This window comes from Dryobates pubescens, chromosome 40 (assembly GCF_014839835.1).
Source record: "Dryobates pubescens isolate bDryPub1 chromosome 40, bDryPub1.pri, whole genome shotgun sequence".
Taxonomy (NCBI): Eukaryota; Metazoa; Chordata; class Aves; order Piciformes; family Picidae; genus Dryobates; species Dryobates pubescens.
In genome coordinates this window covers 334,416-569,959 of record NC_071651.1, presented here as the reverse complement: position 1 = coordinate 569,959, position 235,544 = coordinate 334,416, and the positions used below count along the sequence as shown (strand labels likewise).

The 235,544-nt window shown below is 65.6% G+C and overlaps 24 protein-coding genes and 1 non-coding gene across 34 annotated transcripts; 12 read left to right on the top strand and 13 right to left on the bottom strand.

The window, feature by feature from the left end:
• Positions 1–12,491: 12,491 nt before the first annotated feature.
• Positions 12,492–28,214, bottom strand: FIGNL2 (fidgetin like 2). The gene is made up of 2 exons (XM_054177378.1): positions 28,084–28,214; positions 12,492–14,884 (listed from the first exon to the last, which is right to left on the bottom strand). The coding sequence occupies exon 2, from the start codon at positions 14,871–14,873 to the stop codon at positions 12,687–12,689; it is 2,187 nt and encodes a 728-aa protein (XP_054033353.1). The 5' UTR covers positions 14,874–14,884; positions 28,084–28,214; the 3' UTR covers positions 12,492–12,686.
• NR4A1 (nuclear receptor subfamily 4 group A member 1) lies at positions 21,037–102,044 on the top strand. The gene is made up of 8 exons (XM_054177384.1): positions 21,037–21,041; positions 96,805–96,862; positions 99,261–100,060; positions 100,314–100,443; positions 100,542–100,693; positions 100,779–100,981; positions 101,078–101,256; positions 101,349–102,044. Exons 3-8 carry the CDS (start codon positions 99,263–99,265, stop codon positions 101,603–101,605), a joined length of 1,719 nt encoding a protein of 572 aa, XP_054033359.1. The 5' UTR covers positions 21,037–21,041; positions 96,805–96,862; positions 99,261–99,262; the 3' UTR covers positions 101,606–102,044.
• ANKRD33 (ankyrin repeat domain 33) lies at positions 48,706–52,371 on the top strand. 2 transcript variants are annotated; one of them, XM_054177408.1, is made up of 5 exons: positions 48,706–48,796; positions 49,673–50,084; positions 50,243–50,372; positions 50,571–50,711; positions 51,289–52,371. In XM_054177408.1, exons 2-5 carry the CDS (start codon positions 49,779–49,781, stop codon positions 52,062–52,064), a joined length of 1,353 nt encoding a protein of 450 aa, XP_054033383.1. In that variant the 5' UTR covers positions 48,706–48,796; positions 49,673–49,778; the 3' UTR covers positions 52,065–52,371. The 2 variants fall into 2 exon arrangements, with proteins under 2 accessions (XP_054033383.1, XP_009904657.2); XM_009906355.2 differs by having other exon boundaries at positions 48,719–48,796; positions 49,774–50,084.
• ACVRL1 (activin A receptor like type 1) lies at positions 54,999–64,189 on the top strand. Its single transcript, XM_054177403.1, has 10 exons — positions 54,999–55,297; positions 57,749–57,819; positions 58,403–58,627; positions 58,927–59,126; positions 59,237–59,336; positions 59,836–59,982; positions 60,063–60,338; positions 60,608–60,805; positions 62,858–62,988; positions 63,090–64,189. Exons 2-10 carry the CDS (start codon positions 57,750–57,752, stop codon positions 63,222–63,224), a joined length of 1,482 nt encoding a protein of 493 aa, XP_054033378.1. The 5' UTR covers positions 54,999–55,297; position 57,749; the 3' UTR covers positions 63,225–64,189.
• ACVR1B (activin A receptor type 1B) lies at positions 65,383–82,279 on the top strand. Its single transcript, XM_054177405.1, has 9 exons — positions 65,383–65,443; positions 73,660–73,899; positions 76,146–76,394; positions 77,112–77,342; positions 78,228–78,395; positions 79,150–79,306; positions 79,764–79,888; positions 80,759–80,889; positions 81,735–82,279. Exons 2-9 carry the CDS (start codon positions 73,725–73,727, stop codon positions 81,858–81,860), a joined length of 1,362 nt encoding a protein of 453 aa, XP_054033380.1. The 5' UTR covers positions 65,383–65,443; positions 73,660–73,724; the 3' UTR covers positions 81,861–82,279.
• On the top strand, positions 89,057–92,908 carry TAMALIN (trafficking regulator and scaffold protein tamalin). Of its 4 annotated transcripts, XM_054177421.1 has the most exons (8): positions 89,057–89,206; positions 90,822–90,871; positions 91,295–91,349; positions 91,739–91,841; positions 91,922–92,015; positions 92,109–92,175; positions 92,277–92,343; positions 92,422–92,908. In XM_054177421.1, exons 1-8 carry the CDS (start codon positions 89,057–89,059, stop codon positions 92,832–92,834), a joined length of 999 nt encoding a protein of 332 aa, XP_054033396.1. In that variant the 3' UTR covers positions 92,835–92,908. The 4 variants fall into 4 exon arrangements, with proteins under 4 accessions (XP_054033396.1, XP_054033399.1, XP_054033398.1 ...); XM_054177424.1 differs by lacking the exon at positions 90,822–90,871 and having other exon boundaries at positions 89,104–89,206; XM_054177423.1 differs by lacking the exon at positions 90,822–90,871 and having other exon boundaries at positions 89,132–89,206; positions 91,214–91,349; positions 91,760–91,841.
• Positions 102,045–103,970: 1,926 nt separating the features above from the next.
• On the top strand, positions 103,971–106,813 carry ATG101 (autophagy related 101). The gene is made up of 3 exons (XM_054177446.1): positions 103,971–104,030; positions 104,553–104,841; positions 106,322–106,813. The coding sequence occupies exons 1-3, from the start codon at positions 104,014–104,016 to the stop codon at positions 106,724–106,726; spliced, it is 711 nt and encodes a 236-aa protein (XP_054033421.1). The 5' UTR covers positions 103,971–104,013; the 3' UTR covers positions 106,727–106,813.
• Positions 106,814–108,922: 2,109 nt separating this feature from the next.
• On the bottom strand, positions 108,923–121,183 carry FMNL3 (formin like 3). 3 transcript variants are annotated; one of them, XM_054177371.1, is made up of 27 exons: positions 120,973–121,183; positions 118,662–118,745; positions 118,495–118,575; positions 118,312–118,388; positions 117,148–117,231; positions 116,708–116,860; positions 115,693–115,801; positions 115,523–115,599; positions 115,345–115,438; positions 114,841–114,915; positions 114,629–114,739; positions 114,399–114,548; positions 114,189–114,290; positions 113,863–114,103; positions 113,609–113,677; positions 113,220–113,344; positions 112,930–113,132; positions 111,977–112,211; positions 111,804–111,872; positions 111,328–111,408; positions 111,095–111,224; positions 110,857–111,017; positions 110,493–110,594; positions 110,303–110,392; positions 110,091–110,202; positions 109,862–109,960; positions 108,923–109,029 (listed from the first exon to the last, which is right to left on the bottom strand). In XM_054177371.1, exons 1-26 carry the CDS (start codon positions 121,117–121,119, stop codon positions 109,869–109,871), a joined length of 3,054 nt encoding a protein of 1,017 aa, XP_054033346.1. In that variant the 5' UTR covers positions 121,120–121,183; the 3' UTR covers positions 108,923–109,029; positions 109,862–109,868. The 3 variants fall into 3 exon arrangements, with proteins under 3 accessions (XP_054033346.1, XP_054033347.1, XP_054033348.1); XM_054177372.1 differs by having other exon boundaries at positions 114,399–114,545; XM_054177373.1 differs by lacking the exon at positions 116,708–116,860.
• Positions 121,184–121,528: 345 nt separating this feature from the next.
• Positions 121,529–124,885, top strand: TMBIM6 (transmembrane BAX inhibitor motif containing 6). Its single transcript, XM_054177445.1, has 10 exons — positions 121,529–121,603; positions 123,127–123,229; positions 123,320–123,428; positions 123,528–123,648; positions 123,767–123,815; positions 123,911–124,008; positions 124,123–124,202; positions 124,322–124,422; positions 124,529–124,601; positions 124,724–124,885. Exons 2-10 carry the CDS (start codon positions 123,174–123,176, stop codon positions 124,745–124,747), a joined length of 711 nt encoding a protein of 236 aa, XP_054033420.1. The 5' UTR covers positions 121,529–121,603; positions 123,127–123,173; the 3' UTR covers positions 124,748–124,885.
• A 623-nt stretch (positions 124,886–125,508) lies between these two features.
• NCKAP5L (NCK associated protein 5 like) lies at positions 125,509–133,567 on the bottom strand. Of its 2 annotated transcripts, none has more exons than XM_054177367.1 (13): positions 133,473–133,567; positions 130,750–130,790; positions 130,526–130,630; positions 129,985–130,053; positions 129,807–129,845; positions 129,594–129,713; positions 129,371–129,484; positions 127,240–128,990; positions 126,969–127,122; positions 126,778–126,856; positions 126,393–126,686; positions 126,106–126,245; positions 125,509–125,991 (listed from the first exon to the last, which is right to left on the bottom strand). In XM_054177367.1, the coding sequence occupies exons 3-13, from the start codon at positions 130,622–130,624 to the stop codon at positions 125,752–125,754; spliced, it is 3,099 nt and encodes a 1,032-aa protein (XP_054033342.1). In that variant the 5' UTR covers positions 130,625–130,630; positions 130,750–130,790; positions 133,473–133,567; the 3' UTR covers positions 125,509–125,751. The 2 variants fall into 2 exon arrangements, with proteins under 2 accessions (XP_054033342.1, XP_054033343.1); XM_054177368.1 differs by lacking the exon at positions 133,473–133,567 and adding an exon at positions 131,208–131,514.
• Positions 133,568–133,946: 379 nt separating this feature from the next.
• Positions 133,947–144,390, bottom strand: KANSL2 (KAT8 regulatory NSL complex subunit 2). The gene is made up of 9 exons (XM_054177335.1): positions 144,095–144,390; positions 143,441–143,616; positions 142,620–142,734; positions 142,168–142,335; positions 140,363–140,525; positions 139,533–139,629; positions 136,101–136,354; positions 135,025–135,174; positions 133,947–133,952 (listed from the first exon to the last, which is right to left on the bottom strand). The coding sequence occupies exons 1-9, from the start codon at positions 144,343–144,345 to the stop codon at positions 133,947–133,949; spliced, it is 1,380 nt and encodes a 459-aa protein (XP_054033310.1). The 5' UTR covers positions 144,346–144,390.
• On the bottom strand, positions 139,333–139,468 carry LOC128899166 (small nucleolar RNA SNORA2/SNORA34 family). Its single transcript, XR_008463054.1, has one exon. It is a non-coding gene; the product is annotated as a small nucleolar RNA SNORA2/SNORA34 family (small nucleolar RNA).
• Positions 144,391–146,444: 2,054 nt separating the features above from the next.
• CCNT1 (cyclin T1) lies at positions 146,445–155,739 on the bottom strand. The gene is made up of 9 exons (XM_054177377.1): positions 155,551–155,739; positions 154,977–155,058; positions 154,539–154,667; positions 153,446–153,506; positions 150,900–150,962; positions 150,491–150,536; positions 149,504–149,667; positions 148,482–148,552; positions 146,445–147,912 (listed from the first exon to the last, which is right to left on the bottom strand). Exons 1-9 carry the CDS (start codon positions 155,724–155,726, stop codon positions 146,455–146,457), a joined length of 2,250 nt encoding a protein of 749 aa, XP_054033352.1. The 5' UTR covers positions 155,727–155,739; the 3' UTR covers positions 146,445–146,454.
• Positions 155,740–157,193: 1,454 nt separating this feature from the next.
• On the bottom strand, positions 157,194–171,184 carry ADCY6 (adenylate cyclase 6). The gene is made up of 22 exons (XM_054177469.1): positions 171,036–171,184; positions 169,377–170,220; positions 167,658–167,807; positions 167,218–167,339; positions 166,798–166,909; positions 166,582–166,709; positions 165,375–165,533; positions 164,566–164,707; positions 164,005–164,133; positions 163,636–163,661; positions 163,380–163,527; positions 162,803–162,900; positions 162,632–162,719; positions 162,426–162,542; positions 162,158–162,316; positions 161,239–161,414; positions 161,111–161,137; positions 160,424–160,553; positions 159,416–159,679; positions 158,193–158,397; positions 157,428–157,552; positions 157,194–157,322 (listed from the first exon to the last, which is right to left on the bottom strand). The coding sequence occupies exons 2-22, from the start codon at positions 170,217–170,219 to the stop codon at positions 157,194–157,196; spliced, it is 3,477 nt and encodes a 1,158-aa protein (XP_054033444.1). The 5' UTR covers position 170,220; positions 171,036–171,184.
• A 1,813-nt stretch (positions 171,185–172,997) lies between these two features.
• CACNB3 (calcium voltage-gated channel auxiliary subunit beta 3) lies at positions 172,998–180,017 on the top strand. Of its 2 annotated transcripts, XM_054177394.1 has the most exons (14): positions 172,998–173,150; positions 173,311–173,403; positions 176,212–176,334; positions 176,429–176,551; positions 176,653–176,768; positions 176,861–176,925; positions 177,035–177,054; positions 177,279–177,359; positions 177,578–177,636; positions 177,746–177,855; positions 177,949–178,100; positions 178,200–178,295; positions 178,410–178,559; positions 178,758–180,017. In XM_054177394.1, exons 1-14 carry the CDS (start codon positions 173,109–173,111, stop codon positions 179,055–179,057), a joined length of 1,530 nt encoding a protein of 509 aa, XP_054033369.1. In that variant the 5' UTR covers positions 172,998–173,108; the 3' UTR covers positions 179,058–180,017. The 2 variants fall into 2 exon arrangements, with proteins under 2 accessions (XP_054033369.1, XP_054033370.1); XM_054177395.1 differs by lacking the exons at positions 172,998–173,150; positions 173,311–173,403 and adding an exon at positions 174,971–175,106.
• Positions 180,018–180,417: 400 nt separating this feature from the next.
• On the bottom strand, positions 180,418–190,257 carry DDX23 (DEAD-box helicase 23). The gene is made up of 17 exons (XM_054177473.1): positions 190,160–190,257; positions 189,443–189,672; positions 189,256–189,354; positions 189,040–189,136; positions 188,859–188,924; positions 188,591–188,729; positions 188,366–188,499; positions 188,161–188,273; positions 187,929–188,072; positions 186,817–187,042; positions 185,953–186,098; positions 185,026–185,203; positions 183,720–183,962; positions 181,976–182,127; positions 181,208–181,316; positions 180,953–181,127; positions 180,418–180,816 (listed from the first exon to the last, which is right to left on the bottom strand). Exons 2-17 carry the CDS (start codon positions 189,670–189,672, stop codon positions 180,593–180,595), a joined length of 2,475 nt encoding a protein of 824 aa, XP_054033448.1. The 5' UTR covers positions 190,160–190,257; the 3' UTR covers positions 180,418–180,592.
• A 602-nt stretch (positions 190,258–190,859) lies between these two features.
• Positions 190,860–193,557, bottom strand: RND1 (Rho family GTPase 1). The gene is made up of 5 exons (XM_054177448.1): positions 193,398–193,557; positions 193,204–193,291; positions 191,792–191,901; positions 191,540–191,674; positions 190,860–191,442 (listed from the first exon to the last, which is right to left on the bottom strand). The coding sequence occupies exons 1-5, from the start codon at positions 193,515–193,517 to the stop codon at positions 191,197–191,199; spliced, it is 699 nt and encodes a 232-aa protein (XP_054033423.1). The 5' UTR covers positions 193,518–193,557; the 3' UTR covers positions 190,860–191,196.
• Positions 193,558–194,010: 453 nt separating this feature from the next.
• On the top strand, positions 194,011–196,288 carry CCDC65 (coiled-coil domain containing 65). Its single transcript, XM_054177334.1, has 8 exons — positions 194,011–194,214; positions 194,308–194,475; positions 194,547–194,716; positions 194,859–194,997; positions 195,110–195,307; positions 195,386–195,604; positions 195,678–195,830; positions 195,956–196,288. The coding sequence occupies exons 1-8, from the start codon at positions 194,080–194,082 to the stop codon at positions 196,286–196,288; spliced, it is 1,515 nt and encodes a 504-aa protein (XP_054033309.1). The 5' UTR covers positions 194,011–194,079.
• Positions 196,289–196,544: 256 nt separating this feature from the next.
• On the bottom strand, positions 196,545–198,539 carry FKBP11 (FKBP prolyl isomerase 11). The gene is made up of 6 exons (XM_054177450.1): positions 198,423–198,539; positions 197,922–197,987; positions 197,121–197,208; positions 197,003–197,036; positions 196,843–196,913; positions 196,545–196,769 (listed from the first exon to the last, which is right to left on the bottom strand). Exons 1-6 carry the CDS (start codon positions 198,537–198,539, stop codon positions 196,552–196,554), a joined length of 594 nt encoding a protein of 197 aa, XP_054033425.1. The 3' UTR covers positions 196,545–196,551.
• A 2,517-nt stretch (positions 198,540–201,056) lies between these two features.
• Positions 201,057–204,267, bottom strand: ARF3 (ADP ribosylation factor 3). 2 transcript variants are annotated; one of them, XM_054177455.1, is made up of 5 exons: positions 204,170–204,267; positions 203,041–203,230; positions 202,589–202,699; positions 202,349–202,473; positions 201,057–201,261 (listed from the first exon to the last, which is right to left on the bottom strand). In XM_054177455.1, exons 2-5 carry the CDS (start codon positions 203,186–203,188, stop codon positions 201,100–201,102), a joined length of 546 nt encoding a protein of 181 aa, XP_054033430.1. In that variant the 5' UTR covers positions 203,189–203,230; positions 204,170–204,267; the 3' UTR covers positions 201,057–201,099. The 2 variants fall into 2 exon arrangements, with proteins under 2 accessions (XP_054033430.1, XP_054033428.1); XM_054177453.1 differs by having other exon boundaries at positions 203,041–203,252; positions 204,170–204,247.
• On the top strand, positions 203,358–205,236 carry LOC128899102 (basic proline-rich protein-like). Its single transcript, XM_054177332.1, has 2 exons — positions 203,358–204,272; positions 204,646–205,236. Exons 1-2 carry the CDS (start codon positions 203,358–203,360, stop codon positions 205,234–205,236), a joined length of 1,506 nt encoding a protein of 501 aa, XP_054033307.1.
• Positions 205,237–207,191: 1,955 nt separating this feature from the next.
• Positions 207,192–209,056, top strand: WNT1 (Wnt family member 1). Its single transcript, XM_054177417.1, has 4 exons — positions 207,192–207,292; positions 207,532–207,785; positions 208,012–208,277; positions 208,551–209,056. The coding sequence occupies exons 1-4, from the start codon at positions 207,192–207,194 to the stop codon at positions 209,037–209,039; spliced, it is 1,110 nt and encodes a 369-aa protein (XP_054033392.1). The 3' UTR covers positions 209,040–209,056.
• A 7,942-nt stretch (positions 209,057–216,998) lies between these two features.
• Positions 216,999–220,552, bottom strand: SLC39A5 (solute carrier family 39 member 5). The gene is made up of 10 exons (XM_054177331.1): positions 220,179–220,552; positions 219,871–220,027; positions 219,526–219,700; positions 218,691–218,860; positions 218,342–218,479; positions 218,151–218,211; positions 217,813–218,052; positions 217,521–217,601; positions 217,232–217,422; positions 216,999–217,148 (listed from the first exon to the last, which is right to left on the bottom strand). The coding sequence occupies exons 1-10, from the start codon at positions 220,550–220,552 to the stop codon at positions 216,999–217,001; spliced, it is 1,737 nt and encodes a 578-aa protein (XP_054033306.1).
• Positions 220,553–222,011: 1,459 nt separating this feature from the next.
• NABP2 (nucleic acid binding protein 2) lies at positions 222,012–225,050 on the bottom strand. The gene is made up of 7 exons (XM_054177494.1): positions 225,011–225,050; positions 224,047–224,153; positions 222,936–223,074; positions 222,778–222,849; positions 222,583–222,664; positions 222,366–222,432; positions 222,012–222,198 (listed from the first exon to the last, which is right to left on the bottom strand). The coding sequence occupies exons 2-7, from the start codon at positions 224,123–224,125 to the stop codon at positions 222,026–222,028; spliced, it is 612 nt and encodes a 203-aa protein (XP_054033469.1). The 5' UTR covers positions 224,126–224,153; positions 225,011–225,050; the 3' UTR covers positions 222,012–222,025.
• Positions 225,051–225,318: 268 nt separating this feature from the next.
• Positions 225,319–233,207, top strand: RNF41 (ring finger protein 41). Its single transcript, XM_054177434.1, has 7 exons — positions 225,319–225,425; positions 227,339–227,517; positions 228,572–228,684; positions 229,359–229,630; positions 231,001–231,136; positions 232,166–232,269; positions 232,802–233,207. Exons 3-7 carry the CDS (start codon positions 228,595–228,597, stop codon positions 233,151–233,153), a joined length of 954 nt encoding a protein of 317 aa, XP_054033409.1. The 5' UTR covers positions 225,319–225,425; positions 227,339–227,517; positions 228,572–228,594; the 3' UTR covers positions 233,154–233,207.
• The last annotated feature ends 2,337 nt before the right edge of the window (positions 233,208–235,544 follow it).

Genomic DNA, 235,544 nt, shown 5'->3' with positions numbered 1-235,544 from the left:
AACTAAACTTTAAATGCTGCTCTGGACCTCAGCCCAAGGGAGGTGACCAAGACTGGGAATGGCTCTTTTAGGGATTCATGGAAGGGGCTGGCTTGCAAGGGACCTTTAAAGGCCATCCAGTTCCAACCCTTCTGCCATGGGCAGGGACACCTCCCCCAGGCCAGGTTGCTCAAGGCCTCATCCAGCCTGGCCTTGAACACCATCCAGGACCTCCCTGGGCAGCCTGTGCCAGGGTTTCCCTACCCTCACTGTCAGGAATCTCTCTGCTATGTCACTGTCAAACCAAGCTCCAGGGCTTCAGTGCCGCTCAGTCCCTTTGTGTCCTGCAGTGTCTGTCCCTGGTGTCAGTGATGGTTCAGTCTCCACCCTGCAGTGTGGACACCTTTGGGTCCTGAGCTAAGTGCTAAACCCAGCAGCCTCTTCTCTCTGCTGGTAGGAATCTGGGGAGCTTAACCAAAGTGGTCCCACTCAGGGGGCCAGGGACATGGCTCATGGCATTCCCTTGTCCCACGGCCATCAGGACTCCAAACCCCTCAGCCCTTCCTCCCCTGGCAGCAGCTGTTGCAGCTCCTCTTTACTGCTGCTTGGGCTTCCTCCCTTCCGTAGCCAGGAGGGTTTGCAACCAGAAGCAGCAGAGGAAGGGCTCCATCCTGGGGCACCAGGGTGGAGAAGCAGCTGTTAGATGCCTTCATCTTCTTCCCATTTCTCCCACCTCCATCGAAAGGCTCCGCAGGCTGGGTTAGGACCCAGAGCTACCTCTTGCCTTAGCCCTGTCACTGCAGCAGCCACAGAACCATCCCCGCCCCAAGCCCAAGCATTTGTGTGTCAGACTCGGACATCCCCAGCTCCCTTTTCGTGGTGTCCTCATACCTAAGCCAGCTCTCAGCCACCGCTTTTGGCTGAGACGTTTTCCTTCAGGGGCAGCCTGGATCTTCTCACAGGGTGAGGAGGGCAGCGCCCGCGGCTCAGCAGCAGCTGGCAGGAGAAGCGAGGGCTGAGCAAGGAGCAGCTCCAGGCTCCCTCGAACCGCAGGACAAAAGAAAACCAAACCCAAACAGGGACAGCGAACCCTCGATCTAGGGGTGAAGCTCAGTTTGCAGAATCTCACGACCAAGGTCAATGCCAGGAGTCACTTAGCAAAACAAAGCCACGCAGGAAGCCATCAGCAGCCACCCGTGCCACGGCCGCGCTGCCCAAGCCATCGCCCTGGCAGTGCCAGCAGCTCTTGCTGCTACCCAGCAGCAGCACCCACAAGGGAACCTTTTTTGGGTTGTTTTTCGCTCCCCTGTCAGCTCTTGCTCCCTTCCAGTTGCTCCTAGGAATCAGTTGTATAATAAAGACAAGAACAAAACCCCACATCCATCTGTACAGGCTATGTTGTAATACAGCACAAACCACAACACAGAACAAGAAAACAAAATGAAGTGGGGGTTGGGGGGGAGGGGAAATAAGCAAAAAGGGGGGGGGGGATAAATAAAAAGGAGAGGGGATTAAAAAAAAAAGAAGGGAGAAAAATAAAAAGGAAGAAAATAATAATAAAGGGAAGAAAATATAAATATAGGGAAGGAAAAATGAATAAACAGAAGAAAAATAATAAAAGGAAGAAAAATATTTAAAGGAAAAAATATTAAAAGGAAGAAAAATTATTAAAGGAAGGGAAAATAAAAAGGAAGGAAAGATAAAAAGGAAGGGGGGAGAAGGAAGAAAAAATAAAAAGGAAGGGAAAATAAAAGGAAGGGAAAATTAAAAGGAAGAAAAAAGGAAGGGAAAATAAAAGGAAGGGAAAATAAAAAGGAAGAAAAAAAGGAAGGGAAAATAAAAGGAAGGGAAAATAAAAGGAAGGGAAAATAAAAAGGAAGGGAAAAAAAGGAAGGGAAAATAAAAGGAAAGGAAAAAAGGAAGGGAAAATAAAAAGGAAGGGGGGAAAAGGAAGAAAAATTAAATAAAAGGAAGGAAAAATAAAAAGGAAAAAAATAAGAGGAAGAAAAAATAAATAAAAGGAAGAAAAAATAAAGGAAGAAAAATTTTTAAATGAAGAAAAAGGAAGAAACTTAAAGGAAGAAAAAAATAAAAGGAAGAAATAAAAAGGAAGGGAAATAACAAAAGGAAGACAAAAAATAAATAGAAAGGAAGAAAAAATAAATTAAAAGGAAGGAAAATAAAAGGAAGAAAAAATAAATAGAAAGGGGAAAAAAAAGGGGGGGAAGCAAACAAAAAAAGGACAAAAATAGCTGCAAAGTGTGGTTGAACTTTTTAAGAGAACATTATAAATAGTGTAAGATATCCTTTTATTTTCTCAGCATGCCTTTTGTAAATACAAAGAACTACAAAAGAAAAAAAAAAAGATGATAGAATGGCTTCTGGCTTCTGCCACTGCCCATGGTTAGTTTTATTTTTTTAAGATTTCTCTGTTTTCCTTAGACTTTAGATAGCCAGGAAACAGCCCCAGAGGAAGAGAAGAAGTGAATAAAACCACCAAAAAAACCCCACCAGACCAAACAGATATCAAAGCCAAGAGGAAACAAACAAAGGGGGGGGGGGGAAAAAGGCACCACAAAAAGAAAAGGGGAAGAAAAATAAGACATGGGAAAGGTAAAGGATGGAAAAGGGAGAGAAAGGAAAAGGTAAAGGAAGGAAAAGGTAGAGAAAAGAAAAGGTAAAGGAAGGAAAAGGTAAAGAAAGGAAAAGGTAAAGGAAGGAAAAGGAAGGAAAAGGTAAAGGAAGGAAAAGGTAGAGAAAAGAAAAGGTAAAGAAAGGAAAAGCTACAAGAAGGAAAAGGTAGAGAAAAGAAAAGGTAAAGAAAGGAAAAGCTACAAGAAGGAAAAGGTAAAGAAAGGAAAAGGTAAAGGAAGGAAAAGGAAGGAAAAGGAAGGAAAAGCTAAAGGAAGGAAAAGGCAAAGGAAGAAAAAGCTACAGGAAGCAAGAGCTACAGGAAGAAAAAGGTAGAGAAAAGAAAAGGTAGAGAAAAGAAAAGGTAGAGAAAAGGTAGAGAAAAGAAAAGGTAAAGGAAGGAAAAGGTAAAGAAAGGAAAAGGTAAAGGGAGGAAAAGGAAGGAAAAGGTAAAGGAAGGAAAAAGTAAAGGAAGGAAAAAGTAAAGGAAGGAAAAGGTAAAGAAATGAAAAGGTAAAGAAAGGAAATGTAGAGAAGGGAAAGGTAGAGAGGGAAAGGTAGAGAAAAAGGTGGAGAGAGAAAAAGACAAAGGAAAAGAGAAAAAGGTAAAGAAAGAAAAAGGTTAAAGTAAAGAGAGAAAAAAGAAGACAAACAGGGGGAAAAGGAAACAGGAAAAAATGGGGGGGGGGGGGGGGGCCGAAGACAAACAGGAAAAAAAGACAAAACAAAACCACCACCACCCCCCCAAAAAAAAAAAAAGATAAATAAAAGACAAACAAAAAAGGACAAAGAGAAAATAAAGGCAAACAGATCAAGGAAAGAAAAAGACAAGCAAAGACAGACAAACCAGGGGGAAAAAGACAACCACCAAAACCAAAAGAGAACCAAAACCTCAGACATATCAAGGCCCTGCCCCCCACCCCTCCCACCCCCAAGTCGATTTTGAACCTCCAAAGCTTTCTTGCAGTGCTCTTTGCAGCAGCAGCAGCAGCAGAATCTCTTCTCTTTTGGGTTCCAATGTGCAATAATTTGACCACTTCTATGCAAGGATTTGGCTCCGCTCCATGGCCCTTCTTCAGCCGGGCTCATGGCTCGTAGGTGACGCTTGGCTACCTTCAGAGTTCCTGCTGGCAACTTCATTCAGCTACTTTCCAAATAAAAAGGTCCCTTCGAACCTCTGGGGAGAGACACTTTGGTTCGTTTTTATTTGCTTCTTTTCACTCCGAGCTCTGCTGGGTGCAGGAGGCTGCTGCTGGGGCCAGCCTTGGCTGGGGGTGGGAAGGAGGAGTCCCTGCGGCTGGAGCTGAGCCTCCTGCTCAAAGCAAAGTCTCGCAGGGAGGGGGCTTGGGGGTTTGTTTTTCGTAGAGGGATGGAGTCATGGAGTGGGCTGGGTTGGAAGGGACCTTCAAGATCAGCCAGTTCCAAACCCCCTGGCATAGGGAGGGAAGCCTCCCACCAGCCCAGGTTGCTCAAGGTCTCATCCAGCCTGGCCTCAAACACCTCCAGGGAGGAGGCAGCCACAGCCTCCCTGGGCAACCTGTGTCAGTGTCTCCCCACCCTCACTGCAGAGAATTTCTTCCTCCTCTCCAGTCTTGATCTCCCCTCTCCCAGCTCCAATCTGTTCCCCCCTGTCCTGTCGCTCCAAGCCCTTATCCAAAGTCCCTTCCCTTCTCTTAGCGTCCTCCCCAGAGCAAAGATCTGCACCCACCCCAGCTCCCAGGCGTTGAAGCAACAGGGCTGGGGCTGCATCCCTGCTCTGGGTGAAGCCAAGGACAGGAGGAAACTGGTCAAGGAGCCTTGGGGACCTTGGTGTCACCACCTTGGTGTCGCCACGCAGCTCTCTGTGTTCAAAGGTGTGCATGGAATTTGTGCCCTGGCTTCAGGGCTGTGGGAGGGGAGTGAGGGGTGGGGGAGGTGTCAGTTAAAAGGGCACAGCCAAAAAGTCAGGACTACAACAAGGAGCTGCCTTCCCTCCCCCACCTCTAAAATCCTCCCCTTTTTGGGGGTCCATTTCTGACTGAGTTCTTCCAAGGGCAGAGGGAAGGGTGATGAAAAACCAAACAGCAGAGAGAAAGAACAACACAAACCACAAAGTCCAAAGCTGCTCTCTTCACTTTCTTTTCCTGTTCGCTTTTTATTTCATCTTAGGAGAAGCCAACATTGAACCAAGCCCAAATTGAAAGCATTAAGAAAAACCCTCACCAAAACCCCAAACCACTGCTGGTCCACAGAGGCCACAACCCCGGTTTGAATACTTGAAATTTCTGCAGGGAACCAAAAAAAAAAGTAAATAAAGAAAGACAGAAAGGAAAAGAAAGAAAGAGAGAGAGAGAGAAAGAGAAAGAGAGAGAGAAAGAGAGAGAAAGAGAGAGACAAAGAGAGAGAGAGAGAAAGAGAGAAAGAGAGAGAGAGAAAAAGAAAGAAAGAAAGAAAGAAAGAAGGAAAGAAAGAAAGAAAAGAAAGAAAGAAAGAAAAAGAAAGAAAGAAAGAAAGAAAGAAAGAAAGAAAGAAAGAAAGAAAGAAAGAAAGAAAGAAAGAAAGAAAGAAAGAAAGAAAGAAAGAAAGAAAGAAAGAAAGAAAAAGAAAGAAAGAAAGAAAGAAAAGGAAAGAAAGAAAAGGAAAGAAAAGGAAAGAAAATGTAAAGCAACCAAACCTGTTCAAGCTGTAAAAGATCAATAGTGAAGATTAATTAGTGTATTAGAAATTGCATGGTGGCTCTTAATGATCTTACCCAAGGTGATTTAACAATTAAGGTTACTATAAGCCAAAAGAAAATGAAATAAATGTTACCCTTTTCACTCTACAAGGTTCAGGTTGTCTTGGTGTCCCAATTATTCGACTGGTTGCCTTCTCCTCCCTCCCCTCCACCTCCTCCAGGCTTCCCTCCAGGCTCTTGCAGTGGTCTTTTAGCTCAGGTGAGCAGAGGGAGTTGCAGGAGGAGCTGCTGGAAAGGTGTTTGGTGCTGGGGCTCTGGGTGCTTGGTGCTGGACATGGCTCAGCTGCAGGAGGAGCTGCTGGAAGGGTGTTCGGTGCTGGGGCTCTGGGTGCTTGGTGCTGGACATGGCTCAGCCTCATTCTCCTCCATCCTGAGGATGGGGGCCGTGGGGATCGATGCTGTCAGGGGTGAGGGCGATGCCTGTGCAGTGCTGCAGTGCTGGGGGCAGGGGGTGCCCTCCAGCAGGTCTCCCTTTGCTGCATGCACTGAGGACAGCTCTGCTGCTGCCCCTGCTGGCCCTGCTCTGGTACGGGAGGAACTCAGGCAGCCTCTTACCCTGCAGCCCAGACACTTGCACCAGAAGTCACTTCAGCAGATGAGCCACAGCAGACAGAGAGAGGCCACAGAGCCCTTCCCCAGCAGCCACCTGCTCTTGGCCATGCACTGCCAGGGCAGGATGCCAGGGCATCTCCTGCTGCACCCCTCGCTTGGGCACAGCACTGTGAGCCCAGGACTCTCACCCCTCTTAGCTTGGGCTCCCCAGAAACTACACAACCAGTGGGACCCTCTGTGCAGGACTGGGCAGTGGGGACCTTCCCCCACTCTTGGGGCATGAGTGCAGGGTCCTGCTGCTCAGTGGTGCTGAAGGGCCCTAGCTTGGGGCTGCAGCCATCACCCAGCTCAACTTCTCCCACTTCTGACCCAAAGAGCTGAGCAGGACACAAGCTCCAGGGGGAGGTCCAGGGGGTGAGGATTTTGCTGCTCAGATAAAACCAATCAGCTTCAGCAAACCACTGGCACTGCAGGGCACAGACTGTGGCTGTGCTGTCCTGCACCTTGCCAGGTCCAGCTGGCACCCAAAGGCCAGACTGGCTTCAGTGTTTTTGATTAAACAAACAACATGAAATCCTCCCCCACCCCCACTTTGCTCCTGTTGGCATTTCCCTGAGGGGTGCATCAGCATCTCCCTTGTGTGCACAGGAAAGGAAACCTCCCTCCAGCCTCCTGTTCCAGTTCTACCCAGCTGGAAACTGGGGGTCCCCCTCCCTACCTCACAGGGCTGTTGTGAGGCTTAACTAGGGGCTGAGTGCAGGGCACCGAGTGCCAGGGGCACCAAGGGCAATGCAGCAGGAGCTGGGTACTAAGGGCTGTGCAGCAGAGGCTGGGCACTAAGGGCAATGCAGCAGGAGCTGGGCACCAAGGGCTGTGCAGCAGAGGCTGGGCACCAAGGGCAATGCAGCAGGAGCTGGGCACCAAGGGCTGTGCAGCAGAGGCTGGGCACCAAGGGCAATGCAGCAGGAGCTGGGCACCAAGGGCTGGTGACAGAAGTGCTGCTACAAAGGTCCTTGTGAGCCAGCACAGCTCCTGCTGCCCACCTGCCCAGCTGGGCCAGAGCTTCCCTCCCCTTGTATTCCCTGTGTCCTGATGCTGTACTTGCTCCCCAGCTTCACTCCTGGGTTTTTAGTCTCTGTTCTGTCTCATACGATGAAAGGAGGAGGATGAACCTGGCCAGGGGAGGGAGGGAGGGAGAGAGGAGGAGGAGGAGGAGGGATGTGATAGAGAAGTGAGCTGGGAGTTTGATGTCTGAACTTTGAGTTCCTTTGTACTGTACATCTTTTTACTTTGGAATTTGCAATAAAAAGCTGTGGCCATCTGGTTTTAACAACAACTCCTCCTGCCTGCCCTGTCCTTCTGTTCCCCTCTGCACAGCAGCAGCCACCCCACCCTGCAGCCCCACAGGTCCCCCAGGCCCTCAGCTCAGCCAGGTCGTCACTTCTGGAGGGCTAGAACCCATCAGGACTCCTGTGGTCACAGAATCACAGGGCTTGGAAGGGAGCTCTGGAGATTAGTGAGCCCAGCCCCCCTGCCAAGGCAGCAGCACCCAGGGCAGGTCACGCAGGAACGCAGCCAGGTGAGTTTGGAAGGAAACTCCAGGGAAGGAGACTCCACAGCCTCTCTGGGCAGCCTGCTTCAGGCCTCCAGCACCCTCACACCGAAGAATTTTCTCCTCCTGGTCAGGTGGAACTTCCTGGGTTCCAGTTTGTGCCCCTTGCCCCTTGTCCTGTCCCCTGGGCACCACTGATAAGAACCTGGCACCTTCATCTTGACACCCATCCCTCAGATGGCTTCACAAAGTCAGGCTCAGGACATCCAGCTCCAGCCCCTGCCCTGGAGGGACTCAAGCTGCTCATCGAGTGTGGGAAAGGCATCCAGTGCCAACTGGAGCCATCTCCAGTGCAGGCAGGAAGGATGGGGGTGGCTGGGGGACATCTCCCCCTGGATCTGAGCTAAGGACGGGACCCTCCCTGCCCGGAGCACACAGGTCTCTGACCTCAGCCCCTCCACAAGGCTTTATTCGCTCTCCTTTCCCCTTCCAGCAGTCTCTGGGTACCAGTTTGGGTAACCCTCAGCTTCAGGCGGCGCCGGAGCCCAGCGCCCAGCGGCAGGACCAGGCGGTGACCAGGCTGAGCAGCACAGAGGCGAGGAAGCCGCCCAGGACCCCCGAGACCAGGGGGGCCACCCAGCCCAGCAGGCTGCGGCTGTAGGGGGGCTGCGGCCGCCGCTCGAAGCGCAGCTCCCCAAGGTCCCCGGGCAGCGCCCTCCTGCCCCGCGCTTCTCCCTGCCGCCCGCCCGGCAGCAGCAGACCGGAGCTGAGGCCCTGCAGGGCTCGGCCGTAGTCCTCCACGTTCCTGCGCAGCTCCAGGCTCCTGTCCTGGTTCAGGTTCTTGCCCAGCTCCCGGGCGATGTCGGCGCGGCCGATGCGGCGCAGCCCCCGCGCCAGCCGGTCCCAGGTCACCGCCGCCCCCACCGTGCTCCGCCAGTGCCGCAGCGCCGCCGAGCACCGCGGGGGCCCTCCGAGGTGCCGCCGCTGCCGGGGCCGGATCGGATTCTTCTCCTCCGACAGCTGCTCCAGGTGCTGCTCCCCCAGCGCCTCCTCGGGCGCCATCAGCCACCCCCGGAGCCGGCGGCACTCGGCGGGGGACAGCAGGGCCACGATGCGGCTCATGGTGTGCCGGCCCACGCTGGCCACCACTGTGTCCTCGCACTGGCCGCCCGCTGCCAGCAAGAGCAGGATGAGATCCACAGGTGCCAGCATCGCTGGGGGTGCCCCTTGGCATCGGGGTTGCCCGGGAGCACAGAACGATCCCCGCCCCCAGCTGACCTCACAAGCTGGCGCTTTCCAGGGACTCAATCCCTCACCCATTGTCTCCTGTCCGTCCATCCTGTCCCCACCCCGGGCTGAGCACCTCCTGTCCACACCGCTGGTCTTCAGCCTGGCATCCCTCTTGAGCTCAGCCCCTCTGAGCAGGCCTTTTGGGCACCACAGGGACGCGGAGATGACCAAATGGCCCCCGGACTCCCAGCAGAGCCAAACCAAAGTGCTGGAGATTTAATGCTGGCTGAGAGGAGCTTCTGGGCACCTCCTCCGCCGTCTGTCCATCCACCCAGGCACAGCAGCCTCTGCTTCCCAGGGCGTCCTGCCTGCTGGGACTGCTGGCAGCTGCCTGATTCCCCCCGACTCCTTGCCAGCACTTTGCCAAGCGCTGCTGCTCCTCTGGGATGCCACCACAACCCTGCAGTGGGGCAGGAGAACCTCCCTGGACCTCCTGGCTGAACCCCAATAGGGCTGGGGGTTGGTTGAGGAGGGCTGGTGAGTGACTCAGGGGGGCTCTGAGTGGTTCAGGGGGGCTGTAAGGTGGTCGAGAAGGGCTGGGGTAGATTAGGAGGGCTGGGGGCTGGCTGAGGAGGGCTGGGGGTGGATCGGGCGGGATGGAGGTTGGTTGAGGAGGGCTGGGGGATGGATCGGGGGGGCTTGGGGGATGGATCAGGGGGGCTTGGGGTGGATTAGGGGGGCTTGGGGGTGGATCGGGAGGGCTGAGGCTCGGTTCAAGAAGGCTGGGGGTTGGTTGAGGAGGGCTGGGGGATGGATCGGGGGGGGCTTGGGGGATGGATCGGGGGGGCTTGGGGGATGGATCGGGAGGGCTGGGGCTAGGTACGGGAGAGCTGGGGCTAGGCACGGGAGGGCTGGGGCTTGGTTCAGGAAGGCTGGGGGGTGGATCCGGGGGACCGGGGGTGGGGAGGGGGCTGTCTCACGAGGGCGGGGTGGGTGTGGTTCAGGTAATCTCTTTAATACTGTGTCATATCATTAATTTTTTTTTTTCTTTTAAAATACAGCATCATTTCTTGAGGTAGAGCAATTCCAGCGCGAGCGCCGCCGCCGCCGCCGTTCATTAGCCAGGAATTAAATATTTCATGTACAATACGTTGCAAAATGAGGTAGAAATGGTTACAGAGACGTGTACAAATAGGATAATAATAATAATTAATAATAATAATTATTAATAATAAAAAAAAAAAATAAAAAGAAACGAAAGAAAAAAAAAAAAAAACCGAAACAAAAACAACAACAAAAAAAAGGTCTTCAGGAACCCAGTACCGCTTTGGGGGGAGGAGCTGCATCTCCCCCTCCTCACAACTTCCCCCCACCTCCCCCACCCCCCACCCCCGAGGTAATGCCCTGCTTGTTTGCGTGGGAAACTGCCCCAAATCCTGGAAAATCAGCCCCAGACTGGCAGCCACCTCGCTCCCAGCCAAGGGGGAAACCACCGCGGTGTGCAGCCCCCTCGCCCCTGAATGCAGACCCTGAGGTTATAGGGGGGTGGGGGGGTTTGCTCCAAGCAGGGTGGCCTCAGAGCAGCTTCCCCTCCCCCACCTGCCTCCCCCCAGCTCAACTGAGAGCTCTAAATGAAAAACAATCATTAAAAATGTCCTTATCTGTGTTAAGAAAAAACCCCCAGCCCCACAGCCCAGGCAGGGGGAGCGCCTGGGGCTAAACCCCACAGCCCACACTCGGCCCGGGTGGGGGGATAGGGGGAGGTGGGGGGAGCGTGGAAAAGTGATTTCTGCACCTCCTGCCTGTGCTGTGGGCTTCTGGTGCTGGGTGGGAAGCCCAAAATCCCTTTTTGGGGGGTGAGAAGGGAGCTCCACGTCCCTGCAGCAGCAGCACCACAGTTCCCCACCCCCAGCAAAGCTTTGGTGGCTCCCATGGCCCGGCTGAGAAGTGACCCTGAGAGGAGGATCAGCCCCACACCGGCTGCCTCCTTCCTGCACCCCCAGTCCCCAGCTGTGGGGCTCAGTGGGAGCTGCTGGGGGGTGAGGGTGATGGGTCCAAGCTGATGAATGGATCCAACCTGATGAATAGATCCAACCTGATGAACAGATCCAACCTGATGAATGGATCCAACCTGGTGGTTATGGATCCAACCTGGTGGTTATGGATCCAACCTGATGAATGGATCCAACCTGGTGGATAGAGCCAATCTAAAGAATGGATCCAACCTGGTGGATAGATCCAACCTGATGAATGGATCCAATCTAAAGAATGGATCCAACCTGGTGGATAGATCCAACCTGATGAATGGATCCAATCTAAAGAATGGATCCAACCTCGTGGACAGATCCAACCTGATGAATGGATCCAATCTGATGAATGGATCCAACCTGGTGGATAGATCCAACCTGATGAATGGATCCAATCTAAAGAATGGATCCAACCTCGTGGACAGATCCAACCTGGTGCATAGATCCAATCTGATGAATGGATCCAACCTGGTGGATGGATCCAGCCTGGTGGACAGATCCAATCTGATGAATGGATCCAGCCTGGTGGATGGATCCAGCCTGGTGGACGGATCCAACCTGAAGAATGGATCCAGCCTGATGGACAGATCCAACCCGATCCAAAAGTGGTGCTTCCAACCTGCTCCTCCTGCCCTGGAAGACTTCTTTGCTCCACCACCAAAAAGCTACAACTCCAACATCACCACCACCCAAACCCCCCCAAATTCCAACCAAATTCTGGCCTGAGAGGGGCGGAAAGGACCCAAAATACATTCAGCTTCCATCTTTGCAACAGCTTCAAGTTTCTGCCTTGTTTGGTTTGGGGTTTTTTTGTTTGTTTGTTTGTTTTCAGGTTTACTTTTTCCACCTTTTTTTTTCCCCCCCCTCTCTTTTTTCCCTCCCCCCCCAAAAAAAACCCCAAACCAACCCCAAAAAACAATGTAAAAAACGAGGCAGCTTTATCCCAGTCACTTTAAAAAGCCCTTTTTTGGTGTGGGTGTTGGGGTTTTTTTTCCCTCTCTCTCTTTTTTTTTCTCTCCCCCCCCCCCGCCCCCCCCATTTCTGAGCAGATAAAAACAGCTTTTAAAAACATTCTCTTTTTTTTTCCCCTCTCTTTTTTTTTCCTCTCTCTTTTTTTTTTTCTTTTCTTTCTCTGAGGTATTTCATTTTCCTGAGTAGTTGAAACAAAAGAAAACGACAACAAGAACAAAAAAATCAGCCCCTTCCTACCCCCCTCCCCCCCCCCAAAAAAAAAAACAACCCCCCCCCCCAAAAGTCCTACAAACCTTACCAAAATAAACCAAACCCCGAGTCTAGGATATTTAAACAAACTACAGCATTTTAACCCCAAAACCCCACTGCGGGGTTTGGGTGTGGGTCACCCCCCTCATCTCTCTCTTCCCACCCTCCCCACCCCTTTTTATCCCACCCCCACCCCATCCCCATCCCAGACGTGGCTGCCATGGGCAAGAGGCTGCTTTTGCTCACGGGCTGCCCCTGAGGTATTTCCGTGAAAAAGAATAATTAAAACAACAAAAAAAAAATCATTAAGAACAATCAAAACGGAGCCCCCCCCGGGGAGAGAGAGAGAGAGAAGCTGGGAGATGGGGGGCAGCTCCTCTCCTGCGCCCCCACAGATCCCAAGGTGCCTCCGGCCCTGCGTCGCTGCTCCGCGGACGGAGAATGGAGGGGGGGAAAAAAATAAATAGGAGATCCTGAGTTGGGTAGGGGACAGCTCCCCAAGCCCCGAGGAGGAGAAGACCCCAGCCCAGTTCCCTCCCCCTCCCCCCCCCACCCCCCACCCCGAGGAGGAGCAGACCGCAGCCCAGTCCAACGCCAGCCGGAGGAGCTGACGCCGTGGGTGCTGCTGGGGCTGCCAGGGAAGGGAGGCTGCACCCCCAGCGCAGGAACCCTGCAGACCCCAACCCAGCCCCTCCAAACCCTGCGCCCATCAGTCCCAAACCCAGTCCCCCCACTCCCAGCAGAGCCTGGGGTGGGGGCGAAGGGTCCGTCCCTGCCGTCAGTGCCTGGTGCCGTACATCTTGTCCCACTCCAGGAACAGGTCCAGCTCCTCGGGGGAGGCGGCCGGGCGCACCTTGCAGAAAGCCTTCTCGAAGTCCTGGTAGGAGGTGGGCAGAGCGTGCAGGGTGGCGGCCCCGGCCTGCTGGCACAGCTGCACCAGCTCGCTGCCCGAGAAGCTCTCGGTGTGCTGCACCAGGGAGGACATCTCCCGCTCGCTCAGGCAGGAGCTCTGCTGGGCCAGGGCTTGGTGCAGGATCTGCCGCCTCGCCAGGCTGTCCGGGGGGGGGATGTAGAAGCGCTTGGCGAAGCGCCGGTGAGAGGCTTCGTCCATGCTGCCGGGCCGGGAGGTGGTCCCGATGATGACCACGTTCTGCTCGGATGAGGTAGCCACGTTGTCCAGGTAGGAGAGGAGCTGCGACTTGAGGTTGCTCACCTGGCCGCCGTCCTCAGCGGCCCGAGCCGCCAGCAGAGCCTCGGCCTCGGTGAGGAGCACCACGGAGGGCTGCCGGCAGCTGGCCACGAAGAAGACAGTCTGCAGGATCTTCTCGGCTTCGGCCTTCCAGGTGGAGAGCAGGGTCGTGCCGCTGAGCTTCAGCAAGGTGGAGCCCAGCTGGGAGGAGATGCAGCGGCTCAGCAGGGTCTTCCCGGTGCCGCGGGGGCCGAAGAGGAGGACGGTGCGGGGCGGGCGGCTCGTCCCGCTGTAGGCACCGGGGCGCAGGATCGGCCACACCACCTCCTCCTCCAGGGTGGCCTTCACCGACACCTGCCCGGCGATGTCTGCCCACTGCACCGGCGGCCCCCGCTCCACGATCTTGGTGTTCACCAGCTCCAGGACCAGAGGGTCGACGTTCTTGGGTTGCTCCTCCACCGGCGGGCCGCCGAAGAGCGGCGTTTTGAGGGGCAGCCGCAGCGGGAAGGGGGGTCCCGGCTCGGCTGCCCGCTCCCCGTTGGCCAGCGGGGGGCTGAACTTCTCGAAGGGCTCCGCGGGCCGCAGCGGAGCGTCCCCGGCGCTGTAGGGAGGCGACACTACGCTCTTCATCGCCTGCCCACCGTACTTGCTGCCGTGCTCCTCGGTGGTCCCGGCCCCGGCCGGCCGCTTCCCGGCCTTGAAGGCCACCTGGGGGGACTCGGCGCTGCCACCGAAGCCGTTGCCCCGGCACTCGCCGTTGTCCGGCAGGGGGTAGGGAGACTTTGGCTGCTCGTAGCTGTACTTCCGATAGCGACCCTCCCCTTCGTCCTCGCTGCCCGAGATGTCGAAAGCCTTCCTCTTCAGGGTGCCCGCTGCCTCGGTGCCAAGGGGGGGCACGGCCAAGGGGGCCAAGCCGGCACTCTGGTAGCCGTAACTGGGGACCCCGGGTGGGCGAGCGGGGGGCGGCGGGGCCGGGATGGGGGTGGGCGCCGCGATGCCGGAGGGCAGGTAGGAAGCGGAGGGGTGGGGAGGGTGGATGGTGCCATAGCCTGGCTGCGGCGGGTAGCTGCTGGCGCTGTAGTTGTACATGGGGCCGGAGGAGCCGTAGCCTGGCACTAGGGCGGGCGAGGGGTGCGGGGGTTGCAGGAGCCCTGAGCCGTGGAGGGCAGGGGGGTGCGGGGGGGGCAGCGCCGCGGCCGGCTGGGTGCAGTAGCTGGAGGGCAGATAGGTGCCACTATAGCCTGAGGGGTACTCCTGAGATGCCCCCAGCCCACCGGAGCTGGCGGCGGCTCCTCCGCAGGAGCTGCCGGGGTACATGGGGTCGCTGAGGTTGGCAGACACCACGGGCGAGCCGCCCAGCCCGATGGCTCCGCCGCTGGGGGGGACGGGGGGCGGCACCACCCCCTTGGCACCGGGCAGGCCATCGTGGATGGGGGTAAGGGGGTAGGCACCGTCCGAGCCGTGCGGCACCGGCCAGGGCTCGCCGTCCCCCTTCTGGCCGTTAACTGCCGCGAAGGCTCCGTCCCCGTAGCCGCTCAGCACCGGGCGCTCGTAGGGCGCCTCCAGCACCCCTGAGTACTTCTCGGCGTACCTCTTGAGCAGGTTGGAAGCCGTCAGGGCCGAGATGTCGTCGTTGGCCCAGGCGTAGTTGAAGCGCTGCCGGGTGCTGGGGTAGAGGTCGGACTTGTGGGCTGGTGAGGAGGTGGTGGAGGAGACATCGAGGTGCTGCTCTGGCCACTGGTTTAGGGACTGGGCATGCTCTGGTGACCAGTGCATCTTCGACAGACCTGAGGGGACAGGAGAGCTGAGGGTGAGAGCAGAGAAGCAGGGACAGGCATCTTCTGGTCTCCCTAGAGAAGACTCTAAGGGCACCTTACAGCTGCCTGCCAGTACCTGAAGGGATCCTACAGGAAGGCTGCAGAGAGACTCTTCTTGAGGGTGCCAGAGCCAGGCCAAGGGGGAATGGTTTGAAGCTGAGACAGAGCAGGGTTAGACTGGAGCTGAGGAAGAAGTTCTTCAGCAGGAGGGAGGGGAGACACTGGAACAGGCTGCCCAGGGAGGCTGTGGATGCCTCCTCCCTGGGGTTGTTCAAGGCCAGGCTGGGTGAGGCCTTGAGCAGCTGAGTCTAGTTGAGAAGGGTCCCTGCCCATGCAGGAGGTTGGAGGAGATGAGCTCTGAGGTCCCTTCCAACCTGAGCCACTCTAGGACTGTGCTTCAGCACATGGCTTAACAGCCATGGTGGTGCTGGGTTGAAGGCTGCCACTCAGTGATCTCAGGAGGCTGTCCCAACCAAACCAACTCTGACTCTATGATCATGGCGATGCTACGGTCAGCAGCAGCCTCCTTGCCCCAGCCCCCAAACACCAGGTGGTCCCTGGCTGCTCACAGTGTCAGTGTCCCCCACCAGTGTGAGTCGTGTCCCCCCTCCTTGCCCTTCTGCCCAGCACCTCAGGGGACAGCTGAGGCAGGAGCTGGGGGGGGATCTGGTGCAGCTCTCAGCCTTTAAGCCACTTTGGGAGCGCAGCACAATTCGATTACTGGCTGCTTTAATTGACTTAGGAGGCATTTGTGCTTCCACTTTGGATATCAAACTTCCACAAGAGGATTTCCCTGGCAGCTTTGCCTGCCTTTATCTGGCATCCTCCCTGCATTTACTGCCCATTATTAAAGTGCTGCTGATGGATCACAGCCCCAGCACAGCCTGTGGGAAAAGGACCTTTTTAATGAGCACAAGGGAGAAGAGCCCTGAGCTCCTGCCATGGATCCCAGAGAACTGGTTGGGTTGGAGAAGCCCTCCAAGAGCATCCAGTCCAACTATCAACCCACCACCACCATGGCTACCAAATCATGTCCCCAGGTTGCCTGGGAGGTGGTTGTGGCTGCCCCCTCCCTGGGAGGGAGCTCAGGACAAGATTTCTGTCTGCTGGCAGCACAACCTTTGTCAGTTGGCTTCTCCTGGAGCAGAGCTGGATGGAGGTGGTGCAGAGTTGCCTGCAGGCTCTTTCTCTATGGACCACCTGAAGGTGCATGCTCAGAGCTGGGGTGACCTTAGAGCATCCAAGGGCTACAGGAGAGCTGGGGAGGGGCTTTTTACCAGGTCCTGTGGTGACAGGGCAAGGGGCAGTGGCTTGAAAGCAGGGCAGGGGAGGTTTAGATTGGACATTAGGAAGAAGTTCTTTACTATGAGGGTGGGGAGGCACTGGAAGGGGTTGCCCAGGGAAGTGTTTGAGACCAGGCTGGATGAGGCCCTGAGCACCCTGAGCCAGCAGGAGGTGTCCCTGCCCAGGGCAGAGGGGTTGGCACTGGTTGAGCTTTGAGGTCCCTTCCGACCCCATTCCATGATTCTGTGGATCTATGGAAGATGATTTGGGAAAAGAAAAGCCCAAACCCCCCAAAAAGCCTGGAAAGGGAGGAGGGAAGGGGAAGGGGGGGGGAGGGCCAACGGGCAGGGAGAAGTTGTCAGGGGGCTGCAAGGGGCTGGGGAGGAGGCGGTGGAGCAGGGCAGATGTTTCAATGCTCCCCTTGGCAGTGTGAGAAAATTACTGTCCAGTGACCAAATGGCCAGGCCGGTTCCCACCCTCCCTGCTGCCCATTATCCCCGGTGCAAGACAAAGGCAGGCAGGGGGGGCTGGGCAGGGGAGAATCCCATTGTTCCCACCCGCCCTAATTATGGAAATCTCGTTAATCTATTCAGCAGCAGCTCTCAACTGGGCCTTTGTTCAGGGCTTTCTCGCCGGGCGCTCCGCCGAGGGTGTCCAACCGCTCGGCGCTGCCCATGGGGTGCACTCCCCCGGCCGCCCCCTCCCCTCCTCCTCCCCTCCCTCCCCAGGAAAAGCTCTGCCTGGGGGATTTCAGGCTGGGAGTGTGTGTGGGGGGGGGGGGGGCCACAGGGCTGCCCCCAGCAGCAGCCCAGGGCTGGCTTTGTTGGAGCTCAGATTCATAGGTTGATGGATTCATGGAATGGGTTGGGTTGGAAGGGGCCTTAAAGATCAGCCAGTCCCAGCCCCCCGCCGTGGGCAGGGACCCCTCCCACCAGCCCAGGTTGCTCAGGGCCTCATCCAGCCTGGCCTTGAACACCTCCAGGGAGGGGGCAGCCAGGACCTCCCTGGGCAGCCTGTGCCAGGCTCTCCCCACCCTCACTGGCAAGAATTTCTTCCTCATCTCCAGTCTCAATCTCCCCTCCTCAAGCTTCAATCTATCCTACCACTACAGGCCCTTGTCAAAAGTCTGGTGCCTGATTTCTGAGTCCAGCAAAGGTTGGACCAGATGACCCTTGGGGTCCCTTTCCAACCTGGCACTCTGTGAGCTCTCATCCACAGCCCTTGTAGCAGAGCACACCAAGCATGCACAGGGATGTCAGTTTGGTCTGCTCATGTCCCAGCCTCATGGTCACAGATTCCTAGATTGCATCAGGTTGGAAGGGATCCTCTGCTGCTGCTCTGCAGAGGCCTCCCAGCCCTTGGGAGGGAGCAGTGGATGAGGCCTTGAGCAGCCTGGGCTGGTGGGAGGTGTCCCTGCCCATAGCAGGGGGGGTGGGTTTGGAACTTGGATGAGCTTTGAGGTCCCTTCCAACCCAACCCATTCTATGCTAGGACCCAAGCACAGCACCTGGCAGCATTTGCAAAGGGTGAGAGGTTCAAACCCCCTGCCCTGCCCTGCAACCCAGCTCCCAGCAGGCTGCTGGAGCACAGACCTGGTTTCCCAAGGCACATTGGGGTTGTTTGGCAAATCCATTGGGAAGCTGCATTTCTTTGTCCACCACATTCCCCTCCTACCCCCATGTGGGCTTGCAATCAGAGCTGGGGCAATGTACAGATGTTAAAAGGATTTAGCCTAACTCCCACCATGCCCTCGCCCCACCCCCTGGAGAAACAACCTCCACACCCCCAGCCAGCACAAGCTGCAGGCTCCAGCATCCTCTCTGTCCACTCATATATCAAGTGCAGAGCAGCTGGACACCAGCCTGAACCAGGAGCCGGTGACCAAGGGGACATTGTCCATCTGTGCTGCCCCAGCACCCAGCCAGCAAATGAAAAATTCATATGGATGCTGCGGGCTGGCAGCAGCTGAGCATCACCCATCTGTCACCTAAGTGTCACCAGCAGGAAACTGTACAGGGACCCTGGCCCTGGGAATGCCCAGAGCCAGGCTAGAGGGCAATAAAAGCCAGGAATGATCCCTAATGAGCTGAGGCAATTCGTGGATCTGAGGAATTTCTTCCTCCATCTTTGCCCAGAAGATGATGGAAGGGAGAGAAGGAAACAATAGAAGGGATCCAAACCCAGATCAACCTCTGCCTTGCTGTTTGTGTTCTTCACTGATCGTGGAATGGGTTGGAAGGGACCTTCAAGACCATCCAGTGCCAACCCCTCTGCCCTGGGCAGGGACACCTCCTGCTGGCTCAGGTTGCTCCAGGCCTCATCCAGCCTGGTCTCAAACACTTCCCTGGGCAACCCTTTCCAGTGCCTCCCCAGCCTCATAGTAAAGAACTTCTTCCTAATGTCCAATCTAAACCTCCCCTGCCCTTCTTTCAAGCCACTGCCCCTTGCCCTGTCACCACAGGACCTGTTAAAAAGCGCCCTCCCCCCAGCTCTCCTGCAGCCCCCCTTCAGGTACAGGAAGGATGCTCTAAGGTCACCCCAGCTCTGAGCATGCACCTTCAGGTGGTCCATAGAGAAAGAGCCTGCAGGCATCTCTGCATCACCTCCATCCAGCTCTGCTCCAGGAGAAGCCAACTGACAAAGGTTGTGCTGCCAGCAGGCAGAAGCAGCTCTCAAAACCTTCTTGTCCCATCCAAACCCACTTGTTGCAACCACATCCACCTGGGAGGGACTGACTGACCCCACCTGAACTTGCAGAAGGAGGATCAGGGTTGGGAGGGGTGGGGGTAATGCTCTTCTGGTGGCCCCCACCAGACTGCAGCCAGCAGCTGTGATGCTGTGTGGTAGGGTGTAGGAGGTGGTGGGATCCCCCCTCAAGGATGCCAGCCCTGGAGTTGCCACTACCGAGAGCACAAGAAGCAGCAAAGCCAAAGCATTGCAGGGCTGGACACTGAGCCCAGCTGCTGCACCTCTGGGGAGCCACAGTTTGACCCACACCCAGCCCTGTGTGGGTCACCACGCCTGGGGTAGCCCCTGTGGGTGGAGGGGGGGTCTACAAAATCCCACAACACACCCAGGAGGCTGAAAAGCTTCTCGAAGGGCTGATTTTCCCCCCCACTGCCACCACGTTTCACCTCCCCACGAGCCCTTGGATGAAGGTCATTAAACACAGGAGATGCTTCGCAGCTCAGGAAGGGGCCCCAGGAGCAAGCACCCCACCCCCACCCCCCATCCCGGCCCAAGCCTTCCTCTCCCGGGGTGTTTTTCCCCCGTGAAGCTCCAATAACAAACTCCCCCGGGGGGCAAAAGCCACAGCAGAAGCCACCAGCCCCCGGTCTATCTTCTCCAATCTCTGGTCTTGGGCAGGGGTCAGCGCCGGGGGCTGCGGCGGCTGCGGGAAGGGAGCTGCAGCGGGGAGATAATTTGCTCCGTGCAGCGGAGCCTGTCTGCAGCGGCGGCAGCGGCAGCGGCGCTCCGGCTCAAGCTCCTGCGCGCAGCGAATCAATCTTAATTAGCTCTAATTCCGAGGAGCCCCCCAGCCCCATCCAGCGCTGCACAACGCGGTTGTATTTTCTGCCTGGGTGCTCCGCTGGGCAGCAGCCCCGCAGGGAACTGAGCCCCCACCCCCCCTCCCCAAAACCAAATCCTCTCTGGCAGCATTTCTGCAGCTCCTTTCTCGTGGTGCCTCTGTGTGTGTGTGTGTCCCTGTCACACACCCTGTGGGGTGATGGCCTCCATCCCCAGCGCCTGTGGACCACCTTCCCTGCCCTCAGCACCCACAGCTTCACCATCTCCCGGGCCAGCCCTGGGGGCCTCTCTTTTGTTTTCTCAGCCTTTTGACTCAGGATTCTTCTTTTAACCACAGCCTGAAAAGCTCAGCTCCCTCCTGCACTCCATTCACTAATGGATTTTCCAGAAGTTCCCTTTCTCTTCTTTTTTTTTTTGGGGGGGGAGCTTTTTTCTTTGCTGACACCACTGCCCCCAGCCACACTCCTGAGGCTGCAGCTCCCTGCTGCTGTACACCGGCACGGACGGACAGACGGACTCTGACTTCGGGACCCCTGGGCCACGCTCTTCAAAATCATCCAGTGCCAACCCCCTGCCGTGGGCAGGGACACCTCCCACCAGCCCAGGCTGCTCAAGGCCTCATCCAGCCTGGCCTTGAACACCTCCAGGGAGGGATCAACCACAGCCTCCCTGGGCAGCCTGTGCCAGGCTCTCCCCATCCTCACTGCCAAGAATTTCTTCATCTCCAGTCTCAATCTCCCCTCTCCCAGCTCAAAGACATTCCCCCTCATCCTGACACTCCCAGCCCTTGTCCAAAGTCCCTCCCCAGCTCTCCTGGAGCCCCTTCAGGTACTGGAAAGCTGCTCTGAGGTCTCCCTGGAGCCTTCTCTTCTCCAGGCTAAACAGCCCCAACTCTCCCAGCCTCTGCCCACAGGGGAGGTTCTTCATCCCTCTGATCATCTCCATGGCCTCCTCTGGACCCTCTCCAGAGGTCCTTCTTGTGCTGGGGCCACCAGAACTGGAGGCAGTGCTGCAGGTGGAGTCTCAGCAGAGCAGAGCAGAGGGGCACAATCCCCTGCCTGCTCTCCCTGCTTTGGATGCAGCCCAGGGCTGGCTCTGGGCTGCCAGTGACCACTGCTGGCTTGTGACACCCCCAAGTCTTTCTCCTCAAGGCTGCTCTTGAGCCACTCCTCTCTCAGCCTGGTTTTGTGCTTGGGATTACACCCAGGGGCTGGAAGCTGGCTCTGATCACAAGCTCCCAGCACTGCTCCACACCCGGGGGGATGCTTCGCCCCCAGCCCCACGCAGCAGCATCACCGGGGAGCAGCTCGGCGTCAGGCTGGCTCAGTATTGATCAGGGCAGTGCTGCTCCTGCCTCCCTGAGCCAATCCTGGGGCAGAAATAATTCATTTTCCTCCCTCTTCAGCAGCTGCTCATTAAAAAGTAATCACCCTGGAGGAGGAGGAGGAGGAGGACTTGAGCAGTTCAAAGCCAAACCTGTGACAACTTCCCTCTGGAGGCTCTACCTGGATTGTGCCACCCTTAGAGCCATACCATGACCCTTGGAGCCTGCCCTGCTGCTTGGGCTGGAGGTGACTAAGGTGCAGAGGGAAATAAAATGGGGGGGAAAAAGGAATAAAAAGGATTAAGATGCAAATGGAAGTGGAAAAGGAACAAGAGAGCTGCTCCCTCCCAGTGACACCTGGGACCCCTCGAGCAGGGAGATCTGCCCCAGCAGGGTGAGATGTGCAGGGCAGGCCCTTCACAACACACTCAGCCCTGGCCTCACCCCTGGCCTTTACCTGCACCTTGCTGCAGCCATCATCCCCTCTGCATCAGTGACAGCCACATGCCCCAGCTCCAGGAGGCAGCAGGACGTGGGGAGCACAACCGAGTGCCCCACAGGCTGCTTCCCAAGGAAAGAAAACAACCTCTGGTGGGAAGGTGCCTTGGCCACAGAACCACAGAAGGGCAGGGCTGGAAGGGACCTTCAGAGACCATCCAGTCCAACCCCCATGCCAGAGCAGGGGCACCCAGGGCAGGGCACACAGGAACACAGCCAGGGGGGGCTGGAAGCTCTCCACAGAAGGAGACTCCACAACCTCTCTGGGCAGCCTGCTCCAGGCCTCCAGCAGCCTCACACCAGAGAAGTTTCTCCTCATGTTGAGGTGCAGCCTCCTGGGTTCCAGTTTGTGCTCCTTGTTCCTTGTGCTGTCCCTGGGCAGCACCAACCAGAGCCTGGCACCTTCCTCCTGACCCCCACCCCTCAGATCCCCACAGACACTGACCAGGTCTCCTCTCAGCCTTCTCCTCTCCAGACCAAACAGCCCCAGGGCTCTCAGCCTCTCTTCACAGCAGAGATGTTCCAGTGCCCCAACCATCCTTGTAGCCTCCCCTGGCTTCTCTCCAGCAGTTCCCTGCCTCTCTTGACCTGGGGAGCCCCAAACTGGACCCAGCCTTCCAGCTGTGGGCTCAGCAGGGCAGAGAAGAACCTCCCTAGACCATAGCAGAGCTGAGGCAGCAGACAAAGCAGCTCAGTCCTGCTGCTCCTCAGAGCCCTGAAAGATTAATCACAGGGAGAGGACCCTGGCTCCAGCATCACCCCCTGCCCCCCCCCCCAACGCCACGAGTCCCCTCGGTGCTGTCACTGCACCTCTCATCTGTTTACACAGCAAAGGCTTTGTGAGGAGCAGGCTCCTCTTGTGAGCATGGCCAGGGCAGGCACGGGGGTACTTGTTCAGCTATTATTCAGCTTTATTTCTTGTAGGCAAGACAAGTGCAGGTTAAAGTGCAATTGGTGCTGACATCACTTTGCACTTTCTTGGGGAAAAGGGAGAAAAAAAAAAAGGAGAGGGGAAAAAAAAAAGCAGAAGTGGCTCTTTTCTGAGGGAAAGCACTCAGCTGGGTACCAGCCCTCAGCTGGGTACCAGCCCTCAGCCGGGTACCAGCCCTCAGCCAGTCCAGCATCCTGCCCAGGAGCACATCCCAGCGGCCCTCTCAGGCGTGCAGCCCAGCACCCCACCCCGGCAGCACTGCCCAGTGCCCTCAAGCTACCACCCCAGCTTCATGTGAATCAAGTCTGGTTCAGTCCCAACAGCTCCTGGGAGCTGGGTGCCACCACCTGCACGTGTGGAGGGCAAGGAAAACATCTCGTGGGAGGTGTCCCTGCCCATGCCAGGGCTGTTGGCACTGGGTGGTCCTCAAGGTCCCTTCCAACCCAACCCATTCGCTGGTTCCATGAACCTTTCCTGAGCAGGAGAAAGAACTTTGTGGCTTTGTCCCTGGTTTGGACTCAGTGATCTCCAGAGGTCCCTTTCCAACCCCTAACCTGCTGTGAGCTGCCCCTCCCTGGCACCAAGCTGGGGTGGAGGAAGGGAGGGAGCAGACCTGGGAGCCACCAGCCTCAAGCTCTTCCTGCACAGTTCCAGCTGATGCTTGGCCAGATGCGAGGGGATCTGCCCTGGGATGACAAAAGGAACCTCCCAGACAGCTCCTGTCAAACAGCAAAGCTCTGCTTCCAGCCACAGAATCACTGGAGCTCAAAAAATATAACTGAAAAGTGTTTACAATGGCATCAGCACAAGGGTCAGTGTCACCAAGGGTCACCATGGCTTCTCCAGATGCATTAATGTCATCTGCAGGGAAATTCCCTTTAGGAATCCTCCCTCAAATCCCCTGCCCCTGCCTCTGCTGCTGTAAACTGAGGGGACTGAGGATTTCCTCCTTCCCCACGTGCAGCTCAGCTCCTTCCAGCTGTGGGGACAGGAGGAGGGGAGTGCAGAAATCCCCAAACCATCAGAAAAGCAAAGACAGGAAGGGGAGAAAGGAGAGGATTTGGCTGCTTGCAGAAAAACCTGGAGGTGGCATTCCTGCCCTCAGGAACATCTCCTCAGCTAGGGAGGGTGAAAGAATAGTTAAGAGGAATAAAGTCTAAGAAGGCAGCAGGGACAGGGCACAGAGAGTCACAGAGCTGGGCTGCAAAAGGCCTCCAAGAGCATCCAGGCCAACATCAACCCAGCACCACCATGGCCACCAAACCATGGCCCCAGGGTTCTTGGACACCTCCAGGGACAGGGACTCCACCACCTCCCTGGGTAGCCTGCTCCAGCCCCTGACCACTCTTGCAGGACAGAAATTGTTCCTGATGGCCAACCTCAACCTCCCCTGGGGCAATTCCAGGCCATTTCCTCTCCTTCTATCACCTGAGACTGGGGAGAAGAGACCAACCCCCACCTCACCCCAAGCTCCTTGCAGGGAGCTGTGGAGAGCAGTGAGATCTCTCCCCAGCCTCCACCTCTCCAGGCACATTTCCAGTGCCCCCAGGGACGATGCTGTTATGGAGGTGAGGATGTGTCCTTGCAGAACCATTTTGCTGCTGCCAACCTGCCAGTGCTGTGCTGGGATCAGAGGCTTCCTGTGTTTACCTTTTCTGCAGGGAAAGGTGAATTAAGTGACCCAACAGCCACTCCCTTGGCCTAAGGTTAGGCTCTTGCACCTCTGTTTGGACACACAAAACAAGCTGCTTTCCCCCCCCCTGCCTCTTGTCTCCCAGTGGCTACTGAAAGCCCCTGGAGCAAAGGAAGGGACTTCTGAGAAGGGCTTGGAGTGACAGAATGAGAGGGACTGGATTGAAGCTGGAAGAGGAGAAACTGAGGCTGGAGACCGGGGAGAAATTCTGTACAGTGAGGGTGAGGAGGCACTGGAACAGGTTGTCCAGGGAGGCTGCAGCTGTCCCCTCCCTACCCTCCCTGGAGGTGTTCAAGGCCAGGCTGGATGAGGCCTTGAGCAACCTGGGCTGGTGGGAGGTGTCCCTGCCCGTGGCAGGGGGTTGGAGCTGGATGATCCTTAAGGTCCTCTCGGACCTAACCCATCCCATGAACCTCTGAAGGGTGGCTGCAGGGAGGGCTCAGCCCCCTTCCTCCTTACAGCTCTGGGAGCAGCCTGGAGTGGGGATTTGGGAAAATCCCAGCCCCTGCTTGCAGCAGGCTGTAGAAACAGGCACAGGGATCATCTCCTGAGCATCCACCTCCTTCCCAAATAAAGGCAAAGGGAGCCCCGGGGGAGCAGCCCACCCCTGGCCAGGGGCATCAGCCCGGGAGCACAGCCAGGCTGCTTTCTTCAGCAGCTGCCTGCTGCAGCTCAGAGCATCCAGGGGAAGCCACACTGGGGACAGCTCAGCCTTCATTCTGTGCTTTTAATCGGGGGGGGAACTCACTCTGATGGGAGTTGAGAGGGGAGGTTTGGGTTACAGGGCTGCACCGACCTGGCACCAAACCCCAAGGACTTGGTGACCTTAGGGACCTTTTACAGCCTTAAGGACTCTGTGGTTCTCTGGTTCTGTAATTCTGTGATTCTATGATTCAATGATTCTACTTTTCTATGATTCTATGACTCCATAATTCTATGATTTTACAACTCAAGGCCTGAATGATTGAATGATTCTATGATTCAATGATTCTATGAGTCCATGATTTAACGATTCAATGACTCCATGATTCTGCAACTCAATGATTCTCTTAAGTCTCTAATTCTGTGATTTTTTAGGATTCTATGATTCAGTGATTCTGTTTCCCTGTGCCTCTCTGATTCTGTGATTCGATGATTCCAGGCTGTGAAAGCCCCAACCCAGATCCCAGAAGGGAGAAAAAGGGCCGGGGGGGGGGGGGGCAGGGGGGGAAGGGAGGGAGGAGAAAACACAGGCTCCAGATAAGCAATTGTTAACATGATCCATATGGTACACAACTTGCCTTTCTGTTTAACCAAAATGATAATGGCAAAAGGGAAGAATGCAGCAGGGGCTCGGCAGGAGAACAAAGGCAGCTGCGAAACCCTTCCCCGCTCCGGAGAGAACGAACTGGGAGCAGCGAGAGCCCTGGGCTGCTGCCCCCACCCCGGGGGCTGAGCTGCCTTCCAAACCCACCCCAGCTCGACTCCCTCTCCTCCAGCAGAGCTTTCCAGCGGCAACGCGGAGTGAAACTGCAGCTGTCAGCAACGGCACGAGAAAAATAAATACCCGAGGAGGACTAAAGGGGGGGTGGGGGTAGGGTGGAGGGAGGACGTTCCCCTCCTCAATAACAAACTTTCGACGCGAGCTGCAGCTCAGGACCAGCAGCGATGTAAACACCAAAAGCCATTGCCCTCAGCTCTGGGCTGGATTCAGCCCTGGGTGTTTATGTTCTGGCAGGATCCCGCGGCTTTCCCAGCCACACAATACAGTAAGGGCCATTCATTATCCCCGGCAGGCCCCCGAGAGAAAATGTCAACACACTTCTGCTAAAGAGAGCTAAAACAAATGTTTAATGTGATCAACAACTGCCCGGCCTCAGCCCCCGCAGAAATGTTTAATTCACAACCACCTCCAAGAACAAACAGGCGCCGGAGCCACACGCTGGCACCCAGGAACAGCAATTGCACCCTGACCCCCTGCACCCCCACGGACCCCAGCCCCCATCCGTTTCGTCCTCCTGCACCCCCATGTCCCAGTGCCCATGGACCCTAGCACCCATGCATTTCATCCTCCTGCCCCCCAGCATTCCAGCACCCACACAGCCTGACCCCTGCACCCCAACACCCATTCCCCCCCTGTGCTCCAGCACCTGGCTCCCTGGTACCACAGCATCCTCACACCCTGGCATTCCAGCACCCCAGCATCCTTGTTCTCCAGCACTCCCTCTATACCCTGTCCCCCAGCTCCCCAGCAGCCTCCTCCACACCCCTGCACCCCAGTCCTAGCCCTGCCTGTACCCCCAGGACCCAGCTGTGGCCCACAAGGAGCTGCGGTCTGGATTCTCAGCCACGGAGCTGCTCTAGGAGGGCAAAGCCGGTGCCCTGTCATCGCCAGCCACGCGCTGGAGAGGCTGCCCAGCCACGGCTGGAAGGGGGGCGGGGAGGGGGTGAAAAAAACCCTCAGCAATTCCCATGCCTGGAATCAGTCAATCAATCCCAAGTGGTTATTGCTGGGTTTGCAAACCCTCCACGGAGAGCTTCGGGCAGCCGCCGCGCTCCCAACTGCGCTGAGGAATTCAGCCGGGCATGGTCGCGCCCCTGACATCTGCCTGCCACGACACCAGGACCCCATCCCTGCTCACTTCTGCAGCCCCCAGCACATCCACAGCCCTGCCACAAAAACCCCCAGGACCCCATCAATGAGCAGGCTCAGTTATCTTTTCTCCAGTCCCAAAGTGGAGCTGGGAATGCTGTGAAGCAGCACCGGGAGCCTCCGAAGGCAAGAGGAAGACTCAATTTAGAGCTACGTTAAAAGCTTTCTGCCTTGTATATCCATCCCCCCGCCCCCCCTCCAAGTGCCCTTTTGTCTCCCTGCTGGAGGAAGCACATTTCAAATACCAAAAATAAGGAAAGGACCTTCCAGGCAAAGCTCCTAATGAAAAGCCACCAGCATCAACCCCAGCCCCAGGACCGGTTTGAAGGCGACTGCTCCGGCGTGCGCTTGACGTGCGGCAGCAGCAAAGGGGAGCATGCATTGTTCCTGGGCAGTGGGTGGATGGATGCATGCATGGATGGATGCATGGATGGATGGATGCATGGATGGATGGATGGATGCATGGATGGATGGATGAGTGGCTGGCTGGGTGGTTAGCTGGCTGGATAGATGGATGCATGAGTGGTTGGTTAGAGTGGTTGGATGGGTGAATGGATGGATGGATGGAAGGATGGATGGAAGGATGGATGGATGGATGGATGGATGGATGGATGGATGGATGGATGGATGCTTGGTTGGTTGGAGAGATGGATGAGTAAATATTTGGTTAAATGGATACATGGGTAAGTGGTTGGATGGATGAGTGGTTGGATGGGTGGTTGGTTAGATGGATAGATGCAGGAGTAGTTGGCATGGTTGGATGGGTGGATAGATGGATGAGGGCTGGGCTGGGTGGGTGGTTAGATGGAAGGGTGGGTGGATGGTCAGCCCCCCTGACGTATGCACCCCTTTGGGTGTGGGAGCCCCTGGGGCCAGGCATCTTCGGGGTCCTGGCTGCACTCCCCAGGCCGGGCAGGCTCACGTCAGGAGTGCATTTACCCGGAGCTGCCTGAACCCCTTCTGGGGAAAGGAGGGAGGGGAAAGGCAAAGGCCAAGGCAGCAGGGGGGAGGGGGGGGTGCCCCGTCCCCCGGGAGGGGTAGAGTTACCGACTGCACCACCGGTCCCCTCGCAGCTCCCAACCTCTCCAGCAGCCACAATCCAGCTGTTTTATCCCCAAAACCCGAGCTCGATAGATTCCGAGCGGGTGCGAACCTCCTGCCCCCCGCGCGGTGCATCCCCGGTAGCGCGGGGGATGCTCGGTGGGCAGCGGCGCGGAGCTTCCCTCTCCCTCCCTTCCTCCCTCCCGGGTTGCCCCCGGCCCCCCGGGCCCGCACTCACCTCCTCATGCCGGCGGACCCTAGCGCAGCCCGGCAGCGGGCGGCCGTGCGGGACCCCGCATCCTGCCGCTGCCCGGACAATGCGGGGCGGCGCGGGCGGCCCGCGGGCGGCGGGGGCTGGGGCCGGCGCTGGGGCTGGGGCCGGGGCGAGGGCCGGGGCCGGGGCCGGAGCCGGGGCCCGCCCCTGATCGCGGCGGGGCGGAGCGGAGCGCGGCGGAGCGGAGCGGCCCCCTCGGACCGCAGCGGGGGCGGGAGGAGGCGGGGATGGGGCTGCGCAGGCTCTGCTCCGGCCCCCGCTGACCGGCCGGGGCCAGCCCGGCACAAAGGCGGAGCGGAGGAGCGGGCAGGGGAGACCCCGGGATCGCGGCACCCCTGCGTGCCAGCGCCTCGGCACGCCCGTGTCCCAGCGCCTCTGCACCCCTTTATCCCAGTGCCCAAGCACCCTGACCCTTTGCACCCCCACATCCCAGCTCCCATGGGCTCCAGCACCCATCCCTGTCATCCTCGTACACCCCAGCACCACAACACTCCCATGTACCCCAGCATCCTCGCACCCCATCCCCTTTCTACCCTGCACCCCAGCACCTCTCTACACCCTGTCCCCCAGCTCCCAGCAACCCCACCCTTGAGCCCCACCTCTAGCCCTGCCTGTTCCCCCGGGACCCAGCTGTGGCTCCCGGGGAGCAGCGAGCTGGATCCTCAGCTGCTGAACCACGCTCGGAGGGATCCCAAATGCCTGGAATATTTTCCTGCTATTAGTTTACTGTGCAAAACTAAAACAGTTGCCCCAAGGGTACTGTGTCGGTGGGAGGTGTCCGTCGGGCAACTCATTTATTAAGGCTTTATCCACCCCACTTGAAAGCTCTCTGGACCCTCCGAATCTTCACTCAGCTTGGGACCAGCTGGGCCAGGGCACTGAGGGAGGGACACTCCCAAAATTTCCCCTTTTTGGGGGGTGGGTTTGCAACCACGACCTCCCCACAGCCACCTCTGCTTTGCTCTCTGAACGCCTGCTGCATTCTGTTTCACCGGCTCGGGCTCTGCCGGGATGTAATCACATTAGGGCATTATTCCCCTCACGTGAATGTTGTGTCACATCCCTCCGGGATTATGACACATTCCTCTTTTCAGGAGCAGCCCAGCAGTGCCTGCTCTCTGGTGGATATCAGAGCTGCAGGCAGCCTTTGCTGCACCCCTCCGGACCGGCCAACGATGCAGCTCAGCACCAAACCTGCTCCCTGGTGAGGCTGGCAGCCAGGCAGGGCACTGCCACCTCTGCAGCTGGCTGAGAAAAGCCTGGAAAGGACAAATTCGTCAGAGGGACTTTGGACAAGGGCTGGGAGTGACAGGACAAGTAGCAATGGCTTTGAGCTGGGAGAGGGGAGCCTGGGACTGGAGAGGAGGAAGACATTCTGGAGAATGAGGGTTGGGAGACAGTGGCACAGCTTGCCCAGGGGGGCTGTGGATGTCCCCTCCCTGGAGGTGCTCATGGCCAGGCTGGATGAGCTGTCCCTGCCCACGGCAGGGGAGGTTGGAGCTGGCTGCCCTTTGAGGTCCCTTCCAACCCAAACCATTCCATGAATTTCTGAAGGCACAGAAGGTCCTCCAGAGCCTGGGACTTCCCAGGATATCCCAGGGCTGTGACTCTGGCTGCTGCTGTCCTGCAAGCAGCATCTGACAAACCCAATCCTGGCCAGCTACGCACCCAGGCTGACATTTGCTGTGGTGCTGCCCTCCCTGCCTGGGAGCTGCCTTTTATTAAAGTGGGAAGCTGAGCTTTTTAGCCCTGCTCACAGAGTTCAAACTCACCTCATTAGCCAAGGAAACCCTGGATGGGAACCTCGGGGTCACACAATTTATTTTCACTAATCACTCCCCATGATTCCTCAAAAAAAACCCCACCCCACACCACCCCCAAGCCCAAAGCCTCCTAATCAAAAGTCTGAATTCATTAATTATTCCTCTGTTTGATCAGCAATAGAAACCATCAGCAGAAATCCGTGCTGACACCTTCTTCTGAAAAGCACTGGGGGCTTCCCTTCTCCCACAGGGAAGCTGGAATTCCACAGCTCACATTAGGGTTTAGTGCCAAAATGTCAGAATCCTGGGGGGGGGGGGAGGGGGGATGGGGGAGGGGAGGGGAAGGGAAGGGGGGCTGCAGGTTTTGGAGCTGTGATGCCTGATGGCAGCTTGGGGAGGGCAAATTTGGACTGGGGATTGAGGAAGAAGTTCTTGAGGGTGAAGGTGGGGAGGCACTGGAACAGGCTGCCCAGGGAGGTTGTGGATGTCTCCTCCCTGGAGGTGTTCAAGGCTAGGCTGGATGAGGCCTTGAGCAGCCTGGGCTGGTGGGAGGTGTCCCTGCCCTTGGCAGGGGGCTGGAACTGGATGATCTCTGAGGTCTCTTCCAACCCAACCCATTCCATGAGTCTCTGACCCTTGGCCAGGCACAGAGTCCTCAGTGCAGCCCTCTCCAGTGCAGGTGAGAGGTCCCAGGGCTGCACAGCCCAGGCTGGGGTTGCTGGAGGACGGTTTGCTTGGAAGCAGGGAGCACCGAATCCCACCCTGGATATCCCTGGCTTTGAGGTCCCTTCCAACACTTTCCATGACTCTATGCAAGGACACCCAGGGTGAGGGACACCCAGCACCCACAGGCTGTGTGTCCAGTGGTGCCAGCCTGGCGGGCTTGAACCTTATTTTCCCTGCTCCCAGCGCTGCATCCATCCCCCCCAATCCCCCCGGAGCTGCTTCTGGCCAACTGGGAACCGGGGCGGGGGGTGGGGGGGAGGAGGAGCTGGGACTCTGCCCTGGGAGGCGCCGCACCGCAGCGGTCATTAAAAATCTTCCCAGGCCCCCAGCTCCCTCATTCAGGCAGACAACCATCAATCTGCAAATTATTTTAAAGCACCATGCCAGGGCAGAAAGTTGATTGATGCCTTGCCAGGCTCGAGCTATTTTCATCTGCCTGATTTATTAACGTCGCACAAAATGACTGCGAGCTGCTGATTTATCGGCGGCCGGGCTGCCGGATCCGCGCTGCTCCTGGCGGCTGGGGGATACCTGCTCCCCGTGACGAGACCAGCACCACCCAGCCCCTAGCAGAGGACGATCCCTGCTGAGCCCTCACGTGGTGGGTTGGTTGGGTTGTGGGTTTTTTGGCAAGCAAAGTCCTGCTGCCTCCAGAAACTGCACTTTGTCCCCTTGGGAATGAGCCTCCTGTTTATGAGCAGCTTGTGCTGAGTTTGGGAGGGAGATGACACTTGGAAATAAGCTGAAGCTGGGGCGGGAGCATTTGGCCCGAGCCTTAGCCTCGGGTTTAGCAGCCACAGGCTCCCTGAATAGTCACATCTGAAGTACTTGAGTGGCACCATCCCCTCCCCGGCCTGAGCAAAAGCCTCTGGTTTCAGTAACCACGGCAGAGGGGGCACGGGGCAGCGAGAGGGCTCAGGACCACCGCCCCCCACCCCCTCACCCCAACCTCTGCTGAGAGCACAAAAGGAGTTTAACAGCTTCATCTCCCACATCTGGTTGTGCTTAAAATTCGTGTAGCTAATAGGGCTTTTTCCAGCCCAGTGCAAGCAGAAGGCTGGAGCCAGAGAGCATTCCCTGTCCCGAGCATCCCTGCTCCCGTTAGCAATTAAACCCAACTCCTCCTCTCCCTCCGGAGGAGAAGCTGCCTCAGCTCCCTTCCCTTCTCTCCACGGATGGGAGGAAATCACCACGAGTTGGCTGCTTTGCTCCCTCACCGTGGTGGAGAAGAGCAGTGGCCCCCACTTTGCAGGAGGGGAGCAGCACAAGAGCCCAGCCTCTGAGCATCCCCCTGCAGCGCAGGGCCTACAAACCCTGTGGGGCAGAGACGACCAAGGGCTCATTAGCAGCTTTATTTACTTAGAGCAGCTCCTGGGGCTAAAGATGGCAGCTCAAGGACCCCCTGAGCGTCCCAAGGAGGGTCCTCACGAGCCTATCTCTGCTGTGGGACAGCGGTGGGGAGCAGGCAGAGGGCTTGCAGGAGCTCTTTGTTCAGTGGAAGGAAAAACATCATCCCTAAGCTCTTAGCCCAGGGCAAACGCAGCCCCTCGGCTAGTAAAAAATTCCCAGCCCTGAGGGCGATTCAGGGGCGAGCCCCCAGCGTGGAGCCAGCAGAGAGGCCTCTGCCACCAGGCTCAGCGCTGCCACCGCGGCCGGCTTCAGCAGGGGGTCCGGGCGCGGGGTTTAATCCCCCCCACCCCCCACCCCCTGCCCTGAACACCGAATTTAGCCCCAGCGGCCGCGGAGCCAGGGCCACGCTCTGCGCGCACAAAGGGAAAAGATTTATCTTGAGAGGCTAAATCCACTTAGAAGAGCTTTAGGGGCCATAAATTGATTGCTCAGGGGACAGGGCGACGGCAGCAGGAAACGGCTCCGCATCTGCGGAGGTCTCTGCGCCTTTTCCGTGTGGGGAGCGGCCCGCACGGGGCTGCAGCCGCCAGCAGAGCTCACGCTCCCGGGCTGCGATTCAAAGCAGGCAGCTGGACCCCCTGCGAAGCGGGGATCCAGCATCCCCCGTGGCCACAGCAGCCCCATTCCTGCTGCCCAACCAGCGGGGTTTCAGGGCAAGACGTGGCACGAAACCCTCCGAGGCAAGGAGGATCGCGGCTGCGTCTCTCCCAGCATACCAGCGAGCTGCATGTCCTGCAGCTACCGCTGCACCAGCAGGAGCTGGGGCTGCGAATCCAAGATGCATCAAAGCTGCAGGAGGCGCGAGGGGAGGAAGAACCACGTCCTAAGCGAAAGGAGTGGAGCAGACCGGCAGATAACCAGCAAACCTCACTTGGTTTCGCTGCTCCTTTCATCCCTCTGACTCCTGCCTTCTTCCTAACCCTGTCCCTTCCTTTCAGCCAAGCAGACAATTTGCTTCTGAAGTGAGAAGCAGGGAAAGGTTTGATCCCACACCAGGATGAGGCTTCCTTTAGCACTGCGGCAGCACAGGGAGGCCAAACAGGACCCGTGGCATCCCTAGCGCAGCCTCAGCGCAGTCCCACCCTGAGCCTTTTTCCTTTGCAGAAGGTAGAGTATCGTTTTGAAAGAAGCCATCCGAGACACTAACAGAGACAATAACTTCCCTGCACCGGGCTTCTTATTTCCGCCCCCCCCCCCCCCCCCCAGGGGCCAGAAATTCCTCTTCCCAAGTGGCCTCGTTGCCAGTAAACATCAGCCCAGCTCCTCTGGCTCCTCGTGTTAAACAGAGCGGAGCAAGGCGAGCAGCAGACGGGGCCAGGCAGAGGGCTGGGGTCTTGCAGCCCTCTGGACGCGGGGGAGGGGGGGAGTTAGCATCAGCCTGAGTCCTTCAGGGGCTTTCATTTCAGCATTTCCCCAAAGATGTGGAGAGCCAAAGCAGCAGAGGAGGACAGGACACCAGAGCATCCCAAACCCCACCTGGAAACTGCTGCAAACCCCCCGGAGCATCCTCCACGGGTCCCCAGCGCCCCGGTGGGACTCCCTGCCCGCCAGCGTGGCGGGCGTGGGGAGGAGGTTTTACCTTAAGCCGTGCATCAGACTTTGGTCATTTAAAGGCTCCCTCGCCCCCTGCATTTAACCCAGGCGTTTCTAAACGCTCGCAGCCCTCTTCCCTGCACCGCCGCCAAGCCCCATCGGGAGCACAATGGAGTCTTGTTTCTGGTAACCCGAGATGCCTCCAGCCCGGCTCTTTAATTTTAGACTCCAACGCTTGCATTCCTCAGCACTACAATGGCAGATATTTATACCCTGGAATGCGAAGCCCACTGCTAATTTAGCCGGGCTGGGGAGCCCAGGGCTGCTCTCCAAACCAGGCTCTCACCCAGGCAAAAATTGGAGCAGGCAGAGTTTTGTGAGTTTACAAACCTTGGCGTTTGCTCTCTGCGCCCCCCGCCCCCGCCTCGGATCCCCACCCCCTCCTCTCCCGCCCCCCCAGAAAGTGAAAGGATGCTCCCTGTGAAGCCACCAAGCAGCTCACAGAGCAGATGGACAAACCAGCTGGGCTGGGTGGAAGAGGGTGGCATGGCCACAGCTGGCCACTGCCCGAAGGAAGAGGTTTCTGCATCTAACAAGGGGTCCTAGAGAGTCGTCCAACCCCCCTCCCACCCCCCCCCCCCAATGACTCCTGTGGACGTGAGTTCATCTTCTGCACAGAGAAGAGATCTGCCCAGCTGTGCAGAGCATGAGGGACATGCAGAGGCTGGTTTAGTTCAGCACACAGAACCCTGCCTTGATCCAGAGGCTGCTTTAGTTCAGCACACAGAACCCTGCCTTGATCCAGAGGTTGGTTTAGTTCATCACACAGAACCCTGCCTTGATCCAGAGGCTGGGTTAGTTCAGCACACAGGACCCTGCCTTGATCCAGAGGCTGCTTTAGTTCAGCACACAGAACCCTGCCTTGATCCAGAGGTTGGTTTAGTTCAGCACACAGGACCCTGCCTTGATCCAGAGGCTGGGTTAGTTCAGCACACAGACCCCTGCCTTGATCCAGAGGCTGCTTTAGTTCATCACACAGAACCCTGCCTTGATCCAGAGGCTGGGTTAGTTCAGCACACAGGACCCTGCCTTGATCCAGAGGCTGGGTTAGTTCAGCACACAGGACCCTGCCTTGATCAGGTGTGATTGTGGAGGGCCCTGTGTCCCAGATCTGCTGAAACCCTCCCCCCAGAAAAGTCTCTTCCATCCCTCCTGTCACAACTCTCCCAGCAAATGCTTTCTGCTCTCATCCTTGGAGCCCCCTTCAGGTTCTGGAAGGTCTCCCTGGAGCCTTCTCTTCTCCAGGCTGCACAGCTCCAATTCCCTCAGCCTGTCCCCAGAGGGGATGTTCTTCACCCCTCTGATCATCTCTGTGGCCTGCTCTGGACCCTTCCAAGCAGCTCCAGGCCCTTCTTGTTCTGGGAGCACCAGAACTGGAGGCAGTGCTGCAGGCAGGGTCTCAGCAGGGCCGAGGGGCAGAATCCCCTCCCTGGTCCTGCTGCTCTCACTTCTCCTGATGCAGCCCAGCACGGGGCTGGCTTCTGGGCTGCAGGACGCTGCAGGACAGTGACAGGAGGCTCCAAGGGAGCTCCAATGATCTCTGTTTCAGAGCCATGCAGGTGGATCCCACTCGTGGGGGGAGGAAGCCAGGCTGACGCCGGCCAAGTGGTCCCCAGCTCAGCAGGTCGGGGGGACAGCAGCTAATTGAGAGAGGAGCAGCATTAGCAGATAAGGGGGGAGGTCAGCACGGCAAAGCTAAATCCTTGACCTGTTGTTTAAGAGGTCAGGCAGAGTTCAATGGACTACTCCAGGTCAATTCACTCAATTAAAATATTAAAAGTTTGAGGCAGGAGCCTAGAGCTGGAGGTTGTTCCCCTCTCCTCCTTCTCCTCTTCCTCACAGGGGGAGAGGGATTAGGGATTATGGCAGGGGGTCCTGGTGGGCAAGAGGACGTGCAACAGGAGACAAGGAGCAGAGATTGCTTCCCAGATTGGATGGCTGCAAGACAAAGTCTGTGCCTGGGTCTGAAGCCAGCATCTCTCAGAGCCTGCCCCCGAGCCAGCAGCCCAGACTCTGCAGATGGCACTAGGGAGAAGGCAGGAGAATCCATGGAACCACACAGCCTCAGGCTGCTGGGAGACAGCAGGCAACCTCCAGCCAGTGTGTCCCACCTCCATGTGTCCCACCTCCAGGGATGATCCCACCTCCAGCCAGTGTGTTCCACTTCCAGCCAAAGCTTGAGGGATGCATCCTCAAGAGCCTCCTTCCATGAATGTTTCAGGAGAAGCTTTGATTCTCCTTCCTCCTGCTCTAACACTTGACCAGCTCCAAACCTGGCTGGGTAGGACCATTTGAGTCTCCTCAGCAGCCAGGCAAAGCTGTCAGCACCAACACAACCCAGGAGCTGCTGCTGCTGCTTGACAACTGCTCCCATCTCAGCAGCTGGATGAAAGCAGGCAGTGCCCTACCTCAGCTGGAGCTGTGCCTTGTGTCCTTGATGTCCCACATGAGCCATGGCAGGGAAGCAAAGGCTTTGCCCATGGTGGCCAAGCACAGGCTGCTCCTCTCCAAGCAGCCCTGGCCCCAAGGGAGCAGGTATTGATCTGCTAGAGGGTAGAAGGGCTCTCCAGAGGGACCTTGCCAGGCTGGACAGATGGGCAGAGTCCAACAGGATGGCATTCAACAAGTCCCAGTGCCAGGGGCTGCACTTTGGTCACAACAGCCCCAGGCAGTGCTACAGGCTGGGGACAGAGTGGTTGGAGAGCAGCCAGGCAGAAAGGGACCTGGGGGTAGTGGTGGACAGCAGCTGACCATGAGCTAGCAGTGTGCCCAGGTAGCCAAGAAGGCCAAGGACATCCTGGCCTGCAGCAGGAAGAGTGTGGCCAGCAGGAGCAGGGAGGTCATTGTACCCTGTACTCAGCACTGGTCAGGCCACACCTTGAGTCCTGTGTCCAGTTCTGGGCTCCTCAATTTAAGAAGGACATTGAGAGGCTGGAAGGTGTCCAGAGAAGGGCAACAAAGCTGGGGAGGGGTCTGGGGCACAGCCCTGGGAGGAGAGGCTGAGGGAGCTGGGGTTGCTTAGCCTGCAGAAGAGAAGGCTCAGGGGAGACCTCATTGCTCTCTCCAGCTCCCTGAAGGGAGGTTGCAGCCAGGTGGGGGTTGGTCTCTTCTCCCAGGCACCCAGCACCCAGAACAAGAGGACACAGTCTCAAGCTGTGCCAGGGGAGGTTTAGGCTGAAGGTGTGGAGAAAGTTCTTCCCAGAGAGAGTAATTGGCCCTTGGAATGTGCTGCCCAGGGAGGTGGTGGAGTCCCCATCCCTGGAGGTGCTTGGATGTGGCACTTGGAGCCATGGTTGAGCTGGTCAGGAGGTGTTGGGTGACAGCTTGGACTTGATGATCTCTGAGGTCTTTTCCAACCTGATTGATTCTCTGGTTCTATGAAGGCTTTGCCAAGCACAGGCTGCTCCTCTCCAAGCCAGCACCAAGCAAAGCTTCTTGGAAGTGAGAATAAATAAAAGCTTTCAGCAAAATTAGCAGCAGAAGGAATAGATAAACACTAAGGAGATATTGACTCCTGGTGAGGTGAACGTCAAGATTTATTGACCTGGGGAGGTAAATATTGACCAAGGCAAAGCTAAGGTCAATAATTAACTCAAGGGATGATAAATCAGCCTGCAGGGAAACCTGAACTCTGGGTGGGCCTTTGCTGCAGAGGCTTTCAGTCTCTCCACTGAGGAACCTCCTGACTTTCTGCAAGACCTTGAGTCAGGCAGCAGCACTTCAAAGACCCCACGGGGAGGTGGAGGAGATCTCCACCAGCGGGCAGAGCATCCCCAGTGGAACACCTCCTGGTGCCCCCCTCAGCTGCCAGATACCTTTGCACTGGGGATTGCTAATGAGCTGGAGCTGGAGCTGGAGCTGGTGCTGGTGCTGGTGCTGGTGGTGGAGCTGATGATGCACACAGGGACTGCTCACACCACAGCTGGGATGAGGATGACTTCTCCCAAGCCCAGAAGAGCCTGAGCAGCTCAGCCTGCCCCTGCCCCTGCAGCCATGTCCCTGGGGAGCACAGGGTCAGAGCAAGCTGGCAGTGATCAGGCAGGGAAAGTCAAAACCCTTCCACCAGCCCAGGCTGCTCAAGGCCTCATCCAACCTGGCCTTGGACATCTCCAGGGAGGGGACATCCACTGCCTTCCTGGGCAACCTGTTCCAGTGTCTCCCCACCCTCACTCTCAAGAGTTTCTTCCTCATCTCCTGCCTCAACCTCTCCTCTGCCAGCTCCAATCCATTAGCTCAGGTACCAGGGAAGCTCTGATCCCCATCTCAAACCCAGGGGCTGCTTCCACCCTGTGCAAAGCAGGCAGGGGGCATCTCAAACCCTCCCCCTGGGGCTGGCTGCAGGGGGTCTCCCCTGAGGGCCAGGGGAGAGCGTGGAGGGTCTGCATTGTTGGGGGTTTGGGGTGGGGATTTTTTTTGGCCTCCATAAATCACTGCTCTTTGTGGCCCCTTCCCCAGGCATGGCACAATTCAGGTTGGGTTATAAATAGGACCCTGAGCTCTTTCAGGTTGATAAAGGCTGGGCGGGGGGGGGGGAGGGGAGGAGGTGGGGGAGCAGCAGGGAGGCGTCAGGACCACATAACACTTTCATTGCCCTGTCAACATAAAGAATACTGCTGCTGCCCACCCCTTCTCCTGCAGCATATATCAGCCAGGCTTCTGACACCACATTTCAGGCCAAAGCAGGGCTTCAAAAAGCCCAACCAAAAACAAAACCCACGAGAAGGAGGCCAGAGGAGGCCACAAAGATGATCCAAGGGCTGGTGGAGCACCTCTGCGGTGAGGCCAGGCTGAAGGAGCTGGGGGGGGTGCAGCCTGGAGAGGAGAAGGCTCCAGGGGGGACCTCAGAGCTGCCTGCAGGGATCCTGCAGGAAGGCTGCAGAAGGGCTCTGCATGGTGGGGAGGTTGGAGCAGATGGGTGGTGTTAGGTTGGCAGCTGGACCTGAGGATCTCAGGGATCTTTTCCAAGCCAAACAATTCTGTGGTCTCAAGTTTCAGTGACCCTATGACCATGCTCTGGGCATGGCCAACACGAAGCTGAGCTCACCAGCCCAGGTGCAAGGTGGGTACCAGCTGTGGACTGGGCAACCAAAGCTGCTGCTCCATCGGGGAAGAGGTGGAGAGGGTCCATGGTTAACCTCTCCATGAAAGAATGTGAACAAAATGGAAGGGAGGTCTCTGCTCCTGGGCTGTTCCTCTTGGAAGGTCTCCTGGTTGTGTTTTCTGCACAGCCTTTGGAGGTTGCATCATTCAAGCTACAAAATTGGGGCTGGGGGAGGGGGGAATAAATTAATGACATGCCTGAGATCATCCCCAGGGACACCAGGATGCTGCTTGCCTGAGAGAGGCACTTACCAGTGTGAGAGCCCAGGCTGTGAGGGGGACCCCCAGGGAAGGGGACCAGCACAGGGTTAAGTCCTGGGGGTCCCCAGGGTGAGAGGGGTTCCAGCACGGGGTTGAGTCCTGGGGGTCCCCATGGGCTGTAGGGGTCCCAGCACAAGGCTCAGCCCCAGGATCAGCACCCAGACTGCAGCCCCTTCCCCAGGAGCTCCGTGTTGGAGCCTGGAGAGGTTCCATGGCTGCTGCAGCCACGACCCCTGGCAGCCCAGGACCCCTGGCAGCCCAGGACCCCCATTCCCAGATACAATGAGCCCCTTGATGAGGGCAGGGAGGTTATCCCCAGCGAACCCCCAGCCGAGCCCAGGGACAAATCTGACACAGATCTGCCTTTAACAGCTCCAGTGATAAAAATGCCAGGTTATTGGAAACACATGGAGCATTTATAGGGGACATCAAAGAGGGAAGGAGGTTTACATAGCAACAGGGCAGATTAAGCAGGAGGCATCTGTTTTCTCAGCAGCCATGGGGCTCTCGGGAGGCACAATAAATCGGTGGCACACTGGCCCCTTTCATTCTCCCCTTTGGGGAAAGCAAAGGTTGGCAAAACAAAACCTGACCACATGCCTGCTCGTGTAAAACATGACAGGAATGGGAGCCCCCGGGTCACAGGCTGCATGGCTGCACCCCGACATGCACCAGGGGCTGCAGGGGAAGCAGCAGGGGTCAGCCGCCGCAGCTCTTTGGTCCTGCAGCCCTAAAGGGCAACCCAGCCCCAGGGCAGCTTTGTTTGCTCCTCACTTGCCCCATGCCAGGCTAGGGACAGCACCCAGCGTCTCCCACCGTGGTGCTGCCGAAGGAGATCAGGCTGGGAGAGTTGGGGCTGTTCAGGCTGGAGAAGAGAAGGCTCCAGGGAGACCTCAGAGCAGCCTTCCAGTACCTGAAGGGGCTCCAGGAGAGCTGGGGAGGGACTCTGGGCAAGGTCTAGGAGTACCAGGACGAGGGACAATGGCAGAAGGGAGGAGACTGAGACTGGAGAGAAGGAAGGAACTCTTGAGAGTGAGGGTGGGGAGACCCTGGAACAAGCTGCCCAGGGAGGCTGTGGAGTCTCCATGTCTGGAGAGATTCCAACCCCACCTGGATGTGTTCCTGGGTGACCTGTTCTGGGTGACCCTGCTCTGGCAGGGGGCTTGGACTGGATGATCTCCAGAGGTCCCTTCCAACCCCTACCCTTCTGTGATTCTGTGATCTAGTCCCACCCCCTCCACCACGGGTGCTGGGGATGCTCTGAAGGTCCCAAGTGCCGACTTTGGATGGTGCCAGCTCTAATCCTGCCCAGCTGGGCACCACGGGGCTGTGAAGAGGCAGCGGGTGGTCCTGAGCACGTCGTGCTGGGGCAGGTTTGGTTTCAGCTGGACAGCCTGAACTCGGCTGGCCGAGGGCTAACCCTCTGAGTTCCCATGCTGCAGAGCCTTGTGTTAATTAACCTTCCAAACAATCCCATAATATTTTGCCAAATCTAATAAGGAGGCACTGGTGGAGGAGCTGCTGGAGGGAGCAGCAACGCTCTGGGGATCCCGGGGGGGTTCCCAGCTGCCATCTGCAGTCTTTTGCTCCCCCCCTCCCCCTCGCCCCCCATCACCTCCCCCCTCCTTGCATGGGTGGTGCTGGGGCTCCTCACCCTCACGCCGGTGATGAGCTGCTGAGCTCAGCCCACCCTGAACAGCCCACCCTGCTGTCAGGAGATCCCCCGACATCGTCCCCGGCGTAGGAAAAGCCTGGGGAAAGGGAAAGCCTCTGTTTTTTTCCATCCAGGAATCAGCCCATCCTCCAGAGCAGCAGCCTTGCAAAGTGTGAAGCTGTGAATCAGTGAATCTGTGGCTGAATCCCCATCCCTGGAGGTGTTGAAAGAGGCAGAGCCGTGGTGCTGAGGGACACGATTTAGCCCCAGCCTTGGCAGAGCTAGAGAATGGTTGGACTGGATGAGCTTAAAGGGCTCTGCCAACCAAAACAACTTTATCATCCCCCATCTGCGGTGCTCCGGGGCAGAAACCAAGAACAAGAGCACAACCGAGTCCTGCTGCTGCAGCCGAGATACAGGCAGCAGAGATTTACCCCCAGGCGTCCTCAGAAAGGGTTAATCCACCCAGCGTGTGCTGGACACTGGGTGTTCAGAGCCCTACAAGGGCCTGGGGAAAGATGATAAATAGCTGGGGACGTCCTCTCCTCTCCACTAACACCAGCAGAGCCCAGCTGGGGAGCAGCATTACCCAGCTCCTATCCATCATCTTCAGCTGCCCTTGTCACGTCTGGTAAATCATCGAGCCCAGCCCCAGCCCCGTGGCCCTTCCTCGGGCTCGCAGCATCCCGGTCCCGGCCCCGTGGCCCTTCCTCGGGCTCGCAGCATCCCGGTCCCGGCCCCGTGCCCCTTCCTTGGGCTCGCAGCATCCCGGCCCCATTCCTGTGTCCTTTTGGCGGGCTCGCAGCATCCCGGCCCCAGTCCTGTGTCCTTTTGGCGGACTCGCAGCATCCTGCCCTTCCCCGCTTCAGCCCCAGCCCGCAGCATCCCGCTTTTTCCCGGTTCTAGCCCCAGCCCCGTGTCCCTGCCGAGGGCTCTTCCCGGCTCCAGCCCTTCTCCCTTCCTCGGGCTCGCAGCATCCCTCCCTTCCCGGCCCCATCCCCGTGTCCCTGCCGCGGGCTGGCTGCATCCTGCCCTTCCCGGCCGCGCAGGGACGCTCCGGGCGGATGCGGCTCCCATCCCCACGCTCTCCTGTTTCTATTTATTGCCTTGTGAGCAGATAAGTTGACATTTATTTACGCAGCCAGGGACACAGCTCCTCTATTAGCTCTCCATACTCGGCTGCCCCGCGGCAGTTACTGGGTTTCTTCTGGCCCCTGCTTCTCCCCCAGGCTCCAAAAGCTGGACAACAAAAAAAAGATGCAGACAGGCTGGAGAGTGTCCAGAGAAGGGCCAGGAGAATGAGGAGAGGGCTGGAAGCCCTCTGCCTTGTGAGGAAGGGCCGAGAGAGCTGGGATTGTGCAGCCTTGAGAAGAGAAAGGCTTAGGGCAGACCTTATCACCGTGGCCCAGGACACAAAGGGTGGCTGCCAGGAGGATGAAGCTTCCCTTTCCACAAGGAGTCCCATGGGAAAGACAAGAGGTGATGGGAACCAGCTACTGCTGGGGAGATTCCCATTGGAATCCAGAAGGATTTTTTCCCCCCATAAGCACAGCCAGGCCTTGGAATCCCCTCCCAAGGGAGCAGAGGCTTCCCCTGCACTGGGCAGCTTTAAGGCTCAGCTTGCCAAGGTGCTGGGCCAGCTCATTTCAACTCCACATCACCCAGGAAGGTTGGACCAGACGAGCCTCGGGGTCCCTTCCAACCTGGCATTCTGGGGCTCTGAAAAGCTGGAGACCCCAAACAGAGCTGAGTGAAGCACCTTGGAGGTGGGAGAATTCCTGAGGATGTTTTTCTCTTGGCCCCAGGAGCTGCTTTGCTTTTTTTCCCCTGGCTGGGGATCAGGTGGAGCTGCTGGGAAAGCCCTGGAGAGCAGCAGCTTGGTGGGGAGGAAGAGGATGGGTGTGTGGCTCGTGCTGCGAGGAGATAGCAGATCTGCTGCTGCAGATTCAGCTGCTCCACAAACAAAGGTGGATAAACATTTTCCCTGCCACAAACCAAATCAATTACTTCATTCATGAACACCTCTGCCCCATGGGACCTTCAGTGCTGTGCCTGGGCTCATCTCCAGGCTTTGCTTTGCAGCCCTCGTGGCCAAGTTCTTCCTCACTCATGATCTAAGAGGTCTCCCAGGATCGTGGTTCCAAGAGGCACCTGGGATATCAGGCAAAGTTGGGGCATCTCTGCTCCTGCACAGGCATCAGTGACCATGCAGCCACCTTGGTGCTGCATCACCAGCACCTGGTCCTGGGCTCCAGGCTGAGAGCCATTTTTTATGGAGGTCTGAGGGCCACAGTGACAACCTGGAAGATGGGTTGGGAATAAACCCAAGTGCAGACAGGGTCACTGGCTAGGGAGAGGGACACTGGCTACTGGGTGTGGTGGCCTTTACCTGCTGGGCAACTCCTCATGATTAGTGGCCCTCCAGTACCTGAAGGAGCTCAAAGAAAGCTGAACAGGGACTTTTTGTAAGGGTTTGTTGTGGCAGGATGAAGGGCAATGGATTGAAGCTGCAAGAGGGGAGACTGAGACTGGAGATGAGGAAGAAATTCTGTAGAGTGAGGGTGAGGAGAGCCTGGCACAGGCTGCCCAGGGAGGCTGTGGATGTCCCCTCCTGGAGGTGTTCCAAGCCTCTGAGCAACCTGGGCTGGTGGGAGGTGTCCCTGCCCATGGCAGGGGGGGGTTGGAACCGGCTGAGCTTCAAGATCCCTTCCAGCCTAACCCATTCCATGATTCCATGATTCTACTTCATTGTCCCAGCTCCTGCTGCCTTGTAAAGCTGCTGATGGATAATGCTCATCACGAAGGCAAGAAAGCAATGCCCTCACCTCAGCCTCCTCTGCCTGCTGTGATCCATCTTCTTTATAGCAAGGACCTGGAGCCAGCACCATCTGCGGCACCAGAAATACAATTACTGGGGGGGGGGGGGGGGGGGGGGGGGGGGGGGGGGATGGAGGGGGGGAGGGGGGAGTTGGAGCCCCTCTCTTTCCAAATTTCATGGAGACCTCTCAAAGCAACCTTAAATTACTCCTCTCACACCAGGGACCTCATGCAGCACCGTCTCTCTTTAGCTATAATTACAGGCAGGGAATTAGCAAGTCCAATTTTCTCCCCCCCCCCCCCTTCCCCTCCCCTGCTCTGTGCTGGAGCTTCCCCCTCTCCAAAAAAAAAAAACCCAACACAAAACAGGGAGAAATTGAAATTGATCTCTGGCTCCAGCGCTGGGCAGCTGTAATTTAATCAGAAGAGCTTCTCTCTCCTGGTATTTATTTATTTTTTTTAACCCCAAGGTCCTAAATTAAAAAGGCCACTGGCAGGGTGGGAATGGCTGAGGCTTCAGCTGGGGTCTGGGGGAGCCCCGGCGGCTGCCAGAGCTGCTTGGATGTGGAGACTCCCTTGGGCTTTGCCAGCGAGTGACTGGCAGTGCCAAGGAGCTGAGCTCAGCCCCACACGGGACTGGTTTGCTGACCAGGAGCTGAGCCCAGCCACACACGGGGCTGGTTTGCTGGCCAGGAGCTGAGCCCAGCCCCACACGGGGCTGGTTTGATGCCCAGGAGCTGAGCCCAGTCCCACACGGGGATGGTTTGATGGCCAGGAGCTGAGCCCAGCCACACACGGGGCTGGTTTGATGCCCAGGGGCTGAGCCCAGTCCCACACGGGGATTGTTTGATGCCCAGGGGCTGAGCCCAGTCCCACACGGGGCTGGTTTGATGCCCAGGGGCTGAGCCCAGTCCCACACGGGGCTGGTTTGATGCCCAGGGGCTGAGCCCAGTCCCACACGGGGCTGGTTTGATGGCCAGGAGCTGAGCCCAGCCACACACGGGGATGGTTTGATGCCCAGGGGCTGAGCCCAGTCCCACACGGGGCTGGTTTGCTGACCAGGAGCTGAGCCCAGCCCCACACGGGGCAGCTTTGCTAAGCTGGTGCCCAAGGGCTCAGCCCTGCTCCCTACAGACAGCTCTCCCCTGCTGTGGGCTTGGGGCTGTGAGTTCTGCCGCGCTCAAAGTGGACTCCAGAAACAAAGGCCGATGGCAGAACTGTGATGCAAAAACTTCATCAAACCACTTTGAGCTGATGCTGCTGTTGGGGCGGGGGGGAAAGAAATGAGGTAGAAACTACTTATAACAAACACCCCCAAGCCTTTAATTTCCTCTTCAGGCAGCAAGGTCAGGCTGTGCCAGGGCTGCATCCCCCTCTGCCTGCCCTGAGGTTTGTCCAACCCTGTGTAAAATAAGGCAGCAGAATTCAGACTTCCATTTGCTTTTGTATTTTGTTTTCCTGCCAAAGAGACTTCTTTCTTTCCCAGCCCTCCTCCCTGCGTTCCACAGAGCTGGGGACCAAGGCAGGAGATCAGGTCCCTGCCAGGGTGCCTGCCCACAGCCCCTGATAAGCAGGTTTACGGTTTTAAGAGGCACCCGAGGCAAATCCTGGTGAAATCCTCTGGTTTAGAGCATCTGCTGGAGCGGGCAGGGCGCTGCGGCCCTGCTCTGCCTGTGTCACCTCCAGGGATGTCCTGGCACGGCAGCGGGCAGGCACAGAACAAGGGCTTATTGTCCTGCCGGCCCAAGCCCCGCAGGCAGCAGCTCCCCAAGGTGGTCAGCAGAGTGTGACGGATGCTGGGATGCTTTGTCCTCGCCAGTGGCGGGGGGGGGGGTGACATTCGTGGCAGGAGGTGACATTCCTCGGCACAGCAGGAGCCACCGCGGGAGGCAATTCACCCTCCGCAGTATTTTGGGTAAGGACAGGGGCTGCAGGCAGCGGCGGCGGCAGATGGATTGGGCTCTGGCCACGCAGCCGATGGCCGAAGCAGGGGATGGAGGTGTGCGAGAAACCTGTGGCCGTGGCATCTGGGGTCATGGTTTAGTGTCCACGGTGCTGTTGGGTCGATGGTTGGACTCCGTGGGCTTGGAAAGCTTTTCCAATCCAAACAATCCTGCGATCCTGCGATGGGATTTTGCGGCAGGGGGTTGAGACCCTCGGCTCGCACTTCCCTGGCAGACCCAGCTGCTGCCTCCAGCAAAGCCCTAGCGAGCTCCTGCTGCCTCTGGGTTTCGCTGCCCGTGCGGGAGCCGGGGTGGCAGCAGGGGCCGGCAGCAGGGGCCGGGGTGGCAGCAGGGGCCGGGGCGGCAGCAGGAGCCGGGGTGGCAGCAGGGGCCGGGATGGCAGCAGGAGCCGGGGTGGCAGCAGGGGCCGGGGTGGCAGCAGGAGCCGAGGTGGCAGCAGGAGCCGAGGTGGCAGCGGCCGCCTGCCGGCAGCTCCCTCCTCGCCCCGCTGCGGAGGCGTAAATCACGGCGTGACCCCAGGTTTGCACTGGCTGCCAGCCCCCCGCGAAGGGGGTGGCTTTGTCATCTCGTAGGGCGACACTCAGCGGTGATTTACGAGCGGGCTGGGAGCAGGGCTGTGACACACCACACACCTCCTCACGCTCCGGCAGCCGGCGGCTGCAGCACCCAGCCCCGGCCCCGAGCCGCTCCTTCCCTGGGCATCACTCAAAGGCAGGAGCGGTGCGGCAGGATGTGGCCCTGCACAGTGTCCCCACAGCCCACTCCTGAGCACAAGGCAGGAGCTGCACTCAGCCATGACCCAGTCCTGACCACGGTGAGGAAGAACAGGGTTAGCAGAGCCCCTTCCCGGGTTTAAATCAACTCCCTCCACTTCCCTTCCATGCTGAGTTATTGCACCCTGGTTTTGTGATGGAGATGACCAAGCAGTGAGGGATGAGTGACCTGGGCCAGACCACCAGGCTCGGTGCTCCCAGCCAGACCCTGGGCAAAGGGTGAAAGATCAGAGCTGTCCTCCAAGCCCTTCCCAGCCCCCTCCCCACCTGCGCGGATGCTCCTGGGCGTCAGCTGTGATTTAATGCGGGCCAGTTCCCCGGGAGCGCGGCCGTGCGGGGCTGTCCTTCTCTCCACCTTCTCTTGTGCCGTCTGAATGATTCATCTCCAGTTGCACTTCCCTCCCTCTGTCCAGGATGTCCTTAAGGGATGGGTTCCCAGGCAGCGAGGCTCAGGTATCTACAATGAAGCCTGAGAGGATGCCAGGACGTGAGAGGATGCTGTGACGTGTGGGAGGATGCTGTGACGTCTGGGAAGATGCTGAGAGATCAGGGAGGATGCTGTGACATCTGGAAGGATGCCATCACATCTGGGAGGATGCTGTGACGTCTGTGTACAAACTTCTTAACAAAACTAATATCAATAAAAAGATAAAACCTAGACTCAGCTTGCCCGCTGCCTTCTAAGAAGTCGTGAGAGTCTTTCCAGCCCGGTGGGAGGACAAGGGAGTACTGGAGGAGGCAGCGACCGCCGGCCCAGAGCCGCCCGGTAGCTCTCGGCGCGGCCCTTCCCGGGCGAGCGGCCGGGAGCGGCTGCGGCTCCGCCGCCTCCCGCGGGCTCCGGCATCCCCTGGTGGCAATCGGCGGCTTTGCACAGCCTCTGCAGCAGCCAAAGCCTCCGCAGGAAGTGTCCCCCAGTGCCATCATCCCTCCCGGTCCCTTCCGTGGTCTGGCTGCCCCAACGGGACTGCACCGTGCTGCACCCCCAGCCTCACCGAAGGCACCGGGAAAAGGCCGACGGGGACCGTGGCACCCCAGAGCTCGTCCTTACGCAACAGGCTCAGAGCCTGAAGCCTGTGGCAGGCAGCAGATTAGGGCACAGAGCTCCCCAGATAACTCCCTAAGCCCTAAATCTGCTCCCAGTCGTCTCCCGAGATAAGGCAGCATGGGGGGGTGGCTCTGGGGTGACACCGGGGTGACACCGGGGTGACACCGTGCTGGCCACACCGTGCTGCTTGCTGCAGCAGGAGCAGAGGGCTCTTGGTGTTGCAATAGGGCGTCCAACACTGTTGAGGTTCCCCCCCACCAGATTTGGGGGCTCTCCCCAGGCAGAGCAGCCTGGAGGGGGCTGGCAGCCTGGTGACACACAGGGGGCCGAAGGGCTCAGAGCAGGTCCTGGCCCCTGGCAGGGGTGGACGTGGCTGGGGTGGCAGCGAGGTTTGGGAGGACACTGCAGGCACAGAGCCCAGCTCTGGCTTGGCAGCATTTGGCATCAAGATCCACCGAGATCCATGCTCAGCACCAGGATCCTCAGCTCTCTGCCCAGCAGGATGTGCACAGCACAGAGGGAACAGCTGGGATCCTTCATCTGCTCCATATTTTCATGGTCAAGGATCCAAGCACAGTAACCTTTGGGACCCTGCCTTAAACGGGCTGCTTGCCCACCCCACCCCCATCCCCCATCTGCTTGAGGACCAAACTCATGTCACCAGATTCTGAGTTGCTGCAGGGTGTCCAGAGAAGGGCAATGGAGCTGGGAAAGGGGCTGGAGAACTGGGCTGGGGAGGAGCAGCTGAGGGACCCAGGGGGAGTTCAGCCTGGAGAAGAGGAGGCTTGAGGGGAGACCTCATTGCTCTCTACAGCTCCCTGAGAGGAGGCTGCAGTGAGGTGGGGGTTGGGCTCTGCTCCCCAGTATCAGGTGACAGAAGGAGAGGAAAAGGGCTGAAATTGTGCCCGGGGGGCAGGGGGAAGGTCAGGTTGGCCACGAGGAACAATTTCTGTCCTGCAAGAGTGGTCAGGCACTGGCTGCCCAGGGAGGTGGTGGAGTCCTCATCCCTGGAGGTGCTCAAGAAACCTGTGGCCATGGCTCTTGTCCCCCAAAGTTTCCCAGGGTTATCTGAGCAGCAAATTCACTGCAGATAAAGGCAGCTGGGGGGGGGAGGATCGATCTGGGGAGGGGAAGGGGCTTCAGCTGAGCTGCTGGGGAGGCTTCTGAAGGGCTGCTCCAGGGGCTGCTACTCTCAGGTAGCATCTTACCAAGGTGAGACAGAGATAAAACCCCAGCCCAGGGCTCCCAGCAGCTCGTCAGCTAAAGATGCTAAATCCTGCCCAAGCAGCCCTGATCCTGCTCAGGCTGGATGGAGCCATTTTAAGCAACAGTTTAAATTAAGACATCTTGGCTCGCTGAGCCCACGTCCACGTGCAGGTTATCACAGCTTTGGTGCCCAAAGGCTACCTCAGACCTGGAGCAGAAGCCTCCTCCTCCTCACTGCAGAGGCTGGGACTGATTTTTTTTCTCCCCCCCCCCACTCTGTCCCTTCTGAAGTTCTCCTTCCTGCCTGGAGCCGTGATGCTGCCCAGCCGAAGAGGCAACCCCAGGGAAGGTCTGAGCAGCACCAGGTACGAGCAAGGGGTGGTGAGCAGAGCATCCCTCACCCCCCGGGCTGGCTTTGGGATGCCTCAGAGGGGGTGGGAGTTAATGGCATTGTGAAGTCCATCTTCCTTTCCCAGCCCTGGTTTGTCGCTGGTTGGCTTCTGGTTTGCAGCAGAATGGTTTCGTTTCTGCTGCCAGGCTGTGGCTGGTCCACCCCTGCCCCAGAGCTCCTGCCCCAGAGCTCCTGCCCCAGAGCTCCTGCCTCAGGGCTGCAGGTTGCCCTGTGCTGGGTGGCTCCAGGGGTTCCTGCTCCAGCCCCTGTGCTGCTGCTTGCTCTGAGCTGGGTTTAGTTCCTGCCATGCTCTGGTTCTGCTGCTAGGAGAGGGCTCTGCAGCTGCTTTGATGTGCACCAGTTAAGTGGGGAGGACACCATGGGAAGGGCTCAGACTGTGGCCCTGTGGCATGGGGAAAGATGGAGAGGTGCCCTTCCTGCTGGTGCTTGGCACAGCCTGGCTGCATTCAGCACCCCACTCAGCATCACTATTGCCCTGGGGACATCCCCAGGCTCCCCACCTGCCTGGCTTCAGCATCCAGACCTTGGGACCTTTACCCACCTTGCAAACTCCCCAGAGGTGTCCCCATGGCACAGAGGTTGGAGTGGAAGATCTCTAAGGTCCCCTCCAACCTGAGCCATTCTGGGAGTCTATGATTTTCCTGGCTCTGCACTGGAGAAGGTGTCCTGGGGAGCTGCTTCCCACTCGGGATTTGGCAGGATCCAAGGCCCCAGCAGAGGATGGGAACTGGGCACACGTGGGCTGTGCTGGCTGCTGGCTGAGGCTTCCTGGTGGGATGAGGCATGTGGGAGCCCACAGAGTTCCCACACCCACTCTGTGTCTGTGCAGGAGGGAGTGAACAGTCCCCAGCGTTCCCTCAACCCCCCTGGGAGAGGCTGTGGGCCCCAGGCAGGGCTCGGGGCCAAGCCGGGCTCCCTCCCCCCGGCCAGGCCGGATGACAGATGCCTGCAGTGGAGGAGAAGATGCTGCAGCCCCCAGCTCCAGCCTGGATGCATCTGACCCTGAGCTGCACTATGAGGAGGAGGAGGAGGAGCAGAGCGAGGCGGAGCCCTCGGACACCAGCAGCATCTTGTCCGATGACTCTGTCTACCCTTGCTATGAGCTGTCCCTGGAGGCTGCTGGTGCCAGGGAGCTCAGCCTCTACCAGTGCTGCGCCAGGAACGATGCCAAGCTGGTGCAGGAGAGACTGGATCAAGGGGTGACCCGCAGCGAGGCCACGGAGCTGGATGTCAACGGGAGGGTGAGTGGCTGGGCCGGAACCCTGCGGGGCAGAGGATTGTCTGGGAATAGGCAAATCCCGAAGGATGAGGGCTGCTAAAGCAGGTGGGGCAGGAGGGAGTCCTAGGTGGGAGGGTGGTGCCATGGCAGCCCCGGTGCTGAGCGTTGCTCCCTCTCCAGAACGCTCTGATGGTCTCCTGCTACAAGGGCTTCGTGGACATTGTGCCCCTGCTGCAGAAGTGCCCCTACATAAACGTCAACCAGCAGGACAAGGATGGGAACACAGCCCTCATGATGGCTGCCCAGGCAGGTAGGCGCCGTGCTTGGCACAGAGCAGAGCCCAGGAGCCCCCTCCAAGCCGTGCAGCCCCTCCAAAAGCCCCAGAAGGAGCTGGCCGCGACTCTGCACCTTGGTTCTCCCAAGAGCCAGCTGCTAACTGCTCCCCGCCCAGCAGTTCCCAGTCGTTAACTGTTGACACCTCTAACGCAGCTTCTCTCTGGCTGTTAAGGACACATCACCATCGTCAACTACCTCCTCAACTACTACCCTATGCTGGAGGTGGACAAGAGGGACCCGCGGGGGCTGACGGCGCTGATGAAGGCTGCGGTGCAGGGGCAGCAGGACTGCGTCACCGCCCTGCTCCTGGCCGGTGAGCAGCTCCACAGGACCCTCTGGGATCCTGGGGGGCAAGGGGCGGCACTGCTGCTCACCCCCCACTCTGGGATAGGGGCAGGAGGAGCAGGTCCAGAGGAGGGCCACAAAGATGACCAGGAGGATGGAGCAACTCCCCTGTGGGGACTGGATGTGGGAGTTGGGGCTGTTCAGGCTGGAAAAGAGAAGGCTCCAAGGAGACCTCAGAGCAGCCTTCCAGTACCTGGTGGAGCTCCAGGAGAGCTGGGGAGGGACTCTGGGCAAGGTCTGGGAGTACCAGGACGAGGGACAATGGCTTTGAGCTGGAAGAGGGGAGATTGAGACTGGAGAGGAGGAGGAAATTCTCGAGAGTGAGGATGGGGAGAGCCTGACACAGGTTGCCCAGGGAGGCTGTGGCTGCCCCCTCCCTGGAGGTGTTCAAAGCCAGGCTGGATGAGGCCTTGAGCAGCCTGGGCTGGTGGGAGGGCCATAGCAGGGGGTTAGAACTGGCTGCTCCTCGAGGTCCCTTCCAACCCACCCCCACCCCCCATGGCTCTTTGAGGAGGACTCTGTGGTGAAGCTCTCTGCGTTTCCAGGAGCAGACCTGCACGCAGTGGACTCCATCAAGGGAAAGACAGCCAGGGAGTGGGCAGCCTTCACCGGCCGCTTCGAGACCACCCTGAAGATCCGCCGCCTGCTGCAGCGCCCCCGGGCGGAGCAGTTCAGCTCCCGGTACCGTCCCGAGTGGCCAGCCCTGGCCGAGCTGGTGGCCGAGGCCCTGCGCTCCAAATCCGCGGGCAAGAGGCTGTCGGAGAGGATCCGCTCCGTGTTCACCTTCAACTTCCCCCACGACCCTGAGGCGGAGGGGGTGATGGACCACATGGTGAGGATGACCACCTCCCTCGCCAGCCCCTTTGTGGCCACTGCTTGCCAAACGCTGTGCCCCGACAGCCCTCCGGAGGTGGGCAAGCGGCGGCTGTCGGTGCCGGAGATCCTGGGGCAGCAGCTGCCGGATCCTGACGCCGAGTCGGAATCTTCCTCACGGCCCAGCACGGCTGCATCCTCCTGCAACGGCCAAGCCATGTCGGAGATCCGGCTCCTGCCGCCGCGCCGGCCAGCTGGGGGCCTCCTGAGCTTCCTGCCCCTGTGGCTGCGCCGCGGGAACATCATCTTCCCCGGGGAGCCGATCCCCAAGATCAAAGTGAGCAAGGACTCCAGCCCAGCAGCCTGCTGCAAGGAGAGGAAGCAGCGAGGGAAGGACAAGAACCTGCTGCAGCCACCCAAGTGGAAGTACAAGGAGCTGAAGGAGGAGAAGAAAGCAGCCAAGGAGGCAAAGAAAAAGGATAAGAAGAACAAAGAGGACAAGAAATGAGCTGCTGGACTTGGGGACAAGGTCCCAGCCATCCCCTTGGCCCTGGCATGGGGCTGGCTTCCTTCCCCCACGCTGGGATGGTGATGCTCAAGGGAGAAGGATAAACCCAGCAGAGATGCCCCAGCCCCTGCAGTCCCAGCTCCCTGACCCCCTGCCCAGGCCCCCATCCTCTCCTGCTCAGGGGTGACCACCCTGAGTCACCTCTGATTGTGCTGAGACCCTGCCCTGGGCTGGACTCTGGACCTGCTGCAGAACAGGGGGGTGGCAAAAGCAGCTCTTGTCTGTCTGTCTGTCTTTGTCTCTTTGATCTCTCTGAGATCTGGATGGTGCAGCCTGGTGGAAGGTGGCTGTGCAAATGCAGATGGAAGCAGTTGCCATGTTAACAGCACTGGTTGAACAAATAAAGCTCAGGGCTGGCAGGAACACCACCTCCCCACCACCACCTTGCTGCCAGCCTCCCCTGTGCCCCCACGGAGGGACACCAGGAGGAAGCTCTTCACAGTGAGGGTTGTGGTTGAAGCCCCAGCCCTGCAGAGAGTCCAGGTCAGACTGGATGTGTCCCTGGCAGCCTGCTCTAGTTGGAGGTGTCCCTACTGTCTGCAGAGACCTTGGAGGGTCCCTTCCAACCTGATGCAGTCTGGGAATCTGTCGCCCTCCCTGGGGACATTGACTTCCCCACTCCTGTGTATTCCTGGGTTGCAGATGGACAAACCAAGGCTCAGTGTGGGGAAAGCATCTCTGTGCTGCCAGGAGTTCTGGGAGCTGCAAGCCAGCCCTGGGGTGCTCATGGGCTCCACCCTCAGCTGCCCCCAGGAGCAGGAATGGTCAGAGAGGAGGCAGCCCCAGGGTTATCCAGGGTGGGATTTGGTGCTCCCTGCTTCCAAGCAAACCATCCTCCAGCAACCCTATCCTGGGGTGTGCAGCCCTGGGACCTCTCACCTGCACTGGAGAGGGCTGCATTGAGGGCTCTGTGCCTGGCCAAGGGTCAGAGATTCATGGAATGGGTTGGGTTGGAAGAGACCTCAGAGATCATCCAGTTCCAGCCCCCTGCCATGGGCAGGGACACCTCCCACCAGCCCAGGTTGTTCAAGGCCTCATCCAGCCTGGCCTTGAGCACCTCCAGGGAGGGAGCAGTCATTCCTCAGGTGGGTTTGGTGTGCTCATTAGCATACCTCGATGGTTGGATCCAGCTCCAGGTAAATTGGCCACAGCCCAGCTTGATCCTCCCACCCATCTCTACCCTTCAAGTCCCCCAGGGTCTGCACTTAGCAGCTCTTCCAAGTTTTAAAGCAAGGCTTTATGCCCCCCCCAGTGATGACTGTGGTGTGAAAAAGAGCCTGCCCCATGTGGAAGAGGAAAGCTCAGTGACCACACAGCTGCCACCAGCCCGGGTGAGCTCAGCTGCCTGGGGAAGAAGCTCCACCTGCAGCCCTAAAAGTGGGTGCTGAACCCCTCCCGTGTGCCTGTATTCATGGAAGGCAGCAGGGACGCAGGAGCCATCCAGGAATAACTCCAGGAGGGGCCGCTCGCAGGTCAGATGGTCACGGAGATAAGAAGCCTGCAGGCAGCAGCTTCCTCCCGGGCAGCTCCTATCTGATGGAGGCTGCTCTGGTTCCCGGCTCCGCAGAGCTCCCGGCCCGGCCCCGGCCCGGGCAAGGTCACACGTGAAGGTCCTGCCTGCTTTATCCTGGTTTTGTGCTTTTGTTTGTTCCAGCTTCCTAGATCATGGCTGATAGCAGGGGAGAGGCTGCCGGCAAGTCTCAAAGCTTTGTGGCTGGGCTCCATTCCCAGGCCCGCTGGGGTGGGATGCAGCTGGGGTCGGTGATGCAATGAGGGCTGGAGAGGGAAATCAGAGCCCCTGGCTCGGTTGGGAAAGAGGCTGTGGTGCCGGCCCCTGGGAGCAGGTCTCCATCCCAGGGTGAGCAGCTGGGACAAAGGCCAGGATGGGGCTTGGAAAGCAAGATGCTGAAGGGAGAGAAGGGGAACAAGAGGATGTTGAACCTGTTGAGAGTGGGGTGGCCTAAAGAACCACCCCCCAGTGGCAAAAGGGGAAGCGATGCTTCCTCTGCCCCTGTGCCCAGCAGCCCCACGTGGCCTGGGGAGGTGGGAAGTGCCCAACCTCCCAGCGTGGGAACAGCCTCACTGTTGGCATCCCACTGCCTGCTGCCATCCCCCTGCCTGCTGCCATGGCAGCTCCAGGGCCACAGCAGGGACATGGTGGAAGAAGGGCACCAAGCAAACCTTCTCAGCCCACCCCAGTCCTGCTCTGTGCCTGCAAGAGGGGAAGAGCATCCCTTGGGGGGCGGTTCACCATTGAGCTGCATCCCCCAGAGCTGTTAGACCCCAGGGGGGAAAACCTTCCCTGTGCAGCATCCCTGAAGGTGGTGTGGCCAGGTCCAAAAATATCTGGGGACACCCCTGTGCCCCTGGCTCTGCTGGGATGCTCCCCTGGCTCTGCTGGGATGCTCCCCTGGCTCTGCTGGGATGCTCCCCTGGCTCTGCTGGGATGCTCCTGTTCTCATGAGGGTTGGATGTTGGCTCAGGAAGGGTGGCCAAGCACTCCAAGGTCATTCCCACGGCATCTCTCTGGATCATTTTCCACCCCAGCACCCCCAAAGTGATTGGCTGCATCTTTGCCAAAGGCTTTTTGGATGCTCAGGGCAGCAGACCTGGTGGACATCCCACACCCCCCACCGAGGGCTTGGGTTTGCTTCAAGAGCTGGGAAACCAGGTGGGCAAAGGACAAGGGCAGGAGGGATGGGCTGAGGGAGGGCCACCAGGATGAAGCTGGGGCCCGGTGTGCGGGAGGAAGGGAGGCTGGCCCTGGATGTGTGCTCAGCAATAGGAAATGCTTTATTAGCTGGGAGTGGTGGAGAGAAGCCAGGCAGGAAGAGGCAGTAATAAGAAACATTTTTTTGACTTCTCCCACATCCAGACCGCAGAGCCCTTGCCAAGCGGCCGCGCTCCGGTGCGGGGCCGCCGCTCCCCGCGCCCGGCACGGCGGCGGAGCCTTTCCCCTACTGGGAACCGGCAAGGCTGCTACCACAGGAGCCCCGGCGGTCCTAGGACGGGCAGAGGGAGAGGAGCAGACCCATGAAGCTCCTCCGAAGCGGGGGGCACGGCACGGAGCAGAGCTGCCCCGGCTGAGCCGCCGCCGAGCTCGGGACCGCGGCGGGGGGAGCCTCGCCGGGGCCGGGCAGCGCTGCAGCGCCCCTGGGACGTGGAGGCTGCAGGTGAGTGCGGAAGCGTCGCAGGCTCGAGGGGGCCAGCTCAGCTCGGAGCTTCCCTCCTGGTTTTCCCCCTGCGCAGCTGAGATCAGGATCTGGCCTCGTTTCCTCCGCATGCGGTGGGACGCTGGGGTTGACGTCAGGGCGAGCGAGGCTGGGATCGGGGTTCTGGTGGAGCTGAGAGAGTAAATCTGGGTTTACACCGCTGCTGTGGCGGCAGGATCTGGCCCCCAGCCCCTGCTAAAGAGCTCAAACAACACCCAGCTGCTGCCCAAAGCCTGGAGCTGCGACGGGAAGTGGGGGATTTGGGTGGACTTTGAGAGGTGTGAGGGAAATCTGGCAGCTCTGCTGGCTGGGGGCTGGAGCGAGGGCCGTGGGGGCACCGATGGCAGCAATGAGACACCCCCCCCAGCACCCCCCTTCTGCTTGGAGGGGTGGGTGAAGAAGAGCTCAAGGGCCACTAAAGAGGCTCCACTTCCAGAGCAGAGCTGGTGTGGGGCTCCGATTCTCTGCTGCTATGTCCAGACCCTGCTGCAGGCTCAGGGCAGGAGAGTTCCCCTTGTCCCTGCTTGGCACAAAGAGCCCTGTGTGATGCCAGCCTGCGAAGGGATGAGCACAAGCTGGGTTTGCTGCCCTCTCTGTGTGTCTTGCTCACCACAAGATGCCCAGCAGTGCAGGAGAGGCTGGGACAGCACAGCCTGCCCGTGGGGCTCCTTCCTGCCCTGGCAGCACCAGAGGATGCAGCTGGCATTGCTGTGTGAGACCAACCTGCAGCCATGGCAAGCAGGCAGGAAAACCTCCCCAGGAGCCTAAAATCAGACTGAAGCCTTGGGACTCAGAGGCTAAGCTCCTGCTGGCTCCAACGTGGCATTCATCCAGCCCTTCACACCTGCAGATGGTGCTGTCAGAGGTTGGCACAAGCCTGGCTCGCCCAGCACTGGCACAAGGGTCTCTCCTGTGCCTGGTTCCATGTGAAAAGGCAACCCAGGGGAACTGAGTCACCAGCTGCAGCCTGCAGTGAGCCTCCCCCCGGGGAGCGACAGAAGCCACAGGGGAGGGAGGAAGCTCCAGGATTGCAAAGCTCTCCTGAGCCACCCTGGGCAGGGCAAGGCAAGGGATCCTCCAGCCACCCAAGATGTCCCCAAGGATTGTCTGCATCCACCCAGGATGTCCCCAAGGATTGTCTCCAGCCACCTTCTTCCCCAGGCTTCCCCTGCCTCCTGCTCCATCTCCCTCCAGCTGCCCCTTTGCTTCCCTCTCTGTGGGGCAGCAGGGAAATTCCCCTGCCCCGGGGCTTGCTCCAGCTGTTTCAGTTGAAGTCTTATCCTTCCCCTGATGCTGCTGCAAATCCCAAAGGGTGGGAGGGTTTCAGATGGCAAAGTGACCTCCCACCCCACACAGCCAGGCTGGAGAAGATGCCCTGGATGCCAGGAGGGTGCATGAGCTGCAGCTCCGGCGCAAGAAGGGAGTGAGGAAGCCTGTGAGGGTGAGGAGATGCTGGAACAGGTTGCCCAGGGAGGTCTTGGCTGCCCCCTCCCTGGAGGTGTCCAAGGCCAGGCTGGATGAGGCCTTGAGCAGCCTGGGCTGGTGGGAGGTGTCCCTGCCCCTGGCAAGGGGTTGGAACCGGCTGAGCTTTAAGGTCCCTTCCAACCCAACCCAATCCACGATCAGCTCAGGCAGCCCTGGGGCAGTGCTCTGGGACCAAACCCTGCTCCTGCTCTCCAGCCCTCAGACCTGGTAGCCATTTCCTCCCCACGAGCTCTCAGTGAGCTATTTTGGGGAGGAAAAACTCCTTTTGCACCGCGGTTGGAGCCTGCCTGGGTCAGCCACGTCCCTGTGTGCCTCTGGCTTGCGTGACTTCGCTTCCCCATCACGGCCAGAATCTAAACAATCTTGATTCCTGTCCCGGCAGCCCTGGGCAGGGCTCCTTCAATTGCAGGAAACGGCGACTCTGCCGTGTTTATGTCGGGAACCACGAAGAATGAGCCCAGGAGGGGCAGGGGAGCCCCGGTCGCCGCCAGCCGAGGTCTCAGCCCTGCGGAAGGGGCAGCGATGCCAGCGGGGCGAGGGGCAGGGGGCAGTGCCAGCCCTGCCGTGTTTGCCTTGGCTCTGGTGAAATTGGGGGGGGTGGGGGAAGAAAAGGATGGTTTAAAAAGGACCAAAAGCTTCTCCCAGAGGCACAGCTGGGGAATTTTTGGCTGCTCACAGCACCTCTGCTTGTGTCATGGATAAAGCTTCAGGGCCAGGCTGGATGAGGCCATGAGCAACCTGGGCTGGTGGGAGGTGTCCCTGCCCGTGGGAGGGGGTTGGAACTGGATGGTCTTGAAGGTTCCTTCTAACCCAACCCATTCTAGGAATCTATGGCTGGCCCTGGCCCAGCAATGAGCCCCTTGTGGGGGCTGTGAGGGGCTGCAGAGGACTCGGGGGGCTGCCTCTCACCCCCTCTGCTCTCCACAGGATGATGCAGTGCGGAGCCTGCGGCCGGGCGGTGCTGGCACTGATGTCCCTCTCCCTCGGCTTGGCTGCTGGTGAGTGCCCAAACTGGACAGGCTGTGCCACGTGTGAGGAGTTAAAATAAACCCTCAGCTCCTTGGGAACCTCACCACTTGCTCTGCTTAAAATAAACCACCACGGAGGGCAGCTCTTGGAGGAGACAAAGCTCCTCAGGGACCTGTGTTGTCCCCACCAAGGGGCTTCTCCCCTCTGGGACAGTGACCTGCCTCCCAAAGAGGATCTCAGCTTAATTAATTATGGTTCATCAAGTGCTTTGACGTCACCAGAAGGGAGATGGGGAAAAGGCTTGCTCACATGTGCCTTAAAACGTGGAGTTTTTTCCCAGGGGTGCTGGTGCTGATGGTGGGGAGCAGGGAGGAGCTGCTCCTGCTCCAAAGTGGCCTGGGGATGGCTCCAGGCTGTGGGCAAGTGCAGAGAGCACCAAAGCGGTGTGGCTGTGATGGGAAGGAGCAGGAGAGCTCATCAGAAGTGGCCCCCACCAGGTCCCACGGGGACGCCAACCCAGACCCCCCCACCCCCAGCCCTGGCACCGGGCAGCTGATCTTTGAGGTCCCCACTGCATGGTTGTATGAACCTGTGCCCTCCTGGTGCCCGCAGATGAGCTGCTGTGTGCCTGCGACGTGCCACACTGCAGCCTGACCAGCTGCACCGGCAAGGTCTGCTTCATCAGCAAGAGGAAGGAGGAGGGAGCCATCGTCCAGCACAGGGGCTGCTTGTCCCAGAACATCCTGGAGCACTGCCACACGGCCGTGACGGAGCAGTACGGCATGAGGTGCTGCGACTCCAGCATGTGCAACGCCGAGCTGGAGATCTTCCTGCTAGGTACGGCCGCGGTGGCCTCCCGGCAGCCAGGGGCAGCAGAGGCAGAGCTGCCCCAAGCAACTGGAGGTCTTCAGAGCCTTGCCAAGCTCACTCAGCACCCTGAGGGCCACCCTTTCCCAGCTGGGATAGGACCAGGGAGGTGTCCCCGGGAGTCCCTCCTTGGGCTGTGCCTGGGGAGCTGCCATCCAGAGGCTTGATCCCAATGCAAAGCTACCTCCACCAGGTCTAAGCCCAAGCACCAAGACCTCCAGGCTCCCAGGTCCACCTTCATGCTCACATCCATCATTTCTCACACTCAGGAGAAGAGGCCCTGGGACAGACACCTTCCTTACCCAACCTCCTCCTGATGATCTTCGTCCCACTGCTCACCCTCCTCATCCTCGTGGTGCTCACAGCACTCTTCTGCTGGAAGGTGGCTCAGCACCGCCACAAGAAAAGCGACCTGGGGGACATGGACCTCATGCTGAAGGCTTCCATGGTGGGAGACAGCACTCTGGAGGTGGGTGAGCTCCAGGGGGGACCCCAAATTCCCCCCAGGTGCGGGAGAGAGAGGTTTGCTGGGTGTGGGGTGGCTGCTGGGCTGACCCTGCTGCCACCCTGGCTGCACAGGACCTGCTGAGCGATGACTGCACCACGGGCAGCGGCTCAGGGCTGCCCTTCCTCGTCCAGCGCACGGTGGCTCGGCAAATCACCCTCGCGGAGTGCGTGGGTAAGGAGAGGGCTGGGCACGGGGGGAGGTTGCCCTGCCCCTCCCCAGCCAGGCCTTGGGCATGTGCCAGACCCCTTTCCCATGATGGCACAGCACCAGGGCCAGAGGTGGAGCTTGGACCTGATCATCTCGGCCAAAACCCCATAGAGACCCCAGGTTCAGAGACTTATAGACTGGGTTGGGTTGGAAGGGACCTTAAAGCTCAGCCAGTTCCATCCCCCTGCCATGGGCAGGGACACCTCCCACCAGCCCAGGCTGCTCAAGGCCTCATCCAGCCTGGCATCCAGGACCTCCCTGGGCAACCTGATGCAGTGGCTCCCCCACCCTCACTGTCCCTGTGCTGCCGATGGGGGGAAGCAGCCAGCAGCTGCCTGGCCGGGTGGCTGCTGGCCAAGGTCGGTGGCCCCTGTGCTGCTCTGCTGCTCTCCCAGGCTCATCGTGGTGGGTGTGGGGAGGGCAGGGGGGGTCGGAGGGGCTGTGTCATGCGGTGCTGTGGCAGGCAAAGGTCGCTATGGTGAGGTGTGGCGCGGAGTGTGGCACGGCGAGAGCGTGGCCGTGAAGATCTTCTCCTCCCGGGATGAGCAGTCCTGGTTCCGGGAGACAGAGATCTACAACACTGTCCTGCTCCGGCACGACAACATCCTGGGTGAGTGGGGGGCTGGGGGGGGCCCCAGGCAGGCTGAAGGAGCAGCTGTCTGCATGCTCCTGGCTCTTCTCCCCATCCAGGCTTCATCGCCTCTGACATGACCTCGAGGAACTCCAGCACCCAGCTCTGGCTCATCACTCACTACCACGAGAATGGTTCCCTCTATGACTACCTGCAGAGGACAGCCCTGGACGTGGAGACCTGCTTGGTGTTGGCCTCCTCCATCATCTGTGGCCTTGTCCACCTCCACGTGGAGATCTTTGGCACCCAGGGCAAGCCTGCCATCGCCCACCGGGACCTGAAGAGCAGAAACATCCTGGTGAAAAACAACCGGCAGTGCTGCATCGCAGACCTGGGTGAGGGAAGGGGGTGCCCCAGGAATGGGGGTGCCCCAGGGGTGTGGAGCCCCAGGGATGGTGGTGCCTTAGGGGTGTGGAGCCCCAGGGATGGCAGAGCCCCAGGGGTGGTGGTGCCTTAGGGGTGGCGGAGCCCCAGGGGTGGCGGAGTCCCAGGGGTGGTGGAGCCCCAAGGGTGGTGGAGCCCCAAGGGTGTGGGGGTGCTGCACCCTTGGGACGCAGCAGCAGCATGGCACTGAGCAGGGCTGGCATCCCCCCCCCCCCTCCAGGGCTGGCCGTGATGCACTCCCAGGGCAGCGACTACCTGGACATTGGCAACAACCCTCGGGTGGGCACCAAGCGCTACATGGCCCCCGAGGTGCTGAGCGAGCAGATCCGCACCGACTGCTTCGAGTCCTACAAGCAGACAGACGTCTGGGCCTACGGATTGGTGCTGTGGGAGATCACCAGGCGCACTGTGGTCAACGGTGAGCGCCCCCCCGGCCGGCTGCTGCCCCCCCCCCCCCGCCCCTAGCCCACCCCCTCCTGCTTCTGCATTCACCGAACGGCTTGGGAGGGACCTTAAAGACCACCCAGCTCCAACCCCCTGCCGTGGGCAGGGACACCTCCCAGCAGCCAGGCTTGCTCAAGGCTTCATCCAGCCTGGCCCTGAGCACCTCCAGGGAGGGGGCAGTCACAGCCTCGCAGGGCAGCCTGTGCCAGGGTCTCCTCACCCTAAAGAATTTCCTCCTCCTCTCCAGTCTCAATCTCCCCTCTCCAGTCTCAATCTCCCCTCTCCAGCTCAAAGCCATCCCCCCTCCTCCTGCCACTCCCAGCCCTTGTCCCAAGTCCCTCCCCAGCTCTCCTGGAGCCCCTTCAGGTACTGGGAGGTTGCTCTGAGGTCACCCTGGAGCCTTCTCCAGGCTGAACAGCCCCAGCTCTCCCAGTCTGTCCCCACAGGGGAGGCTCCCCAGCCCTCTGAGCATCTTTGTTGCCTCCTCTGGAGCCTCTCCATGCCCCTCTTGTGCTCAGGGTCCCAGAGCTGGAGGCAGTGCTGCAGGTGTGGTCAGAGCAGAGGGGCAGAATCCCCTCCGTGCCCTGCTCTCCCCAGGCAACCTGTGCCAGGCTCTCCCCACCCTCACTGTGCAGAATTTCTTCCTCCTCTCCAGTCTCAGTCTCTCCTCTTCCAGCTTCCATCCATTCCCTCTCATCCTATCACTCCCACCCCTTGTCTCAAGCCCCTCCCCAGCTCTCTTGGAGCCCCTTCAGGTACTGGGAGGTTGCTCTGAGGTCTCCCTGGAGCCTTCTCCATGACAGCTGAGTGGAACTCGACGATCTCCAGGCTCTTTTCCAACCTTTTCTCTGATCCTGGTCTGCAGCTCTCTTGGCCTGGCCTTCTTCCCTCCTTTTATTTCAATTTTTTTTTCCTCTGTTTCTTTTCTTTTTCTTTTTTTTCCCCCTCCCTTTCCCTTGCCCAGCAGATTAGCTGGAAATTATAAACACTGTAATCTAGTGTCAGCACCCTGCTGCCTGATTAAAGGGCCCATTAGGCTCAATCAGGGCTTTGTTTGCCCAGCGCTGATTAGCAAACAAGCAGCGTGGAGCTCAGCCTGGAAACCAGCCACGGCCTGGACCTCCGGCCAGCAGGGGGGACAGGGAATGGGGGCCAGGCTCCCCCCTGATGCTGTGGAGAAGCCTCCCCAGCCAGCCAGCGCTGCTCACCGCTGGCAAAGTCCATTAGAGGCATTAATGAAAGGTGGGGGGGGGGGGGAGGGGAGGCAGGAGGTCCCCCCGAGGCGCAGTCTGGTTGGGATAATCTCATTTGCTGCTCCCTCAGATTAAACATTTACTCCAAATTACCAAAGCCATGTGCAGGAGATGACCTTCAGCCAGCTGCTTTTAACCCTCCCAGACACCCTCACCCACCACGGTGGGCTGTGGGTGGCCCCCTGCACAGCCCCGGGGCAGCAGGAATGAGGGCGATGGGGGGCCCCCAAGCTTCACAGGCCACTCAGTGGGGTGCAGGAAGGTGGCGGTTCCTCGGGTGGAGGGGGGAGGTGGGGTCCCAGAGGGGCCCACGGACACCCAGACATATGGAGGCACTAAGCAGAGATTAGCTAGGCCAGCTGGAGGGTTTGCCGTGGGGCTGCCTGGTGGAGGTGTGGGGCTGTGAGGTGGCACCGGTGGCAGGAGCTGGTGCTGGAGGTGGTGCTGGAGCTCCTGGCAGGGCTGCTGCTGGACTATTGCCAGCGCTGGAGCAGGTGGCTGAGGTTGATGCTGGAGCTGTGGTGGATGCCAGACCCGCTGCCAGCGCTGGAGGTGGCCCCAGCCTCCCACTGCAGCGCTGCCGGGGCTGGAGCTGTGTGTCCCGAGGGCAGCTTCACCGCCGGGGCGGGGGGGTGCGGCGGGGGTCAAATCGCAGCAGCAGCTCCCAGGGCAGGATGTAGATCGGTCACGCCAGCTGCCCCCTGGCACCCTGCGATGTGCAGAGCAGGGGGTGAACCCCGCACCCCCCTCACACCATCCCCCCCGCCCCGCAGGCATCGTGGAGGAGTACCGACCACCCTTCTTCGACGCCGTCCCCAGCGACCCCAGCTTCGAGGACATGAAGAAGGTGGTTTGCATCGACCAGCAGACCCCCGTCATCCCCAACCGCCTCTTCTCCGACTCGGTGAGTCCGCGGGGGGGCCGCCCCACTCCCAGCCCCCGCCAGATCTCTGCTCCCCGACGGAACCTTTCCATTGCCCCTTCTGTGTTTTGCGCCTCGCCCAGGTTTTGTCGGCGCTGGCAAAGATCATGAAGGAGTGCTGGTACCAGAGCCCCTCTGCCCGCCTCACCGCCCTGCGGATCAAAAAGACACTGAAGAAGCTGAACAGTTCCCTGGAGAAGCCCAAACTGCAGCAGTGAGCCGCGGGCCCCGCACTGGAGCAGCGAGCCGCGGGCACACACCAGAGCCGCTCACGGGCTGCAGCAGGGGTGGCAGCGAAGCCACTGCCAGGATGGCTCCCAGGCACGGAGGGAGTTTTGCTCACAGCCTCCACCCTTCCCAGCCCTCCTTGGTGCCTTTTTAATTTGCAAGGAGGGGTAAAAATAGAGGGGGGAGGAAAAGGCCAAGAGGAATCTTCCAGCCCAGTTATAAAGATACCTCCCAGGATCCATCACCCCTCGTGGGCACAGCACGCCTGCCCAGCAGGGATGGCAGCAGGTGCCAGGGGCTGGCAGCCCACCCTGAGCCCCCAGGCAGACACCGCAGCCAAAGGGTGAGCAGGCACTGGAGCCCCCAGCACCATGCCCTGCTGCAGCCCCGAGCCCAGCTGGGCACCCACCCCAGCGCTGGCACCCAGCGCGGCACACAGGCAGCGGGCGCTGCCCCGACCTGCCTGCCTGGCGCGTTGGCAGCGGGGAGGCCGCGGGCTCAGGGGCCCCACCAGGAATTCCCCGGCAGGGCTGCGGTGCCCAGCATGCCTCTCACCAAAGGAGGCCTGGATTTGAGTGGGAAAGGATGGTCCAGGGGCAGAATTCCCTGGCCCAGGATGGATCCTGGCACGTCTCAGCGCTCCCCTGGACAAAGCCACCGGCACCGAGCAGGGACCAACCATCCCTGGTGCCACAGCGACCTGCCCAGATGGGGGCTGCCACAGCTGTGGTGGCCCTGATCCCTCCCTGATGTCCCTTCTCAGAGCCCTTTTGGTCTCTGCCAACATTTTGCTCTCTTCCAGTGCCTTTTGGAGCTTTTCCAGTGCCTTTTGGTCTTTTTCCAGTGGCACCCCTCGCTGCCACCCCCCATGCCACCCCACACACTTGGGGCCGTTTGGACAGGACCAGGACGTTCAGCACAAGCAGCTTTGCTCCATAATTATTTAATTATTAAGATTTAATATATTTAATAAAGGTGTAAAGCTATTTTGTGGCTTTAACAGCTGCCCAGCCTCCCCCAGCGGGCACCAGGCGCTGCGGCAGGATGGGACCCCACAGCCTGGCACACACCCGAGGGGCTGGGGATGCGCTGGGTAGGGGGCTGCGGCTGCCGGACCTCCTGCTGGTGGTGGTGGTCCACGGGTAAAGCCCCTCCGGGGATGGTAGAGAAGCTGGCTCAGGAGAACGAGGCCACCACAGGGCTTCAGCCCCAGCACGTTCCCAGCCTCCTATGCCCTGCCCTTGTGCCTCCCTCCCAGTTAAGGAGGCGAAACTGAGCAGCAAAGAGCAGCTGCTGGCACTCAGCAGGGCTGGCGCTGGGGGCGAGAGCTAGAGGAGGTGGGGGCTGAGCAGGGCAGGTCTGGGGTGCCCTGCCCAGGGTTTGGGGGTGCTCAGAACAAAGTCTGAGATGCCCTGCCCAGGGTTTGGGATTCCCTGCCTGAGATTTAGCGTGCTCAGCCCAGGACTTGGGGTGTCCTGCCTGGGGTGCCCTACCTGGACAAGGTTCATTCCCTATTGTGCCCCAGGCCCGCGGCTCACAGCCCCCTGCCCACACGGCGCTGCACAGACAGTGGTCAGATACACACGCAAGCCTTGCACACCTGTTGCACACGCATCGCACACCTGCTGCACACCTATTGCGCACGCGTTGCACACGCGTTGCACACGCGCTGCACACCTATTGCACACGCATTGCACACGCGTTGCACACCTATTGCGCACGCATTGCACACCTATTGCGCATGCATAGCACACCTGCTGCACACCTATTGCGCACGCATTGCACACACGTTGCACACCTATTGCGCACGCGTTGCACACCTATTGCGCATGCATTGCACACCTGCTGCACACGCGCTGCACACCTATTGCACACCTGCTGCACACGCATTGCACACCTATTGCACACGCATTGCACACCCGTCTCGCACCCCCGAGCCGCTCCAGCCTCCGGCCGGGCGCTGCCCTTTAAAGCTGTCTCCGCCCCACCCCGCGGCTGACTCCGCCCCCTGGCGGCCGGCCCCGCCCCCGGCCGCGCGCCGGCTCTCGCCCCTCCCCCCCCGGCCGCTCGCTCCGAGGCCGCGGCGCCGCCATGGCCATGGCCGCCCGCCCCCGGCCGCCGCGCCGCCACCGCCGCCCGCCGCCGCCGCCCGCCGCCGCCGCCCCGCTGCTCCTCCTGCTCCTGGCCGGGGCTCTCGGTGGGGCCCACGGTGAGTGGTGGCCTCCGCGGCCCGGCCCGCGCCGGCCACAACATGGCGGCCCGGCCGCCCCGCCCCCGCCCGGCGCCGTGAGGGGGAACCGGGGAGGGGGCGGCGGGGGGAGAACCGGGGGAGAACCGCCGGGGGAAGCGGGGATCGATGGGGAAGGGCCGGGGGAAGGAGGCGGCGCGGGGGGCTGAGGGGGATGCGGTGCGGGGCGCAGAGCTGAGCCTGGGCCTGGGCCTGGCGCTGGGTGGCCGCGGGGCCCCGGGGTGAGGTTTTGGGGAGGGTCGGGGGTGGGGGTGGGGAGGAGGTGCAAGGGGGTTTGGGGGTCTGGAGGTGCCCTCCCTCCCTCTCCCCCCCCCAGGCTGTGAAGGGAGCCCTGAGGGGTTTGGGGGGCGGGGGGTGTCTGTGGGCAGGGTGGGCCCTGGGGGGGCGCAGAGACAGATGTGGTAGAAGGAATAAGAGGAGACCCAAGGGGTGGGGGGCGCCTGGGAGGTGGGGAGGGGTCTCTGGAGACGTCAAAGGCTCCGTGTAGGGTTGGGTCCCCCCGATGTGTTGGGTAGCAGAGAGCCCCACGGCGGGGGTCGCGGAAGGGTTTTGCCCTTTGGTGTGAAGGGGACACTTGAGGTTGTTTCGAGGGGGCTGTGCCCCCCACCCCGGAGGGGACGGTTGTGTGTCTGGAGGGACAGCAGCAATTGGGGCTGGGGGCTGCAGTGCTGGAGGGTTGCTCCCTGGGGGCCTTGGCGTTGCCTGGGGTGAAAACTGGGAGACTTCCACCCCCTCCTCGGGAGATGAGGAAGGGAACTGATGGAGCAAGGAGGAGCTGGGGGTGGGAGGGGGGTGTCTGTCTGGGGCGGGGGTCGTCTGGGCATGTGGCTCACCGGGGATGTTTTGTGTCCCCCCCTCCCCGGGGGCTCGGTGTGGGGCAGGTTCTGGGAGGAGAGCTCAGCCCCGGGGTGGGAATTGCCGTCCTGAGCCAGGGCCTGACCTCAGGAGCTGGGGGGCTGTGGCCAGCAGCCTGGAGGACCTGGCCGTGGGAGGGGGGCTTTGGCCACCCCACACACCCCCCATGCACCAGAGGTGCTTCCTGTAGAGCCTCTTGGAATCTCGGGGTGGGGGGGAGGTGGGGGTGTTTAAAGCCACTTTCCCCAAAGCTGTGCCTCTGGATTGTCACAGCTGGGAATATTTGTTTGGAGCAGGGAGGGCAGAGCCTTCCTTGGGGTCGTTGTGCCCTGTGGCAATCCCTTTGCTTCACCTGGGGAGGGGTACAGCTAGGGGGGAAGGGGAGAGCAGCTCAGGCCCTCTCCCCAGACCCAAAGCATCCCTTTGAGGGGCTGGGGGTGGTGATGGGGGACCGGGGAGAGGCTTCTCCTGCATCTGAAGCTCCTGGATGCCCTCTCCCTGTGGCTCCCAGGGTGATGGCTGCTTGTGTAACCGTGGTGCCTGTTCCAACAGGAGCCACTCTTGAAACCTCGGTGGTTTAGTGTGGGGCTTTTATTTCCCCTCCTCCTCCTCCTCCCCAACCCTCTCCACTGCTTGTTGGATCCTAACCTGCTGCCTGTTGGGAGCTGCCTGCAGATCTGGACTTGCCAGCTGCAGGAGGTGGCTGCAAACCCCACCAGGGGCAGGAGGGTTTAGGGCTGTGTCTGGGAGGCTTTTGCTCGAGCTGCTAGCACCAAAATGTGAGGGTTTGGGGTGGTTTGGTTGGGTGGTTGGGGTTGTTTTTTTCCAGGTGAGTTTGGCTGAGCTTTGTTTGAACCTGAAGCAAAATGCAGCCTCAGGAAGAGGCTTTCAGCTTTTTGGGGGTGGGGTTGGTGGTTTTTTATGCTGTGAAAAAGGGCAAAGCAGGGTTGGATGGGGGCTGGGGGTGTCCCTGCTCCCGGGCTTGCACCTCCTGCTTTATGTACCAGCTGGGATTAAAATAATAACAGTAATAGTAATAAATAACTGAGCAGGAAAGAGCCAATTGCCTGTGTGCAGCTCCTGGAGACTCGGCTGCCTCCCCCTGCCTTTGATGCTGAGCTCTCCAGGGCTATTGCTTCCTCTCCTGGGGGGGTAGGGGGGGGGGGGCTGAGCAGCAGTGGGTTTTCGGTGCCCGCTGCAAGGTGCGAGCCCAGCCTGCTCCCCCCCCCAGGGCACGAAGCCCACACGGGTGGAGAGGGGGCTGCAGGGATCTGGGGACCCCCACCCCGGGAGGTGCTGGCTGCTGGAGCAGCCATGATGCACATTCCCTGCGCTGCCTCTGCCAGCCGGGGCTGCCCCTGGCCGCCTGCGCTGCCTCCAGGGGGGCTGAGCAGCTGCTCGGCTCGGGGCAGGCTTGGGGAAGCATCCTAGGAAAGGGGGAAAGGCATTTCTGCAGCGCCTGGGAGCTCGGAACCTTTGTGTGCGTCGGAAGCAGAGTAGAAAACAAACCCAACCCAACCTCCCCTCCTCCTCCTCCTCCTCCTCCTCCCCCCCTCCGCGCTCCTTCCTTTCGCATATGAAAGGGCGAAGGCAGAAGGAGCCCTGGGCGGCGATGCCGTTGGGAGGTTTGCTTTGTTTTGCCTGCTCCGGAGTGAAGCAGGGAGAAGCCCCTGGGGGCAGGGGCGGGGGGAGGGGGGCAATTCCTGGCCAGCAGATTTGATTTCCTCCGGACCTGCTTCAAATATTTAGTTGCTTAAATCAGGCGCAGACACACACCAAAAAAACCCCAAACCCAGCCCAAAGCCGAGCTCCACGTGGGCCCTGAGTTACAGCCCTACAGCTTTCCAAGAAAGACTCCCTCTTGACTGGAAATTGGGAACGGTGTCCAACAGAGCATTCTTGAACTCCTTCAGCTCCTTGGCCAGACAGCTCGGGTTGGGTTTTCTCCCCTCCCTCTCTCCCCGGGTACTCCGCTGCCTGCTGCCAGCAGTTGGATGCTCCGGAAGGAGCTGTTGCGAAAGGAGCGAAGGCAGAACGTCAGTGCTCCGGCAGCAGGCAAAGGTCGCTGGGTGGTGACCGGTGGAAATATCGCTCTCTCCACCACGCAGCCGGAGTGGTGGTGTGGAGCAGGCTTGAGGAGGCTGTGCTGGGGGTGAGAGGGTCGCCGGTGCCCAGGCTGCGGAGCCGGAGCCTCGGCGGTGCGGGGTGGGAGGCATCGCTGCTGCCCCTGCCTCTGGGCTCCTGCACTGGGCACCCATGTGTTGAATTTGTTCCCTAGAATCATAAAATGGGGATGGGTTGGGAGGGACCTTCGAGATCAGCCAGTGCCAGCCCCCCTGCCGTGGGCAGGGACACCTCCCAGCAGCACAGGTTGCTCAAGGCCTCATCCAGCCTGGCCCTGAGCACCTCCAGGGAGGGGGCAGCCCACAGCCTCCCTGGGCAGCCTGTGCCAGGGTCTCCTCACCCTAAAGAATTTCCTCCTCCTCTCCAGTCTCAATCTCCCCTCTCCAGTCTCAATCTCCCCTCTCCAGCTCAAAGCCATCCCCCCTCATCCTGCCACTCCCAGCCCTTGTCCCGAGTCCCTCCCCAGCTCTCCTGGAGCCCCTTCAGGTACTGGAAGGCTGCTCTGAGGTCTCCCTGGAGCCTTCTCCAGGCTGAACAGCCCCAGCTCTCCCAGTCTGTCCCCACAGGGGAGGCTCCCCAGCCCTCTGAGCATCTTTGTTGCCTCCTCTGGAGCCTCTCCATGCCCCTCTTGTGCTCAGGGTCCCAGAGCTGGAGGCAGTGCTGCAGGTGTGGTCAGAGCAGAGGGGCAGAATCCCCTCCGTGCCCTGCTGACCTCTCCACCACAGAGAAAAGGACTCTCCCTGCACCTTGAAGCCACCCTGCAAAGCACTTTCTGCCATCTGAGGGCCTTTTGGGAGCAACCTGTGGCCTGCTGGGTGCTGGGGCACAGGCTGAGGCGAAGCAGCTGCTGGTGGAGCCTCTGCAAACCCTGTGCCAGCTGCCCGGCAGCGCTTGGCATGGCTTCGGCAGCCCTGAAAGCCAGCAGCAGCCGCCTGGGCTCCTGCCTTGCCACGCAGCTGCCTTGCAGGACTTGCCCCTCACACACACACACAGAGCCCTGGCATGGTTTGGGTGGCTCCTAAACTGGTTTCCTACCAAGTTAAAACATGAAATAGGTGTCAGACCAGAGCCTGGCAAGGGAGTTGGGAGCCATATGGCTGTTTGCTGAGCTGAAGAGCAGCAGCAGCAGCAATGTCAAGGCTTCTCCTAATTAACCTATTAATGAGGAGGCTCCTGTCAGTTTTCACTCATTTGGAAGCCCTTCCTTTTTGTGTTGCTTCAGGAGAGGCAGGGGAAGAGTGGTTGCCTTTGGAAGTGAGAGGCCATTCTTGCTGCCTCTTGGGTTTCCCTTCCACCCAGGCTGTGTCAGCTCCTCAGCCTCAGCCCTGCCAGGGGACTGCAGCCAGCTTGCAAAAGTTGAGCCTCTCCTTTTCCAGCTTGCAACCTTCCCCTGCTATCATTTGGAGCTTGCCTGAGAATGCTGCTTTTTGGTTGGGTTGGGGTTTTTTTTTTTGTTCATACCACTGTGCAGCTAATTTTAACTCAGTTTCACTTAGCAGCAGCAGCAGGTCAGGAGATTTCATAAGCAGCAGGAGGGAAGCAGAAGAGATCCAAAAGTAGGAGGAGAAGTTGAGGGGCAGTGAGGTGTAGGAAAAAGAGGTTGAGGTGGTGGTGCTGTGTCTCTTCTTCAGAGTGCTTGGGGTTGGAGGAGACCTTAAAGATCATCCAGCTCCAAGCCCCTGCCCTGGGCAGGGACACCTCCCACCAGCCCAGGCTGCTCAAGGCACTCCCAGAATGAGCTGGGTTGGAAAGGGGCCTTGGAGATCATCTTGGGCTTAGAAGATCTTCAATCTTCCACCAGCCTCAGGCTGCTCAAGGCCTCATCCAGCCTGGCCTTGAACACCTCCAGGGAGGGACCAGCCACAGCCTCCCTGGGCAGCCTGTGCCAGGCTCTCCCCACTCTCACTCTACAGAATTCCCTCCTCATCTCCAGTCTCAATCTCCCCTCCTCAAGCTTCAATCCATCCCCACTCCTCCTATCACAATCCAGCCCTGGAGTGAGAACAAAGCCTTGCTCTGAGGACCTGCAGCTCCGTGCTGGGCTTGTTTGAACAGCTCCTTTAAAGGGCTGGGGCTGCCTCTGAGCAGGATGTCAGGAGGAGGGCACTGAGCAGACAGAGCCCAGCCTGCTGCCGGCTCCTGTGGCACCTTTCCTGCAGACTCATCCCCAGGCAGTGTGGGAGAGAGGGGTCCTGGCTGCCCCAGCTGCTCTGAGCTGCTCTTCTGTCCTCCTGTGCCTCCCCTGTTCTCTCCAGCCCAGGCAGTTCATGAAGTGGGTTCCAGCTTCTGCTCACCAGGAGCTTTTCTTCCTGAACAAAGAGAATGCTGCTGGCAGGAGAAATGCTTCCATTTGCTCCTGACTGCTCTTGCTTTACAACCAGAGAATTGGTTGGGTTGGAGCCTTTAAAACCATCCAGTCCAGCATCAGCCCAGCACCACCATGGCCACCAAACCCTGTCCCCAGCTGCCACAGCCACAGGGTTCTTGGACACCTCCAGGGATGGGGACTCCAGCACCTCCCTGGGCAGCCTGTGCCAGCCCCTGACCGCTCTGGCAGGACAGAAATTGTTCCTCATGGCCAACCTCAGCCTCCCCTGGGGCAATTTGAGGCCATTTCCTCTTTTTCTGTCATTTGATAGTGGGGAGAAGAGGCCAACCCCCCCCCCCACTGCAGCCTCCTGCCCATGGCTCTGAGCTCCCTTCCCATCTGAGCCACGCTGTGATTCCATGCTCACAGCTAAGGATCTTCTCCCCCCTGCCCCTGCCTTGGCCTCTGGTGCCCAGGCTTGCAAGAAGGTTTGACTTCTGTTTGAGTTCTTCCACTGAAAGTGAGCAGACCCAACCAGCTCCTCTGCTTCCCTGCTCAGAGGGATGCTTGGCTTCAGGCCAGCTGCTTCACTCAGAACTTTCCCAAACCAGTTTTGGTGCCTTGATGTCTTCTGATTCCTTCTGAGCTCCTGGAAGCAAAACTGCTGCAAGCCCAAATGTTGGGTTGGAGAGCTTGGAAATGAGTCTGACAAGAACAAAGCTCAGCTCTGCTCTGTCTAAATCAAGCTGAGATGAGTCCAGGTGGGGAAATGAGTGGTGCAAAATGGTTTCAATGGGGAGAGGAGGAAGAAATTGTCCTGAGTGAGGGTGGGGAGACCCTGGAGCAGGCTGCCCAGGGAGGCTGTGGAGTCTCCATCTCTCTGGAGAGATTCCAACCCCACCTGGATGTGTTCCTGGGTGACCTGTTCTGGGTGACCCTGCTCTGGGCTGGATGATCTCCTGAGGTCCTTTCCAACCCCTACCCTTCTGTGATCTAGCTCCATCCCCTCCCTGGATGTGTTCAGGGCCAGGCTGGATGAGGCCTTGAGCAGCCTGGGCTGGTGGGAGGTGTCCCTGCCCAGGGCAGGGGGTTGGAACTGGGCTGAGCTTTGAGCTCCCTTCCATCCCAACCCATTGCATGGATCTGTGAATGCATTCAGCAGGACTGGGGAGGGTTAACCTTGGTGCTCCTCTCCCTCCAGACGCCTCTGGAGGCTCTCTCCACCTGCCAGCCCTTTGCTGCTGCGGGTAGCTGCACGCTGCTGGAGCCCTCCAGGGAGGCTGAAAAGCTCTGATGAAAGCTGGAGACAATCCTCAGCTGCTAAACAGGCCCCACCCTTCTCCTTGACATTGTTGTCTCTGCTCTTTGTTCCCTCAGACTCCATGCCTGGGGATTTGCTGCCAGGCAGCTTGAGAAGAGCACAGAGACAGCTGGGAGGGGAGGGGGGAAGAGGTGGGAATCTGCCTTGGAGTTTCTCCTTTGCTCCTTACCCAAATCATTTCAGTGGAGAGCAGGCAAGGAGCCAAGAATTTGTTTGACCCAAGGTGGTGTCTGGAATCAGAGGGGGGAGGCCTGATCCAGCTGGGTGCAGCACTCCTGGCTCCTCTGCTGCCTTTGGATTGGGTTTGGTTTGGCATCTGCCAACCTCCTGTGGCCTCCCTCCAGCTGGGGGTGGTTGCCCCTCGCTAAGCTGTGGTGGGCAGCAGGTTCTCCATGGGACAGCAGTGTGGCCAAGAGGGCCAAGGGCATCTTGGGGTGCAGCAGGAAAAGTGTGGCCAGCAGGGCTAGGAAGGTTCTGCTGCCCCTCTGCTCTGCCCTGCTGAGCCCACAGCTGGAAGGCTGGGTCCAGTTTGGGGCTCCCCAGTTCAAGAGGGGCAGGGAACTGCTGGAGAGAGGCCAGGGGAGGCTACAAGGATGGTTGGGGCACTGGAACATCTCTGCTGTGAAGAGAGGCTGAGAGCCCCGGGGCTGTTTGGTCTGGAGAGGAGAAGGCTGAGAGGAGACCTGGTCAGTGTCTGTGGGGATCTGAGGGGTGGGGGTCAGGAGGAAGGTGCCAGGCTCTGGTTGGTGCTGCCCAGTGACAGCACAAGGAACAAGGAGCACAAACTGGAACCCAGGAGGCTGCACCTCAACATGAGGAGAAACTTCTCTGGTGTGAGGCTGCTGGAGGCCTGGAGCAGGCTGCCCAGAGAGGTTGTGGAGAGCTTCCAGCCCCCTCTGGCTGTGTTCCTGTGTGCCCTGCCCTGGGTGCCCTGCTCTGGCAGGGTTGGACTGGGTGGTCTCTGGAGGTCCCTTCCAACCCCTACCCTTCTGTGGTTCTTTGGTGCAGCTGAGGAAGCCTGGAGAGCACTGGGGTGAAATCCAGGCTGGCATTTGGAGTTGTTGCTGTTTTCAGTCAGAGCCTCTGCCCTTAGGTTGGGTTGGGAGTGGATCTGGATGGAATCCAGCCTGGGCTGCAGGGGTGACTTGGGTCATCCCTGCTGGTGGTTGCAACAGGGGCAGGTAAAGGGCTGGCTGCACACTCAGCTTCTGGAGAGGTTCCCCTGCCTCCACGTGGTGTTTTTGTGCTCAGCCTGGGTTCTTGCACACCTGAAACCCTGCCTGGCATGGAAGGAGTTGGGTTGGAAGGCAGCTTCCAGGTCATCCAGTTCCAGCCCCACTGCCATGGGCAGGGACACATCTGAGCATTTGCTCTGCAGAGGCTTTGATGGAGGTGGCCTTGATTTGATTTGTTCAGCTCTGGGGAGCTCATAGCTGGTGTCCTGGGGTCAGTTTTGGGTCCCAGAAGGACATTGAGGGCCTGGAGGGGGTGGCCGTGGCGGGGTTGGGTTGGTGGCCTGGCTGCTCTTGGAGGGCTTTGCCAAGCCAAGGCCTTGTGTGGTCCCTGCAGCCCTGACCTGCCTGTGCTCCGACTGCAAGCAAGCCAACTCCACCTGCGAGACCGACGGCGCCTGCATGGTCTCCGTCTTCAACCTGGATGGGGTCAAGCACCACGTCAGGACCTGCATCCCCGAGGCCAAGCTGATCCCTGCTGGGAAACCTTTCTACTGCCTGAGCTCCGAGGACCTGCGCAACACTCACTGCTGCTACTCCGACTTCTGCAACAAGATTGACCTGATGGTGCCCAGCGGTGAGCAGAGCGGGCAGGGGGCAAAGCTGCGGCCAGGGAGGAGCTGCCAGCCTGGGGCCGGGGCCTGCTGGGCCCTGCCGGGGCCTGCTCAGCCCTGCCGGGGCCTGCTCAGCCCTGCCCGGGGCCTGCTCAGCCCTGCCGGGGCCTGCTCGGCCCTGCCCGGGGCCTGCTCGGCCCTGCCCGGGGCCTGCTCAGCCCTGCCGGGGCCTGCTCGGCCCTGCCCGGGGCCTGCTCAGCCCTGCCGGGGCCTGCTGGGCCCTGCCGGGGCCTGCTCAGCCCTGCTCAGCCCTGCCCGGGGCCTGCTCAGCCCTGCCCGGGGCCTGCTCAGCCCTCCTGGCCCTGCTCGGGGCCTGCTCAGCCCTCCCGGCCCTGCCAGAGCCTGCTTGGCCCTCCCGGCCCTGCTTTCCTTCCTGGCTGAGTGCTGGGCTTGGTGCTTTGGTTCATGGAAGTGTTAAGTGGTGGCAAAAGTGCTTCAGGGTCCAGTGTGGTGGGGACTGAGCTCCCCTCTGGCCGACAGAGTGCCAGCAGGGCATGAGAGTGGGCTCTGGGGTACAGGAGAAGCTGATACAGTGCCAGCAGGGGATGAGAGTGGGCTCTGGGGTACAGGAGAAGCTGATACAGTGCCAGCAGGGGATGAGAGTGGGCTCTGGGGTACAGGAGAAGCTGATACAGTGCCAGCAGGGGATGAGGTTGGGCTCTGGGGTACAGGAGAGGCTGATACAGTGCCAGCAAGGGATGAGGTTGGGCTCTGGGGTACAGGAGAGGCTGATACAGTGCCAGCAGGGGATGAGGTTGGGCTCTGGGGTACAGGAGAAGCTGATACAGTGCCAGCAGGGGATGAGGTTGGGCTCTGGGGTACAGGAGAAGCTGATACAGTGCCAGCAAGGGATGAGGTTGGGCTCTGGGGTACAGGAGAGGCTTCCAAGGTTTAGGGCTCTCTGCAGTTTTACTGCACTCAGCAGCTGCACGTTTGGAGTCTGCTCCCATCCTCCTCAGCCCCACTGCTGGCTCCCTGAGGCTCCTGAAAGCAGCAGCAGCTGTCAGCAGCTCAGTGGAAGCTTCTGCTGTGCCTTCAGTGATCGGAGCAGGGTCCATGTCCCCTGGGCACAGCTCTGATCCCTGTCCTGCCAGGGAGTCGGTGCCACATCCTGCCTTTTATCACCTGCAGTCACTTTTCCTTCTCCTGGGCCTCAGAGCTTTTGAGTGATGAGCCACAAGCATGGGAATGTGGCAGCAGCTTCAGAGGGAAGTGTGTGGGGTGGATCCACAAAGAGGATGCAGCCCTGCCTTGGAGTGAGGGCGTGGGAAATGTCTGCTGCTCTCTGATTCCCGGGACACAGAGGGCACCTGGTGCCTCCTCACACCTTGTCTGGGCTGTTCCTGAGGCTGCAGGCAGGCTGCAGGATTCCCTTTCCCTTGGCTGCAGCAGGGAAGTCTCTGCTCTGAAGAAGGCAAATCGTTGTCTCCAGTGGCTGCTAGAAGGCAGAGAGGGAGAAGTGAGTCCTTGCTTGGCTTTTCTCTCACCTGGAGAGTTCAGGTGGAAGGTAAAATGATCAGGGAAGGCAGGGTTGGAGACCCCCAGGGACCATAGGATCAATAAGGCTGGAAAAGACCTCAGAGATCATCAAGTCCAACCCAGCACCTCCTGACTAACTAAACCATGGCTCCAAGTGCCACATCCAGTCCCTTTCTGAACACCTCCAGGGACAGGGACTCCACCACCTCCCTGGGCAGCACATCCCAAGGGCAAATTCCTCTTGCTGGGAAGAACTTTCTCCTCACCTCCAGCCCAAACCTCCCCTGGCACAGCTTGAGACTGTGTCCTCTTGTTCTGGTGCTGGGTGCCTGGGAGAAGAGCCCAACCCCCACCTGGCTCCAACCTCCCTTCAGGTAGCTGTAGAGAGCAAGAAGGTCTCCCCTGAGCCTCCTCTTCTCCAGGCTCACCTGGGCCAACCCTTCTGGGTGCCCCTGCGGTGGCATCGCTTCTGCGAGAGGCTCCGCAGGGCTCCTCCAGACAGCAAGTGCCAATAACCCCTGGATCTGGAGGCTTTTAGCTGTGGTTTGCCTGCCTGCTGCCTGGAGCCAGTCCCACGTTGATGCTGTCGCTTGCTGTGTCCTCTGCCATCCTAGAACAGCTAAAATTGTCCAGGCTAATTAAAAGCCCAGGAGCGAGTCCTTAACGAAGGCTGCGCCGGGGTCGCCGCTTTGCTAAAAGTGGCTCTCTGCCTCCTCCCTTTCCTCTCAAGGACACCTGAAAGATAACGAACCCCCATCGAGCTGGGGGCCTGTGGAGCTGGTGGCAGTGATTGCTGGCCCTGTCTTCCTGGTCTCTGTGGTCATGATCGTTGTGGTCTTCGTCTTTCACCACCACCAACGAGTCTACCACAACCGCCAGCGGCTGGACATGGAGGACCCCTCCTGTGAGATGTGCCTCTCCAAGGACAAGACCCTGCAGGACCTGGTCTATGACCTCTCCACCTCTGGCTCTGGCTCAGGTATTCAGATCTGAAGTGGCCTGTGCTGGCCTCCTGGTTGCCTCATCAGCCTGTCCAGGTTGCCCTGGTGTGAGTCACAGGGAGGGAGGAGGGGGGGTTCTAAATTCCACCCTGCAGCCACAGCCCCAGGTCTGGTCTGGGCAGGAGGAGGTCAAACCCTCCTCAGCTGCTGGGGTGCAGAGAGCATAGAGTGGGTTGGGTTGGAAGGGCCCTCAAAGACCATCTAGCTCCAAGCCCCCTCCCACCAGCCCAGGTTGCTCAAGGCCTCATCCAGGCTGGCCTTGAACACCTCCAGGGAGGCAGCAGCCACAGCCTCCCTGGGCAACCTGCTCCAGTGTCTCCCCACCCTCATTCTTTCTTCCTCCTCTCCAGTCTCAGTCTCCCCTCTTCCAGCTCAAAGCCGTTGCCCCTCATCCTGTCACTCCCAGCCCCTCTCCAAACTCCCTCCCCAGCTCTCCTGGGCCACTTGCAAGGCTGCTCTAAGATCTCCCTGGAGCCTTCTCTCCAGTCTGAACAACCCCAACCCCCCCAGCCTGTCCCCACAGCGGAAGTCCTCCAGCCCCCTGCTGGCCCCTCTCCAGCAGCTCCACGTCCTGATGGTGCTGGACAGAGTGCTGCAGGCGGGGTCTGAGCAGAGGATCTGCGATGCCCTCTGCTGCCGGTGCTGCTGCTCTCACTCCTCCTCCTCCTCTCACTCCTCCTCCCGGCCCCCCGCAGGGCTGCCGCTGTTCGTGCAGCGCACCGTGGCTCGCACGATCGTCCTGCAGGAGATCATCGGCAAGGGTCGCTTCGGGGAGGTGTGGCGTGGCCGGTGGCGTGGAGGGGATGTGGCTGTCAAGATCTTCTCCTCCCGGGAGGAACGTTCCTGGTTCAGGGAGGCAGAGATCTACCAGACGGTGATGCTGCGGCACGAGAACATCCTGGGCTTCATCGCCGCCGACAACAAAGGTAACGGCGCCCGGGGGGCCCCGGGCAGCCTGCAGCCTGCCCCTTGCCGCTGCCCTGCCTGCACCTGGGCTCACACTGAAGTGCTTCGAGAGGGCTGTCAGAGAGCTCTGCAAACAGCTGCCTGCTCCTCGGCCAGAAGTGGGAGCTGGCCGCTGGCGCCGAGCGGAGCTCCAGCTGAGCCCTGCAGGGCTTCAGGGAAGCTTGGAGTGGGTTGGCTTGGAGGGGGCCTTAGGGATCAGGCAGTTCCAAGCCCCCTTGCCCTGGGCAGGGACACCTCCCACCAGCCCACGTTGCTCAAGGTGCTCATAGAATGAGTTGGGTTGAAGATCATCTAGTTCCACGCTTTGGCCATGCCAGGAGGCTTGGAACCAGAGGATCTTCAATCTTCCACCAGCCCAGGTTGCTCAAGGCCTCATCCAGCCTGGCCCTAAACACCTCCAGGGAGGGTACATCCACAGCCTCCTTGAGCAACCTGTTCCAGTGTCTCCTCACCCTCACTCTACAGAAATTCCTCCTAATCTCCAGTCTCAATCTCCCCTCCTACCTCTTCACCTTATTTGCCCCCAGGCTGTCTGCTGAGCTGCAGCCTTACCCAGCAGCTCTCTCTCCTCTGTCCCAACAAAGAGAGGCTCCAGTTTGCTGGGTGGATCCCCAGATTGCTTTGAGGGAACCCTCCAAGCTCACTGTTCCCAACCCCTGCAGGCAGCAGGGACCCCTCCAGCCAGAGCAGGCTGCCCAGGGACACAGCAAGACTGATCTTGAATGTCTCCAGGGACAGGGGGTTCAGCCACATTCCTGGGCAACCTATTCCAGGCTTTCCCCACTGGACAGGTGTCTGCTGTCCCCAGGCTGCCCCTGTGTGACACAGGCTCTTCCCTGCTGCAGATAATGGCACCTGGACCCAGCTGTGGCTTGTCTCTGACTACCATGAGCATGGATCCCTCTTTGACTACCTGAACCGCTACACGGTGACCATCGAGGGCATGATCAAGCTGGCCCTGTCTGCTGCCAGTGGTCTGGCACACCTCCACATGGAGATTGTGGGCACTCAGGGTAAGAGCAGAGCTCAGAAAGGTGGTGGGAGCTCTTGAGGGGAAGGTTCTGGGTGAGTGGTTGGGGCTTGGTGATCTCCAAGGTCTGTTCCAACCTCAGGCGGCTCAGGGAGGACAGAGGTTTGCCAGAGAGGGTACAGCAAAGGGCTGCAAAGACGCTGAGGGGACTGGAACAGCAGCCTCAGTGCCTGCCCACCCTCACTGCCTGCCCACCCTGCCAAGCATGCCAAGCATTTCTTCCTCCTCTCCAGTCTCAATCTCCCATCTTCCAGCTCAAAGCCATTGCCCTTTGTCCTAGCAGACCAAGCCCTTGTCAGAAGTCCCTCCCCAGCTCTCCTTGTAGCCCCTTCAGGCACTGGGAGGCTGCTTGCTTCCAGCCAGCAGCAAAGTAGGTTAGCCCTGCTCTAGCTCCTGCCACTTACATCAGCCTCTCCCAGCCCTGGCCTAAAATTGGTGCTGCCTGGGTGGGATGTGAGCACAGGCAGCAGAATTAGAAACTCCTTCGGTGTGCAGTGCTGGGGCTGGTGGAGCTGAAGTCCCTCTCGAGGCCTCTGCCTGCTACTGCAGCAGCAGGAGCCCGAGCAGGGCCCTTGCAGGGCTCTCAGCACCCTGCAGCCCTGCTGCAGCTCCAAACAGCAAACCTGTTGCAAGCCTGCAGGTCGCCAGCAGCCTGCAAGCCTCTGCGCCGGTCTGGCTGAGGGGTGGCACCAGACCTTCACCACCAGCACCAACCACTGCTTGTTCTGCTCTGTTAGGAAAGCCTGGGATTGCTCACAGGGACTTGAAGTCCAAGAACATCCTGGTGAAGAAGAATGGCACCTGTGCCATCGCTGACCTGGGCCTGGCCGTGCGGCACGACTCGGTGACGGACACCATCGACATCGCCCCCAACCAGAGGGTTGGCACCAAACGGTAGGAGGAGGAGGATGGCTTTGGCCAGGCCTTGAGGGGCACTGGGGATGCCCTGAGGGCCTCTTTGGGCACTGGTGAAATTCACAGACTGCATTGGGGTGGAAGGGACCCTCCAAGGTCCTCTGTCTAGAGCAAGCCTTTCGCCGAGCGTTGTGCCCAGATTGGTGTTTTAGGGACTTTGGTGCCCCCAGCTCCAGGTGCCAGCCAGCACCAGGCAGCTCTCAGAAGACTTGCCAGCAAGCTTGGCAGTTTTTGGGTGTCACTGACTGGAGCTTCTGGATGTTTTCACCTCTTTCCCAACCTGCTTATCTCTTTGTGAGCTCTTTTCTTCACTGTGCTAGGCCCCGAGGCCTCGTTCTGCACTGACTGAGGCCATGCAGAGCAGAGTTGTGTCTGCTGGGAGTGCTGGGGGGGGGGAAGAACCCCTCCAAATGGCCATCTTGTTGCCTTCCTGCAGGTACATGGCCCCTGAAGTGTTGGATGAAACCATCAACATGAAGCACTTTGACTCCTTTAAATGTGCTGACATCTACGCCTTGGGCTTGGTCTACTGGGAGATTGCTCGGAGGTGCAACGCAGGAGGTAATGCCCTTGGTGTGCCCAAGCTGGCAGTGTGCCCTGCTCCTGGGCATCCCAGCTTTGGTGTCCCTGGTCATGGATTCATGGAATGGGTTGGGTTGGAAGGGACCTTAAAGATCAGCCAGTTCCAGCCCTGCTGCCGTGGGCTGGGAGACCTTCTGCCAGCCCAGGTTGCTCAAGGCCTCATCCAGCCTGGCCTTGAACACCTCCAGGGAGGGGGCAGCAACTTTGGGGAGGGGGCAGCACCTCTGGAGAGGGAGCAGCACCTCCAGGGAGGGGGCAGCAACTTTGGAGAGGGAGCAGCACCTCTGGAGAGGGGGCAGCACCTCCAGGGAGGGATTTTCTGTTCCTGAACTGTGAGGGACCCTGGAGAGCAGGGCCGTGGGAGGCTGTCCTGTGAGCTGCTTCCAAGGGAGTCAGCAGAAGTGCCTCACTGTTGAGACTGGCCCCACATGGAGGGGTTAGTGCCCTGCCTGGGGGCTGGTGACCCTCTGGGTGCATTGGTGCCAAGCTGGTGAGTGACTCCTTCCCTTCAGTCAGTGCCCTGACCCTGCCAGCTGCCAACCAGAGCTGCCTGGGGCAGTCCTGCTGCCTTCAGCTCTGCCTGGGTCTGGTGGCCCTGCCTCTCCTCCATGCTGGGAGGGGCTCTCAGCCCTCTGACTCTGCTCCAGTTTGGGCAGCTGCATTTCATTTTGTGTGAACTCCAACCCCAGATCCTTCCTCTGTGTTCCTAAATCGCTGCAGAGCTGTTGACGCATCTCAGCCGTGACTCACGGAGCCCAAACTGGCAGCAGGCTGCCTTCAGCAGGCAGAGCTGCTGCTGCTGCTGCCTCCTCCTGCCAGGGCCTGCATTTCCCCTTCTCTGCCTTGCAGGTATCCATGAGGAGTATCAGCTTCCCTACTATGACCTGGTGCCCTCTGACCCATCCATTGAGGAGATGAGGAAGGTTGTGTGTGACCAGAAGCTGCGACCCAATATCCCCAACTGGTGGCAAAGCTACGAGGTAAGGGTTGGCTGCCGTGGATTGAGGCTGGGCTGGGTTGGAAGGGACCTTAAGGATCATCTACTTCCAACCCCCTGTCCATGGACAGGGACACCTCCCACCAGCCCAGCTTGCTCAAGGCCTCATAGAATGAGTTGGGCTGGAAGGGACCTTGAAGATCATCTGGTTCCAAGCCATGGATGGGCAAAGCCCTCGGCAGGGGGCCTGGAACTGGATGATCTTCAATCTGCCCATGGGAGAGGGCTTGGAACCAGATGATCTTCACTCTTCCACCAGCCCAAGCTGCTCCAGGCCTCATCCACCCTGGCTTTGAACACCTCCAGGGAGGGGGCAGCCACAAGCCTTCTCTAATCTCAAACCATTGCCCCTTATCCTGTCACCACAACCCCTTCTCAGCAGCCTCTCCCCAGCCTTCCTGGAGGTCCCCTTCAGATACTGAAGGCTCTAAACTGCTGTCAACCACTACCCCAGGTCCCTCTCTGCCTGGCTGCTCTCAGCCACTCAAACCCCAGCCTGTAGCACTGCCTGGGGTTGTTGTGACCAGAGTGCAGCACTTGGACTTGTTCAGTGCCATCTTGTTGGTCTCTGCCCATCTGTCCAGTCTGTCAAGGTCCCTCTGGAAGAGCCCTTCTGCCCTCTAGCAGGTCAGCTCCTGCTCCCAGCCTGCTGTCATCTGCACACTTACTAACGGTGGCCTCCAACCCAACTCCCACTGCCCCAGTGCAGCCCCTGGGCACGCTCCCCCCAGCCTGCCCAGCTCCCTCTGGGTGCCATCCTTGCCCTTCAGAGGGGGCTGATGGGGAGGGAGGAGAGCCCCCTGACTGGTGGCCTTGTTTCTGGGGCAGGCTCTGCGGGTGATGGGCAAGATGATGCGGGAGTGCTGGTACGCCAACGGCGCCGCGCGCCTCACCGCCCTGCGCATCAAGAAGACTCTCTCGCAGCTCAGCGTCCAGGAGGATGTGAAAATCTAGGCCCTGAGCCTCCTCCTCCTCCTCCCCCCACCCCCCCAGCCTCCTGCAGCAGGAGGAAACTGCACAACAGCTGCCATGCCAGAGTTGTGAGGGAGGCCCTACCTCGTGTTTCTACCCAACCTACTGCTACCGACCCGGCGGCTCCGGCTGGCAGGCTGCTGCTCGGGGGGGCGCCCGGAGCCTCTCGAGTCGCTCTCTCTGCCCTGCCCTGCCCTGGGTAGGAAACAATCAGAAACCTTTTTTTGGATGATCACCTCCTGGACAGCGTGAAGGCTGGAGAGGGGACTTCCCCTGAGGGATCTCAGCCATGATTGTAACTCTCTTTTGTTTCTTGAACAAGAAATCCCTCCTGAGCTCGGGTGCCCGCGGCCGGGGCCTGCCCGCTGCTGGGAGCAGGAGGAAGGGACTGGGAAAGGATTTTCTCTTTGGAGTAGGGGGGGTAAGGGGGAGGTTGTTTTTTGTTTGCTGGGGTTTTTCTTTCCCCCCCCCATGCTCTGAGGATGTTATTTTCTTTTTCTCCAGAGACCAGCAGGTGAAATGCAGGTTGGGGGCGGGGGGGGAAGGCAAGGAAACCACACACACAGAGTCTGTAAAACAAATGGTGCTCCCTTCCCAGAGGCTGAGCCTGAGCACTTGATCAGCTTCACACAAACCATTTCCCTCCTTGGGTTTACTTCATTTTTTTCCCCCCCTTTGTCTCCTGAAGCTTGAACTCTCCCAGGTGGCCCCAGAGCACCCTGCCTGGCCTTGGTGCCTGCCTGCTTGGGGTGCCCCCTGAGGATCTCCTCCTGGGTGCCACTCGGTGTCACTCCCCCCCCCCTCCCTTCCCCCCTCCACCCCAGGGTGGCTCCTCTCTGTTTGTGCTTTCTGTGCATGTGCAAATCTCAAGTGTGCCCTCTGAGTGTGCCCTCTGCTGAGCTGTGCTCTCCTTGGGGAGCTCTTGAGCCTTGTCTAGCTTGGACAGGCTGCTCCCAGCCTGCCCCATGGCTCTCTTTTGGGTGCTGTCACTTTGCTGTCCCCATCAGGTTGCCTCACTGCCACTCTCCCTCCCCCCAACCCTTCCCTATTTTTTGAGACAAAACAAATGAGGAATTGTCTTTGCTCCTGGAATCCAGGGATTGGGGTTTGGGATTTGGCTTTTTTGTGTTGTCTTGAGCCCCTGGGGGTTGTAATGTTTGGTAGAGGCCTGGGGTGAAGGAGCACAGCACAGAGCTGGGCTGTGTGCTGCAGCCTTGGCAGCTGCAGCAGGCACTGTGCTGGCTGCAGGGACTCCAGGCCCTGGAAAGGTGCAGGAGAACCTTCTCTGAGGAAGGAAGTTCCCAAATCCACCATCCAGGCACCCTCAGCAACCTGAGGCTACCTCCTGGGGTGCTCTGCATCTCCTGAGGGGCAGCTGGCAGGACCTGCTTGGGGGCTTGGGAAGTGATGTCCAACTTCTTCCTATCCATGTAGAAATCTCTCCTGGTCTGGCAGGGGCTGTGCACAGCTGGGGAGGGGGCTTAGGAATCTCTCCTGGTCTGGCAGGGGCTGTGCATAGCTGGGGAGGGGGCTTGGAGGGGGGGTAGGGAACTGCATGACTTTTCTTTTGATGACATGCTGAGTCAGGGGGAAGCAGAGTTGGGTTTGACTGTTGTCTGCAGCTGGACCTGGCAGAAATAGGAAGGAGCTGAAGGCTTGGGTTGGATGTGCTGGGGGCAGCACCCCAGGCAGGCTGGGATGTGCTGGGGGCAGGTTTGGATGTGCTGGGGGCAGCACCCCAGGCAGGTTTGGATGTGCTGGGGGCAGCACCCCAGGCAGGCTGGGATGTGTTTGGTAGCAGCACCAGGCTGGGATGTGCTGGGGGCAGGTTTGGATGTGCTGGGGGCAGCACCCCAGGCAGGTTTGGATGTGTTTGGTAGCAGCACCAGGCTGGGATGTGCTGGGGGCAGGTTTGGATGTGCTGGTGGCAGCACCCCAGGCAGGCTGGGATGTGTTTGGTAGCAGCACCCCAGGCAGGTTTGGATGTGCTGGGGGCAGCATCCCAGATAGGTTTGGATGTGTTTGGTAGCAGCACCAGGCTGGGATGTGCTGGGAGCAGGTTTGGATGTGCTGGGAGCAGCACCCCAGGCAGGCTGGGATGTGCTGGGGACAGGTTTGGATGTGCTGGGGGTAGGTTTGGATGTGCTGGTGGCAGCACCCCAGGTAGGTTTGGATGTGTTTGGTGGCAGCACCCCAGGCAGGTTTGGATGTGTTTGGTAGCAGCACCAGACTGGGATGTGCTGGGGGCAGGTTTGGATGTGCTGGGGGCAGCAACCCAGGCAGGTTTGGATGTGCTGGGGGCAAGCTGGGATGTGTTTGGTAGCAGCACCCCAGGCAGATTTGGATGTGTTTGGTGGCAGCACCAGGCTGGGATGTGCTGGGGGCAGGTTTGGATGTGCTGGGGGCAGCACCCCAGGCAGGTTTGGATGTGCTGGGGGCAGGTTTGGATGTGCTGGGGGCAGCACCCCAGGCAGGTTTGAATGTGTTTGGTGGCAGCACCCCAGGCAGGCTGGGATGTACTGGCTGGTGGTGGTCAGGTCAGTCCCTGCAGTGTGTGACTCTGAAGCCATAACTTTTAACTGGAGTGGGTTTGGTTATTATTATTGTTGTTGTTGTTGTTGTTGTTTTTTATGATTATTATTATTATTATTATTATTTTCTGGGAGGGTCTGGATTTTAACTTTTTTTTTTTTCCCTTTTAGTGTTGTTAAACTCTTTTCTAAGAGAAGCAAAACAATCTCTGATGATTACCTCTGGACTTTTGTTTGTTTGTAAAGAAATCACTGGAAAAAAAAAAAAAAGAGGGGAAAAAAAAAAGGAAAAAAAGAAAAAAAAAGGAAAAAAAAAAAAAAAAAGGAAAAAAAGATAAAAAAAATTAAAAGGAAAAAAAAAAAAAAAAAAAAAGGAAAAAAAGGCCAAAAAAAAACCAAAAAGGCCAAACAAAACTACCAACCAAATGCACACAGCTCGATGTACACTGGAACTGTTTCTACTCAGACCTTGCTCCTGCTCTGGGAGGTTTCATCTCTGCTCCACCCCACGGGGCTGAACCTTTTGGGGCTTCCCCCTGCTGTCTTCTTGCTGTCTGTGTGTCCGTCCCTGTGTCCATCCTGTCCCCCCCTCCCCCCAGGCTCCCTGCCTGTTGTCTGTGACCTTGTGTAAAGTGAGGAGCGTGAGGTTTGTTTCGCGTCGTGGTTTTGGGGTCGTTTTTTGCTTCCTGCCGTGGTGGGGGGAGGGGTTTGTGGCTCTGGAGCTTGCCCTGCCCCTTCCCTCCGCCTCCTAGCAGCCAGAGGTAGGTCCCCCCCGTGTGTCCCCCCTCCCACCTCCCCGTGCTGTGCTGTCCCTTCCCCAAACCCCTGTGCATTCAGAAGCCGAGCTGGTGGGTGCTTCCCCGAGCCCCCTAAAAGCTCTGCAGGACCCCCAGCGATGCCTGGGGGGAGGAAATTGTAGTGACTGTGAAAACTCAAAACTGCCATAGGAAGGCCCCCCCCGGGGGGGGGCCGCTCGGTACGGCTGCCACGGGCGCTCCTCGGCCGGCGCTGCCCAGGGACGAGTCCCCTGCCCCCCAGTCCCCACGCAGGCTGCTCCGGGAGGACTCTCAGTCAGCTCTGTTGACTTGCACTGAAACCCTCCCCCAAACCCTCCAACCGTAGCCACACATCTGCCTCAGCACCAAACCAAACAGCCGCAGCGGAGCCGCTTCAGCCCCCGGGGGGGGGTGGGAAGGGGCGGAGGAGGGCAGGACCAGCAGGGGATCCCCCTCTGAGCAGGGCTGCAGCAGAAGGCTTCTTTGGGGAGAGGCCATCGTGAGATGGTCGAAACCCGAGGTGGGGAGCTGACTATGTAGCATTTTTACAGCACTTTCCATGCAAACTGGTGCCGGGGAGGCTCGGTGCTGCCCGGAGCTGGCTGCTCGCAGGCGCCGGAATCGCCGCTGGGCTTGGCTCAGAGGTTGCTGCTGCAGCAGCTGCGGAGGGGAGGGGGGAAATGCAACAGCTGAGGACAAGAGGAGCAGCGGTGCAGCAGCTGGAGGCGAGGAGGGGAAGAGGGCAGATGCTGGGAAGGGGTGGTGGGGAGAGGCAGAGGTACAGAGCTTGGGCTTCTCCCCACCCCCCTCCCCTCCCCTCCCCTCTCCCCCCCCGTGGCCGCAGGACATCTCTCTCGGTACTTCGATCTCTGCCCCTTTGGGTTCTTGTTTGGGTTTTTGGGGGGGGGGGGGGGGTGTTTGTTTTCCTTTGTTTTGGGGGGGGTTGGGGGTGGGGTTTGTTTTGTATATTTGATTAGAACTGGGACTGTAAAATAGCCACTTAGACACTTTACCTCTTCAGTATGCAAATGTAAATACGATGTAAGATAGGAGATCTTTGGGGTTTAATATAAAATCGAGGCTGTCGGTTTCTGCTGTACATTGTTATTAAAGGTTTGTTTTATTCAACCTCCAGGTGGTTGGGAGTCCCTCAGAGGGTTGCTGCCAGCCTGGGGCAAGGGGTGGGGGTGGGGAGGGGGGAGCAGCAAAGGCTGGCAGAGCTCAGAGACCCCACGCACACACAGTGGAGTGGAGAGTGGAGTGGAAGGATAGGATAGGATAGGATAGGATAGGATAGGATAGGATAGGATAGGATAGGATAGGATAGACTGGAATGGAATGGAATGGAATGGAATTAGAATAGGATAGAATTAGGATAGGATAGGATAGGATAGGATAGGATAGGATAGGATAGGATAGAATAGAATAGAATAGAATAGAATAGAATAGAATAGAATAGAATAGAATAGGAGAATTAACCACCTCCCTCAGCCTCTCCTCCCAGGGCTGTGCTCCAGACCCCTCCCCAGCCTCCTTGCCCTTCTCTGGACCCCTTCCAGCCTCTCAATGTCCTTCTTAAACTGAGGAGCCCAGAACTGGACACAGGACTCAAGGTGTGGCCTAAGCAGTGCTGAGCCCAGGGCAGAATGACCTCCCTGCTCCTGCTGGCCACACTGTTCCTGCTGCAGGCCAGGATGCCCTTGGCCTTCCTGGCCACCTGGGCACACTGCAGGCTCATGTCCAGCTGCTGTCCACCACTACCCCCAGGTCCCTTTCTGCCTGGCTGCTCTCCAGCCACCCTGACCCCAGCCTGTAGCACTGCCTAGGGTTGTTGTGGCATAAGTGCAGCCCCTGGCACTTGGATGTCTTAAATCTCATGCCCTTGGCCTCTGCCCATCTGTCCACACACCCCACCCCAGAGAGGTTGTCTCAGGTGGGGCTCATTCACCTGCAGCTAAAATAGACTCTAGAAGTGGTGAGGTTGGAAGAGACTCCTGGAGGTCACCAAGTCCAACCACTCACCTAGAGCTCACCTGGGGCTCATAATGTCCTCACCCATGTCCCTCAGCACCATGGATTGGGTTGGAAGGGATCTTAAAGCTCACCCAGTTCCACCCTCCCCTGCCATGGGCCTGTGTCCCACCTGCCCAGGTTGCTCAAGGCCTCATCCAGCCTGGCAATGAGCACCTCCAGGGACCTCCATGACCTCCCTGGCTGAACAGCTCCCAAATCTCCCACCCTGTCCCCATGCTCAGGGTGGCTCCAGCCCTCTGATCATCTTTGTGGCCTCCTGTGGACACTCTCCAGCAGTTCCAGGTCCTCCTTCTGCTGGGGGCACCAAAAACTGGAGGCAGTGCTGCAGGTGGGGTCTGAACTGGGCAGAGGGGCAGAATCCCCTCCCTGCTCTCACTACGGCACAGGGCTGGCTCTGGGCTGCCAGTGACCACTGCTGGCTCCTGGGGAGTTTGTCACCAACTGCCACCCCCGAGGCCTTCTCCTCAAGGCTGCTCTCCTCACAACCAGGTCTCCTTTTCCAGGAGACCGCATTTGGAAGCCGGAGAGGGACAGGAGCAGGTTGCTGAAGCAGCCCCCTGGGTCTCCTTGCACTGCTTCACAGAAGGGTCAGTCTCAGCCCCACGTGCCCAGCAGTGTCCCAGGCAAATCCTGTTTGCTGCCCAAACTGCCCCCAGTAATTCCCCCTAATGAGACCCTCCCCTGAGGGAGCATCTTGAGAGCGGATCAAGGGGAAAATCCGCCGGGGGCTGGGGTCCCTCCGTGGGCTCAGACAGGGCGGGCAGGGGGGGAGCTGCCATCTGGGCTCCCTCCCCCTGCTCAGCCTCCAGCTTTGTCTGCAGCCCCAGGAACCTCTGCTCCCTGCCAGAGGGCCGTGGGGTGGTGCCCTGGGAAGGGGCTCAGTCCTCTCCTTTCCCGAGCAATTCCAAGCTGGAGCAGCTCAGCTCTAGCTGCCTGCCTGCTGGTAACCCCTGCGCAGGCTGTGGGCGGCCGGCTCGGGTGTAACTCCGGGCAGGATTGTTCCAAAGTGATGTTTTTGGCAAATTTTAAACAAACATCTGGGCCAAGCTCTCAGTCCTAGCTGGAAAGTTCCCTGCTGCCCTCCCAGCCCAGCGAGGGGCTGCCCAGAACCCTGCGACGTCCGCAGCAGACACCGAGGCTGCCTCCGGGAATTGTTCTTTCCTCCACGGCCCCCGGCAGGGGCAAAGCTCCGCGGGAGCGGCTGAAAGCCTCCTGTCCACCCACGCTGCGAGCAGGGCCCGGGGCTCCGGCTGTCCCCTGCCTGCAGCTCCTGCCTCGGCTTAAATCCTACATGCGGCTTTGCTGGGGGGGGGGGGGTGTCCAAGGGTGGGGGGCAAACAGCCGGAGTCAGGCCCTGGCAAAGCCTGGCATGGCTTCTGCGCTGGCAAACCCTTTGGTGTCTGCCATAGCAGCCTCAAAATGATCCCCGGGGCTGATGCAGCCTCTCCTTGGTACCCCTCGGTGTGACCTTCCAGCATCCCCTCCCTTGCACCCCTAGGCTTCTGCCGCCTTCAGGTCTCTGCTGCCCCCCAGCACCATCCCCAGACCCCTCAGCGCCATCCCCAGACCTCTCAGCGCCGTCCCCGGTCCCTGCTGCCCTCCAGACCCTCTCAGCATCATCCCCGGACCCCCCAACTCCGAACCCCGCGGAGGGCAGCGCAGGACCCGGGCCCCGGCTTGCGGGGCGGGGATTACGCTCAAGGGGGCGGTGCCTGTTGCATTGGGGGCGGGGCAGGACTCACCTCCTGCTCTGATTGGCTAGAGCTGGGGCGTGTCCCGCTGAGCCCCCGCCCCCCGCGGGCGCATAAAGCGTGGCGCGGGGCGGCGCGGCCCGGCCATGACCCTGCGGCGGCTGCGGCGGCTCCGGCCGAAGGAGGAGGATGAGGAGGATGCGGCGGCAGCTCCACCGGTACCGGAGCCTACCGGCCCCGCCGATGTCTACCGGGCACTGGCGGCCGCCGGCGGCACCCTGCCCCGGGTGCGCAAGGTAGGGCTGCCGGCAGCCCCGGGAGTAGGGAGGGCGGGGGACTCTCCCCGGTGCCCCCCAGCCTCCCAGTCCAGATTTATGTACCGGGGCCGGTGGGGACCCAGCGCCGCGACCGGCAACGAGCTTGGGGGGAAGCAGGGGTGCGGGGTGCCCCCGTCCCGCGCGGCCGCCGGTGCCCGAACCCTGCGGGGCTGTTCTAGTGCCTTCTCCTGGGCTCTTGTCCTGCCCCGGTGTCCTCCTCATGCCGCTCCTGGTGCCGACGTCTTGCCCGGGTACCTTCCCACCCTGGTCCCATCCTGCTCCAGCATCTTCCCTGCCTCCCAGTCCCGCTCCTGTGTTGTCTGCCTCTGCCCCCATCCCGCCTCAGTGTCTCCTCCAAGCTTCACGTCCTGTCCGCGTTCCTCCCACGTCCTGCCCTGCAGCCTTCAGGGCACAGAGATAAGCCCCTACCCTGCTGGACGTGGCCGTGTCACCGGGACAGGCGTGGGCCCCCACGGCGAGGGCAGGTGGACAGGGCACAAGGTACCCTTAGAGCTTAGCTTGGGAGGGCACTGGACCGTCTTCCACCATGCCCCCAGGAAAGCCTCTCTCCGGTAGCACCGAGGCTGTCCCCGCCCTGATGCCCCCCCCCCCCCAGCCCCGCTCTTGCTTCCTGAGCGTCGGGGGGGAAGCGAGAGCGGAACCGACATCCGGAGCAGAAGTGACTCTTGCGGCCGTGCTGGCGCAGCCCGGGTCACATGCAGCGGCCTGGCTCCCGCTCCCCGGCTGAGGCCACCGCCAGAGAGTCCCCGAGGGGGCTGGGGCGTCCCACGTCACCTCCCCGCGGCCGCCGAGACTTGCGGGGGCAGCAACTTTCCGTGCGGCGAACGCGCCCGGCCCTGGCGGCTCTGCGCTGAAGATGCCCTTGGGGTGGGCAAACCGCGGGGCCGGTGACACCTGCGTGGCACGGAGCAGAGGGAGCTGGTGGCACATGGCTGCGACCAAGCCAGGCCATGTGCTGCCCTCGAGGCCCAGCTCATGGCGATGCCAGCCACGCCGTGCCAGGAGCCCAGTGGCCGCGGAGGGGCATCTGGGGACAGCCAGGTCACCTCCTGCCCTGCAGCAAGGGTCCTGCCGTGCCCAGCCTGTCCCTCCGCCCGCCCACGCCTCGGCACCCTCCACAACAGGGACATTGTTTGGGCCGGGGGGGAGGGGGGGGAAGGATTTTGCATGATAAAAAAACCCGACTTTGTGACCACAACAGGGCCCCTCTGTGCCCGGCGCCCCCCCAGAGCGCGGCGTGGGGCAGGGGCGCGGCGCAGGCTGACGTCAAAGCGTGGGGCGAGCGCGGAGCAGATGTGAGGATGGCTTTGAGCGCTGATGAAAGCTTCCTTATGCCAGGCTGGCCTGGAGGGGGGGCATGGGGCAGTGGGGGCACCCAGGATGCCAGTCTGGCCCGGGGAGGGAGGGGACCGTGGGGCAATGGGGGGCACCCGGGTGCTGGTTCGGTGCTGGCTTGGCACAGTGCACCTTGGGGGTTCAGCTCTGTCCCCGTTTTTGCTGTCCCAGGAGGGGGTGGCTGGGGGACATGCCCCGGGGTGGTGTCCCCCCTGCTGATCTTCTCCCTCTGCCCCAGGCTGCAGGGTTCAAGTGGGCATCCCCGAGCCAGTCCCCGGAGGAGCACAGGTAGGGTGATTGGGGGGGGGGGACACACATGTGGGAATGGGGCTGGGGTCCATGTCCCAGGACGATGCTCCCCTCTGCTCCAAACACCTCGTGGAGGAGCTGGGGGTGATTCTGTGGAGGATCCAGAGATGACAGAGAGCAGCAATGGGGTCAGAGCTCTCTGGAGGCCCCTGACATCCCCCACACCCCCTGGGGACCCCGCTTGGCACCCACAGGACAAGCTTCAGGGCTCTGGCCAGGGCTAACCTTGGGGGGCTCCCATTCTGGGGGTGGGGGAGTTCCTGTCCTTGCGGTCCTGCCCAGCACAGAAAACCCCAACCTTGAGGCAGGGCTTCACTGGAGGCATGCCCAGGGGCTGGGCAGGCGAGTCAGGGTGGGGGGTGCCAGGGATTCTGCCTTGCCCCTGATGCCCATGTACCCCAGGAGGGTGGTGACGCTGGAGAAGAAGGCAGAAGAGACCTTCGGCTTTGAGATCCAGGTGGGTGCCAAGCCGTGCCGTGCCATGCCGTGCCACCGTGCCACACTCCCCGCCCTCTAGCCTGCACCTTGCTTTGCATCCAGGGTATTTTTACATTGTCACTGAGCCAGGCTCTATTTTCAGCGGTGGCAGAGCAGCCACCTGGTTGCTGAAGCCTCCCCTGGCTGTGACAGTGGGGGGCGGCCGGGGGGGGGGCCCCCTGCTTGGTTTGCAGCCATCCAGGGCGAGTCCCCCCCCAGCAACCCCAGAGCCAGGGTGCTGCTGTGTGTCACCCGACAGCAATTAGCTGCTGCAGGTTCTGCCTCTTGGCTGCTTTGTGAAGAGCCTGGGGGGAGGGCTGGGGAGGGGTCTCTGTACCCCTCATGTGCTCCCCCCACCCCCCCTTTCAGACCTATGGGCTGCACCACCAGGACAAGAACAGTGTGGAGATGTTCACCTTCGTGTGCAGGGTGCACGGTGGGAGCCCGGCCGAGGCAGCAGGACTCAAGGCTGGTGAGCACAGCCCTGGGGGGCCGGGGGGGGGCTCTGTAATGGGGATCAGCATCCCTGAGCCCATTCCACCCCCACTCCAGGGGACACCATCACGGGGGTGAACGGACTCAATGTGGAGGGCATCCGGCACCGTGAGATCGTGGAGATCATCAAGAGCTCGGGCAACATGCTCCGGTGAGCTGCGGGGGGACTGGGGGTGCAGGGCGGGTCTGGGGGGGGGCCCCCAAGAGGCCCCTGGCCCCCAAGCTAACAGCTGCTGCCTCACAGGCTCGACACTCTCTATGGGACCTCCATCCGGAGGGCTGAGTTGGAGGCCAGGCTGCAGTACCTGAAGGTGAGGAGGGGGGCACTAGGAAGCGGTTAGGGAAGGCTGGGGGGACACACACCCACACACACCCCCAAGAGGGTCCTCAGCCTCTGTCCTCTTCCCCACAGCAAACGCTCTACGAGAAGTGGGGGGAGTACCGCTCGCTGATGGTGCAGGAGCAGCGGCTGGTGCGGGGTGAGTTCGGGCTTGGGGGGTGCTGGGGGAGCTGGGGCACCCCACAACCACCCCTGACTCCCCCGTGTCCCCCGCCAGGCGTGGTGGCCAAGGACCCCAGCATCTACGACACGCTGGAGTCGATCCGGTGGTGCCTGGGGGAGGGGGGGCTGCCCGGCGGCTCCTCCCGTGCCAGCGGCAGCGATGAGTCCCTGTACCAGACCTGCGTCTTCGCCTCCACCGACTCCCTGGACGGCGACAAGGACAAGGACGGGGACCAAGCGTGCCCCGCACCCCCCCCACCGCGACCCCGGCCAGCCCTGGCCCGCAGCGCCAGCCTCAAATGTGCCGGGGGGCCGGGGGCTGCCGGGCGCCTGTGGGCCCGGGCCGGGGAGCCCGGGGAGGGGGCGGCTGCCCCCCGTAAAGGGAGACACAGCAGCTTCCGCCAGCGGCTGCTGAAGTTCATCCCGGGACTGAACAGGGCGCTGGAGGAGGAGGAAAGTCACCTCTAGCCGGGGGCACCGCGGCCCCCCCAGGCCTATTTATTTATTTATTGCGAGGGGCTGCCTCTGTCCCTCCCCCCTCCCCCCCCCCCCCCCTCCCCGGAGGCCGCTGGAAGGAGCTCGGGGTCAGCCCCGGGGGTTCTGACTCGGACCCCCCAGGCCGTGGGCGTTGTGGCACTGAGGGGATGGACAGGGGAGCCCCTGAGGGCTTATGAAGCCACTGCGCATCTCAGGAATCGCTGCCCTCCTCCGCTGGGGGGCATGGGCACCCCCCCACCCCACCCGTGTGTGCCTCCCACCAGCTCTGGGGGGCCGTGGGGGTCCTGCTGCCCCACGCGGGGGTGGTTGTACCACGCTGGCACACAGCAATCGCCAATACAGAGACTTTTTGTAGCGCTGTGTGGCTGTGACTGGGGGGGCAACAAAGTCCCCTGGGGGCAGGGAAAGGTTGGCTGCGGGGGGCTGTGTCTCCTGGAGGAGCCCCCCCTCTCCCCCCTCATGGGCTTCAGCTCCCCTCAGCGTCCAGCATTGCCTCTTTCTCCTCCCACCGGCCAGCAGGGCTCGGGACAGGAAGGCTTTGGTGTGACCAATGTCACCTCAGACCCAGCACGGGCTCCTCAGGACCCCCTGTGTCCCCCCCCACCTACTGCAGCCCCCGGTGCTGTAGGTCATGTCCCGGTGCTGCGGGGCCCCAGCCAGGCCCATCCTGCCCTGTTTCCTCCTGCAGCTGTCGGGAAGCTGGTCCCACCCTGAGCCCTTCCGCCTGCAGGGATCAAGGCAGGCGCTGGGGACCCCCTGCTCTTGCCCCCCCAGCCCCCACCAAAGCTGCATCCAGAGCCCTTGAGGGACACGGCCACCCCACCCACTGCGGCAGGGAGCACCTATGGGTGCGCAGGGGTGGCCTTGGACAAGCCCTCAGTGCAGGCACCCAGGCTCTGTGCCTCAGTTTCCCCTCTGGCTCATGCCTCTCCTTGGCTGGCCATTGCGTGGTGAGGGACACCCCACCCAGGACCCCGAGTTCCTGCAGCCCACCGGGGGTCTGCTGGCGGTTTGGGGAATGAAAAGCCGGGGGGCATGCAGGGCTGCATGTGCATGTCAAGTGCGTGCTGCAAAGCCGCATGCCTGGGTGCTGCATGCCTGTGCGTGGGCCTGCCTGGCTCCCACCGCTCTCCTGCCTTGTCCCCGTGCCAGGCTGGCTCCGTGCTTGGACATTTATGGTCTGGCTCCCAGGCCTGCCGGCGCTGCCAGGCTCGGGGCACCCCGGCCCTGTCACGGCCATCACGGGACCCCGCCGCGGCAGCTGCCACCCCACGCTGAGCTTTATTTAGCCCGGACCTGGGGCTGCATATGCCCGGGGCTGGGCAGGCGGCGACTGGACATCAGGGGCATGCATGGCACCAGCTGAAGCAGGCAGTGCCAGTGGGGCCGAGGCTGCCGGGTACGGACCGGGAACGCCCCGGAGCAGTCTGTCATTACCGACAAATATAGGCGAGGGGCAGGGAGCCAGCGCCGGACATGGGCACCCAGCAATCACCACCCGGGCAGTGGGCACCCTGCAACCACTGACACCTGCTCAGTCCGTGAGTACCCCGAAACCCCCCAGCGCCCGTGGGCAACCCTCACCTGGCACATGAGCACCCTGCAATCCCCTGATGCCCACCCAGCCTCAAAAAGCCAGGTCCCAGTGCCAGCTGGCTGGTGCCCACCGTGTCCCCACGGCCTCACCCGGGTCTTAGGGTGGATCCGGCACGCCGGGGCTCCCCCCCGCCCACCCGCGTGGCCTTGCTGGGGTGACCGGGCTCGGGTTTCCTCCCCCGGAGCCGGCAGGGCCCGGTGGCCTCTCCCGGGGTACAGCTAATCCCCGGTGCGGGGGCCGCCGGCGTCACCCTCCTGCTGCCATCGGCTCGGTCACCGGGCGGGGGGCGCGAGGGGGCTGTGCCTGGCCACGGTCCTCGACTCCGGTGACTTTGTAACTCCCGACAGCTCCGGGGCACTCGGCTCGAGCCTGTCCCGGGCGATTCCTGGCCGTACCCCCGGGCTGGCACGGGCTGCAGCCGCGGGTCGAGGCCCTGTACCGGTCGCAGGCTGCAGGGACCCCGGCAGGTCCCAGGCGAGCCCGGGGGATCCCCGCGGGGGCGGCCCCGGTGATGCCGCGGGATCCCGGGGACGTCAGCGGCCAAGTGTGACGTCATGGGGCCCCCGCTCGGGGCGGGCGGTGCAGGGAGCCGGGGCCGGAGCGAGGTAACGGACAGCCGGAGGAGGAGGTGACGGCACCGACGCCGCGCCGCCACCCCCGGTACCCCCGTTCCCACCTCGGGCTCCCGAGGCCGCACCTCCGGTTTCCTCCGGTGGCGGGATTCCCCCCCAACTCGCGGGGCTGGGTCGGGGGTCCCGGCAACTATTCCCCGGACCCGGGCTCGGCTGGTGGCCGACACGAAGCTCCCGATGCGGGGCTCCGGCTGCCGGCGCACGGCGGCAACGCCTCTAGGGTTGCTCCGCTCCCCTGCTGGGGCCGTGCCGGGGGTTCCGCCGCTGCGAGGGGCACTGCTGGGGTGGCACTAACCGGGCTGCCAAGCCGGCGGGGAACAGCAGTGAACGGCGGACCGGATAACCCGAGACCCTCGCTTCGCTCCCGGCAGTGGGTACCAGAGGGCACCAGAGCGGGTACCGGAGGGTCCAGAGCGGGAATACCGGGGCAAAGAACCCGGTCCTTCCCCGCCCATCCCTCGCCCTCTCTCCGGCCCCTCACGGTCTGAGCTCATCGTTCCAGCCCGCGGGCGGCGTTCCCGGCCCTGGGCGCTCGCCAGCAGCCGCCGTTCTTTCCATCGCCCCGGCCAGGGTCTCCCCGCGGGGACCTAGGCGGGGGGAAGGGGGGTGGGACGCCAGGTCCCGCCGGGGGCTGCCACCGAGCGGATGGAAACCGAGGGTACCGGCACCAGGGACACTGAGCACCGAAGATACCGGCGTAAATGGGCACTAGATACAACGGCACCGGGGATACTGGAGAGCACTGGGGACAGCGGCACTGGGGATACCGGAACCGAGGGGGCACCCGGTGTGGGAGTTCCGGGGATGGGGGCACCGGAGGTGTGGGATCCCAGAACTGAGGGGGCGCTGAGGCTGAGGACATGGAGGAGATATCGCTGATAACGACACCAGAGATACGGCGCCGAGACACGCACTGGGGATGGGGCACTGAAGGGGGACCGGAGGTGGAGGCACCAGAAGATGTGCCCAGCACTGGGGTACCAGCAGCTGGCACCGACGGGGGCGGCGGGAATACCCACAGGGAGAGGGCACCGGAGATGGGACTACTGGGGGTGGGCGCACCGAGGGGGCACCGGGGTTAACGGCACCGGTCACACAGACACCACTGGGACACTGGAGGCGCCAGCACCGGGGTGCCAGCAACGAGAAGACAGCGGGGCTCCCGGTACCGATGGTGGCCATGGAGAATGGGGGCAGCGGGGATACCGACAGTGGGGATAACCGCGCCAAGAGGGAACCGGAGATGAGGGTACCGGGGGTGGGAGCACGGAGCGGGTCGGGGGCTAGCGGCACCAGATATACGGGCACCCACGGGGGCACTGGAAGTGCTAGCAACGAGGAGACACCAGAGTTCCAGCACCGATGGGGGGCACCGGGATACTGGTCCCAGCCACCGACCCTCCCCGTCCCGGCTCCGCCGCTCGTCCTGGTGCCGGCACCGGGGGCCTCCCCTCTCCGGGAGCCCCGGTGTGTGTGTCGGGGGGAGGGGGGGAGAGGGGGGTCGGGGGGCTCCCGCTCTATTTTTAGCCGGGGCCGTGCGGGTATTTTTAGCTCGGGCGCCGCGGTTGCGTCAATGGAACCCCGCGTGCGTCACGGCCGCGCCCCCGCCGGAGCCGCCCCGCCGTGCGTCACGGACCCGCGCGCCGCCCCGCGCGTCACCGAGCGCTTAAGAGAAAGTAGTGGCGGGGCCGGAGCCCGGCGGAGCCCGCTCGGCGGCAGCGGCAGCGGGAGAGGAGCGGGAACCGGAGCACCGCCGCGCCGGCACCCGGGTACGGGACGGCTTGTGGGGACCGGGCACGGGGTGGGGGGCAAGGGAGAGTGGGATGCTCCCGTGGGCACCGGGAGGGCGTGCCGGTGGTAGCAGGGAGAATCGGTTTAGGTGTTCTGGGTGGCAACGGTGGTAGCCAGCTTAGGTGTCCCGGTGGCACCGGGAACTCAGGGGTGAGTATCCCGGGTGGCACCAAGGGGGACGGTTCGGATGTTTCGGGTGGCACCGAGAACAGAGTGGGATATCCCGGTGGTAACGGAGGCGAGTCGCGGCGGGCATCCTGCAAAGTGCTGGGGGTCGGACGTCCCGGGTGGCAACGTGGGTTATCGGGTCCGGAGTCCCGGTAGATCCAGAAGCAGATGGGTCGGGCGTCCCGGTAGCACCGGAGGCGGGACTTGGGTCGGTGGACGTCCCGCAAAGTGAATGGGGTCGGGCGTCCCGGCGGCACCGGAGAGAGACTGGTCGGGTGACCCGGTAGCACCGAGAATTCGGGGCGGTGGGACACCCACAAAATCCATGGGGTCTAGCGTCCCGGTGGCACCGAGGAGGAGGGCGGTGGGAGGGAACGGTCTGCGTGTGCCTCGGGGGTGGCCGGCAGCACCGAGGAGAGCCGTGAGGGGAGGCGCACGGGGCGGGGAGAGGCAGAGCGAGGGGTGCAGGGCGGCCTGGGGGTCCCGAGGAGAGCTCGACACCGGGCACCGGGAGGAACCGTGCAGGACAGGGAGTCGCTTCTCGGGGCTGCCCCCAGCCGTGGTCCCCAGTCCGGGTACAGCCAAGGAGAGCCCTGTCCCCGGGGGCTAAGGGGGGCAAAGGCACCCCCGAACAGTGCAGCGCAGAGCGGAGTGGGCAGCACCACGCATTCAGTCCGGGGGCATGACAGTGCGGGCAGGAGTGCACAGGCGGGACTGGAGGGCATTGCCATGCAGCAGCACCGTGTGGGCAGCCCCGGGGGCATTGCCATGCAGCAGCACCGTGTGGGCAGCCTCGGGGGCATGGCCATTCAGGCAGCCCCGGTCAGGCCAGGCCCCCGCTGCCAGCACAGGCCTGGCAGCGGCTCCGTTTCAGCGAGGGCGGGCAGCAGGTGCTAGCAGGAGGTGGGCAGCGCTACCCTCCCCAGCGCTGCCGGCTGCTCTCGCCCGCCCGCGGCCCAAGGCCCGGTGCCAGGGGCTGCCACCAGCTCGGGCGGGCAGCGGCCTCCGGGCCTGGTCACGGGCAGCTGCCTTGCACTTCCAAAGCAGGAATCTGCTGATTTCTGCCCAGGCCGTGGGCAGCGCGGGGGCTGCTGCGGGAATTTGTGGCCGGTCCTTCGGGGGATCCATGGGAGGGGGCCCCCAAAAGCTACCAGCCAGCGGGCGAAGGCAAAAGCCATTTGAATACGGGAGCGGCGACCGCGCCAGACGCTGCCTGCTGCTGCCAGGCGAAGCCCATGCCAGGGCCACGGGGAGGGTCGAGGCTTTGCATAGCCCGGGCGGCGATTTGCAGCCGGGATTTGCATGCAGGCAGGGCCGGTGTTCCCCGCTGCCATCTCCCCCGGCCTCGTGTCCCCACCTCCGAAGCCACCATCTGAGCCTGGTACAGCCCTGGTCCCCGGAGGACAGGCACAAACCCCGGCGGGGCACCAGGAATGGGCTGAGGGCTGGTGCTACCCGATGGGTGCCAGGGCTGGATCCACGCTGGGTATTTTTAAACCCGGGTTCCCGGGGCCGTATCGGCTTTCTGGGAACCGGTGAAAGCTGCACGGACTTGGCCGGGGGAAGCCGGGATGCCGGCGGGTGAGCTGGCAGCGGTGCGGTGCCAGGGCTGCGGGGGCCAGGCTCGGTGTGACCTTTAAAGGTCTGCGGGATGGGTTACATGAGAGCCCTGCCACCGGGGTCACCTTTGGCTTGGCTTTCAGCTGGACCCGGGGCTGCTGTCACTTCTTAGGCGAGGCCCGGATCCGTGCCCCGGGGACGAGGGCTGCAGGGATGAGGCGGGTGGGCTCCTCTCCCCCACCCCCCAAGCCGCCGAGTCTGGCTGCGTTTGCTGTTCCAAAGGGCTTCGAAACGGGTAGGGGGCGGGGGGGGGTGGGGGTGTGGCGGAGGAACGGGGAGGGATTCTAAAGCCCTGGGTCAGCCCCGGCCTCGGCTTCCCCCAGTCAGCCCCGGGACTCGGGAATCCGACGGCCGCATTCCTGGCTCCTTCCCTTTCGGCGGCTTTGCTAAGCCAGCGTTTGGGGAATTGTCCTTTGCGCCCATTGGCTGCGATGCGACCTTTCCCGGGGATGGCCGTGGCCACCCCCGGGCAGCCAGCGGCTCCGGGGGGTCCGGTACTGGGGGAAGCCCTTTCTGTTCTCTCCCCGGCTCCGTCCTCCAGCCGTGCCGGTGCCATGTGTGCCCTCTGACAGCCCTCTCTCCCCGCAGAGATGCCCTGCATCCAGGCGCAGTACGGCACGGTGGGCACCGGCCCCTGCGAGCGCTTCCCGACCGAGCTGCTGAGCCCCGAGGGGGGGCGATTCCCTATGGAAGTGGCCGGAGCAGACCTGGCAGCCGCCCCTGCCCTGCCCAGCTTCAGCACCTTCATGGAGGGCTACGCCGGAGAGTTCGACGCCTTCCTCTACCAGCTGCCGACTGGCAGCCAGCCCTCCGCCACCTTCAAACTGGAGGACTTCCAGGTGTACGGCTGCTACCCTGGTGCCTTCGGTGGGCAGCCGGACGAGACCCTCTCCTCCAGCGGCTCGGACTGTTACGGCAGCCCCTGCTCCGTCCCCTCGCCCGCCACGCCGGGCTTCCAGCCTCCCCAGGCTCCGGGATGGGAGGGCTCCTTCGGGGCGTACTCGCCCCCGCCGAACTACGATGGTGGGCGGCCCTGGGCTGAGCCCGTCAAGGGCGGTGGGTCGCAGCCCCCCTTCTTCACCCTTGGGCTCCCGGAATCCAGCCGCGGTGGGCCCTCGGGAACCCTAAAAGGGCATCCGGGCCCCTCGCCCCGCCTGGACCCACGGCTGCTGGACACGGACGCCTTCGCACTGGCCCAGGGCTCCCCCGGGGGCTTCGCCGGGCTCCCCCTGGCCCCCACCTCGCCGCTGTTGGAGGGGCCGGCGCTGGCCCCCACCAAGACGCGCAGCCCCGGGGCGGGTGAGGGTCGCTGCGCCGTCTGCGGGGACAACGCTTCCTGCCAGCACTACGGAGTGCGCACCTGCGAGGGCTGCAAGGGCTTCTTCAAGGTACGGGGATCCACACACACACACACACACCTACCCCATCCCACCGCCGGGATGTTCCCGCAGCGCTTTGCGGCAGCGGGAGGATGCCGAGGGTCACCCTCGGGGAGGGTCAAGGGCAGAGAGTGCAGCCCCGGGAGCTCTCCAGCACGGACGCGGAGCCGGATGCCGGGCTGGAGCGGGGGGCAGGGGAGGACAGAAGGGCTTTTGTTCGGTGCCCCGGGTTGAGCCTGGGCCTCTCCTTCCCCGCCCGCAGCGCACGGTGCAGAAGAACGCCAAATACATCTGCCTGGCCAACAAGGACTGCCCGGTGGACAAGCGGCGGAGGAACCGCTGCCAGTTCTGCCGCTTCCAGAAGTGCCTGGCCGTCGGCATGGTCAAAGAAGGTAAGAGAGGCCCCGTTCTGGGGCTGGGGGTTCTCGGCAGGAGCCAGGGAGGACCCTGCTGAGGACACACACGCTCATCGCATATCCCCCACCGCCAGTGGTCCGGACCGACAGCCTGAAGGGGCGGCGAGGCCGGCTGCCCTCCAAGCCCAAGCAGACCCCGGACGCGTCCCCCGTCAGCCTCATCACCTCCCTGGTGCGGGCGCACATCGACTCCATCCCCAGCGCCACCAAGCTCGACTACTCCAAGGTAGGGCCAGGACCACCCCACAGCCTCCCCCAGGGCTGTGCCAGGGCTGTGCCAGGGCTGGACCCTGACGCCGTTCCCGCGGCAGTTCCAGGAGTCGGTGCCGTGCCAGTTCGAGAAGGAGGACTCGGTGGACGTGCAGCAGTTCTACGATTTGCTCACCGGCTCCATGGACGTCATCCGCAAGTGGGCAGAGAAGATCCAGGGCTTCACCGAGCTGCCCAAGGAGGACCAGGACCTGCTGCTGGAGTCAGCCTTCCTCGAGCTCTTCATCCTGCGCCTGGCATATCGGTGAGCCCTGGCACGGCACGGCACGGCGTGTCGCTGTGGGGAGCCCAGGGCTGTGCCGGGGAGGGGGTGGGGGCTGACGCGTGGTTGTGCCCACAGCTCCAAGCCGGAGGAAGGGAAACTCATCTTCTGCAACGGGGTGGTGCTCCACCGCCTCCAGTGCGTGCGAGGCTTCGGCGAGTGGATCGATGCCATCCTGGAGTTCTCTCAGAGCCTGCACCGCATGAGCGTCGACGTCCCCTCCTTCTCCTGCCTCGCTGCCCTCGTCATCATCACAGGTGCGGCCCCTCCCGCTCCCACCCCCCCCTACTCTCCCTGCCCCCACCTTGCAGCCGGCACCCTGACCTCACTCCTTTGTCCCCCACCTCAGACCGCCACGGGCTGAAGGAGCCGAAGCGAGTGGAGGAGCTGCAGAACCGCATCGTGGGCTGCCTGAAGGACCATGTGGCAGCGGCAGGGACCGAGCCCGGCCGTCCCGGCTGCCTCTCCAAGCTGCTGGGCAAACTGCCCGAGCTGCGCAGCCTCTGCACCCAGGGCCTCCAGCGCATCTTCTACCTGAAGCTGGAGGACCTGGTGCCACCACCGCCCATCGTCGACAAGATCTTCATGGACACGCTGCCCTTCTGAGCCCCCGCAAGGGAGGGGGGCGGGGGGCTGGCGCCAGCCCCTGACCCCCGTGGGATGCTGGGACCCTCCCTGGGATGCATGGGACTCCCCCTCTGGGATGCTCGGATCACGCCCAGGGACACCTGGGTCCCCTTGGGGACACTCGAGTCCCCCCTGTGCCTTCGTGGTGCCAGTGCAGATGCCCAGCAGCAGCCCTGGTGCCTTTTTCCCGGGGGGGGGGGCATTGCTGGCGCTGTGCTCCCCCCTTTTCCCCTGTAAAAATGCCCCCGATGTAAATAGCGAGCGGCCGGATCCTGTACAGAGCGGGGGGAGCACAGGGGCAAGGAAGGGGCTCCGGCCCCTCCCCAGCCTCTCACCCCTCCCCTTTATATATATATTTTTTTGCCTTTTTCCCCCCTCTTTTGGCCACTTTCTGTATATAAACTTGTACGTACTCGGCGAGCCGCTGCCAGGGGCTGCTTCTCTCGCGCGTGTCTGTGTGTCCGTCCGTCCGCACCGCCCCCTCCCTTATCCCCCTCCCCCGGGGCAATCTCCTCTATATTTACTGTAGGCTGATTTGGGAGGGGGGCTGGGGACAGCCGGGGCCGCACGTTGCCCACGCCGCTGCCCTTGAACCGTCACTCACCCCCGCGGCGGCGGCTGCCGCGGCCCCGCACCTGTCGCCCGCCTGATTTATCCTCCCCAAAATAACCGGGAAGCGTGACCGGGTCCCCCCTCACCCCCCGCCTCGCCGTGTCCCTGGGGACGTGGACATTGGCAGAGCCAGCCTTGGCAGGAGGAGGATGGGTGGTGGCGTTTGGGGTCCCAGCTGGGCTCTCGGGGAGCTGGGGGCAAGGGTGGGGGAGTCCCAGTGTTGGGGAAGGGGGGCTATGCCAGGCTGGCACCGTCCCCCGGGGTTGTCCCCTTCCTCCTGGCCCCGCAGCAAATGTTAATGGGGACACGGAGGGTGCGGAACAAGGACCACATTGAGGCGCTGGGCAGGGGGGGCCCCGCGGCGGCACACAACAAGGGCGCCTCTGTCCCCCCGCCCTGCTGCCCGCCCCCACCATAGGGAGAGCTCTGACGCACGGCAGGGCTGCGGGCGGGGGGCCGGGAGAGACTCGTGCAGAGGGGACACGGAGGGGCACAGGGTGGGCTACCAGCATGGCACAGCTCAGCATGGCCCGGGGCTGCTCTGGCGGCCACACCGCGCTGGGGGGCAGGATTGGCATTGCCATGCCTTGCTGTGCTGTCCCGTGCCATGCTGTGGGGTAGGAGTGGCCATGCAGTCCCATGCTGTGCCGTGCCATAGGGCAGGAGTGGCCGTGCCATGCCGAGCTGTGCCACGCTGTGGCGCAGGGATGAATGTGCTGTGCCAAGATGTGCCATGCCATGGAGCAGGAATGCCCGTGCCATGCCAAGCTCAGCAGCTGCATATCCCAGCACTCTTCACGGTGCCAACCCACACCCTGAAGCCTCCAAGGCCACCCCAAGGTGGCAGATCCTTGTCCCTTTCCTGCAGCCTTTGCCCACCCTGTGCCCAGCCTGGTCCCCAGTCCCTGGGCAGGGGCTGCTGCAGGAGGGACAAGGGGCACTGGTGCCAGCAGGGCCAGGCAAAAATAGCCCCATGGCCACTCCAGCCATGCTGGTTGCCCTGAGGCTGCACGGCACAGACACACAGTGTGTGCCCAGCCCTCTGCCCAGTGACATGCCACGGCCGCAGCCCTGCTATTTATACCAGGATCTGTGTCCCCACGATCGTGTGGGCAGCCTGATGCCAGTGCCTCAAATCCCCACGTCCCTCATGTCCCTACCGCCCCATGTCCCCGCATCCCCCACGTCCTTCCATCCCTCCATATCGCCATCTCCCTCTGTCCCTTGTATCCATATCCCCTCTTTCCGTATGTCCCCCATGCCCCCGAGGTCCCCTGTCCTGTCCCTACTTTAGCCATGTCCCCATATTGGTGACCCTCACGTCCCTTGTCCCCCTGTCCTCTCCCTGCTCCCTGCTGTCGTGCTCCCCCGTTCTGGGCTATGGCACAGGGGAAGGGTTACTGAGGGTCACCGGACTTCATCCCGGCTGCAGTACCGCGGTGGAGCCTCCAATCCAGGGGGCGCTACGGGCTTGGAGGCGCCCAGAGGAAGTGAACCTCTCTGCGCCACAGGAGAGTCAGCTCGGCGGCCTGGCCCGGAACGAACCAAGCGGCGTCGGTGCGGAGGGGGCGAGTGGGGGAGCGGGGACGACGATTCCCCTCTCGCGACAGCAGGCTGGCCAGAAACGGCGTCGAGTCCACAGAAGTAGTCCCAAGCGGTGTGGATTGAGGACTTGCTGCCGCCGCCTTGGGAGGAGCCGCGGTTTCTGTAGATGCTGAGGCCCAACTCCCCCCTGCGCACATGGGCTGCCCCAGCTGCCTCCCCTCCGCTGTCATATGGTCGGGCCCGGGCGGTGGGTGCGGGCAGGGGGCGCAGGGGGGGCTGGGGGTGAGGGGAGCCGGGACCGTGAGTGGGAGCGGAGCCGCACCGCGGGAGGGGGTGAGGAGAGCCGGGACAGCGGACCGGGGCGCACCCCGGCAGGGGATGAGAGGGTCCGGAAGCGCCGTGGGGAGGCGGGGAGAGGGCCTGGGTGAGGGCAGCTGGGGGCTGAGTGGGGGTCTGGGAGTCCCCAGGGAAGAGTGGGGTGCGTGGGAGGGGCAGACCGGGCCCCGTGGTCCCTGGAGGGTACCGGGGGGCTTGTACGGGGACCTCTGGGTCCCTGTGGTGTTGAGCAGGAGCCATACCGGGACACCTGGGCCCTCGTGGAGTGGAGGGGCGCCCCTGTTGGGACACCCGCGTCCCCGTGGGGTGGGGAGGGCACACACTGGGACCCCAGCGGCTGGGAAAGGGGTTGGTAGAGGAGCTGCGACCTAAGATGGGGCACAGCTGACACCACCCTCCCCGCGACCCCCTTCCTGTCCCCCCCCCCCAGCAGGACCTGCCCTTGCGCTCCCCCCGGGGCAGCCCCCGCCATGAACTGCCGCGCCGAGGTGCTGGAGGTGTCGGTGGAGGGCCGGCAGGTGGAGGAGGCCATGCTGGCCGTGCTCCACACCGTCCTGCTGCACCGCAGCACCGGCAAGTTCCACTACAAGAAGGAGGGCACCTACTCCATTGGCACCGTGGGCACCCAGGACGTGGACTGCGACTTCATCGACTTCGCCTACGTCCGAGTCTCCTCCGAGGAGCTGGACCGAGCCCTCCGCAAGGCTGTTGGCGAGTTCAAGGTAAGGAAGCCCCACGAGGGGGGGAGGGTCAGCCCCTGGCACCCCCTGTGTGCTCTCTCAAGCTCTCCCTCCGTCTCAAGCCACACCAGGGGAGGTTTGGGCTGGATGTTAGGAAGGAATTCTTCCCAGAGAGGTTGGCCCTTGGGATGTGCTGCCCGGGGAGGTGGTGGAGTCCCCATCCCTGGGAGTGTTTAAGAAGAGCCTGGATGAGGCCCTTGGTGGCAGGGTTTAGTTGATCAGATGGTGCTGGGTGATAGGTTGGACTGGATGATCTCAAAGGTCTTTTCCAACCTGGTTAATTCTGTTCTCTCCCTCCTTCTCTCCCTCCTTCTCTCCCTCCTTCTCTCCCTCCTTCTCTCCCTCCTTCTCTCCCTCCTTCTCTCCCTCCTTCTCTCCCTCCTTCTCTCCCTCCTTCTCTCCCTCCTTCTCTCCCTCCTTCTCTCCCTCCTTCTCTCCCTCCTTCTCTCCCTCCTTCTCTCCCTCCTTCTCTCCCTCCTTCTCTCCCTCCTTCTCTCCCTCCTTCTCTCCCTCCTTCTCTCCCTCCTTCTCTCCCTCCTTCTCTCCCTCCTTCTCTCCCTCCTTCTCTCCCTCCTTCTCTCCCTCCTTCTCTCCCTCCTTCTCTCCCTCCTTCTCTCCCTCCTTCTCTCCCTCCTTCTCTCCCTCCTTCTCTCCCTCCTTCTCTCCCTCCTTCTCTCCCTCCTTCTCTCCCTCCTTCTCTCCCTCCTTCTCTCCCTCCTTCTCTCCCTCCTTCTCTCCCTCCTTCTCTCCCTCCTTCTCTCCCTCCTTCTCTCCCTCCTTCTCTCCCTCCTTCTCTCCCTCCTTCTCTCCCTCCTTCTCTCCCTCCTTCTCTCCCTCCTTCTCTCCCTCCTCTCTCCCTCCCTCTCTCCCTCCCTCTCTCCCTCCCTCTCTCCCTCCCTCTCTCCCTCCCTCTCTCCCTCCCTCTCTCCCTCCCTCTCTCCCTCCCTCTCTCCCTCCCTCTCTCCCTCCCTCTCTCCCTCCTTCTCTCCCTCCTTCTCTCCCTCCTTCTCTCCCTCCCTCTCTCCCTCCCTCTCTCCCTCCCTCTCTCCCTCCCTCTCTCCCTCCCTCTCTCCCTCCCTCTCTCCCTCCCTCTCTTCCTCCCTCTCTCCCTCCCTCTCTCCCTCCCTCTCTCCCTCCCTCTCTCCCTCCCTCTCTTCCTCCCTCTCTTCCTCCCTCTCTTCCTCCCTCTCTTCCTCCCTCTCTTCCTCCCTCTCTTCCTCCCTCTCTTCCTCCCTCTCTTCCTCCCTCTCTTCCTCCCTCTCTTCCTCCCTCTCTTCCTCCCTCTCTTCCTCCCTCTCTCCCTCCCTCCCTCTCTTCCTCTCTCCCTCCCTCCCTCTCTTCCTCTCTTCCTCTCTCCCTCCCTCCCTCTCTTCCTCTCTTCCTCTCTCCCTCCCTCCCTCTCTTCCTCTCTTCCTCTCTCCCTCCCTCTCTCTCTTCCTCTCTCCCTCCCTCCCCTCAACAGGACGCCCTGCGCAGCTCGGGCAGCGACGGCATGGGGCAGATCTCCCTGGAGTTCTACCAGAAGAAGAAGTCTCGCTGGCCCTTCTCGGATGAGTGCATCCCCTGGGAGCTGTGGACCGTCAAGGTGAACGTGGTGAACCTGGCCAACGAGCAGGAGCGGCAGATCTGCCGCGAGAAGGTGGGGGAGAAGCTCTGCGAGAAGATCATCAACATCGTGGAGGTGATGAACCGCCACGAGTACCTGCCCAAGATGCCCACCCAGTCCGAGGTGGACAACGTCTTCGACACCAGCCTGAAGGACGTGCAGCCCTACCTCTACAAGATCTCCTACCAGATCACAGACTCCCTGGGCACCTCGGTCACCACCACCATGCGCAGGCTCATCAAGGACACCCTGGCCCTGTAGCGCCGCCCGGGCAGCATCTCCTCAGGTGGTGGCACCTCCCTGGCGTAGCCCTGGGCTCTCTGAGGCAGTGACTCTGCTTGGGTCCTTCCTCTCCGCCTCCAGAGGGAGGAGCTGGACTCGGCCTGGCCTTTAATTGAGGGTTGAGGCTGGGCTGGTTTGCCCTGTGGGCGCTCACCCGTCCTGGAGAACCAGCTCCGGCCAGTCCTTGGGGTGCCAGCTGCTGGTTGGCACCGGGATGGTGGCCTGGGAACCAGCATGGAATGGGAGAGGCATCCCAGCCTTGTCCCTTGTCACCCCCCCCCCCCCCCCAGGGTGGCATCCTGGTCCCTGGGACTGAGCTGCTCTGAACTCTCTGCCTCCTCTGGGGCAACAATAAAGGATTTCTGCTGGAGCCTGCTCACTCGTGGCCGTGGCAGGGGAGGGCAACTGAGCCAGGGACCCCACCACATCCCCTGCCCTGTGGTGAGGCAGGGACTGGGGGGGGTGGGGGCCCTGACACACCAAGTGGGGCAGCCCCATCTGCCCCCCAGCACACCCAGGGGTGGGAATGGGGTGACCCCAGGCCTCTGCACCCCTGCACAGCAGCAGAGAGTTGGGCAGAGCCGTGGAGGGAGGGCATCAGCTGTGCTCCAGCTCCTCAGCAGGGGCGGGGGGGGGGGGGCCCCGCGGGCGGCTGAGGCACTTCCTGACATCACTTAAACCCTGCCCCCTCTGCCACCACCCTGCCACTGCCACCCCCAGCGCCTGCACTCCGCAGCGGGGAGGAGCAGCAGGAGATGCCCAACGGCACCGGCAGCAGCGCGCTGGCACAGGCCTGGGGGGCCGCGGCGGTGGCTGAAGCCGCCCGCATCGCCGTGGCCCTGGTGCTCTGCCTCGCCGTGGCCTTCGCCCTCTTCTTCCTGGGCTGCAATCTGCTGCTGCAGGCGGAGGGGCTGGCGGCAGCCCCGGGGCAGGGCGAGCGCAGACCCTCCCGGGAGGCCGAGGGGGGCACCGAGGGCAGGCGGGGAGCGGCCTGAGCCTGGCAGGCAGCCGGACGGACGGACGGACGGACGGGCGGACGGACAGCAGCGGCGCTGCCTGCAGCACCGCGGATGGCGCTTGGGGACGCGGCAGCAGGATGGATGCTGAGGCTGTGCTGGCCCTGCCCGGTACAGATGGATTAAGTGGAGCTGGGGGCACTGGGGGGCACTGGGTGCCAGTGCTGGCTGGGGCCATGGGCGCGGCAGGGCCCTAATCCCCCCCGAGAGGATTAGGGGAAACTTTGATTCCCTGTGCCAGGGCTAATCCCTGGGGCAAGGCACTGCCCTGGGGGGGGGGGGGGGGGGGAGGAGGGGGCCCCCACATCCTGCCCCATGGCTGCGGGGGGCTGCACCCTGACCCACCCCACCCGCAGCAGGGATGCCAGGGCTGCCTTGTGGCCCCCCCCCCCCCCCCAGCCCTGCCAACCACCTTTCTGCCCCTCGGGATGCTGTGCCCACATCCCACTGCTCCCAGGGGCTGACCTTGCCACAGCCCCATCCTGCCTGGAGGGGTTTGGGTGGGTGGTGGTGGTGGGGGGTCCCATGGCTCCATCCAGCCCCTCCCTGCCCCTTTTGCTCTGCCCCAGGGATGCTCAGGCCTCATCCTGCCTCCTTTGTCCCCCTCCTCCTTTGCTCCTGGGGCCACATCCTGCTCCTCCAACCCTCTCAGCACTGGGGTGAACTGGGGCTGTCCCATGCTGCAAAGGGGCTGATGATATTGGGGGGGGGGGAGGGGGAGTCCCAGGCTGCCTCCCCCAGCCCCAGGACCCCCAGCATGACTTGGGGGTGGTGTCTCCATCTGCCTGGCCCCCCCCATACCCTGCCCCCCAACCCCCCCAGAGCAAGCAGAGACCATGTAAAAGGCTCCATATATTTCACATGTACAAAAAGGTCACTGGGGGTGGGGGTCCGGGGGGGGGTTCTGAGGTGGGGTGGGCACCATCCTGCCACCCCCCCCCCCCCCCCCCCCCCCCTGGCCTGGCTTTGGTCCCTTTCTTTGGCAATTAGTGTTCACATCAGTGGTCAAAGTGACGAGCGCGGGGGTTGGGGGGGGACGTCTGGTCCCCTCAGCGAGATGGGGCCCCGGGGGGGCGACCCCCATGGAGACCCCGAGGGAGGGGACACCCCAGGGGTCGGCCACCGGTGCTGGGACACCCCCCCCCCCCATCCCCAACACTGCAGCCAGAGGCAGGACTTGGTGGCTCCTGCTGTGGGCAGGCTGGGGGTGGGGGGGGGCGCCGGGGTCCTTCCCCTCGCTGGGCTACAGCCGGATCCACCTGCGGGCTGAGGGACCAGGGGTCAGGGCACTCCGGGCTGGGGGGTGGTCCTGGGTGACCCCAACCCAGCCAGGAGCAAGGCCAGGCCTGCAGGCACCCAGCAGGACCAGTACTGCACCGGGACCCTGCCCTGGCACCCAGTACAGTACCAGGACCCTGCCCTGGCACCCAGCAGTGCACTGGGACTCCATGCCGGGATCCAACACTGCACTGGGATCCCACATCTGGGATCCAGTAGAGTATTACCAGCACCCTGTGCTGGGATCCAGTGCCACACTGGGATGCTGTGCTGGTCCCCAGTATTGCACCAGGATCCCATGCTGGGATCCAGTATGGCACTGGGACCCTGCACTGCAGCAAGGGCTCTGTGCCAGAGATCCAGCCTTGCACTGGGATCCAGTGGCAGGATCCTGTGCCAGGCCCCTGTGTTCCACCAGGATCCAGGGCTGGGATCCTGCCCCAGGACTCTGTGCTGGGCACCAGCATTGCACTGGGATCCAGTGCTGGGATCCTGTCCCAGGATCCTGTGCTGGGCATCTGCATTGCACTGGGATCCAGTGCTGGGATCCTGTCCAAAGATCCTGTGCTGGGCACCAGCATTGCACTGGGATCCAGTGCTGGGATCCTGTCCCAGGATCCTGTGCTGGGCACCAGCATTGCACTGGGATCCAGTAGCAGGATCCAGTGCTGCTCTCCAGGTCAGGAGGGGGTTGGGTCCTGGGCACCCGGGGTGACAGCATGCGGGGTGGGGGGGGGCGTGCAGGAGGGGGCATGCGGGGCTGGGGGGGGGATCCTAGGGGCTGCCAGGGGCTCCCGGGGGTCCCGGCATGCAGCGGTACCTGGGGGCTAACAGCTGGACTCGTCGTGGTGGGAGGGGTCGCAGAAGAAGCGGGAGCCGCGCTTGGCGGTGCGGGCGGTGAAGGGAACGCTCTTCAGCGCTGCGGGGGCCGGGGCGGGGGGCGGGGGGCACAGGGACACATCAGCCCCCAACGCCCGGCCGGGAGCCAGGCGGCTGGGCGGGGCCGGGGGCGGGGCCGGGCGCAGGAGGGGGCGGGGCGGGCGCCCTACCGGTGATGATGTCCTCGATGGTGCCGTCCTTGCCCTCGTAGACCGGGCGATGGTCCTTGGCCTGGCGGCGCCGCAGCTCCGCGATCAGCTCCTGCTGCTGCCACTTGTTGCGCTGCGGGGGAGGCGCAAGGGGGCCCGGGTTGGGGAGGTCGGGGTCCCCTCCCTGTCCTACCCTACCCCCCCCCCCCGGTGTGTGCCCACCCCGTGCCCACCTTCTCCTGCTTCTTAGCCTCCTGTGCCAGCAGCTTCTCTCGCATCACCTCCTCCTGCTTCTTCCGCGTTTCGTTCTCCTGCTCCGCATCCTGCCGGGGCGAGGGCACGGCAGGGGTGGGAGCCAGCTCCTCCCCGACCCAGCACCGGTGCCACCCCCCCCCAGCTGCCCCCCCCGCTCCCCCCCCTCACCTTGTAGGAGCGAATGAAGCGCACAAAGACCGGGAAGAAGACGGAGGGGGGAGTGGTCTTGGGGCTCTCACCGAAATACCTCACCACGGTGTTGTAGGCGTCCTGGAACAGATCCCCAGGTTGCAGCAGGGTGGAAGGGACACCCCCAGGGTCACCTTGGCTGACCCCCACCCCCTGCAGGCAGCAGGGATCCCCCACCCAGGGCCACAGCAAGGCAGATCTTGAATGTCTCCCGGGATGGGACCCCAGCCACATCCCCCGGGGCAGGGGAGGGGGATGGTCACCGACATCCTGCAGCTGGCACAAGGGGCATGCAAAGCCAGGTGGGTAGGGCAAGGAGCGGGCAAGGAGGCCTGGGGCTCACCTCAGCTGTCCGTGCATCCTTCTGCAGCCTCTCCAGCTTGCCCTCACTGGAGGCCAGGAAGGTCCTGAGGACGCTGTGCTCGTGCAGGCTGCACTCGCGGCGCAGCAGCTCCATGCCCCTGCCCAGCTCCTTCACGTCCAGCAGCACGTTCTCCAGGGACACTGTGGGCACAGGGGCACAGCTCAGGGCACCTCTGGCCTGCCTGGTGAGGGGGCAGGGGCAGGGGCAGGGTGGGCACCTGCAGCTGCCTTCTCCACGAAGTGCAGCTCCTGCCAGAAGGTTGCCAGCTCAGGGTACTTCTCCCGCACGGTCAGGGCGATGAAGTGCAGCAGGGTCAGCTTCCTGTCCGTTGACTTCGTGTCCAGGAGCTGCAGGGGGATTGCAGCGGGGTGTGGGGTGTCAGGGCTGTGGGATGGGACCCCCCTCCCCCTACATGGTCCCAGGGAATCCAAGGGTTCAGGGGGTGCCCACCAGGTCCAGGCTCTGCAGTTTGAAGCCGTAGACGGCGCCGCGCTTGCTGCTGTTCATGTAGTTGCCCAGGGCCAGGATGATCTGCAGGGGGAAAGCAGCAGGGGTGGAGGAGGCAGGGAGGAATGAGACACCCCCCCCCCCCCCCACCATGGGACCCCCTCCCTCACAGCTGCTCCTCCCCAGCCCTGTTCTCCAGACCCTTCCTCAGCTTCCTTGCCCTTCTCTGGCCCTGCTCCAGCCCTCAATGTCCTTGGAGTGAGGAGCCCAAACCTGACCCCAAGATTCAAGGTGCAGCCTCCCCAGTGTCCACCCCGGGGGCACAATCCCTGCCCTGCTCCTGCTGCCCACACCACTGCTGCTCCAGGCCAGGCTGCTGGTAGCCTTCTTGGCCACCTGGGCACCCCCTGGCTCACCTCCAGCCACTGTCAACCAACACTCCCCAGGTTCCTTTCCACCCAGGCACTTCCCATGCTCACCTCCAACATCTGCTTCAGCTTCTGGGAGGACTTGACCGAGGCTGAGGCGGCGATGATGGCGTTGAGTTGCTGCAGGGGGGGACAAGAGGTGGGGGTGCAGGGTGGGCTTCACCCTGGGCACAGAGCCTGGGCACCCCCAGCCGACGCCACCCCCGCCTCGCCCGGCTGCCTACCGGCGTCAGCATCTGGACGTTGTCGCTGAAGTTGCCCAGGAAGGCCATGATGGCCATGCGCTGGGGCAGCCTCTCCACCTTGCTGAAGTGCAGCATGAAGCGATCCTCGTCCGCCAGCTCCTCCAGCGGCTTCCGCTCCCGCTCGTACTGCCGCAGGGCCTTGGCCTCCGCCTCGGTCGGCAGGAACCGCATCAGGCACTCCACGAAGTCCACCGGCAGCGTCGCCAGGTCGAACCTGCCCGCGGGGCGCGTCGCTAGCCGCGGCTCCGCTGCGCCCCCTGGCGGCACCGTGCGCCCTGCGCCCTGCCCGGGCACCGCTGCCCTGCCCAGGTGGCACCTTGCGCCCTGCATCCTGCCTGGGTACCGCTGCCCGCCCCAAGAGGCACCCAGCGCCCTGCACCCTGCGCCCTGCCTGGGCACCGCTGCCCTCCCCAGGTGGCACCTTGCGCCCTGCATCCTGCCTGGGTACCGCTGCCCGCCCCAAGAGGCACCCAGCGCCCTGTGCCCTGCGCCCTGCCTGGGCACCGCTGCCCTCCCCAGGTGGCACCTTGCACCCTGCATCCTGCCTGGGTACCGCTGCCCGCCCCAAGAGGCACCCAGCGCCCTGTGCCCTGCGCCCTGCCTGGGCACCGCTGCCCTCCCCAGGTGGCACCTTGCGCCCTGCACCCTGCCTGGGCACCACTGCCCTATCCAGGCGGCCCCTTGCACCCTGCATCCTGCCTGGGCACCACTGCCCGCCCCAAGAGGCACCCAGCACCCTGCCTGGGCACCGCTGCCCTCCCCAGGCAGCACCCAGCACCCAGCACCTTGCCTGGGTACCCCTGCACCCCAACCAGACCCCTTGCACCCCTGCTAGCCCCTGTGCACCCTCGCCAGGGTCCGCATCACTCTACCAACCTCCCTCCCCCCGCCTCGAGCACCTCCCCACCGCCCCCCAGGCCGGGGGCACCTACGTGTGGATGGCTCTGCAGATCTCCTCGGTGCCACGGCCAGCCTTGCGCAGGGTGATCGCCAGGTTCTTGGCACGGTTGGCCTCCAGCAGCGTCACCTTGCTGGCCACCTTCTGTGCCGCCTTGCTCTTGGCACAGACGAGGTCCAGGGCCGGACCCTGCGCCTTGGTCTTGAAGAGCTCCTCGAAGCGCTCCAGGTCGAGGTCCTGGCGGGGCAAGGGCAGGGGGGGGGGGTTCAGAGGGAGGTGGGCAGCAGGCACCTGGGCACTCGTGCCGGGAGGTGCTGGGCTCACCTCCAGCACCCTCTCGTCGTCCAGCTCGCTGAACACTGTGCCGCTGATCTGGTTGGGCTTCAGAGCCGTCCAGTTGAACACCGGCAGCCGGAACTTGGTCTTGATTGGCTTCTTGATCCGGATGGCTGCCGGCAGGGCAGCAGAGGGCTCAGCCCCCAGCGGGGCAGGGCCACGCAGCCTGTGCCCACCCTCAGCCACCCAAGCCCCGCAGGTCGGTCCCCAGGCTGCCGCCCTGCCCCTGGTGAACACCACCCCAGGGCTGTGGTCTCTGTGCCCAGCCGGCTCTGGGTGACTGCAACCCCAGCGCCCTGGCAACCAAAACCCCCCTGCTGTGCCCACAGTCCCCATGCCCTCCCTGTCCCCATGCCCCCCATGCCCTTCCCACCTACCCGAGAGCCCAACAGTGAGGGCGATGGAGGGAGAAGCCCCGGGCAGCGGAGGGGCCGGGGGGCACTTGCCTGTGAAGGGAAGAGAGGCTGAGCCTGTGCCCCGCTGCAGGTGGCCCAATTCTGGGGACACCCCCATCCCCCTCCCAGCCTCAGGAGCGGCCCAGCCCCAGCGACACCCCCAGCCCTGGAGCCCTCCTCACCCCACCGCCGGGGCCAGCCCAGCTCCAGCAACGTCCCGGATTTTGGGGGCTCACCTGGGAGCGGGGGCGCAGGAGGGGGCAGCGGGGGCGGGGGTGGGGGCGGAGGAGGGGCAGCCTCCACGGGGGGCGGGACAGGGACCCTCAGGGCGTCCTCGAGGGGCTCAGGCTGGGGAGGAGTCTCGCTGCCCACCACGGGGGGGGGCTCGGAGCCGTAGCGCCGCCGGAAGGCTTCGTCCTTCTCCTTGATCATCCTCCGCAGGGTGTGCACCTGGTGGCTCGTGTGCTCGCAGGTCTCCTGGGGGCAGCAAGGGGCAGGGTCAGGACCCTGCTCCACTCTCCACAGACCCCCACCACGGTCACACCCCCCCCCCCCGAAGCACCTTGACCGCCTCCAGCTCCTTCTCCCTCTGCAGCAGCTGCTTCTCCAGCTCTGCCACCCGCATCATGTTCTCGTTCTCCAGGTCCAGAAGCTTCTCCGTGAGCTGGGGGGAGGCAGGAGGGGACACACACACAGAGGTGGCTGTCACACCAGCCTGGGGGCATCCCCAGCACCACCCAGGGGCACCAGCCGGGCTCCCCTGCTGACATACATGGGACAGATGCTCCTCCAGCTCCTCCACCTTCTCCAGGGCCACGTTCTTGGTCTCAGCATCCTCCAGCAGCCCTCCCACGTCGAAGACGTTGTCCAGGTAAGCCTGGATCTGCACCTGCAGCTTCTCGCTCTCCGTGTGCCTCGACTTCTGTGGGCATCAGGGGCATCAGCATCAGGGATGGGGGGCATCAGGGTTCCTTGGGGTGACCTCCCCCTCCCCTCCAATACCTGCAGGAACTCCTCCAGCCCCAGCTTGGTGAACTCATACTGGAGGTGGACGCGGAAGTTCATATCCTCCACCGAGTGCACCACGATGTTGATGAACTGCATGCAGGCCACCTGCGGGCAGGGCTGGCATCACCAGGGGCCCACCCCCAGCCCCGGAGCGCCCCCTGGCACCCCAGAGACCCCTCCCCCTTGCCCAGCGCCCGGTGCCCCACCATGAAGTCGATGCTGCTGTCCTCGTTGCGGAAGTAGTCCATGAGGCGCTCGAAGCGATGCTTCTCCTTGCAGACCTGGGGGGGCAGGGGGGTGGGCATGAGCTTAACCTGGGCTTGGGCACCCCCCCAGCAGCCCTCCAGCCCCTGGGATTCAGCCCCCTAATGCCAGCCTAGTCCTGGTGTCTCCCTGGTTTCATGGAGAGGGTTGGGTTGGAAGGGGCCTTCAGGACCACCCGGTGCCAACCTCCCTGCCATGGGCAGGGACTCCCTCCCACCAGCCCAGGCTGCTCCAGGCCTCATCCAGACTGGCACTGAGCACCGCCAGAGAGGGGGCATCCAGGACCTCCCTGGGCACAACCTGTGCCAGGCTCTCCCCACCCTCACTGGCAAGAATTTCTTCCTCCTCACCAGTCTCAATCTGCCTTCCTCAAACCTCAATCCATTCCCCACCCCCACCCCCGGGCTCAGCCCATTCCTGCTGCCCCCTGCCCACCCCCTGGTTACCTCCTTGAAGTTGTCGAAGGCAGCCAGGATGATCTCGTGGCCTCCCCTCACCAGGCAGACAGCTGCCAGCAGCTCCAGCACCAGCGCCTTGGTCCTGGGCCAGAGCAGCACCATCAGCACCCAGCTGGCACCAGGGGCACCCCCACCCCCAAATCAGGCCCCCTCCCTCCCCCCTCACCTCGGGTTCTTGTTGTTGAGGCTCAGGGCGATCTCGTTGACGGCGTGGGGGTGGGACATGACCAGGTTGAAGCCATACTGCGGGGACAGAGCAGGGAGGGCGTTGGCGGTGCCAGCGCGGCCGTGGCACCGCCGTGTGCCCCCAACCCCCCCGGCACGGGCTGGCAGTACCTGGTAGTTCATGATGGCTCGGAGGCACATGATGCAGAGGTGGACATCGTCCTTCTGGCTCACCAGGCGAGAGTTCTTCAGTGCCCTGCGGCTGGGCAGAGTGCCATAGCTGGGGGGGGGACACACACACAGGGCGCTGGTGAGCGGGACCCTGGCACTGCCAGGGCTGCACCGCCAGCGCTCACCCGGGTGGGAATCAGCCCCATGGGAGCAGGGTGGGGACAGCATGAGGGCAGCTTGGGGCTTCTGGAGAGAAGAGAGAAGGGCGAAAGGGACAGAGGCTGGCGGAGACGCGAGCGAAGCCCCCGCGGGCACCGGGCTGGCAGCCGGTACTTACCCGGCGGGCAGGCGGCGAGGCGGGCACAGAGAAGAGAGAGAGAGAGCAGCCAGAGAGGGAGGGGCCTGGCCCTGGAAGCACAGATGGGGCAAGGTCACCCCGGGGCACGGGGGGCAGAGCCAGAGCTGGGGCAAGCGGAGGCAGCGCAGCCGCGGCGGGCAGGGGGCACGGGCAGGGTGGCAGCGCCCAGCTGCTGCAGTGGGGCAGGGCATGACGCAGCCGTGCAGGGTGCGGCACACGCGGCACGTGCCATGGCACAGCCACACCCTGGGCAAGGCCCAGGGGTGCTTAGGGCACAGTGTAGAGCAGTGGCACACAAGACGTGGCAAGCACCATGGTGCCCGGCGCAGGGCAGGACGGTGCTTGGCACAGGGCACGATGGTACACGGCACGGCACACACCATGATAGGATGGTGCTTGGCACAGAGAAAGGTAGTGCATGGCCTGGCACGTGCCATGGGCAGGACTGTGCCTGCCTGCCACTGGGCACAGTGGGCTGGCACGCACCACGCATGGATGGTGCTCGGCACGGGTCATGATGATGCACGGCCTGGCACACACCGTGGCAGGCTGGTGCTTGGCCTGGCACACCTCCCCATGGCAGGCAAAACGGCAGGTGGCACACAGCAAGCGCCAGCCGGAGCGGGGCAGCTGCTGGGCACGGCGGTGGGTACCTACCGTAGGGCAGTCTGGCGGGCAGAGCGGGCGAGGCTGCTGGCGAAGGGGGCGGGCAGGGCACTGGGGTGCTGCAGATCCTCGATGGACCTGCTCCAGGCGCGCAGCTTCTCCAGCCCTCCGTCCTCACCACCTTCCAGGCCCTCAAAGTCCAACCTGGGTGGGACAGGCGGTGGGCAGGGGGCGGGCACAGCCTGGGCACAGAGCGGCACAGCCACCGCGGCAAGCGCGGCAAGCAGGGGGCGCTTGGGCAGCGGCGCGGCGGGGAGCGGTGCGGAGGCGGCGCCGGGATGCCCTCCCCCCTAACCCTCAGGACCGCCCCCCAAATAGGCAGGTTCCCCCGGTGTCCCCCGGTGCCAACAAGGGGCCGAGCGGTGGCCGAGGGAGCTGCCATGGGGCAGCAGAGCCCTGCGGGTGCCAGGGACCCCCAGTGCCCTACTCACATGACGGCACACTGGGCGAAGGAGAGGTAGTTCACCAGCACGTCCAGGCCTTTGTTCTCATCGTTGAGGAACTCCCGAACCCACCTACAGCACCAGGGGGTGCCCGTCAGAGCCCGCGGCAACCCGGGGCACCCCACCCTGGCCTGACCCCCTTCCCGCCAAGGGGATCCCCAGCCTGGCACAGGCAGGGCCCTGGCGACCGTTGCAGCCCCTCTGCTATCGGCGCTGCCAGCGCCCAGCGCAGCTTTATCTGCCGGCCGCAGGGAGGGCTCAGCGCCAGGCGGGAAGCTGAGCTGGGGGCTAGGCGCTGCGCCCCCCAACCCTCAGCCCTGGGCACCCTGGGAGGCTGGCATTCAGGGCGCCCTGGCCTCCCTCCTTCCCCACCCCCGCCCCGCAGGAGGGTGTCAGGGTGGGCATGAGGTGGGGGCTGTGCAATGGGAGCCCCCAGCAGCACCTCGAGCACAGGGTGAGGCTGCCCGGTGTCGGGGTGCCCACGCCTGCCCGTACCCCTGCCCGTACCCCTGCCCGCAGCCCCGCACCGGGCGGCAGCAGAGCCGGCGGGGGGTGGCCGTGGCCGCCCCTTTCCTGCCGCCGCCGCCAGCCCCCCGCCCCGGCTCAGTTTCCTGTCTCCAGCTGCTGCTATTTTCGGGCGGCAGGCAGGGGAAGAACCGAACGGCCACGGCGGGGCCAGCGGCGGGGCCAGGAGCCTGGCACAGCCTGGCACGTGCACGAGCTGCCCCAAGCATGTGGGCACGGCCACGCTGCCGGGCACCCGCTGGTCACCTCCCCGGTCAATGTCCCCATCCCTCCGGCCAGCCCCTGCGGCTCCGGCGAAGAGTCCCTTGGAACAAAGTGGAGGCGGCCGAGGTGGCACCGGTGCGGAGATGGGATGGCACCGAGCCCTCCGGTGCCGGGAGGAGCCGGGCAGGATCCGGCCGTGCCCCTCCACGCAGGGCGTCAGCGCCAGGGCCACCCCCGCCCGCGGCATCCGCCCCCGGGACCTGCCCGCTGGCAGCCCTGGCCCGCGGCTCGGCCAGGGCAGGAACCGGCCCAGTTCCTGCAGCGCCTCCGACTTCCCCTGCAGCTGCGCCGAGGATGGTGCTGGGACCTCACCCTCCCCCCACCCCCACCCCAGGACCCCCCCAGGACCCCCCCCAGGCTCACCCGATGTGGTTTGTCCTCAGGCTGATCTCCAGCTCACGCAGGACCTTGGTGGACTCCTGCACCCTCCTCCTGAACTTCTAGGGGCAGAGTGAGGCTGAGCTTGGGCCCCCCCCAGCACCCTGCACCTTCCCAGACACCCCCAGCCCCTCTGGAGACCCCCCCCAGGCCTCCTCTGCCCCTCACCTTCCGTGTGACGCCCGGCTCCAGGAAGCTGTGCAGTTTCTGGATGTAGGCATGGGGAGGACTCTTCACCTGGAACCGCTCCTGGGGGGCACAAGGGGGTGTGGGTGACCCTGGCACAGCAGCACAGCGTGTCCCCCCCCCCCCCCGGGACCCCCTTCGACCCCCACCTGGTCGCAGATGAGGTCCCACTTCTTCTCGTTGTCATACTGGCGCAGGAGCCGAGCTTTGTCCGGGGGCAGGTTCATGGAGCTCTGGGGGCACAGGAGGGGGCATCACCCTGGAGGGCATGGGGGCACCGTCCCCCTCTGAGGGCACTTGAACCCACAGCACAGCCTGGGTTTCCCCTCTGGGACACTCAAGCCCCATGGCACAACCAGAGCTCCCCTCTGAGGGCTCTCGGACCCACAGCGTGGGCAGAGCCCCTGGCACCGGGAAGCACTGGTGGCACACAGGTGGCACAGGGACAGCAGTGCCACCAGAACCAGGTGCCAGCTGTCGGCAGCACCAAATCTGCCCCAAACCACTGCATCCTTCCTGTCTGCAGCCACTTCCTCCCTGGCAAACCACAGCCTCCGCTCTCCAACCACGGCGGGAGGCCTGGCAGCGGTGCCAGGGCTCCCTGGCACATGAGGCACTGTCACGGGGGACCTAAGGGGCTGCTCAGGCCCTGGTGTCGCCGAGGACACAAAGAGAACACCAGAGAGGAACCTGGGAACGCCAAAAGGCTGCGGGCTTGGAGATGCCCCAGTGAGCGATGCCACCCTGCTGGGTGATGCCACCCTGGCGAGGTGGCAACGCCGTTAGCAGGAGCTGGCCACCGCCACAGCTGGGAGGTGCCGGTGCTCCACCCGCCCTGTGGCACCTAAAATTATCCCTTCCCTGCTCATCCCGGCCCCGCGGAGCCGCAGGGCACCGGGGCAGAGCCTGGCAGAGACCACGGATCCCAGGGGGCCAACGCTGGCAGTGCCATGGCCGCTGAGGTCCCCCGAAATACCGCCCCGGGGAGCAGGGTGCTGCCACCCCGCCCACGGCACCGCGGCTATTTGTAAACCGTGACCAACGGGGCCCCCCGCCCCCGGACACCCCGGGACTGGAGTTGGGAGGGATGTGGGGGCACACGGAGGCCCCGGGCAGGGGCGGGGGGCACCGGAGGGGCTTTGAAGCGCTGCTGCTCTCACCGGCGTTCCCGCCGCTCGGCTTCCTGCCTTTGTGGCGGGAGTGGGGCCGCTCCCGGTCGGGCACTTCCTCTGCCACCGCCCCGCACCGGGGACCCCCCACCCTTGCTGCCCCGGGACTGATTCGTGTTCCCCCGCCAAACTCCAGGCACCGGGGGCTACCAGGGCTGGGGGACACGCGGGGACGCATCCGGGGGCCACTCCATGGCGATAACTACTTTTCTCCCCGCCGGGACGGCACCGGGGGACGCCGACGCCGGTAGGGGGATGAAGGGGAGGTTTTGGGGGAACCCCCGGTGCCGCCGCCACCAAAATCCTCCACCACCCCCCCTACACCGGCGTCGGCGCAGCCCAGGCAGGATGCGTCCCCCCCGTCACCGGCCCCGCGGGGACCGGCAGCCGCATCCGCCCGGCGTGGGACGCAGCGACGGGCAATGGCCCCGCGGGCGGGTGCCCCCCGGTCCCCCCTGGTTCCAGCTCCCAGAGCCCCGGGGGACCACACTCGGTATTTCCTGCCCAGACACGGCTGCCACAGGCTACGGCCAGCACCGAGATGGCGGGACCGGGTGTCGGGGACCGGGTGTCACGGATGTCACCCGGCCATGGTGTGTTTACCACCCCAGCCCCACACCGGCACCGTGGATGGGCCACGAGCCAGGCACCGGTGGGAGTCGGTGGCTCCCATCCGTGGTACCGATGGCACCAGGGACATGGTGCTGGGCCAGCGTCACCGTCAAACCATAGCCCCAGTACCGGGGTGGCACCACAGCCTTGCCCGGTGACCTCGGCAGGATGGCCACCGCCCCGGCCGTGAAGGCGGACTGGGGACCACACCGGGCACCCGCGGGGATCCCCAGCCTCAGGGACCCGCACCGAGCCCCGAGCGCCGCCTCGATGGGACTTTCCCAGCTCAAAAAGTCCCAAGGTCCCACCGGTGGCATCGGGAGTGGCGTCATCCCCCCGGGGCTCTCCCGAACCGGGCGTCCACCAGGGCTGCTCCCCCGCCCTGCGGCCACTGCCCCATCCTCCGGGCGCCGGCGCCGTTCCTGCCGGTGCCCGCCCGCCCGCTGGCCCCGCAGCAGCCGGACGCGGGGAGGGGAGCGCGGCGGAGGGGCGCGCCCGGCCCGGGAGGGCGTCCCAGGAGGGGTCCCGATTAGGGGCGGACCGAGAGGGCGCAACAGGAGCCAGAGGAGTGGCGGCAGGAGCAGGGACGGAGTACCGGGGAAGCGCACCGAGGAGGGCACACCGGGAACCGGAGGGGCGCAGCGGGAGAGGGGGGCCGCGGCGGGGGTCGGTGTCTCACCAGCACCAGGGCGAAGCGCTCCTCCAGCTCGCAGGGCTCCGGCATCGGCATCTTGCCCGGAGCGAGCAGCCCGGGGCCCCCCGGGGCCGCCACCGCTCCCGGGCCCCGGGGCAGCGCCTCCCCGTCCGCGCTCTCCACGTTCCCCATCCCCGGCCCAGGCACCGGGGGGCGGCGGGGGAGGCTCAGCCCGTCGCGTCCGGCCGCCGCCACCGCCTCCCGGCCCCGCCCCGCCCCGCCCGGCCCCGCCCCGTCCCGGCTGGCCGCCTGCGGCTCCGCGGTGGCGCCGCCAGAGGGAGACCAAGGGCGGGCAGGGACGGAAGCACCACCAGGGGGCGCCTAAAGGCCGGGAGCGATCGGAAAGATTCCCATTGGCCTGGCCAAGGCCACGGCGGCCAATGGGCGTCGTGCTTCTGTGCGGGGGAGGGCGAGCCTGGCCAATGGCGGCCCTCGGGCGCGGCCGGCCACCAATGGGCGGTGGCGCTGGATCGCCCCGCCCCACTCCGGGTGGTGGCGGTTGGCCAATAGAGCGAAATGGGAGGCGGGCCTCCGCCGCACGATGGCCAATGGGCGCTGGGGGCGGGGCGGAGTGAGGACCGTTCGAGGCCTGGCACGGACGGCGGACGCCGCGCAGGTGAGGGCAGCGCAGCGGCGGCGGCGGGGGGGGGCTGGTCCCGGTCCTGCCGGGGGGCTCCCGCCGGCCTCCGGGGCTCTGGCAGCGCCTGTGGCGCTGGGCAGCTCCCACCGCGCCGCAAGGCCTCGCCCCGGGGAGCCCGGCCGGCTCCTCCCCTCCCCCCCCCAACCAGGCTTCGCTCAGGGGGGGCCCAGCCGGTTCCTGTGTCCCCCCCAGGCTTCACCCCGGGGGGGGGCTTGGCCGCCTCCTGCCCCCCCGCCAGGGCTCGGCTGACTCCTGCCCCCGCGTCAGGGTCCTCCCGGCCTGGGCATCCCCTGCCCCCCTCCCCAGGCCTCGCTGCCGGGGGGGTAAGCGCAGCTCCGGCCCCCCATGGAGGCTGCCTTTGGTCCCGGGGGGAAGCTGCGTGGGGGAGGCTGCCTCGGAGGTGCCCGCAGGAGCTGTCGAAGGTGGGCCTGGGGCAGTGCCAGGGCCAGGGCTGGGTGCAGGCGCCGGTGGGTAAAGGTCGCCCAGCAGCCTCGGCCGCGGTTGCCAATCGACGCCAGCGCCCAGCAGCCGCCCTGGGGCCACCGACCCGGGACGTCACCGGCGAAACCGAAACGGTTCCAGCCCCGTCGCAGGCGCTCGCAGCGGGGAGGCTGTGCCTGCCTGGCAGGTGGTGAGCTGCCGTCCGGGCTCCCTGGCTCTGGCACAGGAGACCCAGGTCCCTGTGCTGCGCCGGGACCCACTTGGCATCGCCCTGGGGACGTCAGGCCCTGCCTGATGAAACTTGCTGTCACCGCTGCCTGCCGTGCCAGGAGGAGGCTGTCACACCCCCCCCGCAGCCACCACGCCCCGCAGCTTCCCCATTCCCTCCTGCAACCCCCAGCCAGGCCATGGGGCAGCAGCCTCCCCTTCCGCCCTGAGCCCTGGAGGAGGTCCCCGCTGGCACCGGGCCCACGGTCACCAATCTGCCGCCGTGCCGGGGCTGGAGCAGGAGCAGCTCGGCCCTGGCTCAGGACGGCAGGCAGAGGGAGTCTGTGCTGCTGTGACACGGGGAGGTCCCAGGCTCCTCCCTCCGCTCGGGGTGGCCACTTGGCAGCCCCGTGGCCTGTGCCCCCCTCAGGCCCTGTCTGTGCCTCGGGGCCAGGCAGCTCTCTGCTCCTGCTGGGCCGGTTGGGCTCCCGCGGGTGCCAGGGTAAACAGCACCGGCCCAGCCGGCCGGGCAGGGGCTGGCAGAGGGGCTGGAGCAGGAAGGGCTGAGGAGGAGGAGGAGGAGGAGGCCCTGCAGGCAGCATCACACTGCCAGAGCCTCCTCCTGGGAGGTCATTAGAGGCACTAATGGTAGCCTGGCACAAAGACGCTTTCCAGCTGCCGGCAGCGCTCCTGCGGGGCCGGAGCCTCCCCGGGGGCAGCCTTGGGCTCGCAACAGCCTGCAAGGCTTGCACCAGCTGGGCACAGGAGGGCTCTGGAGCCCAGGCAGCTCCTGGTGCCTGCTGCTTGCTCCTGTGTCCCCCCCCCACCCTGAGCCCCCTCCCCTCCTGCAGCTCCCCCTCTGCCGAGCGGCCGGTGGGGCCCATCCCAGCCTGGCACCATGAACGTCTTCAACCGGAACATCAACTACGATGCCCTCTTCAAGCTCTCTCACATGTGAGTAGCGCCTCCAGCAGGCTGGGCTTGGAGTCAGGGGCTGTGCCAGCCTCACCCACCGGCCTCACTGCCCCCCTCCCTCGCCCACAGCTCGGCCTCCACCCAGGAGCACCTCAAGAGGGTCTATGCCAGCTTTGCCCTCTGCATGCTCGTGGCGGCCGCGGGGGCTTACGTCAACGTGGTGACCCAGCTCTTCCAGGTGGGTGGCCCCTGGGGGTGCTGTGGGTGGTCCCTGGGCTCGCTCCCACCCTGCTGAGGTGGTGCCATGCCCTCACCTGCCTCTCACCCCCGCCCCCAGTTCAGCCTCCTGACCGGGCTGGGCGCGCTGGGGCTGATCGTGTGGCTGACGGCCACCCCGCACAGCCGGGACACGGAGCAGAAGAGGCTGGGGATGCTGGTGGGCTTCGCCTTCCTGACAGGTAGGTGGGCTGCAGGGACCCTCCCCAGCCTGGCAGGACCCTGAGGCCTGGGCAGGGCAGGGTCAGAGACCCCAAACAACCCTCAGATGGCTGCTATGGCACTCTGCTCTCCTTCCAGGCATTAACCTTGGGCCCCTCCTGGAAATGTGCATCTCCATCAACCCCAGGTAGGAGCATGAGCCCCCTCCCCCTGCCCCTTCCACCCCCAGCTGACCCCCAGGGACCCCCCCAGGCCCTGCTCACCCCCTCTGCTCTCTCCTAGCATCATCCCCACTGCCTTCCTGGGCACTGCCACCATCTTTGCCTGCTTCTCGCTGAGTGCCCTCTACGCCCGGCGCCGCAGCTTCCTCTACCTGGGAGGTGAGAGGAGCCGGGGTGGACCCTGGGGAGGGGGCTGGGGGCTCCCCACGTGGGGCAAGGGACACCCCACAGCGAGGCTGAGGCCAGGTCTCACTCCCTGCCCTCTCCCTGCAGGTTTCCTGCTCTCTGGCCTCACCCTGATGCTTCTCTCCTCTCTGGTTAACGCCTTCGTGAGGTCCACCTGGCTCTTCACAGTGAGTGCCCTGCAGCAGGCCAGGCCAGGCCAGGCCAGACAGATGGACAGACATCAGCTGGCCCTGGTGCCACAGAGCTGCCCCCATCCAATGTCCCCTTTCCCCCTTGCCCCCCCCAGGCCAACCTCTACGTGGGGCTGATGATCATGTGTGGCTTCGTGCTCTTCGACACGCAGCTCATCATCGAGAAGGCAGAGAGTGGGGACAAGGACTACATCTGGTGGGTACTGGGGGCAGGGGGGACATGGGGGGTGGGGGGGGGGACACAGGGCAGGGTCACAGCCCCTCCCCTGAGCTTCTCCTTCCACCCCCACCCCCCCCCCCAGGCACTGTGTTGATCTCTTCCTCGACTTCGTCGACATCTTCCGGGAGCTGCTGATGATCCTGGGCATGTCCGAGGTGGGTGGCAGGCCCCTGGCAGGGGGCACAGAGCTGCCCTGCAGGGCAGGGGGCACAGAGCTGCCCTGCAGGGCAGGGGGCACAGAGCTTGGCACTGACCCTGACCACCTCTCCTCTTGCAGAAAAAGAAGAAGGAGAAGAAGTGAAGCAGCCCCAGGCCGAGGTGGAGCTGCCCCTGCTGGTCCCTGCCCTGTCCCTGCCCCTCCTCTCTGGTTCATTAAAGGCTTTGCTGCCGGGGAGCAGCAGCCCAGAGGCCTCCTCTCCCTCTGAGCTTTTTCTCTCTTTTAGCTTATTTTTTTTTTGGGGGGGGGGTCGTTTTTCTAACCCATTCTGCAGCTTCTGCTGAACTTTGCCTCCTTCCTTCCCTGCCCCTGGCTCCCTGGGGGGAGTTCCCCAGCCCTGGGGGAAGGCTTTCCTACCCCTGGGGGGGTTCATGGGGGTGGTTTCCATCCCTTGGGGGTTCCCACCCACACCTTGCTTTTCTGCAGCCCCCACTGCCCTGGCACCCTGGGGAGTGTTAGGGGGGTTCCCCCCCCCACCCCATGCCAGCCCAGGGGTGGGCAGTGGGACCTTCCCCCCCACCCTCTCTCCCCTCCCCCCCCCAAGTGGAGGAGCCTCCCTTGTAGCACCAGTGCCAAGAGCTCCCAGGTGGCAGCCCCCACTCTGCTGGGCCAGGCAGAGTCCTTTTGCCCCCCACCCCCTCCCCCCTTTTGCTGTCATCTCTTTGTACACCAGGACAGAGTCAATAAACCTCTGAGTGGAACCTCTTGGCCCCCTCCCTCCGTGCCCCCTCCCACGGGCAGGCTGCAGCTGGCACAAGGACACCACCAGCTCCACAAGAGCTATAAATAACCCGGGGGGGGAGGGGGGAAAAAGGGGGGGGGAGGGGGGGCAGATTTATTGAGCTAAAAACCCGGCAGGGGGGGGGGGGGGGGGGGGCTGTACAATGCCATAGCACCATGGGAAAGAGCCAGGGCAGGGCAGGGGGGGGACACAGTGCACTGGGACCCCTCCCTCCAACCCAGGCAGCACCCTCAGAGTGGGGGCAGGGAGTGGAGTGGAGTTGGGGGGACAGCGAGATTGGGGGGGGTGGGGGAGGGGTGGAAGACGTGAGAGCGGCCGGGGGGCGCAGGGGAGGGGGGGGGAGGGCTCAGCCCTGGCTGCCGCAGGAGGAGAGGCTGTCGTAGAGTGAATCGCTGAGGGACTCGGAGTGCTCCAGCCCCGGGGGGCCGTGCCCCCCGTCCCGTGACCTGGCCTCGGTGCTGCCCTCGTCCCCCACGTCCGAGGCGCTGGGGGTTCGGCTGCTGCTGGCGCTCAGGGTGGGGGGCAGCGGGGGGGGCGCCTCGGGGGATGCTGCCCCTCGACGTCCGGCCGGGCTGCAGACAGGCGCCTGGGGAGGGACAGGGTGGGGAGGGGAGGGGAGGGTTCGCTGTGCCCCTCCCACTCCTTGCAAATGCCGATGGCAGCCCTGCAGCCCCTCCCGGGGCCCCCCCCAGCTCCTTACCGCGGTGGGGCGGTGCAGCCCCTCCAGCCCCCCGGCGGTGCAGAGGAAGGGGTCGGCAGCGCCGCAGGCTTTGGCGTTGGGGAAGGTCCAGTTCTTGCTCTGCTGGACGCGCCGCGGCTTCCCGGGGTCACCGCTGGCATCTGGGGGGGGGAAATGGGGGGGCATCAGTGCTGGCCTCTCCCCCATCACCCCCTCCCCACCTTGCCCAAGCGCGGGTGCAGCCCCCCGGCACCATCAGCAGGGCCTGGGCACCCCCTGCCCGGCACAGGGCACAGCAGGACACTGACCCTGGGGACCGGCGTGGTGGCCGTGCGGGCTGGGGGGGGGCGGGGGGCGGCACGCTGGGGTGCTGCGGTGTTTGCTGGGCACCGGCGGCTCCTCCGCGCTGGGCACCTCCCGCTCCAGCGTCCGGGCCTTGCGCGGCACTTTGGTGATGGCAGGCGGCCGCGCTGGCACGGCACCGGGCAGCGCCTCAGGGCGGCCCCGGGGTTTTGGGGCGCTCTTGGCGGGGACCCCCCCGTAGTCCGGGGGTGGGAAGGTGCCGATCCCGCTGTCCAGCGTCCGTGTCAGCGACCCACAGGCTGCGGGGACAAGGAGAGGTCACCGGTGCCCAGGGTCCGCCTCGGTGCCCTCCTGCCAAGGCAGCCCACCCCACGCCAGCGCCCTGCTCACCAGCGAAGTGCTGCGAGGTCCCCGACTCGGACAAACTCTCATCCGATGCCAGCTCGTCCCGGAGCCCCACGTCGGGCACCTGGGGGGGAGGAAGGGGGGAGCAAATAAAACCCCCGGCTGAGCGGCTGCAGCCAACCCCCCGGAGCAGGGTGCACAGCCCCTGGCAGTGGGGTGCTGGGGGGGGTCCTCACTTTGTCCGGGGGCTCCCGCAGGTGTCCCACGATGCCGTTGCGGGGCGGGCGGCACAGCCGGGGGTCTTTGGTGTCGGGGGGCACCCGCCGGAGCTCACACAGCTCCCGCTTGTGCTCCAGGCGGCTCTCGTAGGGCACATCCTTCCCGTCCACCCTGGGCACAAGGCCACGGCAGGGTGGGCTTGAGCAGGGGGCACCACCTCACCCCCCCCCCCCCCCCCCCCCCAGCTTCACCCACCCCCCCCCCGAGGGGACCCGGGCGGACCCTGACCTGTCGAGCAGCTGCTGCATGAAGGTTTCTGCTGTCACCTCCTGGTACATGACCGGGAGGTGGCCGGGGCCGCGGGGTGGCCCCCGGGGGCGCCCCTTGTCCAGTGCCAGCCCCTGCAGGAAGGCGTGCTCCTCCCGCAGCGCCTTGCGCAGGTCCTCCGCCTTCTCCATCAGCTTCGAGATGTTCAGGCTCTCGGCTTCCAGCTTGCGGGCGGCCAGCTTCACCTCCCGGCGCAGCGGAGCCGGGGTCCCGGCCCAGTCCCGGCCGCGGCCGCCGTCGCCTCGGCGGCTCAGGGCGGGCAGCTTGCTCCGGCGCAGCCCAAACCAGCTTGCCAAGCCCCCGGCAGCCTTGCCCTTGGCTTCGCCCGCCGGTGCCCGCTCCTGCCCCTGCAGCCTCAGCACGTTCTCCTCGATGCCCTTCATCACCTTCTCCTCGATGGCCGAGTGCCCGGCGGCGCCCGGCGGCGGCCCCGTGCCGGGGGGCTCGGCGGCTGGCGGCGTTTTGTTGGGGGGGGCTCCTGCCACCTTGGCCCCTGGCACCTCCTCGCCCCGTGCAGTCCCAGCTTTGCTGGCGCCCGTCTTGGCGGGCAGCTTGGTGGGGCTGCCGTGGGGGCTGCGGGTGGTCTTGGCGGGGGGCGCCGGGGGTGCCCGCGGGGGGGTCCTGCCGCTGGTGGGGCGAACCTTGCCCCCCGCCTTGCCAGCCTCACCCATGGAGCCGGAGGAGTAGCACCGGGCCAGGGGCTCCCCGCTGTGAGTCGGCTCGGGGTGCTTCAGGCTGCCCCCCAGACCACCCCGCGGTGGGGGTCGTGGCTCAGACCCGTGGCCCCTCTCAGGCCGCCCTGGACCAGGGGGCTCACGGCCCTCGGCCCCCCGCAGCTTGCCCAGGGCTGCCAGGCGCTCCTTGAAGGGCAGGCAGGGCTCGGGGGGCTTCTTGCCGGGGCGGCGAGAGGGGCCCGAGCCCCCCGTGCCACGGCGAGCGCTGGGAGGGGACGCAGCTGCCCGCACCCCACTGCCGGGGGCTCCCAGCAGCCCCGGGGGCTGCTCAGCTGCCTCATAGGTGTGGGGCGGGGGGAAAGCAGGGGGCTCTGGGGAGCTGGGTTCCGGGGGGGCATCGGGGGAGGTGCGGCAGCTGAGCGCCAGCGAGGCCTCGGGGTTGCTGCTGCGGCAGGGGATCTTGGACGCCCGAGCGAGCTGCGGGCTGAGCCGCAGTGCCCCGGCCGGGGGGGGCAGCTTCAGCACCTTGGGGGGGGAGGACAGGGGGTTGGGACCCCCTCCTCCAGGCGAGAGCGGGGTGAAGCTCCCCTCGGGGCTCTCCTCCCCTGCGGCATAGAGCCCCAGGAAGGCAGGGTGGTCGCCGCGCCGCTGCCGCGGGGGACCCCCGGGGGCTTCGCCGTTGTGCCGGCAGCAGCCGCCGCCGCCCTCGCCCCGCAGCAGCCTCTCGGCCAAGGCGCTCAGCAGGGCCCCGCCCGGCGCCGCAGCCTCCTCCGGCGAGGAGCAAGGGCTGCCCTCAGCCCCTCGCCACCCTCCAGCAGCCCCTGGCCCCCGCAGCGGGCATGGGGGCCAGCCCGGGGCGGGACAGGGCTCGGGGGAGCCGGGGGAGGCCAGGGGGGGCCCCAGCAGGGGGTCTGTCTCCTCCAGCTTGCGCAGCACCTCCAGGATCTGAGCTTTCTTCTTGAAGAAGGGGGAAAGGGTGTCCAGGGTGGGGGCACCAGGGCTGAGCCCAGGGCTGCTCGATGTCACCAAGGGGGTCACCTGTGGGGCCCAGGCACTGTCACCCCAGGGACACCCTGCACTGGGCACCATCTGGGAGAAGATGGCACCCTGGGGGCACACTGGGGTGAGGGATGGGGACACAGGAGGGTTTGGAGCTGGGGACACCATGGGTGGAGAGGCTTAGGGGGGGGGACACTGGGCCTGCACAGGTGACCACCAGAGGCACAGGGACGCTGTGGGACACTGGGATGGGGACAGCACAGACCCAAGGAGGGGCACAGAGGAGAGGACACCACAGGCTTGGGGACACCGCTCGGAGGCGGTGAGGCTGGGGAGGAGGCTGCCACAGCCCCAGGGAGGGGGACACTGGAATGGGGGGAGGGGGGAGGGGGAGGGGGGTTGGGGACACCGGTACCCACCTCTGGCAGGGGGATGCAGTGGCTGGGGGACAGCGGAGGGGGAGGCTGCTCGGCAGAGCAGGGCTGGGGGCAGGCTGGGGCATCCGAGGGCACTGGCAGCGGGTGCAGAGGCAGCTGGGGAGGAAAGAGATGCTTGGGTTCAGCTTTGGAGGGGCTCTGCCTCGTGATGCCCCCTCCCCTCCCCTCCCCCCCCCCCCCAGCACTGAGGCAGCCCTGGGCACACCTGGGGCAGGGACCCAGCCGAGAGCTGCAGCTTCTGCTGGAAGAGGTCACTCAGGGCCTGGTTCTGGCGCTCCAGGTCAAAGACTCTTTTCTTCAGCTTGATGCACTCCTCACGGAGGTCCTGGGCAGGGCAGGGTGGCACAGGGGGTGTCAGCCAGGACCCTGACCACCTCCCCCTCACAGCCCCCCACCCCTGGCTCTGCCTGACACCCACCTTCTGGTTGAGCAGTGCCTGCACCACATGGTTGGCGACCTGGGGAGCAGAGGGGGGAGGGCTCTGGGTGGGCTGTGAAGGCACAGGCAGCCCTGGGCACAGGCAGCCCTGGGCACAGGCAGCCCACATGTACCCCACCTGCCCACACCCCAACCCCCACCCCTCCCCCCACCCCTACCTCGTCCAGGCAGCGCTCGTAGGTCTCTCGCTGGTTCTCATTGGCCTGGGCCAGGGCTGAGTTCTCTGCCTGGGGACAGAGTGGGGATGGCTCAGAGGATATGGTGGAGGGTCCTGGGCACGCCTGGCACCCCACCCTGGCACCAAGGGGACTCCTCTGCCTGCTGGGAGGGGTCACACACAGAGGGATGAGGCTGAGGCTGCCCCAAGAGAAAGGGAGGGATGGAGGGGGCAAGGAAAGCAGGGAAGTGCTGCCCCTCGCTGTGGGGTCTGCCTGGGCTGCTGGCACACAGTGCCCGGGCTGCTGGCACACCGTGCCCGGGCTGCTGGCTCCATGGCACAGGCCAGGGCTGCCTTTCAGCACCAGCTGCATGATGGCAGCAGGCACAGCTGCACAGTGGCTGTGGCTGCAGGGTGGCACTGGTGGCAACAGCCATGGTTGCTCCGTGGCACCAGCTACAGCTGCCCGAAGGCATTGGCCACGGCTGCCCTGGTGCCCACAGCTGCCCCCCGGCCCTGGCCCCCGGGTGGCACCGCCGTACCTCCAGCTCCCGCAGCCGCTGCAGCAGCTCATGGCTGGTTCCTGTCCCCCCAGGCGCCGCGGGGCTCTCTCCCGGTGCCTCGGTCACGCTCTCCGACATCGCTGGCTGCAGGGGACCCTGCGTCACCCCGCGGGCCGCGCTGGCCCTCGCCCGGTGCCCCCCGGGCCCGCAGCACCGCCGAGCCCGGGGCAGCTCGGACCTTCCTCCCCCCCCCTCCTCGTTACCTCGCTCGGGACGTCGCCAGCCCTGTCCTCCCCGGTGTCACCTGCGGGGGAAAACGGCGCTGAAGAGGGGGCCGCAGCCCCGACCTCACCGACACCGGCGTCGCAGGACCCTCGTCAGCCCCAGCCACCCCCCAGCCTTCCCCCCCGTGCGCTGGGACCCTGCAGCCAGCCCCGGTGCCAGGGCGCCGGGATGCACAGCACCCCCGCGGGCTGGCACCGGCACCGGGGCACCGGAATATGCAGCACCCCCGGGGTGCATAGGCCCCCTCCACCCCGGCCCTAGCCCCGGTACCGCTTCCCCCTGGGCTCCCCCCGCCGCCGGTACCGGTGCCTCCCTGCGCCGCTCGCCCCGTGCGCGCCGGAACCGGAGTCGGCCCCGAGCACTGGCCCCGAGCACCGGCACCAACCCCGGCCCGGGCTCCCCTTCCGCCGCGCTCCCGCCCGCGCCGCGCACTCACGCCCGGGGCTCCCGGCGCCGCCGCTCGGCCCCGCTCAGCGCGGCCCCGGGGCCGGTCCCGGTGGCGGCAGCGGCTCCATCCCGGCCCGGCCCGGCCGCGCTATTGTTGGGAGGCGGCGGCGGCCCAGCTCCGCCTTCCCGCCGCGGCCGGGGAGGAGCCGTGTCCGCCGCCGCCCCCGGTGCGCCGCTCCGCCAGCGCCAGACCCGGAGAGACCGTACCGGGGGTCCAGGACACCGAGGACCACCGGGAGAGGCGGCACCGGGACACCGGGCACCCTAGGAGAGGAAGCACCGGGCATCCACACGGGGCACCGGGCACCCCCGGGGGTACAGAGCACCCCAGGGAGAAGGAGCCCCTTGGGGCGCCCAGCAGCCTTTGGGGAGGGACCCCCAGGAGCCTGCGTAGCCTTCGGGGACGTCCCCGGGGCTCGGGGCACGGAGGGGCCCCCACCCTGAACCCCACCAGTTGGGCAGGGGTTGGGGGTCACCCGGGGCCAGCGGCCCCGGTTCACCCGGACCCCAGGGTGGCGGTGCCCGGTGCCCCCGTGGGGGATGTTCGACAGCACTCGGGGAACCGGAGGGGACAACGGAAAGGGGGAGATGGAGGTGGCGAGGCCAGGGGGAGGTCACCGGGCACAGGCGAGGTCCGGGGGTACATCACCGGCCCTGTCCCCCCACTCGGGACCCCACACGTGGGTGGGAGCACCGGGAGCCGTTGGACAGAGCAAACTGGGGGCTACCGGCACAACGAGAACGGCAAAACCGACCGGAGCCCCGGGACCGGTGGAGTAGGGCTGGGCAGGCTGGGGGGGGGGGGGGGGAGCCTGTGGGACGCCCCCCGTGTCCCTGCCAGCCCCGAGCCCCTTGTCCCCACCGCCACGGGGGTCCCCGCACCGTGACCGGACCTCGCACGTGCGTCCCTGCCCCGGTCGCCCTGCGGCCCGTGGGGCTGGCAGCAAACTCAGCCGGGTACCGTGGGTGCCCCGTGGTGCCCAGGGCCCCCCCTACCCCCAGCACGACAGGAAGCGGCCCCGGGGCCGGCGGCTCCGACTGCGTCACCGGGGGAAGTGAGGCTCCGTCTGGAAGGGAAGAGCAGCCCGCGGCCCCCCCCAGGCCCCGCGGCGGGGGACAGCCCGGGGGGGGGGGGGGGGGGCCGACAGATGGACGGCGTCGCCGTCCCCTCCCCCAGCACGGGGCCCCGCAGGGGTGGTGCGAGGGTCCCTGCAGGGGCACAGACCCAGGCCCAGCCGCTCCAGGGGCACCCGCAGCCTGTGCAGCCCCCTCCCCAGGCCTGTGGCGCCCCCGCCCCCCCCCCCCGGGTCCCTGATCCTTGGCACCACGGGGCCACGGCACGTGCCCAACACGCGTGGCTGTGGCCGTGCCAGCGCGGCAGGGACAGCCCCTGGCACCCAGGCCACGGTCCCGCGGCACCGGCCCCGGCCTGCCCCGCACCGGGGCCCCCCACCCTCAGCCCAGGGGGACAGCCCCAAGTGTCCCCAACCCTGCGGGGACTGCAGGGCCTGGGCTGCTCCGGGGGCACCGCGGAGGCGCTGGGGGCAGGAGGCACAACCCAGGGACGGGGAGGATGCAGCAGGGGACAGCAGGGACAGCCCGGGGACGGCGAGGACAGGCTGGGGACAGCCCGGGGACAGCCCGGGGACAGGCTGGGATGTGCTGGAGAAACAGCCCTGGGGGGAGCAGGGACACAGCGAGGGCAGCAGGGGACACAGGCCAGGGACAGGCAGGATGCGGTGGGGACGCTGGGGACACGCCAGGATGCTCTGGGGACAGCAGAGAGGACAGCTGGGGATGGACAGGGAGCGGTGGGGACCGGCGGGCAGGATGGAGGACAGTGGGGGACACGCCGGGGACACCGCAGGGACAGCCAGGACGCAGCAGGGAGAGAGCCTGGGTGCCCCAGGGGACCGCGGGGACACCCCGGGGGCAGCCGGGACGCCCCGGGGGCAGCCGGGACGCCCCGGGGCCGGGCGGGATGCGCCGGGGACACCGGAGCTGCTCCGGGGAGCACAGCCCCGGGGACACGCAGCGGGGACATCCCGGGGCGGGGGGGGTACCGAGCGGGACGCCCCCCTGCCCCTCGCGACACGTTCCGGTGCCCCGTGGCAGCGGGGACCCCGCTCCGCACCGCGGGAGCCGCCGGAGCCCTCCGGCCGCCGCCTCGCTTCCCCGGGGAGCCCCCCGCGGCCGCCGCCGCCGCTCCCCCCGCCCCCCCGCCGCCCTCCCGCCGCAGCACGGCCGGACTCACCGGGGACTACGGCGGGGCGGCGGCGCGGGGCGGCATGGCCGGGACCGGGGCCGGGGCTGGCCCGGCGGCGGCGGCGGTGGTGATGTCATGGCTCCACCGGGCCGGCTCCGCCCTGCGCCGCCGCCAATCCGCGCCCGGGGGCGGGGGGGTCCCGGGGCGGCGGGGGGCGTGTGTGGGGGGTGCCCCGGTGCTGCCGCCGCATCCCGCCGTGATCCGGGGGGGCTGCCCGTGAAGGATACGGCCCCGAGCACCCCGGGGCGCCGCCGGAGCGCGGCCCCGTTCCATCCCCCCCCCCCCCGCCGCAGCCGCCGAGCTCCGGCGTCCAGTGCCAAGGACAGGAGGGGTGGGGGAGGGGGCAGCAGCCCCCGAGGCTGGGCAGCAGGGGGGAGGTCACCCCCGAACCCCCCCGCCCCAACCCCCCTCCCCCCCGGCCGCTCCCCCCCCGCCGCAGGACTCAGGAACACTCCGCAGGCTTCAGCTCTTTATTGGGGGGGGACAGAGACACGCGCGGGAGGGACCCCCCCCAGCCTTGCAGCCCCCCCCCAGCCTTGCAGCCCCCCCCCGGGGCCGTTCCCCACGGCCAAAGACCCTCCCCCAACCCCAGGGGGCAGGCAGAGCCCCCCCGCGGTGCCAGCAGGAGGGGCTGGGGGGGGTCGTGTGTGTGTGTCCCCCCCGCGGGCATGAGGCTGGCAGGGGCCTGGCACAGGTGGTGGTGCCAGGGGCAGAGAGGATCCCAGGTGGAGCAGCCCCAGGCTGCCCTCAGCTCACAGATGCTGGCTCCAGGCTCCCGTTGGCAGCTGCCCCCCAGGGCTGGGCAGAGGCCTCCGGTGCCAGCTGCTGGGGACCCTGCTGGGGGCAGAGAGGGGCAGGGCTGGGCACGGTGCCACCCTGCCCCCCACAGGGGAGGGCCAGCCCGGGGCTGCTGTCACTCCCACCCCTGCTGGCAGCCCCCGGGGGGTGCCAGGGCAGTGCCAGGGCAGTGCCAGGGCAGCAGGAGAGGCTTCCTGTGGGCTCCTGCTTGAAGCCAAAGGCTACAGCAAGCCAAAGGCTTTCAGTCAGGGCCTGGGGGGGGGGCAGGGGGAGGTGGCACAGCCCAGGGTTGGGGTCCCCTTGAGCCTGGCACTGGGCTCCCCAGCAGGGCAGAGGTGCCAGAGGGCAGCAGGGGCAGAGGTGGTGACACAGGGCACGGGGGGGGCACAGAGGGAGGAAGGTCCAAGTGAGACCCAGGAGCTGGCAGCTGCCCTGGGAAGCCCCCGGGGGGGGGAACAGCCCCCAGCCCCCCACCCCCCCCAGGGCCACCTGAGCCACACACAGGGAGGCTGACCCCGAGCCCCCCACCCCCAGCACCACCCACACCCTGTGCTGGGGGGGGGAGGGGCAGGTGGGGCCCTTCTCCCTCCTCCCCCCCCTCAGCTTCAGGCACACCCAGAGCCGGGGGGGGCTCCCCCGGGGCAGCCTCGGGACCCCCCCCCGGCAGTACCTGTGCTGGGAGCTCAGCTGCAGCCTGGGTGCCCGGGGGGCAGAGGGGGGCAGAGGAGGGTCCTCTGTCCACTGCTGCCGCCTGGGGGGGCTGGGGGGGCTCCTCCAGGGCCAGGATGTCTATGGGGGCCTCAGCCACCTCCCGCAGGGACTGGTCCAGGCCAGGGTCGAAGAGCAGAGGGGAGGGAGGGCACTGCAGCCCATCCCCCACCACGTCCAGGTCCTAGGAGAGAGGAAGAGGAGCAGCTCACCCCCGGGGGGCCCAGAGGTGCCCCCTGGCAGAGGCCTGGCAGAGGCCTGGCAGCCCTTCCCCAGCCCCCCCCCCCGGCTGCCTCCTGCTGCCTGCCCAGGCCAGAGGCTGGGGGGAGTCCTGCTGGGGTCCCAAAGCAGCTCCCAGGGACCCCCCAGCAGCTCCCAGGGACCCCCCAGCAGCTCCCAGGGACACTGCAGCAGCTCCCAAGGGCCCCAGAGCAAGTCCCAAGGACCCCCCAGCACCTCCCAAGGGCACCCCAACAGATCCCAGGGCCCCAGAGCAGCCCCCAGCCCCCCCCAACAGCCCCCAGCCCCCCCTGAAGCAGCTCTCAGGGATTTTGGGCTCGGTGTCCACCCAGAACAGCAAAATCATCTGGGGATTGAAGGGGGGGAGGGGGGGGGAGGGGGGGGGGGAGGGGAATCCTCCTTTAAGGCAGCCCCTAAGCAGGGACCGAAATGAGCAGAGCCCTGCTGGAGGGGCAGCCCCCAGCCCCTCCCCCCCCTGCAGCCTTCCCAAGGGTCTCTCCCTGCCCCCCCTGCTCCACCCCCAAGCCAGGCAGGGAGGAGCTGTGCTGGGAGGCTGCCCCCAGCATGGGGAGAGGGCACAGGGCGAGGGAGGGCCTGGGGCTGCAAGGGGAAGGCTCAGACTGGAGGGGAAAAAGCTTCAGAGCCCGACCCAGGCTGCCTGGGGGGGGGATGGATGCCCCAGGGGGGGGATACCCCAGGGCTGACCCCAGCCCAGCTCAGCTCAGGGCTGCAGGGGGCCTGGGAGGTCTCTCCCCCTCCCCCCCCAGAGGGGCAGCTGCCACCTCCGAGGGGTGACAACAGCTAAAGCTGCCAGGGAGGGCTGCGGGCAGGGCTGGGCACCCCCGCGGGGCCGGGGGGGGCAGCACTCACGTCGCTGAACTCCAGGGGCAGGCTCTCGCTGGGCTGCAGCTCGGCGGCGCTCAGGTACAGGTCGCTGGGGGCAGCCTGCAGCGCCGGGGGCACGGCCAGGCCCTGCTCGGGGACGTAGAGCTGCGGCGGCAGCCGCAGGTGCAGCGGGCAGCAGGGCTCCTCCGAGAGGCTGACGGCCACCGGCTTGCTGCAGGGAACCTCCTCCGAGCCCTGGCAGGGCTTGAAGAGGGTCTGGTTGGCGTCCTGGCAGATGTCTGGGGCGGGGGGAGGCGGTCAAGGCAAACCCCTGGCAGGGCAGGAGCGGCAGGAGGGTCCCGGGGGGGCTCCAGGAGGCTGCTGTTGGGTTGGGGGTTGCAGGAGGCAGCACGGCAGGGCCTGGGGCACTCAAACCCCCTGCCGAATGGGGGTGGGGGGCTGGGTGAGAGGGGCTAAAGGAGCACAGGAAGGGACACCTGGAGCTGCCCTGGCTCTGCTTCCAAGCCCTCTGCCATGGGCTGGGATGATATCCAAGACCCCTCCCCAAAACACCACCCCCCCCCCCAAGCCAGCTCCTTCCATGAGTGCCAGGGCAGGGGGCTTGGAACTGGATGATTCTCCAGGTCCCTTCCACCCCAACCCCCTCTGCCCTCTGTGAGACCCCAGCCCCAGAAAGTGCTGCTAAAACCTTCCCCCCCAGCCCCCCCCAGGCTTCTGCCAGGTCAGGAGAGCCTGGATCCCAGAGCCACCTCCCAGCCACAAGAGCCTCCCCCAGGGGGGCTGGGAGCTGAGGCTGGAGCCCAGCTAAGAGCCCTGAGGGATGCTCAGGCTGGGAGGGCAGCAGAGGCCAGGGGCTCAGGGCTGGGCTGCAGGGAGGGCTGCAGAGCCCAGGGGCTCAGGGCTGGGCTGCAGAGCCCAGGGGCTCAGGGCTGGGCTGCAGGGAGGGCTGCAGAGCCCAGGGGCTCAGGGGTGGGCTGCAGGGAGGGCAGCAGAGCCCAGGGGCTCAGGGCTGGGCTGCAGGGAGGGCTGCAGAGCCCAGGGGCTCAGGGCTGGGCTGCAGGGAGGGCTGCAGAGCCCAGGGGCTCAGGGCTGGGCTGCAGAGCCCAGGGGCTCAGGGCTGGGCTGCAGGGAGGGCAGCAGAGCCCAGGGGCTCAGGGCTGGGCTGCAGGGAGGGCTGCAGAGCCCAGGGGCTCAGGGCTGGGCTGCAGACCACCCCCCAAGCCCAGCAGCACCTCCTGCACCCAGCTGGCTGCACAGGCCCCAGGCTGCAGGGCAGCAGTGCAGGGCTGCAGCTCCTTCCCTTCCCCACTGGAAGGAAGCTCAGTTCCTGCCAGAGGTGCAAAGAGGATTTCCTGCCCCCAGTCCCCAGCAGCAGCTCTGCTCCCAGGGCCTGCTGCTGCCATCAGCTCCCAGCCCCCTCCAGCAGCTGCCTCCTGCTGCAGGGCTGGGGGCAAGCAGCTGAGGCTGTGCCCAGGGGCAGGGGCTGAGGCCAGGGCAGCCTCCTGGCTCTGCACCAAGGCCTCCCCAGCACCAAACCCACCCTCCAGAGCCCAGCCCAGAGGCTCTGCCCCCCACCCCCAGGGCAGATGTGGTGAGGGGGAAAATGCCTCAGCAGCAGGGGGGGGGAAGGCAGATTTCCATCTCCCTGCTCCAGCTCTGACTGCAGCAGCAGCAAAGGGGACAGAAAAAACCCCAAGCCAAGCCTGAAAGTGCTGAAAGCTGACCCAAAAACCACCCCCCGGGGGGGGAGCTCCACCTGGAGCCCACCTGGGAGAGGAGGAGAGGAGGAGAGGAGGAGAGGAGGAGAGGAGGAGAGGAGGAGAGGAGGAGAGGAGGAGAGGAGGAGAGGAGGAGAGGAGGAGAGGAGGAGAGGAGGAGAGGAGGAGAGGAGGAGAGGAGGAGAGGAGGAGAGGAGGAGAGGAGGGGAAAAGAGCTGAGCAGGGCAGGGCAGGGCAGGGCAGGGCAGGGCAGGGCTGAGCTGGGCAGGGCTGAGCTGGGCAGGGCAGGGCAGGGCTGAGCTGGGCAGGGCAGGGCAGGGCAGGGCAGGGCTGAGCTGAGCTGAGCTGAGCTGAGCTGAGCTGAGCAGAGCAGCGCTGGGCAGGGCAGGGCAGGGCTGGGCCAGGCAGGGCAGGGCAGGGCAGGGCTGGGCAGGGCAGGGCAGGGCAGCCCAGCTGGGATTGCTGCTGCCTTTCCAGCTGTGTCCTCCTGCAAAGCAAACAAAGCCCCCGGAGAGCCTCCCCCCAGCCCCCCCCCCCGGGGCAGGCACAAAGCTGAGCAGCCTGCAGATGTCATCAGGGCCCAGCAGGGGCCTGGGCTCGGTGTGGCAGGGAGCTGCCAGCTCTGGGGCTGAGGAGATCCAACCTGGCTCCTTCCCCCCCCCCCCCAGCCTGCCCCCCCAAGGGGAGGCAGCAGCAGCACCTCAGAGCCTCCTGGAGGGGCAGCTCCTGCCCTGGTTCTGGCTCCTGCAGGGATGTGGCTGGCAGGAACCAAAGGCAGCTTCCTGCCCTCCCTGCACAGAGGCTGCCAGCTTCAGACACAACCCCAGGAGCTCAAACAAACCAACCAGAGCTCATCCTGCCCACTCCCCACCCCCAACCCCCCCCCCAGGGCTGCCAGCACTGCTCTGGGACCCAGCACTGCAGCTCCCACCCCATCCCCAGCCTGCTCCTGGGCTCCCACTGCAGCCACCCAGGGCAGTGGCTCCCACCCCGGGGTTGGAGGTCCCTAGCCTGGGGAGGGGGATCCCAGGGGGGGGCTTCCCCCAAGAGCTGAGGCCACCCAGGCAGCACCTTGAGGCTGCTCACACAGCTCTGAGCCTTCCAGAGGGCAAAGGGAGCCCTGAGCTGGTCCCATGGCAGCCCCAGGCAGGCCTGGAACTGTTCCCTCCCCCTGGCAGCTGCTCCCTGGGCAGGCTGCAGCAGCCCCAGATCTGCTCCCACACACATCCCCCACACCAGGAGCTCTCAGCCCCTGCTCAGGGCAGCTGCTGGCACCCAGAGCCAGGCTCCTCCCTGCCCCCAGGCACAGCCAGCAGCAAGCTGCTGCCTCCCCTGGCCCCCAGGAGGTTGCCCTGTCCCTGGGGGCGACTTGGCCTCCCCGGGGGGGGGATGCTGTGGGCTGGTGACACAGGGAGGGAGCTCTGCCTGGGGCCCCCTGAGGTCCCCTGCCCCCGGTGGGGCCCTGCCCACCCCCCTGGGAGGGTCTGGGGTGGTGAAGGAAGCACCAGAAGGGAAGCAGGGGAGGGGCAGCCCAGGCTCTGTGTCTCTCCCACACGAATTGGTCACCCCCCAGGGGCAGGGAGCACCAACAGACCACCAGGGAGAAGCTTCCTCTGGGCTCCTGTTTGAAACCAGCAGCTACAGGGCAAGCTGCTGGCCTTGATTGAGGGCCAAGGGCAGGCAGGGGAGGAGGAGGAGCTGGCAGCAGAGGGCAGAGGCAGAGGCAGCCGAAGGATACGGAGCAGGCAGTGCCTGCTGAGCGGCAGGGAGGGCCTGGAGCACCTCACATCGTCCACAAAGGCCAAGCAGCGCTGGCTGGAGCGGGTGGTGTGGGCCTGGGGGGCAGAGAGAGGCCCTCAGGCTGGGGCTGCAGCCCCCTGCCTCCCCAGGCAGCCCTCCCACAGCCACACAAGCCCCAGGCTCCTGCCCCCCAGCCAGGCCAAGCCCTCAGCTCCTCTCAGCAAGACCTCCTCAGGTCCTGCCCCCTGCAGCTTCTGCTGAGCAGAGCTGAGAGGAGCCAGGGCCAGGCCCAGCCTCACCTCCAAGCCTGAGGCTCCTCAGCCTGATCTGCCAAGGCCTCAGCTCCTCAGCACAGCCTCAGGCTCAGCCTTCAGCTCACAAGAGCTTCCCAAGCCCCCTCCCCAGCTGTGCACAGCCCCTGCCAGAGCAGGAGAGCTTCCCAAGCCCCCTCCCCACCCATGCACAGCCCCTGCCAGAGCAGGAGAGCTTCCCAAGCCCCCTCCCCACCCATGCACAGCCCCTGCCAGAGCAGGAGAGCTTCCTAAGCCCCCTCCCCAGCTGTGCACAGCCCCTGCCACAGCAGGAGAGCTTCCCACATGGACAGGGAGAAGTTGGACATCACTTCCCAAGCCCCCAAGCAGGTCCTGCCAGCTGCCCCCCCAGGAGGCAGCCTCAGGTTGCTGAGGGTGCCTGGATGGGGAAAAAGGGGAAGGGGGGAAAAAAGGGGAAGGGGGGGATAAAGGGGAAGGGGGGAAAAAGGGGAAGGGAAGGGGGCGAGGGGGGCAGACCCCGCGGGTGGCAGGCAGCTGCCGCGGGCAGGGCCGGTACCTGCTGGGCAGTGCCATCGCTGGCCAGCAGGCGGCGCTCCCGCAGCTGCCGGTGCAGCAGAGCCTCCACGCCGTAGCGCTGCCGGTACCGCCGCAGGCACTTCAGCCGCCGCAGGCTCTCCCGCTCCTTGGCCAGCAGCCCCTCGGGGCCGGTCAGGAGGCTGCTGCCTGGGGGGGGGCCACGGGGAAGGGGGTCAGGAAAACCCTCCCCTGCCCCCTCCCCCTCCCTCCCCTGCCCCCTCCCCCTCCCTCCCCTCCTGCTCAGCTCCTTGGGTGCCAAGAGGCAGCCGGGGAGGGCCCCGGGGGCGGCGCAGAGGTCACAGCGACCGAGGGAGGGTCAAGGAGGCTGCAGCCTGAAGTGCAGCCCAGGCCCTCCCTGCTGGCAGGGTGCTGGCAGAGCCCCGGGATGCCAGGCTGGCAGTGCCCTGGGATGCCAGGCTGGATGCCAGGCTGGCAGTGCCCCGGGATGCCAGGCTGGCAGTGCCCCGGGACGCCAGGCTGGATGCCAGGCTGGCAGTGCCCCGGGATGCCAGGCTGGCAGAGCCCCGGGATGCCAGGCTGGATGCCAGGCTGGCAGTGCCCCGGGATGCCAGGCTGGCAGTGCCCTGGGACGCCAGGCTGGATGCCAGGCTGGCAGTGCCCCGGGATGCCAGGCTGGCAGTGCCCCGGGACGCCAGGCTGGATGCCAGGCTGGCAGTGCCCCGGGATGCCAGGCTGGCAGTGCCCCGGGACGCCAGGCTGGCAGAGCCCCGGGATGCCAGGCTGGCAGAGCCCCGGGATGCCAGGCTGGCAGAGCCCCGGGATGCCAGGCTGGCAGAGCCCCGGGACGCCAGGCTGGCAGTGCCCCGGGACGCCAGGCTGGCAGAGCCCCAGGATGCCAGGCTGGCAGAGCCCCGGGATACCAGGCTGGCAGTGCCCCGGGACGCCAGGCTGGCAGTGCCCCGGGACGCCAGGCTGGCAGTGCCCCGGGACGCCAGGCTGGCAGTGCCCCGGGATGCCAGGCTAGCAGTGCCCCGGGATGCCAGGCTGGCAGTGCCCCGGGACGCCAGGCTGGATGCCAGGCTGGCAGAGCCCCGGGACGCCAGGCTGGCAGTGCCCCGGGATGCCAGGCTGGCAGAGCCCCGGGATGCCAGGCTGGCAGAGCCCCGGGACGCCAGGCTGGCAGTGCCCCGGGATGCCAGGCTAGCAGTGCCCCGGGATGCCAGGCTGGCAGAGCCCCGGGACGCCAGGCTGGCAGTGCCCCGGGACGCCAGGCTGGATGCCAGGCTGGCAGTGCCCCGGGACGCCAGGCTGCAGCTCCTCTGCTATGGGGGACAGGGGCTGGGGGGAGTGCAGCCTGCAGGGGGAGGCCTCAGAGCTGCCTGGCAGTGCCCAAAGGGACCCTGCAGGAAGGCTGCAGAGAGGCTTTGGCTGAGGGAGTCTGAGCCAGGCCGGGGGGGGAAGGGTTTGGGGCTGAGGGACAGCAGGGTGAGGCTGGAGCTGAGGAAGAAGAGGGAGGGGAGGCTCTGGCACAGGGAGGCTGTGGCTGCCTCCTCCTTGGGGGTGTTCAAGGCCAGGCTGGGTGAGGCCTGCAGCAGCCTGGGCTGGGGGGATCTGGAGGGTCTCCTGGTTCCAAGCCCTGATGGCTTTGCCCATGGCAGGGGGCTTGGACCTTGGGGGTCTCCAAGGTCCCTTCCAAGCCAACTCACTCTGTGAGGCCCTGAGCACCCTGCCCCGGGGGGAGGTGCCTGGGGCTGGCTGACCCTGGAGGTGCCTCCCAAGCCTGGGAGGCCTGGGTGGGAGAGGCAGGGAGGCTGCAGCAGGTACTTGCCCATGGCCTCATGCTCTGCCCTGTGGCTGTGCAGGAACCTTCTCTTCTTCTCCTTCAGGAGGTGCTGAAGCCTCTTGAACTGATCGATGTAGAGCGACTGCAGCCGGATCAGCTTCTCCCTCATGATCAGAGCCACCTCCTCTGCTGTGTACACCCCAGCATGCCTGCAAGAGCCAGGGGGGAGGCCTCAGAGGGTCCCCTGGGGCCTGGGTCAGCAGAAAGCTGGGGCTGGAGGAGCAAGCAGGAGGTGAGGGGGTCCCAAAGCTCGGCCGCAGCCCTCCCAGAGGGTTGGGTCGGAAGGGGCCTGGAAGATCTTCCACCAGCCCAGGGCCTGCTCCAGGCCTCATCCAACCCCTTCAAGGTCTCCCCCCCACCCCAGCACCACCTCCTGTGGCCCACAGCACAAGCTGAGCACAGCCCTGGGCCTCCCCCAGGGGCTGGGCCTCACTTCAGGGGGTCCTCCTGGTCGCTGTCGATGCTGTCGGCCTCGCTGTCGGGGTCCCCCCTCCAGGTCTGCTCCACAGTCAGAGGCTCCTGCTCCCCATCACTCCAGCTGTCCTCCTCTGCCAGGGCAGGCAGCCAGCTCAGGCCCTGCCAGGGGGCTGGCCTGGGCAGGACCTCAAAGAGCAGGCAGCTCCCAAGCCCCTGCCCTGGGCAGGGACAGCCCCAACCAGCCCAGGCTGCTGCAGGCCTCATCCAGCCTGGCCCTGAGCTCCTCCACAGCCTCCCTGGGCAGCCTGCTCCACGTTGTGCCTTCTGATGCTCTCCAGCTCAGGCTCTGGGCTCCTGCCTTTTCCTGCCCTTCTGGTGCCCTCAATCACCTCCAGAGGTCCCTTCCCCACCCCCTCCTGGGGGTCCCTTCCCCACCCCTCTGACCCTGCTGGCCCTGCAAGGCAGGGAGCTGAGGCAGCTCTGAGAGGCAGCAGCAGGCACTGCCCCAGGCAGGAGGGAAGCAGCAACCAGGGCAGGGGACAGAGCCCTGCAGGGCTTTGCTCTGCTGGCACAGCTGAGGGGAGGCAGCCTGGGGCCTGCAGAGCATCATCTGCATCCCCCCCCCCCTGCCCCCCAAGCCCCTCTGGGACCTCTTTTCCAGGGGCTTTCAGATGTGGTATTCTGGACAGGCCCTGCCAGGAGGGGAGCATCACCCCCAGCCCCCCAGGAAGCATTCCTCCCCCCCCCAGCCCCTTCAGCAGGCAGTATCCCCCCCCTTCCCAGCCCCCCCAGGAGGCAGCACCCCCCCCAGCCCCTCCCCCAGCCCCCAGCTCTCACCCAGGGCCCTGCTGGCTTCGCTGCGGCTGTCGGCAGCCTGGGCCCCCAGCTCCCCCCGGGCGTAGGAGCTGAGCTGGCAGAGCAGAGCCTCTCCCATGGGGCCAGCAGGAGACTTCTTCATCTGGGCCTGCAGGGCCAGGCTGTGCCTCCAGGCATGCTCTGCACAGAAGGAGGTGCTGCAGGGCAGGGGGAAGCCGGCAGCTGCTCACAACCGTGGCCCCTGGGCCTGGCGCCCCCGGCCCCAGCTCCCTGCCCAGCCCCCCTGCAGCCTCCCCCCAGCTGCTGCCAGGCAGCCCCAAGGACTGAGCAGCCCCAACCCTCCCAGCCTGGCCACAGGGGAGAGGCTCTCCAGCCCTCTGCTCATCTTGGTGGGCAGCATCCTCCCTCTGGAGGCTCTCTGGAGTAGCAGAGGGGCAGAATCCTCTCCCTGGGGTAGCAGAGGGGCAGAATCCTCTCCCTGGGGTAGCAGAGGGGCAGAATCCTCTCCCTGGGGTAGCAGAGGGGCAGAATCCTCTCCCTGGGGTACCAGAGGGGCAGCATCCTCCCTCTGGAGGCTCTCTGGGGTACCAGAGGGGCATCATCCTCCCTCTGGAGACTCTCTGGGGTACCAGAGGGGCAAAGCAGGAGCTGGGGGGGTGGGGGGGGGTCACTCACCCATCCTTCTTCTCTGCCTTGGGGGCAGCGTTGGGACACCTCCTCCCGTTCTTGGTGGAGACATAGCTGCACTGCTTGAAAGGGGCACTCCTGTCCTCCAGGATGTGCTTGATGCAGAACTCCTGCCCCTCCAGGCGGGGCTGGGAGCACTGCCGCTGGCTGAAGGCGCAGGAGAGAGGCTCCTGCGGGCGCGGCCCCGGCGTCAGGCGGCCCCGGCTGGAGGGCAGCACGTGGATCCGGATTCGGTTCATGCCCACGGAGCCGCCCCGGAGGCGCAGAGCAGGCGGCGGAGCTCGACCTGCAGCGGGGAAACACAAGAAGAAAGTAAACCAACTGGGGGGAGAAAGGAGGAGGAGGCAGAGCAGCTACTGAGGCACCGCAAGGAAAGGCTCTGAGCCCCTCCCGGCTCACTGCACCTTCCCTCCGGGGGGGTCTGAAGTCCCTCCCGGTGCCGGGGGAGCCCTCGGAGCCCCGCAGCAGCCCCCAGGCCCCTGCCCACACGGGGCACCGTCCCAGCTCACCTCAGCTCGCAGGGCTGGCAGCGCAGGGGCAGGGGGGGGAGCAGGGGAGAGGCGTCCCGGAGGCAGCCCTCGACCCCCCGCGGCCGCAGCGCGGAGCCCACCGCCCCCCCCCCCCGCCCGGGCATCCCCTCGGGGCGCGGCGCTGGCTCCCGGTGCCAGGCTCCGGCACGGATCCGCGGCTCCCGGCGCCCATGCCTGCTGCCGCTCTCCGTTCCGGGGGTCCCCGGTTACGGCTCCCCCCCCCCCCCCCCCCGCACGTGCTGCGCCGCCCGCCCCGCGCACGCGCAGCGGCTGCCGCCCGCCCGCCCCGGCGCCGCCATTTTGTCCTCGGGCGGCGAGCGTAAGGGGCGGGGGGGGAGGGGGACACCCGGGCGGCGCTGCCCGAGCGGAGGACGGGAACAGAGCTAGGCCCCAGGGCGGCGCGGAGCGAAGGGGCCCCGGCGGCGCGCGCGGGTAGCGGCGGCGAAGCGCCGAAGGGAGCCGGCGGAGGGCGGGCGGCGCCGCCGCCGCCATCTTACCTCGCAGCTGCACGGCCTCCTGTGGCCCCGCCGCACGCCCCGCCCCTCCGCCCCGCCGGCCAATCCGCGGAGAGCGCGGGCTGGGCGGTGCCGCACGCGGTCGGTCGAGGCCGCTGTCACTCCGCAGGGAATGGGCACGCCTCCTGCGGGGGTCACGTGAGGGCGGCGCGGCGGGAAGGGGCCACGTGGGCGCGGGGGCACCGGGGCTGCTGCGGCCCCGAGGGAGGGACGGAGGGCAGACGGCGGCGGCGGCTTTGGGCAGGCAGGAACACCGGGTAGGCCCAGGAGCACCAGCTCGGTCCCAAAGCACTGCCTGGAGGAGCCACGAGTCCCTCCCCGTTCTACCCCATCCCCTGCCGCTTTCCCGGGGCTGCTCGAAGCCTGACGTTGCTCCCGTGACGGGTTAAGGGCAAAGGCAGAACCAGAACGACCTGGGAGCAGCCAGCTGCAAGGCAGAGCCTGGAGTTTGCTAGGAACCCCAAACCAGCTTCTGCCCTCACCAGCTCCTGTGGATGCTCCCCACAGCAGGCAGCCCTGGGCCTAGGTGCCCTCAATCCCACCCCAGACACCCCCAAAACGCCACTGCAGGAGGGGAGCAGGGCACGAGGGCAGCAACGGGACCCACAGCCACCTGCAGCAGCTGGATCTAGCCCCACCAGCCCCTAATCCCCCCTCCTTCTTGCCCCAAGAAACTCCTGAACCCACTTTTTACCCCCAACAGCCGGAGGGGAACCACCCCACAGCCCTCCCTCCCCATCCCAGAACCCCCAATCTGGGACCCCCCCGCTTTCAGCCACCCCCAGACTCCAAATGAGCAAAGCACTGAAGGTATAAGTTACTGCTTAAATTATTTGTAAAACCTCTTCAATTTCCTGTGACATATTTTAAATACCTCCCCCAAGAACCACCACCAACCACCAGCCCCCCCCCGAGGGTGTGAGGGGCAGGAGGGCTTCCGTTCCAGCAGGGCCAGAGCCCAGCACTAACTGGAAGTTGATGGAGGGGGAGGGGGCGGGGAAGGCAGGGGGAAGGAGGAAAGGAGCAAAAGGAAGAGAGAAAGGGAATTATCCTTTCACAGCTTCGCTACCTCCACGCTGGAAACAGCAATAATAAAAGGGAGGAGATAGTAAAATAGTTCTTGGTGAGGCAGTGGAGATCCAACAAAGCCCTTTCACAGCCCCCACAGCCCCCTCACCACCACCCCCCTCCCTTCCAAGGGCAGCCCAGGGGGTGAAGGGGGGGTGGGGGAGGGGTTTGGGCTCAGTAGTAGAAAGTGGAGGGGGGGGGGGGAGGGGGGCGGGGCAGAGGGGGGAGGAGACTTTTATTTGGGGAGAGGAGGGAGCGGAGGAGGAGGTTCTGAGGGCAGCGGGGGAGGTCTGGGCTTGTCCGTGGTGGTGGCAGCTCTGGAGCCGCCTGCAGCCCGGGCGGCGCCCAGCTCCCCGTACGAGTGGAACTCGAAGTGAGGGGGCTGGGTGGGCTGCATGCCCTGGGCACTCAGCAGCGAGTGCAGCATGTTGACTGTATCCTGGTAGTCACTGGCCTGGCTGGCACTGTGCCCGTTGGCCCCCGGGGGCACCTTGTCCGCTTTGCCGTGGGGACCGCCCCTGGCTTTGGCAGCCTGGGGCAAGGGGAGGCTGCCGCCGGGCTCCGAGCCGTGCCCCGCCAGGTGGGCGGCCCCGGGGAGGTGTGGGTAAGGGAAGGGCAGCCCAGCGGGGCCCTTGGAGGCTTTGCTGACTTTGGGTTGGTGCTCGTGGGCGGCGGCGGCGGCCACCACCTCCTCGGGCAGCTGGCGCTTGCGGGAGGCCGGCAGGGGGCCGTAGCTCTTGTGGGGCGCGGCGCCGGGCTGGCCGCCGTGCTTGGAGTCACTCGGCCGCTTGCCGGGCAGGCCGCTGGGGCCGGCGGCCGGCGGCGCCGGGTGCAAGTGTTTGTGCGAGTGGTGGTTGTGGTGGTGGTGGTGGTGGTTGGCGGCGTGGCCCTTGTGCTTCTCCTTGTGCTCGCGGCCCCTGCCGCCGCCGCCCTCCTCGGCCGGGCCGTGCCGCTCGCCGCCCGGCGCCGCCCTGATCCGCATCTTCAGCTCCTCCTGCTTGCAGGGCAGAGGCCTCTCCCCGCCGGCCGCCGGCAGCCTCAGCTTGGGGGCCGAGGCTTTGTCAGGCTTCTCGGGGCCGCCGGGAGGCCGCTCGGGGTTGTCGGCGGCGCCCGGCGGGGGCTTGAGGGCGGCGGCGTTGCCGGCGGCCTCCTGCTGCACCTCCCTCTCCCTCTGCTGCTGCACCAGCAGGTTCTGGGCGGCGTAGGCGTACTGGGAGCGGACGTTGGCCTCCATGTTCTCCAGCTGCCTCTTCTGCGCCGCCAGCTCCTCGGCGTGCTTGGCTCTGTACTCCTTCAGCGACACCTTGGCCGCCGGCGCGTTCTTCCCGCCCGGCTTGGGGTAGCCGTCCTGCTGCTGCTGCTGCTCGGGAGCGGAGGAGGAGGAGGAGGAGGAGCAGCCCTCGTTAGTCCTGTGGCTCTGGCCCAGCTCCAGCTTGGCTGGAGGGTGCCAGTGGTCAGGGTGGGAGACGTCGGCCGCGGCGGGCTGCTCGCCGGGCGAGTCGGAGGCGGCCGGCAGGGAGGGCCCGGCGGCGGCGGCGGAGGAGGAGGAGGAGGAGGTGGACATGCTCATGAGGCCTGCAATGTTCATGTCTGAGCTGTTGTTCCTGGAGATCATGTTGAGGATGGTCTGCTCCGACAGGCTCTCCTCGTCCCCGTGCTCGTCAGGCTTCGACTTGCGGGCTGCCTGAGAGGCCTGGGAGGAAAGCAGGGAGTGGGTCAGGCTGGGGCTGCGGCAGGACACAGCCCAGCAGCTGCCCCTCCAAGGCAGGAGCCCAGCTAAGGGAAGCTTGAGGAGGGCAGATTAAGACTGGAGCAAGAAATTCCCTCCAGTGAGGGTGGGGAGACCCTGGAAGATGTTGCCCGGGGCAGGGGGTCCCTGGAGGGGTTTGAGGCCTTGAGCAGCTTTGGCTGGTGGAAGATTGAAGATCATCCAGTTCCAAGCCCCCTGCCATGGGCAAAGCCCATGGCAGGGGGCTTGGAACTGGATGATCTTCAAGGTCCCTTCCAACCCAAGCCATTCCATGAGTCCACCCTGCCCCCATCCCTCCCCTCAACAGGCAGCAGGGTGGCTGAAGACCCAAGGCCTGCAGAGAGTTCATTCAGCAGAGCCTGGCTGGAGCCCTGCAGCCACTGTGGCATTGTCACCCTGGAGCTGCTCAAGCCAGCCTGGTGCTGCTCCCAGGAGCCAGCAGAGCCTGTGCCACCCCTTCCCTCCTCCTCCTCCTCCTCCTGTGCCCACCCCCCCCCCCAGCAGCTCCTCACCCTCCAGTTCCTGATCCGTTTCAGCCTGCTGGGAGTCTTCTCGAGGATCTGCAGGAACTCATGAGTCAGCTCTGCAGGGGAGACACAAAACCCCAAGCCAGGAAGAGGTCAGAGGTGGGCAGAGCAGCACAGCTCCAGCAGGGCAACTCCCTCCTGGCTGCTTGAGCTTGGAGCCGCTGCAGGAGGAGGGCAACTGCCTGGAACCAGGAGCTCTGAGCACCTCTGCCAACCCCAGCTCACTGCCTGCCCTCTGCCAGCTGGTGGCACCATGGAAGGTGCTGCTGCTGCACTGCAAACCTTGGCGAGCCCTGGGGCCCAAGTGAAGCAGCAGGGCCCAGCAGCAGGGCCAGCAGCAGCAGGGCCAGCAGCAGCAGGGCCAGCAGCAGCAGGGGCCCAGCAGCAGCAGAGGGCCAGCAGCAGCAGGGCCAGCAGCAGCAGGGCCAGCAGCAGCAGGGCCAGCAGCAGCAGGGCCAGCAGCAGCAGGGCCAGCAGCAGCAGGGCCAGCAGCAGCAGGGCCAGCAGCAGAGGGCCCAGCAGCAGAGGGCCAGCAGCAGAGGGCCAGCAGCAGAGGGCCAGCAGCAGAGGGCCAGCAGCAGAGGGCCCAGCAGCAGCAGGGCCAGCAGCAGCAGGGCCCAGCAGCAGCAGGGGCCCAGCAGCAGAGGGCCCAGCAGCAGAGGGCCCAGCAGCAGAGGGCCCAGCAGCAGAGGGCCCAGCAGCAGAGGGCCCAGCAGCAGAGGGCCCAGCAGCAGAGGGCCCAGCAGCAGAGGGCCCAGCAGCAGAGGGCCCAGCAGCAGAGGGCCCAGCAGCAGAGGGCCCAGCAGCAGAGGGCCCAGCAGCAGAGGGCCCAGCAGCAGAGGGCCCAGCAGCAGAGGGCCCAGCAGCAGAGGGCCCAGCAGCAGAGGGCCCAGCCCAACCACCCCCCCAGAGGCCAAACCCAAAGCCAGCAATGCCAGAACCCTTTTGGTGCTTGGCTTGGGGCTGTTTGTTGGGGGGTGGGTGAAGAACCTCTCCCCAGAACTCACCATCCAGGAGCTCCAGGGTCACTGTGCCATCCACATACTCCCACCAGTGCTTCCCATCCGTGGAGACTGGGATCTCCCAGTTGGACCACTTGCAGGCCAGGTGGATGCAGACACAGGCCACGACTGGGGGGGTGTACTGCAGGCTGAAGGTGGTCAGGTGCAGGCTGATGGCAGCAGGCAAGGGGCAGAGAGAAAGAAGGAAGCTCTGAACTCCCCCATGCCTGCCCCTCAGCTCTCACAGCACCACAGGATGTGGTCAGGGGCTTGGAAGGGACCCCCAGAGATCATCAAGCAACTCCTCTGGTGGGCACCATGGGGAGCAGTGACTATGCCAAGGCCAGGCCTGGTCACCAGCTCCAACCCAAACCAGCTCCATTCCCTCCCTCCCCCCCAGTTCTTTCCCTTCCACATCACCACCAGCAGTTTCCACATCCATGCCTCTGATCCAGGCAGCAGCTCCTGGGAGCTGCCTGGAGCTGGCAGGCCAGGAGTGGCACTCCCAGACCATCACAACCCCCAGGGGCTGGGTCCCCCACCCAGACCTCTCCAAGAGGAATCCTTTCAAGAGCCAAGCCCCTGTCCTGCAGGCCAGCCAAGGCTTCCCTTGTCTCTCCCAACACCTTCTGCCTGCAGCCAGCTGCCCCTTTTCTCCCCTTCCCCTCCAGCTCAGCCTCCCCTGGGGCACAGATTCTGTCTGCTGCCAAATTGAGAGGGAGAAATTCTCCCCAGCCAGGCTCTGAGCAAGCCACAGCCCTGTCCCAAACCAACCTTTCTGGGTTGGGTTTGGGGTTTTTCACTTTCCCAGCTCAGTGAAGCTCCTTTGGAGCAGCAGCAGCCTACAGGAGGAAGGGTTCCCTACTCTCCCTCTGTCTCTCTGAGCCACCCACCACACAACCCCCAGGAGCTGCCCAGTGCCCCAGGGGTCACCAGCAGCACATCTCCTCCAGGTAAGAGCCTCTGCTAATGCCTCAGGTGGGAGATAATAACCTGTTGGTGGCCATGAAGTAGGAAGTTTGGGCCAAGTCCTTGCTGGCTGCAAGAGGAAAGAAACAAAGAAAAGGCAAAAACCCAGAGGTTAGTCTGCAGGTCCTGGCAGGGAGCAGCACAAGAACCATGAGAGGCCCTCCCCAGCACCCCCCCAGCACCCCCCCAGCACGGCCCAGAGGGAGACCAGGAAGCACTGAGCAGGGCTGGGAGCTGCTCAGCAGAGCCACACAAAGCCCCTGGGCACTGCTGGAGCTTCCTCACAGAGCAGCTGGGGGGGGAAGGCTGCTGGCTTGGCCCCCACAAGGTCCTCCCACAGCTCTCCCCCAGCAAAGGGAGGGCTCCCCAGAGGTGCAGGTGGCAGGGGGGGGCCCCAAGGCCTGGCACTGCCCAAGGCCTGGCACTGCCTTACCTCTCACCAGCTGTGTGCACTTCACCACGTGGGTGTGGGGGTGGTCGATGGTGATCTCAAAGCCTGCAGGGACACAGACAAGAGGCCATGAGAGGCCACAGCACAGCCTGCCCCTGCTCCTGGCTTCCTGCTCCTGGGGGTGGGGGACACACAAAGCCTTCTCCCCTGCCTTCCTACAGCCCCTCCTTGGCTCTCTGATGCTCAGAGGCAAGCAGGTGACAGAGAGGAGCTCAAGGTTCCTGTAACCAAGAAGAAGACTCAAAGAATAACCAAAGCTCTCCAGTCCCAAAAGCTGAAGGTCATTGCTGCCTCCAGGCCTCCCCAGCAGCTAAACCACTTCTGAGCTTGGAAAGGACCTCCCTGAGAACAACAAAACAGCTGCTCAAGGGCTGTGAAAAAATAGGAGGAGGACAAAAATCCTCTTCCAGCAGCTTTGGGAGGAAGGAGACCCCCAAGGGCATCTGCTCAGAGGGATTTCTCTCACCCAAAAAGGCTAAGAGGAAGCAGACTGCTGCCCTTTGATGCAGCCTGCAGGGCTCCAGGCTCCTCAAAAGCTCAACCCTGGGCCTCAAGTTGTTGTTTTTTTTCCCCCACCCCTCCCCTTCAAGCCTGAGAGTTTTGAGCTTTCCAAACCATCCCAGTGGCTCCATGTGGGCAGCAGATTTGCCTCTTCCCCCACTGCAGAAGGCTCTGGAGCAGCTGGGAAGGGCCAAAAAAAAAAGCAGCCCCCAAAAAGAAGGCAACTGAGGAACCAAGGAGTTGCACAGCTGAGCTCAGGGCTCCACCAAGGGCTGTGGGTGAGACCCAGTGCCCACCCTCACCCCTTCCAGGGGGGCTCCAAGCAAGCCAGGAGTACCAAAGCCTCCTGCAGGGTTTTGGGCTGGGCACTCAGGTCCCTAAGGGCTGCCTCTGGAATGGAACATGGGTTAGGAGACAAACCTGCAGCAAGGCACAGGAGGCTGCAGCCCAGCAGCTGCAGCCCTGCAGGCAGCCTCCAAAGACCCCAGAAAAGGGTTGGGCTGAGGCTTTTTGGTCTTCATTGCTGCTCTCTGAGCACAACATTCAGAGCAGAACATTCACTTCCAGCCTAGGTTGTGTTAACCATCTCCCAGAGCAAACTGCTTCCTGGCCACAGGCCCAGAGCATCCTGCCCAGGAGGCCCCAGGGAGCTGCCCCAGGAGTGCCAGGGGAGGGTTGTGCCCCACAAGTGCCAGGGGAGCTGCCCTGCCCTGCCCCAGGAGTGCCAGGGAAGGGTTGTGCCCCACAGAGTGCCAGGGAAATTGCCTTGCCCCATGGGGGCCCAGGGGAGTGTTCTGCCCCACAGAGTGCCAGGGGAGCTGCCCTGCCCCACAGGAGCACAGGGAGCTGCCCTCTCCTGCCCCACTGAGTGCCAGGGAAGCTGCCCTGCCCCATGGAGTGCCAGGGGAGTGTTCTGCCCCCCAGAGTGCCAGGGGAGCCACCACCTCCAATAAGCCCAGGGAACTATCCTGTTCCTCAAAGCCCCTTGGAGGCCTTCAACCAACACCAAACCCCTGCTGGGGTGGAGGGGGAGGGGGGAGGGGAGGGGAAGGAAACCACAAGAGAAAAAAATATTAAAAATAATAATAATAAAAAAAAAAAACTGAAGCCAAACTTCCAGACTTTGGATTGCTCTGAGCACTGGGGAGGAAGCTGCTGCCAGCTGAGAAATGGGAGGCTAAAAAGGCAAAACCAACAATGACACCCAAAAAAGGGGAGAAAAAATGGGGAAAAAAGGGGAGACAGGAAAGGGAAGGGAGGGAAAAGGGAGACAGGAAAGGGAAGGGGGGGAAAAGGGGAGACAGGAAAGGGAAGGGGGGGAAAAAAGGGAGACAGGAAAGGGAAGGGAGGGAAAAGGGAGACAGGAAAGGGAAGGGAGGGAAAAGGGAGACAGGAAAGGGAAGGGAGGGAAAAGGGAGACAGGAAAGGGAAGGGGGAAAAAAAGGGAGACAGGAAAGGGAAGGGGGAAAAAAAGGAGACAGGAAAGGGAAGGGGGGGAAAAAGGGGAGACAGGAAAGGGAAGGGGGGGAAAAAGGGGAGACAGGAAAGGGAAGGGGGAAAAAAGGGGAGACAGGAAAGGGAAGGGGGAAAAAAGGGGAGACAGGAAAGGGAAGGGGGAAAAAAAGGGAGACAGGAAAGGGAAGGGGGAAAAAGGGGAGACAGGAAAGGGAAGGGGGAAAAAAAGGGAGACAGGAAAGGGAAGGGGGAAAAAGGGGAGACAGGAAAGGGAAGGGGGAAAAAAAGGGAGACAGGAAAGGAAATAAGAAGAAAGGGGGAAAAGGGGGAAAAAAGGAAAAAAGAAGGAAAAAAAGGGAAAAAAAGGGGAAAAAGGGGGAAGGATAAAAGAGAAAAAAGGGGAAAAAAACCACAAAAAAAAAAGGGAAAAAGCCCCCCAAAAACCACAACCCCCCCAAAAACAACTGCAGAGTTTGGCTGCTGTGCAGCTGCTCTCCTGGCCTGCAGCTGTGGGCAGCTGTGGGCAGCTGTGGGGCTCGGGGGGGGCAGCCCGGCGGCTCGGAGACACTTACCCAGGGTCTGCAGTATTATGCTCTCTAGAATGACCAGGTCTTGGGCTTGCTGCAGGTAAGCCTGGGGTTGAGAGGACAGGCAGGTTACTCAGGCTGAGGCACTCTGGGAGACAAGCCTGCACATCCCTAACAGCCCTTTGTTTGGGGGGGAGGGGGTGGTTTAGGGGGGGGGGTTCCCCTCCCCCCCCCCCCTCAAGGAGGCCTTGGGACAAAAAAAAAAACAACCATAAAAATATCTGAAGCCAAAGACAAAGCTCTCTGCTGCTCTGCACTGGGGGAAACTGCCACAGAGTGCCCCTGCCAGGAAAGGGAAAGCAGAGTGCTTGGGGAAGGGGAGGGTGGGGGGCACACACACATACACCCCCCCCCCCATGCCCCTGCTGCCAGAGCGTTGCTAAGGGACAGCTGCTTGGGGTGGGGGGGACACAGGGTGGTCCTCTCCTGGGCCCTGCTCCCCCCAGCACTGCCCAGGGTGGCTCCAGGAGCAGTGCAGGAGAGGAGTCAGCTGCTGGTTCAGGGGCCTGGGGGTTTTTGGGGGTCTCTTGAAGCTTCCCTGGATAAAAGCTGCCCCTTCCCAGCAGGGCAGAGAGGCTGGGTGGGCAACCAGCAACCTCCTCCCAAAGCAGGGGTGGGGGCAGCACAGGACCACACCAGGCAGCACCACCTCCTGCCCTGCCACAGGCACCACTCAGACACAGCAGCAGCCCCCCACCAGCCCCCTCCCCAAGCAGCCCCCCAGGCAGACAGCCCTCACACAGCACATCCCAGCCACGTCTGCAGCAGCGCAGCAGAGGAGAAGAGGAGAGAGGTTTTGGTCCAGAGCAGGAAAGGGGAAACAAACCAACCAACCAAACCAACTTACTTCTGCTGAACAGAAGCCCAAAGAAACCCAAACAAAAAAGCTCTTGGCAGTGAGTGCAAGAGCAACAGACTTGGGAGAGCTGCTGCTGCCCAGCCCAGGGCCCAGCTGCTTCGCTGGAGAGCAGCAACTGCTGAGCCTGGTGGCAGGAGAGGCTGAGGCTGTGCAGCTCAGGGTGCAGCTGGCTTCCACCATCCCTTCCTCGTGCCTCTGCTCCTCCACCTCACCACTTACCTCACTCTTGGTGTCTAGAGGAGTTTCCTGGTGATGCAGACAGGCATTTGCTACCTTGATTACGTGCTCCAGCTTCCGAGGCTGCTCCTCCACCTTGGCTGCCAGGAAGAGAGCTGCTGGCACCACTGACTGCAAAGCAGAGCATTGGGTCTGGTTTTGAGACCTTACCAAGCCCGAGGTGGAAGCAAAGAAAGGAGCCCAAAGCCTCACAGCTAACCCCAAAGATTCCTTGAAGGAAACAAAGTTCATGCAAGTTCATCAGGAGGGGGTAAAAAAAGGTCCCTGGGAACAGACACAAACAACTCCTCCCCTCTCCAGTCCCACTCCCCGAGGTCAGTCCCACAACGGTGGTCCTCAGGCTGGCTGCCAGGCAGCAGCAGGAGCAGGGCTGGGGGGTCCCCAGTGCCTCCCTCCCCCTCCAGATCCCAGCACACTTACGTTCCTGTGGAACTGGGTGAAGGACTGCACCATGTAGAAGCGATGCATGTACACGATGGCTGTGTTGATGGTCAGCTGCGAGCTGGTGGGGCGGTTAAGGACACAAACAGCCCCAAACGCGATCTCTCAAGCTCCTTCACACCCCACCGCCACCGGCCCGGACTCTCCTCGCTCCTCCAAAACGGCTCTGCTCCTTCTCGCTCCCGGGCCCAGCTCCCCCGGCTCCCGGGACGGGCTCAGCTCTCCCCGCTCCAGTAACGGCCTCGCTCTGCCCGCGACGGCCCGCACCTGGCCTTCCCCGCACCCCAGCAGAGTTCTCCCCACTCCCTACAGGGCCTCACTCTCTCCGCGGCCGGGCCCGGCTCCACCTTCCACGCTCGCCGGCACAACTCTGCCCCCACACCCCGAAAGCGCCCGGCTCTCCCCCACGGCCAGGCCCGATCCTCCCCACACCCAGACCCGTCTCTCCCCGCTCCCAGGGCCAGGGCCAAGGGCCGGGCCCGGGCCCGCCTCTCCCCGCCCCGCGGCGGCGATACCCAGGCGCCAGGCCGCGCGGCCTAGCAGGGCCGGATACACGTTGAGGCGCTGCCCCATGTCCTGCAGCAGGTTGGCCGCCTGCTGCCGGTACGAGAGCTCCTTGTCGGGGTCGAGCCCGGCGCGCCGCGAGGGGCTGCGGTCCAGCTGCTCGCGGGTGAAATACCAGCGCCGCCCCGCCGCGCCGCCGGCCCCGCCGCCCGCCGAGGCCTCCATGGCGATCTGCGCCCGCGCGCGCACGCACGCACGCACGCACGGGACGCACGGCGGCGGCGCGCTGGCGTCACAAGGGCGGCGGCGGCGCGCGCGCACGGGCGGCCCCGTGGCGGGCGGGGCCCGGCGCGGCGCATGCGCAGGGGGGGCGGGGGGGGGTGGAAATTTTCCGCGCGCCTGCGCCTCCAGCCCCCGGAAGCGCTGGCGGGAAGGGGCGGGGCGAGGGGCGGGGCGAGGGGCGGGGGGGCAGCAGTTCGCCTCCCCCTCCTCCATCTCAAACCGGAGCCTGCCGCCACCCCCTCGCCGCCGCTCCGCTTCCCCCTTGGCCCCGCGGCGCTGCTCGCACCCTGCGCCCTGCCTGGGTCCCTCGGCGGGACCCTAACGGCTCCTCCCTGCGCCTCCCTCTCGCCTTCCCCACCCCAACTCCGGTACCGGCGTCCCTTAAAGCCCGGTACCGGCGTCCCTTAAAGCCCGGTACCGGCCGCCCCCCGCCCCTTCCCACCCCCTCCCCCCACAGGCCAGGCCACAGCTCGTATCCAAAGTGAGTTTTATATATAATTTATCTGTACACACGAAGGACCAAAGTACCTCAGGCTTGCGCTGGGGCGGGGGGTGGGGGCCGTAAGTGGTGTACCCCAGCCCAGCCCCCTCCAGGCTCAGGCCCCTTCCCGCCCCCCTACACCCCACCCCACCCCCCCCCCAGCCCCGAAACTGCTTCAAAAGAGAAAAAAAAAGTCACTTCATGATTTTTTTTTGCATTTAAAAGGGCGCGGGGGGGGGGGGGGGATGGGAACCGCTTCTCTTCCCCCCCCCCCTCCTCCTCCCCCCTCCCCTCTTCCCGGGAGGGAGCAGGACCCCCTGAGGGGGCAGGAAGGGGGGGGGCTGGGGAGGGGGGGCTTGCAAAGATGCATTGCCTGTGGCACACCTCCCCCCGCCCCGCCCCCCCCCCAGGCAGGTGGCACTTCAGTTTGGCACGTGGAGGGGGGGCTGAGGAGACCCCCACCCAGAAACCCAGCCCTGTCCCTTCCCCTGGGCGGGGGGAGGGGTCCCCCACTTCCCTTCTTTGGCACATGGGGTTTAAGGACGGGGGGGGGGGGCTACACCTTGATCCCCAACCCACAGCAAACAACCCTGGGACAGGGCTGGGAACTGCTCCCTCGACACCACCCGGGGGGGGGGGACACCCCCTGCTGCAACACCATCCCTGGGCCGGGGGGGGTGGGGGGTGGTACCCCCTCCTCAACACACCACCTGGGGGTGGGGGGGGGCACACACCACCCCCCTGCCCCCTCCCTTGTGTCGGTTTCTCCCTTTTTCCTCATCGTTTTGGCGTTCAAGCGCACGGCGTTGGGGATCTTTGTCCTTCTCTTTTCGCCTGACCCCCAGTGCAGGGGGAGGGGAGGGGGGAAGAAGGTGGGGGGGGGAAGGGGGGCACACACTCTGGGAAACCCCCCCCCACCCCAATTCCCTCTAGCTCCCCCCAGGACCAGCGTTGAGGAAGTAGGTGGTCATCTCCCCCTTGCCCTTGACCTTCACCAGCCCCCTGCACTCCAGCACATAGCCCTTGGCCGCCAGCACCTGGTACAGGTCCGCCGTCACCTGGCGGGAGAGGGGACACAGGCGGTGAGGGAGGGGCTTGGGGGGCGAAGGGGGGGGTCCTGGGGGGAAGGGGGGAGGGTCCTGTGTCCCCCCTCCCCGGCTGACCTGGATGCGGTCGGGGACGCCGGTGCTGTCCATGCGGCTGGAGACGTTGACGGTGTTGCCCCAGATGTCGTACTGCGGCTTGCGGGCGCCGATCACCCCGGCCACCACCGGGCCCATGTTCAGCCCTGGCGGGCACACGGCGCTGGCACGCGGCACACCGGCCCCAGGGCGGCGGGCACGGAGCGCGGGGGGAGAGGGGGAACGGGGAGAGGAGGGGGAGAGGAAAGAGGGAGAAGGAGGGGGAGAGGGAAGAGAGAGGGAGAGGAAAGAGGGGGAGAAAAGAGGGGGAGAGGGGGAGGGAAGAGGGGGAGGGAGAGGGATGAGGGAGGGAGAAGGGAGGGGAGAGGGAGGGGAAGAGAGAGGGAGAAGGAAGTGGAGAGGGAGGGGAAGAGAGAGGGAGAAGGAAGTGGAGAGGGAGGGGAAGAGAGGGAGAAGGAAGTGGAGAGGGAGGGGAAGTGGAGAGGGAGAAGGAAGTGGAGAGGGAGGGGAAGTGAGAGGGAGAAGGAAGTGGAGAGGGAGGGGAAGAGAGAGGGAGAAGGAAGTGGAGAGGGAGGGGAAGAGAGAGGGAGAAGGAAGTGGAGAGGGAGGGGAAGAGAGAGGGAGAAGGAAGTGGAGAGGGAGAAGGAAGTGTGAAGCAGGAAGGAACAGAGGCACAGAGTGGGGGTGGGAGCACAGAGTGGGGGTGGGGGCACCAAGCAGGGAGGAGCAGCGGCAGGAAGGGAGGGGGTGGGGGGCCGCAGGGCCCCGCGGGGGGGCGCTGCTCACCGATCTTCATCTGGAAGTTGTTGAAGGAGTGTTCGTTGATGTACTTCATCTGCTCCATCAGCTGCATGGCGTAGTCGGCCAGCGCCGCGATGTGGCTCCGGCCCTCCCGGTCGTAGGTGGAGGCGTTGAGCCCCGAGGCCGCCATGTAGGTGCTGCCGATGGTCTTAATCTTCTCCAGCTGCCGGTACCGCTGCTCGCTGATGATCTGCGGGGGGCCCCCGGCGGGGCAGGCAGCGTCAGCACCGGCAGGGCTCCTGCACCCCCTCCCTGCACCTCACCTCCTGCACCTCACCTCCTGCACCCCATCCCTGCACCCCACCTCCTGCACCCCACCTCCTGCACCCCATCCCTGCACCCCATCTCCTGCACCCGCTCCCTGCACCCCACCTCCTGCACCCCACCTCCTGCACCCCATCTCCTGCACCCCATCCCTGCACCCCACATCCCTCCTGCACCCCATCTCCTGCACCCCACATCTCCTGCACCCCACATCTCCTGCACCCCATCCCTGCACCCCATCTCCTGCACCCCCTCCCTGTGCACCCCATCCCTGTGCACCCCACCTCCTGCACCCCCTCCCTGTGCACCCCACCTCCTGCACCCCATCCCTGTGCACCCCCTCCCTGTGCACCTCACCTCCTGCACCCCCTCCCTGTGCACCCCCTCCCTGTGCACCCCACCTCCTGCACCCCCTCCCTGCGCACCCCACCTCCTGCACCCTGCCTCCATGCATCCCCATCCCACAGCTCCAGGCTTGCTGCTCCACAGCCCCTCCAGCACCCCTTGCACCTCACCTCCATGCACCTCAGCCCACAGCACCCTCACACCCAGAGCTCCACCAGCACCCAATCCCCCCCACCCCTCACTCCATCATCCCCCCCACTCCCTCACCCACCATCTGTCCCCTCACACCTCACCCCCTTATCCCTGCCATCCCCTCACTCCCCATCCCCACACCCTTCACCCCTGTCCCTGCCATCCACTCCCCTCCATCCCCTCACCCCCATCGCCTTACTCCCCACCCCCTCACCCCACATCCCCATCCCTGCCAGCCCCCACCCCCTCACCCCCCATCCCCTCACCCCCCATCCCCTCACCCTCCATCCCCTCACCCCACCTTCCCTTCACCCTCCACCCCTTTTACTCCCCATCCCCCTCCCCCCTCATCCATCCCCCCTCTTCCCCCTCCCCCCTGCCGCCGCCCCGGTGTGGGGGGAGGTCACCTCGTCGAAGTCGGCGATGATCTCGTTGAGCAGCCTGAGGCACTCCACGCCCTCGTTGTTGGCCTCCAGCTCGACGTAGAACTCGGAGAAGTTGCTGATGGAGGCGAACATCACCGCCACGCACTCGCAGGACTGGTAGTAGAGCTCATCGTTGCGGCGCTCCCGCGCCAGGAAGTGCGCGGCCACGTCCTTGGGCAGGATGTTGTGCAGCAGCCGCCGGTTGTAGGCCTGCAGCTCCTCCATCTCCTCCTTCTCCCCCGTCGCCTGCGGTGCCAACACGCAGCCTGGCACCACCCCCCCCCGCCGCCCCCCGGAGCGCAGAGCCGGGCGGCAGGGGCGGCTCTGAGAGCCGGGACGGCAGCCCCCCGACGGACACCCGCGGGGCCGGGCGGCAGGGGCAGCTCTGAGAGCCGGGACGGCAGCCCCCCGACGGACACCCGCGGGGCCGGGCGGCAGGGGCGGCTCTGAGAGCCGGGACGGCAGCCCCCCGACGGACACCCGCGGGGCCGGGCGGCAGGGGCGGCTCTGAGAGCCGGGACGGCAGCCCCCCGACGGACACCCGCGGAGCCAGGGTGCAGAGCCGGGCATCAGGGGCGGCTCTGAGAGCCGGGACGGCAGCCCCGCGATGGACACCCGCGGGGCCGGGCAGCAGGGGTGGCTCTGAGAGCCGGGATGGCAGCCCCCGGACGGACACCCGCGGGGCCGGGCGGCAGGGGCAGCTCTGAGAGCCGGGACGGCAGCCCCCCGACGGACACCCCCGGGGCCAGGGTGCACAGCGAGGGGGCAATGATGGCTCAAGAGCCAGGCTGGCACCCTCACACCCATGCCCGGTGCCAGGGTGCACAGCCAGGGGGCAATGATGGCTCAAGGGCCGGGCTGGCACCGCCACATCCACACCTCCCTCCCCGGTGCCAGGCTGTGGAGCGAGGGCTCGATGCCGAGAGCCAGGCTGGGACCCCCCCCCCCCCCAGTGCCAGGGTGCCCAGCGAGTGCCCAGCCCGGGGGTACCTGCAGCTTCCAGAGGAAGTCGAGGCGGGCAGTGGACTCCACCTGCTGCGCGTGGAGGTACAGCGCCAGGGCGAAGACTGCCAGCACCACCGGGGTCACCACCCGCAGGGGCACCTTGCCCTCCGCCACGCTGCGGGCACCGGGCAGCGGCTCAGGCCCTGCCTGCCGCGGGGACCCCACACCTGCCGCGGACCCCAGACCCGAACCTGACCCCACACCCGCCCCGGACCCCAGACCCGAACCTGACCCCACACCCGCCCCGGACCCCACACCCGCCCCGGACCCCACACCCGCCCCGGACCCCAGACCCACCCGGGACCCCAGACCCACACCGGACCCCAGACCCACACCGGACCCCAGACCCACACTGGACCCCAGACCCGCACCTGACCCCAGACCCACCCTGGACCCCAGACCCACCCTGGACCCCAGACCCGCACCTGACCCCAGACCCACACCCCGACCCCAAACTTGCACCAGACCCCAGCCCTGCACCCACCCAAGGAAGCCCCCAAGCTGCACCCCCACTCCAGGGCCCCCAGACCTGTGCCCAACCCAATAAAATCCACTCCACCCCCACCCCTGGGACTCCAAAGCTGCAGATCTGCCCCCACCCAGGGGACCCCCCTGCTGCTGCTCCCCTCCCCCACTACTCCCACTCCCCACCGGTCCCAGCTCCTCTCTCACCATTCGCCCTGGGTGGCATTGAAGGACCTGGGAGGGGAGGAGAGCAGAGCTGGGGGTTAGCAGGGTGGGGAGAGCCGGGGCTGGGGAAGGGGGAGGGTCGCGGGGGGGGGGGGTCACCAGGCACTCACAGGGCATTGGCCACCACCAGCAGGTCAGCGTTGTCGAAGAGGGCAGCCTGGGGCCCCTCCACCAGCAGCAGGTAGGTGGCCTCGATGGCCACCATGAGCAGCAGCTTGCCGATGCTGCTGATGTGCAGGAAGACCGAGCAGGCCAGCAGGCTCAGCACCACGCTGTAGCTGAAGTACTGCAGGGCACACCCCCGGGCATGCACCAGCGCCTGAGGGCACCCCCTGCCCTGCACCCCGCACCCACGGGCGCCTGGCACCCCCGGGGATGCCCCCAGCCAGCACTCAGCACCCTCAGGGGCTCTATGGCAGCAGCCGTGGAGGAGCTCACACCCCGCAGGGACCTCTGCCAGCAGCCTGAGTTCTTGGGGGGCTGTGTCCCTGTGCCCTCAGGGACCCCTTGCCAGCACCCCTGGGTCACTGTGCCTGTAGGGACCCTGTGCCCTTAGGGACCCCTTGCCAGCACCCCTGGGTCACTATGCCCTCAGGGACCCCTTGCCAGCACCCCTGGGTCACTATGCCCTCAGGGACCCCTTGCCAGCACCCCTGGGTCACTGTGCCTGTAGGGACCCTGTGCCCTCAGGGACCCCTTGCCAGCACCCCTGGGTCACTGTGCCCTCAGGGACCCCTTGCCAGCACCCCTGGGTCACTGTGCCCGTAGGGACTCTGTGCCCATGCAGGACTCTGCACCCACAGGGACCTCTACCAGCACCCTACCTCTGTGGGCACCCTGCTCCAGCACCCTAGGGGGCACTGCACCCACAGGAGCCCCCAGCCAGCATCCTGCATCGTGGGGGGCTCTGTGCCAGCACCCAAGGAGGACCCTGCAGCAGTTCCCAGGCTGGCACCCGCCCGGGTCCCCACCCCGCTGCCCTGGCAGCCGCAGCAGCCTCGCTCCCGTGCCTGCCCCACGGCCACTCACCTCGGGGAAGTCACAGGCCAGGCTGGCACCGTGGCAGGAGCCCGAGGGGGTGCCCAGGGAGATGTTGAGTGCCTGCAGCTGGCAGGGCCCCACGGCCTCGGGGGTGATGTTGAGCTCTCGGGCGGCGCAGTCCCGCAGGGCCACTCGGCTGCAGGAGAACTGCCGGGGGGGGGGGGGGGGGGGGGGGGGGACACACAGGACGTGAGAGGGGTGAGCAGGTGCTCCACAGCTGCCCCCCACAGCCCCCCACAGCCCCCCCAACCCCTACCATGTTGATGAAGGCAGCGATGAAGACGAGGAGGATGGAGAAGACTCCGATGATGGTGCTGTGGGCTCGGGACTGGACGATCTTCCGGGACAGCTGCTGCAGGGCAGCAGGGAAGAGCTGGGGGGAGGGGGAGGGGGAAGAGGACCCCATCAGGCACGGCTGAGACCCCCACAGATACACCCCCACCCCCTCAGCCCTGCACTCACAGTGATGCAGGAGTAGACAGCACAGACGAAGAGGATGGCGGCGAGGAGGAGGAAGATGCTGACGTAGACGCCGAGCATCAGCGAGGAGCTGAGGAGAGAGGCGGCCATGGGCAGCAGGCAGGGGGGGCGCATGGGGGGGCAGGGGTCTGGGGGGGGTGCTGGGACACTCACTGGGGGAACACCACGATCTGGAGGCAGCAGATGAAGCAGAAGACAAGGAGGGTGCAGGCCACGTAGCCACCAAAGCGGTCGTCCACCTTCTTGGAGTACTGGGAGGAAGAGGAGGAGGAGGAGGAGGAGGGAGGTGAGCTGGGGTGGGAGGAGAGGACCCCGGGGGGTGAGATGGAAAGGGTGGAGGGGGTGAGGGTGGAGGGGGTGAGGATGGAGGGGATGAGGATGGAGGGGATGAGGGTGGAGGGGGTGAGGGTGGAGGGGGTGAGGGTGGAGGGGGTGAGGGTGGAGGGGGTGAGGATGGAGGGGGTGAGGATGGAGGGGGTGAGGGTGGAGGGGACGAGGATGGAGGGGGTGAGGGTGGAGGGGGTGAGGGTGGAGGGGACCATGGAGCCAGCTGGATGGAGAGGACCCCACAGCAGTGACCCAAAGCTGGCCCAGAGAGGGTGGGGAGGGTACCACAAACCCAGGACAGAGACGACCCCAGGGGCTGGGGGGGTGAGATGAGAAGGGTCAGAGACATGGCTGGGGTCAGGCCAGAGGGGGGCACAGGGCTGGGCCAGAGGGGCTGGGCCACCTTCTTCTCCAGCTCGGGGGTCTGGAAGGTGAGGAGGAACTTCTTGACGTGGTCCTTGCGGAGCTGGTCGATGCTGCGGGCGTCGATGGCGCGGCTCAGGAACTCATCCACCTCGTCCTCGGGGTTCAGCGCCTCCTGGGCACCACGGCTGGGGGCAGAGGGGAGTCAGAGCCCCCCCCCAGCACCTGGCACTGCCCCAGGGAAGGCACTGACCGAGCACCACCCCCCCAGGGTGCCCCAGCGTGGGGACACTTACTTGTCCTTGCTGGAGTCATCGATGCCCTGAGGAGAGAGAAGGCAGATGGCAGCCTCAGGGGGCGGTGGCATGGGGGGGATGGGGAGGGGGCCACCCACAGAGATGGCAAGGAAATAGGGCAACCCCCAGCATCACCAAGCATGGGGGACAGAGTCCCAAGGGGAACAAGGAGAGGGGGATGCCCAAGGGCTGCCGGTGGCAGGGGGGATGCCCAGGAGCTCCCCCAGGGCGCAGGCTGCAGCGGGCAGCAGGAAGCAGGCGCCGGCTGCGGGCAGGGAATGCCAGGCAGGGGAAGGCAGGAAGCAGATGATTAGCAGCTCAGGGGGTGGGGGGGCTCCCCAGGAGGGCCCCCCCAGAGGCCACACTCACCATCTGCCGGAAGGCCTTGGAGTCCTTGGTGCGGGAGAAGGAGCGCTCGGGCACCCAGCGCGGCACCAGCCCCTCCGTCGAGTTGGCACGAGCCCGCTGCAGCTTGGCCAGGATGGCTTTCTCCTCCTTCTGCAGGGGCAGGTGCCCACCACAGGCTCACCAGGGTGCCCTCTTGGCATTGCCAGCTCCCTCCACCCCCTGCCAGGTGCCCCCCACCCCCTGCCAGGTGCCCCCCACCCCCTGCCAAGTGGCCCTTAGCCCCTGCCAAGTGGCCCCCAACCCCTGCCAAGTGCCCCCTACCCCCTGCCAAACATCCCACACCCCCTGCCAAGTGGCCCTTAGCCCCTGCCAAGTGCCCCCTACCCCCTGCCAAGTGCCCCCCACCCCCTGCCAAGTGGCCCCCAACCCCTGCCAAGTGCCCCCCACCCCCTGCCAAGTGCCCCCCACCCCCTGCCAAGTGGCCCTTAGCCCCTGCCAAGTGCCCCCCACCCCCTGCCAAGTGGCCCTTAGCCCCTGCCAAGTGCCCCCCACCCCCTGCCAAGTGCCCCCCCCCCAACTGACTCGCTTCTGGCTGCAGCCCACGATGAGGAAGGTCTCAATGTTGTGCTCCTTGAGGTAGGCATTGCGCTCGCCCCCGTGCCCAGGCTCCACCTCGTAGTCCCCATTCAGGTACTGCAGCGTGGCCCAGGTGATGTGGATGCGCCTGGGGTGGGGGCACAAAGGGCACTGAGCAACCCCCTGCACCCCCCCACCCCCCCCCCCAGCCACCCTGGGTCATAGAATCCTAGGATGGGTTTGGGTTGGAAGGGACCTCAAAGGTCACCCAGTGCCAACCCCCTGCCACGGGCAGGGACACCTCCCACCAGCCCAGGCTGCTCAAGGCCTCATCCAGCCTGGCACTGAGCACCTCCACTGAGCACCTGGCAGCCTGTGCCCAGTTTGTGCCTTCTGATGCTCTCCAGCTCAGGGTCTGTGTCCTTCCCCCCCCCCCCAGCTGGTTGGGTTGGAAGAGACCTCCAGGAGCGTCCAGCCCAACCCCAACCCAGCACCACCATGCCCACCAAGCCCTGCCTCCAAGTGCCATGGCCACAGGGTTCTGGGGGCACCTCCAGGGGCACAGCAACTCCACCACCTCCCTGGGCACCCTGTGCCAACCCCCTGCAGGCCACAAACTCCTCATTACCCAACCCTGGCAAGGGGAGGGGGGGGCACAACCTTGAGGCCATTCCTCTCACCCTGATCCTAGGGAGGAAGCAACCAAAGCCCCCAGGCCTGGCACCAACTTCCTCTAACCTGGAGGTGCCCAACCCTCCTGGTGCCCCCCTTAACACCCACACCCCTCCCCCCCGCCCCCCTTTGCCCAGCCTCACCCAGCTTTGCCCCCTGCCTCCATGTGGTTGGCCAAGGTGACGTCGTTGGACCAGACGTCGAACTGCCACTTGCGCAGCCCCAGGACGCCGCAGTGCACGCGGCCGCTGTGGATGCCCACGCGCATGTTGACGTTCACCCCGGTCACCTCCCGCACCAGCCTGCAGGGGGCACCACCTCAGACCCTGCCCGTCGTGGGGGCACCCACGCGCATGTTGACGTTCACCCCGGTCACCTCCCGCACCAGCCTGCAGGGGGCACCACCTCAGACCCTGCCCGTCGTGCGGGCACCCACGCGCATGTTGACGTTCACCCCGGTCACCTCCCGCACCAGCCTGCAGGGGGCACCACCTCAGACCCTGCCCGTCGTGCGGGCACCCACGCGCATGCTGGCGTTCACCCCGGGCACCTCCCGCACCAGCCTGCAGGGGGCACCACCTCAGACCCTGCCCGTCGTGCGGGCACCCACGCGCATGCTGGCGTTCACCCCGGGCACCTCCCGCACCAGCCTGCAGGGGGCACCGCTTCGGACCCTGCCCGTCCTGCACCCATGAGCAGAGGTGGCACCGAGGGGCACAGACACTCGGGGCTGTGTGGTGGCAGCAGGGCTGTGCCAGGGCTGTGCCAGGGCTGTGTGGTGGCAGCAGGGCTGTGCCAGCACCAGAGGTGGGCACAGCCACTCAGGGCTGCATGGTGGCAGAAGGGCTGTGCCAGCACCAGGGATGGGCACAGCCGCCCAGGGCTGCGTGGTGGCAGCAGGGCTGTGCCAGGGTTGTGTGGTGGCAGCAGGGCTGTGCCAGCACCAGGGATGGGCACAGCTGCCCAGGGCTGTGTGGTGGCAGCAGGGCCGTGCCAGCACCAGGGATGGGCACAGCCGCCCAGGGCTGCGTGGTGGCAGCAGGGCTGTGCCAGGGTTGTGTGGTGGCAGCAGGGCTGTGCCAGCACCAGGGGTGGGCACAGCCGCCCAGGGCTGCGTGGTGGCGGCAGGGCTGTGCCAGGGCTGCGTGGTGGCAGCAGGGCTGTGCCAGCACCAGGGGTGGGCACAGCCACTCGGGGCTGCATGGTGGCAGCAGGGCTGTGCCAGCACCAGGGGTGGGCACAGCCGCCCAGGGCTGCGTGGTGGCGGCAGGGCCGTGCCAGGGCTGCGTGGTGGCGGCAGGGCCGTGCCCACCCCGTGCCCAGCCGTGCCCCCTTGCCGTGCCCACTCACGAGATGGCCTCGATCATGTCCACTCCCATCTCCACGCAGCAGTGAGCGTGGTCCCCGCGCGCCTCGGGCAGCCCCGAGACGCAGTAGTAGCAATCCCCCAGGATCTTGATCCGCAGGCAGTGATTCTCCTGGGGGGCGGCAGCCAGGTCAGGGGGGGGGGGGGGGGGGGAGGGGGCTCTGGGACCCCAGCAACCTTCCCCCCAGCCCCCCACTCACTGCTGCCAGCTTGTCGAAGCGAGCGAAGAGCTCGTTGAGAGTCATCACCAGCTCCTGGGCCGTGCACTGCGAGGCCAAGCTGGTGAAGCCCTCGATGTCGGCGAAGAGGATGCTGCCGGGAGGAAGAGTGCGGGTGGGGAGGGCTGTGGGGGGCTGGGGAGGGCGGGGGGGGGGGCTGGGGAGGGCGGGGGGGGCTGTGGGAGGATGGGGAGGGATGGGGAGGGATGGGGAGGGATGGGGAGGGCTGGGGAGGGCTGGGGAGAGCCGGGAAGGGCTGGGGAGGGATCAGGAAGGCTGGGGAGAGCCGGGGAGGGCTACGGAACACGAGTGGGCTGGGGAGGGTCACAGAGGGCTGGGAAGGGCTGGGGTGGGCCCACAGTGTCCCCCCCCCATACATACAGACCCCAGCCCCCCCCCTACCTGACGTTGTCGTGCTTCTGGATGTAGATCTTGTGGAACATCATATCCTCCTTCTTGGTGTTGATGTCCTCCTTCATCTCCATGGCCACGTGCTGGGGCAGCACCGACAGCAGCAGCCGCTCCTGACCCCCCCCGAACCCACCCTCAGTGGGGGGGGGCAGGGTGATGAGGGACCCCCACCCCCAACAGCAGCGGCACAGCTTGATCCTGGGACCCCCAGAACCTCCAGGACTCCCAGAACCTCCAGGACCCCCACACCCTCCAAGACCCCCAGAATCTCCAGGTCCTCCAAGACCCCCAGAACCCCCAGGATCCCCACAACCTCCAGGACCCCCAGGTCCTCCAAGACCCCCAGAACCTCCAGGATCCCCACAACCTCCAGGACCCCCAGGTCCTCTAAGACCCCCAGCACCCCCAGCACCCCCAGCACCCCATCCCACCTGCTGCCTGTTCTCCCGCTGGAGGTGCAGCCGAGCCTGGATGTAGCCCCTGGTCTCCTGGAAGGCCTGGCGCTGAGACACCTCGGCCGGGTAGTGGGTGCAGACCCCCACCACGTTGGTGCAGAGGAAGATCAGGGCATTGGCACTGAGCTGCCAGGGAAAAGGTGGGCTCAGCATGGCCACCCGGGGGACTCCCCCTCACCCCCCCTCAGCGAGACCCAGCCGGCCAGCTCTGCCACCTCGCCCTGCACCCCAAAAGGCCCTGGCTGAGGGGTGGGGAGGGAGCAAGGGGAGGATGTGGAGGGGCACAGGGCACGGGCAGCCGTGGCAGGGGGATGTGGGGCGTAGGAAGCCAAGGCAGGGGGATGAGGGGCATGGGGGCACGGGCAGCCATGGCAGGGGGACAGAGGGGCAGGGAGGATGCAGAGACTTGGGCACACAGGGCACCACCACGAGGGCACATCGGGCACCAGAGCAAAGGGCTGCAGGGACCTGAGGAGCCAGGGCAGGGAGGGCAAAGGGGAGCTGGGGACGCCGGACCAGGGCAGGGTGGATGTGGGGACCCAGCGCAGGGTGGAACCTGGGGATGTAGGGAACCAGGACGGGGGGCACCGGGCAGGGGGCATAGGAGGATGCAGGGACCTGGGGCAGGGGGAGACGCGGGCCCCGGGGGTGGGGGACACACACACACACAATGCCAGGCCCCGCAGGCCCTCGGGAAGTGGAGGAGGGGCCGGGAAGCGGCGCTGGCTGCAGCGGGAGTGCTGCGGTTTCCCCCATCCGTGTCCCTGTCCCCCGGGACCGGGGCCAGGGCTATTTATAGCACTCAGCGAGCTGGGAACGGAGCTCTCCTGGCCACCCCCTGCCCCACCGCATCCCCCCGGCCCCGCCGCTCCCACCCTGCAGGGGTTAACCCCACTCGGGGTGGGGGCAAGAGGGGAGGCTTCCCCTCCTGTGGCATCCCCCTCCCGCCCAGAGCCATGCTGGCCTCAGAGCCTCCCCCACCCCTGGCATCGTGTTGCTTGCCCTGTGCCCCGTGGGGGCAGCACGTGGCTGTGGCTGTGGCAGTGCCAGGCAGGGCGAGGGTGACAGTGGCCCGAAGCAAGGAGGGGGAGCGCAGCAAGGTGCCAACTGGGGCTGCAAACATGAGGCCTCTGGGGGCAAGGGGACCCCTCCCGCACCCCCCCTGCGCATGCAGCACCCCACGGGGAGTGTCTGCCACCTCGGGGTGGGGGGAGGGCAGGGGACACTGCCACGGTCCCAGCTCCTTTGGGTGGCAGCCACCCCCCCTGCCCTAGTGCCCTGGCCCTGCATTCCCCCTCGGGGGCTTCCGCCGGTCCCACAACAGAGGCTTTGTGGGTGCCCCCCCCCCGACCCCAGCGCAGCCCACAATGGCGGGTCTGTGCTCAGCCCCATCGGGATCAGGGACCCTCCTCCCCACCCCCCCTCCTCAGAGCTGTGGCAGTGGAGCAACCCCAAGCCACGCCGCAGGCAGCACCCGTGGGACCCCCTCCTCCCCTTCCCCCCCTACCCTTCCACCCATGGGCACCGAGGGGGCCCCTCCCACATCCAGAATTTTCCACGTGCAGAGAACACCAAGTGCAGGGCAAAGCCCAAGGTGGGCACGGGGAGAGCCACCAGCGGGGACGAGCAGAGCGCCCCCCCCCGGGCTGAGTGTCCGCCCGCGCCCCCCCGCGCCCCCTTCCCCTTTCTCCCTACCTGCTTCCAGAGGAAGGGGTCGCCGGCGTTGCGGTGCCAGGCGATGGCGAGGTGCAGGCTGGAGAGCAGGACCCCGGCCAGCACGGCTGCCCTCATCCGCACGGGCAGCAGGGTGTAGGTGATGTAGATGAAGAAGATGCTCCACCAGACGCCCTCGCCCGCGCTGCGGGGCGCCACGGCCACCGTGCCCAGCGCCTGCACCCCGGCCAGCAGCCCCAGCACCACGTAGCTCACCACCCACATGTAGTCCTGGGGGAAGGCGCTGCGGCTGCACAGCAACATCAGGAGCAGGAAGAGGGCAGTGGCGCAGGCCAGGGCGGCAGCGGCCGGCACATGAGGGGAGCCGGGCAGGCAGTGGAAGAGGAGCATCACTCCGCAAACCAGCACCAGCACCCCCATCAGCACCGTCAGGCTGCTCTGGTTCATCTGGAAGAAGTAGCGCTGGTAGAGCCTCTCCAGCTTGGCCGACTGGAAGCGTTTGGAGCGGAACACCTGCAGCAGGCGCCGCCAGCACTCGCCGGCCGCCGGCCGCCGCCGCCGCCCCCCGCGGTCCCCACTCCCCTTCGGTGCTTTGGCTTCGCCGTCCTCCAAGCCCAGATCCACCGACTTGAGGCCCAGGTCGCCCGCGGGCCCCTTCTTGCCGTAGTGGTCCTCCTGCCAGGTGCAGTGCAGCCCCCGGGGGGGGCCCGAGCCCCTCTCCATCTCAGGGTCCTGCAGGCAGCTCATGTAGCGAGGGCCGCAGAGGGCAGCGCGGGGCCGGGCACCCTTCTTGCCATTGCGCTCCCCCCATGCCGTCTTCCGCTCGTCCACCTTGGGCACCAGGATGCCGCTGAACCACGACATGCTGCGGGCACCACCGGGAGGGGGTCAGCACCTGGTCGCCCACTGCAACGCCCCAAGAGGGATCCCGGTGCCCACGGGGGTGCCAGGCAGTCCGTGTGCCACCCATGGGGACGGGCAGCCGAGGGCCCTGATGTGCCACCCGAGGGGATGCATCCCCTCAGCCCCAGCTCTGCCCCCCCAGCCCCACGGTCCCTGCAGGAACGGCTGGTGCTGGGTGCCCGGTTCCAGTGCCCCGGTGCCCGGTGCTTGGCCTTGCCAAGGCCTCTCCAAGCTCGTCCTCCCTGGCACAACGACTTGCGGCAAAGCTGGAACTGTCCCGGGCGTCCCGGCCCTGTTTGTCTTGAACGGCGGCCAACGGGCTGCACCGGGCATGGCGGCCCCGGGCTACCGGGGACCAGCCGGGACGTGGCAGCAGGTTCCAGCCCCGGCCGAGCGGCGGTAGCGAACGGCCACCGAGAAAGGGCCGGCCCCGATGGCGGTCGCCGCCCGCTCCGGGCACGGTTCGCGGCGAGCTCCGCTGAACCCGGCCCGTTCACCCCGGACCCACCAGCGCCCTCCTGCCGCGGCCCCGGGCAGCCCTGCCACCTCGGACACCGGGCAGCACCCCCCGGGGCTGTCCCGCTCCTGCCGTCCCGCGGCCCAGCCCGGTGTCCCCTCCCCTGACTCCCCGATCCCCACTCAGCGCCGCGGTCCCGGTCTCGGTCGCGGTCCCGGTCCCGGTCTCGGTCCCCGTCACCGCCGCGGCCACCCCTCCCCCTCTGCCGCCGCCGCCACCGCCGTCGCCGCGCCCGGTGCGCCCGGGTCGGCCCCGCTCACCTCCGCCTCCGGCGCCGCCGCCCGCGGGGCCCCGCGCCCCGGTACGGCCCCGCTGCCGCCGCCCGCTCCTACACGGGGGCCGCGCTGCACTCCCGCCGCCCCATCGCGCGCTTAGGCCGGGTCCCCGGTGGCGGCCCCGGCCCCGGTCACCGGTCCCGGCCGCAGCCCCGGCCCGCCCCGGCCGGTGCCCGCCCCCCCTCCCCCCCCCCCCCGCCCGGATCCGCTCCCGGGCGCTCCCGGCCGGCGGCCTTAAAGGCACAGCGGCGGCGGCCCGGTACGGCCCGGTACGGCCTCCGGAGCGGCCCGGTGCGGCGGGGGAGGCGCGGGCGGTACGTGGGGGTGGCGGGAACGCGCACGGGCGGACCGGCACCCCCGGGGCTGCGCGCACACAGGCACGGCCGCGCTGCACCGACATGGCGGGGACGGCAGGGACACACAACACCCCCCCCCGGGAGCCCTCCCGTCTGCACACGCCCCCCCCACCCCCCGAGGGTGTCTCTTGCACACACCCCTCCCCTTAGTCCCCCCCAGTCCCCCCAGTGCATACCCACGCCCCCTCCCCAGCATTGCGCAGGTGGGTGCAGGACCCCCTCCCCCACTGGGGTCCCCAGTCCCCCCTCCCCATGTCCGTCCCCTACATCTGTGCGTGGGTCAGACCCTGCCCGCCCCCCTCCCCCCCGCCCGTGACCGTTCCACACCCCCCCCCCCCCGCAACGGCGGTGCCGGGCCCCGCGGCCCCCCCCCCCCCCGCGCACGCTGGGCTCCGGGGAGCGCTGATTAATCATTAATTAGCCGCTGCCGCCGGGGCCGTGTCCCCGCGGCCTCACGCGGAAGTCCCTCCGCGGGGCGGGGGGGCACCGGAGCCCGGCGAGAGGGAGTGGGCCGGGGGCGCCTCAGGGGGCACCTGTGGGCGGGGGGGGTGTCCCAGCGTACCCTCACCAGGCACCGCCGCCCACCGGCCGGCTGGCACTGGGGAGCTGCCCCCGACTCGCCCTGCCCCCGGTTGGATCCTGCCCTGGCTGGGGACACCGGGGGGGGTTCCGGTCCTGATCCGACTGTGGATCCAGGGATCCTGGGCCCTGCTGGGGGTCCCTGGGAAGGGTCCTGATCCCACTGGGATGGGTCCTGACTTTGGTAGCCGCCTCTGGCAGAGCTCCTGACCCTGCTGGGGATCCCTGGGATGGATCCTGACCCTGCTGGGGATCCCTGGGATGGATCCTGACCCTGCTGGGGATCCCTGGGATGGATCCTGACCCTTATGGGGATCCCTAGGATGGATCCTGATCCGACTGGGGATCCCTGGGATGGATCCTGATCCGACTGGGGATCACTGGGGTGGGTCCTGATCCGACTGGGGATCACTGGGATGGATCCTGATCTTACTAGGGATCCCTGGGATGGATCCTGACCCTGCTGTGGATCCCTGGGATGGATCCTGACCCTGCTGTGGATCCCTGGGATGGATCCTGACCCTGCTGGGGATCCCTGGGATGGATCCTGACCCTCCTGGGGGTCCTGGCCGATCCCCATCCCTCGCTCCGGGGGCGCTGCAGCACCGGGGGACACCGGCGTGGGCACGGCAGGGACATGAGACGTGGGGAGAGTGCTCCCCCCAGCCCCCCCCCCCAAGTCCCTCCTGCCCCCCGGGGGGGTACGTGGGGCAGTTACCCTCCGGGGGGGGGGGGCGGATACGGCGGCTGCAGGACCGATGCCGGGGGGATGCGGGGCTCGGGGCTCCCGCAGCCCCAGACACGGGTGGGCACGGCCGCGGCCACGGCCACGGTCCCGGGATTCTTCTTTCCCGACCCCTCCTGGACGGTCCCCACAGCACCGGGCGTTGCGGCGAGGGTCTATTCCCGGTGCCCCCCGGGTAGCTGCCCGGCTGGGGGGGGGCACAGGCCGGACGCCACGGGGATGGGCGCGGGGGCGGGCAGGCGGGGGCGGGGACGGCCGGGACGCCCCGGCGGCCCCGTGTGATGCGGAGCGCGGCAGTGGCGGCGGCGGCGTCGCGGCCCTTCCCGGCGGAGCGGCGCGGACCGGGGATCCCGGGGGCTCCGGTGGGTGCCGCCGGGAATGTCCGCCCCGGCTCAGCCCGCCGCTCCCGGCTCCTTCCAGGTGAGCGGAACGAAGCCCTCTCGGCCTCCGCGGGCCCGGTGCGGCCCGGCTCGGTTCTACCCGCAGCACAGGCAACTGCCGGGAGCCGCGCAGCGGCGGGGCCGCGCCCGCCGGTGCCGCCCGGTCCTCACCGGCCGCCCGCCGGCGCTTTTCCCCGCAGAGCCCCCGGAGGCTCCCGAAGCGCAAGAGCCGCTTCAAGCGCTCGGACGGCAGCACCTCGTCCGACACCACCTCCAGCATCCTCCGCAGGCAGGTGAGCGGCTGGCACCGGCACCGGCACCGGGGCGGGGCAGCCCTGCCTATCCCTGCTCCCCCCCCCCTCCCCCCCGCCGCGGTTCGCTCCCGGGAGCAGCAGCGCTGCGGCTCCGCATTAAGGCACGAACCGAGGCGGGGAGCGGCCGAGCTCCTCCGCCCCCACCCCCGCACCGGGGAGAGGGGGAACCGGGAGGCCGCCCCCGCCCCGTCGTTCCCTCGGGACCGAGGATGGGCGCCGGCACCGGGTGCCGGTAGCATCGCAACAGCCGCTCCCCGCGGCTAAAAATAGCGAATGCTGCGTCAGGGCCGGGCCGGCCGCCGGGCACCGGCACTGCGGCGCGGGGGGGTGGGGGACGGCCCCGGGGAAACTGAGGCAGCCGGTGGGGGACGGTGCCGGTGGGGTGGTCTTCTGTGCCGCACTGCCCGGTCCATCAGCCGGCACCGGGCCGCCTCCCGAAGCTGATCGGGGAGGGGTGCGGGGGACACGGAGCCCCTCTCCACCTGCTCCGGTCAACCCCGTCCCGAGTAGCTCCCCCCGCCCCAGCCACCGTGGGGGAGTGGGTAGCGGGGCGGCCCCCGGGAGGGCGGGGGGCTCCGGTAGGGGCGGCCTCGGGGTGCACAGAGCGGCCCTAGCATCCCGTTTACCTCCCAGGGTATTACCAGCCCCTCCCGGTGCCTCCCGGTGCCTCCCGGTACTCCCCGGTACCCCCTGCCCCGGCCCCGCACCCGACACATCCCCTTCAGCACCTCGGAGAGGGCCCGGCCCGACCCTGCCGCGTTGTCCGGTACCGGAGCCGGTGCCCGGTGCTCCGTGCCCGGTGCCTGTGCCCGCGGCCCGTCCCGCCGCTGCCCCGCCGCAGCCCCTGCCCCCAGGAGCGCTGCCCGCGGACCTCGATCCGGACCCCGAGCCATCCCGGGTCGATCCCGTCGGTGCCCGTCCCGCTGAACGGTAACGGGGCGGGCCGGGCCGGTCCCCCGGGGCCCGCCGCTGCCCCCCTCCTCGGGGGCGGGGGGGGCGCGGCGGGGGGGCGGGAGCGGCTCCGGCCCCGCCGCAGGGCTCGCCCTGCAGACGGGGCTGCTACCGGCTCGGGGCAGGACAGGGGCCGCTGCACCGGAGCATGGAGGTACCCTCGGAGACCCCCTGCCGCCGCCCCGGGACTCCCGGCTGTGGGCTGCGGGGGACAGTGCAGCCCCTGCGCCGCTAACCGGGACCCCCCCGCCCCCGGGAGCTGCCCCCTTTGCAAACTAATCCTTCACCTCCCACGGGAGCTGCCCCGGGGCCCCGGCCCGGTTCAGCGCACTGGAGCCACTCGGGACCCTCGGCTGCCAGTGCATCCCCCTGGGGGTGCCACAGGATAGGCACCGGAGCCCTCCGCCAGCCCCGGGAAGGGAGAACCGCGACCCCCAACCCCCCCAACTCCCCCCCAACAAGGCTGAGCCGGCGGGGGCGGCTCCGTGAGCCCTGGGGGGGCGGCGGGAGGCGGGGGCGGGGAGGGGCGGGAAGGGGCGGCGGCGGCGGCGGCGACGGCGACGGCGACGCGGCGGAGCGGGCAGGGCCAGCCGGAGCCCGAGCCGTAGCCGGAACCGGAGCCGGTACCGGTACCGGAGGCGGGCGGGGCGGGGGGGGGCGCGGGCGGCTCGGCTCGGCTCGCCCCGTCTATGTCGTTTTCTGACTCCAGCGCTACCTTCCTGCTCAACGAGGTACCGGCCCCGGTACCGGGGGTAGCCGTGCCTGGGGCTGGGGTTGGGGTGGGGGTGGCTGCGCTCCGGTGACGGCGATTGCGCACCGGTTGCTGTCCCCGGGGAAAGGCGCGGAGCGGGTGTCGGCCGTTGCCTGTGAGTGTCTTCGTGCCTGGAGCTGGGGGGGGGGCACACGACTCTGCCGCCCCCCGGCTCTTTGTTCCTGGCCTCCGCCGCCGGTCTCGACTCCCTGCCCCAGGCAGGTGTCACAGAGGCCCGGGCCCGGGACCTGAACCGGGGAGGGGGGGAGGGGGAGAGAGGGGCACGACTCCCATGGGCGGGGACCCCGCGGGGGCCGCTGCACCGGGCCGGGGACTGCATGGCGGGGGAGGTGTGGGCTGGTGCGGGAGGCGCTGGAGCCGTAGCGGGGAGCCGTGCTGGGGATGCTGGTGGGGGAGAAGATGCTTGAAGGCTGGGGGAGAGCAGTGTCGGTGCCGGGGGGGGTGCTGGGGAGGCCATGTTGGGGGGGGCCATGCTGGGAAACCATATTGGCTGCGCTGGGGGGGGGGGCTCAGGCCTCCTGCGGTGTGAGCGAGGTTGGATGTGGAGGGGGAGCCCTGGTGCGCGGGAGGGGAGAGCAGCGCTGGGCATCGGTGCTGAGCTCAGCCGGTAGGGCCCGGGGGAGGGGGGCTGGGGGGGGGACCCCGGGGGGGGTTCAGCCACATCCAGGGACTTATAAATATTTCAGCGCAGCTCCGGTGCCGGTTCCGGGCACAGCAGGCACCGGCAACTACCGGCAGCATGTGGGGGAGTTGGGGGGCTGCACCGAGCACCCCAGGGTGGGGGGCGGCTGCAGCAGACCTACATCCCCAGCAGGGCCAGACACCCCCTGCCCCCAGCTTGGGGTCTCCCCCAAGGCACGGGGTGGGGGGCGGCACCCCAGGGCTTCCACGCTGGGCGATGCCAGCCTTGTTTACCCAGCTCGATGCCACCACGGACCCTCCAGAGCTGGGAAGGGCTGTGGGCTGGGGGTGTCCCTGCGCCGGCACCACCTTGGGGTGAGGCTCTCCTTTCTTTGGGGGGGGTCCCCACAGCCCCTCAGCACTCATTCCCCCCCCCCACCAAGGGCTCGGCGGACTCCTACACCAGCCGCCCGTCCCTGGACTCCGACGTGTCCCTGGAGGAGGACCGGGAGGGTGCCCGACGCGAGGTGGAGAGCCAGGCCCAGCAGCAGCTCGAGAGGGCCAAGGTGAGAGGGCACCTAGGGCGTGACCCTGGGGTGGGATTGGGAGGGTCTGGGGGCACGTGCTGACCCCCACCTCGGCACCCCCTCCCCCCCCAAGCACAAGCCGGTCGCCTTTGCCGTGCGCACCAATGTCAGCTACTGCGGGGCGCTGGACGAGGAGTGCCCGGTGCAGGGAGCCGCCATCAACTTCGAAGCCAAAGATTTCCTGCACATCAAGGAGGTGAGCTGGGGGGGTGGGGGAGAGGACATTAAGGCCAGAGACCCCTCCCCCCATTTGTTTGGCCCTCATCCCCTGCCTCCCTCTCCCCGCCCCCCCCCCAGAAATACAGCAATGATTGGTGGATTGGGCGCCTAGTGAAGGAGGGGGGGGACATCGCCTTCATCCCCAGCCCCCAGCGCCTGGAAGCCATGAGGCTCAAACAGGAGCAGAAAGCCAGGTAGGGAGCAGACCCTCCCCCCCCACCCCCACCATCCTGATCCCCCTCTCTTAGCCCCCTCCCCAATACTCACTTGCTCCCTGCTCCCCCAGGAGAGCTGGCAACATCTCGGGCCTTGGCGACAGCGGGAACCGGCGATCGCCTCCCCCCTCCTTAGGTAAGGGCAGGTCCTGCCCCCGGGGGTGGGGGGGGTCCTTAGGGGTCCTGGGAGAGCCCCCCCTCCCCCAGCTGCCACCAACCTCTGTCTCTTCTCTCCTCTCCCCAAGCCAAGCAGAAGCAGAAGCAGGTGAGTCCCCAGGGCAGGGGAGGATGGGGAGGGGGACTGCAGGCAGGGCCAAGTGGAGCCATTTCTGGTATGGGAGCAGAGACCACTCCCCTCTGCCCCCAGTTTCAGGGCCGGGGGAGGGGAGGGGGCTCCAGGTAGCCAGGATTCTCTGTAAGGGGTTTATTGACCTTGGGGTGGGAATGCAGGGCTCTGAGGTGTCCCTGTGTGTCCCTCCCCCCTTGCAGACACAGCACATCCCCCCCTACGATGTGGTCCCCTCCATGCGTCCTGTGGTGCTGGTGGGGCCCTCGCTGAAAGGATATGAGGTACAGGGGGGCTGCTGGGCAGGGGTCAGAGGGGGGGATGTGCCTCGCTGTGCCCCCACAGGGTGGTGGTCTGTGCCCTTCGTCCCCTCCCTGCCTGGTGCCGGTGCCAGGCAGATGGCAGTGCCAAGGGCTGCTGGCAGGGCGCCGGGCGGCTGCCACCTCCCTGCCGGTGCCATCTGCCGCCGGCTCACCGCGGGCTCCCCCGGCCCCGCCGGCAGGTCACCGACATGATGCAGAAAGCCCTCTTCGACTTCCTCAAGCACAGATTCGACGGCAGGTGAGGCTGACCCAGTCCCTAACCCGAGCCCCCTCCTCCTTCCCCGGCCTGCAGGGGGACCCCCCCCCAGGTCCCTACCGCTGTCCCTTCTACCCCCTCCCGCCCCCAGGATCTCCATCACCCACATCACTGCTGACCTCTCGCTGGCCAAGCGCTCCATCCTCAACAACCTGGGCAAGCAGGCGATCCTGGAGCGCTCCACCACCCGCTCCAGCATCGGTGAGGGGGCTGGGATCACCCCACCGGGCTGCTGGGGGCTCCCCTGCCCCCCCAGGGCCTGACACATCTGCCTCGTGTTCCCCCCGCCCCCAGCCGAGGTGCAGAGCGAGATCGAACGAATCTTCGAGCTGGCCAAGTCCCTGCAGCTGGTGGTGCTGGACGCCGACACCATCAACCACCCTGCGCAGCTGGCCAAGACCTCCCTGGCACCCATCATTGTCTACGTCAAGGTGTCCTCACCCAAGGTGAAGGGGCGGCCCCCACCCAGCCCTGGGGAGGACCCCAGCTGCCCCCCTCCCTCCCCTCCCCACCCCGGTACCGTGACTCTTCCCTCCCCTCCCCAGGTCCTCCAGAGACTCATCAAGTCCCGCGGCAAGTCCCAGGTGAAGCATCTCAACGTGCAGATGATGGCAGCTGACAAGTTGGTGCAGTGCCCCCCGGTGAGCCGACAGCTCCCCCCCCGCCCCCCGACCCCCCCTCACCCCCGCCCCAGGGCTGCCCGGGCGGGAGGAGGGTCCCTGAACCGCCTCTGATCTCCCTCCTTACCCCTCCAGGAGCTCTTCGATGTCATCCTGGACGAGAACCAGCTGGAGGATGCCTGCGAACACCTGGCCGAGTACCTGGAGGTTTACTGGCGAGCCACACACCACCCCCCGCACGCCCCCCACGCCGTGCCCTCCCCCACCGGCCTCCCAGGCTTGCAGGTACCGCCCCCGGACCCTCCCCTCCCTGCCCTCCACAGGCAGCCAGCGCCGGCTGGAGGTGGGGTGGCGGGGGGTGGGGTCACGGCAGCCCCCTGCGGGGTCACGGCAGCCCCCTGCGGGGTCACGGCAGCCCCCTGCGGGGTCACGGCAGCCGCCCGCTGCCCCCCGCGCTGCCCCCAGCCCCGTCCGTCCCCGCAGAGCCAGCAGCTGCTGGGGGAGCGCGGGGAGCACTCGCCGCTGGAGCACGACAGCCTGATGCCCTCGGACGAGGCTGGGGAGACCTCCCCCCAGCCCTGGGGGGGGGCCACGTCCCAGCGGAGCTCCCGGCACATGGAAGAGGAAGAGGAGGAGTACGGGGACCCCTACCCCGACATCTACCAGCCCCACCGGCACCACAACAGCGGCCTGCAGGGGTCCAGCGCCCCCGAGCGCCAGCCTGAGCGCAACCACGACCGCAGCTGGCAGCGCAGCCGGCCCTGGGCCAAGGACAGCTACTAGGCGGGGGGGGGAAAGTGGGGAAGGGAAGGGGCAGGGGGCACGGCTGGGAACCGGCCCCCCCAGTCCTGCCCTGGGAGCTCCTCTCCTCCCCCCAGCCCCGCGCTGGGGGTGCTCAGACAATCTCCTGCTCTCGGGGAAACTCCTCCAGGCAGCTTCCTCAGGCCCGCGCCCCGGGCACCTCTTCAGCCATAAGCACAGTGTGGGGGCAGGGGGGAGAGGGGGAGGCGGACAGGATGCCCTGGGACACCCCTCCCCTCCCACAGGCTCCTGGGGACCAGGGGACAGCCACCTGCCTTCTCCCTGCCTCAGTTTCCCTGCTTGGCATCACCTCTTGCCCCCCACCCCCAGCATCCCAGGCTGCCTCATTCCCTGCGGGACAGTGGCCACAAGCAGAAGGTGCCCTCCCCCCCCCCACCACACACCTAAAAAGACCTCTGGGCTGCAGCAGGGGGAGGGGCACAGTTTTACAGCCCCCCACCCCCCAGAGGCTTGAGGAAGAAGGGGGAGGTGCCTGCCCCCACCCCTGCATGGACCCCCCGGGAGGAGGGGGCCGCACCAGACGCTTCGCTCCACACCGACCTCTCCCTGCCTTGGTCACTGCAAACCCCTTCCTGCCCCACCCCCCCAACCCGAGGGGGGTACTGGGGACAAAGTGGGGGGGCTGGCTGGATCCTGCATGGGGCAGGGGGGGCCGCCCCACCCCTCCATCCGCTGCCTTGTGTCCCCATCACTCCCCCTGCCCCCCGTAGCTGTCACCGCACGTCGTCACCGGTCCTGTAAATAGGCTCCCACTGCCCCGGGCTGGGGGCTGCTCGGGCAGAGGGGCCGAGCCCCCCCCCTCCCCCCGCCCCCTGCCCACCGTGGCCCTTCAGTGGGGGGCGGGGGGGGCACAGATTTGTTACAATTTCTTTTGTAGAAAGCACCAATTTCCCTGTAAGTGGTTTCAGAAACACACAGAGTGCTTGGAGCTGCTGCTGCTGTCTCTGTGTCTGCCGCTGGGGGGCGCTGGGCTGGGCTGGGCAGCGGGGGGACAGCGCCAGGCGGGTGCCGAGCGGCCTCAGGGGCACTGCTGGGCGCTAGGAGGTGGCACCCCAGGGGCACCAGGGGAAGGAAAGAGACGAGGAGGCCACGCTGGCAGCCGCTGGGTTTTATTCCTGCAGCCTGGGGATTGCAGCTAAAAACAGGAGGGAAGGGATGAGGGCTCCCAGAGCGCAGCACACGGAGCCCAGTGCCAGCTCTGCCCTGGCAGTGGGCAGGCAGGGACAAGCCTGACCCCTGCCAACAGCCACCTGCAGCTCCACCAGCCTGTGGGGAAGGTGTGAAGGGGCACTGGGAGAACAGAGGGCACCTTCTGGGGCACCTTTTGGGCCAGCGGTGGCCCCACAGTCTCTGCTGCCGGCAGTCCTGGCTGGGCAGGGGGCTGGGGGAGGCTGCCTGGAGAGCAGCCAGAGAAGTCCTGCCGGCCCCTGCCAGCCCTGCTGGTCCCCTTGCCCCCAAGGGGGGTGAGGGAGTCGGGGGGCGCCAGCCTGGGGCGCTCAGGCGAAGATGGTTTCCTCCCGCCGCTTCTTGGTGAGGATGGTGCCAGGCTTGTGCTGGGCATCGGGGTGGTTGGCCAGCTCGGGGGGGCAGGAGGACACTGGGCTCTCCAGGATGGCCTGCTTCAGGTCGTAGAAGACAGTGGAGTCCTCCTTGGTGAGGAAGGTGATGGCCACACCGCTCTTGCCCGCTCGGCCTGTCCGCCCGATGCGGTGGATGTAGTCTGCAGGGACACACACAGGGAGGGTGGGGAGGGTCAGCAGGGCAGGGAGGGTCAGCAGGGCATGGAGGGCCTTGGCACTCCTCTCCTGCCCCCCACCACCCTCCCCCACCCCCAAGCCCAGGAGACCCCAGCTCACCCTCGATGTTCTTGGCCATGTCGTAGTTGACCACCATGGAGACGTCGTGGATGTCGATGCCGCGCCCGGCCACGTCGGTGGCCACCAGGATGTCCTTGGCTCCAGCCTTCAGGTTGGAGAGGGCAAACTCCCTCTGCTCCTGGCCCTTGCCACCGTGCAGGGTGCAGGCATTGTACTGTGGGACAAGGGGGAGGGTTAGCTGGGGGGCCAGACCCACCCCCCGCTCCCTGCCCGGAGGAGGGGCTGCAGCCTCACCCCCATCTTCTCCAGGGACTTGGCCAGCACGTCGCAGCCTTTCTTCTGGTTGACGAAGATGATGATGGGGGGGTCGAAGCCCTGCTCCAGGATGGCCAACAGCTTCTTCCTGTTGGGGGGGGGAGGAGAGGGGCATGGAATGGGCTGGCTTCGAAGGGACCTCCCACGACCACCCAGTCCCAACCCCCACCCCGGCCACGGGCAGGGAAACCTCCTGCTGGCTCAGGCTGCTCCAGGCCTCAGCCAACCTCCAGGGAAGGAGCAGCCAGGGCCTCCCTGGGCAGCCTCTTCCACTGCCTCCCTGGGTAGCCTCTTCCACTGCCTCCCTGGGCAACCTTTCTTCCACTGCCTCCCTGGGCAACCTCTTCCACTGCCTCCCTGGGCAACCTTTCTTCCACTGCCTCCCTGGGCAGCCTCTTCCACTGCCTCCCTGGGCAGCCTCTTCCACTGCCTCCCTGGGCAGCCTGTTCCAGTGCCTCCCTGGGCAGCCTCTTCCACAGCCTCCCTGGGCAACCTCTTCCACTGCCTCCCTGGGCAGCCTCTTCCACTGCCTCCCTGGGCAGCCTCTTCCACTGCCTCCCCACCCTCACTCCCAAGGATTTCCTCCTCATCCCCCCTCTCAGTCTCCCCTCTCCCAGCCTCAATCCTTTCCCATCTCACCCTGGGCGAGAAAGAGGCTGAGGAACCTCAGCGAAGCCTCTCGCAGAGCTCCCTCCCCCAGCCCAGCCCCCAGGCCCCATCCTGCCCCCCCTGCAGCGCTCTCTGTACCTCTTCTCCGACTCAGACATGAGGAAGACCTTCTGCTCCACCCTCTCGTGGGGTTTGCCGGCGGAGCCGATGTAGACCACGGCCGGGCGCCGCAGGTAGCTGCGTGCCAGGCGCTCCACGGCCGGGGGCATGGTGGCCGTGAACATCACAGTCTGCAAGGCAAGGGCACAAGGAGTGCTGGCACCTGCAGACAGGCAGCCTGGCTGCCACCTCTGTGCCCTGCCCTCTGCCCCCATCTTCCACCTCTCAACCCCCCACCCCCACCCCGAGGGAGCAGCAATGCCATGGAAGTGGGAAGGGACCTCTGGAGCTCCCTGACCCTGCCAGTGCCAACCCCCCCCCCGGCCCCGGCAGGGCACCCACAGCAGCTTGCCCAGGGGCACAATGGCCAGGGAGGGTTGGAAGCTCTCCAGACAACCTCTCTGGGCAGCCTGCTCCAGGCCTCCAGCAGCCTCACACCAAACAGTTTCTCTTCATGCTGAGGCGGAATCTCCTGGGGTGCAGTCTGTGCCCCTTGGCCTTGCCCTGGGCACCACTGAGCAGAGTCTGGCCCCAGCCTCTTGCCCCCCACCCTTGGCTCTTGCTGAGCATTGCTCAGATCCCCTCTGGGGCTGCTCTTCTCCAGGCTCTCAGCCCCAGGGCTCAGCCTCTGCTCCTCACAGAGCTCTTCCAGGCCCCTCAGCATCTCCCCAGCCTCCTCTGGACTCTCTCCAGCACTTCCCTGGCCCTCTGCAGCTGGGCAGCCCAGAACTGGACTGAGGACAGCAGAGGAAGAGGAGGAGGAGGAGGAGCAGCAGAACCTCCCTCAAGCACACTCTTCTGAATGCCCCTCAGGACACTAAGCAAAGTGCTTGAGGGTTCACTCTGTCAGAGGATCAGAGGAGCACAGGATCAGGGGATCAAGGGAGCACAGGGTCAGAGATCAGGGGAGCACAGGGTCAGAGGATCAGAGGAGCACAGTGTCAGGAGAGCAGAGAAGCAGAGGATCAGAGGAGCACAGGATCAGGGGATCAGGGAAGCACAGAATCAGGGGAGCACAGGGTCAGAGGATCAGGGGAGCACAGGGTCAGAGACCAGAGGAGCACAGGGTCAGAGGAGCACAGGGTCAGAGGAGCACAGGGCCAGGGGAGCACAGGGCCAGAGACCAGAGGAGCACAGGAGCAGAGGAGCACAGGGCCAGGGGAGCACAAGGTCAGGGGATCAGAGGAGCACAGGGCCAGGGGAGCACAGGGCCAGGGGAGCACAGGGCCAGGGGAGCACAGGGCCAGGGGAGCACAGGGCCAGGGGAGCACAGGGCCAGAGGAGCACAGGGCCAGGGGAGCACAGGGCCAGAGGAGCACAGGGCCAGAGGAGCACAGGGCCAGGGGAGCACAGGGCCAGAGACCAGAGGAGCACAGGGCCAGAGGAGCACAGGGCCAGGGGAGCACAGGGCCAGGGGAGCACAGGGCCAGGAGAGCACAGGGCCAGGGGAGCACAGGGCCAGGGGAGCACAGGGCCAGGGGAGCACAGGGCCAGAGGAGCACAGGGCCAGGGGAGCACAGGGCCAGGGGAGCACAGGGTCAGGGGAGCACAGGAGCAGAGACCAGAGGAGCACAGGGCCAGGGGAGCACAGGGCCAGGGGAGCACAGGGTCAGGGGATCAGAGGAGGTTAGGGGTTGGAAGGGGCCTCTGGAGACCCCCGAGTGCCGCGGCAGGGCCGGGGCTGCGCCGAAGCTGCCGCAGCAGCCTCCCCAGCCGCCCCTACCTGTCTGTACTTGTGCTTCCCCGACTCGAAGTTGGCCAACATCTTCTCGGGGTCCTCGGCCTCGTCGGTGTCCGGCTTCTGGTTGGTCACAGGCATGTGCTCCAGGATCTTCTGCACGTCCGGCTCGAAGCCCATGTCGATCATGCGGTCGGCCTCGTCCAGCACCACGTAGGTGCAGCGGCTCAGCACCAGGTACCGGTTCTCCAGCACGTCGATCAGCCGCCCCGGGGTGGCGATGACGATCTGGGGAGGGCACAGCGAGCCTCGCACGGCGCCCGGGGCACGGCTGGGGCCGCGCTGGAGCCGCCCGGCCCCGGAGGGGCTGAAGGCCGCACTCGGCGTGGCCCCCGAGCGGGGGGCACCCTGGAGCTGGGGGCATCCCCTGAGCTGGGGGCATCCTGGAGCTGGGGGCATCCCCTGAGCTGGGGGCACTCCTGAGCTGGGGGCACCCCTGAGCTGGGGGCACCCCTGAGCTGGGGGCACTCCTGAGCTGGGGGCATCCCCTGAGCTGTGGCACCCCTGAGCTGGGGGCACCCCCGAGCTGGGGGCACTCTGGAGCTGGGGGCATCCCCTGAGCTAGGGGCACTCCTGAGCTGGGGGCATCCTGGAGCTGGGGGCACCCCTGAGATGGGGGCACCCTGGAGCTGGGGGCACCCCTGAGCTGGGGGCACCCCCGAGCTGGGGGCACTCCTGAGCTGGGGGCACAGAGCTGGGGGCACCCCCGAGCTGGGGGCACCCCTGAGCTGGGGGCACCCCAGAGCTGGGGGCACTCCCGAGCTGGGGGCACCCCTGAGCTGGGGGCACCCCCGAGCTGGGGGCACCCCTGAGCTAGGGGCACCCCCGAGCTGGGGGCACCCCCGAGCTGGGGGCACCCCGGAGCTGGGGGCACCCCAGAGCTGGGGGCACCCCGGAGCTGGGGGCACCCCCGAGCTGGGGGCACCCCGGAGCTGGGGGCACCCCAGAGCTGGGGGCATCCCGGAGCTGGGGGCACTCCCGAGCTGGGGGCACTCCTGAGCTGGGGGCACTCCTGAGCTGGGGGCACCCTGGAGCTGGGGGCACCCCTGAGCTGGGGGCATCCCCTGAGCTGGGGGCATCCTGGAGCTGGGGGCATCCCCTGAGCTGGGGGCACTCCTGAGCTGGGGGCACCCCTGAGCTGGGGGCATCCCCTGAGCTGGGGGCATCCCCTGAGCTGGGGGCACAGAGCTGGGGGCACCCCCGCTGCCTGCAGCGGCAGGGGGGGTGGGATGGGCTCGCAGGGCTCCCTCCAGGCCGCTGCCCCGGGCAGGGGGGGCAGTGCCAGGCTCACCTCGCAGCCCATGCGCAGGCGGAAGCCTTGGTCCTCGCGGGAGATGCCTCCGATCACTGCCACCGTGCGGATGCCCAGCGGCTTCCCGAACTTGATGGTCTCCTCCTCGATCTGCTGTGCCAGCTCCCGGGTGGGGGCCAGGATGATGGCATAGGGGCCCTGGTCTGACTCCTCGATCCTGCAGCGGGGCATAACGTGCCCACGTCACCCACGGTGCCAGGCTCTGGCCCTCTGTGTCACCCACGGTGCCAGGCTCCCTGCTGTGTCACCCACGGTGCCAGGCTCCAGCCCTCTGTGTCACCCACGGTGCCAGGCTCCCTGCTGTGTCACCCACGGTGCCAGGCTCCGGCCCTCTGTGTCACCCACGGTGCCAGGCCCCTGGCCCTCCATCTCACCCCCAGTGCCAGGCTCCCTGCCCTCTGTATCACCCATGATGCCAGGCTCCCTATCCCCTGTGTCACCTACAGTGCCAAGCTTCCATCTCTGGGTCACCCACAGTGCCAGGCTTCCATCTCTGGGTCACCCACAGTGCCAGGCTTCCTGCCCTCTGTGTCACCTATGGTGCCAGACTCCCTGCCCTCAATGCCACCCCACAGTGCCAGGCTCCCTGCCCTCTCTGTCACCCATGGTGCCACACTTCCTGCCCTCCATGCCACCCACAGTGCTAAGCTTCCATCTCTGGGTCACCCATGGTGCCAGGCTCCCTGCCCTCTCTGTCACCCATGGTGCCACACTTCCTGCCCTCCATGCCACCCACAGTGCTAAGCTTCCATCTCTGGGTCACCCACGGTGCCAGGCTGCCTGCCCTCTGCACCGCCCGCGGTGCCACCTCTGTCACTCATGGTGCCAGACTTCCACCTCTGTGCCACCCACAGTGCCAGGCTTGCCCCCCCGCCCGGTGGTGGCCCCCCCGGCCGCGCCCCCTACCGGTCGATCTTGGGCAGGGTGGTGATCCAGACCAGCAGGGGGATCAGGAAGGCTGCGGTCTTGCCGCTGCCGGTCTCGGCCACGCCGATGATGTCTCTGTTCTGCAGGCCAATGGGGATGGCCTGGCGCTGGATGGGGGTTGGCTCCTGCAGAGGGCAGCAGCAGGCTGAGCAGCACAACTCCCTCCCCGACCCTCCAACCCCTCCCTCCCCCCCGCCTCAAACCACAGAGCCAGAGGATTGGTTGAGTGGGAAGAGAGCTCCCAAGAGCATCGAGTTCAACATCAACCCAACCCCACCACGGGCACCAAGCCCTGGCCCCAGGTGCCATGGCCACAGGGTTCTGGGAGACCTCTAGGGATGGGGACTCCACCACCACCCCCCTGGGCAGGCTGGGCCAGTGCCTGACCACTCTTGCAGGACAGAAATTGTTCCTCATGACCAACCTGAACCTCCCCTGGCACACCTTCAGGCCATTTCCTCTCATCCTGTCCCCTGCTCCTTGGCAAGAGCCAACCTCACCTGGCTCCAGCCTCCTCTAAGGGAGCTGCAGAGGGCAATGAGGTCTCCCCTCAGCCTCCTCTTTTCCAGACCTAACAGCCTCGAGCCCCTCAGCTGCTCCTCCCCAGCCCTGCTCTCCAGACCCTTCCCCAGCTTCTTTGCCCTTCTCTGGCCCTGCTCCACCCCCCTCAACGTCCACTTGGAGCGAGAGGCCAAAACCTGACTGCAGGACTCCAGGCGAGGCCTCCCAGTGCCCCCTCCAGGGGCACAATCCCTGCCCTGCTCCTGCTGACCCAGGCCAGGCTGCTGGTGGCCTTCCTGCCCAGCTGGGCAGGCGGCTTGGGCTCCCCTGCCCCGCACCCACCTTGTAGCCACACTTGTCGATGACCTCCAGGATGTGGGGGGGCAGGGAGGAGTCCTTCCAGGAGCGGATGGGGTTGGGGATCTTGCCCCCCTTGGTGGTGATGCTGTAGTCCTCACGGAAGATCCTCCAGTCCCTGTCTGTCATCTCGTCCAGCTTCTTCTGCGACCAGTGCCGATCGTCCCAGCGCTGCTTGGCCTCCTTCTTGCGCAGCTTCCGCAGCCGGGCCCTGCGGTGGGGGGCGGGGGCGAGGGTGAGGAAGGGGACAGGCCTCAGCCTGTGCCTCCAAGGAAGCTGCTGGAATCATCCCTGCCACCCAGTCACAGCAGCCCAGAGCCAGCCAGCCCAGAATGCTCTGCAGCTCAGAGCCAGCCAGCCCAGAACGCTGCAGCTCAGAGCCAGCCAGCCCAGAACACTGCAGCTCAGAGCCAGCCAGCCCAGAACACTGCAGCCCAGAGCCAGCCAGCCCAGAACGCTGCAGCTCAGAGCCAGCCAGCCCAGAGCCAGCCAGCCCAGAACACTCTGCAGCTCAGAGCCAGCCAGCCCAGAACACTCTGCAGCTCAGAGCCAGCCAGCCCAGAACACTGCAGCTCAGAGCCAGCCAGCCCAGAACACTGCAGCTCAGAGCCAGCCAGCCCAGAACACTGCAGCCCAGAGCCAGCCAGCCCAGAACACTGCAGCCCAGAGCCAGCCAGCCCAGAACACTGCAGCTCAGAGCCAGCCAGCCCAGAACACTGCAGCTCAGAGCCAGCCAGCCCAGAACACTGCAGCCCAGAGCCAGCCACCCCAGAACACTGCAGCTCAGAGCCAGCCAGCCCAGAACACTGCAGCCCAGAGCCAGCCAGCCCAGAATGCTCTGCAGCCCAGAGCCAGCCAGCCCAGAACACTGCAGCCCAGAGCCAGCCAGCCCAGAATGCTCTGCAGCTCAGAGCCAGCCAGCCCAGAGCCAGCCAGCCCAGAACACTGCAGAGCCCAGAGCCAGCCAGCCCAGAACACTGCAGCCCAGAATGTGCTGCAGCTCAGAGCCAGCCAGCCCAGAACGTGCTGCAGCCCAGAGCCACCCCAAGGCTGCAAGGAGAGGCAGCCAGCTGGCACCCAGCCACCTCAGCACTCACTCCTCCTGCTCCTTCTCCTCCAGGGTCCTCCTCTTCTCCATCAGGTCCCCGTAGAACCGCGACTGCTCTCTCTTCTGCTGCTTCAGGTCGATCCCCGCGATGAAGCCGCGGCCCAGCAGCTGCACCTGGTGCCGCTCCTTGTACCTGGAGCAGGGTGGGAAGGTCAGGGGCAGGGCTGGAGCTGCCCTACACCCCCCCAGGAGCAGCCCCCCGAGGGGCACTCCCCACTCACAGGGGGTTGTAGTCGATGGAAGTGTCCTCTGAGGCGTCCCACTCGAAGACGAACTTGCGGTCGTTGAGGTGCCGAGTGCGGCGCCGCTTCTTCACCCCTCCCAGGTACCGCTCCTGGGGGTGGGACAGCAGCAGTGGGCAGCACACCTGGACCCCCCCCCCCCCCCCTCCAGACTCCCCCTCCCCTGCTTGGCCCTCAGAGCTACCTTGATGGCGTGGAGCTCTTTGCTTTTGTCCTTCTCCTCCCGGATCTTCTGCCTGCCCTCCTCATCCTCCGTGCCGTTGGTCTCCCGCTCCATGCGCTCCCGGCGCTCCCGGCGCTCCCGCTCCTGGGGGTCTTCTGGGGAGCAGGGGAAAGGGCTCAGAGCTGGGAGGCTCCAGGGGGTCCTGCCTCAGCCCCTCAGGGCCTGCAGTAGGCAATGTCACCTTACCCAGCATCTTCCTCCCCATTTCCTGGAACTGCTTCCTCTTCTTCCTCTCCTCCTCCAGCAGCCGCTGCCGCTCCTCCACCTCCTGCTGCCGCCGCCGCAGGGCCTCAGCTTCCCGCTCGGCCTTGGACAGGAACTTGGGCTGGGACAAGAGAGAGGAAAAGGCTCAAATTGGGCCTGGATACAACCCCCTCACTGCCAGGGCAAGACTGCCCCTCCCAAGCATCCACCCTGAGCTGCAGATAGGGCACAGGAGGGACCCTGCTCCTACCTTGGCTTCTGCCTCCTCTTCAGCCTTCTTCTTCGCCAGCAGCTCCTCCAGGGACAGTGGCTGGGCCTGCGAACGTGAGGCCAAGCTGTCAGCAGCCCCCAGTGGGGACCTTGAGCCTCACCAGTGATCCTCTCAGCCTCAAACCACCCCCAGCCAAGCCCCCACCCTGCTCCCTCCTCACCTTCTCCTTCTTCAGGCCATTCTCCTCTTCCTCCTCCGCTTTCCGGGAGTCCCTCTCCTTCCGGGACTTGGAATCCTTCCCCCTGCCCGGGGACAAACTTCCCAAGGGAGGAAGTGGAGAGGGGTCAGGAGCCAAGCACAGCCCAGGGTCACCCTGACCCCCAGGGCAACACTTCCCACAGGGGACAGGGGCACCCCAGAAGCAGCCAGGGCTCACCTCGACCGCTTCCTGTCCTTGTCCCGCCGGTGCCCATCCTTCTCCCGCTCCCGGTCCTTCTTGCTGCGCTCCCGGTCGCGCTCCTTGTGCCGCCGATCCCTGCGGGGCAGGGCAGTCAAGGCACGGCCCCAGCCCCCCGGCCCCGGCCCTTCGTGGGGCCGCCGTGGAGCCCCCTGGCGCCCCTCACCTCTCTGCTGACTTGGAGCGGGAGCGGGAGCGGGACCTGCTGCCTCGCCTCCTGTCCCGGGACCGGTGCCGCTTCCTGTCCTTGGAGGGGGAGCTCTTGCGGTCCCGATCTCGATCTCGATCCCGGTCGCGGTCTCGGTCCCGATCCCTGTCTGGGGAGCGGGAGCGTTTCCTCTCCTCCTTGACAGGGGACGCGTCCCGGTCCTTCTTCTCCGTCAGCTCCCCGGCCATCTGCGGGGCAGAGGATCAGACGGAGCAGGGGGACTGGAGGACCTGGGGGCTGCGGGAAGGGAGGGAGCAGGGAGGGCTGAAGGACCCCAGGGCAACACCGGAGTGTCCGGGGAGCGCACCGGAGCGTTACGGAGACCTAGGGAGGGATGTGGGGAGGGCGCAGGGGTACCCCGGGCAGCGCCGGGGCACTGCGGCGAACCAGGGAGCGACCGGGGAGCCCAGAGGAGACAGAGCACCTGTGAAGGGTGCGGGAAGGCTTGGAGGGCCCAGGGGGGCTGCGACAAGGGGACCTCGGGCGGGAGTGGGGAGGCCTGAGAGACCCAGAGAGACAGGCCCCGCGCCGGGTACCGGTGACGCGATCGCGAGCTCCTCCCCCCACCCCGGGGCCTCGGGAGCTCCCCGGGCCCTTCCTGCGGGCGAGCCCAGCGGCGGCAGCCTCCCAGTATCCCCCCGGCACCCTCCGCGGTGCTGCCCACCCCGCGCTCACCGCCGCCGCCCGGGGCAGGCCTCAGCGTCCGGCCGCCGCCATGTCCGCGCGGGGCACGCCGGGAGCCTCTCCCTCCGCGCCGGGACCGCAACTCCCGGCAGCCCCCGCGCGGCGCCGCCGCCGCACCGCTGCGCCCCGCCGATCCCTCCGCCGCGCGGCGCCCCGGCCCCGCGCGCCCCAAAACCCCCGCGGGTCGCTGTCGCCACGGCTCCGAGCACCCTCCCCCACCCCCCCACCAGGGCCGCGCGAGGCCCTTCCTGCTCCCCCCTCCCCACCAAGCCCCTTGCACCAGCCGGAGGGGGTCGAGGCAGAGCCGTGGAGGAGCCACCCCCCCACGGTGGGAGGGGGTGGTGGGGGGAGTGTGGGAATCTTAGGGGGGGGGGGGGCACCCCACAGCGCCAGGACCCCCACCCCACCCCCCCCCGCCTTACCCCACCCGCGGGACTTTGCCCTCTGCCTTGCCACCCGCAGATGACAGCACAGTCACACGTCAGTGCCACTGCTGGCAGCGGTGACACAGGAGGGACCCCACCCTGGGGTGGATCCCCACGACCCCCCCCCCCCCCCCCAAAAGAGAGGCCCAGGCACCCGCTGCACGTGGGTGGGTGTTGTATTTCTGATAATAAATAAGCTTTTTAATAACACCATGGAACAGACACCCCCACCCCCCACGAGACAGTCCATAAAACGCCTCCCCCCCTCCCCTCCAGGGTCAAGCAGCAGATGAGGGATGAGGTGGAGGGAGAAGATGAGTCCATAGATGAGCCCCACCCAGGGTTGGGGAGCAGCTGTCAAGCCCCCTCCCGTGGTCCTCCTCCAGACCCCCACCCATAGCAGCTCCATGGGGGTTACTCCCCAGGATGGGGGCTGGCAGGGGGTCAAGTACGTGACGGGAGGGCAGCAGGCACCTCCCCATCCTCCTTGGGGAGGGGGCTGCAGGGCCCTATCCGACTCCCCAACCCCACGCTGGGGCCTCAGAGGGGGGCTGGGGGCTTCGTGGTGCGTGTGGGAGGGGGGAGGCATTCGTGTGTCCCCCTTCACATGACGGAGCAGCTTTTTGCCTTTTCCTTCTTGAAGGCAGAGGAGATGAGCTCAGAGCGGCTGGGCAGGTGCAGGAGTCTCTTGGAAAGGCTGCGTGGGGGGCTCTTGGGGGGCTGCAGGGGGGCTCTGCTGAGGCAGATGCCGGACACGGTCCGGAAGATGCTGTGGACGCTCTTCTCCGAGGTGAAGGCAGAACACTCCAAGTAGCTCTCCGCTCCCAGCTGCCGGGCGGCGGCGCAGCCCTGCAACCCGACCCCGCGTCAGGACAGCGCCACCCCCACAAGCCCACCCCCCCAAGGGGAGGGGACCCTCCCGCCACCCTCCCCCCCCCACCCCGACCTGCTCGTAGGAGATGGGGGCCTGCTTCTGGTGGGACAGCTCCATGAGGGTGCTCAGGTCCGTCCGGAGATCTGTCTTGCAGCCGATGAGCAGCACCCTCGTGTTGGGGCAGTAGTCCTGGATCTCCGTCTTCCACTGCGGGGTTGGGGGGGGGGGGGGGGAAGGGAAATGGAGACGCTGTCAGTGCAAGGGGGGAACCCCAAAACTGTCCTCTCCTCACCCAGAAGGGTTCCCTCCCCCACCAGCCTTCACCTTCTTGGAGGCGCTGTCGAGGGTCTCGGGTCGGCTGATGTCGAAGCAGAGCAGGACAGCATCCGAGTCGCTGTAGCAGAGGGGTCGAACGTTGTCATAGTAGGGGGAGCCTGGGGGGGGGGGGGGGGGGGGGAAGAGGTGTCACTGCGGGGCACCCCCCTCCTCATGAGATCCAGCCCCCCCCCCCCCCCCCCGGGCAGGTGTTGTTTGCAGTGAGATCCAACCCCTTTTCTACCTGGGGTGGGGGGCATAAAGCTCTAGAGCCCCCCCCCCGCAAAACGCCACCTCTGCTCCCTGCGAGGCACTGACGTCGCCATAGCCCAGCCAGGCAGCAGGAAATAGATCCCGCGGTGTTTATGTAACAGCCACCCCCACCCCCCCCCATCCTGGGGAACCCCAACCCCCCCCCCAGCAGGAGGGGGTGTGTCGGGGCGGGGGGGGGCAGGTGGTACACAGAGAGGGGGCGTTGCCACCCCCATGGGGTCCCTGGGGAGCTGCGGCCACCAGCACCGCACTGGGGAGAGCAGGGCGGGCGGGGGGGGGGAGGCGGTGCATAGGGGTGCAGGGGGGGCAGAGGGGTGCCCCTACGGGTGCGGGGGTGGCTGGCGTGGCCCCCTCCCTCGCCGCCCCGACCCCGAAAGGCCTCGGAGGGGTTTTGCAGCCCAGACGCTCCGTGCACGGAATAGCAAAGAGGCTGCGCCAGCGCATCGCCATAGCAACGCGGGGACCGCGGGCGGCGGGGACCCCCCCTCTGACGGAGGGGGGACACTGCAGCACCAAGGCAGGGCTGCCCCGGCCCCCCCGGCCCCGCTCTCCTCTACCCCAACCCCTTCAGGGGTGCCCAGGGAAGGGCAACATCAGGATGTCACCATCACCACCCGCCCCCCTCCCCATCATTTTAAGGCAGCCCCGGCGAGGGGGGTACGGGGGCGGCGGGGGTGTCAGAATCCCGTACCCTACCTAAGGGGGTGCTCATACTAGCGTGAGGAACCCCTCTAAGAAGGGGGTCAGCCCCGTGTCCCCCCCACTTTGTGCCTGGGTGCTCTCCCCAGAGCCAGTCTCCAGGGATTCCCTAGCTGGCAGGCAGACCCCGCACTCCCGCACCCCCACCACGTCCCCCGGCCCCAGGGGCCTGCCCCCCTCAATCCTGACCCAACCACCCCCAGGTGCCCCCCACTGCGGGCACCAGCGACCCCCGCCTCCGCTGCAAGGACCCCACCGCCCCCATTGTAGCCCCCCTGCAGCACCCCCCCCCCAAATCCCAGGCCTGTCCTGTGTCTCCCCTTCCTCCCCAAGACCTCAGGCCACCTCCCCCCATCAAGCGCCCCCATCGCTCCCCACCGGGGTTAGGGCTTCTCTCTTCCCCGGTACCGCAGGGGACCCACACACACACCCCCCACCGCCCCCGGTACCGGAGGTGTCCCAGAGGCTCAGCTCCACCCGCTGCTCCTCGCTGGCCAGACACGCCGTGTAGTTCTCAAACACGGTGGGCACGTACGTCTGCAACGGCACCGAGAGCGTCAGCGCCTGGTCCCGCTGCCGGTCCCCGGTACTGCCTCTGTCCTGTTACCGGTACCCCTTTGCTCGGTCCCGACCCCGGCCTCACCTCGGGGTAGCAATCCTTAGCCAGCACCTGCAGCATGGCCGTCTTGCCGCACTGCACGTCGCCCACCAGCACCAGCTTACAGCGGGCCGGAGCGGCCGGTACCGACCTCCGTTCCCGCATGGCAGCGGCTGCGCCGAGCGCGGCCCACACCGCCTGCTGCCCGCCCGCCAGCCCTGCGCCCCGCCGCCGCAGCGCCCTTATATACCCTGCCGGCGCCGGGCCCGGCCAATCGCCGCCGCAGCTGCCAGCGCGCCGGCCAATGGCAGAGAAGCGGGGGACCGCCAGGCGCCGTTCCTTTGGGTGCAAGGCTGCTCCTCCACGCTAGGGGGCGCCTGGCTGCGAGCGGACGGAAGTAGAGCCTTGCTCCCGCCCCAGACCGGAAGTGGCGGTTGCTAGGGGACCCCACCGGTCCCCCCGACGCCGGCCGCTGAGTTCCAGGGTACCGGGAGGCCACGATCGGTACCGGGATGAGGGGAGCGGGAGGCCCAAGTTGAGAGGAGGCGGGGAGAACAACCAGAAGGGTGCGGAGGCCACGGAACCTGGGGGTACCGCAAAGCAGTGAGGTCTTGGGAGCACCTCAAGCAAAGGAGGCAGCGGTGAGCAGGGGGGAACGGCAAGGCCGCGGCTGGGACCTCGGGTATCTCCCTCTTCTTCTCACACCGTGTGCCCGGGCCCAGCCGCCATGCCGCTGAAGAAGCGCCCGGAGGCAGCAGCCCCCATGGCAGCCGAGGACGAGCTCCTGCTGCTGGAGAAACAGGCGCTGGCCGAGGAGCAAGCGGCCAAGACTAAGAGGGAGCTGCTCAGCCGGTTCCTGAAGGTGCGTGGCGGGGGAGGGGGGGGGGGGGGTTGGCAGTGGGTTTCTCCACATGCTCCCTGTCCCCCTCCCATCACTCGTACCCGCCCCCCGCAGGACAAGCTGGCCAAGGAGAGGCACAGCAGCGCCCTGAACCTCCACAAGCTGAAGGCACAGTGGCGAGCGGTGCTGCGGGAGGCCAAGCACAGGGAGCTGCAGCAGGACATCGAGATCCTCAGCCAGACCTTTGCACGGGTGATGGACGGCAAGGACACCGTCATCGAGGTGAGCAGGGGGCTTGGTGGGGTGGGGATGGTGCCAGGGCCCACCTCTGACACCCCCCCACCCCCCTGCAGTCCTTGGTCACAGACCTGGAGGAGGCAGAGGAGCAGCAGGCTCAGGCACTGCGCAGCCACCTGCACAACATCGACTGCCTGCTGCAGCTCCAGCGCTGCCGCCTGAGGTGCCTGCAGGAGGGCTATGAGGCCCAGCTGGAGGCCCTGAAGGTGGAGTTTGAGGCTGAGAGGTACAGGAGCTTGAAGGGGAGAGGGGAAGAGGGACAGCAGTGGCACCTGCTGGCCGCCCTGTCCGGGGGCTGAGCCCTCTCACAGCCCGGTCAGGGCCGCAGCAGTTTGCCTCTGGCTGCAGCTCCCTCCTGTCTGCCCCAGGACAACCATCCTGGAGCAGCACGAGAGAGAGAGCTGCTTCCTGCAGGACATGGTGCTGGCCACGGAGCAGAATTACACCAGGAACTACCAAGAGGCTGAGCAGAACTTCCAGAGTGCCCAGGCTGAGCTGAAGAACAAGGCAGGGGCAGGGGCAGGGGCCGGCCGGGAGCCTTTCAGGCCTTGTGAGCAGAGCACACAGCGAGGGTCAGGTGGTGGTGGTTGTTCACCCAGCCCCCTGTGTCTGTCCCCAGAGCCTGTTGGAGAAGCAGTACAGCCATGCACAGGTGACCAACAAGCTGGAGGCCCTCTGGGAGAAGTTCCAGGGGGCAGCACAGAGCTATGCAGAAGCCAGCGAGCACCCAAAGGTGGCTTTGAAGGCACTGAAGAAGAAGGACCAGAAGACCTCCAGGGACATCACAATGCAGACCAAGAAGCTGAAGAAGCTCCAGGTGGTGGCAGGGCACAGGGCTGGCTGTGGAAGCAGCACATCCCCAGCCCCTCTCTGCTCACATTTTGCCTGTCCCCAGGACTTGGTGACAGCCACCAAGGGCCAGCTTGCAGCTCAGCGCTTGGAGGGCGAGGAGCAGAGCCAGCAGGGGCAGGAGGAGAAGGAAAGAGTCTTCAAGAAGCTCCTGGAGCTCCAGAGCAAAATGAACCAGGCCAGGACCAAGGCCCGTGGGGACCTGGCCAGGCTCATCCTGCAGAGCAACACTGCCCTGAAGACACTTAGGAAGGTGGTGGAGAAGGTGAGGGGAGGGCGCCAGGGGGGGTGCCACTGTCCCTTCACACCCTGCCCTCACTCACACCCCTCCCCCCCAGGCCCAGCGTGTCCTGAGGCTGGCCGAGATGTGCCGCAGGCTGCAGACAGAGGAGGAGAAGGTTTTGCCCTTCTACTGCTCCTCACTGGCAGAGGCAGAGCAGCAGGATGCCCAACGAGTCCTTGAGGAGACTCCCACAGAGCCCCTGGCCCAGGTGAGGTGGCAGCAGCAGGGTTCCAAAGGCTGCCAGAGGGGAGATCTGACCCTGGCTACAGCCCAGCTGGCACGGGGGGCAGGCTGGGGACCCCTCCCCACCCTCTCTCCCTGCCTCTCTGCCAGGCCTTGCAGGACTATGTGGGGCTGGAGCTCTTCTGGCAGCGCTTCAACAAGGCCAAGCTGGAGGTGCAGGCCCTGGGCCGGGAGCAGGAGGCCCTGAGGAAGAGGAACCAGCAGCTGAGGGAGCTGCTTGGGCAGTACCTGGCAGGGATCTCGGGCAAGCAGGAGGTGCCAGGCGAGCCCAACCCCCTCCTCACCACCCAGCACATCCCCAGGGACTTGCCCCATGCTGGGAGGGACTCTGCACCAGGTCACCAGGGTGATGGACATCCCAACAGCCTCCTGAGAGGGGACAGAAGCCTGGACTGCACCCACAGCTCTGCTGGCACCAGCTGAGAATCCTCCCCTGCGGACCTGGGCACCCTACGTGGCACCTGGGGACACCCCAGACACTGGGACTGCTCAGAGGGGACAGAGAAGAGCTAAACTGTGCCCCCCTCCCCAAAATGTGCTCTGGAGTCATTCCCGGGACACAGCAAGCAGCAGAGGCTCTGACACGAGCTGGGCACTGCCCCCCAGCTCCCTCCTGCTGCTCTGTGCCCCCCACCCCCCTGCCCAGGGCTGGGCACAAAGCAGCCACAGATGCCAAGGGGAAGCTTTTATTTCTTTTTGGCTTTGTTCCTCTTCTCCTCCTTGAGCTTCTTCTTGGAGGGCTTGGGGCTGCTGGCCTTGCGGTAGAGGTGGTAGCCAATGAGCCCCAGCAGGGCTGGCACCAGCCCCAGGCACAGCAGGGGCACAGCCTCGTTCACCACCCTCTGCCAGTAGCTGGCCCGGGACAGCCCTACCAGCTCCACCTCGAAGCGCAGCACTGCGTCGCCTGGGGGGAGCACAGCCTTGAGTGGGGACCCCCCCAGAGGCCCCCCCAACACCCCCCCCGGGGCTGCACTCACCTGGGATGGTAGGGGGGGAGCCCCTCTTGCCATAGGCCAGGTGTGGGGGGATGATGGCTCTCCGCTTCTCCCTGCAGCGGTCAGAGCCTCTTGGCACCGGTGCCAAGCGGGGCCGGACCGCCCCCAGCCCACTGCCCACCCCCCCTGCTGCCAGCCTTACCCCACACACATGTCCAGCAGACTCTGCTCCAGGCCTGCAAGGAGAGGAGGAGGGGAAGGGGTAAGGCCTGGCCAGACCCTGGTGGCACCCCCCCGGTGCCCCCCAGCCCCTCACTCACCGGGGATGACCTGGCGCTTGCCCAGCTCCACCTGGAGGGGGTCCCTGCTCAGAGAGCTGTCGATGACTCTGCCATCCTCCAGGCTGCCCTGGGGGGGCACAGGCAGTGCTCACCCACAGCCATGGCACCCCTTCTGCCCCAGGGCTGTCCCCCCCGTGGCCCCACTGCCACCCTGCTGCTGATCCCGGTGCCAGGCTGCTAAACCTAGTGCCACCCCGAGGGCACCCCCACTGCCAGTGCCAGGCTCCTAGTGCCACCCCGAGGGCACCCCCACTGCCAGTGCCAGACTCCTAGTGCCACCCCGAGGGCACCCCCACTCCCAGGCTCCTGAGGGCACCCCCACTGCCAGTGCCAGACTCCTAAGTGCCACCCTGAGGGCACCCCCACTCCTGGTGCCAGGGTCATCCTAGGGTACTCTCCATGCTGGTCCCAGTGCCAGCCCATGTCTATGCTGGGGCTGCCTCCATGCCAGTCCTTGTGCCATCCCTGTGACAATCCAGGTGCCACCCAGGGCCTTTCCTGGAGGTGCCACCATGCCCATCCCAGTGCCATCCCTATGCCCACTCCAGTGCTGTCCCTGTGCCTGTCCCAGCGCCGTCCCAGCGTCGGTCTGGTGCCACCTCCATGCCCACCCCGATGCCGGCCGAGGGTCAGCCCTGTGCCACCCTAGTACCACCCTTGTGCCCACCCCGGTGCCAGCCCCGGGCCTCCCCGGCCGTGCCCGGGCTGCCCCCGCCCGCCGCGCCCGGGCCGCGGTTGGGAGCTCAGTGCTGACGTGTTCCTGCCGCCGCCCCCCCGCACCGTGTAGTGGATGTGCACCGTGTCCCCCGGCGCCGACAGCTCCGTGCAGCCCTCGGGGGGAGCCACCTGCAACGGGAGGTCACCGGGAGACCGGGACGGGACCCCCCCCCCGCCCCCCCCAGCCTCAGGGTCCCTGCACGCCCCCGGCGCTCGCAGCTCCCAGGAGCGCTGCCTGAGCTCCGGACACCCCCAAGTTCCTCCCGGTGCCTCCCTCCGCCTCCCGGTGCTCCCTCTCCGCTGCTCGGTCCTCCCCGTAGTCCGCCTCTGCAGCCCGGTCCTCCCGGTGCCCCGGGACCCCCTCCCCCCAAGGCTGGGCTTCCCGGTGCCCTCCCGCACCACCCACCCGGACAACAACGTCCCGCCGGTGCTCTGCTCCCCCGCCGCCTCGCCGGTGTCCCTCCCTTCGGCCCCAGCCCCCCGCCCAAGGGGGCCAACGGAGGCCCCCGATGCCCGGTGCTCGCCGCGCGGTCCCGGTTCCCCCCCGTTCCCCCCGGGGCTCACGAGCGTCTCCAGCCGCAGGGCCCGGGCTCCGCTTTCGGTTTCGCTCTCGGCGGCGGCGGCGGCGGGCAGCGGCGGCAGCAGCAGCGCCAGGAAGAGCAGCGCGACGGGGGACGGCATGGCCGGGCTGGCGACGGCGGCGGCGGAGGTACCGGGACCGCCCCGCCCGCCCCAGCCCGGCCCCCGGGCCCCGCCCCTCCGGCCCCGCCCCCGCCAGCACCGGGACGGGTCCCCGGGACACCGCACGCCGTCGGGGCGGCCGGAGCCTCCGTCCGTCCGCCCCAGTGGTCTCAGGCTGAGACGGCCGCCCCTGCCCACCCCGGACGGGGGGGTTCGGAGAGGGGCTAGGGGGGAAGGGTCGCGACGAGAGCCCCAGCTGGGTGCTGCGCCTCTTGTACCGGCACCGGCAGGATCCGGTGCCGGCAGGAGGCAGCAAATGCTGGCGCAAACGGCACCCAGCGGCACCCAGCACCCAGCGGGGGCAGAGCATCCCTTCCCCGGGCACCCCAGCACGGACCCCCCCCCCCGGACCCCCCTGCCGCGCAGGACGAGGGCAACCCAGACCCTCCCCAGCTGGGGGCAGAGGGTGCCCGGGGCTGGGCTGCAGCTCCACCCCAGGGCCCCCCACGTCCCTGTTCCTGGGGGGGCACCGGAGGCCCCATGGCAGAAGGAGGAGCGCGGGGCCGGGGAGCAGCCCCAGCTCGGGAGGGAGGAGGGGGCCACGGCGGCAACGGCGTTAGCGCCGGTAGTGGTGGCGGCTCCGGTGGTGGCGGCGGTGGTGGCCCGGTCGGCGACAGTGCCGGCGCAGGCCCCGGTGCGGCTCCTGGACGACGGCATCGGCACGCCGGCCCCACCGGCGCACCCACATACCAGCCCCGGTTGCCGAGGGGTGGGGGATGCCGGTGCCGGGCTGGCGGCCGGGGGGGGCTAATGGGATTAGGGCCAGCAGGTCAGCGCCGGGCTGGCCCCTGCCAGACAAAGCCACGTCCTGGGACCAGCCCTCAGCCCACTGGGGAGCCCTGGTTACCCCCAGCCCGGTGTCCCCCCCCCCCCGCCAGGAGGAGCTCAGCATCCATCCAGCACCGCATCAGGGCTCAGCATCACCAGCACAGGGCAGCAGCCTTGGGGGGGGCAACAACCACCCAGCTGCACCCCAGGCTCGGTGTCACCATGACAGGAGGGGGCTCATGGAGGCAAACAGCCCCCAGCCCCCCCAAATCCAACCCAGAGGGGGACACAGGGACCGGGCTGGACCCCTGGAAGGGAGGGAGGTTGACACCGGGTGGGGGGGGGGGCGTGGAAACTGAGCCCCACTTGCGCCCACCCCAGCCCTGGCACCGTCCCCACAGCCTGGCGCTGGGATTAGCACTAATGGGATTTACCATTTCATCCAATATTCCCCTGAAGATGAGCCTGGGAAGTGGGGGGTGTGGTGTGTGTGTGTGCCCCCCCTCACCCACCCACCAACTCCCCCTCCCCTCCCCTCCCCTCCTCACCCTCACTAAGCTCTTTCTAATTAAACCCAGCCCGGGGCTGTCCATCACCGTCCCGCCCGCAGGACCCCCACGCTAGGCTGGGGGGGGGGGGGGGGGGCTGTGAGGCTGCAGAAGAAAAGCTGTGGGGGCAGTGCTACATAAAACAAGTTTAATATCCAAGGGGGGGGGGGGGAGGGATGTCTGGAGGGGGGGGGGGGGGAGGGGGTCACCCACCTTCTGAGGCGTGGGGAGAGGGGAGGGGGCGAGGACACAGGTCCCCAGACAGGGCAGAGCCGCAGCAACACTTCACACCAAGCACAGACCAGGGAGGGGGGGGAGGAGGGGGGGGGGTATAAATACGGTGCCAAGGTGGGGGGGGGGCAGAGGTGGGGGGTACAGTACAGGGCCATCTGTCCGTCCGTCCGTGAGGGGCAGGGACATACAATCACTATGCTGGCATCGGGTCAGGGTGCAGGCAGCCAGGGTTGGGAGGAGGCACAGCTTGGGGGGGGGGGGGGGGGTGAGGGGGGGGGGGGGGGGGGGGGGGGGGGGGGGACGGACAGGGACCGTGGGGGGCTCCCAGCAGCCCTGTGCCTCCCCCCCAGAGGAGCTGCGCTGCGGGGAGGAGACCTGCCTCAAAGTGACTTTAGGGGGGGCGAGGGTCAGGGACATGTGGGACCCCCTTGGGGGGAAGAGGGGGAGGCCCACGGGGCTGGGAATGGGGGGGAGGGAGGGGGCTGGGGCTGGGGGGGGAGGGTGTATGGTCCCAAATGCCCCCCCCCGAGGCGCTGCTGCTGCCCCCACGTTTGGTCCAGAGGAAGGCATCGAGGGGGCGCAGGGACATGCAAGGGGATCGGGGCGGGGGGGGGCCCTGGCACGGCCCTGGCAAGGTGGCCTCCCCCTTCCCCCCAGCCCCCTCCTCCCCCCACTCCAGCCCTCAGCCACCTCCCCTGGCAGGGCTCTGCCCGCCCCCCCCCCCCCCCCCCCCCCCCCCCCGGGTGGGTCAGCTGGAGCCAACACTTCCACGCACGCACACAGGAGACCCTGAGGGGGAACCCAGGGGACCCCCAAAGAGAAAAGGCGAAGAGGAAACCCCACAGCAACCGGTGCCAGAAGAAAGCCAAAGAGACCCCAACCGGGGCGGGGAGGGGGCCTGGGGGGAAGGCGGGGTGGGGGGCAGGGGGCAGGGCCAGGGCTGTGCCAGCTCACTTCTTGTTCTTGAGCTGGTTGGCGAGCCAGTCGAGGCCCTCGTAGAGCCCATCCCCGCTGGTGGCACAGGTGGCCTGGATGTACCAATTGCGGTGGCGCAGGGAGTGCAGCCCCAGCTTGTCTGTGATCTCCGCGGCGTTCATGGCGTTGGGCAGGTCCTGGCGGGGGGCAGAGAGCAAAGGGGGTCATGCCCCCGCCCCCCCCCGGCACCCACGGAGGGCTGGCACCCCGCCGCGGCACGCCGGGCCGGCGGGGAAGGGGAGGCTGATGGCAGCCGTGGGGTTGGGCACCCTGCTGGCACCACTGAGAGGAGCAGAGGGCTGCCAGGGGGATGAGAGACACCAGCCCTGCACCGTGGGGATGGGCACCCTCCTGGCACCACTGAGAGGAGCAGAGGGCTGCCAGGGGTTGAGAGACACCAGCCCTGACCCCGTGGGGATGGGCACCCTCCTGGCACCACTGAGAGGAACAGAGGGCTGCCAGGGGGATGAGAGACACCAGCCCTGACCCCTTGGGGATGGGCACCCTCCTGGCACCACTGAGAGGAGCAGAGGGCTGCCAGGGGGATGAGAGACACCAGCCCTGCACCGTGGGCATGGGCACCCTCCTGGCACCACTGAGAGGAGCAGAGGGCTGCCAGGGGGTTGAGAGACACCAGCCCTGCACCGTGGGGATGGGCACCCTGCTGGCACCACTGAGAGGAGCAGAGGGCTGCCAGGGGGATGAGAGACACCAGCCCTGCACCGTGGGGATGGGCACCCTCCTGGCACCACTGAGAGGAGCAGAGGGCTGCCAGGGGGGATGAGAGACACCAGCCCTGCACCATGGGGATGGGCACCCTCCTGGCACCACAGAGAGGAGCAGAGGGCTGCCAGGGGGATGAGAGACACCAGCCCTGCACCATGGGGATGGGCACCCTCCTGGCACCACTGAGAGGAGCAGAGGGCTGCCAGGGGGATGAGAGACACCAGCCCTGCACCATGGGGATGGGCACCCTCCTGGCACCACTGAGAGGAGCAGAGGGCTGCCAGGGGTTGAGAGACACCAGCCCTGCACCATGGGGATGGGCACCCTCCTGGCACCACTGAGAGGAGCAGAGGGCTGCCAGGGGGATGAGAGACACCAGCCCTGCACCGTGGGGATGGGCACGGTCCTGCCACCCCGGGGATGGGCATCCTCCATCACAGGCACCCAGACACCCACCTCAAGGCCCTGGGCACGTGCCCCAGGTGCCCCCTGACCCACCTGCTTGTTGGCAAAGACGAGGAGGACGGCGTCCCTCAGCTCATCCTCTGCCAGCATCCTCATCAGCTCCTCCCGGGCCTCGTTCACCCGCTCCCGGTCGTTGCTGTCCACCACGAAGATCAGCCCTGGGCACAGCGAGTGGGCAGCGAGTGGGCACCACTGGCTCCCCTCCCCCTGCTGCCCACTTCACCCCCGCTGTGCCCCCAGGGGCTGGGGGTGCTGGGGGGGGGGGATACCTACCCTGGGTGTTTTGGAAGTAATGCCTCCAGAGGGGTCTGATCTTGTCCTGCCCACCCACGTCCCACACGGTGAAGCTGATGTTCTTGTACTCCACTGTCTCCACGTTGAACCCTGCAGGGAGCAGAGGATGTTAGGGGCTTGGAAGGGACCCCTGAAGGTCATCCAGGCCAACCCCTCCCCACCCCCACCCCCACCTCCCCACACCCCCCCCCCGCCAGGGCAGGACCACAGAATCCAGCACAGCTCCCACAGGAGCACATCCAGATGGGGCTTGAAAGCCTCCAGAGCAGGGACGGCGGCGGGGAAGGGGAAACCGAGGCACGTGGGGGGCAGCAGTGCCTTGCCAAAGAGCCTCGGTGGGGAAAGGTCCCTCCCTACCCCCCACCCCCACCCCCATCCCCCCGCCCCGGCCTCCACCGCCCGTGGGCGGCCCCCTCCCGGCGCCTGCACACCTATGGTGGGGATGGTGGTGACGATCTCCCCCAGCTTCAGCTTGTAGAGGATGGTTGTCTTGCCGGCGGCATCCAGCCCCACCATCAGGATCCTCATCTCCTTCTTGCCGATGAGGCTCTTCAGCAGGTTCCCGAAGATGTTGCCCATGGTGACGGCGGCGCTGGCTCCGTCCGCAGGCGAGGCCGGATCCTGCGGGGGCAGGGGGCAGGTGCTGGGCGGGGGAAGGGGCCCTGAGAACCTGGGGGGAGGGGGGGGGAGCCGCGGGGATTCCCTGTAAGCCGGGGGGGGGGAGGGAGGGGGGCGGGAACTGATCACAATGTCCTCCCGGGGGGACCCGGGGGGGCCGTGCATCCCGTGGAGTGGGGCTGTGCTGGGGGGGGGGGGTGTGCCCCCCACTCGCTTTGCACCCTACAAGCGCCGGCTCTGCGCCCGAGGGAAACTGAGGCACGGATCCCAGCCCACCCCGGGGGGCGCACAGCCCGCCCACCCCACCCCCCACCCCCCGCCTCAGGGCCTCGACAATCCCCCCCCTGCGCCCCCTAGCCGGTGCTTGTGTGGCCCCCTCCCCGGTCCTGCAGCCTCCCCGGCGGCCGTTCCCCACGGCACCACAGCTCGCCCCTCCCGCCCGTGGGCTGCCGCCCGCCCCCGGCCCCCCCCATCTCTGCCCCTCGGCGCGACGCCCCCCGAATTTCCTGCCCCCTCAGCCCGCAGCATCACCCCCTCCTCCGCCCCCCGCTCTCGCTGTGCCCTTCCAACGCAGAGCCCCCTCCCCCGGCACTGCAGCGCACCCCCAGATCACGGCCACCCCCCACCCCCCCCCGCGCCGCATCGCCCCTCGCCCCCGCCCGCCGCACCGCCCCACGGGCGCTGCCCGCCCCCCCGGGCCCCTCCCGCTACACCTCACCGTCCCCTTCCCCTCCGCTGCGCTGCCCCCCGCAAGGCTCAACGCTTCCCCCCCTCGCCGGTGCTCAGCACCCCCGATGCACCCACCGGGCACCCCCAAACCCGCCGCACACCCCCTCCCCACCCCGATGCGGTGCCCCCAGCCGCAGCGCCCCAGGCCGATGCTCAGCGCCCCGATGCCCACCCCCCGCCCGCTGCGGACACCCCCCCGCCCCCCCCCCGCACCTGGTACCGGTGCCGGTGGCGCCCCCCGCCCGCAGCTGACTCTGCACCGCTCCCGCCGCCGGAAGCGGAGGCCCCGATCACGCCGCTCTCGCGAGAGCTCCCGGTGTGTGTGTCCCCCCCCCGCCGGCTCCGCGCTTCCCCCGCCCCCCCCCCTCCCGCGCCGTTTCCCGCCCCCCCCCCCCCCCCCCGCAAACCCCGCACCGGGCCCGGGGGCGCTGGCGGGGACTGGGGGCGCCGAGCTCGCGAGAGCGGAGAGCCGTACCCACGGCAGCGGCTGCAGCAGTGCCGGGGGGGCTGCACCCGGAGGGGGGGGGGGAGGTTAAGGGGGGGGTCCCGGTACCCCCCTCACCAGGTAGAACGCCGTCCGGGGGTGGCTATGGCGGGCGGGAGGGGGGGGGTATGTCACTTGTTCTTCCCCGGTGGGGCGGGGACCCCAATAACCGCATAGGGGTCCCGAGGATGACCCTCCCCCGCAGAGGGGCCGAGCTGGAGCCCCCCGCCCTGGCCCAGTACGGTACCGGCGGTACCGAGCCCGTCCCGCTGGTCACGGGCCGGGCAGGGGCTGTCAGGGGGCGTGGGGCAACCCAGGCTCCCGAACCTCCCCGGCTGTCCCGGTCTCCGTCCGTTCATCCCGGCTCGGTGCGGCGGGACGGGACGTCCCCCTCTGCCCGGGGCAGGTAAGGGCGGCTGCTTCCGGGGGCACCGGCAGCACCGGGGGCACCAGCAGCACCGGTCACCCCGACGGCTGCGGCAGCCTCCCCACGCTGCAGAGCTCCAGCGGACACCCCGGGACCGGGGAGAGGGTCCCGAACGTCGCCTGCGCCTCTTCCCGGGGCACCAGAGGGGATATGGGGGGAAGCGGCGACGCCGGGGTGGGGGGTGGGGGGTCTGACGAGGCAGCGGAAGGGGTGGGGGAGCGGGCAGTGGGTCCGAGGGGGAACGGGGACACCCGGGAGGGTCCCGGAATGAGAACCGGGAGGGGGGTCGCGTTTGGGCTCCGCCGCTGGTGGCATATCCCCGGGCAGGGCCCTCCCGGCCGCACCCCGGGGCCTCCCCGCGGCCGCTGACCTCAGCCCCGGGAGCCCCGACGGGGCGGCGGCCCGAGGGCGCGGACACCGCTTGGCCCGGCCGAGAACCGGGGCGTGGAGGGGCGAGGGGGCGGGAGCTGTCGTCCTGGAGTAGTCTCCGGGGCGGCCCGGGGCACCTCCCGACTGGGGGATTTTGGGGGCCGGGGGCAGGCGAGGGGCCGGTGCGAGGCGCCCCCCACACACACACCGCCGCTGCCGCCGGTCTTTTGTCCGTCCTTGAATTGAAACCGTGAGCGGCGTCCCCGGGCCGTGACGGGGAGCGGGGCTAATCCGGCCCCGCATGACTAGTCCGGGGAAACCGAGGCGGGGGGATTACACCCCCCCAAAACCCCGCCACAACGTGTGCTCAGCTCGCCCCGCACCAGGGACTTCACACCCCAGCTCCGGGTGGGGGGACGGCAGCGACAGACCCTCGTCCCCACCGAGACGTGGGTCAGCACCGGCTCTGCCTTGGGCACCCCCTGCCCTCTCCCCCCCCGTCCTCTGCCCCTCCGCCACTCGGGACCGGCCCTGAGCAGGTGCCCAGGGGCAGGGGGGATGTGCGGGACCGTGTTGCTCGCACCCATGGGCACGTTCGCGGGGGGCCCGGGGTGCTGGGCCGGTGGTCGAGCCTTATCCTCAGCCATCCTGGCCCGCGAGAGGATGCGGCCACCCGGTCGCACCGGGCACGGACGTGTACAGGCGGCGGCCTGGACGAAAGGGGTCCGGGGACTCTGGACTGGCACCGGCGTGTGCCACGCACAGCCCCGACTGTCCCGCGTCCTGGGGGGCTTCGCGTCCCGTGCCCCCCATAACTAAACCCGAGGGTCCCGGGACGGCATCCCCGGGCTGTCCTGGGAGTGTCCTCTCCGGGCGGGCTGTCCCGGGACTCTGCCACTCCCGTGCGTCCGGGGCTACCCGGGATATCCCGTCATTCCACTCCCCCGTGCGCCCCGGGCTGTCCCGGGAGATCCCGGGCTATCCTCGTCCCCCGCTCTCCGCCGTACGCCCGGAACTGTCCCAGGCCGTCCCGGGTTATTCCGGGATTTTCTCCTCCTTACGCCAGGAGCTGTCCCGGGCCGCGCCGGGCTGCCGGTGCCGGTACCGGCAAAGCGTGTGCGCGGGGCAGTGGGGGAGGGCGAGGGGCGGCAGCCGGGTGATCCCCCCCTCCCGGTCTGGGCACGGGGCCGGGGCGCAGCCACCCGCCGGGCTAATCCGGGCCGTGACGGACAGGCCCGGCGCCGCCGATCCCGCCGCCCCATAAGAGGTGCCGCGGCTCCGCCGCTCCCCATTGTTAGGGCGAGGGCGCGGGGAGGCCCCGCTCGGCGGGACCGGCCCATGGGGACCCTCTGCGCCGCCCCTATAAGAGGGAAGGGACTGGAAGATGCTGCCGGGTGCTGAGCGCTGCGCACCCGCCGCACCGAGTCCAGACGAGTCATCTCCCCGGGGAGTCACCGAGTACCGGCACCGGGCACAGAGCACCGGCAACAGTCAGCAAGTACCGGTACCGAGCACCGTGCACGGACTGGGGAACATCGGCGTCGGGTATCACGCAGAGACTGCAGAGCACCGGGCACCAGGGACCAGATACGGGCAGTCGAGCAGCGGCACCGGGCACCAAGCACCGAGTATCGTGCAGGGACAGCCGGGCACCGGGCACTGGGCACTGCTCACAGACCGCCCGACGCCGCGCTCCTGGAACCGGACGGAGAGCACCGGGCGCCGCGCTCCCGACACTGCTACCCAAAGCACCGGCTGCAGCCCGGTGCCGTTGCCGGTGCCAGCCCGGCCGGCCGGCCGGCGCTCCTCGCGTCCCCCCTTCACCAGAGCCGCCCGCGCCCCGCGCGTCCGGAAACACGCGTGGATGTAGCGGCCGGGCCGGGGGCTCCGCGGCACCATAAATACCGGGCGGGCGCTCGCCCGCGCACTCAGCCGGGGCCGGCGGGGCCGGAGCCATGCGAGCGGCCGCGCTGGGGCTGGCGCTGCGGGCGCTCTGGGCTCTGGCCCTCTCCTCCCTCTCGAACACTCTGGCGGTCAACAACAGCGGCCGGTGGTGGTGAGTCCGCCGGTACCGGCACCGGGGTAGGGCTGTGGGGAGTTGGGGCTGACAGCAGGAGAGCAGCAGCGGCCCCGTAGCCGGCTGTGGGGTGTGCAGGTGCGACCCCCGCCCCGGGTGGGATGATGCTGAGGTGGGGGAGAGGAGGAGAAGCGAGGCCCCAGTGCGCCAGGAGGGGGTTTGAGTTGGGGATGCTGGGGACCCCTCGGTGGTGACCGCGGGCACCGTCTGTGCCGCAGGGGCATCATCAACGTGGCCTCCTCCACCAACCTGCTGACCGACTCCAAGAACGTGCAGCTGGTGCTGGACCCCAGCCTGCAGCTGCTGAGCCGCAAGCAGCGCAAACTGATCCGGCAGAACCCTGGCATCCTGCACAGTGTCAGCTCCGGCCTCCAGACGGCCATCAAGGAGTGCAAGTGGCAGTTCCGCAACCGCCGCTGGAACTGTCCAACCTCCCAGGGCCCCAACATCTTCGGCAAGATCGTCAACCGGGGTGAGCCCACCGCGGGAGGCGGTCGCAGGGGCTGCCCTAGATCCCCTCCGTTGCGCCCCTGCGCTGGGATGCTTGGCGGAGCAACCCCCTCTGGTTCATCCCTGGGCATCACCGGACCCTCAGCCCATCCCCAGCCCGTTATGGCTGCAGGTTGGGGTGGGGGGATGCCGGTGGGCGCCCCCTCCCCAACCCTGGCAGCACCCTGAGGCCCCACTCCCCTCTGCAGGCTGCCGGGAGACAGCTTTCATCTTCGCCATCACCAGCGCCGGTGTGACGCACTCGGTGGCCCGGTCCTGCTCGGAGGGTTCCATCGAGTCCTGCACCTGTGACTATCGGCGCCGCGGTCCCGGGGGGCCCGACTGGCACTGGGGGGGCTGCAGTGACAACATCGACTTCGGGCGGCTCTTTGGGAGGGAGTTTGTGGACTCCAGCGAGAAGGGTCGAGACCTGCGCTTCCTCATGAACCTGCACAACAACGAGGCCGGGCGCATGGTGAGGGCACAGCGGGCAGCAACGGAGGAGGGGGCGAGGTGGGGAGGTGGCAGGGAAGGGCATGGCCGCTGAGCCCCCTCAGCCTGTGCCCATGCATGGATAGGGACCCATCAGGAGGCGTTTCCCACCTGGCTGTAGGTGGGATGAGCCCGATGCTGTGCCGCAGGGAAATGAGCCTGAAGGAGCACGGGGGTCCCTCGGGGCGGGGGGGGGGGGGTGTCGGTCCCAAGCTGCTCACGTTTCCCGCCCGTCCCTAATCTATTTCCTCCCCAGACGGTGTTCTCGGAGATGCGGCAGGAGTGCAAGTGCCACGGCATGTCAGGCTCCTGCACCGTCCGCACCTGCTGGATGCGGCTGCCGACCTTCCGCGCCGTCGGGGACGTGCTGAAGGACCGCTTCGACGGCGCCTCCCGCGTCATCTACGGCAACAAGGGCAGCAACCGGGCGTCGAGGGTGGAGCTGCACCACCTGGAGCCCGAGAACCCGGCCCACAAACCCCCTTCCCCCCACGACCTCGTCTACTTCGAGAAGTCCCCCAACTTCTGCACCTACAGCGGGAAGATGGGGACGGCCGGGACCGCCGGGCGCTTCTGCAACAGCTCCTCGCCGGGGCTGGACGGCTGCGAGCTGCTGTGCTGCGGCCGCGGCTACCGCACCCGGACCCAGCGGGTCACCGAGCGCTGCAACTGCACCTTCCACTGGTGCTGCCACGTCAGCTGCCTCAACTGCACCAACACGCAGGTGCTGCACGAGTGCCTGTGAGACCCCCACCTCCGCCCCCCCCCCGCAGCGACCACCCTGCCCAGCCCCGAGGGGGGTCCGTGACGCTCCCCCATGACGGGCGCCCAGCTGGGTTGAAGAAGATGCCCATGGGTTGGGTGCGTTGGCTGCACCTTGGGGACGCCCCCCCCCCGCGCTCCCCCTCTCCCCCCCCTCCGGCGTAGTCCTGCCTCAGGGCCAGCAGCTGGCCCGGGTGGGGGGCTTGGTGCCACGCACCCCCCCTGGCTTGGCCCCTTGGCTGCTGCGGCTCTGGGGGGGTGGTGGGGAGGGGGGTGGGGGGGTGGGGAGGGGGGGGTGGGGGTCCCCTTCTCGCTGTAAATAAAATATTTATTGTGGACGGTTTGATGCCGCCCCCCCCCCCCCGCCCCCCTCCCCCCATTCCCCATCTTGCTCTTTGTTGGCCCCAGGCCCTGGTTTGTTGTTTTTATTTGTTTGTTTGTTTTTAATAATTAAAGATAATAATAATTATTGTTAATGCTGCTGCTGCTCCGTTGCAGGTGACTCTGATAACCCTTAGAGAGGAATAAAGGATTTATTTTTATCAGTCCTGCCCCAAAGTCATTCCTGGGGAGCTGGGAGAGGGGAGGGGACAGGCTGGGAAGGATGGAGGGGGGTAGGGGATCAATGGTTTCCCCCCCTCCCCCCCCCCCCAGAGCTTCAGAGCTGGGCAGCTGGCTCCCCCTCCGTCTGTCCGTCCACCACCTCTCCATCCGCTCACCTCCAGCCGTCCGTCTGCCCGTCCAGCCTTCCACTCCTTTCCCCTGCCCTCCCCTCCCCGCAGACCCCCTTCTTCCTCCCGCTGTGCCAGTCTCCAGCCCAGCCGTGGGGCATCCAGCGCCGGGGCCGGGGCGCCCATCACCATGGCATCTGGGCTGCGGCATCTCCGGCGCTGGAATTTGCCGGGGCGGCGGAGCTGGTGCCGCCGGGGCCGGGCGTTGGAAGCGGCCACGGGAGGTACAAGACGGCAGACAGGGAATGAGCGTCGTTCATCACCGCTCCCGGCCGGGGCTGACGGCTCCCCTCGGCGCCGGGGGAGGAGGGGAGCCAAGGAGGGCATGGAGGTTACTGGGACTGGGGCCAGGGCAGGGCAGGACTGGCCGCTGGCCCCCACACGCAGCCCCACGCCCGTGCGTGGGGTCTGGCTGCAGCTGCAGAAGGTCTGTGGTCAGGTGGGGGTGCAGCTGGCAGGTGCCCTGATGGCATTGGGTATGCCACTGGGATGGGCATCCTGCACGGAGGGCATCCCCCTGGCACTGGCACCCGCTTGGGATGGGCATTATCTAGAGAGGGCATCCCCCTGGCACAGGCATCCCCTTTGATCAAGCATCCTCTTGGGACTGGCATCCTGCAGGGAGGGCATCCCCTTGGGACAGGCATCCCACCAGGATGGGCACCCCCCCCGCGGGATGGATTCTCCCCTGGGATGGACATCCCACGGGACTGGGATGGGTTTCCCCCTGGCATAAGCATCCTATTAGGGTGGGCATGGCCCCAAGAGGGGCATCCCTGGGAAGGGCATCCCTCCAGGACACTGGGATGGTGTCCCAGCAGGGTGGGCATCCCCTAGGGCAGGCACCCCTGGGGCAGGTGTGGGTAACCTGGCCCTGGCACAGGGGCAGTGAACTGACCCTGCCTGGGGCACCCCCAGTCCCATCATCAGCATGGGGGGGTGGGGGTGTCCCCGGGCTGCCCCAGACTCGGGAACCTCTGGGGGCCCCCCACACACACCCCCTCCAGGGGATCCACGACATCAAAGGCTGCAGGATGACTCTGCCACCACCCAAAATATCCCCCAGCCCTTGGTGGAAAAGTTGATGTTTAGACCCAGAGGAGGGAGAGGAGGGAGCGGGGGGGGGGGGGGGGGGGAGGAAAAAAACCCTAGGGGGGGGCGGCAGGGGGGGGGGGGGGGGCTGCTGTCTGTGCCAAGGTAAAAACACAGCCTGGCGTGGGGGAATCGACTAGAGAAAGGCGAGAAAGAAAAGAAAGGCAAACAAAAACCCCAAAACGTCTGGAAAAGGAACAACAGCCCCAAAAATAACCCTCCGGGCATCTCCCGCCCGCGGGAGTTATCTGCCTGCTAAATTCTGCTCAGGCAGAGGGCATGGAAAGTGGCTGTTTTCCTGCGGTGGCCTGGCAGGGGTGTCCACAATGACATCCTCATCAGTCACCTCTGTTACTCAGCTTTTCCTGCACGCCGCTGACCAGCCGCGACCCCCAGACGGGGCAGGGGGATTGCCAGGCACCGGCTGGGCACCTGGCCGCTGCCTGCGGACCTCCCCGGCTTGGATAAATAGAGGCAGGAGCTGGAAATAGCTGTCGCACGGCCCCAGGGCCAGCCCAGGGCCAGGGACGAGGCGGTGCCAGCCCCGTGCCAGCCAGCCTGGCACATCTGGGAAGCTGGGTGACAGCTGGAGGGTGGCTGCCGGAGGTGCCTGGTGTGGGCTGGGCACCCCCGGTGGGGATGGGCGGTAGCGGGGGACCTGCACAGAGGGGCGGGGGGCAGCGTGCAAAGCTCCAGGACGGGACAGGGTGATGCTCAGGGGTGCAGGACAGGACAGGAGGGCAGGACAGAGGGACAGGGCAGTGCCCAGAGCTACAGGGTGGATGGACAGAGCCATGCCCAGGGGCACAGGACAGAGGGACAGAGTCATGCTTAGAGGTGCGGGACAGAGAGGACAGGAAGGACCACAGAAGAGCAGGACAGAGGGACAGGACCGCGCTCAGGCGCAGAACAGGCAGCCAAGAGGGTACACGGAAGGGCAGGACAGACGGACAGTGCCATTCCCAGAGGTGCAGGACAAAGGGACAGCCCCCTGCCCAGCTGCCCAGGCCCCAACCCACCTGTGTGTGACCATCGCCACCCCGTGCCCCACGAACCCCTGGCACCCCCCACCCCAACCTCCCTTTGGTTGCCACCGGCCCACGTCCCTTCTTCTCCGGCCATTCCCCCCACCCTTTCCCCCTCACCTCCTCCCCCCCCTCACCCCCCAACCTTCCTTCCCCCCCCCCCAACCCCAACCAACTCCAACCCCAACCCCAACCCCATCCACCGCATTCCTCCGACGCGGGGCCAAGGAACCCAGCAACCGTGGCAGTCCTGGCCTCTAATCCCCGGGGCATGCCAACCCCGGGGGGATCGTCGCCGTCACCCACTCCTCGATAGGTGACCAATGCCCGAGACGAACAATTAGGGACAAAGCCGGAGCCGCCGGGGGCTAACGCCGAGCTTCACGGTGCCTTGTGCGGCATTCGCTGCCTTTAATGAATTGTCCATCAGCCCTTTCAGCTCCGCTCGCCCGGGCTGGATTAATCTGAGAAGCCGCAGTGGGGAAGGAGCCTCTAAGCCTGTATTTATTACTCTGCCATTGTAACTAATTGAGGTAATTATCTGTGACTCCAACCCCGCCGCAACAATGCCGCATTCACCGGCACCCCGCTTCCCACCGGCTCCTCCCGACGGCCTGGGACAGCCGGCACCGGGAGGGCTACCCCGGAGCGCAAGGTGGTGGCCGGAGAGGCGTGGGGATGTGGTTGGCATCGTGCAGGACACAAGGTGGTGGCCAGAGTGGTGTGGGGATGCGGTTGGCATCGTGCAGGACACAAGGTGGTGGCCAGAGTGGTGTGGGGATGTGGTTGGCATCGTGCAGGACACAAGGTGGTGGCCAGAGAGGTGTGGGGATGTGGTTGGCATCGTGCAGGACAGAAGGTGGTGGCCAGAGAGGTGTGGGCACGTGGTTGGCATCGTGCAGGACACAAGGTGGTGGCCAGAGTGGTGTGGGGATGTGGTTGGCATCGTGCAGGACACAAGGTGGTGGCCATCAAGGTGTGGGCATGTGGTTGGCATCGTGCAGGCTACTGAGAGCACAAAGTGGTGGCCAGAGAGGTGTGGGGATGTGGTTGGCATCATGCAGGCCACAAGGTGGCAACCAGAGAGGTATAAAGATGTGTTTGGCATCATTCAGGATGAGAGGGAAAGCTGGTGGCCATCAAGGTGTGGGCACGTGGCTGGCACTGTGTGGGTCACTGAGATCAAAACCTGGTGGCCAGTGAGCTGTGGGGTCGTGGCTGGCATCTTGCAGGACACTGAGACTGAAATCTGATGGGCAGTAAGCTGTGGGCATGTCCTTGGCACCATGCAGACACTGAGAGCGAGACCTGGTGGCCAGCAAGCTGTGGGCATGTGGCTGGCACCAGGACATACAAGGTGCCAGCTCTCTGGGGACACCGCTGGCACATGCAGGGTCCCAGGCATGGCCCTGGCACCGGCACAGGCTTGCCCACATCTCTGTGGGGACAGCGCCAGTGGCACTCGCAGCTCCCTGGGGACGCTGGTGACACGCGGGGGCACGGCTCGCCGGGAACGCCGCTGGCACCGGCGCACGCGTGCCCACATCCCTCCGGCACCAGCGACAGTCGTGAGTCACGACGGGGCACCCGCGTGGCCGTGCCCATCCCCGGCTTCTGGTTGGCATCCGCAGGGGCAGCGCCCTTCCCGCGTCCCCTCTGCTCCGGGGACACGACCCCCAATGCCCCCCCGGTGCTCCCCGGTGCTCCCCGGTCCGCTCGGTCACCGGCTGCGCGGCGACACCTGGTGGCCGCGGGCAGGATCATGCCTCGGGCCGGGGGCACCGCACGGGGCGGGCACCGGGGGAGCCGCGGGAAGGGCACCGCCGCCGTCCGCCGCGACTGGCACACCCCGGGCCGCACCGGGCAGCGTGCCAAGCTGTGCTGAGCCGTGCCAACCCCTTCACCATGCGGAGCTGTGCCCACGCCAAGCCATGCCATGCTGCACCGAACTGATACTGTTTGTGCCAAGCCATGCCAGGTTGTGCCAGGTCGTATTGAGCTGTTCCAGGCTGTGCCAAGCTGTTCTGGGCTATCCATGACTGTGCCAGGCTGTCCTGTGCCATGCTAAACCATGTCTGACTATGCCAACCTGTACCAGGCTGTGCTGTGCCAGGCGAGGTTAGACTGCACCGAGGTGTGCCAAGCCGTGCCAGGTCATGCCAAGGCCACCCTGGGCAGCACTAACTGTGCCATTCCAGGCTGTGCCAGGCCATACCATGCCGTGCCGAGCCACCAACCCATGTCGTGCCAGGCCAGACCATGCTGTGACAAACCAGACCCCACCGTGCCAGGCTGTGCCAGGGTAGGCTGAGGTCGCCAGCGTGGCTCATGCCAGGCAGCAGAGGCCACTTGCCAGGACAGGGCACGGCTGTGGGGCGGGGGTGTGTGTGTGACGTGTCGCCGGGGCTGCCCTGGACGTGCCCCCCCCCCCCCCCCCCCGGGCCTTCTCCCGGACTCCTTTGCGTGCCCCCCCCGGTGCCAGCTGCCTCTGGCTGCGACCTGCCCGCCGGTGTCGCCGGGATAATGCCAGGGTCGCGCCGGGGGGGGCGGAGGAGGCTCCGGTTTTAAATAGTGCAAACTGCTGCGGTTTCCTTCCCCCCCCCCGCGGGGATCCTCCCGCCGCCCCCCGCCCTCCCCCCCCCCCCAGCAGTGACTAAGAGGTGGCAGACAGACACCCCCCTCCCACCCGTGACTCACCCGGTGTGTCCCCCCCCGGCCGTGACGTGGGGCTCGGTGGCCGCGGGCCAGACCCTGCTGCCTTCACCTACTCATTACAGGGGACCCGGGGGGGGGAGGGGGGAGGCACAGGGCCGCGTCCCGCCCCCGCCGTGACGCCTGCCAGGGTTGGGGGGGGTCCGGGGGGGCCTTAAGCTGTTTTCGCCCTCCACCGACGGCGCCGCCCCCCCCCCCCCCCCGCTTGCGGGACCCCTGCCTGGGGGGCAACAAAGGGGGGGAGGGGGGTGGCACCCAGCAGGGCTTAGAACCCCTTGGGGGGGCACCAAAATGAAGGTTTTGGGGGAGGTCCTGGCAGGACTCAGTCCCCCCCCCTGCCCCCCGACATCCCCCCCCCCCCCCCCGTGCCCCTCACCCACCTGTGCCTGCCGGCTGGCACCGTGCCCCTGGCAGCGCAGGAGATGTGGTAGGGCACCCGGTGAGCCTCGGGGGCGATGCCCACGCCCTGGCACCCTGCCCACTCTGCGGGGGGGACACAGGGTGGCAATTAGGGGCACACAGGGTGGCAGCAGGGGGGGCAGGGCAGGGGGTGCTGGGGGAGGCTGGCACCCACCGGTGACGTCGTAGATCCTGCCCTCCATCTGTGCCAGGCAGGTGACCCTCATCCTCCCCCCATGGTCCTCATCCTCCCTCCCTGCTTCCTTCCTCCTCATCCTCCCACCCTGGGTCCCTCTCTCTCCTCATCCTCTCCCTTTGATTCTTCCTCCCTCCTTTTCATGCCCTCCCTCTTCATCCTCTCCCCCTTGCTTCTCCCTCCCTCTTCATCCTCCCCTCCCTGCTCATCCTCCTCCCTGCTTCTCCTTCCTCTTCCTCCCCCCCAGGAGCTCACTGGCAGGGAGCCATGGAAGGAAAGAGGCCTCAGGAGCCACCAGGAGAAGCCTTCCCTAAGGTCTGGCCTCAAAAGGAGCTGAGACTGGGGGTGGGAGGGAGGTCACCCACCCCCTGCCAGGCCTCCTCCTCCCCCTCAGAGGGGATGAAGCAGGGCTCCTTCCTCCTCTCTTCTCTCTTTCTGCTCCTTCCTCCCCTCCTTCCTTTCCTTCCTCCCCTCCTCCCTTTCCTTCCTGCTGTTTCCTCCACTCCTTCCTCTTCTTCCTGCTGCTTCCTCCCCTCCTTCCTCTTCTTTTTTTCTCCTCTCCTTTCCCCTGAGCCCCTGGGGAGGGAATCCCTCACGGCTCGACCAAAGCTGCTGCTCCTTGGGTGCCCTGCACTCAGTTCCTGGGGTGCTCAGGGTGCTGCTGGTGCCTGTCCCCAGCTGCCTCACCCCAGGCTGGAGCCCTCCCGAGCTCTGCCCCCAGCAGAGGCAGCACTTGAGTCAGTCCAAGGCAGAGGAGAGGATGGGGAAGGGGATGGAGGTTCGGGGGGTCCTGGCCCCCTGAGGGCATCCCTGGATTGGCCAATTTAGGAGGAATTTGATGTTTCCAAAAGGAAAAGCAAAGATGCTGGGGGTGGGCTGGAGGTGGGCTGGGGGTGGGCTGGGGGTGAGGGGTTCCTGCCCTGGGCGGGGGGGAGCTGCAGTCTGGGGAGCTTAGAAGGTGTTGGGACAAAGCCTGAGCCTGGGCCGAGGGCGTCTGGGGACGAAGCCAAAGCAGCTGCTTCCTTCAGCAGCCCCCACCCCGGAGCTGGGCTGGGGATGGTCCTTGTCCCTTCTGTGTCCCCAGAGAGAGGGGACTCAGGTTGGGTGAAAAAGGGACTAAAAACAAGGGGGGGGGGGGGAAGACCCTAAAACAGCCCCAAAAAAACAAAGGCAAAGGAAAAAGCTTCAGCCTCGATCTGCTGCCTGCGGTGTAAGCCGAGGCCGAGCCCTGCTCCTCACCCCGCGGCCGCAGTCGATGTTTATTCAAACGCTTTTGCTTCTTCGGCCTCTCCTCCTCCCTCTGCCAAGCCCTGGGCTGGGGGCAGCGGGCAGGGGAAATGCGCCTGACCCGCCCCCTCCCCTAAAAAACAGACCCCCGGGTCCCCAGGAGGGGACTCAGGGCAGAGAGAGGACCCCGAGGGCAGAGAGAGGATCTCAGGGCAGAGGGAGGACCCCGGGGGCAGAGGGAGGACCCCGGGGGCAGAGAGAGGTCCCCGGGGACAGAGGGAGGACCCCGAGGGCAGAGGGAGGACCCCACATCTCCCCTGGCAGGGATGGAGGGGGCTGAAGGGTTGAGCCACAGAGGCTCCCAGGGATGGTGGTGCCAGGGGGGGCTCAGAGGAGGGGAGAAAGTTCAGTCCTGGGGGCACAGCCGGGGGGCTTCTGCTGTCCTCGCATCCTTCCAGCTTGGCCACCGCTGGCTCCAGCCCTGGTTCCCCGCTCCGGTACGCGGCGGGGGCGAGCGGGACCGAGCCCCGGGAGCGAGCGGGACGGAGCCCTGGCTCCGCTCAGGGCTGCAGCCAGGCGCGGACGTGGCCCTCGGCGAGGGCGATGCCCAGCATGATGCCACTGCCCAGCAGGAACCCCACGTTCTGCAGCAGGAACCGGCTCCAGGTGCCCTCCCCGGGGCCCTGGGCACCCCGCAGCGCCTCGGGAAGCTGGGGGCATAGCCGGGGGGGAGCTCAGTGGGGGCTGCTGTAGGACCCCAGCCCCGCAGCCACCCCACCGGCTGCCCCCTTACCATGTCGGCCAGGGCCACGTAGAGGAAGATGCCAGCGGTGGTGGTGAGGATCCATGGGGTGAGGTGGGACCAGCTCTGCCCCACTGCCACCCCCACCGCTGCCCCCAGGCAGGAGAGCAGAGCCGAGAGCAGGTTGAGGAGCAGGAGGGTGCGGGGGGCTGTGCCTGCTTGCAGCAGCACTGCCAGGTCCCCTGCGGCGAGAGGAGGAAGGAGGCTGGGGAGGGGGCTGGGGGGGGGTGCTGCAGGGGTGCCACAGCTGGGGCAAGGGTGGGGTGGGGGTGGCACCTACCCAGCTCGTGGGGCAGCTCATGGCAGAGCACGGCCAGGGCAGTGCTGAGGCCACTGGCCAGGCTGTGGGAGAAGGCAGCACCTGGCAGGAAGAGGATCCATTGCCCCCTGCCCCTGTGTGCCCCCTGCCCCTGTGCGCCCCCTGCCCCTGTGTGCCCCCTGCCCCTGTGTGCCCCTTGTCCCCCTGTGTCCCCCTTGTCCCCACTGTCTCCCTGCACCTGTGCCCCAGTGCACCCCTTGGCCTCCTGCACCCCATGTGCCCCCCCTGTGTCCCCCTGCGCTGAGCCCCTCACCGATGGCCACTCCGTCTGTCAGGTTGTGGATCCCATCCCCCAGCACCACCATCCAGACCACGTCGGCGGCCCCGGGCTTGGGGGGCAGTGTGGAGCCGTGGGAGTGCCCGTGGGCGTGTCCGTGGGAGTGTCCGTGGGTGTGTCCGTGGGTGTGTCCGTGGGAGTGTCCGTGGGTGTGTCCGTGGGAGTGTCCGTGGGGCTTAAGCTCCAGCTCTGGCTCCGGCGCCGCCAGCTCGCTCCCTGCGGTGGGAGGGTCACGGAGCTGGGGGTCAGGGCTGGGGGCTGCAGGGGCTGCGGGGTGCAAGGAGTGGGGGGAGGGGGGAGGGAGGGGTCCTTACCTCCTTGTAACGGTGCCAGGACCCCCACGGCCACCTCGAGGCTCTCTCCAGGGGAGCGTTGCTGGGGTGGGGAAGGCAGAGAGACTGGGTGCCAGCCGGAGCCGGTGGCAGCCCCGCACTGTGCCCGGTGCCAGCCGGAGCCGGTGGCAGCCCCATGCCATGCCCGGTGCCCGGTGCCCCTGGGCTCTCACCGTGGCCTCCCGGCTCCGCCGCAGCACCCCCAGGAGCAGCTCCAGCAGGAAGAGAAGGTAGATGCCCCCCAGCGCTGCCAGCCCCTGCAGCACCGCCGCCCCCGGCTCTGCCAACGCCTCCTGGTGCCTGCCCTGAGCCTGGGCACACAGAGGGGGGGGGAGGGGGAACAGGGAGCCGGTGGCTCAGGGGGTCCCCTCCTTAGATACCAACCATGGCCCCAAACCCTCCTTAGATGCCACCAGGAACCCACCCAGGACCTCCGAACCCTCCTCAGATGCCACCCAGGCTCCACCCAGGGCTCCACCCCCCGCTGGGTGCCAGCCCACTGGGGGCTTGGGTGGTACCTACGTGGGGCCAGAGGTGGAGGAGAGCATCCCCGCAGAGGGTGCCCACGGCCAGGGCCACCAGGAAGGTCAGCAGGGAGCGGAAGGAGCTGCGGCTCAGCAGCGGCACCAGGGCGATGGCCAGGGCCGAGGGCAGGCTGAGCAGCGCCACAGCCAGGAGCCCCCAGCCCAGCCCTGCGGGCAGGGTGAGATGGGCACCGCCCGGGCGGGGAGGGGGCGAGCTCCCGGGGATGGGGGCGCAGGGCTGAGGTGGAGGGATGCAGGGGTGGGGACGGGGTGGGGGGGGATGTGATGGGGTTGGAGAAGGAGGAGGGCGCTTGGGTGGGGGGCGTGGGGGGTGTCAGTGTGGGGATGGGGTGGCAGGGAGGGGGATGTGAGGATTAGATGCTGGGGGGGGGGGGGGGATCCAGGGAGGGTGAGGGACTTCGCGGGGTGGGGGTGGGGGTGTTGATGGAGGAGTCAGGGGTGGGGATGCAGGGATAGGGACCAGGGGTACCAGGGGCTCAGGGGACAGGCACCCTGGGGACCATCTGAGGAGAGTCCAGGGGCTTGGGGTGCAGGGACAGGGACCCTGGGGACCAGGGGCTTAGGGTACAGGGACCATGGAGACCCTCTGATGAGGGTCCAGGGGCTTGGGGTGCAGGGACAGGGACCCTGGGGACCAGGGGCTCAGGGGGCAGGGACCACAGGGTCCAGACTGTGAGGGAGCCAGAACAGGGAGCCGCAGAGCCAGGGGGTTACGGAGCTGAGGGTCCTGGGGACCGCAGGGGCCGCAGGGGAGCCAGGGATGAGCGACCTGGGGCTGGGGGCTGGGGAAGGGGCCTGGGTTTTGGGGTTACCTGGCCAGAGGGCCCCCCCCGGGGGGGGCAGCGTCACCTCGTCGCGGTGCTGGATGCAGACTCTGCTGTCGATCTGGTAGAGCAGGGCCGGGCAGAGCAGGGTGAACTGCTCGGGGGTCAGCTGCGACCCCGAGTCCAGCCCGAAGCTGCCCAGCAGCTGCGAGACGTTGAGGCACTGCGGGGGGGGGGCACAGCCCTGAGTGGGGCTGGGGAGGGGGCTGGGGGGGGGCTGCTCCCGGTTCCTGCTGCAGGCTGAAGAGCAGCCAGGACCCCCCCCCCTCGGGGTGCTCCCGGCAGAGTGGAATGATGAGACACCCCCCTCCCCCCCCCCCAAATCCCACTCACATCATCGTGGGGGTGGTCGGCACCGGAGTGCTCCAGGCCCAGGACCCTCCCCAGGAGGCTGAGCCCCGCCTGGGGGCGTGGGGGTGCCCCAGGGGTGGCACCGGAGGGCTCGGCGGGCACCGGCTTGGTCCAGCTTGGTGTCTGGGAGGGCTGGGGGCTGGAGGCGGGGGGGGGGGGGGGGGTATGAGGATGGATGAAACCTTTATCCCCTGCCCCCCACTCTTCCCCCCCAGATCCCCACCCCGGGCTCCCAGCGCCGCACCGGGGCTGGCCGGCAGCATCCCCCCCGGGAGGGGGCGGGCGGGTACCTGGCGGCGGCGGCGGCGGCACGGGTGGGCAGGGGGCTGCCGGGGGCCAGCTCCGGGCTGTGCTCCCAGGCCGGGTGCCGGTGCCGATGCTTCTCCTCCTGCACCTCCAGCAGGTCCAGGTGGCTGACGTGGCCGTGGCCCAGCTCCTCGTGCTGGATCCGCACCACCTGCACCCTGCCCAGCCCCAGGCTGCCCAGCAGCCGTGCCAGCCCCTCGGAGGGCAGCGTCCCGTTGGCACCGTACTGCCCGAAGAGCTGCTGCAGGTAGTAGCCGTGCTCCTGCGCCGCGTCCTCGGGCAGCGGCCCCGGGGAACCCCCCGGGACCCCCCGAGCCAGCAGCCCCAGCGCCCCCAGGAGGAGCCAACCGGTGCCCATGGGGGCCAGATCCTGCAGCCTGCGGCGGAGCTGGGGGCAGGAAGGAGGTTGCGGGGGGTGGGGGGGGGAAGGGAAAGAAGGCGACGCGGATGTGAGGGTGGGGTGGAAGCTGCGGGGGGGGGCCCTGGTCCCACACAGGCTCCCCCGCACCCGCGACCCCCTTCCCCCCCCCCCCCGTGGGTACGAACCCTCCTGCGGCCGGGTGGGAAGTGCCAGGCGGCATCAGGGTCACGGCTTGGGCACAGGTGGCCCGGGGGGGGGGGGGGCGCTCAGGGACTCCCCCGGGGAGGGGGGGCTGGGGGGAGCGGGGCACCAGCAGGGCCAGACGGCTGTCTCCGGACCCCCCCCTCACCCGTGGGGGGGTTGCCTGGGTGCTGGTGGGGGGTGGGCACGCCGTGGGGGTGCCACTTGTCCTTGAGGGGAGGTTTTGCAAGCAGGGCAGCGGCGCTGGGGGGGTTAATGTTTCACCGGCAGGGGAGATAACGGCGGCGGCGGCGGCAGCCCCCCGCCCCCCCACCCCCCCCACCCCGAGGCTGGGCACCCCTGCCCACCCCCCCACCCCCCACCCTGCTGCCGGGCACCGTCCCTGGGTGCCAGGAGGCCCACGGGGATTGCCCTTCCCCTCCACGTGTGTGGGGCCCACAGGAGCTGGCACCCCCCTGGCACCTCCCGCCCCCCCCCTCCCCCTCCCGGCGTGGAGCAGGGTCCCAGGGGTGCCCCCCCCGGCTCAGCGGGGCTGTCGTGTCGCCCCCTCCCCCCCCCCCGGGTCCCTGGCATCATCCTGTTCGCGGTGCCCCTCCCCAGAGGGCACAGCCCCCACTGCCCCCCCGGGCACCCCTCCCGTGCCCACCCTGCTCGGGGGGGGGGGCCTCACCAGTGCCGGTGGTGAGGGCCGGGGGGGGGTTCCCCACTCAGTGGCCCCCAGCCTCGTGCTGCAGCTCTGCCCTCTGCTTGCTGCACCCAGCCCCGGGGGGGGGCCAAGGGTCACCCTGGAGCTGCTCCCAGCCAGCCCTCTGCCGGGAGGGGCCTGGAAGGGAGGGGGGAAGGGAGGGGGTGCGGGGGGGCAGGGGGGGGTCCAGACCCCCAAGACAGGGCCAGGGCATGGGCAAGGAGCAGGCAGGGCACAGGCAGGAGCTCAACCTTTATTGATGCCCACCCTGGCACCTCCTGGGGCGCAGGCAGGTGGGGGGCACAGCTCGGGGGGGGGCTGCAGACCCCCGTTTTGGGGGGTGGGGGGTGGGACACCCAGGCAGCTCCGCCCCCTTCTTCCCTGGACCCCCAAGAAAAGAGGTTCCAGGACCCCTCCCCCCCCCCTTCCCTGGAGGCACACAGGTTGGGGGGGGGGGGGGATGGGCAGCAGGGGCCAGCCCCCCCACTTCCTCCCCCCGGGGGCTGCTGAGGGGTGAGGGGCCAGGACCCCCCCCAGCCCCCAAAGCCGTGCTGGGGGGGCCCGGGGGGGGGGTCCCCAGGCCGTTATCTCTTGCTGCTCCTTCGAGTCTCTTTGCCGTTGCTGACGGGGCCGGGGGCCCCCCCGGGGTGCCCAGGCTGGCTGCGCGTGATGCGGCCGCTGGGGGGGTGGGCGGGGGGCCCGGGGGGGTGGGCGGCGCCCCCCGGGCTCAGCCCATTCCCGTTCTGGCTGTCGGGGGCTGGAAGGAGAGCGCAGGGCAGGGGTGAGGCCGGAGGCAGCCCCCAGGAGCAGGCAGGGCTTGGGGGGGGAGGGGAGGGGGCAGACCAACAGAGCCCCAGGCCCAGCCCCCTGCCCTGCTCCCGGGCTTGGGGTCTCACAGCCTCCCCAGGGTGGGGAGGGGGCTACCTGGGGGGGCTGCGGGGGGGCCCTGGTTGCTCTGTGAAGCAGCTGCAGTTGTGCTCTCGTTCTGGGCCTGTGGAGGAGATGGAGACAACCCCCGCCCCCCCCCCCCCCCAACTGTGAGCCAGGAACCAGGGTGGGGGATGGCTCAGGGGTCCCAGTGGTGCCAGCCTGGGCCCCTCCCCACGCCCCCAGCCCCCCTCAGCCCCCCCCCCCGGCTCACCCCTTTGCCCTGCGACTGCTGTGCCACATACTCAGGGTTGGGCTCGCTGAAGTTGGGCACCTCAGAGTACACCATGCAGAACCTGGAGGGCACAAAGCAGGGGGTGGGGTGGGGGCGGTGGGCACCCCCAGGAGCCCCTCCCAGCTCCGGTGGGACCCCCCCCAGCCCCCCCCGTGCCCCCCAGGCCTGCCTTACTCTCCGATCTTCTGCAGGTCCCCCCCGCGCCCTGTGTACAGAGTCAGGCAGCCCTTGAAGACCGAAGCGTAGCTGGAGGAGGAGGAGGAGGAGGAGGAGATGAGGCTGGGGAGGGGGTGCGAGGGGCCCTGAGGGGGGGGGCGGGGGGGGCAGGGTACCCCTTGGTGAGGCGAATGATGTCCCCAGGCTGGATGAGGTTGCCCACATCGTCCCACACCGAGATGTTGATGCTGCCGGTCTTGTCGGCCACCTTGCAGGTCCTCACCTCGTGCCCGTCCTTGGTCTTGGTCACCCGGCCTGGGGGGGGCAAGGGGGGCAGCTCAGCGGGGCTGGGGGGGGACGGCGGGGCTGGGGGCGTCAGTAGGGGCTGGGGGGGGTCAGTGGGGCTGGGGGGGGTCAGTAGGGGCTGGGGGGGGTCAGCGGGGCTGGGGGGGGACAGCGGGGCTGGGGGCGTCAGTAGGGGCTGGGGGAGGTCAGCGGGGTTTGGGGGAGGGGTCAGCGGGATTGGGAGGGGTCAGCGGGGCTAAGGGGGGGTCAGCGGAGATGGGAGGGGTCAGTGGGGCGGGGGCGGGGCAGCGGTACCTGGGGGAGGGACACAGCGATCAGAGGATCTCAGGGGCCAGAAGGGACCTCTGGAGGTCTCCCAGCCCAAGCCCCCCCTGCCAGAGCCACAGAGCCCAGCCCAGGGCCCCCCAGGAGCGCAGCCAGGCAGGGCTGGAGAGGCTGCAGGGAAGGAGACTCCGCAGCCTCCCTGGGCAGCCTGCCCCAGGGCTCTGCCACCCTCCCAGGGCAGAAGCTGCTCCTGGTGCTGAGCTGCAACCTCCTGGGCTGCAGCTTCCCTCCCCTGCCCCTTGGCCTGCCCCAGGCTGCAGCTGAGCAGAGCCTGGCCCCTGCCTCCTGCCCCCCAGCCCCCAGCTCTCGACAGACATCCATCAGATCCCTCTCAGCCTTCGCTCAGCACCCCCAGGGCCCTCAGCCTCTCCTCCCCCCCCAGGCAGTGCTCCAGGGCCCTGCAGCATCCTCACAGCCCTCCCTTGGACCCCCCCCAGCAGATCCCTGAGCCCAGAGCTGGATGCAGTACTCCAGGGGAGGTCTCAGCAGGGCAGAGCAGGGGGGGAGGAGAAGCTGCCTCCAGCTGCTGCCCCCCAGGGTCCCTTTGGCTTTCCCGGCCCCAGGGGCACACTGCTGACCCACGGAGCAGCTGCTGCCCCCCAGGGCCCCCCCAGGTCCTTCCCCCCAGCAGGTCACCTCCTAACCCCCCGCCCCCACCTGTCTCCAGCACGATGAAGATGAGGTTGAGGTTCTTCAGCCCAGGCTTGACGTCCTTCACCAGGGTCTCGGTGCTCATGGTGCCGGCGGGGGCCCTGCCGAGGCAGCTGTCACCGCCCCCCCCCGCGCCACAGGGGGGGACACCAGGGTGGGGGCCACAGCCTGGGGACAGCGCTAGGGGGATAGGGGACAGCCGGCTGGCAGGGGCAGGACTGCTGGGCTGGGCCAGGGCCGTGAGGAGTCACTGCAGGATGGGAGCCCTGGGACGGGACCGTGGGGACCACCGGGATGGGGACACCGGGATGGGACCACCGGGGATGGGACCACCGGGGGTGGGACCACCGGGATGGGATACCGGGGATGGGACCAGCGGGGATGGGACCACCGGGATGAGATACCGGGGATGGGACCAGCGGGGATGGGACCACCGGGATGGGACCACCGGGGGTGGGACCACCGGGATGAGATACCGGGGGTGGGACCAGCGGGGATGGGGCTGGGGGGACACAGGATAGGACCACCGGGATGGGACCATGGGGACACCGGGATGGGACCACCGGGATGAGATACCGGGGATGGGACCACCGGGATGGGACCATGGGGACACCGGGGATGTGACTGCAGGGCTATGGGCACGGGACCACCGGGCTGCGAGGGAGATACCGGCGAGGGGACGGTGGGGACCCGGGACCTCTGGGGATGGAGTTACCAGGGGAGAGGTCTCCGGGGCCACCCCGAGGATGGCGCCGCGGGGACGGGACGGCCAGGCTGCGGGAACAGCCCGGGGACGGGACCGCGGGGATGGGTCTCCCAAAACCGGGATCCCGGCGCTACCGGACACGGAGTCAGCTGCGGGCTGGGACCGATCCCTGCCCGTCCCCCCCTCCAACCTCCCGCCCCACCACCAGGGGGCGCTGGCGGCTCTGCCTCCCCCCCTCCCCCCCGCCCCGCTGCGCGCGCTGACCTGCCCGAGCGCCGCCGCCGCCGGCACTCCCGGAAGTCGCCGGCCGCCACTCCCGGGCAGCCAATCAGCGACCGGAGGGGGCGGGGCACGCGCCGCGCTCCCGGCCAATGGCGGCGCGGAGGGGGCGGGCCTCGAGGGGGGCGCGGCGCAGTTAGCCTCGCCCCGCCCCGGCCCGGCCCGGTCGGCGCTGGGTCCTAGAGCCCGCCCCCCGCGCAGCCAGTTCCGGTGGCTCGGCGCCGCTCGCTCGCCCCGAGGGGCGCTTCCGGCCCGCGGCGGGGGCGGGCGCTTCCGGCGGGGCGGGGGTTACGTCGCGGCGGGGCCGGCTGGAGGGGGTGGGGGGGCAAGGCGGTGGTAGGCCGCGGTAGCCCCTGAGCCCCCGCGGCAGTCCCGGAGCCGGGCCGGGCTCCGGCGGAAGGTGAGGCCGCGGCGGCTGCGAGGGAGCGCGGAAGGGGGCGGCGGGGAGGGGGGGGCCGGGGGCGGCGGGGTGCCGCGCCGCGGAGGAAGGCCCTGCGGGGCACCGAGGGATCGGCGTTAGGCGCTCGCCCGGTGCGGGCCCTGCGGCCGCAGCAGCACCGAACGCAGCGGGGGCGGCCCCGGGCGGCGTGCGGAGGCTCCCGGCGGCTGCCCGAGGCTCGGGGAAGGGCCTTGAGGGTCGCCGTGGCTCGGGGCCGGGGGCTCGTGGCGCCGCGGGCAGGCTGGCAGCAGCCCGGGGCGGGCGGGGCGGAGGCCGGGCCCGGCCGGGGCAAGGCCGCGGGGGTGGGGAGGGGGCTGCCGGGGGCGGGGGGGGGCTGCCGGGGGCGGGCAGCGCTTTGGGGCTGGGGCGGGGGAGAAGCCCAGCGAGGCCTTGGAGGGGGAAGGGAAACGATGGGGAGGAAAGAGGCTCCCGGGAGCGGGGTACGGCCCCGGGGGCTGCGCGGGGTCTTTGTGCCGCCGGAGGCTTGGGCTGGAGGAGAAGCTCTTGGTCCCGGGCTCTGTCCGACCCCCCCTTCCCCCTCCCCCCGTCCGTGTGTCCCGACCCCCCCCGTCCGTGTGTCCCGAGTGGGTTTGGTCACTGCTGGGATCCAAGCTGTGACCCCAAAGGTGACCAAGTGCCCCCCCAGACCTCCCTGGGTGGCCCAGCCCCCCCCTCCCAGCCTTCCTCTCCTGGCAGCTGCTGGAGGAGGAAGAGGAAGGAGGAAAAACTTCCCTCTGGGTCCCCCCAAAAAGCTTCTCTGGGGGCAGTTAATTTGCAGCCTCGGGGGGGGGAGGGGGGGAGCTGAAGGGAGGATTTGGGGTGCTTGGGGGGGGCGGGGGGGGGAACCCCTTGCATGGTGACCTCGTTCCTGGGGCCCTGAACCTCTCTGTCCAGGGAGGGAGGGGAGGGGAGGAGGGAAGTTGGTAATTAAGTGGCATAAAGGCTTCATTCCTGACCAGCTTTCCACATCCTGCTGCTGCCCTGGGCCTGGCAGCCTCCAGGAAGGGCTTTTGGGGTGATAAAAGGGGGGGGAGAGAGGGGGAAACGCCCCCCAAGAAACCCCCAACGAGGCACCGAGAGGAGAGGGAGGAGGTTGGGGCAGGACAACCCCTGGGGGGGACCTGGAGGCTGCTCCAGAGCTGGTCTGGGTTGGGTTGGAAGGGAGCTTGGAGGTCATCCAGCTCCAAACCCCCTCCCCCCCCACCCCTGCCATGAGTTCTGCCAGGTCTGGGCTCCCCCAGGCCGGGGGGGGGAGAGGGAAGCGCTGGAGGGAGCCCAGGGGGGGAGAGGGAAGAGCTGGAGGGAGCCCAGGGGGGAGAGGGAAGAGCTGGAGGGAGCCCAGGGGGGGCTGTGAGGATGAGGAAGGGACCTGGAGCTGCTCTGTGAGGCTGAGAGCCTGGAGCAGGGCAGCCCCAGAGGGGCTCTGAGCTGGGGGGGAAGGGGGGGAGGGCAAGAGGCTGGGGCCAGACCCTGCTGGGTGCTGCCCAGGGGGCACCAAGTGCCCCCCCAGGAGGAGAAAGCTCTTTGGGGGGAGGCTGCAGGAGGCCTGGAGCTGCCCAGGGAGGTTTGGGAGGCTCCTGGTGGCCATGGTGCCCCTGGGCAAGCTGCTGGGGGGTGCCCAGGGTGGGCTTGGGCACTGGGGGGGGGGCTCCAGAGGTCCCTCCCCCACCCTGAGCCCCCTCTGGGCCTCTTTCCCCTGCAGGCCAGGGAAGGTGAGGCCCTGCAGAGGGCTTTGGGCTCCTCAGGAGGCTGTGTGTGGAGACTTGGCCTCCCCTGGGTCCTGCTGGGGTGGGGGAGGGCCTGGCACAGCCTTCCTCCCTCTCCCCACCCTCCTCAGCCCTTCCTTTGCCTTTTTCACCCTCTCCCTGGCCCAGAGCTCTCCTGGCCCTCTTCAGCCTCCCCTGGCAGTGGCTCTTGGTCCTCCCAGGAGGACTTCCCCAGGCCCAGGAGGAGGAGAGGTTGAAGATGGGAGGCTGGGAGCCCCTCCCTCAGCAGAGCAATCCCAGCCTGGCACTGCCCCCCCGCTGCCCAGGGAGGAATTCTGCTGCACAAGGTACAGCCTGCAGCCCCCCAGGGAGGGCTGGGGGCTGGGGGGGGGGCAGTTGGGGTCCTCCCCCCACACCCCTGCAGCCTCTGACCCCTGGGAGGTTGGGGTCATGGCAGGAGGGCTTGGGGCTGGTGCTTGGCTGGGGGGCTGGGGGAGCTTTGGGGGGCCTCTGGGGGGCTCTCAGGGGTCCTTGGGGGGTTCTCAGAGGCCTTTTGGGGGTTCTGGGGGGTGGTCCTTGGGGTCCCCTCAGGGGAGATGGGGGAGGGATGGAGCCAGGAGCAGGGGGAGATGGTTTGGAGCTGAGGAGAGAGGGAAGGAGTTCTGCACCATGAGGGTAGGGGAGAGCCTGGCCCAGGCTGCCCAGGGAGCCTGGCACCAGCCCTGGCACCAGCCCTGGCACCAGCCCTGGGCAGGTTGGCTGTGGGGCTCTGGGCTGCAGCTGCCTGCAGTGGCCCTGAGTGCCCTGCCCAGGCCAAACCTTTCCCCTCCCTGCTTCCCACTCCCCAGGGAGCCCCTGGGTGCCAGCCCCTGGGTGCCACCCCCTGGGTGCCACCCCTGGGTGCCAGCCCTGGCTGGGGAGGGGGAGCTGTGCCCTCCTTAGTGAGCTGCTCACTGAAGCTCTGCCCAGCAGCTGCTGCTCCCTGGGGCCTCTGAGTGCCCCTCAAGGACCCCTTGGAGCCCCCAAAAGGCCTCTGAGTGCCCCCCAAGGACCCCTGAGGACCCCCCCCGGGTGGCCACATGGCTCCAGCTGAGGTCTTGCAGGGAACATCCAGCAGGGTTGGCACAGCAGCTGGCAGGGCCAGACCTGAGGTGCCAGGGGGGGTGCCAGCAGGTGGCCACCTGGCCTTGGCAAGCTGCCCCTTGCCAGCTGGGCTGCAGCCACAGGGACCCCTCAGGGGGGTGGCAGCTCCATGGTGGGGAGGAGGAGGAGGAGAGGAGCTCCAGCCCTACCCTGGGGCTGCTCCAGCTGGTGCCAGGGGGAGGAGAGGGCTGGAGCTTGGCAGGCAGGGTGCTGGGGGGGGGCTGGGGGCCTGATCCTGAGCGCTGTGCCCCCCTGCAGGGCTGTGGCAGCGGTGCTGAGCGATGGGGTATGATGTGGCACGCTTCCAGGGGGACGTGGACGAGGACCTGATCTGCCCCATCTGCAGTGGGGTCCTGGAGGAGCCAGTGCAGGTTGGTTGCTGCCCCCCAGGCACTGGAAGCCTTCCCCCTGGGGGGGGCTCCAAGGCTTGGAGGCCTCTGCCTGAGGGGCAGAGAGGTCCTTGGGGTTGGGGGAGACCTTCCCAAGAGCCTCCAGCCCCCAGAGCCTGCTGCAGGGCTCAGCACCACGGCTGGGGGGCCCTGGAACCCCTCCAGGAGGGGTTCCCCTCTCCCCCCTCTCCCTCCTCTGCTCCCATTCCCCTCTCCCCCCCTCCTTCCTCTTCCTCCTCTCCCTCTTCTGCTCCCATTCCTCTCCCCCTCCCTTCCTCCTCTCTCTGTGAGCTTCTCTCTCTCTTTCTCCTTCTCCTCTTCCTCCTCTGCATTCCCTCCCAGCCCCTCTCTTCCTCCTCTGCTCCCATTGCCCTCTCCCCTCACCCCTCCCCTCCCTCTCCCCTCACCCCTCCCCTCCCTCTCCCCTCTCCCCTCTCCCCTCTCCCCTCTCCCCTCTCCCCTCTCCCCTCTCCCCTCTCCCCTTTCCCTTCTCCCCGCTCCCTTCTCCCTCTCCCCTCCCCCTCTCCCCTCTCCCTTCCCCCCTCTCCCTCTCCCTCTCCCTCTCCCTCTCCCCCTCTCCCCTCTCCCCTCCCCCCTTCCCCTCCCCCCTCTGCCCCCCTCCCCCTCTCACCTCTCTGCTCTCCGGCCCGGGGCAGGCCCCGCACTGCGAGCACGCCTTCTGCAACGCCTGCATCACCCAATGGTTCTCGCAGCAGCAGACCTGCCCGGTGGACCGCAGCGTGGTGACGGTGGCGCACCTGCGGCCGGTGCCGCGCATCATGCGCAACATGCTGAGCAAGCTGCAGATCAGCTGCGACAACGCCGCCTTCGGCTGCCCGGCCGTGCTGCGGCTCGACACGCTGGGCGCCCACCTCAGCGACTGCCAGCACAACCCCAAGCGCCCCGTCACCTGCCAGCAGGGCTGCGGGTCAGGGGAGGGGGTCCCGAGTCACCTGCCAGCAGGGCTGCGGGGCAGGGGGGGCAGGGGTGGGGGTCCCGAGTCACCTGCCAGCAGGGCTGCGGGTCAGGGGGGGCAGGGGCGGGGGTCCCGAGTCACCTGCCAGCAGGGCTGCGGGTCAGGGGGGGCAGGGGCAGGGGTCCCGAGTCACCTGCCAGCAGGGCTGCGGGTCAGGGGGGGCAGGGGCGGGGGTCCCGAGTCACCTGCCAGCAGGGCTGCGGGTCAGGGGGGGCAGGGGCGGGGGTCCCGAGTCACCTGCCAGCAGGGCTGCGGGTCAGGGGGGGCAGGGGCGGGGGTCCCGAGTCACCTGCCAGCAGGGCTGCGGGTCAGGGGGGGCAGGGGCGGGGGACCCGAGTCACCTGCCAGCAGGGCTGCGGGTCAGGGGGGGCAGGGGCGGGGGTCCCGAGTCACCTGCCAGCAGGGCTGCGGGTCAGGGGGGGCAGGGGTGGGGGTCCCGAGTCACCTGCCAGCAGGGGTGGGGGTCCCGAGTCACCTGCCAGCAGGGCTGCGGGTCAGGGGGGGCAGGGGCAGGGGTCCCGAGTCACCTGCCAGCAGGGCTGCGGGTCAGGGGGGGCAGGGGCGGGGGTCCCGAGTCACCTGCCAGCAGGGCTGCGGGTCAGGGGGGGCAGGGGTCCCGAGTCACCTGCCAGCAGGGCTGCGGGTCAGGGGGGGCAGGGGTCCCGAGTCACCTGCCAGCAGGGGTGGGGGTCCCGAGTCACCTGCCAGCAGGGCTGGGGGTCAGGGGGGGCAGGGGCGGGGGTCCCGAGTCACCTGCCAGCAGGGCTGGGGGTCAGGGGGGGCAGGGGCGGGGGTCCCGAGTCACCTGCCAGCAGGGGTGGGGGTCCCGAGTCACCTGCCAGCAGGGCTGCGGGTCAGGGGGGGCAGGGGCGGGGGTCCCGAGTCACCTGCCAGCAGGGCTGCGGGTCAGGGGGGGCAGGGGCAGGGGTCCCGAGTCACCTGCCAGCAGGGCTGCGGGTCAGGGGGGGCAGGGGTCCCGAGTCACCTGCCAGCAGGGCTGGGGGGCAGGGGTCAGGAGGAGGAGGAAGGCTCCCAGGAGGAGGCAGAGGAGGGCTGGGGGGCAGTGGGGGTCACGAGTCACCTGCAGGTCAGGGGGGGAGGAAGGCTCTGGGGGCAGCGGGGGGGTCACCTGTGAGCAGGGCTGGGGGCGAGGAGGCTGCTGGGGGGGAGGAAGAGGAGGAGGAGGAGGAGGAGGTGGGGGGGGGGGGTTGGGGATGGAGCTCGTTGGGTGCCAGCCTCCAGCGCGGCCCCGGGCCCGGGGGGGATGTGGCCTCCAGCCGGGCCGGGGGCAGGCGGTGAGTGCCTGGCGCCCCCTCCCCCAGGCTGGAGATGCCGAAGGATGAGCTGCCCGCCCACAACTGCGTCAAGCACCTCCGGGCCGTGGTGCAGCAGCAGCAGACCAGGATCGCAGAGCTGGAGAAGACCTCGGCCGAGCACAAGCACCAGCTGGCCGAGCAGGTGGGCGCCGGGGGGGCTCGGCCCCTGCCCCTGCCGGCTGTGCAGCGGCCCCGGGGGGGGCTTGGCTGCTCGGCTGGGCGAGCTGGGGGGGCTGGAGGGGGTGAGGGGAGGTGGAGGGGGTGAGGAGTGGGGTGAGGGAGGAGGTGAGGAGGGCTGGAGGGGGTGAGGGGAGGTGGAAGGGGTGAGGAGTGGGGTGAGGGGAGGTGGAGGGGGTGAGGAGTGGGGTGAGGGAGGAGGTAAGGAGGACTGGAGGGGGTGAGGGGAGGTGGAGAGGGTGAGGAGTAGGGTGAGGGAGGAGGTGAGGGGAGGTGGAGGGGGTGAGGGGAGGTGGAGGGGGTGAGGGGAGGTTGGAGGGGGTGAGGGGAGGTTGGAGGGGGTGAGGAGTGGGGTGAGGGGAGGTGGAGGGGGTGAGGGGAGGTGGAGGGGGTGAGGGGAGGTGGAGGGGGTGAGGGGAGGTTGGAGGGGGTGAGGAGTGGGGTGAGGGGAGGTGGAGGGGGTGAGGGGAGGTGGAGAGGATGAGGAGTAGGGTGAGGGAGGGGGTGAGGGGGGCTGGAGGGGGTGAGGGGGGCTGGAGGGATGGGATCCATCCAGAGGGATCTGTGCACAACCTCAGGAAGGGTCAACAAGGCTCAGCCCAAGGTTCCTGCAGCCCAAGCTCCAGTCCGGGCTGGGTGGTTAGGAAGGGCTTGGAGAGCAGCCCCCAGGAGAAGGCTTTGTGGCTGCCACTTGGTGACAGAAGTCCACCAGGAGCCAGCACTGGTCCCTGGCACCCCGGGGGCCACCTCTGTGTCCCACCCCGGAGGCAGTGTGGCACCGGGGAGGGGATTCTGCCCCTGCCTGCCCCCAGCACCAGCAGGACCTGGAGCTTGCTGCAGGGGGGTCCGGAGGAGATGCGATCAGAGGGGGCTGGAACTGGAGGGGTCTTGGAGGTCCCTCCCAGCCCATTCCACCACTCCATGGGCTGTGGTGTGGGGTGAGCCAGGCCGGGGGGGGGGGCTGCTGTGGTGACCCCCGGTGGCCTCCCCGCAGAAGAGAGACATCCAGCTGCTGAAGGCCTACATGAGAGCCATCCGCAGCGTCAACCCCAACCTGCAGAACCTGGAGGAGACCATCGAGTACAACGAGATCCTGGAGTAAGCCCTGGGAGCTCCTGCGCTGGGGGGGCCTGGGGGGGTGGGGGAGCCTCCCCCCCCCTCCCTTATCCTAGCTCTGTCCTCGTCCCCCTCCCCCCCGGGTGGGTGAGCTCCCTTCAGTTCACCTGGGTGCAGAACTCCCTTCCTCCTCTCCTCCCTCCCCGCTCTCCCTTCCTCCTCTCCCTCCCTCCCCGCTCTCCCTTCCTCCTCTCCTCCCTCTCTGCTCCTTTTGCTCTCGTATCATTGTCCCCTCCTCCCTCCCCCCTAGGTGGTTGAACTCTCTGCAGCCGGCCCGGCTGCAGTTGTCCCCTCCTCTCTCCCCTCCCCTTTTTGCTACCTCTATCATTGTCCCCTCCTTCCTCCCCTCCCCTCCTGCTGTCTCTCACCGTTGCCCCCTCCCCCCTAGGTCGTTGAACTCCCTGCAGCCGGCCCGGCTGCAGTTGTCCCCTCCTCTCTCCCCTCCCCTTTTGCTACCTCTATCGTTGCCCCCCTCCCCTCCCGCCGCCTCTCACCGGTGCCCCCTCCCCCCCAGGTGGGTGAACTCGCTGCAGCCGGCGCGGGTGACCCGCTGGGGGGGGATGATCTCGACGCCGGACGCGGTGCTGCAGGCGGTGATCAAGCGGTCGTTGGTGGAGAGCGGCTGCCCCACCTCCATCATCAACGAGCTGATCGAGAACGCCCACGAGCGGAGCTGGCCGCAGGGCCTGGCCACGCTGGAGACCAGGCAGATGAACCGCCGCTACTACGAGAACTACGTGGCCAAGAGGATCCCCGGCAAGCAGGCGGTGGTGGTGATGGCCTGCGAGAACCAGCACATGGGCGAGGACATGGTGCTGGAGCCAGGCCTCGTCATGATCTTCGCCCACGGCGTGGAGGAGATCTGAGCCCAGCCGCGGGGAGAGGGCAGGAGGGGGCCCCCGGGGGCGGCGGTGGTGTGAAAGGAGAGAGGAGGTGGTGGTGGGCACCGAGGGGGCTGCCCGGAGTGCCCTGCTGGAGGTGGGCACCGAGGGAACTGTTTTGGTGCCCCCAGCCCTGCTGGAGGTGGGCACCGAGGGAACTGTTACAGTGGCTCCAGCCCTGCTGGAGGTGGGCACCGAGGGAACTGCTTTGGTGCCCCCAGCCCTGCTGGAGGTGGGCACCGAGGGAACTGCTTTGGTGCCCCCAGCCCTGCTGGAGTTAGGCACCGAGGGAACTGATTCAGTGGCTCCAGCCTGGATGGAGCTGGGCACCAAGGGAACTGCTTTGGTGGCTCAAACTCTGCTGGAGGTGGGCACCGAGGGAACTGTTTCAGTGGCTCCAGCCCTGGTGGAGATTGGCACTGAGGGAACTGTTTCGGTGCCCCCAGCCCTGCTGGAGGTGGGCACCGAGGGAACTGCTTTGATGGCTCCAACCCTGCTGGAAATAGGCACCAAGGAAACTGTTTTGGTACCCCCAGCCCTGGTGGAGCTGGGCACCAAGGGATCTGCTGTGGTGGCTCAAACTCTCTGGGCACCAAGGGAACTGTTTTAATGGCTCCAGCCCTGGTGGAGATGGGCACCAAGCTACTTGGAGTGCCCTGCTGGAGGTGGGCACTGAGGGAACTGCTTTGGTGCCCCCAACCCTGCTGGAAGTAGGCACCAAGGGAACTGTTTCAGTGGCTCCAGCCCCGGTGGAGATGGGCACCAAGGGAACTGCTTTGATGGCTCCAACCCTGCTGGAGGTGGGCACCAAGGGACCTGTTTTGGTGCCCCCAGCCCTGCTGGAGGTGGGCACCAGGGGTAGCTGCTGGGAGCTGTTTCGGTGTCCCTGGTACTGCTGGGGTTGGCCAAGGGCCCACGGCTGCCCTGCTGCCCTCCCTGCCCACCTCTGGGGCCTCCTGCTCTGGCGCTGAGCCCCTCCCTGCCTGCCCCTCCTTGGCTGCCCCCCTCGGTGCCCTTTGGGGGGCAGAAGCAGACCCCCCCTCATGCTGCCAGACTCCTCAGCCCCTGACTGCCAGCGGGGGCTGCTGCCTCCCCCCACGGCTCAGCCTGGACCCCCCCCAGAGGCCTCACCCTGAGCCCCCCCCCGGACTTTCTTTGCCCTCCAGATTTTCCACCTCTCGTTTCTTGCCTTCGCCCTGTGGCAGCAGCAGGCTGGGGAGGGGGCTTGGCTGGGGGGGGGGTGCCAGGGGGAGGGTCCCCAACCCGGGGCCCTGCCCCAGCCCCTCCTTGACCTCTGGAGCCAAACCAGCTGCCGCCGAGCCCGCGGTGCCCGCCGAGGGCTGGCATTGGGGACCAGCTTGCCCCGGGTGCCCCTCTCTGTGCATGCCCCCAGCCCCTCTGCTCCGGGGAGAGGCCGGAGCCCTGCGCCCCCCTCCCCAGCTCACAGCTCCCACCCTGTCCCGAGGCACCCCCAACTCCCGCCCCATGTCCCACCTCCCGCCCTGCCCAGTGTCCTGCCCCAGCTCCTGTCCTGTGCCTTGCCCCAGGTCCTGCACCCTGCCCGCCCCTGTGTGATGCTCCAGGCCCTACCTTGTGTCCTGCCCCACGTCCTGTCCTGTGCCTTGCCCCACATCCTACCCTGGGTCCTGCCCCACGGCCTGCCCCCTGTCCTGTCCTACCCTGGGCCGTGCCCCAGCTCCTCTCCTGCCCCATGTGCCTTGCCCCATGTCCTGCCCCAGCTCCTACCTTGGATCCTCTTCCACCTCCTGCCCCAGGTCCCCTCCCCCCCCCCCCCCCAGCCACTTCCTGGCTCCAATTCTCTTCTTTTTTTACCGTTCCTCTTTTTGTTTTATTTTTGGCTGTTTTTGGCCTTTTCTCATTTTTTTTCTTTACCCTCTTTTTCTCTTTGGATTCCAAGGCGCCGCGAAGGGGCTTCCCCCCTCCCCCCCCGCCCCCTCCCCCTTTTTCCTCGTCGGGAATTTAATTTATTTGCCTTTTCCTGGGGTTTGGGTTTGTCGGTTTTGGTCCTTTGCGCTCCGGGCTCTGGCGCGGGGCCGGGGGGCGAGGGGTGGGGGTCTTGCCCTCCCTCCCCCCCCCCTCCGCCCCGGGGGCGCTGGCGGGGTTTGAGTGCTCAATAAACACCGATCCGGTTGCGTTAACGGTGTCTGGGGGGGTCCCTGCCTGCTCCTCCGCGGAGGGGGATGGGGGGTGGGGGTGGAGGGAGACCCCTAGGGGGTAGGGGGGGAAGGGGGTTGGGTGGTCGGGGGTCGTCGCCCTGTCCCCGTGGCAGGGAGATTCGCTGTGCGGATTGGGTTCCCCCCCCCCCCCGATCCCGGGAGCAGCAGCGGGCTCCGCTGGGGGTGGTGCGGAGGGGGT

Coding starts and splice junctions, on each gene's coding strand:
- NR4A1 (XM_054177384.1), top strand. CDS start 99,263: ATGCCCTGCATCCAGGCGCAGTACGGCACGGTGGGCACCGGCCCCTGC. Junction 100,444..100,541: donor CGTCGGCATGGTCAAAGAAG/GTAAGAGAGGCC, acceptor CCCCACCGCCAG/TGGTCCGGACCGACAGCCTG. Junction 101,257..101,348: donor TGCCCTCGTCATCATCACAG/GTGCGGCCCCTC, acceptor CCCCCACCTCAG/ACCGCCACGGGCTGAAGGAG.
- DDX23 (XM_054177473.1), bottom strand. CDS start 189,672: ATGGCCGGGGAGCTGACGGAGAAGAAGGACCGGGACGCGTCCCCTGTC. Junction 188,500..188,590: donor AATGGGGAGGAAGATGCTGG/GTAAGGTGACAT, acceptor CCTGCTCCCCAG/AAGACCCCCAGGAGCGGGAG. Junction 187,043..187,928: donor GAGGAGAAGGAGCAGGAGGA/GTGAGTGCTGAG, acceptor CCCCCACCGCAG/GGCCCGGCTGCGGAAGCTGC.
- SLC39A5 (XM_054177331.1), bottom strand. CDS start 220,552: ATGGGCACCGGTTGGCTCCTCCTGGGGGCGCTGGGGCTGCTGGCTCGG. Junction 218,212..218,341: donor GGCGGAGCCGGGAGGCCACG/GTGAGAGCCCAG, acceptor TCCCCACCCCAG/CAACGCTCCCCTGGAGAGAG. Junction 217,602..217,812: donor GACAGACGGAGTGGCCATCG/GTGAGGGGCTCA, acceptor TCTTCCTGCCAG/GTGCTGCCTTCTCCCACAGC.
- NCKAP5L (XM_054177367.1), bottom strand. CDS start 130,624: ATGTCGGAGAGCGTGACCGAGGCACCGGGAGAGAGCCCCGCGGCGCCT. Junction 129,714..129,806: donor AGGCACTGCTCAACCAGAAG/GTGGGTGTCAGG, acceptor TGCCCTGCCCAG/GACCTCCGTGAGGAGTGCAT. Junction 125,992..126,105: donor GGCTGCACCGCCCCACCGCG/GTAAGGAGCTGG, acceptor GTCCCTCCCCAG/GCGCCTGTCTGCAGCCCGGC.
- ADCY6 (XM_054177469.1), bottom strand. CDS start 170,219: ATGTCGTGGTTCAGCGGCATCCTGGTGCCCAAGGTGGACGAGCGGAAG. Junction 166,910..167,217: donor CAGAAGCACGACAACGTCAG/GTAGGGGGGGGG, acceptor TCCTCCCGGCAG/CATCCTCTTCGCCGACATCG. Junction 157,553..158,192: donor CAACTTCCAGATGAAGATCG/GTGAGCAGCGCC, acceptor TGTGCCCGCCAG/GGCTGAACATGGGCCCGGTG.
- TMBIM6 (XM_054177445.1), top strand. CDS start 123,174: ATGAACGTCTTCAACCGGAACATCAACTACGATGCCCTCTTCAAGCTC. Junction 123,429..123,527: donor TGGTGACCCAGCTCTTCCAG/GTGGGTGGCCCC, acceptor CCCCGCCCCCAG/TTCAGCCTCCTGACCGGGCT. Junction 124,203..124,321: donor GGTCCACCTGGCTCTTCACA/GTGAGTGCCCTG, acceptor TGCCCCCCCCAG/GCCAACCTCTACGTGGGGCT.
- FIGNL2 (XM_054177378.1), bottom strand. CDS start 14,873: ATGCACTGGTCACCAGAGCATGCCCAGTCCCTAAACCAGTGGCCAGAG.
- RND1 (XM_054177448.1), bottom strand. CDS start 193,517: ATGCGGGAACGGAGGTCGGTACCGGCCGCTCCGGCCCGCTGTAAGCTG. Junction 191,902..193,203: donor GAGCCTCTGGGACACCTCCG/GTACCGGGGGCG, acceptor CCCCCCCCCCAG/GCTCCCCCTACTATGACAAC. Junction 191,443..191,539: donor CCCCCATCTCCTACGAGCAG/GTCGGGGTGGGG, acceptor GTCGGGTTGCAG/GGCTGCGCCGCCGCCCGGCA.
- ATG101 (XM_054177446.1), top strand. Junction 104,842..106,321: donor AGGCTGTTGGCGAGTTCAAG/GTAAGGAAGCCC, acceptor TCCCCTCAACAG/GACGCCCTGCGCAGCTCGGG.
- ACVRL1 (XM_054177403.1), top strand. CDS start 57,750: ATGATGCAGTGCGGAGCCTGCGGCCGGGCGGTGCTGGCACTGATGTCC. Junction 59,983..60,062: donor CCGGCACGACAACATCCTGG/GTGAGTGGGGGG, acceptor CTCCCCATCCAG/GCTTCATCGCCTCTGACATG. Junction 62,989..63,089: donor ACCGCCTCTTCTCCGACTCG/GTGAGTCCGCGG, acceptor CGCCTCGCCCAG/GTTTTGTCGGCGCTGGCAAA.
- NABP2 (XM_054177494.1), bottom strand. CDS start 224,125: ATGAGCACCGAGACCCTGGTGAAGGACGTCAAGCCTGGGCTGAAGAAC. Junction 222,433..222,582: donor AGCAGTCGCAGGGCAAAGGG/GTGAGCCGGGGG, acceptor TCTCCTCCACAG/GCCCAGAACGAGAGCACAAC. Junction 222,199..222,365: donor CCCCCCCGCAGCCCCCCCAG/GTAGCCCCCTCC, acceptor CTCTCCTTCCAG/CCCCCGACAGCCAGAACGGG.
- CCNT1 (XM_054177377.1), bottom strand. CDS start 155,726: ATGGAGGCCTCGGCGGGCGGCGGGGCCGGCGGCGCGGCGGGGCGGCGC. Junction 154,668..154,976: donor TCACCCAGTTCCACAGGAAC/GTAAGTGTGCTG, acceptor TCTGCTTTGCAG/TCAGTGGTGCCAGCAGCTCT. Junction 147,913..148,481: donor AACGGATCAGGAACTGGAGG/GTGAGGAGCTGC, acceptor CTTTCCTCCCAG/GCCTCTCAGGCAGCCCGCAA.
- CACNB3 (XM_054177394.1), top strand. CDS start 173,109: ATGTCCGCCCCGGCTCAGCCCGCCGCTCCCGGCTCCTTCCAG. Junction 176,926..177,034: donor ATCGCCTCCCCCCTCCTTAG/GTAAGGGCAGGT, acceptor CCTCTCCCCAAG/CCAAGCAGAAGCAGAAGCAG. Junction 177,637..177,745: donor AAGCACAGATTCGACGGCAG/GTGAGGCTGACC, acceptor TCCCGCCCCCAG/GATCTCCATCACCCACATCA.
- ARF3 (XM_054177455.1), bottom strand. CDS start 203,188: ATGGGCAACATCTTCGGGAACCTGCTGAAGAGCCTCATCGGCAAGAAG. Junction 202,474..202,588: donor TTACTTCCAAAACACCCAGG/GTAGGTATCCCC, acceptor CGCTGTGCCCAG/GGCTGATCTTCGTGGTGGAC. Junction 201,262..202,348: donor TCGTCTTTGCCAACAAGCAG/GTGGGTCAGGGG, acceptor GCCCCCCGCCAG/GACCTGCCCAACGCCATGAA.
- FMNL3 (XM_054177371.1), bottom strand. CDS start 121,119: ATGGGGAACGTGGAGAGCGCGGACGGGGAGGCGCTGCCCCGGGGCCCG. Junction 111,409..111,803: donor AGCTGAAGCAGATGTTGGAG/GTGAGCATGGGA, acceptor TTCCCCCTGCAG/ATCATCCTGGCCCTGGGCAA. Junction 110,393..110,492: donor GCTTCATTCGCTCCTACAAG/GTGAGGGGGGGG, acceptor TCGCCCCGGCAG/GATGCGGAGCAGGAGAACGA.
- FKBP11 (XM_054177450.1), bottom strand. CDS start 198,539: ATGCCGTCCCCCGTCGCGCTGCTCTTCCTGGCGCTGCTGCTGCCGCCG. Junction 197,209..197,921: donor CGGTGCACATCCACTACACG/GTGCGGGGGGGC, acceptor GTGCCCCCCCAG/GGCAGCCTGGAGGATGGCAG. Junction 196,914..197,002: donor CTGCTGGACATGTGTGTGGG/GTAAGGCTGGCA, acceptor TGACCGCTGCAG/GGAGAAGCGGAGAGCCATCA.
- ACVR1B (XM_054177405.1), top strand. CDS start 73,725: ATGGTCTCCGTCTTCAACCTGGATGGGGTCAAGCACCACGTCAGGACC. Junction 78,396..79,149: donor GGAGATTGTGGGCACTCAGG/GTAAGAGCAGAG, acceptor CTGCTCTGTTAG/GAAAGCCTGGGATTGCTCAC. Junction 79,307..79,763: donor CAGAGGGTTGGCACCAAACG/GTAGGAGGAGGA, acceptor GCCTTCCTGCAG/GTACATGGCCCCTGAAGTGT.
- RNF41 (XM_054177434.1), top strand. CDS start 228,595: ATGGGGTATGATGTGGCACGCTTCCAGGGGGACGTGGACGAGGACCTG. Junction 228,685..229,358: donor TCCTGGAGGAGCCAGTGCAG/GTTGGTTGCTGC, acceptor GGCCCGGGGCAG/GCCCCGCACTGCGAGCACGC. Junction 231,137..232,165: donor AGCACCAGCTGGCCGAGCAG/GTGGGCGCCGGG, acceptor GCCTCCCCGCAG/AAGAGAGACATCCAGCTGCT.
- KANSL2 (XM_054177335.1), bottom strand. CDS start 144,345: ATGAACCGAATCCGGATCCACGTGCTGCCCTCCAGCCGGGGCCGCCTG. Junction 142,336..142,619: donor GACCAGGAGGACCCCCTGAA/GTGAGGCCCAGC, acceptor TGGCTCTTGCAG/GCATGCTGGGGTGTACACAG. Junction 139,630..140,362: donor GCGATGGCACTGCCCAGCAG/GTACCGGCCCTG, acceptor TCTGCCCCCCAG/GCCCACACCACCCGCTCCAG.
- ANKRD33 (XM_054177408.1), top strand. CDS start 49,779: ATGACAGATGCCTGCAGTGGAGGAGAAGATGCTGCAGCCCCCAGCTCC. Junction 50,085..50,242: donor AGCTGGATGTCAACGGGAGG/GTGAGTGGCTGG, acceptor CTCCCTCTCCAG/AACGCTCTGATGGTCTCCTG. Junction 50,712..51,288: donor CACCGCCCTGCTCCTGGCCG/GTGAGCAGCTCC, acceptor CTGCGTTTCCAG/GAGCAGACCTGCACGCAGTG.
- LOC128899102 (XM_054177332.1), top strand. CDS start 203,358: ATGTCCTCCCGGGGGGACCCGGGGGGGCCGTGCATCCCGTGGAGTGGG. Junction 204,273..204,645: donor CGCTCTCGCGAGAGCTCCCG/GTGTGTGTGTCC, acceptor CCTCCCCCGCAG/AGGGGCCGAGCTGGAGCCCC.
- TAMALIN (XM_054177421.1), top strand. CDS start 89,057: ATGACCCTGCGGCGGCTGCGGCGGCTCCGGCCGAAGGAGGAGGATGAG. Junction 89,207..90,821: donor CCCTGCCCCGGGTGCGCAAG/GTAGGGCTGCCG, acceptor CCTCTGCCCCAG/GCTGCAGGGTTCAAGTGGGC. Junction 90,872..91,294: donor CAGTCCCCGGAGGAGCACAG/GTAGGGTGATTG, acceptor CATGTACCCCAG/GAGGGTGGTGACGCTGGAGA.
- CCDC65 (XM_054177334.1), top strand. CDS start 194,080: ATGCCGCTGAAGAAGCGCCCGGAGGCAGCAGCCCCCATGGCAGCCGAG. Junction 194,476..194,546: donor GCAAGGACACCGTCATCGAG/GTGAGCAGGGGG, acceptor ACCCCCCTGCAG/TCCTTGGTCACAGACCTGGA. Junction 195,605..195,677: donor TTAGGAAGGTGGTGGAGAAG/GTGAGGGGAGGG, acceptor CCTCCCCCCCAG/GCCCAGCGTGTCCTGAGGCT.
- WNT1 (XM_054177417.1), top strand. CDS start 207,192: ATGCGAGCGGCCGCGCTGGGGCTGGCGCTGCGGGCGCTCTGGGCTCTG. Junction 207,293..207,531: donor AACAACAGCGGCCGGTGGTG/GTGAGTCCGCCG, acceptor TCTGTGCCGCAG/GGGCATCATCAACGTGGCCT. Junction 208,278..208,550: donor ACAACGAGGCCGGGCGCATG/GTGAGGGCACAG, acceptor TTTCCTCCCCAG/ACGGTGTTCTCGGAGATGCG.